The 239843-nt window shown below is 53.2% G+C and overlaps 80 protein-coding genes across 80 annotated transcripts; 44 read left to right on the top strand and 36 right to left on the bottom strand.

The window, feature by feature from the left end:
* Window positions 1-3968: 3968 nt before the first annotated feature.
* MYCGRDRAFT_49090 (uncharacterized protein) lies at window positions 3969-5603 on the top strand (the record flags this gene model as incomplete). The annotated part of the gene is made up of 3 exons (XM_003849165.1): window positions 3969-4256; window positions 4383-4958; window positions 5076-5603. 3 exons carry the CDS (start codon window positions 3969-3971, stop codon window positions 5601-5603), a joined length of 1392 nt encoding a protein of 463 aa, XP_003849213.1.
* A 4188-nt stretch (window positions 5604-9791) lies between these two features.
* Window positions 9792-11752, bottom strand: MYCGRDRAFT_76068 (uncharacterized protein; the record flags this gene model as incomplete). Its single annotated transcript, XM_003848729.1, has 6 exons — window positions 9792-10233; window positions 10322-10412; window positions 10462-11033; window positions 11083-11246; window positions 11294-11505; window positions 11557-11752. 6 exons carry the CDS (start codon window positions 11750-11752, stop codon window positions 9810-9812), a joined length of 1659 nt encoding a protein of 552 aa, XP_003848777.1.
* A 428-nt stretch (window positions 11753-12180) lies between these two features.
* On the bottom strand, window positions 12181-13038 carry MYCGRDRAFT_96065 (uncharacterized protein; the record flags this gene model as incomplete). Its single annotated transcript, XM_003848728.1, has 1 exon — window positions 12181-13038. The coding sequence occupies one exon, from the start codon at window positions 13036-13038 to the stop codon at window positions 12181-12183; it is 858 nt and encodes a 285-aa protein (XP_003848776.1).
* Window positions 13039-13701: 663 nt separating this feature from the next.
* On the top strand, window positions 13702-15289 carry MYCGRDRAFT_76066 (uncharacterized protein; the record flags this gene model as incomplete). The annotated part of the gene is made up of 5 exons (XM_003849166.1): window positions 13702-13842; window positions 13896-14101; window positions 14150-14178; window positions 14275-14455; window positions 14584-15289. 5 exons carry the CDS (start codon window positions 13705-13707, stop codon window positions 15287-15289), a joined length of 1260 nt encoding a protein of 419 aa, XP_003849214.1.
* Window positions 15290-15554: 265 nt separating this feature from the next.
* On the bottom strand, window positions 15555-16606 carry MYCGRDRAFT_101353 (eukaryotic translation initiation factor 2 subunit alpha; the record flags this gene model as incomplete). Its single annotated transcript, XM_003848727.1, has 2 exons — window positions 15555-15911; window positions 15971-16606. The coding sequence occupies 2 exons, from the start codon at window positions 16535-16537 to the stop codon at window positions 15555-15557; spliced, it is 924 nt and encodes a 307-aa protein (XP_003848775.1).
* A 554-nt stretch (window positions 16607-17160) lies between these two features.
* On the bottom strand, window positions 17161-20475 carry MYCGRDRAFT_48403 (uncharacterized protein; the record flags this gene model as incomplete). Its single annotated transcript, XM_003848726.1, has 2 exons — window positions 17161-18834; window positions 19030-20475. 2 exons carry the CDS (start codon window positions 20473-20475, stop codon window positions 17161-17163), a joined length of 3120 nt encoding a protein of 1039 aa, XP_003848774.1.
* A 316-nt stretch (window positions 20476-20791) lies between these two features.
* Window positions 20792-21428, top strand: MYCGRDRAFT_82293 (uncharacterized protein; the record flags this gene model as incomplete). The annotated part of the gene is made up of 2 exons (XM_003849167.1): window positions 20792-21035; window positions 21097-21428. The coding sequence occupies 2 exons, from the start codon at window positions 20892-20894 to the stop codon at window positions 21190-21192; spliced, it is 240 nt and encodes a 79-aa protein (XP_003849215.1).
* A 562-nt stretch (window positions 21429-21990) lies between these two features.
* On the bottom strand, window positions 21991-22910 carry MYCGRDRAFT_48345 (uncharacterized protein; the record flags this gene model as incomplete). Its single annotated transcript, XM_003848725.1, has 2 exons — window positions 21991-22526; window positions 22601-22910. The coding sequence occupies 2 exons, from the start codon at window positions 22908-22910 to the stop codon at window positions 21991-21993; spliced, it is 846 nt and encodes a 281-aa protein (XP_003848773.1).
* Window positions 22911-24015: 1105 nt separating this feature from the next.
* On the top strand, window positions 24016-25926 carry PRS1 (ribose-phosphate PYROPHOSPHOKINASE pyrophosphate synthetase; the record flags this gene model as incomplete). The annotated part of the gene is made up of 4 exons (XM_003849168.1): window positions 24016-24253; window positions 24312-24363; window positions 24410-24483; window positions 24539-25926. 4 exons carry the CDS (start codon window positions 24121-24123, stop codon window positions 25924-25926), a joined length of 1647 nt encoding a protein of 548 aa, XP_003849216.1.
* Window positions 25927-26548: 622 nt separating this feature from the next.
* On the bottom strand, window positions 26549-28577 carry MYCGRDRAFT_110944 (uncharacterized protein; the record flags this gene model as incomplete). Its single annotated transcript, XM_003848724.1, has 2 exons — window positions 26549-27126; window positions 27434-28577. The coding sequence occupies 2 exons, from the start codon at window positions 28575-28577 to the stop codon at window positions 26549-26551; spliced, it is 1722 nt and encodes a 573-aa protein (XP_003848772.1).
* A 260-nt stretch (window positions 28578-28837) lies between these two features.
* MYCGRDRAFT_87683 (uncharacterized protein) lies at window positions 28838-29401 on the top strand (the record flags this gene model as incomplete). The annotated part of the gene is made up of 2 exons (XM_003849169.1): window positions 28838-29067; window positions 29128-29401. 2 exons carry the CDS (start codon window positions 28838-28840, stop codon window positions 29399-29401), a joined length of 504 nt encoding a protein of 167 aa, XP_003849217.1.
* Window positions 29402-29720: 319 nt separating this feature from the next.
* On the bottom strand, window positions 29721-31178 carry MYCGRDRAFT_87682 (uncharacterized protein; the record flags this gene model as incomplete). The annotated part of the gene is made up of 1 exon (XM_003848723.1): window positions 29721-31178. One exon carries the CDS (start codon window positions 31176-31178, stop codon window positions 29721-29723), a length of 1458 nt encoding a protein of 485 aa, XP_003848771.1.
* Window positions 31179-31784: 606 nt separating this feature from the next.
* On the top strand, window positions 31785-32807 carry MYCGRDRAFT_62869 (uncharacterized protein; the record flags this gene model as incomplete). The annotated part of the gene is made up of 1 exon (XM_003849170.1): window positions 31785-32807. A coding segment is annotated over one exon (897 nt), but the record flags the coding sequence as incomplete, so codon positions are not given.
* A 1225-nt stretch (window positions 32808-34032) lies between these two features.
* Window positions 34033-34536, top strand: MYCGRDRAFT_17853 (uncharacterized protein; the record flags this gene model as incomplete). The annotated part of the gene is made up of 1 exon (XM_003849171.1): window positions 34033-34536. A coding segment is annotated over one exon (504 nt), but the record flags the coding sequence as incomplete, so codon positions are not given.
* A 638-nt stretch (window positions 34537-35174) lies between these two features.
* MYCGRDRAFT_96055 (uncharacterized protein) lies at window positions 35175-35990 on the top strand (the record flags this gene model as incomplete). The annotated part of the gene is made up of 1 exon (XM_003849172.1): window positions 35175-35990. One exon carries the CDS (start codon window positions 35175-35177, stop codon window positions 35988-35990), a length of 816 nt encoding a protein of 271 aa, XP_003849220.1.
* Window positions 35991-36745: 755 nt separating this feature from the next.
* Window positions 36746-38283, top strand: MYCGRDRAFT_49129 (uncharacterized protein; the record flags this gene model as incomplete). The annotated part of the gene is made up of 3 exons (XM_003849173.1): window positions 36746-37268; window positions 37328-37859; window positions 38025-38283. 3 exons carry the CDS (start codon window positions 36746-36748, stop codon window positions 38281-38283), a joined length of 1314 nt encoding a protein of 437 aa, XP_003849221.1.
* Window positions 38284-39385: 1102 nt separating this feature from the next.
* Window positions 39386-42358, bottom strand: MYCGRDRAFT_76044 (uncharacterized protein; the record flags this gene model as incomplete). Its single annotated transcript, XM_003848722.1, has 2 exons — window positions 39386-40723; window positions 40803-42358. Coding segments are annotated over 2 exons (2560 nt in total), but the record flags the coding sequence as incomplete, so codon positions are not given.
* Window positions 42359-42860: 502 nt separating this feature from the next.
* Window positions 42861-45458, bottom strand: MYCGRDRAFT_96052 (uncharacterized protein; the record flags this gene model as incomplete). The annotated part of the gene is made up of 1 exon (XM_003848721.1): window positions 42861-45458. One exon carries the CDS (start codon window positions 45456-45458, stop codon window positions 42861-42863), a length of 2598 nt encoding a protein of 865 aa, XP_003848769.1.
* A 707-nt stretch (window positions 45459-46165) lies between these two features.
* On the bottom strand, window positions 46166-47705 carry MYCGRDRAFT_62864 (small GTP-binding protein; the record flags this gene model as incomplete). The annotated part of the gene is made up of 4 exons (XM_003848720.1): window positions 46166-46673; window positions 46729-46956; window positions 47012-47183; window positions 47554-47705. The coding sequence occupies 4 exons, from the start codon at window positions 47562-47564 to the stop codon at window positions 46479-46481; spliced, it is 606 nt and encodes a 201-aa protein (XP_003848768.1).
* Window positions 47706-48258: 553 nt separating this feature from the next.
* MYCGRDRAFT_105851 (uncharacterized protein) lies at window positions 48259-49841 on the bottom strand (the record flags this gene model as incomplete). Its single annotated transcript, XM_003848719.1, has 4 exons — window positions 48259-49120; window positions 49180-49357; window positions 49467-49487; window positions 49551-49841. 4 exons carry the CDS (start codon window positions 49610-49612, stop codon window positions 48260-48262), a joined length of 1122 nt encoding a protein of 373 aa, XP_003848767.1.
* Window positions 49842-50302: 461 nt separating this feature from the next.
* On the bottom strand, window positions 50303-52290 carry MYCGRDRAFT_76039 (alpha tubulin; the record flags this gene model as incomplete). Its single annotated transcript, XM_003848718.1, has 5 exons — window positions 50303-51668; window positions 51727-51802; window positions 51859-51885; window positions 52005-52045; window positions 52148-52290. 5 exons carry the CDS (start codon window positions 52170-52172, stop codon window positions 50485-50487), a joined length of 1353 nt encoding a protein of 450 aa, XP_003848766.1.
* A 313-nt stretch (window positions 52291-52603) lies between these two features.
* On the top strand, window positions 52604-53323 carry MYCGRDRAFT_30556 (uncharacterized protein; the record flags this gene model as incomplete). Its single annotated transcript, XM_003849174.1, has 2 exons — window positions 52604-52873; window positions 52955-53323. Coding segments are annotated over 2 exons (639 nt in total), but the record flags the coding sequence as incomplete, so codon positions are not given.
* Window positions 53324-54274: 951 nt separating this feature from the next.
* Window positions 54275-56606, bottom strand: MYCGRDRAFT_110937 (uncharacterized protein; the record flags this gene model as incomplete). Its single annotated transcript, XM_003848717.1, has 5 exons — window positions 54275-55008; window positions 55495-55927; window positions 56142-56272; window positions 56392-56435; window positions 56572-56606. The coding sequence occupies 5 exons, from the start codon at window positions 56604-56606 to the stop codon at window positions 54275-54277; spliced, it is 1377 nt and encodes a 458-aa protein (XP_003848765.1).
* Window positions 56607-56916: 310 nt separating this feature from the next.
* Window positions 56917-58411, top strand: MYCGRDRAFT_105844 (uncharacterized protein; the record flags this gene model as incomplete). Its single annotated transcript, XM_003849175.1, has 4 exons — window positions 56917-57257; window positions 57321-57481; window positions 57535-57723; window positions 57781-58411. 4 exons carry the CDS (start codon window positions 56964-56966, stop codon window positions 58319-58321), a joined length of 1185 nt encoding a protein of 394 aa, XP_003849223.1.
* Window positions 58412-58516: 105 nt separating this feature from the next.
* On the bottom strand, window positions 58517-60654 carry MYCGRDRAFT_76036 (uncharacterized protein; the record flags this gene model as incomplete). The annotated part of the gene is made up of 3 exons (XM_003848716.1): window positions 58517-60349; window positions 60405-60440; window positions 60519-60654. 3 exons carry the CDS (start codon window positions 60585-60587, stop codon window positions 58517-58519), a joined length of 1938 nt encoding a protein of 645 aa, XP_003848764.1.
* Window positions 60655-63864: 3210 nt separating this feature from the next.
* On the bottom strand, window positions 63865-64703 carry MYCGRDRAFT_62856 (uncharacterized protein; the record flags this gene model as incomplete). Its single annotated transcript, XM_003848715.1, has 2 exons — window positions 63865-64569; window positions 64660-64703. A coding segment is annotated over one exon (573 nt), but the record flags the coding sequence as incomplete, so codon positions are not given.
* A 5497-nt stretch (window positions 64704-70200) lies between these two features.
* MYCGRDRAFT_101342 (uncharacterized protein) lies at window positions 70201-75178 on the bottom strand (the record flags this gene model as incomplete). Its single annotated transcript, XM_003848714.1, has 4 exons — window positions 70201-70851; window positions 70907-73755; window positions 73969-74221; window positions 74351-75178. The coding sequence occupies 4 exons, from the start codon at window positions 75176-75178 to the stop codon at window positions 70201-70203; spliced, it is 4581 nt and encodes a 1526-aa protein (XP_003848762.1).
* A 2056-nt stretch (window positions 75179-77234) lies between these two features.
* MYCGRDRAFT_49121 (uncharacterized protein) lies at window positions 77235-78428 on the bottom strand (the record flags this gene model as incomplete). The annotated part of the gene is made up of 2 exons (XM_003848713.1): window positions 77235-77407; window positions 77468-78428. 2 exons carry the CDS (start codon window positions 78426-78428, stop codon window positions 77235-77237), a joined length of 1134 nt encoding a protein of 377 aa, XP_003848761.1.
* A 224-nt stretch (window positions 78429-78652) lies between these two features.
* MGSUL3 (MGSUL3 probable sulphate transporter) lies at window positions 78653-81539 on the bottom strand (the record flags this gene model as incomplete). Its single annotated transcript, XM_003848712.1, has 4 exons — window positions 78653-78684; window positions 78959-79736; window positions 79787-81005; window positions 81079-81539. 4 exons carry the CDS (start codon window positions 81537-81539, stop codon window positions 78653-78655), a joined length of 2490 nt encoding a protein of 829 aa, XP_003848760.1.
* A 699-nt stretch (window positions 81540-82238) lies between these two features.
* Window positions 82239-83106, top strand: MYCGRDRAFT_105843 (60S ribosomal protein L12; the record flags this gene model as incomplete). The annotated part of the gene is made up of 3 exons (XM_003849176.1): window positions 82239-82316; window positions 82391-82545; window positions 82608-83106. 3 exons carry the CDS (start codon window positions 82313-82315, stop codon window positions 82944-82946), a joined length of 498 nt encoding a protein of 165 aa, XP_003849224.1.
* A 2354-nt stretch (window positions 83107-85460) lies between these two features.
* Window positions 85461-89554, top strand: MYCGRDRAFT_110931 (uncharacterized protein; the record flags this gene model as incomplete). The annotated part of the gene is made up of 6 exons (XM_003849177.1): window positions 85461-85652; window positions 86005-86159; window positions 86390-86595; window positions 86680-87633; window positions 87867-87996; window positions 88517-89554. The coding sequence occupies 6 exons, from the start codon at window positions 85461-85463 to the stop codon at window positions 89358-89360; spliced, it is 2481 nt and encodes an 826-aa protein (XP_003849225.1).
* Window positions 89555-91205: 1651 nt separating this feature from the next.
* MYCGRDRAFT_76021 (uncharacterized protein) lies at window positions 91206-92451 on the top strand (the record flags this gene model as incomplete). The annotated part of the gene is made up of 3 exons (XM_003849178.1): window positions 91206-91566; window positions 91624-91966; window positions 92195-92451. 3 exons carry the CDS (start codon window positions 91327-91329, stop codon window positions 92449-92451), a joined length of 840 nt encoding a protein of 279 aa, XP_003849226.1.
* Window positions 92452-92827: 376 nt separating this feature from the next.
* Window positions 92828-94827, bottom strand: MgSrv2 (adenylate cyclase-associated protein; the record flags this gene model as incomplete). The annotated part of the gene is made up of 3 exons (XM_003848711.1): window positions 92828-93824; window positions 93881-94474; window positions 94642-94827. 3 exons carry the CDS (start codon window positions 94692-94694, stop codon window positions 92828-92830), a joined length of 1644 nt encoding a protein of 547 aa, XP_003848759.1.
* Window positions 94828-95296: 469 nt separating this feature from the next.
* Window positions 95297-96381, top strand: MYCGRDRAFT_87670 (uncharacterized protein; the record flags this gene model as incomplete). The annotated part of the gene is made up of 2 exons (XM_003849179.1): window positions 95297-95357; window positions 95414-96381. The coding sequence occupies 2 exons, from the start codon at window positions 95297-95299 to the stop codon at window positions 96379-96381; spliced, it is 1029 nt and encodes a 342-aa protein (XP_003849227.1).
* A 2722-nt stretch (window positions 96382-99103) lies between these two features.
* On the top strand, window positions 99104-99849 carry MYCGRDRAFT_105839 (uncharacterized protein; the record flags this gene model as incomplete). Its single annotated transcript, XM_003849180.1, has 3 exons — window positions 99104-99137; window positions 99245-99412; window positions 99465-99849. 2 exons carry the CDS (start codon window positions 99269-99271, stop codon window positions 99726-99728), a joined length of 408 nt encoding a protein of 135 aa, XP_003849228.1.
* Window positions 99850-100814: 965 nt separating this feature from the next.
* On the top strand, window positions 100815-104120 carry MYCGRDRAFT_76012 (SNF2 family DNA-dependent ATPase domain-containing protein; the record flags this gene model as incomplete). The annotated part of the gene is made up of 2 exons (XM_003849181.1): window positions 100815-103229; window positions 103323-104120. 2 exons carry the CDS (start codon window positions 100815-100817, stop codon window positions 104118-104120), a joined length of 3213 nt encoding a protein of 1070 aa, XP_003849229.1.
* A 560-nt stretch (window positions 104121-104680) lies between these two features.
* On the bottom strand, window positions 104681-106650 carry MYCGRDRAFT_76010 (SWI/SNF complex protein; the record flags this gene model as incomplete). The annotated part of the gene is made up of 2 exons (XM_003848710.1): window positions 104681-106081; window positions 106135-106650. The coding sequence occupies 2 exons, from the start codon at window positions 106648-106650 to the stop codon at window positions 104681-104683; spliced, it is 1917 nt and encodes a 638-aa protein (XP_003848758.1).
* Window positions 106651-107319: 669 nt separating this feature from the next.
* On the bottom strand, window positions 107320-109218 carry MYCGRDRAFT_11011 (uncharacterized protein; the record flags this gene model as incomplete). The annotated part of the gene is made up of 1 exon (XM_003848709.1): window positions 107320-109218. A coding segment is annotated over one exon (1899 nt), but the record flags the coding sequence as incomplete, so codon positions are not given.
* A 43-nt stretch (window positions 109219-109261) lies between these two features.
* MYCGRDRAFT_105835 (uncharacterized protein) lies at window positions 109262-109965 on the bottom strand (the record flags this gene model as incomplete). The annotated part of the gene is made up of 1 exon (XM_003848708.1): window positions 109262-109965. A coding segment is annotated over one exon (372 nt), but the record flags the coding sequence as incomplete, so codon positions are not given.
* Window positions 109966-110156: 191 nt separating this feature from the next.
* On the top strand, window positions 110157-112196 carry MYCGRDRAFT_101338 (uncharacterized protein; the record flags this gene model as incomplete). Its single annotated transcript, XM_003849182.1, has 1 exon — window positions 110157-112196. One exon carries the CDS (start codon window positions 110307-110309, stop codon window positions 112194-112196), a length of 1890 nt encoding a protein of 629 aa, XP_003849230.1.
* A 473-nt stretch (window positions 112197-112669) lies between these two features.
* On the top strand, window positions 112670-115017 carry MYCGRDRAFT_62823 (septin CDC3; the record flags this gene model as incomplete). Its single annotated transcript, XM_003849183.1, has 5 exons — window positions 112670-112818; window positions 112924-112988; window positions 113285-113581; window positions 113638-114104; window positions 114162-115017. 4 exons carry the CDS (start codon window positions 112985-112987, stop codon window positions 114801-114803), a joined length of 1410 nt encoding a protein of 469 aa, XP_003849231.1.
* Window positions 115018-116303: 1286 nt separating this feature from the next.
* MYCGRDRAFT_96032 (uncharacterized protein) lies at window positions 116304-120197 on the bottom strand (the record flags this gene model as incomplete). The annotated part of the gene is made up of 8 exons (XM_003848707.1): window positions 116304-117817; window positions 117870-118009; window positions 118138-118168; window positions 118740-118768; window positions 118977-119006; window positions 119070-120038; window positions 120092-120093; window positions 120147-120197. 8 exons carry the CDS (start codon window positions 120195-120197, stop codon window positions 116304-116306), a joined length of 2766 nt encoding a protein of 921 aa, XP_003848755.1.
* A 518-nt stretch (window positions 120198-120715) lies between these two features.
* Window positions 120716-122193, top strand: MYCGRDRAFT_75993 (uncharacterized protein; the record flags this gene model as incomplete). Its single annotated transcript, XM_003849184.1, has 2 exons — window positions 120716-121120; window positions 121178-122193. 2 exons carry the CDS (start codon window positions 120716-120718, stop codon window positions 121757-121759), a joined length of 987 nt encoding a protein of 328 aa, XP_003849232.1.
* A 45-nt stretch (window positions 122194-122238) lies between these two features.
* MYCGRDRAFT_110922 (uncharacterized protein) lies at window positions 122239-124056 on the bottom strand (the record flags this gene model as incomplete). Its single annotated transcript, XM_003848706.1, has 4 exons — window positions 122239-123020; window positions 123074-123104; window positions 123288-123384; window positions 123590-124056. 4 exons carry the CDS (start codon window positions 123892-123894, stop codon window positions 122239-122241), a joined length of 1215 nt encoding a protein of 404 aa, XP_003848754.1.
* Window positions 124057-124734: 678 nt separating this feature from the next.
* MgSTT4 (phosphatidylinositol 4-kinase, PI signaling pathway) lies at window positions 124735-127063 on the top strand (the record flags this gene model as incomplete). The annotated part of the gene is made up of 2 exons (XM_003849185.1): window positions 124735-126514; window positions 126578-127063. 2 exons carry the CDS (start codon window positions 124772-124774, stop codon window positions 127061-127063), a joined length of 2229 nt encoding a protein of 742 aa, XP_003849233.1.
* A 176-nt stretch (window positions 127064-127239) lies between these two features.
* Window positions 127240-129272, bottom strand: MYCGRDRAFT_62811 (uncharacterized protein; the record flags this gene model as incomplete). Its single annotated transcript, XM_003848705.1, has 4 exons — window positions 127240-128056; window positions 128114-128547; window positions 128604-128732; window positions 128791-129272. 4 exons carry the CDS (start codon window positions 129035-129037, stop codon window positions 127529-127531), a joined length of 1338 nt encoding a protein of 445 aa, XP_003848753.1.
* A 1032-nt stretch (window positions 129273-130304) lies between these two features.
* MYCGRDRAFT_110919 (uncharacterized protein) lies at window positions 130305-134252 on the top strand (the record flags this gene model as incomplete). The annotated part of the gene is made up of 1 exon (XM_003849186.1): window positions 130305-134252. The coding sequence occupies one exon, from the start codon at window positions 130305-130307 to the stop codon at window positions 134250-134252; it is 3948 nt and encodes a 1315-aa protein (XP_003849234.1).
* Window positions 134253-135809: 1557 nt separating this feature from the next.
* MYCGRDRAFT_110918 (uncharacterized protein) lies at window positions 135810-136231 on the bottom strand (the record flags this gene model as incomplete). Its single annotated transcript, XM_003848704.1, has 2 exons — window positions 135810-136146; window positions 136202-136231. A coding segment is annotated over one exon (324 nt), but the record flags the coding sequence as incomplete, so codon positions are not given.
* Window positions 136232-136503: 272 nt separating this feature from the next.
* Window positions 136504-137166, top strand: MYCGRDRAFT_75985 (uncharacterized protein; the record flags this gene model as incomplete). The annotated part of the gene is made up of 2 exons (XM_003849187.1): window positions 136504-136753; window positions 136819-137166. The coding sequence occupies 2 exons, from the start codon at window positions 136504-136506 to the stop codon at window positions 137103-137105; spliced, it is 537 nt and encodes a 178-aa protein (XP_003849235.1).
* Window positions 137167-137987: 821 nt separating this feature from the next.
* MYCGRDRAFT_49038 (uncharacterized protein) lies at window positions 137988-140194 on the top strand (the record flags this gene model as incomplete). The annotated part of the gene is made up of 7 exons (XM_003849188.1): window positions 137988-138230; window positions 138288-138348; window positions 138400-138417; window positions 138480-138798; window positions 138860-139208; window positions 139274-139423; window positions 139481-140194. The coding sequence occupies 7 exons, from the start codon at window positions 137988-137990 to the stop codon at window positions 140192-140194; spliced, it is 1854 nt and encodes a 617-aa protein (XP_003849236.1).
* An 836-nt stretch (window positions 140195-141030) lies between these two features.
* Window positions 141031-141797, bottom strand: MYCGRDRAFT_48527 (uncharacterized protein; the record flags this gene model as incomplete). Its single annotated transcript, XM_003848703.1, has 3 exons — window positions 141031-141396; window positions 141450-141673; window positions 141740-141797. Coding segments are annotated over 3 exons (648 nt in total), but the record flags the coding sequence as incomplete, so codon positions are not given.
* A 946-nt stretch (window positions 141798-142743) lies between these two features.
* On the bottom strand, window positions 142744-144364 carry MYCGRDRAFT_96022 (uncharacterized protein; the record flags this gene model as incomplete). Its single annotated transcript, XM_003848702.1, has 3 exons — window positions 142744-143026; window positions 143143-144092; window positions 144200-144364. The coding sequence occupies 3 exons, from the start codon at window positions 144362-144364 to the stop codon at window positions 142744-142746; spliced, it is 1398 nt and encodes a 465-aa protein (XP_003848750.1).
* Window positions 144365-144788: 424 nt separating this feature from the next.
* Window positions 144789-146067, top strand: MYCGRDRAFT_96021 (uncharacterized protein; the record flags this gene model as incomplete). Its single annotated transcript, XM_003849189.1, has 3 exons — window positions 144789-144818; window positions 144959-145255; window positions 145306-146067. The coding sequence occupies 3 exons, from the start codon at window positions 144789-144791 to the stop codon at window positions 146065-146067; spliced, it is 1089 nt and encodes a 362-aa protein (XP_003849237.1).
* Window positions 146068-147853: 1786 nt separating this feature from the next.
* On the top strand, window positions 147854-149176 carry MYCGRDRAFT_96020 (uncharacterized protein; the record flags this gene model as incomplete). Its single annotated transcript, XM_003849190.1, has 3 exons — window positions 147854-148078; window positions 148833-149021; window positions 149111-149176. 3 exons carry the CDS (start codon window positions 147854-147856, stop codon window positions 149174-149176), a joined length of 480 nt encoding a protein of 159 aa, XP_003849238.1.
* Window positions 149177-150024: 848 nt separating this feature from the next.
* Window positions 150025-150875, top strand: MYCGRDRAFT_105826 (uncharacterized protein; the record flags this gene model as incomplete). The annotated part of the gene is made up of 4 exons (XM_003849191.1): window positions 150025-150268; window positions 150324-150441; window positions 150521-150601; window positions 150677-150875. The coding sequence occupies 4 exons, from the start codon at window positions 150263-150265 to the stop codon at window positions 150766-150768; spliced, it is 297 nt and encodes a 98-aa protein (XP_003849239.1).
* Window positions 150876-168140: 17265 nt separating this feature from the next.
* Window positions 168141-168826, top strand: MYCGRDRAFT_105825 (uncharacterized protein; the record flags this gene model as incomplete). The annotated part of the gene is made up of 4 exons (XM_003849192.1): window positions 168141-168231; window positions 168295-168405; window positions 168469-168571; window positions 168628-168826. The coding sequence occupies 3 exons, from the start codon at window positions 168199-168201 to the stop codon at window positions 168526-168528; spliced, it is 204 nt and encodes a 67-aa protein (XP_003849240.1).
* A 220-nt stretch (window positions 168827-169046) lies between these two features.
* MYCGRDRAFT_75982 (uncharacterized protein) lies at window positions 169047-170109 on the top strand (the record flags this gene model as incomplete). Its single annotated transcript, XM_003849193.1, has 1 exon — window positions 169047-170109. The coding sequence occupies one exon, from the start codon at window positions 169102-169104 to the stop codon at window positions 170107-170109; it is 1008 nt and encodes a 335-aa protein (XP_003849241.1).
* Window positions 170110-171572: 1463 nt separating this feature from the next.
* Window positions 171573-172511, bottom strand: MYCGRDRAFT_87660 (uncharacterized protein; the record flags this gene model as incomplete). The annotated part of the gene is made up of 1 exon (XM_003848701.1): window positions 171573-172511. One exon carries the CDS (start codon window positions 172509-172511, stop codon window positions 171573-171575), a length of 939 nt encoding a protein of 312 aa, XP_003848749.1.
* A 264-nt stretch (window positions 172512-172775) lies between these two features.
* Window positions 172776-173822, top strand: MYCGRDRAFT_110914 (uncharacterized protein; the record flags this gene model as incomplete). The annotated part of the gene is made up of 1 exon (XM_003849194.1): window positions 172776-173822. One exon carries the CDS (start codon window positions 172776-172778, stop codon window positions 173610-173612), a length of 837 nt encoding a protein of 278 aa, XP_003849242.1.
* A 1391-nt stretch (window positions 173823-175213) lies between these two features.
* MYCGRDRAFT_96015 (uncharacterized protein) lies at window positions 175214-176555 on the top strand (the record flags this gene model as incomplete). Its single annotated transcript, XM_003849195.1, has 5 exons — window positions 175214-175267; window positions 175325-175678; window positions 175775-175947; window positions 176004-176199; window positions 176346-176555. 5 exons carry the CDS (start codon window positions 175214-175216, stop codon window positions 176553-176555), a joined length of 987 nt encoding a protein of 328 aa, XP_003849243.1.
* A 3630-nt stretch (window positions 176556-180185) lies between these two features.
* On the bottom strand, window positions 180186-181411 carry MYCGRDRAFT_87659 (uncharacterized protein; the record flags this gene model as incomplete). The annotated part of the gene is made up of 2 exons (XM_003848700.1): window positions 180186-181292; window positions 181394-181411. The coding sequence occupies 2 exons, from the start codon at window positions 181409-181411 to the stop codon at window positions 180186-180188; spliced, it is 1125 nt and encodes a 374-aa protein (XP_003848748.1).
* A 2363-nt stretch (window positions 181412-183774) lies between these two features.
* Window positions 183775-185718, bottom strand: MYCGRDRAFT_62800 (uncharacterized protein; the record flags this gene model as incomplete). The annotated part of the gene is made up of 2 exons (XM_003848699.1): window positions 183775-184413; window positions 184528-185718. The coding sequence occupies 2 exons, from the start codon at window positions 185665-185667 to the stop codon at window positions 184174-184176; spliced, it is 1380 nt and encodes a 459-aa protein (XP_003848747.1).
* A 2372-nt stretch (window positions 185719-188090) lies between these two features.
* MYCGRDRAFT_96012 (uncharacterized protein) lies at window positions 188091-188485 on the bottom strand (the record flags this gene model as incomplete). Its single annotated transcript, XM_003848698.1, has 2 exons — window positions 188091-188202; window positions 188253-188485. 2 exons carry the CDS (start codon window positions 188483-188485, stop codon window positions 188091-188093), a joined length of 345 nt encoding a protein of 114 aa, XP_003848746.1.
* Window positions 188486-189189: 704 nt separating this feature from the next.
* On the top strand, window positions 189190-190325 carry MYCGRDRAFT_96011 (uncharacterized protein; the record flags this gene model as incomplete). Its single annotated transcript, XM_003849196.1, has 2 exons — window positions 189190-189518; window positions 189572-190325. The coding sequence occupies 2 exons, from the start codon at window positions 189190-189192 to the stop codon at window positions 190323-190325; spliced, it is 1083 nt and encodes a 360-aa protein (XP_003849244.1).
* An 870-nt stretch (window positions 190326-191195) lies between these two features.
* Window positions 191196-193300, top strand: MYCGRDRAFT_96010 (uncharacterized protein; the record flags this gene model as incomplete). The annotated part of the gene is made up of 2 exons (XM_003849197.1): window positions 191196-192487; window positions 192559-193300. 2 exons carry the CDS (start codon window positions 191196-191198, stop codon window positions 193298-193300), a joined length of 2034 nt encoding a protein of 677 aa, XP_003849245.1.
* A 675-nt stretch (window positions 193301-193975) lies between these two features.
* Window positions 193976-196354, top strand: MYCGRDRAFT_96009 (uncharacterized protein; the record flags this gene model as incomplete). Its single annotated transcript, XM_003849198.1, has 3 exons — window positions 193976-194517; window positions 194623-195404; window positions 195681-196354. The coding sequence occupies 3 exons, from the start codon at window positions 193976-193978 to the stop codon at window positions 196352-196354; spliced, it is 1998 nt and encodes a 665-aa protein (XP_003849246.1).
* Window positions 196355-197268: 914 nt separating this feature from the next.
* MYCGRDRAFT_96008 (uncharacterized protein) lies at window positions 197269-198305 on the bottom strand (the record flags this gene model as incomplete). The annotated part of the gene is made up of 4 exons (XM_003848697.1): window positions 197269-197950; window positions 198002-198120; window positions 198171-198242; window positions 198297-198305. 4 exons carry the CDS (start codon window positions 198303-198305, stop codon window positions 197269-197271), a joined length of 882 nt encoding a protein of 293 aa, XP_003848745.1.
* Window positions 198306-198683: 378 nt separating this feature from the next.
* MYCGRDRAFT_30842 (uncharacterized protein) lies at window positions 198684-199184 on the top strand (the record flags this gene model as incomplete). The annotated part of the gene is made up of 1 exon (XM_003849199.1): window positions 198684-199184. A coding segment is annotated over one exon (501 nt), but the record flags the coding sequence as incomplete, so codon positions are not given.
* Window positions 199185-199188: 4 nt separating this feature from the next.
* On the bottom strand, window positions 199189-200323 carry MYCGRDRAFT_105822 (uncharacterized protein; the record flags this gene model as incomplete). The annotated part of the gene is made up of 2 exons (XM_003848696.1): window positions 199189-199495; window positions 199657-200323. The coding sequence occupies 2 exons, from the start codon at window positions 200245-200247 to the stop codon at window positions 199406-199408; spliced, it is 681 nt and encodes a 226-aa protein (XP_003848744.1).
* A 1396-nt stretch (window positions 200324-201719) lies between these two features.
* On the bottom strand, window positions 201720-202168 carry MYCGRDRAFT_96005 (uncharacterized protein; the record flags this gene model as incomplete). Its single annotated transcript, XM_003848695.1, has 2 exons — window positions 201720-201894; window positions 201945-202168. The coding sequence occupies 2 exons, from the start codon at window positions 202166-202168 to the stop codon at window positions 201720-201722; spliced, it is 399 nt and encodes a 132-aa protein (XP_003848743.1).
* Window positions 202169-202820: 652 nt separating this feature from the next.
* On the top strand, window positions 202821-203714 carry MYCGRDRAFT_96004 (uncharacterized protein; the record flags this gene model as incomplete). Its single annotated transcript, XM_003849200.1, has 4 exons — window positions 202821-202871; window positions 202922-203094; window positions 203335-203411; window positions 203467-203714. The coding sequence occupies 4 exons, from the start codon at window positions 202821-202823 to the stop codon at window positions 203712-203714; spliced, it is 549 nt and encodes a 182-aa protein (XP_003849248.1).
* A 6891-nt stretch (window positions 203715-210605) lies between these two features.
* On the top strand, window positions 210606-214288 carry MYCGRDRAFT_96003 (uncharacterized protein; the record flags this gene model as incomplete). Its single annotated transcript, XM_003849201.1, has 3 exons — window positions 210606-210632; window positions 210939-211889; window positions 212798-214288. 3 exons carry the CDS (start codon window positions 210606-210608, stop codon window positions 214286-214288), a joined length of 2469 nt encoding a protein of 822 aa, XP_003849249.1.
* Window positions 214289-216069: 1781 nt separating this feature from the next.
* On the top strand, window positions 216070-216775 carry MYCGRDRAFT_96002 (uncharacterized protein; the record flags this gene model as incomplete). Its single annotated transcript, XM_003849202.1, has 4 exons — window positions 216070-216159; window positions 216306-216451; window positions 216514-216615; window positions 216706-216775. The coding sequence occupies 4 exons, from the start codon at window positions 216070-216072 to the stop codon at window positions 216773-216775; spliced, it is 408 nt and encodes a 135-aa protein (XP_003849250.1).
* Window positions 216776-217531: 756 nt separating this feature from the next.
* On the bottom strand, window positions 217532-219176 carry MYCGRDRAFT_87654 (uncharacterized protein; the record flags this gene model as incomplete). The annotated part of the gene is made up of 6 exons (XM_003848694.1): window positions 217532-217637; window positions 217696-217973; window positions 218025-218273; window positions 218330-218870; window positions 218920-219016; window positions 219074-219176. 6 exons carry the CDS (start codon window positions 219174-219176, stop codon window positions 217532-217534), a joined length of 1374 nt encoding a protein of 457 aa, XP_003848742.1.
* A 1675-nt stretch (window positions 219177-220851) lies between these two features.
* On the top strand, window positions 220852-221453 carry MYCGRDRAFT_49178 (uncharacterized protein; the record flags this gene model as incomplete). The annotated part of the gene is made up of 2 exons (XM_003849203.1): window positions 220852-221346; window positions 221403-221453. The coding sequence occupies 2 exons, from the start codon at window positions 220852-220854 to the stop codon at window positions 221451-221453; spliced, it is 546 nt and encodes a 181-aa protein (XP_003849251.1).
* Window positions 221454-227043: 5590 nt separating this feature from the next.
* Window positions 227044-229507, top strand: MYCGRDRAFT_95999 (uncharacterized protein; the record flags this gene model as incomplete). The annotated part of the gene is made up of 5 exons (XM_003849204.1): window positions 227044-227252; window positions 227312-227684; window positions 227829-228298; window positions 228607-228690; window positions 229003-229507. 5 exons carry the CDS (start codon window positions 227044-227046, stop codon window positions 229505-229507), a joined length of 1641 nt encoding a protein of 546 aa, XP_003849252.1.
* Window positions 229508-230623: 1116 nt separating this feature from the next.
* MYCGRDRAFT_95998 (uncharacterized protein) lies at window positions 230624-231205 on the top strand (the record flags this gene model as incomplete). Its single annotated transcript, XM_003849205.1, has 2 exons — window positions 230624-230997; window positions 231052-231205. 2 exons carry the CDS (start codon window positions 230624-230626, stop codon window positions 231203-231205), a joined length of 528 nt encoding a protein of 175 aa, XP_003849253.1.
* Window positions 231206-231840: 635 nt separating this feature from the next.
* On the top strand, window positions 231841-232514 carry MYCGRDRAFT_95997 (uncharacterized protein; the record flags this gene model as incomplete). Its single annotated transcript, XM_003849206.1, has 2 exons — window positions 231841-232222; window positions 232312-232514. 2 exons carry the CDS (start codon window positions 231841-231843, stop codon window positions 232512-232514), a joined length of 585 nt encoding a protein of 194 aa, XP_003849254.1.
* Window positions 232515-233776: 1262 nt separating this feature from the next.
* MYCGRDRAFT_95996 (uncharacterized protein) lies at window positions 233777-235042 on the top strand (the record flags this gene model as incomplete). Its single annotated transcript, XM_003849207.1, has 7 exons — window positions 233777-233862; window positions 233998-234110; window positions 234251-234306; window positions 234504-234517; window positions 234610-234664; window positions 234735-234818; window positions 235034-235042. The coding sequence occupies 7 exons, from the start codon at window positions 233777-233779 to the stop codon at window positions 235040-235042; spliced, it is 417 nt and encodes a 138-aa protein (XP_003849255.1).
* Window positions 235043-236522: 1480 nt separating this feature from the next.
* On the top strand, window positions 236523-237460 carry MYCGRDRAFT_95995 (uncharacterized protein; the record flags this gene model as incomplete). The annotated part of the gene is made up of 3 exons (XM_003849208.1): window positions 236523-236547; window positions 236850-237018; window positions 237229-237460. 3 exons carry the CDS (start codon window positions 236523-236525, stop codon window positions 237458-237460), a joined length of 426 nt encoding a protein of 141 aa, XP_003849256.1.
* Window positions 237461-239843: the final 2383 nt, after the last annotated feature.

The raw sequence follows: 239843 nt of genomic DNA, 5'->3' as shown, positions 1-239843 counted from the left end.
GGGAGAAGCCGGGAAGAAGTCATGCGGAGTTGATGAAGTGGTGTGGGGAGTTGTGATGGTGCCGAACACCTTGGCCATGGTTCGACGATCACCTTTCCCCTCCGCGCGATCCGCGTCGGCTTCCGCTGGGCTTCCTGGAGCTGGCCGCCGGAAATGGACATGTCAAGGCTTTTCCTGATACCGATGCGGATCTACGGCGTCAAGGAGTGCGCTGCAGAAGGTCACTTCGACTTGCTCATCGCCGACCGGTACTGTGGTTCGCAAATGGCTGGACATCAGAGCGAGGAGATTGGACTTGCAATTCGACTATCATATTCGAATACCTTCGCACTATCTACTTCCAGTGACAAGTGGACAACCGTTGCCGTCCATGATCTATGGAGCACCTCATCCACTACAGAATCTTCGCCTCCACCATCTTCGAGCTCAATCACGCTCTTGCAGCTGCCTATTCGGCCTCGACATCTGGACGGAACGTCAACGTGGTGCTCTCGCAGAGGCTAACAGGGCAACTTACCGGCGGACTTGAAGAAGCGCACGATCGGATATCCAGGTCCGACTTTCGACTCGGTCTCGTCTCTCTTTGCCTCCTCGACATCTGGAATTGGGAATGGTCAGCTTTGTTCTTTCTCTTGCTGGTGGGAGATGGAAGTGTACCTGCGGACTTGAAGAAGCGCACACGGTCGGCGTATCCGGGTCCGGCCTTCGACTCCGTCTCGTCTCTCTTGGCCTCGACATCTAATCGGAACGTCAGCAAGGTTCTCTTTCATTGCAATATCGATCGACTTGCCGGCGGACTTGAAGAAGCGAACGATCGGGTATTCGAAGGGGAGACGGGAGGTCGAGATGTCTCTCTTTTCGGACTCATCGCGGGCAGCTTCACGTGCGACGTCTCTCTTCTCTTCTGCTTTGTCTCATATGATCAGCGAAGGCCGACGTTCGAGAATGACTTCAAGCAGTTGAGCTTACCTTCGAAAATACGCGCATGCTGATAGTTGTTGATCTCCTTGCCGGAGCTCGTCACCGAGCCCACATCACGGGCAGCTTCACGAGCGACGTCTCTCTTCTCCTCTGTTTTGGCTCATGGGATCAGCAAAGGCCGACGCTCGAGCATGACTTCAAGCAGTTGAGCTTACCTTCGAAAATACGCGCATGCTGATAGTTGTTGATCTCCTTGCCGGAGCTCGTCACCGAGCCCACATCACGGGCAGCTTCACGAGCGACGTCTCTCTTCTCCTCTGTTTTGGCTCATGGGATCAGCAAAGGCCGACGCTCGAGCATGACTTCAAGCGGTTGAGCTCACTTTCGAAAATATTCGCCTTCGGATAGTTGTTGATGTCCTTGCCGGAGCTCGTCACCGTCGCCGGGTTGGCTGGCAGTGGGCTACCGACCGCTGCGGTCAGCAGTAGGGATATGAGGGCTGCTCGCATCATCGCCATGTGGTAGCAGGGTTCGACGGTGAATGATGATTGATGATTGATGTGATCTGCAAGGTGGAATGAGTGGTTGACTTGGACGCCGGAAGAATGAGGGACCTTGAAGAGTGTTATATGCTCTCTCGAGCTATCACTTGTAGGTGCTGGTGAAGAACGTGCTATCTACACCGCTTCTGTCCAGCGTCTCGATCTGGAACGGACGTGATGCGCCGTCGAGCAGGAATGTCGTGATGACAGGCCTAGCTTCGGCAGATGATTTCGATCAAGTGATTTGCCGTGGTTTGCCGTCGATGAGTGTGTCCCAATGACAGGCCTAGCTCTGGCATACCGTCTCGATCTGGAATGGACATGATGTACTGTCGAGGAAGAATGTCGTGAGAGCTCGCGCATACCTGGCGATACGAGAAGTAGTGCCGTCGAGATAGCTGTCCCTTGTTCGAGCTCCCGGGTTTCTTCATGGCACCTTCAACAATTATCGCGCCAATGGGAGACCTTTGAGCTCACGACTCGGTTCACCTCGTTGATAACAACTGGATGGCCCCATGTACAAGGTTGGAGCGGCCGTCGAAAGTGTGTGTTGCCCAAGGCCGGGTCAAAGTCGGCAGAGGTCGGTCGCAGGGATAGGAACTAGAACTACACACACCGACACCGATAGGACTGTCAGGTGAGCGCATCGGAATCGACACCTCTCAGATGTCGTCCGAGCTTGATGACCCATCCTGCTCGGGGTGACCTTAAGCCTGCAAAGCTGGTACCCTTTGCAATACGGACGCACGATGCAACGTCATTATCTCCCATATCTCGGCACGGCGTTTGAAGTCACTTCCGAGTACGGTGCTGTCGTCGACATCCTACGACAACAACCAATTTCTGGTAAATCCGACACGCGATGGCTTTCAAAGCACTGAAAAGCACGAACATGCTACGAGCAGACCAGAAAGAAGACGCCATGACGCTCCTTGGAAATGTAGAGGCCAAGGATGAGGTGGCATCCGAGCACCAAACATGGCCAGCCCACATTTGGAAGTTCCGTTGGTTCATTGCTGCACTGGTGGTGTCAAACTTGACGACTCTTTTCACAATGATGGACTACGCTCGAAACCACTACTCTTTGGACTTCCGCAACCAAGGTAAGGCCGCAGTCTTTCATGCTGATAGAAGTCGCCATCCACTGATGAGATCTAGTTGATGCAGTATATGGCGGCAAGGTCAATCGCGACCTTTCTCTGAGGAGGTTTGACCGGTTCCACTTCCATTTGAACAGTGAATACACTGCTCCACCAAGCGAGAAGGTCGAGCGAGCATGGGCGGATTTTGGAATATGGCGTTGGTATTCACAGTCCCGTGGGGTCTTCACCCGGCTGACCTTCGATCGACAGTTCCGCACTTCATCCTGCCCAAATCTTTGGGTCCCACTTTCGGCTTGAACAACAGCCATTACTGGATTCCTGAGGAGACGCACGGAACAGAAGGATACCCAGTTGTGCCAGAGATGATCCATCAACTTCACTGTCTTGTGAGTTACACCTTGCTCGCTACCCTGTCGGTGCCTTGACTTACCCGTGGCAGAATTCGATCCGGAAAAGCCTGTACTACAACCATGAGTATTACGCCGAAAAGAGTACTCAGGCCGGTGAAGAAATGGATGAATCGTTCATGAAGGCTCACCTCAGTAAGTCCGAGCCCACGAAGCCTCCGCGAGGAAACGGGAAGCTGAGACTCGCCAGACCACTGTGTAGACGCTCTGCGAGAACGTCTTCTCTGTCTTGCCGACGTTGGAGTCACACCCTTTTTGTGGCGGGATGAAGAGGGCAGGACAATGCCGGACTTTGAGACGGAGCACAAGTGCCATGATCATAACGCTGTGATATCTTGGTGGAAGGACCACGCAATACCGCTCAAGCAGTCAGACGTCAGGGTTCTTCCACCTCCAGAAGCTGTCCTGCATCCGGAGGAGGAATTCTTTTGATGCGGTCCAATGTACTGAAGGTAGCATGGTACTCGAGCGCTCAGCGCGATTAGTCGCCAGATATCACCTCCCAAGAAGACGCACACCACCCTTTCGGTCAGCAACAGCACCACACTAAGGCGGTGAAGGAGGCGCGGGATAAAATCGGAATCCGATCTCGGCTATCTAGCTCCTGCGAGTCGGGTACATCACGGCACCGGGTATCCGGCCAGCGCTATGCTGTCCCGAAGTGAGGAAGTACTCTTTTCCGACTACACCTGATCATTTTCTACGCGTGAGAGCGCGGGTAAGCTTCTTTGGACGACGCCATCGACAGCGGTGCGATATGCTTTTCCGGATGTACCGGGATATACAGTGGAATATCCCTGTCACCCTTCCGCTGGAAACCTACCGACTTTTACCCGGCGCAGCCATGTCACAAACACCAATAGACGTTCCTTTGACATTCCTCTCGATGGACCATCGAGTCGCTGGTCGGACGCCAGTATCGAAAGTCGGACGGTGCTTCTGCGAACATATCGCGAGTTCAGACGCAATCTCCCAGCTCTTGGCTGCCCGCAGCCATGTCTCGCCACTCTTCCTTCCATGTCGAGATCGAGACCAAGGATATCGGCACAAGCGATGGACAGAACCACGATCGGCAAGAACACCATGAGGAGTCTCCGGAACAGACACCCAGCGATCTCAGCCCCTCTCAACACGATGAGGGCGAACTTTCCAAGACCGCCTTCGCCAAACCCTCCGTCAACGATATCTCCCTCGTTCCGAACGGCGGCCTCACCGCATGGCTTCAGGTTCTGTCCTCCTTCATGCTCATTGTGAACACATGGGGCGTTGTGAACACTTTCGGTGTAAGGAACCCGAAGGGTCGAAGGCCTGTAGTCGTGCGAAATTGTCTCTCGGGCTCCGCCAGCAGGTCTTAGTCTGCGATCATACCCTGAGTTCGAACCGCTGACCCTTCTGCCCTTCTGATCTAGTCGTACCAGACGTACTACGAAACTGGCCTTCTCTCGAAAGAATCCCCATCCACCATCTCCTGGATCGGATCCCTCCAAGGCACGCTCCTCATGCTTTGCGGTATCTTTACAGGCCCCATCTACGACGCCGGTTACGTCCGCTCCCTCGTCCTCACGGGATCCTTCCTCGTCGTCTTCGGCCAAATGATGCTCTCCTTGTCCACCACATACTGGCAAGTCTTCCTCTCGCAAGGCTTGTGTATCGGCCTCGGCACAGGCTGCATGTTCACCCCTAGTGTCGCCATTCTGAGCACCTACTTCTCTACACGCATGTCCACTGCCCAAGGTCTCGCTGCTGCTGGATCCTCTATCGGTGGGGTCATATATCCGATTGTGTTCCATCGTCTTCTGCCAACCATTGGATTCCCTTGGACCACTCGCGTCCTTGGCTTTATTATGCTCGCCACGCTTGCCATCTCCAACTTGGTTCTCAAAGTCCGAGTGCTCCCTGCTGGACAGCGCAAAATCATCGACCTCTCCGCATTTCGCGAGCCGCCTTTTGTGCTTTTCTCCCTCGCAACTTTTGTTGGATTCCTCGTGAGTAAGACCAAAGGGCAGCATGATTCTTGAGCTTGCTTTCAGCACGCCTCGCTAGCTCCTGATCGAGGCTTCATCGTGTCCGAGTCTCTGCTGATCGTACCGCCTGTCGAATAGGGTCTATACACGCCCTTCTTCTACGTCCAGTCATACGCCATCGACACTGGTCTGGCAAAAGCAGACCTCGCCTTCTACCTCCTCGCCATTCTCAACGCTGCCAGCGCGTTCGGTCGTGTCATTCCAAGTATCATCGCCGATCGTGTGGGCCCATTCAATGTGGTCATACCCTGCGTGTTCGCAGCAGGTGTATTATGCATCTGTCTGATTGCCACTCACAGCATCGCTTCTGTGATAGTCATCTGCGTGCTATACGGCTTTGTGTCGGGGACTTTCGTTAGTCTTCCGCCGACCATCTTTGTGGCCATTACGAAAGATCGAGGAGTGATTGGCATCAGAATTGGGATGGGCTTGGCGATCATGTCGATTGGATTTTTGGTGGGAGCGCCAATATCAGGGGCCATCTTGCATGCCAGTGACTATCGATATGTCTGGCTGTTTGGCGGTCTGTTGACAGTCGCCGCGGGCTGCTTGCTGATTGCGGCAAGAATCTCTCACGGAGGGTGGAAGGTAATGAAGGCCGTGTGATGAGGAACCTCAACAGATCATGAATGTGCTGCGCCGAAGCAACAACAACTTCAAGAGGAGAGTAATTGAGGGCGGACTCTAGCCTTTCCAAGGCCTGCCTTTAAACGGCAACAAACAGTGTGCATTCCAGACCTTTGGCTTGGGCACAGGACGCCGATGCAACAGCCGAACAGGCGAACGCATCCAATACCAAAGTGGAGCCAATGAGTCATTTCTGCCGGCGATGTCGTACTCCGCGCTCTTTGCCGTCGCCAACGAAATTGAGCTTGTACTCAAGCATGTTGCCGTGGTGTATGTACAGGTATTGCCTGAACTCGACGGTAAAGCAGCGCCTGATGAACTGGACATCGGTCGTACAGCGTGGCGCCAGAGTCCCGGCAAGGAACTGAGTAAGGACAAGCCGCGCTCCCCAAGGGCTATGGCCAACAGTCTTGCGAGGTCGTTGCTTCCACCGGCATAGGAGCTTGGCCCGGCGCCTGGACTTGACTTGAGCAAGGGTATGACGATGGAAGAAGTCGATCAGGGGAAAGCCACCAATGTCGAGAAGGCCGCGCATGACGTTCACAGCGAGGTCTTCAGGAATGGCAAGCTCGCACTGCACTTCACCAAGATCGTTGAGATATTTTTGATGAGACACGAAGAGCGACGGATAAGCAGGAGAGAGCCGCCTGGTTTGCAGAGCATGGCGTGGATGGCAGCACATCGCAGAAGGGCGCAACTGACGACTCCGATATTGTCAACGATGATGATGACAACGCCGACTGCGACGGCAACGATGGCAAAGGCGACAGTCCGGTTGAGGGAGGAGGCGGACATGGACCTGGCAGAGATGGCGGCCCAGGATGAAGTGGTTGAAGTCCAGGTGGTGGTGGCGGCCCAGGAGGCGGAGGCGGCGCTAGGCCCGACGATGGCGATCATAGCGATGGCAGCGATCAAGACCCGCCATCAGCCGCTGATCCCGACACCCTTTCACTGATGCACCAAGCGATGCTGGCGCCAAGGACAAGCAGTTTGTCAGGGACAAGAGGTCAACGACTCCGGGTGGGGTGTCGCTGGAGCACACGAAGGAAGAAGAGAATGGAGTTCAAGATACTGATGACTTCTTCTCCAGCCTGGTAGGGAATTCCCCAGATTCAAGCGCAACGATCGCGGGAAGGCACAGACAAAGGGCGGAATACAAAGATCGTCAGGCAATCTAATCGACACAACCCGCCAGGTCACAACACCACTCCCAGGCCTCCCCATCGTAACCGCCACCGCTCAGGCTCAGGCTCCACAACGTGATGAAGCCGCCCAAGAGGTCCAGAGTATGGACCTCTAGCCACCACTGACCGGCTCCCAGCCTTCAAAACCGTTCCTTCCCACCATCCTTGCGTAGTGATGGACCGTCCAGAAGCTCCCGGCTTTGAGGGAAAATCTCGCACCCAAGAAGTAGGGCAAGAGGAGCTGAGGCAAGAGTCCCACGGCAGTTAGACGTCGCAGACTTGGCCGATACGAGATTGGCCCCGACGAGGTTCGTCCCGGCGAGAGTCGGGAAGAGCAGAGTGGTGTCTCAATGTCCAAAGACAGCGGCCGACAGCTCGATTTCGCAAGGGGTCCCACGACGGATCATCGACAATGAAGGAGTACGGCACCACGGGTGTTCAACCAGCCGCGGTGAGACATTCTCCGACCAGCCGACCTCGATGCGGCGCATGTGGGACCGTGTCCATATCGAAGGGGGTTGTTTTCAGTCGCCGTGGCCAAGTCGGTTGTTCATGTCTCTTCGGAGGCGTTCTTTTGCTCTTCGGGCGTTCTACGAACGTCTTCTTCTCATCTTTTTGGCCTAGATCGCCGTTTGCAGTGACTTGGTTAGTATTCACGATAGCTCCAAGTTCTTTTGGTTGTGCATTCTCTTCTCGACATGACTTCTCACACCTCTCGTCGCTGATCATGGAGCTGGATATTGAGGAGGACACCCACATCCTCTCCAGCGCTAGAGTCCGATCCAGCCCGCTCTGGCGGTGTCTCACCCATCGACATCCGAGGGACGTTTCACGTGCAATAATAGTCTGAACCGGCAGAGAGCTCAAGTGGAAACACAGCTCCGAAGCATGGGGTGATCGAGATCACAAGTGGTGCTGCGGAGGAGAGCGGAGAAGGGAGATGCACTTGTGCTGCTCTTTGTACAGGCGGAGTGAGTCGGTTCTCACGATTGGCAAGCTGCACAACTGCGCGGCTTCTCGAGGCAGAGGACGCCCCTGTCGTCGTCGAGAGCTCGGACGACAATGTAATTGCCATCACTCTTCCTTGGAGACTTGAGACACGCGAGAAGGTATGGTTCGTGAGCATTCAAAGTTGCTGACAGCTATATCTCCTTCTATGCTTGGCCAGAGACCATGGCAGCCAGGTGATGCTCCGACATAATCGACTCCTCCACAAAATCCAAATGTCAAAAATGCACAGGTCCTCTTCGCATCAGCCAAGAACTTGTAGCAGACGGGGCGTCTGGGTCGTTGCATTGTCTCCGCCCCGCCGCGAGAATCACACACATGTCCATCCCTTCGTATTGATCCTCCATCTCAAAGCCCAGGTATCAGAAAACTCCAAGTCCGCTTCGCGACAGCCAAGGCCTTCCGCCAGACGAAATGTCTTTTGCCTTGCATTGTCTTCGCCCGTCGTCTCGAGGATCGAATGTCGAAAGTGTTCGAGACTATAAGTGGTGTGCGAAGTTGATGTTTGGGACTTCTGCTTGGCTCTTCAGCACCACGCCGTACCTGAGTTTTCAAAATTCGGGCTGCAACCATGGGGGAATGGCGCAAGGTTGCATGGATGCCTAAAACAGAAGGGCAGTAGGGTCAGCAAATCGTTCGGGCACAGCTACAGGCGTTCTGCCCTTCGGTTTTCTGCCAATGACAACTTTGGATTCCACCGTCATCCGGATTGTTCCAGTCATGGTCATTTCTGGCACATGCCCCAAGAGGATATCCATCGTGCGAATCGAGCCCTTCACAGGTCCACCAGCTGTCGGCGAGGGAAGTCGAAAGCATTCCGAGAAAATAAGAGAGCCGAAAGATCTGCATGGTCGTCGATGCAATCTTGACTTTAGTCGTTCTTGAGTGCCTGGTCTTTCTTGATTGTTTGGACGTGTCGGTCGCGATATCGAGCCTCGAGTCAGGTGCCAAAAAGATATACCAAATAAGAGGGAATATGTTGGCAGGGCAAGGCCTTTGAGCATCCCTGAACTGTTCTCGGGAAGTTGTTCATCTGAGCGTCCGTCAGACGCCACCCTCCCCCGTGTCCTGGAATCGCGCGGACGGCCGACAAGGTCTATCTACCCTGCTTGAGCACATTTCGGCAGTTGATTGAGAGATCGCATTGGCGCGGAAAGGCCGGTGACATGCCCAAGGGACTACGTAGTATGCACTACTTTTTGCTTTTGGTTCAGGTGTTGTATCGGGCTGGCCAGTGTTCATCCCTGTCTATGCCCGTCGCCGGAGATTGTGGTACGAGGTCAGTGCAACAGACTGCCGGCTTTACGAACGAACGGCCCATCGGTACTCTAGGCTGCTATATGCACTATCAGCGCCGTTGCGCCGACTTTGGTTAGGATTCAGAAGATGATCGTCGGAGGATGGCGCCTGAGCTTAATCGCAGTAGCTACTAGAGGTGCATCTGTTGCAGCACGGAATGGGGGACGGAGTACTGGACTGAAATTGCGCATTCAGCATAAGTTCACGACCACCAGCTGGAGAGAGCTGTAGCTACTCCGAGATAACAATTTCCCAAAGCCGGATTGGCAAAGAGCGTGGTAGCCAAGAGGCAAAGAAGCTGCATGGAGAGCTGCATGTTCTCGGAAGTCCATGCGAGACGTCAGCAAGGGCCCTGGCTGCGCGCCAGTCTCTCAATGCCATTGCCATCTGACGACGATCATCAGCACACCCTCCGTGTCGTACTACGTCGACCAGGGTCCGTGAGGAGCAACCGCCGGATCCCTCGGCCATTGGCCTGTGTAAGTCTCCGCCCTAGATCGAAGGCTGGCGTGTGCTGTTGTGGATCACTCTTCCGTCTTGATTCGTCTGCCTGTAACTGACGCAATCCAAATGAGTAATGAAGATGCTCGAACTGGATGCTGTGGCCTCCGGAAGATGAATGAAGTAATGACATTTCGGTCCTGAGCCAGAGTCAGTCCCTCTTTTGGAGGAACGGACTCCGATCAGCAAGCCGCTAATCCCACAGACACCCAACCACCTTCACCCAGCCCTTCTTCTCTGGTTCCAGCTCCTCGGGATTTCTCGCAATCTCGTCCAAAGCCTCTTTCAAGGGTATCTCATCCAAACGTACGATGCTGGTTTTCTTCACAAATTTCCAGATCAAGCACGCTACCAATACCAGTCCAATGTCCAGGTAGCTGCTTACGAAGCTGCTAGCACTCCAGTTTCCCTGGGTGAATACAGAGTATCCAGAAGTGAAGAGCAGAGCAACGCACATCGCCAATGCGGCTGGAGTAGAGACCTTCGTCCACTTGTTGTGCCATGGTAGAAGTGACATCGGTATTGCTTGCTTTCGCATGGCCAGAATCAAACGCTGGTGGTTGATGAGGATGGAGATCCAGCTGATAAGCACACCACAGGCTGTGAGGTTGACAAACCTAGAAAGCAAAGCGTATATGGTTAGCGGGGCTAGCGAACAGGATGACATGGACAAGAGTCTAGCCACTGAAGCACTCCCAAACCCACCAGTAAAAGACCGTGAGAGCCCCACTACTCAAGCTCAAAAAGGCCAGAAACATGAATGCAGTCTGGACGAGTACCGCCACCCAAGGTATACCTATCGGTATCGTCAGCAGCAGAACATTATTCAACCGCAATGCACTCACCCCATGATGTCGTGCGAAGCAGCACTTTCGGAGCCTGCTTCTTTAACGCCAGCGCATACAGCACGCGAGTGCCAGAGAGCAGCGCCTGATTCGAGCTCGACCATGCCGAAGTAATGACTACCGCGTTGACCACGGAAGGGATTGCTTTCAACTTAGCAGCGCTCGCTGCAATCACAAACGGCGACTGAGCCGCAGTGCCCGACTGATCGTTCAAGCGAGGGTCGTTGCTGGCCACGAGCATGCCAACCACAATGACGGACAAGACATAAAATAATGCCACTCGAAGGAAGACCCGTTTGCAAGCTCTCGGGATAATCTGTCGAGGGTTGCGGCATTCTGCGGCGGCCATTGCGACGGACTCGGTGCCTGCGAAGGAGAAGACTGCGTTGCCCATCACAGCCCAAGTGCCCAGAAAGTTGCCCCAGGCACCAGTACCAATATATTCGACGAATGGACCAGGCGTTTTCCAGTAGTGAAATCCTAGCCGCTCTACGCCTGGCACTCCACCGAGACTGATGATCAGACCGAGGATGATCAAGAAGATAATGAAGAAGATCTTGAGCAGCGCAAACCTGAGCAAGTCAGCTTGAATGCATGTGCGAGACCATTCCTAGGACTTACCAGAACTCAACCTCTCCATACACTCTGACCAAAGATATTCCGACGAGAAACGTTCCTATGATGCAGAGCATGATCCATACCGAGGAGTTGATCGGCGTCCAGTATTGGAAAAGTACACAGATGGCCGAGATCTCTGCCGGGATCGAGAACCAGTTTCCGTAGACCTGTAGCAATCAGACAGTGCCCATTCGATCCTCGTCGGAGGACTCACAATGTTCCATCCTATCGCAAACCCCCAAGCAGGGTCCACAAAGAACTCCGCATGCCTGACGAAAGATCCAGTCACAGGTAAAAGTGCAGTAACTTCTCCTAGAGCGAATTGCACGGCGCACACCACCAATCCGATGAGGGCGTATGCGATGAGAGCCCCGGCAGGGCCGCTTGTTTGGATCGAAGAGCCCAGGCCGAGGAACAGGCCAGTCCCTGTTCACGTTTCAGCAAAATGTAAATTTGCAGTTCACGCAAGATTCGAACCTATGGCCCCTGCAATGGCAATGAGGGAAATATGTCGCTGACTGAGACCACGTTTGAGCTCTCGTTCCTCGAGATCAGTGACAAAGTCGCCTTCGGGTACATCTCGCCTCGTCGATGGTCCGGCTGTGGTTTGTTCGACATCGACAACGGTCGGCTGTTTCCCTAGTCGCTCGACCGAACCGCTGCGAACACTCATGCTAGGCCAAGAACGTTGGCAGAACCTCAGATGGGAGACCAAGAAAAAGCTTGTAGGAGGCAAAAAAGAATATCTTGAAGACGATTGTGGTATCGCCGCCCAATGGCGTGCTGTCCTAGATCTGCAAACTCTATTTGGACTTCAACGTTTCGGGTGCAGTTCCCGCATTGAGCTTAGTCGACTGCACTGCTCGTGAGTCTCCCATCGCCCGCGTTGACAACGATGATCATCGTTCACTTCCCTTGCTATTCATGCTTGCTATTCAGGAGATACGTGACAGGGAACAGACGATACGCCAACTTCGCAATGCTAGATGTGGCCCGCCAGCGTGCATGCCTGCTGTTAAAGGGAGTATAATCTTTCTTGCTGCTGACTTGATTCGCACAGGGCACTGCTTCTATCATTCCTCCACTCCGGCAGATCGTCCCTCACGGTCCCACCCCAGCGAGGTTCGGATCGGGAAACTCTCCAGTGAGTCCCACAAGCCGAACGACCTCCTCGCCGCACTCGATCCCTTGATCCTCCGTGAAATAGGCCCGGAACCAGTGGTTCGTTTTCTCCGCCGTACCACCGGGAGCTGTGTCACCACTCTCGAACCTCACGCCGCACTTTCCTCCACCCCAACGCCAAAGTCTGTACACGAGCGCTCTGTAGAACTGCCGCCACACCGTCTCATTGAAGCAGCCCTCGTTCCGGACCTCAATGCATTTGACATTTCGCAATCCCTTCAGAGTCTCGCTGAAGATGTACGCCAAGGTGTGACTCTGGCTCAGATCTGCTATCTCTGCGAATACAGTCGCGAACACCTCCGGTCGCTTGGGGATGATGGTCAAGGTGTCGAGTCGCAGGCTTGGATGTCCAAAAGGCGTTCCGGCCCAGGCTTCGTTCAGAGCTCTGAGATGACTGATCCGAGCGGTAAGAGTGAGGTGCCGGATAGCACCAATCTTGGCGGCAGTCAATGAACGGGACCGCAGATCGAAGACATCCGGATATGTGCAGTCGCCGGAGAGGTGAAAGGGCGTGAAGGAGAGTGCGAGCAATTGAGCTTCGTCGTAGATACGCTTGCAGGTACGGAGAACGCCCAGCTCACGGACAGCTCTATTGGCATCCTGACGGGCGGTGATGTAGGAGTGGAAGTCTTGGAGCTGTAGCGATAACGCAAGCGGATTCGGCTTGCTCGGAGGGATTGGACAGGAAACTTCTAGATTTGGGTCGAAGACGTAGAGATAGATGGCATTCCTGATCTCTGCCGGCAGACTGAGGAGCGATGCTCGTTCTGTAGGCATGATCTCAGGTGAATGCATTGGTTGGGCGTTCGGGCTAGGGACTCTTAGGGAAGAATCGAGACCGACTGTCGGTCTGTGAAGATGATGGTCACGCCAGGTGAGATGCCGGGCTGATAATGCACAGGTTCAATTGCCGAGAATCAGTATGAAGGAGAGTTTAGAACGTTATCGCTAACGGCGGGGAGGAAGTTGAAGTCGTCTGTCCGGTGACGTACCCCACCTTGATGGTACTTGACCGCACCTCGACAAAGAACGGCAGATCGCACAGCAGTGTTAGCTGGGTACGTACTACTGTCGGCGAACTGTGCAGAGCACATGCATACTCTACACGTCCTCGGTCACTCTTACACTGTCGTGTGAAAAGATGCCTATCCATCAATGTAGCGATCTTCGCCATGCCGAACCAAGTCCGCATGCATCGCAGTCCCACATCATCAAAGACAGGCGACATGTGCAGAGCTTGGGCATTGCAAAGGTGAGCTGCTTAGAATCACGAGATACTGGATCTCGAAACTCGAGATGCTACAGAGGAGGTTCCCATCTCCTTATCGACGTCGACGGCTGCTCTCAGTCTAGCAAGAACGGATCCGTCCAAGATCTGTACGTCATGCATTCACAACTTTTTTTGAAATCAGCAAATCTCATCAACAACATCCCATCGAAACAATGGCAGAAGGAAGAGACAAAATTGTCATCGTCGGGACAGGTTGGGCCGGATTCGTCTTGTCGCAGGAGCTCAACGATAGCAAATTCGACATCTTCGTGATCTCACCCGAAGAAACTCGACCTTATACTCCGCTATTGGTATGTATCAGTACCAGCAAGTGGATGACAACAGCGTACTGATAACAAGGCAGGCCAGCGCAGCATGCGGAATATTTGACTTCTCGGTGGCAGAAGAGCCTGTTCGACGCCAATCTCGGCGTATCACTTTCTACAAAGCTAGAGTCGAGAGCGTGGACTTTGACGGCAAGACATGTGCGTGTCGCTCGGAATGCGACGTCCAAGATGGTGATTCCCGGCGATTCGATGTGTCGTACGATCGGCTGATACTGGCCCCTGGGTAAGATCTTCCAAGTGGCATCGTGGGACAGCAGCTGACACCCAATAGCTGTGTGACGAACACTTTTGGCACTCCAGGTAGGCCCAATATGGAAGGCATAAGAGCATGTCTCGAACGCCTTCCTCTTTCTGTAGACGTCGGAGTCGCCTGCTGACTTTATCCCACCTTTGAAGGCGCTGAGGAGCACTGCTTCTTCCTGAAGAATGTTGCCAATGCACGCAAGGTGCAGTACCGCCTCAAGCAGATGCTCGAGCTGGCCTCCGTACCCGGCATCACCGACCAGGAACAACGCGAATTGCTGCACATCATCGTCGTAGGAGGCGGGCCAACCGGCGTGGAGATCTCAGCAGAGATGTAAGAAGACTCAAGGACAGAAGACCTGCAGCGGTCCGAGATCGTCTCTCGAGCTAAGCCCGGGTCTTGAGCTGCCTCACTCCCATTGCATCCAAGCCATCGCTGACTCTCACGCTTGTCTGTTCCAGTTCCGACCTCTATAATCATGACTTTCGACTCTTATATCCACATCTGGCCGGCAAAATGACCATCGCCATTCACGACGCTGCTCCCAGCATCTTGGGCGACTTTGAGAAGGCTCTCCAGAAGCATTCCATCGAAAGCTTTTCCCAGCGCAACGTCCAGACGTTCACGGACTCCAAGATCCAGAAGGTCGAGCGCGACTCCATCACCACCGAGGGTGAAGGTCGCATAGGTTGCGGAATGGTGTTGTGGACAGCCGGTAACAAGCAGTGCGCTTTGGTCGACGAGCTCGATGTCTCCAAAACCGACAAATTGCCACGCATCATGACGGACGAGTATCTCCACGTTCTGGACAGAGACAAGAAACCCATGAGGGACGTCTATGCGCTGGGAGATGCTGCCGACATCAAGAAATATTTCCTCCCCACCACGGCGGAGGTCGCGGTGCAGAAAGCGCAATATCTGGTGCATGCTTTGAATCGGGACACGGACGGGCAGAAGCCGTTCGTCTACGGCGAGAAGTCGATTATCGCGTATATCGGCGGTCAAGATGGTGTTGTACAAGGAAACTCCGAGTGGACCGGATCCAGAGCGTGGGCCGCGTGGAGAGGAAAGAATCTGTCGTGGACGAGGAATTGGCGTCGAAAATTGATCATCATGGTGTACTGGGTCTTGAATTATACCGGAGGAAAGGAGATTGCGAGGTTGTAGAAGTGCTGTTAATGAGCACGACTCGATAGATTCTATTCATCAATCAGCGGGAATCTAGCTCGTCCATTCGCCCTATTTCATGGCCTTTCGCAGTCATAGCTCATGCATCCCATCCGCGTCTTCGATGTTTTACCATCACCTCACGCAACAGATCATTGCTTCTCCGTAGCACAACGGCAGAGTCCACCTTCAAATGCTGCCAATATGACCCGAACGCTGACTTTTGTCCTCTCAACTCCATACGCCAATGACTTTCGGCAGCCACTTATGCAACCACGTTATCTTCGCTCTCGCTGTCCTCGTCTCCACTGACTTCCATGTTCTCCTTCTCCTTCTTGTCCATGAGCGCCTGCAGCTCGGCATCATCGTTCTCCGTGACTGCCTTGGGTGCCATCTTGACCATGCATGTGCCCATCTCGTTCTTGATGCTCGCATCAACTTCTCTGATCGCCTCCTCCAACACCTCGATTCCGTTGCTCTTGTCGACGGTCGTGCAGGTGAGCACGTATAGCGGAGGAGAGACCAGGCGCACTTTGACTTGGGTGTCCTCGGTGCTCTTGGCCTCGGCGCAGCGAAGTGCTCGCTTGACGGCGTCGATGCCCTCGTATCCGAAGCAGGTCACCTAGGGGATTGTTAGTCTCGTTGTGCCTCCAAAATCAGTGCATTCCACATTCGGCTTACCTCGATATCAGCGCGGACCTTGGTGGGTTGTGGTGTCAGTCGCTTGCCAATGTACGACTGCAGCTCGTCCCGAATCACATTGTTCTTGAATTTGACCTCGCTCCACACATCCGGGTTGGTAATGGACAGCTTGAAGGCATCCACCGCATGTCCGTACTTCTTGTTAAGAGGCCAGCCAATATCCTGGTAGAGCTCCTCGATCGGGACATTTGCCTTCTCAGCAACATGGCGCATAATGCTGTGCACCATCTTCGACTTGTTGTATCGCTCCTCGCACTTGATGATGTCCTCCGGGCTGACACGACGCTTCGACAGATCGATGTAACCCTTCTCTTTGTCGACACGCAGCACCACCACGACCTCGTTGCGCCCAACGCGGATGAGCTTCTGAATGGATCGGATTCGTCGTCGGGAGAGTTCGGAAAGCAGGATCATGCCGTCGATGTTGTCGTACTCGAGCAGTTTGACGTATGCGCCCATTTCGGCGATTTGCTTCACGTTGACCATGACGAAGGAGTCGATTTCGGGGTATTTCTCCTCGTAGAAGCGACAGTTGGTGAGCGACATGATTGCGGTATCGTGTTGGTGTTTCCAGAAGGAGGAGAGGGAGATGCGCGGACGTGGTAGAGTGGCGAGAGTTGTTCTTTGTTAATTGTTGAAATGAAATGACTCCGACGTCCACAAGATTTCCAACCCCCACATGCGACGGAGGTGGGTCCGCACGTAAAAGACTGGCGTGATGAGGGTCTATTCACTTCACTCTTCGTTCAAAGTTTATGTCTAGAAAGTTGCATGCAGGAAGGGTAATTCAATTTAGGATCTACGGAGGGAACGGCTAGCTATAACAGCTTCGTCGTGTTCTTTTACACCCTTTGATGTATACTGATCCTTTAATATCGTCCCTCGTATTGTCGTCTGTATCCGGTGTCTTCCTTTATGCTCGATAAGTCTAGACCGAGCATGCCATCCTTTTATAACATGCACCAATCTAAGTCTCCTTTATTCGACACTCTTACATACACCTCGACTGAATACATCCAGACTGGGAGAAAGGAACACTGGGATTCTATGTTTCGCCTTCATGATGGTCTGCTGTCGTCGTGCCCTCGGGCTGCCTATTCGCTGGGCCCCGAAGCCGCCCTCGAGCGTCCTCGATAAGTATTCCATACGAGAAAGATGCAATAGCAGCATCACGTCCTCGCCTTGAGCCATGCCGCCCAGTCGGTCGAAGCAACTTGCGTAGCATTCATCTCATGCTTGATATCATCGTCATCGCCCATGGGATCACCCTCTTGCCATCCATTTACCGCGCCTAGACCTGCAAGATGCCTCATCGTTGGACGTCCATGCGGACAATTCCAAGGCTTCTCCATCTCGCCCATGTGAACGACGACCTTTCTCATCTGAGCCTCGGTGAGCGTCCTACCCACCATGATGCTGCTTCGACAAGCACGCATGGCGAGCATCTTCTGTACCTTCTTCGGTCGAGGTATCTCGGCGCTATTTGTTGGAGCTTCGGAGAGCAGATGGAGGAGTTCCTCCAGGTCGGAGAGGTCAAATGTCTTTTCTTTGCTCATGGGAAGGGTCAGCAGTCGGCACTCGCGAGTTCCGACTTCATCGCCCTCCTCGTCGAGGTGGGATGAGCTTTCAATATCGAATCCATTTGCTTTCAGAGCATCGCTGTGGTTGATGATGATCTCTTGTTCGACAGCGGTCAGTTCGAGAACCTTGGGCCGGACGAGACGTTGACTCTGCAAAGTGACTGTCCGCTGCAAGCGCTCGTAATTGTACTTCTCGTCGGCAGCGTGTTGGTCGATGATGAAAAGATCGTCTTCCTCTCGGTCACCTCCTCCGGATCTCAAGGCGAGAACAAAGCCCAGGTTGAACTGCCCCACAATTCTCATTCGCGCAAAGTCGCTCTTGGAAACGGTCAATGACAGCCGATCCTCAGCTTCGACATCGTTAAGTCCATCTTTCACGATGGCGTTTTTCAGTGTGGCATCCGCGTTGCCAGTATTTGAGCCATGTTCTCGATGCGCATTCAGACGGCGAATGTCTTTCGCAATGGTCGCCGAGGAGGTCTTGACAGTCTGCGTAAGACGTAACGTTGAGTCCTTGCGATTGCCGCTGTTCTTCATCATCTGAGTGGCCCGCCTAAGGTTCTCTTCAGTAGGAGATGCAGCTGCAATCTCAGCCTCATGGATGAGCCGAGCAATCTTCGCGTCTTGCTTCACTCTCTCCTCGGCTTCATCGACATATGTCTCGTCCCATTCGTCGTCGTTAGCGGGTGCAGGGGCAAGGTCATCCAAAGGGTCAGAGGAAGGGCTCTGCTCGGTTGCATTCACCTCAACAGTCGGAGTTTTCGCATGAACGCTTATCTCTGTTCCGTCTTCATCAGCGTCTGATGCATCGTCATCAGTCTCGTTGTCGGTGCCATCAGCAGACGGTGCACTGCTTTCCAGATGAAGCTGAGAGCCAGGCGCAGCGAAGTTTCTTCGCAGCCCCATTGCGAGAAGCGGACTAGCACCGAATTTTGCGACTGCTTGAGAGTTCTCAACCTTGTGAATCCGTCGCTTCTTGTACGGCGGGCTGTTACCGATAAGGGTCGTGGTTTTGGTGTCGCCGACGATGATGTCCGCGCTCTGCAATGGAGTGCGATTGGGTCGCATCCGATCGAAGGCATTCTGGACAACTCCAGGTGCCGTCTTTTTCAATGTCGACGGCAGACTTGGAGCATCTTGAATCTTATCCTCGACTTCCATTTCTTCGTCTGATTGTGCCGGCTCAGGTGCGGCTTCCTGTTCCTGGGGGGCTTCTGGTGCAGCACGCTCGCCGGCTTGCGCTTGTTCGTTGCCGGCGCTGGACTGGCGTTCGTTATCCATAGACATGAGCGGTATTTGCGAAAACAGGTCGCCGTATGGAGTGCTCAGCGGATCAGGGTTGATCACTGCGTCTTGGCTTGGCCTATTGCTTGGCTTCTGCGTATTCGAATGCGAGGCCGGTGGGAGTGAACGGTCACCGTCGATCAACACATCAGGTTCTGCCATAACTGCAGGTACGGCATTTGATGGAGCGTCGAGCGTCAGACCAAGCGCCGTTCTCCGAGCTGGCGGCACATCGCCTGCTGGAGCCACATCTAAGCTGGGTGCTGTATTTACGCGTCGAGGCGCCCCCAACTCTTTGCGTGGTTCGCAGTCTCTTCCTACCCAATCGTGAATGAGATTTGACGGAGATGTCGATCGTGCTGCGTGAGGTGCTTGAAGAGGCTTTGGATTTTCGGCTTCGTCTGCGCTCTCCTCCTCATCATCGCTGAGGGCACCAGTCGAGGCTTTTCTCGCCGCCGTGGGTCCACTCACTGTTAGTGGCTGATAGGCCGGGAGCTTGCGCGCGGGCAGAGTTGATTGCGGCACAGTGTGATCGGTGTTCTCGAAGAGACCTGCAAGACTCGCCTTCAGACTTTCGAGCAGGGCAGTCTGATCGTGCAGCATGATGGTCCGCTTGTCTGGTGAAACATTGACATCGTACGCATTCGTGTCCATGATCAAATTGGCGAACACAAAAGGAGATTGGGAGACGTTGAAAGACTTGTATACCTCGTTGAACGCCTTGGCTACCTGCGGTAGTCCGCAAGGACGAGAGTTGACGAAGAACATTTGTCGATCGGGTGCTTGCCGACCTTCTCCGAAGACTGGTCTAGAGATGTGCCCTTCCACACGTACCTCCATGGCACGATCGGCGGCTTGTGTGGACCAGTTGCGGGCACCTTGCGTGCTGGGACCGTTTCTCGGCTCCATTTCCAGGCGTAGATCCAGTCTGATAAGCGCAAGTAGGGTCTTCGTCCCGAACACATTTGTGATGTTCTCCTTTGTAGTTGTGTTGGACTTCGTGGAGAAGACAATGACTTTCTTACCCTTTGGCATCAAGTTGCTGACCGTGAAGCGTACTCCCACGCTGATGCAGGCATAAGCATACAACAAAGTGATGGCTTTGGTGTAGTCTCGCTTCACATTCTTCTCCAGTTCTTTGCGGCGGACCGGCAGATTGTGGAAAATGTCCTCGACGAAGACGGTAGTCCCTCTTTGCGCAGCAGTGACTGAAGTGCCTTTCAGCCGGCCCGACACCTCGAACTCGAGGAGCTTCCCGATCGCTCCATCTTCCGCGCGAGCCGTCAGGACACGAAACCTCGACAGAGCGCAGAGTGACGACAAGGCTTCGCCTCGGAAGCCGAAAGTGTCCAGTGATGTGAGGTCCTCATATGTTGATAGCTTGGAAGTATGATGCTTCAAGGCGACTGTATCGTAATCGTCCGGCGCGATGCCCTTGCCATTGTCCTGGACTTCAATCGAATCAAGTCCTTGGTTCTTGAAACGAATTTCGATGGATGTGGCACCGGCATCTAGAGAATTCTCGACGAGCTCCTTGACGACCGAGTTGAGGTCTACAATGACCTGGCCGGATTGGATTTGGTGGACGGAGCGTTGCTCGATGGCCTTGATGGTGGCCATGGTCGGGTTCAAGTCATGGCGTAGAGCCTTGAAATCGTTGATGAGAATTCCGTCGAGATGGAGTTGAAGGCGACGCTGGACAGGCCGGATGAATTGAATAAGGGCTTCTCACCAGAAATGAGGTGATGTAAATGTCTGATCTCCATGATGGCAATGTTCGAAGCACTTTGTCCAGCGCGTGAAAAAGATGTCTGCCTGGTCTCGCGTTCGCGCCACGAGAAAATCCGGGGAAGCAAGCGCGATCATGAGAGAGTCCGGCGTGAACCAGGGACTTTTTTCCTCCCCACCACCTCACTTCACCTTTACAACAAAGACCAACCACTCGACAATAAGAATTTCTCCCGACGCAACGACACGCCCGAAGACACTCCACTCACGATCGAACCTCTCTCACTTCGCCGACCCTCACCGCAACTATGCCCATCTCCAAGAAAGACCGCATCCACCGCGAGCACAAAAAGGCCGAAGCAGCCGGCACTCGTATTCCTGTCAATCCCAACGGCACACCCGTCAAAGCAGCGAAACCCAAGACCAATTGCGCCTTTTGCCGGAAAGATCTCGTGAGTTCTATGTCTACAACTTGCCCTCACACTGTGGGCGTCAGGCTGACTTGCGGTGAAGGACGCGACCAACACGAAGATCCTCGAGCAGCACGCCAGCACACACTCCGATGCGTGGACGAAGGAAAAGTGCTTCCCTAGCACGGTCTGGGCGTAGAGCATGCGCAAGGACTTTCGTTTGGACATATCACAAGGGCATCACTGGAGCATGCCTGGGCAGGAGAATGCAGCGAATGATCTATGAAACATTTGGCTTTGGCTCAGGATCGCTGGTCTGAAGAGATGTGCTCTCTTGAAGACAGCAGGACGCACGGGACTTGCGGATACACTGGAAATCGGGACAGATTACCGGTGCTGCGTGTGACGACGCAAAGGGCTTATCAGCACAAGCACGTCGCGGCTTCGTGCGCTCTTTTTGTGCGTGCAGTCCTGTGACGGGAGCGTCACTGGCCGGCAGTGTGCCCTATCCAGCCTATGCAATCAAGTAGGAAACCACTCTGAATGAGGAAACGCTTTCAATACTTGCAATGCCGATCATCTCAAAGCTGTCCATGAGCGGAAGGAGGCTCGTCTCACGGGAGGCTGCAGCTGAAGCAATGACCAAATGATTAGAGCGCTCGCTACTCACAGCGCTGCTATTGCAATCGAGAGACGGAGGCCACGTTATCAAAATTCGCAAAGTCTATAGGTCATCGTGTTGCAAACGCTAACGATACTCAAAGCATCGCAAATGTCGCCAAAGTATGCACTAGGTCTCCCGCGTCATTCCCAATCGTTGGAGCAAGCCGCAGTAATGAGTGCCCTTTTCGGCTGCTCCTCAGCCTCCCTTCAATCCATTGCACTCCAGGCATCCAAAACTTGTCTGCCCTTGCTGCCAACTTTTCCTTGCGATCAAACTCCATCGCCAAAGTAGATGCTTCTGCCGTCATAGTTTCGTTTTGGTGTTGCGCTGCGCTTACTGGGCCTTCTTCGGCGCCTGAGCGGGAGCGTTTCCAAGGTAGCGGTTGATGTCGGTCTGGTCGTGCACCTGCTTGAGCACGTTCTTGGCAGTCTCCCAGGTTTGACGAGCGGCCGGTGGCATGTCCTGGCGGTTGACGAGAGCATCGCCTCGAGATCCGATCTGCTTGATTGTGCCTTGCACGAAGGTGCTCTGGCTGATGCGAGCACGGAGGAAGACGGTGTAGAGCGCGAGGATGATCCAGCTGCCCTTCTGAAAGAGGATGGCAGAGCCGAGAATGCGGAACCACAATGCCAGTTCGAGGCCTGCGACCAACGACATGCTGGCATCATAGTAGTCCTTGACGAAGCGGCCGATGGTGTCGCCGAGACCGGAAGAAGCGGGCTTCTGGCCAGCGGGGGTGACTGGTGGTGGCTGGAGGGTTGGAAGGAGTACCGAGCGGGTGTAGGTGAGCACATGGAAGGTGCTGTAGATGGTGAACGGAAGCATGGCGAGAGGGTATTGCTTCGAGAATAGCCAAGTCAAGGCCATTGCTGCAGTTCGATGTGTTAGCGGATGATCCTCTTTGCAGGCGGCATGCGAGGTCCCGCTGTTGTTGTCTGCTTACCCAAGTATTGAACGTTTTCATCTCCAGCCATGGCCAACGGGCTCGCCTGCGCCTTTCCACTCTTAGCGCGTGCGCGGTATCCCTTGAAGACGACGATTCCGTAGGTGACGGCGGCGGCCACGAAGGCTGTGCGGTAGCTGAACTGTGCCCAGCGGCTGTAGTACTTGAAGGTAACATAGCTCAAGCTGTATCGGATGGTGGAGAACAGCAGAGTGACGTGTCCGATGAACCAAGCGAACTGGAGCGTCTGAGCCACGGTCAACAAGCGCTCTTGGAGCGATTGCCCGGCGGTGGCAGCTGGTGGAGCCATTGCGACGGCGAGGTGGTGAGGTGATGGAGGAAGAGATGTGAGGTCGTTGGATGTAGACTGCGGCGCGGCGGTGTCGTCGAGTCGAGGGTGGTGTTGTGGGTAGGAGGAAACAGGTGGTAGGTGAGAAGTTGTGCGTGGGCTCATTCAAGCGCAAGGCAGGTTGGCAGGCAGGGCACAAAGCAAAGGGACAGATTTCTCCGCTGATGACGTGTTTGCTGCAGCTCCCTCCAAGACAACGACGTTCAGTTCAGGTTCACCAACTCCAACTTCACGAGACGTCGCCTTCTGTCCGACTCTCGCCCCTCGAGACGGTGTTGGTAGAGTCTCTGTATTGATGTTGACATTTGTCCAACTGATTACTTCTGTCCAGCGGTACGCGGTCGTTCGCTTGCCTTCATCCATGCTATACGGCTCGGCATCTGTCTGGCTACCGCTACCAGGTATCTTCATGGTCCAACCTTGGAAAGTCCACGTGCAACGAAGGCCCCGTTTCGGATGTCCTCATTGCGGCTGCCTACTACCACGCCGAACAGCTTCAACCGTACATGATAGCTTGTCGGTGAGGCAAAGGAGTTACCATCGTGTATGCCATGGCATCGACCAGGCCATGATGCCAAAGCTCAACGACTACAAAGCCCTCATCTCAATGCGCGAACATGCTCACGCGGTCGATTTAAGACGAAAGTCGTCAATCAACAGCACCGAGCACCTTCGTCTTGGTAGCGCCGCTGCTATCCATGTGCTTCTTGGATTAAACTTGTATGTTTTCGTGCATGTTGCAGCAGACATCCGAGTCGAGCAGCAACTCAAGCAGGACAGGTCCTTGGTGAGCCTAGCTTTGCACAAGCTGCCGGGTAGCTAATACACGATTGCTGTCTGCCTCCCACATGGAAGTGCACGCAGCTCTCCGACATCCATATAGGACCATCTTCACAGCCTTGACCCTAACCCTAACCCTAAGCTGTCTCCAAACAAGGAAGTCACGCACGTGTCTATCGGCAGCTTGAGCTTTTGGACAGCTTGATTCTTGGCGCGCGCAGAAAACGTCACCCCTCGAATCTGACTACTGAGCCTTCAAACTTCTGAGATTTGACATGTGCAAATCAACATTCACTCCGCTTTCTTGCGTGCCTCTCCGGACGATGCCTCACTGGAGGTCATCTAACACCACCCAATCCACTTCCTCTTCCCCCTGACGAACATCGGCGCCATGCGGTCCGTCTGCATCTTCTCCGGCTCGTCGCACCCCCACCTGGTCGAGGCCATCTGCGACCGACTCGGGCAGAAACCGTCCAAGGTCGACTTGAAGAAATTCAGCAATGGCGAGACATCGGTCGAAATCAGTACGCGAGTTTCTGGTGGAGTGGCTCGAGGATCGTTGCGCTGACACTCGCGGTAAAGAGACCTCGGTCCGCGACCAAGATGTCTTCATTGTGCAGAGCGGAAGCGGCGAGTAGGTTGGCCAATGTCCTCTTCTACTGTTCGCGCTGACTCTTCAGAATCAATGACAACATTATGGAGATGCTCATCATGATCAATGCCTGCAAGGGAGGCTCTGCGCGCTCCGTCACTGGTGGGTCAAAGTGGTGTTGATTATGTCTTCCCGAAGGTGCTGACTTCGCATTCAGCTGTGATGCCGTACTTCCCCTACTCGCGCCAGTCGAAGAAGAAGGCCCATCGCGGCGCCATCGCAGCTCGGATGATCGCCAACCTCATGAACGTGGCCGGCGTAAACCACGTTATCACCATCGACCTTCACGCAACACAGATGCAAGGCTTCTTCAAATGCCCAATCGACAACTTGACCGCCGAACCTCTCCTCACTCGATGGATACGCCTCAATGTCAACGATTGGGAGAACAGTGTTGTTGTAAGCAAGAACCCGGGAGGTACAAAACGAGTGACCAGCTTGGCCGACAGACTCGGCCTGAGCTTCGGCATCGTGACTACAGATCAGCGCAAACCGAAGATGCCCGCCAGCATGCTCAATTCGGTCATGCTTGAGAGTCTAGGTCTGGACGGAAGCTCAGATCTGAGCCAGGATCATGAAGACAAGGGAAGCAGGGGTGTTTCTCACGATGCTCACGCACCACGAGAGCACGACTGGGCGCGAAGACAACTAGGACATCGTGCGAACGGCGAGCACCGATCACAGCACCGTGCAGTCACTTCCAATCCCCGTCACGCAAACGGCGACATGGCACCCAGTCCACTGGGTCGGGCCACGGGACCTGATCAGACAAACGGTGCTCACGAGAGTCCTGCAGAAGCGCTGCCTGAGCCGGGAGTCTCGCGCGCGCACACGGTACCCAGCATCGCATCTGCTCGTTTCGCCGATGAGGACGGTTACGAAGAGCCCGAAGGAGACGACGACACCGATGAACGAGCGAGGGATGTCATCACTGGGCGCCTCATTCACGGCCACATTGTCGATGATGATGTACCCTCGCCAAGTGCATCTCAATATTCGACACAACGTGGTCAACGGCGATCAAGCGACGAGGATGAGGCCACTCCCGACCATATGATGCAGTCTTTCACGTCGGTAGCTTCCTCCCGATGGGCTAGTGGCCATCATGGAACTGGCTTGGGTGGTACCGGCGACGCGACACACTCAGACGAGGAAGAAGAAGAGAATCTCCAGAACCCGGAAATCGAGACCCACGTCACGCTGGTTGGCAACGTCCGCGAAAAGGCTGTCATCATCGTGGACGACATGATTGACAAAGCTGGATCCTGGATCGCAGCAGCGGAGACTGTGGTCAAACGAGGCGGCGCGACAAAAGTGTACTGCATGGCCACGCACGGCTTATTCGGCGGCGATGCTTTGCAACAATTGGACGAATGCGACGAGATCGAGGCTGTCATCGTCACGAACGCTTTCCCCATTCCGGATGCGAAACGCAAAGGTACCAGGAAGCTGATTGTGCTCGACGTGAGCAATCTGCTGTCTGAAGCCATTCGTCGCAATCATCACGGCGAGAGCATCAGCAGTCTCTACTATCTCATGGATTGAGATGTTCTGCATCGGCGTTCAGGTAGAGGAATCGGAGGTTGAGGTTTAGGGAAAGGCACTTTGCTTCGGCGTTCTGCATGATGCTTCTACGACCATCGCGGAGACTTTGGTCTGTTGACTTTTAGGGGTTGCTGTATGTCAGAAGAAATGACGGCGTGGAAGTCTCGCCCGCTATATCCAACGATGGGGCCCAATTGACTACTTTTTCCAGGTCTGCCACAGCAGCTACACTCTTCCCAACAACCCCCTTCAAAGCAACACAAACCCCCGGCGTCGCAGGTGCTTGGCACTTGCCTGAGCGTTCCCGCCTTTGGGCAATGGGATCGTTTAGAACGGAGCGTCGGTAGATCGATCGAATACGTTTACGTTTTCACCGGGAACAGAAGGTGCGCCTTTCAGACTTCTTTTTCGAAGTCCACGCTCTTAAGTGAGGGGAAGGAGGGTGCACAAGAGAATCTCCCGAACAGACATGCATCATTTGCATTGTCTTTGGCGTCCTTTAACCTCAAGACGAATACGGTTGGTCATGTATTCATCTGGTCGTTCCTGCCCGGGTCATGATACCCATGGCTGCCAGTAACTCTATCAAGGGCACCGGCCTTGTGTCTCTCGGCAGCTTGATTCACCGCGAACTGCTGAACATGACCGCCATTGCAGTCAGATACACCACTCCAACCAACACCCCACTGAACCACCTGCTATCCGGCGCAGCTTCCCATCCACACCCTCTCAAACCCTTCCTCCACCAAGCCACAATGACATCCCTCTCCCTCGGCCAAGTCTTCTCGTGTCCCTCCACGAGAACGCTGAGATGTGCCGTGTTGGGGAGGATTTTCGGCACGACGCATGTAGGTTCTTGGACGCCGGGCAGTCGAACGCTCCAGCCGGTGTGCGCGAGGACTTCCAGGGCGGCATCTGCGAACCACCAGGACGCCCAGATTAGAGACATGGACCAGATTGGTATCGGTTCGGAGAGGACTCTTGACGCTGCGAGGGCGAGGACGGTCAGGACCGGACAAAGCACTCTGAAGGTCCAATTTGAGCGTGTTTGAAGTGTTATCCAGCGAGATCGTGCATCGTTGATAGTCTCGATAGTCCAGAAAGCTTCGGATTCCATGACTTGGTCCGTGTTGTGCTGTTTCGAGGGTGATATTGATCTCCTCACAATGAGGTTGTTTTCTTCGAGTGATGTGTCGTTATCTGCATGAAATGTTTGCACAAGGCTCCACAGCATAGGAGTGTTTCAAATGGTCGGTCAAGTTCTTGGTTCCGTCATAAGCCTCCACAAAGCCACCGAGATTGAAGCGACCAGGGATGCCTGCGAGTGCCCAAGCAGTGCCCAATGACTCAAAGGACCACGGTTCCTCCAGTACCGAAGGTATCACAACGCCTTTGTGAGGCTTTCTGTCAATGCTGGTCCTTCAGTCCGACTACTCCGCCGCGTCCTCTTGCTTCCGCTGCTCGAGTATATTCTGCCAGTCCCGAGCAAACTCTCTCAAGCCTTCACCACTTTGACTAGCGTCGACGACATCTTTCGGCAGCTTATGCGCGCTGTATTGCTGGGTACTAAAGTTATAGGCTTCAGGGTCAGACTTCCGTACAAGTCTCAGCTCCGGCAGCCATAACTCCTCATCAGCATCCTCATCTTCGTCACTGTCTGAATCGGAGTGAGACCCAGCATCTCCGGTCGGTGTAGCGGCTGTCTGATCGGTTCCTGCAATCGATAGCCGGACGAAGTCATGGCTCGCATCAGAGAACTCTGGCTCCTGCGGTGCTTGCATGTCGAGAAGTTCCAGCCAGCTGAACAAGATGGGATCCGTGCGCGGAGCCCAAGGATTGACATCGACCAGCCATACTCGATTGAAGGGTTGCGGAATGTAGACGTCGAACACGAAGCTCTCATCTGGAAATGAATCTCGTAGTCTGACGTCGAAGAACTCCTTGATCATCGATTGTAGTTGTCCTTGCATCTTTTCCAGAAAGTCGTAGTGATTCAGGTCTCGCTGGCAGATGCACAATAGCTTTCGCTCTCTGACAAAACATCTGAATTCCACAGAAGGGTTGAAGGTCGGCACGCTCTTGCGAAGGACGAGGTGGAAAGGTATGTCGTCTTGACTGAGCTCTGAATCTGGCGACTCCACGCAGTCGTCGAAAGCGTGTTCCAAGTCCCATGTAACAAAATCAGAGCTCTTTAACAGGAGATACACGTCGTTTGGCGTGCGGCATTCCATAGTATTTGCGTTCATCCATGTTGCATCCTTGGGCGCGGACCAGTTGAGTTTGGGTACCACTTTGCCGCCCAGCTCTTCAATGGTGCTCTGGATCGTCTCATGTACTTCTCTCCAGTCTGCCGCGATATCGACATCGTCATCATCTGAATCGTCCTCCTCTTGAGCATCACTGGCCGAGTAGAACCCGCTGTCGCTTTCGTCGTTTTCGGCGTCGTCGGACGGTAGGATAATGCCGTCTGCGCGAAGGTAGTCCAAAAATGGCTTCGTGAGGCGAATTAGGCGGGCCTTCGGGGTAATCGTGCGGTACTTGGGATGCCAGGAGTGGAACGAGCAGTGCATGATGTGGGATTTGGTGACTGGTGGGAATGGCAGGACGGCTGGAGCTGTTGACGACTCTTCCTCTTCCATGATTGCGGGCATATTCGTGGTATCGTTGGCTTGTTTGAGCTTCTGACTATCTGTGGCCTGAGGTTATTGAGAAAATGCTCGTACTTGCAACGAAGAGAGATGTGTTGATGTTGATGATCGCCACGAACAAATGACTCGAATGACTTTCACATGCGCCGGGAGCTAGCAGCTTAAATCCGATCGCATGGCGGGGCATCAAATCCCCTTCAATTTGTAGGGCAGAGACCTCATCTGCGCTCTCACATACACCATCGCCGCATCATCTCTCCACCATGTCGTCGAATGTCGGTCTTAATACTCCTCGAGGCTCCGGTACATCCGGCTACGTGCAGCGCAACTCGGCGAACCTCAAACCCCGCGACAACGCCCAGCCATACCCCAAAGACATCGACTCGATACAATACCGCCAGCGTCAACCCGACCAGGAGATCCTCGAGCACGATCGGAAGAGGGAGATTGAGGTGAAAGTGTTCGAGCTGCGGGACAAGTTGGAGGACGAAGGGTGGGTGTCTTGTACTGACGGATGATATCATTGAGGCCATGAGCTGACTGAGTACTGCAGAGTCGATGAAGACGAAGTCGATGACCAATGCGACGCTCTACGAAAAAAGCTGGAAGGCGAACAGAGTCGCAACGGACCGAGCGCGAAGGGATTGAAGTCACATCAGGTACACGAGCTCGCAAGGGCCAAGATTGATGAGAGTGAGAAGTTGCGCAAGGCGTTGGGGATCAGCAAGGACTATGAGGAGGGAAGTCATTGGAGGAAACAGGAGGAGCGAAAGCTCGATATGGAGCGGGAACGTGGGAAGGGTGAGATTGGAAGGGATAGGGATTGAGGGTGTTGTGTCTGTGTTATTAGCGCGGCGTTGGTGGTGAAATATGAGCTTTATGCAGGCCTTGCAAGAGACTTGCTTCTCCGAATCGTGCAAGTCCGCGGTACGTGCATGACCGGCCGGGGACTGATCATCTCGCGCAAGAGATGTATCATTTGGATATAAGCGTTTCCATTCAGTTCAAGGACTCTCTCCGATGCTCCCCTGTATAGCATCATGCCAGCACCTTCGACAACGCCATCGCTACCATCGCTTCAAAAGGCCAAGCATGCCAAACCAAAATCTATCGCCCTCCCGGATTCGCCTCCACGCTGTATTTCCTCTATAATTCACCCAGCCTCTTTTGCCGCCTCTCCACATCCTTTAGCTCGCCCAATATCTCCTCGTTGAATTGCTCGTAGCCTTCCAGGTACAGATGATGTCCTGCTTTTCGGATAACGGTAACCTTGACATCCCCGTTCTCGAGTTGCTTCTCGCGATCGCTGGCTTGATCCAAAGCTTTCTTCTTTGCGGCCTCGATCCTCTTCTTGGAGTCATGTCCACCTCCGACGTCCATCCAGTCGTTCTCTCCATACATCAACACTACCGGAATGCCGTTTTCTCGAGCTTTGTTTGCGACCGCGGCTGTCAAAGTGGCATCATCTGGTGAAGGTTCGCTATGAGCCTCGAGAAATTGGCGGCCAACGCCATGGATCCGCCGGATCAACGGTGAACGTGCAAAGGCTCCCGGGGCTAGAACGTACGCAAGGGCATATTCTCCGCTACCTCGCTGTCTGAACAAGGAATAGGAGTAGTCGTGAAGAGCTTGACATTCCTCAGCCGGCAGGTGTGAAAAGCGTCTGCTCGTCCAGCCAGATACCAAGCGAGGTCCCATTGGTCCACTCCAGCGCACAAGAGAGAAGGGCGAGACGTTGGCGTCCCACAGAGTCACTAGCCAACCTGGAAGTGGCTTTCTGGGCTGCTTCTGCTTACTCGCATCCTGGGTAAATTCGTTCGCCAAAGTGCTATCACCGGGTTCGGGCAGGGCTTCGCTGACGGCGTTGGGATCTTCCGGAATACCGACAGGCGATGCGAGAATGAGCTTGTTGAGATGTCCAGGGTACTTGAGGGCATAACACACTGCCATATATCCTCCCAGCGAGTGCCCGAGCAATGTAAATTTGTCGATGCCCTTCTTGACTCGCCACTCTTCTAAAGCATCAACGAACCAACCTTCGGCCTCTCGAGTCTTCGCCTCTCGATCTTTCGCGCTGATCTTGAACGTCGGTCGACTACTTCGTCCCATTCCCAGCATATCCAGAGCGTAAAGTTTCCAGTGCGGTAGTCGCGACAATGGCTCAAAGTTCTTGTAGAAGAAGCCAAGACCAGCACCATAGCCATGTAGCATGACGAGGTTGTTGTCCGTCTGCTCGCCTGTCCGCTCGACGCTGAACTCATTCAAGTATCGATTCTTGCCTGCCAACTGTACCATTTGACTTTTCCACTGGCGAGGTCCGTACGGATCGTTGACACTGCTCGTCCTTTGCACAGCTTCCTGACTTTTGTCGACTTGGACCATGCTTGCACTGGGACTCGTCGGCGTGCTACCAGTCTGCATGTGGGTGGGTGGCTGCTGAAGGTACGGGATGAAACTCATAACACGATGCTCCGTGACAGCAGGAGTGAGAGAGGCCCACCATTGTGAGAAACCATCTTTGTAGCCGAGAGGGAACCATCCGCCTTTGGGTGCCTGTCTGCCGTTCGCCTCTGCCTCCTCTTTGGCCCGCTGTCGGGCGAGCATCGGCTTGCCTCCCGTGGGGGCTTGCGATGCTTGCGGTCGCTCGTTGAGGTCATCCGAATTCGAGGCTGAGGTCGAGGCCATTGTCGAGTACGGCGTGATCTGTGATGGTGGTCGCCGGCGGTGAGATATCTTTGGCGAGCCAGAGAATCTATACCAGCGAGTTTGACCCAGACGGAACAAGGCAAGAGTCGCAAGTCGGGTTGCTTCTGCCTGGCAGAAGACAGACGCCACGTTTGGTCCAGAAATACGTTATCGTACAGGAAACCGGCTTTGTTGTCCAGTGTGAGTGCAAGAATCGGTCAAGTAGAAGTGCAGTTGCAATCACAGCGACTGTGGAACGCGTGCGAAAGGGAAAGAGAGAGAGCGAGTCTTGTAACAAATTCACCGAGCGTCGTCGCGGGGGAGAAGGCGAGCGTGTTGACGGCGATGTCATCGGGCGACGCCGGAGATATCTCAGAGCAAAGACCGGACCACGGACATTCACATCACCGACCGACCAAGGAACATCTCTCGTGCAACCTCCACGTCGTTCATTTCACAGACCGGAGTGAATTGCCGACTGTCGCAGTCTGCTACCTTTGGACAACAGATCATCGAAATGAGCGTCATGCGGTGAATTGACCTCGATTCTCTCGGATCCTGCTCGTCATTCGGTCTGCCGCTTTTTCCTTCGATAACGGATGGGAAATTGGCAAGACGCACTGCCGAGCACGACTTTGAACCGCAAGGACCATGAGCGATCCCATCGACCGTATCGTCAAGGGCGCTCCACCGCCTGACGTCTCAGCCGAGCAGCTTGCGGCCAACGCCAGAGCTACGGGTCCATCGCAAGCACATTCTATCACCGCACCACTTCCTCCGCTACATCAAGGCCATTCCAGCGATCCCAGAGATGCCCTCCCATCCAGCCCGCCTCAAATATACCTCAACCTGCTGATCCTGGAATCCTCTCTCCGACTCCAATATGTGTCTTTACGTGCACGCCTCCGACTCCATCTCCTCCTCCTGGTCACTCTGGTTCTTTGGGTGCTAGGCTTCACGTATCTACTGTTCTTTCGGCCTCGTGAAGATGGAAGTGGAGTGGGAGGCAGCGTTTACTGGGTTGTGGAGTCGGGCGAGAAGCTCGGTTGGGCCTCCGGCATCGTCACTTTGACACTGTTCTGGGGCACAGGCATGTATGAACGTGGTGTGCGTTGGCCACGAAAGTTTGTCTCTACCACGAATCGAGGCTTGCGAGGTTTCAATCTGAAAGTTGTGGTGGTCAAAGGATCTTTCCTCTCTGAGCTTGCAGGCTGGGTCGCCATGCTGGACCAGCTGGGATGGTTTCGCGAAGATCGCGTGAACTATCAAATCATGCCCAAGGATATTGAGCTCGGCGGAGGCAAAGTTGAGAATTGGAACATGCATGCTGCCAGACATGGCTTATTGGAGGAAGACATTGCGCCTGGTGGAGATGTGCTACGAGTACTACTTTTGCCAAAGCCCTTCTCGCCAGACTTTCGCGAGGGATGGGATACGTTCCGCATGGAGTACTGGGAGCGGGAGAATGCGCGGCGCTCGCAGCTTCGCACAGTCGTCAGAGCCCGGAAGCGCGAGGTGGCAAAGAGAGACGGTGGGTGGATATGGTGGACTGGCTGGCGAGGATGGAACAATGTTCGTTTCTCGATCTTTACCAGTCGCAAATCTCGCCGTCAAAAGGATCTGGAAAAGCTGGCACTCAAGGACAAGCCCTCATCCGAAAGGATCAAAGAACGTCGTCGAAAGGAAAGTTTGCTCCGTGACGGCTCCCATTCGCGGAACTCCTCACAATCTCGGACGCCCACCCCCGATCCTGACGCTCGTCACCCACGTCGCACCGAGGAGCGTACGAGGCGTGGTAGCAGCGTTAGCAGCGCTGGTGGAAGTACAAGCACACGGCGGCCGAGGAAGAACTTTGCTGGGAACGAGAAGAGCCGCCTTTCGGCTACAGAGACTCTACTGCACGACACGATCGAAGTATCGCCGTTGAGCAAGCGAGGAAGCGTGGTCAGCTCGACGGGCAGTGAAGACGACGGGAAGAAGATCAAAGCCGAGCCTATGTTTGCTGACGAGATCAAGCAAGAGCCCATGGACGATTCATAGCATGGCTTGCGAAGTTGTACAAGAGAATTTACACTGTGATCATGAAGATCGAACTCTCCTTGACATCGATAATATCCATTCCAATGTTGCTTACCTAATGATTCAATCGGGCCGGGCTTGTCTCACTTCCAAGCACGCGCCATTCTCGCGTTGAACCGTTTTGCACGTGTACCCTCACATCTTGTGCATCCATATTTTTTGCGGTGTTCCTCCATAGTATGAGCGCCTGGAGATCCAGCTCATGCTCTGTAGCCATGTCGTCCTGCGGCACTCCCTGAGAACGACCAGCCGGCGGCTCATCTCCACAGCCATCGCAGCACCCCCGAGACCTCGAGGGCGACCAAAGAAATGCACGTCTGACGAAGTGCGACCGCCTCCTCGACCGCGAGGCCGTCCCCGGAAGAATGCCATTGAGTCGGCTCCTGAGCCTGCCACAAGTCGAAAATGTACCGCACGGTCACTTCCCGAACAAGACGATGGCTCTCCAATAAAGGCCCAAGTACGGCTGCCGGTACGCAGCAGGACAGATCTAGCGGAGAAAAGCGCTGTGCATGACTCCGTCAGCTCGTTAAAGCTCAGGAAAGAGAAAGTCGTAGCTGTCAAGGGCCAAGATGTTGCTTCGGGAGACACCACGAAGGTCAGGCGAACGAGAAAGAGGCTTGGGACATCTCCGATTCAAGGAGCGATGCAACATGATCACGACCACCTGAGCGCACCTCGAATATCTCTTCTCGCACCTACTACAAACCACCACGATCTGGCCTCCTTCCTCGAGCACAGTCGCAACATCGATTCCAAAACCGGTACCACAGTCTACAGAGGGACACACTACGAGTACACAGTAATAGAATTTCTCAGGACATACAACTTCACTCTTCGAAGGACGGGACGGTCCAACGATTTGGGTATCGACCTCCTAGGCCAATGGCAATTACCGTCAGATCCGCAAGAGCTGAGAGTTCTGGTCCAGTGCAAGGCTTCCAAACCCAGACCGGCGATGGTTCGCGAGCTGGAAGGCGCATACGTCGGCGCTCCAGCAGGCTGGAGAGGCGCTGATGTGATGGCTCTGCTGATCACGCGAGACCCAGCCACGCTCGGCGTCAGAAATGCTCTTCAACGCAGCCGTTTGCCGATGGGATTTGCCCAGATCACGGAGAATGGTGCGATGCGGCAGTTCATGTGGAACCATGCTGCCCAGGAAGCTCGCCTTACCGGCATGTCGGTGACGAACGAATACAGACGAGGGTCGTCTCCATCAAGCTCAGATTCAAGTGATAGTGGTGTGGAAAGTGCAGTGTCCCTGCAGTGGATGGGCAAACGATGGAATGATTCAGAGAATGTTAGCCAGACTTCGATTTAAGAAGAACGGCCCAGATCCAGCTAAGCCGGAGGAGATGCAGCACAAGGCTAACGGCATCTCTACCTCCTACCACCTCGTCAGCGAGAGAAGTTCTTGCTCTTTCATGCCTTTTGGTTTCGACTTGATATTCAGCTATCTGACCGCTTAGACTCGTGAGTTCGATGACGCTAACACTAGCGCAGCAATGTGTATCCGTTCATGCCTAACTCGTCCACGACTTCAAACCACGCTTAACCTTACAACGACCAGAAAATGAAGAAGGCATGCGGTCTGCACTTGTGACTCATGACTTTGGCACCGATGCTGAATTCTGCCAGAAAATAAGCATAACCATCAGCATGTCGAAGCTCCATGCAGCATCTCACCAATGACGGCTCGACACAACTCCCGACGAACATTTTCCGCATTCTCGCAAAGGCAAAATCAAGTATCGGCGGCCGCGAAGCGGAAGGTGGCACCATTGCGTCGATCGATTTTCACCACGATCCGCGAACGAGTATTCGCGCAAACACGACATGGCGACCAAGTTCACACTCTTCCCACAGCTCATCACGGAGCTGCGCTTGATGATCTTCCAGATGGCTTTACCCACACCTCTCGGCAGAGCGCTCTACCCATTCAGGAAGGGGTGCTGGGTCTTGGAAGACCTAGGCTTGCAACTCGACCCAAATGGAGAAGACTTGGATCTGCGATTCGACCCCGGCCTGCTGAAGGAGCTGCACATAATGCTACCTCTGTTCCATGTGAACCGCGAGGCTCGCGACGTTGCAAGCAAGTATATTCGGATGCACAAGCTGGTCACCCGGCAAGGCAGTGCCGGGGCAGGATATTTCCGTCGCTTCGATCCTAAGACCGATATCATGTTTCTGCCGGCAACCCACATCGACGCCTTCGTCAGTGAACATCAGACCTTGCTGCATGAGGATCCGGAGATGGAAGGTCGCTACGTGGGCACTTCTTTCCCAATCCTTAAACGGCTTGCGATCACCGTAGCCGGCTTTGAGGCGTTCAGAGGGGATCTGCTAGAAGAGTTTTTCGAATACGTTGGTCCTGTGAGCACAATATGTATCGTCGAGCTTCCTTCCAACAGCACATTCACGCTTGAGGAGGTCGAAGATGGCAGCGCATTGCAGTCCCTAGAGCTTGCGGAGGCTCCACGTGCTCGATACTCGTGGAACAGCGGTGAGCGTCGATGGGAGTACTCGGGCGATCCTGAGATGCTCCAACGGATGAGAGACCTTGTTGATGGGCTTGATGCTCCAACGTCTGCCACGAGCGATTTCAACTTAGAGGTGCAGATGATTCATTTGATCGAGGCTGGGAAGTCTTGATACCAAATCATTTGTGCTCAGCACTTTGCCATGCAGAGACGAAGAGGCTGCACCAGGATGCCGCTGGCTGCTACAGGGAACGAAGAACTGGTGAAGACAGTGCGTTGGTCGAAACTTGTCCCTGTTCCTTCTGCACCTTGGAGATCAAGCCCAATACCCTTCCCAGCTTCACTGGTGCAGTCAACGCTACAGAGAATTCCACATCTCAATGATCCCGCTTGAATGGCCTCATCAGCAACATATTCGAGAAGCGTTAGGGTTAGGGTTATGCTAGTTGTACTGCTGACCCCGCCGAGGTCGCTTCCCCAGAAGGATCGGGAATAAAACGCGACACAACTCAAAGTGCACCTCCATCAACCCACCTTGCCACACCGACCAAGCACGAACGATCCCTCGCTCGCACGCAATCTTCATCACATGATGTCTACCGAGCGCATTTGAGCGCATCGCGGGGAACATCACCAGGGTAGTGCGTTGCAACGTGGTGCTTGTCCCGGTACCCGTCAGGACCCTTCGCAGTTCGCTATGGACAAGCTCGAGCACGCCATACGCACGCGGGACTACCATTGGCGATCACCCAGGGAGTGAGACTGGAATCTGGGAGAGCTAATGAATGCCGTGAGAAGGCATCATAAAGCTTAAGATTGGCTGCACATGGCCAGCTGCAGAATATAAGCGTGAGTTGCACGGGTTGGTATTTTCTGACATCTTCCTGCTTTCCCTCATCTGAAGAAGAAAGAACATCATCAAACATCATGTCGAATCAAGTCAAGGGTCGTCAATACACAGATCCAGCAGTGTACTCTGCTGAGCACAAGGCATTCGAGGAGGCCGGACTTCCGACCACTCAAGCCGGATGGATCCAACGAGCCAAGGACGTCGCTGAGATACTCGGCCGGGATGCCGCTCAACGAGACATCGAGAACAAGTCACCACAAGCCGAGGTGTCACTCCTCAAGTCCTCCGGTCTGCTGAAGGTCCTGGGACCCAAGAAGTATGGTGGCGGCGAGCAGAGCTGGGAGGTCGGCTACAGAGTGATCCGCGAGGTCGCAAAGACTGACGGATCTCTGGGCATGCTGCTCGGATATCACTTGCTGTGGTCCACCACTGCCAACGCCGTCGGTACGGACGAACAGCAGGACAGCGTACAGCAGGCCATCATCAGCAACAACTACTTCGTGGGTGGAGCCGTCAACCCTCGCGACAGCGACCTGAACATAACCTCCGAAGGCGACGAGATCGTGTTCAACGGAGCCAAGAACTTCAATACTGGAGGAGGTATGTATCAACATCCGTTCAACGATTGAATGATCCAATGCTGACTACGTTGTTCACAGTGGTCTCGGATCTCACCGTTCTCGAAGGTGTTTTGGAGGGTACTGAAGACCACATCTTCACCCTCGTCAAGACCGATCAGGCCGGCATTCAATTCGCTCACAACTGGGACAGTGTCGGTCTCCGCCTGACAGAGTCCGGCAGCGTCAAGATCACCAACGTTCGCGCTCCTTGGGGCGATGCTCTCGGCTGGGACCCGGAGACGAAGAGGCCCATCCCGTCCGTTCTCGGAATTCCCTTCGCCAGCCTGCTGCTACCGACCATTCAGCTCGTCTTCAGCAACTTCTACCTCGGAATTGCTCAGGGTGCTTTGGCCGCTGCTTCGGAGTACACTCTCAAGTCCACTCGTGCCTGGCCTTTCGGCGGTGACAACAAGGACAAGGCCATTGACGAGTTCTACATCCTCCAGCGATACGGCGAGTTCCGCGCTCACCTCGCCGCAGCGGATGCCTTGACCGACCGTGCTGGTGCCGAGATCGCAAACCTCTACCGTGAGGGCGGTCAGTACGGCTCCGTTGTCGGCGACGAGCGTCTGTTGAAAGACAACGTCAACGCCAACTACGTCCAGCCATACCCACAAGACATCAGCAAGACCAATCCACCATACACGCTTTCCACGCCCGCCACTTTCCAGAACCTCGGCGCAGAAAAGCAAACCAACGGTCACACCAACGGCTCTGCGCCCAACAACCGCGCCAGTATCACCGCCCAGCGCCGTGGTGAAGTCGCCGCCTTCGTGGCGCACGCCAAAGTCGTCACCACCGACACCGGCTTGACCGTGACTTCGGGCATCTTCGAGATGCTGGGAGCCCGCGCCACCGGGAAGAAGTACGGCTTCGACCGCTACTGGCGCGACATTCGCACGCACAGCTTGCACGACCCCGTGGCGTACAAGAAGCGCGAGGTCGGACGCTGGCAGCTGTTGGGGGAAATTCCGGAGCCCACATGGTATACCTAGACGGCTGTGTGGGCATGCTGGACACGCATGAGTGTGGCTGGACAACGGGAGCAGGTTCGCCGTGCAATATGTGTTGGCTGATGAGGAGTTTGCGGGATTTGGAACGAGTGCGTTGTGAGAGTAGCATGCTTTTGGACTGAATGCGAAATTCGGTTGTCGTCCTCATATCTCGTTTGTAAGATTGCGTGCTGTGCATCGGCTGGTCAATGGTGCGATTGAGCTCTCCGAAGCTTCTGCATCACCGAGTAACCATCTCCTTGGACGCCTCCGTGCTTATACTCGTATCACGATTCACCCTGGACCAGCAGGACAACGTTGATAGCGCATACTGACTGATGCCCATCTTCTACCCGTACAATCAAGCGGAGCCCAGACAGGCCCAGGCCTTGTACTTGAGCAGGAAGATCGCGCAGGTGGAACGAGATGAGTTTCCATTGTGTTCATTCACGTCACTATCTTATGTAAGTGGATCCTTCCCATTTCTCACCCATCCCATCTCCGCCAACTCTTGACCGACCTCAAGTTACCAGAAGCAAAGTACAACTCAAGCAAAAATCACCGACATGCACGATTCGCCCAGCCTTGCGTCCGGAGGGGAATTTGGTCTCTCGAATAATCGTGCCGCTTGTACTTTCGCACCGCTCCAGCATCGAGACTTCGACTCCACAATGGTGACTTGGGGATCTCGGATCGCGTCTCCAAAATTAGGAGCACAGCACCCGTCGATCAGATTGCCTGAAAACCCCAATGTGTAAGCCCAGCTCAAAGCGACGTACGTTATCATGCGGTGGAGCCTGCTTACTTGTTGCAATGGAATGTGATCCCATCACACCAATCAGGGGGCGCCTCTGGTCCTCCGCGACACTGGCCCGCCTCGGCCTTGTAGCATTTTGAGCCTACACGCTTGCCGTCGCAGACCGAGCTCGCCAAGGCTGGGATGGTTAAGGCCAGCGCGAGGGCGATGAGCGAAGTGCAGTGCATGATGTCTTGTGTGTGTGGGAATTGTATTTCGGAGTGTCGAAGTGGAGTGTCGAAGTCAGGCTGTAGGAAGCTGACGAGGTAGACTTTCGGGTTTGATGTGAGGGAACGGGAAGGAGAGCGCTGACAGCGAAGCAAGAGTTTTATGTAGGCTCAAGGTCAGTTGCCTCTTGTCCTGCCCTGACCCGGTCGAACGCAGATCAGCCATGATACGTACCGTCTTCGTCTATGCAATCGGGAAGTCGAGACATCGTTATACAATTGAAGTGCTCGACGTAGTTGAAAAGTGATTGTCCCCATAGCATCTTCGACGACCGGCCGCTCCTGGATGATATCGTGTCGTATTGCTCCCGGTTCCCACACCTAACTCCCTTGTTCCGTGAATCCCAGCCATCGCTATTAATAACGCCAATCGCATCATGAATTCATCAAGCCGTAATCCAGTGATTTAGTCAACATTAGCTTCCAACGCCTCCACCATGCTCCAAGACCTCCGCCTTCTCCAGCTTGGGAATAGCCCTGCTCAGCAGAGCTCTCAACTCTGGCGAGATAACCTGTGCCGGCTCAGACTTGTCCGCTCCAATACCAGCAGCAACATGGTCTCCGACAGTCCTTTCTCTGCCAGAGGTGTTGGCCACGCCAGACGTTGGTTTACCACTCGCTCCACCTGAGTTGCTCCCAGCTCTAGGCTTGCCATCGCTTCCTGGTTTTGACTGTCCAGGGCTCGTGGGTGGTTGTGGTAACCGCAGCCTCGCCACTGGAGTAGCGGGAAAATTGCTCTTCTTGTCGATCGCCTCCACCACTCTTTGAAACCTTCTGAATAGTGCTTCCGCTCTGACGACTGTGCTCTGTAGATCGATACGTCCGCTGAGCTCGTTCACATACTTCAGCACCTCGTCGAAACCTTTCAGATGTCCCATGATGACATCTCGATGCTTCTCCAGAATCGCTGCAGCGAAAAACAAGTGGAAGTTGGCGCTCAGGTAGTCCGTCCAAAGACCCTCCCATAGACGGAGGATGTCTTCAAATTCGAACTCGCGCTTGAACCATACGAGGAGCATACGGAAGAAGAAGAAGAAGTTCGTACTGTCGACTTTGGCGAGGTGTTCGTAAAGCTTTGGATCGAGGAGTTGGACGAGTTGATCGAGAGTGGTAAGCTGGAGACGCATGCCGCTTTGATCACGGAGGAAGTTGCGTTCCATGCGCTCCATGAACTTGGTAAAGCCCCAGAAAGCGACCGCATCGTCCTGTTGAATCGCATATATAGGCGCAAGCAAGTCGGACATGCCTTGCACGTAGCCGAGATCGCGGTTGTGTTCGTTGTAGGTGAGCAGCATGTCTTTCATCTGTTCGAGGTGGACGTTCGTCCCTGACTCTGCGAATGGCGAGTCCGGATCTGGATGCGGAATGTCTTCGCCTGCGAAGATCGGGATGTGACGATCCGTGCGATGGACGTCTTTCTCTATTTGGCCATGGATGGCGCGGTCAGTGGGTGCATTAGTGGGAAGGCAGCAGGTGTGCCGAGAACGAAGAAGACTTACCGATACGCATCTTCTGCTCTTTCCACCATTCCCTTTCCTCTAATGTGCCGGTCTCATCGACAAGTCGCTCCCACCACGCACCCTTGAGACGAATGTACTCGTCGCGTAGACTGTTCATTTGTGCGTGGCGCTCCTCTTTCGTGCTATCCCACTCGTAAACGCCAAGCAGGAAAAGCCAGGCCTCCTTGCGGACTCCGTCGTCAGGTGAAAGACCACCATGAAAGACGCGCTCCTTGACCTCATCAGAAGTCTTCTCCAGTCGTCCAGTGCGAGCGTTGAAGAAGCTGTTCCACTCTTTCATCGTGACTGGCTTTCTCTTATCCGCCAGGCTCATGCCGTTGAGGTCAACATCTAGAATCTCAAACTGTCCCACCTCGCTCTCTTCCATCTCGAGCACATCCTTCGCGGTCCAGATGCGTTGATTTCGCTCCCTCTCGGACTGTTCTGCAATGCCCATGGCCCATCGGGCGAGGTATAGTCGGGCAGAGTCGAACTCGTCCGACACGGTCTGGACTTGGGGGTTCTGCATCAATCTCCGCACTTGTGGTGGCAAGTTCTTATTCTCAGCCACGGCTTGTGCCGTTCGCCGTGTGAATGTGGTGACCTGTGCCATTGTTTCAAGAAAGCTCCACCGCGCCTGCTTGAGGGCGGACATGACTGGGTCTCCTTTGCCGTCCTTTCCCTGCTTCTTTTGCGACGGGTCATCCTTGTGTTTCCCCTCAAGCACATTCTTTACTTTATCCTGGGTCGGCTTCCCACCACTTCCAAACGCCAACTTATCCGCATCGTTGGGTTCGATCATGTAAATACTAGGCTCTTGCACCGACCTCTCGACATTCACATATCTCTTCAACCATTCCAGCAACTGGTCGCCTCCCCAGAACATCCCACCACCCTCACTGCTGATACTGAAGTTCTCACGTTGCAACTTCTTCCGATGAGCAATCGTCGACTGACATTCCGAGTCGTGGAAGAACAACGCCGGAAAGCTGTCTCCGGCGCGAGAGTTGATGACGATGCTGCCAAACCACCAGCCAGAGCTAGGTGGACGAACGAGAATGCTGAAGATGTCGCTGATAGGAATAGCAAAGGCGTAAGTTCCCAGACTCGAGCTGTGCGTGGTCACCACAGGCGGACGGGTAACAAGATGTGTCTTCGCTGGTGGTGCATCGTCATCGATGCCTGCGAGTTCGATCTTATTGTATGTATCTCGCGACTCGCCAAGGCCACTCTCGGGAACCCATGCTAGTAACAGATCGGAGCGTGGTCGTGATCGTGAACTGCTCGCGCCAGGAGATGTGGGTGCATCGCTTTCGGAGGGCTTCTGTTGGACCAGAGCAATGTATCCCGCTAGATTGTCCTTTGCACTCGGTGTTGGATGTTGGTAGACCTTGCTCTTGCAGTATAGCAGCTTGACGCCTTTGCCTGACCTGCTGTGCCGAACAGTACTATATTCGCTCTCTTCCTCGTCAGACATGTCGTAGAAGCTCGCGGTGGGGGATGGAGGACTGTGAGCGGTGCTGGCAGTGTCCAGCGGCGGCGGAGTGGAGGGCATGGTGATGTGTGGAATGTGTGCGGCCTCAGAAGGGAGCAGTCGGATCGTAGGATCTGGATCGCGGTCGAATCACATGTCAAGATGGTCCAAGGTGGTGGTATCGCAGGCGAGGGCGGGAGCATCGCCTCTCTTTGTAGAATGCCATGACCCCGCGGTCCTGGAAGTCATGCGCCACACATGACGAACAAGGGACTTTTTGGGGGCCAAATTGGAGGCTGCCGCTTTTCGACTGTACTTCTGCTTCCACTCACGCTACATCATTGTATGCTGCGAAGTCCGACGTGCTGAGCGTAGTCCATTGCGCAGATGGAGGAACGCAATGTCATTCCAACTTCGGCCAGAAACGCCTGTACGACACGTAGTCTATGCTCCTTACGTACAGCACCATTGCCTTGATGCACCCCTTTACGCTAGACGACAGAGCAAGCCCGAAACCCTCACGCCACAAACTTGCAAGCATAATGCCACCGTTCCCATCTCATCTTTCCTTTCATTCCGTACGCTCACTGAGAGCAATCCTCACACGTCCACGTTGCGTCCGGCCGCCGGTCCATAATCAGGCAGGCCAAGTGAAAGTTTCTGGAGCATGAAGCGTTTCCACATGAGAAGGCGCCTCTCATAGCTTCAACTTCAACTCCGCAAATGCATTCCTTCTTCTTCGCACCAGCTTTCTTGCCATCTTTGGAAGTCTCCAGTAGTCCTCTAGCCTGCTCAGTGCTAAGATTCCGGCTCCGTTCCAACCCTTTTTCGAACGACGCTTTGTCGCGTAGCTCAAAGAGTATCAAACCTGACGCCTTCGCAGTCAATACTTTGTGGTCCGATAGCGCCGAGATTAGATCGTTCTGGTGGGCGATTGGGTGGTATGTCTTCGTATTGACGACAGTGCAGACGATGTGATCCGTGTCGCGTCTGAACCCCAGGTCTTGTTCCAGGAGCTGAACCAGCCGTCCGTAATCTAGATCCCGGGGCCGTATATCGTCCCGCTCCCGATCGTCACCGTCGCGAAGAAGATCTGTGATGTGAAAGAGTTTGTGCGAATTTGCGCTGCCAGGCCTCGCGCACAAAATTTTCCGAGAACCCAGAGGTTTCATCTTTGCCTTGCGAGAAGCCGGCGGAGGCGAAGTGACGCCAAGCTGTTCGCCAATAGCTCTTCGGTCAGAATCACTCTCTCCCTGGTCCTTGTGTGCTCCGTTCATTTGCGGGACATCTTCGCCGGGGCTAGTGACCAGTTCCAAGCAGTATCTGACCGTGTCCGCGTTCACAATCTTCTTCGATTCGAGTTGCCGAAGCTTTCTCTCAAACTCGTCCCTCCAACTTCCAGTGCCCAGCCGCGCCTTGAACTTCCTGGTGAAGCGCACAACCGCATCTCTCGTGAAGGAGTCGGAAAGCGGCGTCTCCTCGTCGAGATGCGTATTAAACAACTCGTTGAAGTCTCGCGCTACTTGTGACACGCCCAGTTGAGTCTGATCTCTTCGCTGGCTCTGCAACACCCACGACGTGTCGGCTTCGTCCTCGCTATCGCTGATCTCGGTCCCGGGAGCAATTCGCTGTTTCGAGATGGTCCGGTAGAATGAGATGCCTTCCACTTCAGGCACTGGATGTCTCTTGCGCTGGTAAGGGGTCAAATCTACGACATCTTCAGGTGCGGTGATTTTCCTCTTGCGGCTCTCCATTGCCAGTGCTTGGAGCAAAGGCTGGGCAAGCGGCTTGTCTTTCCTCCCGAGCATTTTGGTGCTCTTTGGATGTCGTGGGGTGTTGTGCACCGATTTGCTGCTTTTCGGAGCAGGAAGCACCCATTCCTGATCACCTTGCAAGTGAGCCTTGAGGTTGAAAGCCGACTTGGGAGCTACCCATTCGATTTCGTCTCCGTGGATTTCCTCCACATCATTCTGAGTAGGTACTGCATCACCAACCTCGACTCTCACCAGCAGCAGACTGTCGGTCGAGTACTCGTAGTCGATAGTCCACTTGAGGTGATCATGATTGGTCAGATAATGCAGCATCAGCCGCTCAGGGCTGGAGTGCTCGATGTCGCGTTGACAGAGTATGCACTTCAGCCCGACCATGACCGCCCCGCGCGTAACGAAATTTATTGTCGTGAGGTAGTGGACTTGCATCTTTGGCCGGCTGCTCTCGAGGTCGTCAGACACGCTTGGAGTCGGTAGCTGCCGCGCTTCACCCCTCAAACGTAGCGCTCTGTTGTATCTGGATGTGGGCAAGTTCTTGCTGTGAAACATGCTGGCCTCGACGCCATATTGCATGTTAGGGCTCCGTTCCTCATGTGCGCGCTTGAGCTTCATTAGGTGTCCTGGCGATGGAACGTTCGGGAGAGCGTCCCATGAACAGGTCAACATCGCATCAATTACGGATGCAAACTGGTAGGTGGAAACGTTGCGGGGTTCCAGTTGACTCAGAAGCTCTGCCGCGTCTTCAGAGGTTTGACATCTGATCCCGAATCTCATGGAATGTCCGTCATTGTCAGCTGCGCGCGTGCGCTTAGTGCCGCCGTCGTTGTCGTACACAGCTTCGGCCTTGAGCTTGTCTATTCTGATCTCGAATGGTTCTTCCAAGGCGATTTCAAACTCCGGCGGACGTCCTTTGAGCTCGTGCCGCGTTATTTGCGCATCGCGCAATTCATAGTATACTATGCTTTGAGCGTCGGATCGATGCGCAATCTTCACAAACACTTGGCACCATACTCTCCATACATCAGAAGCCGGTAGCCAGGGAGGTCGATCAGCGGCATACGCGCCAGACAACACATCCTGACGAGTCGCGTTCCGATCACTGCCGCCGTGGCTCCCGTCACGGAAAGCGACCAGACGAAGGTGGTCGATGCGAATCGTTTCTCTGTTCTTCATCATGCGGCGTAAAATTTCCTCGGCGTACAAATCCCACTTGGAAGTTCGTGGCTCGTGGTCGATTGCGCTCTGACTTGTCGGAGCATGTCCTCGCTCTAGCTGAAGTAGGTGTTCGTGCTGATCCAGAACAACCCTCAAATTTCGGCGCAGAAATCCAGGCTGTGACCGAGATCTGCGGTCCAGTTCGTCGTGAAGATTTAATCGTGCAATGAATATTTTGTGTCTGTCTTCAGCGTTCATAATAGTGGCAAGCCGCTTGGAAAATGAGTTGAGGCGTGCGGGGAATGTGGCACTTCAGGATTGTATCGATAATGGGATGTGAGCATTGTGAGATTTAAGCCCAGGCGAAAGGGAAGATTGGAGGCCTGTTGATCGTCGCCGCTGTCCGGAAGGATATTTGATGTTACCAGCCGCGGCGGCCAATCTGTCGCTCAGGCGGACCTCATGCGGTGGAGTTGTTGATGTTCCAGAGAGGGGATCGTCTGCTATTGTGACGCGTAGCGGACTTTTGACCTGAGGATGTGTATGCCACGCAGCACCTGGTATGATCGGGCGTGATCTGGGAGGCCAATGCGAATCTTCCAGTGTGCTTCTCGATCGAATATGATGTCAATGCTGCAGCTGTGTCTTAACGTGTCGTCTCAACGAAGTTGCATGGTTGCTTTCGCGCCTTCCAATAGACGTTCCACGGTTGCTGGCGCAAGCGCAAGCGCGAATTCCGGCTGGAGCGGGCCGTCGCCAATTATATTCGACCTTGGCTGGAAACGAGAGACTTGAAACCAACAAGAAGGAACACAGTGGGAGGATCTCTATGAAGTATTGCCACGTAACCAGTCGTGAAATTGCCGAGTGTCATGGAGTCGTGCGTGCGTGGCTGGCTGCTGCCAAAATCGATCAAAATCACAAACGATAATCCCTGAGAACACTTGTTCCACTCTGTGTGTTTTCCCATAGATACTAGACGCCTATTGAACGCCACTGGCTATGGAGCGTTGATGCTGCATCGCCCTCCACTCTCTTCGATGCACCTTCAACTCAGCATCTGCACCTCAATGATGCGATATCATCCCGTAGAAAGGAAGAGCAGCGCATCGTCCACATTGTAACGCAGGCCTCGTACCCACAGGCAATCATCTAACCCGAAAGCAAGCACTCTAGCATGCAAGGAACGCCCTCAAAGCATCCATTCAAATCGTTCCCGATTACCTCGCACCGATCCAACCTAGCCCCGACGTGATAAACATTGCTCGATCTCCCCGCTTAACAGCAGCCTCCGGCGCTTCCGGACTGCACGTTCGATCCCTGGCCGACCTGGACTGTGGGCTTGTTGTTGACGGTGGTGTTGCCCATGCGCTCCTTGATCTGGCGAGCCATGGTGAGGAAAGCCTGCTCGACGTTGTTGGCGTTCTTTGCGGATGTCTCGAGGAATGGGATGCCCAGGCTATCGGCGAACTCCTGCAGATCCTGTCAGCGACGAGTTTTATGGGCTCTGACTCTTGGCTCAACAAACCTTAGCAACGGTGTACTCCACGACCTTCTTGTCGGCCATATCGCTCTTGTTGCCCACAAGGAGCTTGTTCACGCCCTCCGTAGCGTAGCGGTCAATCTCCTGCAGCCACTGCTTGACGTTGTTGAACGAGTCCATGTCGGTGACATCGTAGACAACGCAGATGCCGTGAGCACCACGGTAGTATGATGATGTGATGGTGCGGAAACGCTCCTGGCCAGCGGTGTCCCACTACTCTTGCTATTAGCCCTATGTTTCCCCCGTCGTGCTCTTTCCAACAACGTACGATTTGAAGCTTGACGGTCTTGCCATCGAGCTCGATGGTGCGAATCTTGAAGTCGACGCCGATGGTGGAGATGTAGGACTCGGTGTAGGTGTCGTCGGCAAATCGGAGGAGAAGGCAAGACTTTCCGACACCGGAGTCACCGATGAGGAGGAGCTTGAAGAGGTAGTCGTATCTGAAAGCGTAGTTGTGTTAGTTATTGTGTCCCACTGTTCCCATTTCAGTGGCCTCCCCAGGTCGCTGGTCTGCGCGGGCAGAGCTCGCTGGCAACGAGCAGTCCATCCCGGCTGTCCTGGGCGGTGTGGCGTTGTTGGACCTCGATCTTTTCCGGTGAAACTCGTTGGACCGATCAGAGTTGGCGCAGATAGCGTATTGTCCGCGCTGCGTCTCCTGGACTGTCGATGAATCCAAGGTCCAGTCCTGTGATGCTCTGGGGGGAACAGAAGAAGGGAGATACACTGTTCACACATCGAGTCAGCGCGCTCCTCCTCCGCCCCCCTCGCTGCGCGCAGAGGGCACTCCTAGGTGGTTTGTGCACTGACTACTCTGGGTTCATGATTGCGGAAAGCTGGTGGTTGAGGCGAGAGCCAGAGGACAGTAGTCGCGCGCGAGTTCAGATATCAGTATGTCGGAGTCGAGTTGATCGGCGCTGTCGGTGGATGAAGGGTCGGAGGATGGTGGTTTGTTGATGTGGGGTGAGGTGGTCGTGGTCAGAGAGATAGTTGTTTCGGACCAAGGCGCTGCGCTGGTGAGCCTCTTGCGCCGTTGCTGCTAGCGCCGGGCCGTGCCTTCCAGTCTTCCAGATGACCTGAATCACCTCCACTACAAGGACAAAGGGACAAACAATTCGTCACGCTGACAAGCAAAGATGATCGATGAGACTGGGCGCCACGAAGCAGGCAGATGAATCGAGACTGATCGACATCATACTACTACTGCGGAGCTGCAAACATGAGAGATTGTGGCCAAGGGAGTCATGCTTCCCTGATGGCATCGCACACAAAGGCCGTGCTATATAGCGAGTTCGTGCCCAACGAGACCAATCACTGCCGCGAACCAGTTCCGTAAAGCTCCTTCGTTTTGCCAAGTACACAAGAGCGCCTTTTCTGCGCCGATCCGTCTTGAACTGATGCATTCCGTCGTCTACAAGCTGCGTGTTGCGTGAACGCCGGTAATTCCATGACACAATCCATCGCCATGCAAACAAGGCCGCAACTCGATCAACTTTCAGTGTCCACCTCATGCAGCACCTCATCTCCAACCCGGGTTCGGCGGCGGCTGCCCTCCATACCCTCCCTGCGGCTGTCCATAAGACTGGTATTGACTCTGCTGCTGTCCGTATCCTTGATCGTAGCTAGGCTGCCCACCATACCCGCCACTCTGAGGCTGTCCATATTGTCCCTGCGGCGGCGGAGGATACTGCCCGCCATATCCTCCCGGCTGTTGCTGCTGCCCATACTGTGCGTTGTGTGGAGTGTGCTGTTGGCTAGGAGGACCGCTGTAGCCGCCGGGTGGCTGGTTGTAGCCCTGTTGACCTTGTGGGTTGTAGGCTCCGCTTGAAGGACCAAAGTTGCCCTGCTGGGGAGCTCCGTATTGCGGCTGGTGACTGGGTTGCGCGTGACCACCGTGCTGTCCGTATGATCCGGGTGTTGACGAGCCGTGCGAGCCACCGTAGGACGCTCCTTGAGATCCTCCACCGTGCGCGCCGGCAGGTTGGTATGAAGCTGGTGGTGCTGATCCCTGGTATGTGCCGCCTGAAGACTGGTTCTGCGAGTAGCCGTAGGGATTTCCACCGCTGTGAGGCTTGCTCGTCTTGCCGCCGAGCAAGCTGCTAGCCATCGAGCCCAGCTGTCCAAGTCCTCCACCGCTGCTCGAATGTCCCGATGATCCATGCTGACCGCTTTGTCCACCATGCGAAGAGGACGATCCGCCCAAGAATGACTGGGCTATTCCACCGAGTCCCCCACCACCACTTGAGTGGCCTTGTTGTCCATGCTGTTGCGATCCGCCATGCGACGAAGACGATCCTCCTAGAAAGGATGATGCCAGACCTCCTAGACCACCACCTGAGCTTTGCTTGTTGCTGCCGAGCATTGAGTTCAATAATGAGCCCTGCCAAACCAGTCAGTCCACTGTTCCGCGTATCGCATCTGTACAAGCGTCCAACTCACTCCCAAGCTCCTATCTCCTTCTTGTCCATCGACACCTCTCGAGGTTTCACCGGGCACAGGGTAAGGGCTCTGGTTCGCGGGTGTGGTCCCAGGCGAGGGAACGTTTTGTGCTGCCATCGTCGGTGTTTCCCAAGTCGACTCGCCGGTGCTTATTTGGACAAAGTAGTATCGGCGCGATCTTTGTGATGAGGTCAGTGGTTGTTATCTCGTGGAAGTGCGGAGGAGTCGACAGCCAAGCTCTTATGAGAGAGGTAGCAATATTCACGCATGGAGGCGAAGCAACTTACTTTGCGTCGAACTGTGCAATCCTTCATCGACACCATTCACGTCAGTGCCAGTCGTATGCAGAGCTGATTTCGAAGAACACGCACCATCCAGGCGGCAACGAGGGCGGTGCATGGTCAGGTCCAGCATCAGGCGTGGTGGGGTCCATGTTGGTAGGACTTTCCAGAAACGCAGTCGTAACGATTCAAGAGCACAGCTGGAGTGTGGTAGGTATAGCACAGTTCCGTACAGAATGCGTCCTGTTGTTGTAATAATCTCGCAGACGCCCGCAATCTGTGGAAGGGAATTCTGGTTGACGATCGGTCGAGGCCCTCTGATCACCCGGTGGCGAGAGCAATTATGCACAGCCTCCTTTCAGTGGGAGACAGCGGTAAGAAGCTGCTGCCACTGGTGGAAGAGGAGGGACTGAACATCACTGGCGCAGCAAGCAAGCCGATACTGACCGAGTGTGTATTTAAAGTATCACAACCCCTGCAACCTCTGCGACTTGGTAGAGACCCTATCAATGGAGGTCAACCTCCACCGTCCGATAGTACGACCGAGCTGAAGAGGACTCCACTTGCAGCACGTCGACGTGGCCGACATGTCACGCATGATTGAGACAGCTGAACTGGGACCACTGATGGTGGCTGTGTGCGTGCGTAAGGTGTCAGTCGATACTCGCGTGAGGTAAGCACTTATTACGCGTAGCAATTGTGGTCATGAAGACATTCCAGACCCATTCGCGGGACCAGGAACATCATTGGATAAGTTAGCATCACCACATGGCTCGCACATCAAGTCTTAACACGTTGGGTGGTATTGGTGGTCGCTACCTTCAGCTCAAGGAAAAGCGCACAGATCATAAACAAACAACACTTCCTGATCAACTAGCATATACCCTCAGGTGTCCGACGCTTTTGCGCGCGTGGTTCGGGCTCTCGTCCAAAGATGCTCGGTTCATCGACTGCGCCAGACCAATGGACACTTGCTATTCTGCACTCAGGCTGCCCACAAGATCCTGTCCTCGTCCGTCGTCGCCTAGTACTCAGCCTCGCCGCCCTCATCACCCTCGGCGGAGTCGGCAGCGACCTCTTCGTAGTCGCGCTCAAGCGCAGCCAAGTCCTCGCGAGCCTCCGAGAATTCGCCCTCCTCCATGCCCTCGCCGACGTACCAGTGGACGAACGCACGCTTGCTGTACATGAGATCGAATTTGTGGGAAAGAGCGGACCAGGCCTCGGCGATGGCGGTGGTGTTGGAGAGCATGCACACGGCGCGGTTGACCTTGGCAAGATCGCCGTTGGGCACGTTCTGTGGTGGCTGGTAGCAGATACCAATCTTGAAGCCAGTTGGGCACCAGTCGACGAACTGGATGGTGCGCTTGGTCTTGAGGGTGGCAACAGCCTGGTGAACATCTTTGGGGACGACGTCTCCGCGGTAGAGCAGGCAAGTGGCCATGTACTTTCCATTGCGAGGATCGCACTTGACCATCTGGCTGTTTGGCTCGAAGCAGGACATGCTGATTTCCTGCACGCTGTTGGCCTCGTGGGCGGCCTTGGCAGCGGACACGATCGGGGCGTAGGCGACAAGCGGGAAGTGGATACGAGGGTACGGGACCAAGTTGGTCTGGAACTCGTTGAGATCGACGTTGAGGGAGCCGTCGAAGCGGAGAGAGGCGGTGATGGAGGAGACGACCTGAGCGATCAGGCGGTTGAGGTTCTCGTAGTTGGGACGCTCGATGCCAAGGTTGCGGCGGCAAATGTCGTAGATGGCCTCGTTGTCGACCATGAAGGAGCAGTCGCTGTGCTCGAGGGTGGTGTGCGTGGTGAGGATGGAGTTGTACGGCTCAACGACCGAGGTGGCGACCTGAGGTGCTGGGTACACGCAGAACTCAAGCTTGCACTTCTTGCCGTAGTCGACGGAAAGACGCTCCATCAGGAGGGCACCGAAACCGGAACCAGTGCCACCACCGAAGGAGTGGAAGACGAGGAAACCCTGGAGACCCGAGCAGTTGTCGGCGACGTGGCGGACCTTGTCCAACACCTGATCGATGAGCTCCTTGCCGACAGTGTAGTGTCCGCGAGCGTAATTGTTGGACGCATCCTCCTTGCCAGTGATCATCAATTCCGGGTGGAAAAGGCTGCGGTAGGTGCCGGTGCGGACTTCATCGACGACGTTTGGCTCGAGATCGGCGTAGATGGTGCGCGGCACGTACTTTCCGTTGCCTGAGTGGAATGTCAGCATGTGTTCGAGGTGGTGGCATTGGGTGATGCGGAATCGTACCGGTCTCTGAGAAGAAGGTGGAAAAGCCGTGGTCGTCCTCGGCGGCCTTGCGCTCCTCAGTGAGGTAACCATCGGGCTGTATCGCGTGTCAGTGTCCCATCACATGCCATTTCTTTTTCAGAGTGCGCGTACCTGAATGCCGTGCTCGAGGCAGTACAGCTATACCACAGTCATGTCAGTCTCAATGTCTCCATGTCCTCATCCTCAGGCAGCCGTGAATGCCACCCAATCTTTCTCTTTCATCGTGCGGTGTGGTATTCGCGAGCGGATGTACTGACCTCCCAGCAGGAGTTGGCGATCTGGCAACCGGCCTGGCCGACTATACGCGTCGAGTGTCAGCGAAAAGGTCACGAGTCAACGGTGGAGGGGATTGAGGCGGTCAGGGCGCGCCTTTAGGGGTTCATTGTAAACAGAAACGTACCGTTCAAGGAGATGACTTCACGCATGGCGATGGTGGTATGCGGATGTGAGTGATGTGCGGGTGTCTCTTGACGGTGTGGGCGTGTGGAAGTGTTGGTGGTGCGCGGATGGTTGGTGGTTTGGTCGAGCAAAGCCGATGGTGTTGGTTGTTTACGGGCGAGTTTCGTGAGTGGTGGGGACGAGGAAGGCACTTCAGGTAGTTCTAGTTCTAGGGTCCGTCACGTGGCCAATCACGAAGCTGCGATCGGCCCCACCGGAGACACACCACGAAGACCATCACTTTGCCTTCAGGTTGTAAACAGTAAAATATCAGGAGCTGAACAAGTGAGATTCATTTGGACGAGAGTGATCTCATGACTTCCGCCCTGAATATGAGTGACGGCTGATCAATGCTCCGTTCGTCCCGCCGTTGCTCTTCAGCACCACGACGATGAGGTCTCCTGCCTGCTGGACGACTGCACTGCTTGCGCTGCTCTTGACGGGAGCTCTGGGAAACACGGAAAAGACCATCTTCGTCGCGCCCGCTGCCATCATTCTCCCCAATGCTGGTCCTCGTCTGGCTGACCTGAAGCTTGACACTCTTTCGTCTTCATCATCCTCCCTGCAGAGGCCATTGTCCGTCGCATTTCCCTCCGAGGACGCACCTCAAGGTCGTGAATCGTGGTACCTACTGCAGGACCTGATTGAAGGACAAAGATACGAAGTGCGCGTTTGCTGGGCTGCTGTTGTATGTTCCTTCGTGGTCTCCTGTTGTCCTCTCAGGCAGCCATTCGCTGTACATCTCTCCTCAAACGACTGACCTTGATAGCAACCCACCGAATTCTGGCTCGACGTCTACAACATCACGCACGTCTTCGAAACCCCAAGATTGATCCAAAGTCTGGCAGAGTTTGCTGAAGAGCAAATACAGGCAGATCCACGCAAGGGATCAGTCGCACCTTCAGATTCTAGCAATCCCAACAGCAGTCTCTTGTTCCTTCACGTGCGAGCTGCCGCAGACTTCTTCTCTTCCAACAACACATTGATGCAACATCCGCCCAAAGTCAGCGTCGACATCATTCTTGACCCATATCTGGCCAACATCTTCCCTGCCTCCTTGCTTCCGACTGCCGCCTACATCGTCGTGCTTGCGGTTGGTGCTTGGTATCTCTCAGCCATCATCTGGCGTCGACTGCAGCCTGTGTCATCCGGAAAGCAACGTCGAGACTGAAGGCAGTCATGGCGAATACCGATGATTCAACGCAACACGCCAATGCAGGCCCTACGCATAGCAATGCTGCATCAGAACAAGAGTCCAACCAGAATTCCGATCCGACTGAAAGTGGAAGCTCTGACGGTCGACCAACCACAGCCACACCAACAGCACGGCGACCGCGGCATCCCTTCTACTCGCTGCCCTCTGAGCTTATCCTCGATATCGTGGACCTCCTCCCAGCCGATGGCTTCATCAACTTCGCTTTCGCGAACTACCCGCTGCTGCACTCATACGGCATGGCACCGGCACTGTCTCGCCCCAGAGTAGTCTACATCACCACTCAGACGCAAATACCGGCTCTCTTTCCCTTGCTGCGGATGCCACCGGAGATCATGCTGCACATTATGAGGCATCTCAAGCCCATCGACATCATGCGCTTCGTGGTGGCCAACTATCAGGATTTGGCCAGACAGGGGATTGCTCCGCCACTGTCGCCTGCTACTGTAATGCAGCTGCGTAATGCTGTGCGAGCGAGATTGCTGGGTCAAGAGAATTTCCAGTGATGGCGCATTGGGTTCGAGGTGGAACGGGAGATCACAGGAGGAGAGATATCCTCGGGCAAAGCCCAAAGTTGAAGTCGGGACACGCGAGTGGACTCGCACTGGCCGCCGTCTTCGGACTGAGATCTTCATTCGATGCGGTCGATACAGCAATCCCAAACGACGATTCGGAGCGCCGAAGAGGCTCGGCATCAGTACTGCATAGCTCGAAGGAGGCCAGTATTCCGACAACGAAATCCACTTAAAACACTGCTCCCATTCGTGCTGCTCGCTTTCTATCTCGCTAATGCCACTTGAGCATGCAGCCTACTGCAGCGCGGATCAGCAATGATAACCCTCACATCTTAGCAACACCAGAGCACTCTTCCACGCATCATCCCTCCCGCCCCAGCCTCTCCCTCCTAATCTCCTCCAACTTCCTAACCTGCCTCCCACCCTCATCAAAATTCCCTTCCCTCAACCACTCCTCCAACGCCCCCCTCACCCCCTCCCACTCCTCCTCCACCACACTCAACCACTCCGAATCCCTCGAAACCCCCCGCATAATCATATGATTCCGAAACCTTCCCTCATACACATACCCCAACCGTTCCGCGGCTCTACGACTGGCCACATTCTCCGTCGCGCATTTATACGCCACCCTGCGATATCCGAGCTCGGCCGAGAAGGCGTTGCGGAGGAGGAGATAGTGCGCTTCTGTGGCCGCGATGCTGCGTTGCAGGACTGGAGCGAAGATCACGGCGCCGACTTCGAGGGTGCGGTGGGTGGTGTTGATGTCTAGGTAGGCGATTATGCCTACGCATGAGGGGTGGGGCCAGGGAGAGGGGGAGGCAGGGCGGAGACTGACGTGGGATGGATCGGCGAGGATGGCGTAGAGGACGAAGTGTCGGTCTGTGATGAGGTGGGTGAGGAGAGTCGAGAGTGAGGAGGGAGAGGTGGGGATGGGCCAGGGGAGGTATTGCATGAGGGTAAGGTCTTCTTGGAGGCGGAGGTGGTGCCAGAGGGAGGGGATGTGGGACTCTTGGATGCCGGTGAGGGTTGTGAAGGTTCCGACGAGGGGAAGGGAGCTGTCGGGGCGGTTGGCGGGTGAGGTGGGGACTGTTTTGGCTGTGGATTTTGTTGTTATAAGTTGTTCTAGATGTGGTGGTCGATGTGATGATTTACTTGGATTCGTTGTCGCCATTTTGTGTCTTGAGTGATGGTTGGATCTCACAGTTCGAAGTCAGTCGCTGATTAGTTCTACGACGCACTCGGCGTCTTGCTTCCTGATCTGACAGGTGAAATGATTTTGCACAGGAGTGAATATTGTTGTGAAAAGACGTTTGCTGGGGCATTCCGGGATCTTTGTGGAGCGGGCTTCGTTCAATCCTGGCGACAGATGTAGTCGGTAGGGCGTGGAGAGTCATTGCGAGGTCACCAAGCCAACAAATTGGAACGTGTCTGTCATTACCCGAGGACCTGTCTTTTACTCAGACGTAGCTGCGTCAAAACGAAAAGCTGACGGAACATTGAAGGCCGGCTATGAGGCAGCGCCAGAATGAACAAAGTCGAGCTATTCATCTTTATCATACAACAATCATGACTTCTTCTCACCACCACCACCAGTCCCATCCTTCGCCGCATCATACGAAGGCGGACTCTCGATCGGAACATTCGCACCATTGCCCGTTGCCGCACTCTGCACTTTTCCCCCACCACCAGCCTCAGGAACGCTCTGCAGTAACTCATAAAGTCTCACCTCGACATACCGCCTGAAAGCCAAGAAGGCCTCGGCCTGATCTTTGCCATCTTCACTCGGCTCGACCTTGGCCTGGATCTTATCCTGAACGCTATCGACGACTATCAACGTGGCGACGAGACGGTCATCGGTTCTTCGAGAGTAAAGAAATTTGACGTCGAGGGCGTCAAAGTTGAGGAGGTTGCATTGTCGTAGGAGGCTGAGGAGGGCATCTGCTGAAGTCAGAAGGCGATGTCTTCGATGCGGTAGGGCTTGACTGACGGATGAATTGTTCTCGATCTTCGTGGTCTGAGAAAGGTCGAGCGTTGTCCGGACCGTGAGGCTGTGGGAGGATTTGGGACAGCTGGTTTTGGACGCGGGAGGTCGTGTTACTCATGATTCTTGATGTCCTCTACGACGGGAAGAGGCAGGATGAGAGTGTGAAGGCTTCGATTTGGGCACTTGAAAGTGGTCTTGGGAGGGACCAAAAGTCTACTGCCTGTCCATCGGCCGCAAGAGGTACCTTTGTTTCCTCGCACAGCCACGAATCCTTCTGGTAGGATTCGACGTCTCGATATGCAGATCTTGCAGGAGAAGGTCGCTCATGCCGTTCATAAAAGACCTTCAGATCGTTCCACAAGGTCCATTGGCCGCCTGGACCGGAAGTGCTTCACGGTCACCTGCACTCGATCAACGTTCTGTGTGCGTTAGCATAAGGAGTCGAGGAAACAACGGAATCATGATACTCCACATCGCCACGGGAATTGGCTGACCTCGGACGCCGAAGATGCCCGTGGGTGAAGCCTGAAGGTGAAGCCTGCATGACCGGCATAAGCGCGGCGTACGCGGTGACAGCCGTCGCCTTGCCATAAGTATGCCTCGTGGAAGGTGCCCCAGCATCCCGACGTGGCCACTTGAGCATTGAATCTTGTCTGTTTCTCTCCTTGCCATACCGCGGAGGAGCATATCGTCGCCAGAACACGACCATGGAGATGGATCCAGTTTCAAGAAGCAAGTTATGCGGATGACAGGGGGATTTATGCGTTGCCTTGATATGCACAATTATTGTGTATTTATGCAGGGATTGAGCGGAGATAGAGGGGCCATGCTAAACGCCGGCGGTCCCTGGACGGAGTGACATCAGCCCCGCGTAAAAGTGTCCCGACATTGATGGAAGCTCCGGACTTTGGGTGGCATGACGACGAAACAGCATTGTAAGCGTCTAGCCAGCGAAATACATATAACAAGGGAAGTACACATACTGCTCGTTCTGTCCTTCCATCATTCCTCCGAATTGAACTTCAGCTTCACCCATACCAATACACATCACACACAATCCCCAACAATGGCCCACCTCTTCGAACCAGCACCAGCGCCCAAGACCGCCTTGGGTCGCTACCGTGTGCTCTCCTCCACGGCCGGCGTCCGCGTCTCTCCCCTCCAGCTGGGCGCCATGTCCATCGGCGACGCCTGGAACGACTTCATGGGCTCCATGAGCAAGGAGGACTCGTTCAAGCTCTTGGACGCCTTTGAGGATGCTGGAGGCAACTTCATCGATACCGCCAACAACTACCAGAACGAGCAGTCCGAAGAGTGGATTGGCGAGTGGATGGAGCAGAAGAAGAACCGTGACTTTATGGTATACTCGAATTAGATATCTCCATGCTATCAATGCCACGGCTGACACCACTATCCTACGCAGGTCATCGCTACCAAGTTCTCCACCGCTTATCGCGTCGAGAAGGATGGCAAAGGTCGCACCGTCAACTTCTGCGGCAATTCCAGGAAGTCTTTGCACATGTCCCTCCGCGACTCGCTCAAGAAGCTCAGGACCGACTACATTGACGTACTTTACGTGCATTGGCAAGTTCTTGAAGGTCATATTTGTCTGGGCGTCGCTGACTGTTCATCTTTAGGTGGGACTGGACGACCTCTATCGAGGAGATGATGGACTCCCTCGACGCTGTGGTCAAGAGCGGAAAGGTTTTATACTTGGGAATTTCGGACACTCCAGCTTGGGTCGTGAGCGCGGCCAATGCATACGCCAAGGTCCACGGCAAGACGCAGTTCAGCATCTACCAGGGACGATGGAACGTCATGCTTCGGTGAGTCCGATCGTCATCATCACTTCGATCGGAGAACAAACTGACTGACCTCAACAGCGACTTCGAGCGTGACATCATCCCCATGGCCCGCCACTGGGGCATGGCCCTCGCACCCTGGGACGCCATCGGCGGCGGCAAATTCCAAACCAAAGCGCAAATGGAAGAGCGCAAGAAGAACGGCGAAGGCGTCCGCAAAATCATGGGCGACGGACAATCCGAGCAGCAAGAGCGCGTTTCCGCCGCGTTGGAGAAGGTGGCCAAGGAAGTTGGCGTGGAATCCATCACCGCCGTCGCGTTGGCGTATGTCATGAGCAAGACGCCGAACGTGTTCCCTCTCGTGGGAGGACGCAAGGTCGAGCATTTGCTTGACAACATCAAGTCGTTGGAGATCCAATTGACGGACGCCCAGATTGAGGAGTTGGAGAGCGTTACCAGCTTTGAGCCGGGGTTCCCGAATAACTTTATTGGGGAGGATCCGCATGAGACGGGCCAGGCGACGGGTCTGCTTGGTGCTGTTGCTCCTATGGCGTGGGTGAGGAATCCCAAGGCGATTGGGCATGCGGACCCGATCAAGCAGTCGAAGGGCTTTTCGGCATGATGACCTCATGAGATGAGATGAGATGAGAGATGTATAATATGACAAGCTTTTAGACAGTCAAGACCGACAGACAGACGGACAGACAGACGGCGAGAATCAAGTGTAATGTCTGATCAAGATTTCCGTCCATGTGTCTGGTATCATACAAGCCATTACCATCCAAACCTTCATCCTATCTACACATCCTCCCACTCATCAACTCGGCACCCCCTCATAATCCCCAACTCCATCCCTCCCTCTCCTCCTCCTCCGTCTCGCCGTCCTTCGATTCCCCGCACACTTCACCAACGTCGTCAACACGCCCAGTCCCAACACAATCACAGCCGCCACAACAGGAACCACAATCCGTCTCCTCTGCTCATTGTCATCAGGCGAAAGGTACGGACACGTACTATTGCTGCCTTGCACCCAGCAACCCGCCACATCGAGTTGGTTGTAGTCCAGGTAGAGCAGATCTCTATCTGCATCCTCGCCGTCGTCGTCGTGGTCGGCGAGATAATTCCGCCATACGGAGAGGAGGTGAGCATTCTCGAGCGCCGTGCGCGGAACGTCAAAGTCCAGATCATCCTCGTCGCACGCTTGCTCGACCCGGTCGTATGGCGCGCCGTCCTGGGAAATGCGCCAGACGTACGGCTCTCGACCGACACGGCAGGCGGCGTGGCGGGATGAGTCGCAGTCGGAAGCGGACCATCTGCCTGATGTGGCGTTCAGGATGGCGCAGCGCTGGTTGGCTGTTGCCATGGAGGAGGAGGCGTTGATGGGTTGGGATGGAGCCCAGGACCAGATTCCAGCGGAGGTGGCGAAGGTTTGGTAGGTGGAGGGGTCTCGGTCGGCGGTTGAGGAGTTCAAGGTTGTGTTTAGGATTGGAGAGAGGCCGCAGGAGGTGAGGTTGGAGGCAAGGGCGAGGAGGGAGGGGAAGAATGGCGAGGAGTCGTTGCCGATTGTATTCTGGGCCCAGGAGGAGTTCAAGGTGGAGATGGTGGTGATGGAAGGGTCGAAGAAGCAGCCGGTGGTTAGGGCGCCGGTGTCGGAGGCGGAGATGGGAGGGGTGGCGGCGAGGTAGTCGGATGGGAAGATGGTTGCGGCATCTCCGTCGAAGTTGTAAGAGGACATTTGCGGGTCGATGTTGCCGAATTGTACCATCAGTCGACGATATATGGATATCTCAATGTAACTCTCGCTGGGCCAGCCGTCGGGAGTTGAGGTTGTACCTCCGGATTGTTCGACTTGAAAGTATGAAGAGTCGGGCTCCTGGGTGATGGGTACTGTGAACCAGCTCTGACTGCTGTTGAGGTTCTGTCTCTGGTTACGAAGATCTGTTGGAGTGTACAGGTATTGAGAGTTGTTGGCCGCAATACGTGCGCTGAGTAAGGAGTCCGAGTCCGGAAGCCGATCATCTGCAGGCTGTCGTGCACTTCCCAATGGTGCGCTGGCGGGCGCCGCTGCGTGGACATGCAATGAGAGCACAAGGGTGGTGGCATTCAAGTTGGTCTCGGTTGCGTCGAAGAAGCCATGGAAAATCTCCATGAGCATGTCGAAGTCTGTCGTGGGTGAGCAATAGTATGGACCTATTTGGAACACTGCTTGCTCTCCTGGTGAGGTCGAAGTCCCTGTCACGGCCGTGGCGGTGGCATCGGCGCCGACGGAAATTGTTCTAGATGCGCTCGCTATGCTCGAGGTCATGATTGAGGAGGAGAGTGTCTCGGGGGAGAGCTGATCGTTGTCTTGTCGCTTCTCATTCGCGGGCGAAGCATTATTCGAAGTGGGCTCTGCGCTTGAGGCTGAACGCTCGGTCGGCTCTGCATTCGAGGCGACACTGGTTGAGCTCGTCAGAGTGCCAAGAGCTGCACCAAGCTCGACGGGACACAATTGCCAGACGCTTCGACTTGCGTCCCAATATACATCCGCTGCTATTCGACGAAATCCGCTGGCGAGCAGATTCGAGACGCACCTGGCCGCGGCGGCATCTTCATATGTACCATTGCCAAAGCACGCGGCGGCAAGGACTACTCCAGGTTGTGTTACAAACTGTACGCTATCAGTATCATGTTGAAGTCGCTGGAGTCTTGATGTCTCAGCTTACATTCACCGGTATCTGTATGCTGACATCTCGCTGTGACTACACAACAGACGCAGTTCAATTAGCTTCGTGTATAACTATAGGTCCTTCGTACCGATTAGATCGTTCTCTACATACCAGAAGTGCAACAAACCGCGTATCTTGAATGACCGATGGATCCGGAGCGTATATGGATGAAGCCGCCATGGCCGGAGAAGGACGCCGCCTAGGGTCTCAAGCTGCGGCAAGGCAGACAGACGCCGGGGTGGAGGATGCTAAGAAGACGCGACGGCATTGCGCATTGCGTAATCCCAATGCTGGTCGTTAGACGTATTTAATAACAATGATGATAGCAAAATCGGGTATGAAGATGCAAGACGATGGTGGTTCAGAGAAGTGTCGTCCACTTCCGGCTTCTCACTTCTGGCCAAGCCGGAGATTGTGATTGGTCGAGGAAGGACATCCGAGATTCATGACCATCAGTTCGTGTAAGGAAGAGAACAAGACAACACTCCGGGGCAGGAAAAGGTCATCTTGGAAGGAGAATCGTTCCTCCGTACTATTGTTGCAGGAGTTCTGTCTATACTACGCTCGCAAGTTGATACCATCGGAAAAGGACCGAGGAAAGATATGCTGAACAGGGACGTTCGACAGGGATGTTCGACCATGTCACGCTCTCACGTGATGTCAGGAGCAAGAGACAGATCTCACAGTCTCACGTACAAGGAAACAACACCGACCAACCTCGTCTTCACCTTCACAACCCTCTTTCTTGTATAGCCGTTATTTCGCCGTTGCACGCCTTGTCCTGCACGTCTTCAACCGCCAGGAAATCCTCCACGTCAGGCCGCGTCTGCAAGGCGTGCCATCAGTCAAAGCCAAAAGCCAGAACTCCACTCACGAATCACGAAACGCGTCCAAAGTCTCCATCCTCAATTTCCCGGCAGTCCTCCAAGGTCCTCGATCATCCTCACACGGCTCAATGGACACGCTTCCTGCGAAACATGCACAGCATCCGGATCGGACATCAAAGTACATCCATCCGTCGTGATGCATGCAGGTTTCAGCCTCACCAGTACGCATCAACATGTCCGGCCATCATCAAGACCTCCGCGACGGCATTCTTCCACTGACACGCGGGACTTGCTTTAACCTGAAGGGGAAAGCACGAGCGCCAGCGCTCCTCATCTCAACGGCCGTGCGTGCCGTGACTAGAGCAATGGCGTCCGCAGCCTTTGCCGAGCGAAGGCGTGTCATGGCGGCACTCGCTCGTGAAAGAAAAGATGCGCATGCCCAATGTGACATGCTCGTCGCACAAAGATACCCCTGAGCACAACCCTGTGTCGACAATGGTATATTGTCTGGGATATACAATACGCAGCTCACAATACGGACATATCCACTGCAGATCACAACTCTCCAAAGTGTGACGACATTGATCTGACAATTCTGATTCCAGGGACCGGGTCCAGAATCTTTTGTTCCGCGCTGCACTTCATGTGGCGCGCTACCAAGCCAGACGTTGAACCGTCCCATCCGCTTTCCTGGTACGTACGTCGCACGCGTGCGCGAAGCGCGTAGGGCGTGGACTGTCAGGTCTTTGACTTTGGCGATTTGCAAACGGCCGGAGTGAAGACTGGACTGGACTTCTGCAGGGCGCTGACGATCGAGGTTGGACGCTCGTCATCGTCATTTTGGCCTCGCGAGACGTTCATGCTGCTGGAGTTCTTCAGGCTTCAAGATCACAAACGAGAACCTCATTATGGGCGCTCCCTCGTTTCGCAATCTATCTGTCGAATTCCCCCGGAGGCAGCTGTAGGCGTGGATAGCAGCCGCAAACGCCGCACGTCTCCCTCGGCCAGAGTGGTCCGCCATCGTCCAGGAACACCCACGCCTTCTCCCCGGACACCCCTCAGCATTGGCTCCCCTCCGCCTCTGACGGCGACGACGATCCGAAAGTGCCCGTCATTTGTCCCTCCCAAACTTCCATGGAATGCCAGCGGACTTCTGCAGGGGAGTCCGTCTTGCTCCCGTGGTCGACGCAAACGGTCAAGAGTGGTCCCCCGACTCTCGTTGATTGGAGGAATTTCATTCCGCGCCTCGCTCGTAGTCGTTCGGGTTGCTGGTTGCTGGTTGTTGGCCTTGAATGGAGGGAGTGAGACATGTCTGCAACGGAAGTATTGAGCCCTGTTGATCTCAGGTGAGTGAGAGGTGAGTTGAATGTTGTGATTGTTGCTATGGACCAAGGAGGCGAACGTTGACTGCCAGTGCGATCAACGGCAGTGGGGCGTGACGTGGTCTGTTGTGAACAGAGTGAGACATGTTCAACGTTGATGATGAGGGAATACGAAATTGGGAAAGAAGGAAGGAAGGAACGAGAGGGAAGGAAGAAGAGGCAACGAGGAGAAAAAAACTGAGGTGAGTCAAGATGAGGCGTAAAAGGTGAAGGTAATTGTTGTGAATTTTTTTGAATGTGCTGTGGACACTGATTCTGTCTGTCTCCGGGCTCGAGCGATTAGCTCGTAGCCATCTCATCTACTCTCTTCCTAGTCGCTGAAACGCTCATCAAGAAAAAAATCAAACGAGATACGAAATCTCTCCTCTCGACCAACGTTGAGGTCATCTCCAATATCTCATCATCCCATCGTCACCGTCATTCTCCTCGTGCCTGCATCAAGTGATTACATTACACTCTCCCATTCGCCTCTCAAGAAGCCGTCGGAACGGCATTCTCCTTGTCGTCTCCCTTCTCAAAGTCCGAGACGACGATCTTTGGTTGTCATGTGGTCAGGTTGGACAAGCTCATCTTGTCCTTAGGCGAGCCACCTTCCAGCGTACGCTCGGACAAGATGGGCGTGGAAATCGATGGGTCGACGTACACCTGCTGTTGTTGCTGGTGATGTTGCTGCTGCTTGACCTGGTGGTGCATCTGTTGAGGGTAGGTATGTTGCTGGTTGGTGGGGTAGTGCGCCATCGGGTAGCCGGTCATGGGTCGTCGTTGTTGCTGTTGTTGTTGTTGGACGTGCTGTTGGTGCATGGCGTATTGTTGCTGTTGCATGTGTTGTTGTTGTTGCGAGAGTTGAGATGGCTGGCGGGGTTGAGAGGGGAGATAGGCGACGGGAGTGGGGAGTTGTTGTTGTTGTTGTTGCTGTTGAGGCATGAAGGATTCTTGCAGCATGTTCTGGGGTTTCGGCATGGAATGGTCGTATTGCTGCATGGACATGGCGTTCATGTTGAAGTCTTGTTCTTGGGCGAAGGTTCCCGGGACGCCGAGGCGGAGCAGGGAGCCGGATGTGCGGCGGTGTTCTTCCCGCGCGCCGGAGAGGGGAGGGAGTTCGATGGGTGAGGGGCCGGTGTGAGGGGAGCGAGCGGAGTGGACGGAGGAGGAGTCGGAGATGAGAGATGGGGCGCCCTCGGCGGACATTTGGGAAAAGGCGGATGGAGATGGGAGAGGGGTATCGTAGAGACGTCCGTTGAAGGCGGTCAGGTTGTGCGGGATGCTGAGCTGTTGAGGTTGGCTGTGGCTTGTTGGCTGATACATCTGTTGGCCGTAGAACTGCTGAGGCGCCATCATGGATTGTTGGTGAGGGTGGAATTGCTGAGGAAGAGGTTGTTGTTGTTGTTGTTGTTGCATGGCGTGGTGTTGTTGAGGTTGGTAGTGGTGCTGTTGGACCTGCTGAGGCTGGTGTTGTTGATGACGGACCTCGAACTCGGCGCGGCGTTGCTGGTTGTTGCGTCGTCGTCGGTTCATGCCTCCATTCCACCAGTTCTTCACCGCATTGTCACTGCGTCCTCGCAGACGGCGTGCAATCTCTGCCCATCGCTTGCCCATGTCGGCCACCATTTGCTCGATGAGAATGCCCTCCTCGGGAGTGATCGGATCATGGTTCAGGTTGGGTTTGAGGTTCTGGTGGAATCGTTCTCGACATTGCTTGGGCGAACGAGTCTGGATGGTCGAGGAGATGCGGACCCAGTTGTGTGCACCGTGGACTGAGACGAGGTGGAGGAGGAGTTGGTCTTCCTGCTGCGACCACGGACCGCGCTTGTGTTGAGGCATGTTGAAGATTCGTTTGTCGTTCTCGCTGTGCGTTCGAGCTGTTCAATCGTCTGGCTGTCTTGAAGGGAGGTAGAGTTGCTGTTGCAATTCTATTGCTGTGCTATGCTGCTATGGTCGGAGTTGAAGGAGTGACTGGAAGAGTGTCTCACAGTCAGTAAAAAGTCCGAACGAAGTCGTTGTCGATGAACAACGAACATCGTCGACGGTTGAGTGGGGACTGACCTGGTATAACAGGATGCGTTGAACTGACAGAACGTTGCTGAGAAGAAAGAAGACTCTGAAACGGAGGATGAACGATGGGAAGAAATGTTTGCAGCGTCTTGGGAGTTGAGAGTTATGTATCCGTCTCGTCTCGTGGACCCGTGCCGGCGGAGAGAATTAGACTCGGCCGTCGTTCATCACTATAAGCTAGCGCGGCGGTCGAGGGATCGGGAAACCATGCCAATCTCATGCCTGCAGCTGCACGTTCGCCCGTGCGTTGCAGAGAGAGAGACCAAGAGATCCATGCGCAAGGTTACGCTTGGTTTGCTTCACACTTGACGGTCCATCCTCTCTAGCGCGATGCATGAAGGTTTTCCCTCCGGCTGATTCACTTGCGCGCCAGGGAAACTCTAATGATGAGCAAGGCCCGGGAGCGAAGAAGGGGTAGAACTAGTAGCTTCGTTCTCGGACAAAGACGACCACACTATGAGGAAACTCTCTCTACTCTCTCTTCCATGTCGTCGACCGTGTCTGCTCTCATCGATACGACTGTTTGTTATGTCTCACCTACCGTTCTTCACTCCCACCACGACTGCGAATCGCCGCTCAGCGTCCAACTGTTGTTGTCCATCATCATCGCTCATCCGCCCTCAATCATACCGTTGGATACAGAACCAGACCTCGGCGAACGGCTTCCACCACCGCGCCCGCCGCACAAACTGCTGAAATCTCCCAGGCATTTCGTGTGTGCTTCCCTCGAGAAGCCGGATGGGACCCCAAAAAGGTCGCAGCAGCCAGTGCCACGGATTCACTCACAGAAGAGGTGCTGTGGTGCAGGGGTTGGCCGGCAAGCCAGATCCCAGGTCCGACAGGGAAGTGCACCCGCAGCCTGCATCCGATCCGAGAATTGTGGGGCTATGGCTGGCTGGCTTCCTTCTGCACGAGATCTACTGTACTGCTCTGCTCTCCATCTCACAGCGATGTGCAATATGCAGTAATGCACGAGATCGTTCTGTACGCTCATCGTGTGACATGTACTGCTGTGCACTGTGGTGTAGGAGCCGGTGTCACACGCCGAACTCGATGTTCGTCATCGACGGATGACTTTACTCGTCAGATCTCCACAGCAGGGCTTTCTTCCACCAAAGACGAAGTAACATCCCCATCGCAACAGTCGACGTTGTTCGATCGAGTCGTTCCTCATTACAACGGACCAAAGGTTTCGGCAGTTGTGCGCGCCGGAGAATTCCTACATCAACAATACCGACGTTCCAACGTTCCAACGCTCACCACAACATCAACAAACCTATATCGATGACGGAGCTCACCACATGGGCAAGAAGAAGCATTGCAATCTCTCCCACACAAGACAACACATATTGTAATGCTCCGTTGTATGCAGAAAGCCTCGAGTTGCAAGCAGCATATCTCATCGGAAAGTCCTCCATGGAAGCTACTATACACGTTCCGGAACAAGCGCATCGCTCCCCCGACGTTACGTGCCAACGCAGCCCACCACTCTTCCCCGACCGCCGCCCATCATCCACCAAGATCTGGCCCGGCTTCTCCAACCGCAGCGGCGATGTGCAAAAGCATTATTTCGGAAGGTACATGGCGACTGTATCCCGTCTTGTCCAGAATTGCGCTCCTCATCAGTCAACATCAACAAATTTACCCTCGCCGTTGCAGAGACGCTGGATCATTGCTCTGGAGGTCCAACGTCTGGCAGTTGGAAAGCACTTCCTGGCTCTACGCGTGGCGAATGTCTGGGTTGGTCATCTCATCTCGGCTTTTTCTCTCTTTGGCTTCTGTTGTTTACATCTCGTTGACCCTTTGTCCGTTCAATGGTAAAAGACGTTGGTGAGGGCGTGGTTGTGTCTCATTTCGTCCATCACGGCGATCGGCTGGAGTTGGTTTGTGGTGCTGCCATGTCATCAATCGTTGCGCCGTTGCGTGGACATTGTCGCTGATCTCGCTCCAGGCTCCGAAATACAGGCTGATGACGATAGGCATGCGAGTGGCCTGGCGATCGTGCGTATCGCTGTGCTTCCGTTTGGCCAGGAAAGTCCACCCATGACCTGGAGGAGACTGTCGGCGGCATCTGCATGCAATCTGCGAATGTCCGCGAAGGATCCGGTACGTCTGTAGGAGTAAGGGTCGCAAGACTTACTGCGACTCTCTCCGCATGTCTGCGTACTGATGAGCTTCGATCGCAAGATCCACTGCGACTTTCTCAGCCTTTCTGCGAGAGTCTGCGAAAGTATAAGCGTGTAGGGTGTCTGGCAGACATTTCTGAGCATGTCTGCGACTCTCGCAGGATGTCTGGGAATGTATGCGACAAGAGCAGAGTGTCGAGCAGACTGCTCCCACTCCACCAACTCCACTCTCTCACTTCGGAAGAGCAAGGTGGCTGCTAGCGATCCATCAATGGCACCACCACGTCACGTCTGGCTGCGCAATATCATCAGACAATCTCTGCTGATCACGATGGCCTGCTGCCGCAAAGCGGTGAATGCGGCCGCAAGCAAGACTTACCACTCATCATCATCGCATCACCCGACACACTCAGATCCACTCCCTCCTCGTTCCTTCCGCAGCATTTCTCATCCACCTCTGTCTGGCTCTCTCATCAAGCAACAACTCCGCTTCACACGAAAATTCTCTCGTGCTATCGTGTCGTCGAAAGAGGTCGGGAATTCGACAGGGCCCTCCCTGCTAGCATCATGCCGAACCCCTGCCATCTGAGCGGAGCCGCTGGACAGGGAGGGCATCCCTTCTTGCGAACGTCTTGGACACTTTTCGTTCGCCCTATGTCATCGGTTTCGTCATCTACCACCATCGTTATCAACAAGACATTTATTTATCCTGCTCCAAGAGCGTGCGTGTCGTCGTGATAAGAATCAGCCTTCCTCCGCGATGAGGGGTGGTAGTGTGCGAACGAGTCATGCTGGCAAAAGCCCAATGTATCCCACGGTCGGTACCCGGTACTTACTTCATCCTACAGTCCGGACTCCGGAGACATATGCACGCCTTGACTCTTCGACTGCGCTGTGTACGAGAGCTACACTCTTGTACGAAAGAGAGTGCCGGTGTCGTGACTCGTGGCTGGCCTTCCTTCGCTTTGCGACAGAACAAGTCTCGGACTCAGGACAAGAGCAAGTGGCCTGACTACTTGAATGCCAACGAGACCATCCCTCCTTCCTTGTCAGCCAGAACAGGCGCTTATATCACACGTGCCGGTGAACGTCATGTATATGGCTATCACGATGAGTGCTGTACGTCGGTCAGTGACCATATTATCCTCAAGGGGACATCACTATATCGCTGCTAACGTGATAGCAGGACGAAACATGCATCCTCGCGACGTCAAGCAACGAAGAACCGACAGTCTTCACATGTCGCTCTCTCAGGATCGACGCGTATGTCTTTATGATCATGATTCATCCAGAAACAAAGCTCATATCCACACCATGCCATGCCGAGGACCGAGAGAGAGAGAAAAGTATACTGGAAATAGCCACGTTGCTGCTGATTTCCCGCCTTTTTCAGAAATGTCAATCGCATTTCTTGGAGCTTGTCTGCCTATCTCTCTTGTGTGAATATGCCAGGGCTCCCGGTCGACTTTTGCATGCAAGCATTCTCTATTGCAGATCGGGGGTGGATATATGGAGGATGTGTCTGCTGAAGATCGGAGCGATTGCGAGTGGATTGATTCAGAATCGATGTCTGTATTGCCGGACTTTTGGGCATCGAGGTTCTTGAGTCGAATACATACTAGAGCTTCTCCGGTTGTCCATGAGCAATGTCGCGTGATCACTCTCACATCCATCAAATGGCTGAGCCGATTTCATGATAAGAAATCGCCCTTCCGTTTGCTCCTCCTCGAAGACTGCCGGACGCCTTCCAACAACTCCGAGCTCGACATCCGCGGTTGAATGATGCACAAGCACATGCAGCATGCAAAGCAACAAGCATGTTCCCTGAAGAAAGATCAGATCTTCCCAACGATCGCGTGCTCTGCAGCGGCTCGCCGGTCGTGCAGCTGTGGGCCGAGCCTTTCCTGTGGGGGCGTCTAAGTTTCGTCGATTTTGTGGAGAACGTTGTAACGGCTGGGCGAAGTGGTGGAGTTTGACTTTCTTTTCGACATCGACCGCAGTTCTAAAAACATCATCATCACCTTCGGAGGCCAGCGCTGATGTAACAGGACGGTATTGATTCTGATCGCCGTGGGGGCGAGACGAGTTCGCTACAAGGCACCTCTTCGATCCCCTCCCTCCAAATCGGGCCATCATGCCGTCGTCCTCCACCTCCTCTCTGTCTCAAACGCCATACCCATGTCGACGGGGCAGTTCCGCCGACGACAGTCATCGAAGCGATCAATCCGTAGTGCAACCAGTACGACCATCGATCAGCGAGACACCGAGCACATAATCAAGCGCATGGGAAGACATCGAGACGGTCACTACCACTCAAGCTGTAGCACCTGATCGATCTGGGCCCATCCAGACCTCGAGACAAAGGGACCTTCAACCTCGTCTCCCCCACACCATTAATCAAAACCAGCCATCATCATCCACGAGGTCAACGTGTACGTGCATCTACACCGGCAATTTCCAAGATCTGAAGTCACACACTACCACGCACTCGCCTCCCATTGTTGCACAACATCAACCCGCCCGCCCTACGCCGCGATCGATCGAAACATCGCACCATCTCACCGGGAGAGATCTCACTCCATGCATGTTCGCTTATAACTCACGATCACTGGCTCCGAGGAGTTAGTTATACACCCATGTCGGGCTGGGGAGCGCTTGTGTGACGGAGAACGTGGAACCGGTGACACGGCGTCACACCTTCTCACTCGCGTCGTGGGCCTCATCAAGATCTGTATTCGAAAGGTATGTCTCGCACTCACCGCCCGACCTGTCCACGCGTTTCATGAATAGCTCGAACTCCTTCGTCCCCACTTGCATGAGACCACATCAATCCCACGAGCCTTCCATAGACTCCATACTGTTTCGTCGAAATTCCCGAGATCGCCATGATCCCGGTCGGCATGTGCTATATAGATCGATAGAGTGGGTGACACCACACGTGTCCGACCCGCTAACGCTCAACTCGGCGAAAGAGCCGATGTCTGCGATCCACTATCGGTGACTGTGGGTGCGTGGGTCTGTCTGCTCAACCTCGTTCGATCGAATTTGGCCTCGTGCGTGAGGGAGATTGTTACATGGTGCAGCGCTCCAGTATTCGCGGAAGATTTGGTTCGAGGGCCTTGGTCGCTGGTGGTGTTCTACGATACGATGTCGCAGCGCTACGATTGACAAGTGGAGAGAACAGGGAAGAAGCGGAGGGACACGGAGCGTAAAGATCGCCATTTCGCCCTGAAGACTGCCTTTGCAGTAAGTAGTGGGTATTGAATATCGACAAGCAAGCCTACGACGCCTTCCGCAAAACGATCACTCCCAAAAATTCAGCCGGTCGTGAAAAACGACATCTCTATCATGTTCAAATACCCTCTCCAAACTCCTGTAGAACGCCTTGAGCATGTCCGTCTTCCTCTCATGCCTTGCTTGGAATTTGATCCAGCCAAATATCCCCTCCCTCACCCGCCACCCATCTCCTCCAAGCCTCATCATAAGCATCCTCCAAATCTCTGACCCAGCGCTTCGTGTCAAACAGTCCACTGCTCCAACGAGCATGAAACAACATCTTTCTCAACTCCACGAGTCGTCCTTGCCCGAAACCTTTGCTTTCCCGAGGATAAGACATGGACTTTCCCAACGCAACGGCTTTGTCTTCGTAGTCCTCTTCGTTGTGTGCAATCAACTCCACCGCAGCCTGGTCGCCCTCTTCGTTCTTCGGCAGAGCACCTCGAAGAATACTAGCCGCCATGCGACTGCACATTTTGTAAGCATACCTCGGCAACGTCAGCAAGGGCGTGCCGCTCCACAACACATCGGCGGCCGTGGTATGAGCATTGCACTCCGCCGTGTCGAGGACCAGGTCACATACGCGCGCTCGCGAGATGTGGAGGTGCTTGGGCGCCACGTCAGTGAAGATGACTCGCGATGCGACTTCCGAACCGGCCCAAAGACGAGCGGTGGCGAGGAGATGGGATTCGCCTAGGTCCGGGAAGCGGAGGAGCCAGAGGATGGAGTTTGGCACACGAGCGAGAATGCGAAGCCATGTGCGGAAAGTGGTGGGATCGATCTGTGCGTGGTCAGTTGACTGCGGCGTGGTTTGCTTGTGCGCTGGCTCATCTCACCTTGTAGAGCTGATTGAAGTTGCCAAAGATGATCGTTTCATCGGACAGTTGTGGGAAGAGCTCTTTCCGCATCTGCCATCTTCGTCTCTGCTCTTCGTCCCACCCCAGGCGTCTGTCATTCGCATCCGGTGCACTCTGCTTGTGATCACAGCAGAAGAATGTGTCGCGGCAGTAGATGATGTTCTCGCCGTACACCCAATCGTCATCATCACCGCCCATGTTCTCGTCAACAAGCTGGTCTTCAAGATCAACGTTCCTGCGCCAAGGTCGGAGCGTGTCTGGCGGAACGGAGGTCTCATCAGCCAACAAATAGTCGCACCACTCTGCGCCCAGTGTTCCCGCAAATCCCATAAAGGACATCTGTATCGGAGCCGGACGAGCTGCGAAGACTTCGTTGCGCGCACCACGTGTATAGCCGTTGAGATTCACCAAAATATGGCAGCCGTCCTGCACAATTTGTTTGACAAGCCTCTCAGCCGACCAAGAACTCGCATCGTGGAAGACCGGAGCCTCGTTTTGGATCTGCTGACGATGTGGTGAGTTGTCGCTGGCTGTGGTCGCATAGCATATAGCCTCCACACGCTTCTGATCATGCAGACCGAACACTGATTGCATCAAGTGCGCGAGGGGATGGTTGTTGAAGTCAGACGACACGTAGCCAACCCTCAAGCAAGGCGCCGGCGGCCTCGGCGGCGGAAAGACTTGTGATGGCAGCCAGGGTGATTTCAAGGTGGCCGTGGATATGCGAAGCGCGTTGCGCTGCGAGATTTGTCGGATCTGCTTGGATGACATCGGACAAGTGAAGGTGTGGAATGGAAGGACGGTCGGTGCGGTGGGTATCGTGAGGGCGCTGGGCAATCGCGGTCGCTTATAATTGGACAATGGACCTTGTCGCTTCTGCACATAAGTGTCTTGATACCTTTGCCAGGAGATGCGTTTCGTTGCGCGTTCGATCAGCCTGACCAATCTTCCGCCTTCCCACTTCTGGCCTGTCCATACGTCGAGAGTCTTCCGTAGCCTTTTGGTTAGCTCTTGCAGATCTACCTTGCTCGCAACATCGGACCCGGTGATTTGTTGCAGGATGTCTTCCAGCACAGGAGGCGACAGTGTTCCAGCGCCCCAATTTTCGCCCTCTTTGAGTTGCTTTTCAACAATGTCCACCACACGCTTCACCCAGCCTGTGCTCGTTGCGCCCGACTGTCGAGCGTCCAGAAGCATGCCGTTGGCGTCAACATGCCAACGATCTCGGCGGCCTCCATCCTCGGCTATGCCACCTCGTGATTGCCAGCTGCAGACAGAGTTCAATGCGTTCGCAAGACCACATACCGCTTCGGCAAAGTCGGGATTGACTTCTACTGCTCTTTTGTAGTAGACGATAGCATCGCTGATTCTGCCTTTGTCTTTGACGGCGTTTGCAAGGTTTGCGAGAGCAATGTCGAACTTCCCGTCACACTTCACCGCACGCTCGTACATATTGATGGCAGCATCGAGCTGTCCAATGTCCTTGAGCAGGCTTCCAAGATTGGTGTAGAGATGTGCATGATTCTGGTCGAGCTGCAATCCGTAGTTATAGTATTGCAGTGCCAGCGCAATGCCACTCCCTGGGACGACACCGGGAATCTCAGCCCTGTGGTTGGCAGCGACCGGCGCCGCAGATTGCTGGACGCTTGCAAGCAGAATGCCAACATTGTTGGCTGTCGAGGGGCTGGGCTGCAGCGATAGCGAAAGGTAGTACAGCGCGAGAATGTCACGCACGCCATGAGCAAGTGGACTGAGCCCGGCTGCCCGACTCGCGTTGGACAAGCCGTCCTGGAAGATCTTGGCCAAGGATAGCAGCGAGTTGCTTGTAGTTGACACAACAGCTTTCCGCGCAAGGCTTTGTGGCCCTCCTAGGACGTGTTGGAGGCCGGGTAGCTCACCAACGTGTGGGAAGCAGAGTTTGGACGTCTGCAACGCCTGCTCGGGAGAGAGGAGAACGGGGTCTGTGGATAGAGTTGGCGTTCGCTGCTGTGTATGTTGCAGGCGGGACGCCGGTGACACCACGGTGAGAATATTCTTGATCAGCCCTTGTATCCCTTCGAAACGTCGCCCGGCCGCGATCAGCACGGCGTCCTCAAAGGCGGTCGCGGCACCAGGATTGTCTCCGAGTCCGTACAGCATGTTCCCTTTGGCATGTATCAACGCCAGAATTCGTCCGTTGTCGCAGCCGGGAATTGCGAAGCCACTCGACCCAAACCCTGGCTCATTGCTGTCACGGTGGTCCAGTACATGCCCGTCTCCATCCACATCAAAGTCATGAACACCTTTGTCAGACAGCTCAGAAATGCACGGTGAACGGCTTGCCGTCGATGAAGAGCATTCGCTCTGTTTTTCGGCTGCTTTGAGGAGATCCGAATTTCTCCTTTGTCGCAGCGAGCGCTCCACGTACTCGATGACCTTGATTGCGTCTTTGCTCCTCTGATCGTGACACAACAATCCCACCAGATGTTCAACAGCCTCGAAATGATTAGGAGCAGATTTGACGACTTTCATCCAATTCTGCTCCGCCTCCTTCCTTTGGCCCAGAGCGAGCAGCGTGGCGGCTAGATTGGAGGTTGCCTCGAGATGTTTCGGATCCCTCTCCAGCACCTTGTCGTACCATTTCAGTGCTTTCTCGTAATGACCTAGTCCATATGCCAGGCAGCCTCCCAAATGCATTCCATCAATCCATTGCCAGTCTGTACGCGAGCAAAGAGCTGTCATCTGAGTCAACGCGGTTGCGGCGCGAACAGGCGGAGAGTCATCGACTGGTAGCGGCGGGAGCATCGTGGAGATGGAGGTTCCAATTGGCTGTCGGAAAGCTCGACTGTCTTCGCCCAGAGATGGATATCCGTGTACCGGATTCGAGGACTGGTCGTGGGACGATCGCCGATGTGAGCCATCGTCTCGCATGTATGAGGAGGAAGTCCACAAGGATGAGGAACGTGGTCTGTTAGTATGATCGTCCTGATTGTAGGAGCTCGGCGCGGTATCGGCTCTGTGTAAGCTCGTTGGGCGGAGGGTATCTCTCTTCACGTCGGCACGTTCTGTCCTCGTCTTGCCGATCTGCAGGGAAGAGCCAGAGGGAGATGGTTGCGGAGGTTTAGGGTAGAAGCTGGGTCGCTGCGCGACGTGCTGCTGTCCCTGTGCCTGCCGACTCTGCTGCTGTTGACGTCTGGTGTGATGTATGTATGCAAGTAGTTCTCGATATTGCTGAAGGGCCCAGGAAAAGGTTCTCTCACGCTGTTGTCCGTTGGGGGAGGCCGAGCCATACTCGAGATCAATGCTCGAATGTTGCTGTCGAAGGTCCGCACCGTACGAGTGTTCGAGCATTCGTGCACTGGATGTTGTGCCGTATCGATGGTCGCCAGGCAGAGCATAGCCTAGGGTGGGGTTGCTCGCTGCAGGACGACCTGGCTTCTGTACTGATGGGATAGCTGTGAATGATGGTGCAAAGTGGCCGAGGTGAGATGTCGTCTGGGGTATGGGAATGGGAATGTTCTGTGCCCATAGACTGCCCTGAGGAGGAGGTAGCTGCGGGAGGAGCTGCTGGCCAGTAAAGTTGGGAACGTGCTGGTGATAAAATCGAGGGTCGCGAATGGCAGCTGGTCTGTAGGGAACAAAGGTCCCATCATGCCAGTATGGACCGTAAGGACCTGAGCCTTGGCCACCTGATGCTGTTGGCCCAAGATACTGGAAAGAGGGCTGCCTCACGCTTGGCACAGTCTGACCATAGTACTGTTGAATACCGTAATGTTGCGCCGGCATTTGGCTCAACACAGAGTCCGCTGGAAATGCGTTCATTGGCTGTCCATAGGGATCGTTCTGCCAATCAGTCCCATGTTGACCATCCCAGGGTGTGAGGCCAACGTTCTGTCGTTGTTGGTACTGATGCTCGAGAAACGTGCGCTTGCCATTGTATGCGTGAGAAGGGTCGAGTCGTGGTGTGATGCCATTGCTCAAAGGAACAGCTTGGTGCTTCAACGGAGGGAATGGATGATCAGTGGAGACGTCAAATCCGGCATTGAGCGTGCCGTTGGGAGTTTTTCGACGGAGCGTGGTCTCTGCCCGGTGTGCTACAGTTCCACTATCTGTAGCACTTCTGACGGTATTGGCCCTGTGAATGGGCAATGCGTACTGCTGCGTGAGGTACGGCATGGATTCGTCCGGGTATCCCAAAGCAGAGCTCGTGGGCTTGCCAGACAAGAACGCACTCGAAGAATGTCTGTTAGGAGGCGTAACATCGACGCTCATTGTGACGCAAGTGTGCAGATCCGCCGTCGATTGCTTGCGAGTAAAAAGCGATCCAGACACAGGTCTCACCAGATTGGAGAGGTGCCTATACCTTTGCGACCGCGATTCGTACCGACCACGCTGGACATCTCGCGGACTCTTGAACCTCTTTCCTCTGGATCATCTGCCAGGCTATGGTTCCTTACAACCTTTCGTATGACAGCCTGCTGAACAATTGTCCGCACAGCGCCGTTGGCGCAGTCCTGCAAAATGTCCCGAAGCTTTGCTGCAGTACACGAGTTCCAGCAGTAGCTAGCCGTCTCAAACACACGGAGCGTGGTCTGGCAGCGGGTGTCCGTAGCCGAAGCAATACCCAAAAAGCTGTACCAAACAGGCAAACAGTTGTACTGGCTGACGAAGTGTCGAGGTGCAGTAGAGCAGTATCTTGCCGTGGGGGATGTGCAGGATTGAGGTGGCACGGACGGGAAAGCAGTGTACTACACGCAGGTCGCCGTCGTGTTATCGCAGAGATCGGAGGTCGGGCTGCTCGAGGACGGCAGCGTACAGAGCAATCACGCAGATGTGCGATGCGATGTGTATGTTTCGAGACGGATTGAGGTCTTTTCCGTGGGATCCTCTTATCCGCAGCTCACAGCTCTGCAGCTCCCGCTGCTTTCGATCCTGCTCTTTCAGACTTTCAGGACATCGATCCGTGCGCAAGTCGGTCGGCAGAGTCAACGTCGTCGTTCAGTATGGAGGTCGCGGCGGTCGAATTCCAGCTCGATCGAAGCTCCCCACGCACGCAAAGCAATCCGCTGGCATTCTGTCAAGAGGAGGGAAGATGTCGTGGACGAAGCAAAGACAAGAGTCAGACAGTGATTTGCAGGTCGCGACGTGCGGATTGCAGCTCCTCCGACATGGGCTGCGGGCCGTCTGCGACTGTACCGCCCAAGCACGTTTGTTCGGCGCATACAAAACTGGGGTCCAAACCTCTGATTCGCGGAAGTGTCACCACTTTCAAGCCACCGCCCACGGGAAGCAAGGACGAAGGATTCCGCTCCGCCCTGGTCTTCTGCACCACCACCGTCCACCGCCTCAAGACATCCAATCGACCCATCACCGCTGCCAGAACGATATCCAGGGCCCATGTCTAGCACGATCGCTGACCGCTTTACGTGTACGCGGCTCTTCCTATTCACACCGCCGCCGTCAGCTTTCTGACATATTCCTCTACCTCCCACGGCACGCATCATGCATCAGCCCATACACCTCCGGCACGGCTCTGCACGTTGATTCGTGTTCCGCATGACACTTGGCAGGCAACTAGCCTTGGTACGCAGCTTTAAGCGGTCCTCGCAAACAGTCTGTTGCAGTGTGGCTTGCATCCTGTGCCACTTCGGAACTGGACACCGACATCTCACGAGTGGCTATGCGTTGCATCACGATTCACGACCATCTCCAGTTGGGATCTCACTGGCATTGTTGCGTGAACGATGGATACAACCTGGCTGCCACCGTCGTCGACGCAAGCGGGACGAGTATGCTCATCAAGACCTCAATTCGCATTTGAGTGTTGATGTCAGTCTATGCGGCTGTCTGAAAGTCCGCGCATCTCAGGCTCACTGATGCATAGTCGCTCCCGAGGTACGTCGCCTTCGCTTTACGAAGACCGAAGTGTGAGTACTATGTCTGCACTCGTGGTAGGTGCGACTGGCTTGATTCCGTCCTCAACGTCACCCTCTCAGATCTTGTGTGCCGGACGCCTGCATATATGTGGCTTTTCAGGCAGACAGGTGCATCCCAATGTTTCGACGGACAGCGGGTGGATGGATGAGCAGGTGATGACATCGTCGATAGACCTGTAAGGTATGCCATCCGCTTGAAAGAGTGCATTCGCAAAGACTGTGCGCGCTCCACCTCGTCGCTGTATCCTTTTCGCTTTCCGCCAACCCTAACCCTAAGATATTCTATATTTCTCGTTCTTTGGACTTCGTCGAGAATTCCAGAGGAAGACTGAGCAGTCGCTCCCATAGAGCAATGTCATTTCAGTGACATCCTCTCCCATTACTACACGTGTTTACAGGCTGGACTTTACAGTTCCATGCATCTCGGCAATTCTGGCTTCGCTTTCACCAACACTCTTGTCCCAAATTCTTCCCCGAGCATCGTAAATCTTTTCAAGACTTGTTTCTCGATCTTCTGCGATCAGTGCAGCCAGCCTCATACCATCCTCAATTGCTACATTGGCACCTGTTCCATGTTAGCACGGCGCTGTTCCAAGACTTCACCTTTTACTCTCGAGTAACTCACCTTCTCCGCCCAATATGGGCTCAGCATGTACCGCATCTCCCAGGAGCACTACGCCGCCCTTTGCCGCTTCGCGAAGTTGTCCAACATCCAGATGTAGTGATCGCATGAGCCAGTTCAAGAGCCTGTCCTTTCGCACTGCATCGGCGTCGAAGATCGATCGAAATGGCTCCTCCAGCTTCCCAGCCAAACCCTCAAGCTCAACAAACAGTTCCTCTGGCAATTCCCGCGCACCAGTCTTCGGTCGTTCGGGGCGATAGAGTTTGTCATCGCCCTTGTTCGATCTCGGAGGCCGTGAATACGTGTAGCTCAAACTGACCTCCTTCTCATCCCGATCACTGATCGAAATCTGAAGCAGAGCATCTCCAACCCTTTGCTCAAGCGTATTTCCGTCTCCCATCGCCGCGGCAAACGTCTTCTCGAATTCTTCTGGACTTATTCTTCGCTTGCCATTATACGTCGCAAACGGCAGAATCTTCAATTCCACACCTTTCACCACCGCCTCTCTGACTCTCGAATGCGGTCCATCGGCTCCCACAACAATTTTGGAAGTCTGCTTCTCCCCACCCTTCAGTCCAACCGTCACTCCCTCTGGGCCTCCAAATTTGACATCCTCCACCTCGCTCTCCCACCTCACATCCAGCCCTTCAGCAAGCAACCCCTCAAACCGACCTCGATTCGCACGAAAATCTCCCTCTCCCGAATCGTGCCTCGAGATCCTCCCGGTCCCACCAACCGGAGAGTCAACCGCGACTTTTCGTCGGAAGTTCGTTTCGTCTAGGCCGAGGACTTTGAGCAATGGTCGGTATGTTTGAGCGTGTAGAGTGATGCCATAGTTGTTGCGATGAGGTGAGTTTTTGGCCTTCTCGAGGAGGATCGCTGGGATACCGCGATGGTGGAGGCAGCGGCCGAGAACGAGACCTGCGGTTCCGGCGCCGATTATGATGATTTTGGGTTGGGACATTTTTGTCCTTGCTGGCTGAGCAGCGGAGATGTGGGATTGTGGGAATGAAGTATAAGTTTTCTGAAGCACTTGTAGGTGACAATCCGGGAGGCTCTAGTTGCGATCTTGGATTCTGTGCATTGAGATGACGGGCATTTGAGGCGGTGCTTGATTGGACGATGTTGGACGATGTTGTTGTCGAGGAATTGAACGTTGTTCAAATGAAGTGTCGGGAGGAATGACGTTTAGACTTTTGGTAGTGCTTTGGCCTCGACATCTAGATGCCAATGGTAATCGTTAAATACTTTCTCTCGCAAGATCAACAGATATCACGAACTGAACGCTCGAAAGCAGTTCATATAATGCCCGAATATCTCATGCCAAACACACGCCCGCCGTAACATCGTCACCAGCCGTATCAATGCCGCAGTAAGAATACCCAAACATGCCACCACAACCCCGATTTCGCTATCGTGAACCTGTCGTCCTCTCCTCAATACTCCCGTAATCTCGTCCCTTCGAACTGCCAGGTACTGGACTCCCCGACGCACTCCCTTCCTGTTGCGTGACAGTCCCACTCGCATCATCGTCCGACACACCCGCCCCACCACCAACCTGATTCGCATAATCGAAGAACGTGCTCGTCTTCTCCGTCGCCCGCAACGCAGCCTCCACATTGCGATAGAAGTTATGCTCACCACCACATAGATCCACGATACCAGATCTGTTGAATAGCTCCCAAACTTTCCCTTTTCGGCTGGGCACGCGGCAGAAGAACACCATGGTGCCGCGGTCGATGTAGTCCTTGACAATCTCGACGAGGACTTGAGTTGCTGCGAAGTCCATGGACGTCACGCCGTGGATGTCGAAGATGACATTCTTGTTGTGCTCCCTCCCGCGCACACTGGGAAGGGCAGGGTGTGCATAGTTTGTGCCGTGGTCTTCGAGACGCTTCAAGCGGTCCTTCAGCGAGCCGGTATTGGCGAATGTCAACGGTTCGGGGATCTTGACAATCAGACAGTGTGGAACTAATTCGACTTGACCCTCTTGCGCGAGCGCTTCGGCGTTGTCGAAGTCCCGGGTCCCAGGGATGCGGCCGACGATTTGGATGCGGGGCCGGGTAGCATGTTTGAGAAGTCGAATGAGGGAGAAGATTATGCCGACAATGATGCCGCCGCGCAGTGACCAGAAGAAGGTAGTGAGAAAGATGAGGAGCATCAAGAAGAGCTCGGGATAGCCGCCGATTTTATAGAAAAATCTGATGTCGTGCGGTGCTTCTTCCAGTAGTGATATGGACACGACGGTGATCATCGCCGAAAGGACGCCTTTCTGGGATGTTGTTAGCACACTGGTGGTTTCCGAAGTATCGATCGACTTACGGGGATGTAGTAGAAGTAAGGCAGCAAAAACAGCGTGCAGATCACCGTGATGAGAGACAAGAAAATGCTGCTCATAGGTGTCTTGCCGCCCGTACTCGCGTTGACCTTACTTCTGCCGTACCCTCCGAAGGCTGGAATGGCCATGAATGTGCCGCCAATCAAATTCGCAATACCCAATGCGACAAGCTCTCGGTTAGAAGACACCGTCATGCCGCGAATACCATCCGCCTCCTCGACCTCTTCCACGGTACCGTCTTCCTTTGTTTTCCGCACAGTCTCGGTCTTTGTAGTCCCACCGCCCAATGCCTTTGCTGCCACACAACTTTCGAAGAAGCCAAGCAGAGCAATGATGAAAGCCGTTTCGAAAGCATCGTTGACGTGCTTGAAGTTGTCCTTTGCAAGGATGCCATGAGGCTCGAATACGCGCACACCTGCGGGTGCTCGGATATCGCCGAGAATGTCAAGACCTTTCTTGTCCCACTCGAAGAACCAGCAGCAGACCGCAGACAGCACCACGATGATGAATCGATCGGGAAAGTACACGACCCAGCCAAGCTTGGGCAGCGGCTGTAATCTTCTCTTCAGCTCCCTGCAAACGAGAATGATAGCCACAGCGCTGAAGCTGACTGCACAAGTGATCTTGCTTATCTTGTCGCCATTCTCGCTCATGAATATTAGAGAGTCAAGGGGTGAGCCATGCGCCTTGCTCGAATGCTCCGCAACCTTGTCGAGACCCATCTCCGGGACGAGTTGATTCACGAAGATGACCAAACCGATGGAGCTGATGAAGCCGCGGAGAAATGGTCGGGAGAGCACGCTGTCGAGAAACCCGAGCCGGAGTAGGCCTGCGAGGAGGATGATTCCGCCTGCCAGTCCTGTCACCATGCCGCCGACCTGCGCGGCTTTCATGCCGTCGTCGTCTCTGACTTTGCCTGATTTGATAGCCTCTGACACAACACTACCAACGAGAAGGGATCCGGCAGCTTCGGGCCCGACGACCATTTGCGGACATGTCCCAAGAATGGCGTAGACGAACGGGTTGAAAACAAATGCGTAAAGGCCGTTGATCGGTGGCATGTGGCTGAGATTAGAGGCATACGACAGTGCCATTGGGATGTAGAAGCTTGACATGGTCAAGGCGGAGATGAAGTCGCCCTTGACGAAGCTCCAGCGGTACTGTCGCGCCCAATTCGTGATCGGGATGTAATAATGGACGTACCTGTTGATACGGTCAGAATTGGGTGGGCAAACAAGAGCCTGGTCCAGCATGCTGGCCTGGATTGTATACATACATCATCCATTGGCTTCTGATACCTGCTTTCCTCGCAAGCCAGTATGTGGTCCCTCGCTTCTTCGACGGGCCGAGTAGACCGTCTGTTACTGATTCCGCAATGCTTTCCGCGATTCCTGCTCTTTCACGATTCATGTCGTCCGTGGTGGGATAGCGGTCGCCCAAGTTCGGTCGAGCCTCGAAGCTGCCCGCATCGCTTTGCGCGTATGTACTGTTTGTGCTGCCGTAGCTTTGAAGATATCCTGGACGATGCCTGAACACGTACGGCTGACCGCCATTGTCTGTGCCTTTTGCGATGCCGCCAGAATTCTCCAATAACGATGTACGTGCATCAGCGCTGTTCCGTGGCTCTTCAATGATTCCTTCTGCCCCAGTCGCTGCCGTCTCTATCTCATTCTCCGGTCGATCGCCATTCATGAAATTCGGTCGTATTCGAGACTCTTCAGGCGATGGAGGAGGCATATGTGATTGTCGCAATCCAGACGGCTGTGAAGGACGATGCTGTTGCTGCCCGGGCCGCGAGGAGGTTGCACTGTTGCTCGAGACACTTCCAGGCCTGCTACTGCTTTCCCGGGTCGGACTCGAGGGCGGAGGAGAGTGGCCATTATTGGACGCCATATTGCCGGGTCGCGACTCGTGTCACTGAGCACTTCCTCTTGTTTACGGCACTGCCAATAGAGGTCTCATCCGAGGTTCGGATAGGTCATGGAAGAATACCTCTCCGGCGGTCAAACAGAGTTCTCGCAGGTCCAACGTACGGTGCTAAGGACCGGTAGTGTCAATATTTATCAAAGACGATTTGACGGAGCAGAAGATTATGAGAGGATGACGGTGATGCGGTGATGCTTGCGTATGTCCGCGAACAAGAGCGAGCAAAGCAGACATCTCGAGTCCTCGACAGCGATGCCTGGCTATCGCCCGCAGGACATGCGTTGTTTTTGTCGCAGCGCGAGACCCTGTCCAGACTCCAGACCATCCGACGGGATCTCGTGGCTTTCACGATCTGATGACCCACCGGAGTGAAGTCCTGTCCGTTCCTGCCTTTCCGAGCAGCCGCCAAGAGAAGCTTGTCGGCTAAACCACGGGCGCACGACTTGAGCGGAATTGCCCAAGGCTCGGATTGGAGCTCCGCAAAACTTCATTCCCTTCAGACATCAGTGACTTTCCAAGACACACCACACTCTTGTCCCATTCCCTACATCTCGAGTTGAGACAGACCACCTTATCCACTAGCCATGGGTAAGTATCGTCCTTCTCGAGCCATGGCTCCAGCCGCTGGCTGAAATGTCGCACCCGCTCACTGTTCTCGACAGCACCAAAAATCGACCCCAATGAGGAGAAGATCATTCACCTTCGCGCAACCGGAGGTGAGGTCGGTGCTTCATCTGCTCTCGCTCCCAAGATCGGTCCTCTCGGTCTCTCGCCGAAGAAGGTCGGTGAAGATATCGCAAAGGCCACTGGCGACTGGGTATGTGCAAAGCCATCGAAGATCGAGAAGCGATCAAGGACACACATCTGACAGCCACACAGAAAGGTCTCCGCGTGACCGTCCGCCTCACCATCAAGAACCGTCAAGCCGCCGTCTCCGTCGTTCCCTCCGCCTCATCGCTCGTCATCAAGGCTCTCAAGGAGCCACCGCGTGACCGCAAGAAGGAGAAGAACATCAAGCACACCAAGTCCATTGCTCTCGACGAGATCATCACGATCGCCCGCACGATGCGCTTCAAGTCCATGTCCAAGGACCTCAAGGGTACCGTCAAGGAGATCCTCGGAACTGCCTTCTCCACTGGATGCAAGGTCGACGGAAGGAGCCCCAAGGACATCAGCGACGACATTGAGAGCGGCGAGATTGAGATTCCAGAGGAGTAAATGCGAAAGCATCTCCTTCAGCCGCATCTCTCTCCAAATTCTCTCCGAAGTTACAAAAGGGCACACGGTGGCGTTGGGCGCTATTTGGTCGATATGAAATGACCATAGGGTAGCCAGCAAAGTCATGGCTCCAGACTTCATTTCGAATGATTCCCACTTCATCTTTTCTCCTCACAGTCTCATTTCCCATCCATCCCCTTGCCAACTTTGCCAACACTCTGGGCCATACCCTCACCACCTTGGTCAGGCCCTATTTTGGTGCAAAGGAGATTGATGTCTGCGCGGTCTTCGGATCGCCGTCCTTCTACTCACTATGCTGTCTATCTCTCTGGACAGTGTAGTCCATCCGAATTAGGTTACAATACTGGGAGTGATCGCTCGACCGTGCGATCTCTTCTCGCTCGGACTGATTGCACTGTCATCACAATTGCCCTTCGTCAATGTGAGTGTTGCATTGTCGAGGCTGTGCTGTGGTCGTGGAAGTGTACGAAAGGTAGGCATACGGCAGTCATACTAGCAATTATTTCGAAACACCCAGCGCACCTGCTGTGTTTGGCTTCGCTCCATCACTTATTTCATTCTGTGACCTGAATACTATCAATCAACAATTCACGAAAAATTGAAAACAGCGGCGAGGCCCGACCCTGCGACAGATATGCCCATTGGCACGAAAGCAGAAGCTCGTATCTAATTCGAGGCAGCTTCCGACAATCGCCGTCCCTTCAGCCAGATTCCAACAGTTCCCTCAGTTCAAAAGACTGTCCATACTGTCCAGAGGAAGTCGGCGACATGGTTTCCATCCACAGTTGTGCATACGAAACAGCGCTTACTCTTGGAAATCGACTCGCATGAGAAGTTGAGCAGGGCGCTGAGGCCGATCCAGCGACAGCTGCATGCAGTACAACGCCTGGACCAGAAGCAAGGTGTACAATTTCAAGCCCTACAGCAACAACTTCAATGACCATTCCTTGGACCTCGTCACCGACCTTTCCGAGCCAAGGTCAGCTCGCAAAGTCTTCAATCACTGCCTCAAGAGGGCTTCCATTGAGTTACTGACGGTAAAGTGCTATTCTTGTAAGTTGTAAGCAGGATACGATCTGTATGATACCCCAGAGGAATGTCACCGGCGTTTCCGAGCCCATGCAAGTTCCTGGACAGGTGTCGAAAGCTAATCTGGGTCCCTGAAACAACTCAACAGGGTAAGCAGACTTTACCTCGTATCGACTTTCCGCGCTGTTACTGTGTACAGGATGATCAGCCTCTGACCGAAGAGCATGAAGTCATGCTCGCATCCTGGAGACACTACCGACAGTTCCGAGCCAATGCAGTGTCGAGAGGCTGCTGCCGGAAAGGGCTACCGATTGAGTTGTCCGTCAACTGAGTTGTCCGATCGAGTTGCCCATCCATTGAGTTGTCGGCGTAAGCAATGCTCCCCGTATGCAGTGAAGGCATGACGAGTCAAAAGCCGGATGGAACAGTCAACGTGATCATGTCATGCACCTCTGAGGATGTGGAATGAACGACAATATCGCTGCGAACGCAAACACTCACAACAGGCCTGCGAACGAGAACGATCAATATGATGAGCATACAGCGTGTGAACGCATTGGAGTGGTCGAATCAAGCCTTCGCCGTGAGATCCATGGCCCGGTGACCAGGGACTGGAACCTCACGGCCCGACAACCAGGAAGTGGACCAGGCTGGCCCTGAACATCATCCCTGAAGTCTGCAAGATGGTGACCACTTGCGGCTCCGATGCTGCGTCAAGAATGGCGCACGCCAATGTATCTGGCAACTCTATCGATGCCCTTTCCCAGTAGGTGTGTACGGATCGCCGGCGTTGCATTGGTTCGGAAGATCGGTATCGTCTCCAAGGATGCTACTCCTTGAACACGTATTGCACGGACTGTCTTCCCCACACAAGGATCGTGGGTGACGTCGACAACTGTAGCAGTATGCTCTTCAGAAGAATCACGACGGCTTTTCACAATTTCACGCTGGCTCGGTAGGGTCGAGATGCTGTGCACTCACTCCATTTCGCGCTTGGTCTCGGAGACCGTACAAGCTGTGAATCGACACGAAGCATGCCTGCCGTGTTACGCTTTGTGACGATTCCCGACGATTCCTCATGGAGTAAGCATCGTCATGTCGTGCAAGGTGACAATCAACTGGAATGAGGCAGTGTTGTTCCACCGTCAAACGCCGGAGAGGATAGACCGGATGCAAGCGGAGCATAGCCATGACGGTCGGAGCATAGCCACCATGGTCAATGCAGCGTCGATGGGACGAGTCCGGCAACAGGTGATGTCAGAGTAGACCGTCTGTCTTGTGTCCGACAGCTCGAAGACAGACATAAAAGGGAGCGAGATCCTTCGTCTGAGTCTCTTTTCTATCCTCAAACGACATCGGAAGCAACAAAAGCAATCGAGGCAACACCATCCGGCGACACTTGATCCAACACACAAACACAACACAAACACAACACACGTCGACTCGACCATCAACACCGCAAACATGCAATTCAACCGCCTCTTCCTCACTGTCCTCGCTGGCCTCCTCTACGCCGCCCAGGTCCACGCCGATACCGTCGATTACGGAGACCATGGGCACTGCGATGACACGGTTGCATGCAACAACTCTCCGCGCGAGATATGCCACTGTGGAGCACACCAAGAACATCAGGGTGTCTGCTCGCAGTCCGGCTCTGTAAGTATCCCACGGTAGTGTGCTGGCTGGTCTGATTGCGTGGGCTAACGTGACTTTTGTTTTAGCTGTGCAGCTGGCATGTCTAGAAGGATGGGGAGGGACTGAAGCCGAAGGAGAAGAATGACACGGAGGAAAGGGACCGATGTGGAGGAAAGGGATTGATACGAAGGGTGTGATACGGTACGGGGTGTGTCGGTGCTTGGGGTGGAGGATACCTTACCTGAGGAGTCTGGAAGGGTCTTTGTCACACCAACTTTGTACATATGGTCGATACTCCCAACACCGCCATCTTACCTCACTTTGCCTTGATCTGTATATGGGTTGTCTTGTCAGGTTGCTGCACAGCTGGAAGCGACGGATGTCGTATGAGTCAGGACTTGCTGGCGGAGCAGTTGAGCTCTGGAAGCGCCGTAGGACTGCTCGACCCACTATGGAGAATACGACGTTGTTCCTCTGCATCGAACGCGCAGTCATCGGTGAATTGCCCTTTGTCGATCTGACTCTTGAGTGAGTCGAGGCTGTGCTTTGGTCGTGGAAGCGGATGGAAGGGATCGTGGGTTCAGTCACACTAGAATCGATTCCATCTCGCACATCGCGCCTCCCAGGCCTGGCTCCTATTCGATGGTTCTTCTTGTGTACCTTACAATATCAAACTGCACAGGTGTTCATGACGGGAGTCCATCACTTCACACACAGAGTCGGCTGTTCGTTTGATTACTAAGACACGTCCACCTCAGGGCACCTCACGGCCACCTCACGATTTCCAAAGGACAGACGTCATTGCGAGCTTTGAAAGCGACAATCAACCAGCAATTTGGTTCACTCCACGCCTCCGTCACGCGACCGCCGCATCCCTCTTACCTATTCACCAACGATACATACCTGGGCTCAACAAGCGTACCATACCACCACCTTCGTCACACATCCGACCGACCGCTCGCAGGTACATTTCGACCACTGCGCACTCATCTGACAGAGCCCGATTGCGACAGATCAATTCGGCAGCAAACAGAACCGACTTGGGAAGTGACAACGCCGTGCGGAGCCTGGCTCCAACGATCTCTCGACTCGAAAAGTGTCTCACACCTCACCATGGCCGACACAACACCGCAGGAGAGGGAGCTCGTGTACTGTCACCAGTGCGAGAACGAGTGGTATCGCGATGAACACGGCATAGTATGCCCAGAGTGTCAGTCTGACTTCACCGAGGTCATCGAGGCAGATCACGACCCGCGCGCCGAAGAGGAAGACGACTTTGCACCAGACCCTGATGAGGATGACATCGACCAGTTCCACTGGCAGAGAAATGGTCCAGGAGAAGCACCGGGAGGACATTTGCATGGCACAATCAGGAGGAATATCACGCTGAATCCGGGACAACAACCTCAAGCAGGAGGAGGCGGCCTGCTAGGAGGGTTGATGGGAATGGTTGCACCTATGCTGCGAAATGCGATGGATCCGTCTCAACAGCAGCAACAAGCGCATCAGGGCGGTCACGCCACTGCGCCAGGATCGCCCGAACAAGGTGGCCAACCACACGGAAGTGGCACCTTTGTCCGTGCAGGATCTGGGCCTGGATTCTCATACACAATCACAACCTCAAGCACAGGTGGTCTCTACCCGCGAGACGCCAATCACCCGCAGCCGATGCAAAATCAACCCGCCGAGTTTGCCGGCATCATGGCACAAATGATGGCGAATATCGGAGCCATGGGTGGACCTGGATTTGGAGGAGGACCGCGGCACGGTGGACCTGTCTTCATGGGAGCTGGTGGCGGTCCGATGGGTCTCGACGATGTGCTCGGCATGTTTGGAATGCCGCCCGGCGGACAACACGGCGATGCAGTCTATAGTCAGCAAGCACTCGACCGCGTCATCACACAATTGATGGAGCAACACCAAGCCGGAAACGCCCCCCCACCAGCATCCGCAGAAGCCATCGACTCCTTGCCGAAGCGACAGATCACAGCCGAAGATCTTGGTGAGAACGGTCAAGCGGATTGCAGTATTTGCATGGATACGGCCGAGATTGGCTCCGAAGTCACTGTACTGCCCTGCAGTCATTGGTTTCATTTTGATTGTGTGAAGGCCTGGCTCGTTGAGCACGACACCTGTCCTCACTGCCGTCAAGGCATCATGCCAAAAGATGACACCAGCGCCAGTCGTCCTCGCGACCCCAGTCAGGCGCCTCATCACGACATGCACTCACCACAGTACCAGCGAGGCACTTCTTCATACCCGTTCCCCTCCCCTGGCCGTGGCGATGGCAGCCAGAGCAACCCTTTCACCATTCCCGAATCTCCGGAGCAGCAGCGCAGCAGCGCACCGCCTCCGAGCAGTGGAGGTATGTTCAGCCGAATGCGCGAAGCATTCAGCCCCAGCGGCGCCACGCCGCGAGGTGACAACGGAGGAAGCAACACCAACCCTAACCCGCACCCTGACACCCAATGATACCATTGAGCATTTTCCGGAGCAAGCGATGAGTCACGAGACTCTTTCTGTTCATTTGGCTTTAGCGACTTTTGTGCTTACTTCAAGCGTGCTTTGGCGTGTATTATAGATCCGACGACGAGATCCACGACGCATAGCGGAAACGGCCGAGCGCGGCAAAGATTGCGAATTTCAGGTTTACCAGCACCGAGCAGAGTCGGGTCCATGTTCAGCGATGGACCCAGAGGGCGATCGATGTTTGTTTCCTTTATGTCTTCGTCTTCTATCACGACTGCATCAAACAGGATAATCAAAGTCCAGGCATTACAACATCAACCACCCCCTTAGCTCTTCACCATCAGTCTTAGTCGCATGCTAAGGCTGTCTGCTTTCTTCAACTTCGTATGCTCAATATACTCACCCTACACTCGCAGTCCTCGCACTCAGAGCAGTTTCCCGTCTTTGTCCACACGCAACACCCGGCGTAGCAAAGTGGCAGCCAGCATTCGCGAAACGACCTGCAGAGCTCTCCGAGCCATGAGTCTTCGCAATACGTGTCCAAGACATTCATCGGAGACGGATCTGCAAATCGCTGTGGCCCGGGAAAATGCGCGGAAGAATATGACGGAGCGGAAGAGGCGACTGCTGGGGTACTTCAGAAGCCAGGGAAGAGGCGGACTTGATGGAGATGATTCGATCGACGAGGAAGACGAGGAGAAGAGGAAGATCCGTGCCAGAAGCCTGTTTATGTTGTGGGTGCAGGTGAACGTAGTGCCTGCGACACGGCGCATTCAAACACAGATGGAAAGAGTTTGGGAATGCGGACGAATACTCGCGGCCACAGCTGCTGAGCCTGGATCTCGAGATGATGGTCATTACAAATCTCTCTATACAGATGCGGACGACAAGAGCGATGTCTTTGTCCTTCCGGAAAAGCAATCGGATCTAACCAACAACGACCAATCCGACATTTCAGCGAACACTCAGGTGGACCGATCCGACCAGCGACTCGTGTTCGGCCCATGCCAGAGATCCCACGAGTATGAGAGCCTAGAGCTCGCCCTGATCATGCGGCGACCAGTGGTTCTCGTTCGAAGTTTCGCAGAATACCTCGCGGTACTGAGGGTTGCATCGGATGCCAGAGAGTCGGTTGTGGTTATTCAATTGGACGTCCGCCAACGATGGGCTCTTGTGATAAAGAGGGCGGGATGCCTGATGACTCCAAGCATGTGGAGGCAATACGCAGTACTTGGCCGAGGAGCCGGCGGCCATCAATAACGGGGTGTCAGTTGAGAAAGGGATTCGTCTTGATGGATGCATGGCAAGCAATGCGCCTGCTTGACAGACTGGGAACGAGGCTTGAGCATTCCTGAGCGCACACCTGAGAGGAAGGAGCAACGAGGCTGGACCCTGAGACCTACGAGCATCATTGTTTCTATTCATAGATGATTCAAACCACGGTATTGTACCTGGTGTCTGCGAAAAATCTGCGGTGTGCGAGCGGGGTCTGTCGGCACCGCCGAAAAGACAGACCCTGAACGTTGAGAACGTATCATCCTCCTCCGGCTATGCCGAGCAGTCGTTCCGTGGCTCGAAGCTGGGCGTAACGGTCGATAGACGGAGGGACGTTGGGCGCAGCCACATTTGTCGGCAAACACCGAGGCCTACAGACAGATGCATCCCTTCTTGCTCGACAGCTAACGTGCAGTTTGGCCTTGGATGCCGCGTGCGGAACACCGAGTGAGTTGATTATATGAGCGTCGACATGCACAGCTGTCCGCATCGCGAGTTCGCCTGCACAGATTGATCCCTATGATTCCTTCGCTCGAGTCTGTTGGCTGATTATCGACGTGACCTCGGCATATGTGACAGGGTCTCTGGCGGGATGTAACAATAGAAAGCCGTGAGACAAGAGGCGCGTTGGCAACGAGGCGGCACATTGATGTATGCATGTATTTTGGCGGACGAATGCATATTCAATGTGAGGCTGGGTGGCTGCGAAGGAAAACGGCAGTTATCGCTTGGGGGATTTGATTGGTTGGAAGCCGGCGGACATAAGCCGGATGGAGAGGTCCCGGATTTCGAAGAGTTCTCTCCAGACATGGCAATACCTCAGCTGCCTTGGTGAAGGCATGGTGAGAGCTGGCGATGGCACTCAAGTCACTATAGCCTGTAGAACATGTGGTCGCTAATCATCCCAGGAAGCACGAGACGAGCACGCAGTGCGGTGAATCAGACTTCGTGCTCCGTGGATCGTGCCGCTAGCGTAGCCGCGGGACAGCTCAATCTAGACCTCCTACGACATACCAGCCACCATCCTTCGACGTTCCCACAAACGTCCTCGACCACTGACGACGATGAGGCGTCCTGACGAGACCGTTTTTCTTCTCCCTTTTTCATCGTCTGGCGTTGAGGGGCGCCTACAGGCGTCGGGCTTGACGAGGAGGCTTCCGCTCGGGAACTCCAAATCCGGAGCCTCTCAGCGCCGTCCAGTCTGCTGGAAAACAATCAGACGTCTCCGAGCAAGAATGAACATGGCAAGAAGTGCATTTAAGAATGGCTACACGTGCAGATCCGGAGAAATTACATTCACTCTTAGCTGACGAGCTAGTCGCCGGTCGAGAGCGCTCGTTCGCTGCAACATGAGGATAGCGCCGTTTGGCAAGAGCGCTGCATCTGCTTGTTTGGGAAGGTATCGGCGCCAACGGGCCCGCTTCAAGCATGAAAGTGGCTGAAAATCTATGAGGGGACCGACGCACTTTCGCTCTAAGCATGGATCTGAACTGAGTACACTTCTCCTCACCTATCACGACCAGCTGTCAATCGCACTGCTCCCCGGGTGACTTCCGGAGCGCTGCTCGGTTGATGTACGCCTCCAACCTCGTCTCCACAGCAGATGTACCGCGGATTCCTTCCAAGTCAAGACGGCCCTACATCACTCAGAGACATGGGCGTGCTTCACTGCATGTCGAGTGTCTTTCCCAAAATGCCGCTTACGCGTGGACCGCGAGGCAGGGACGTGACGAGGTACCTCCCATGTCTCTAGCTGCTAAGAGGTATAGTATAAGACGAATGTCCGCCTTCCTGCTAGTAACCGCTTGGCTTGCAAAAATTGAATTGTTCATTGGGGGCTTTCGTTGGACGGTTTTCTTTCCCTGTTTGTTCTCATCGGCGCATCTGGACCTCGTCTCTTGTCTTGCAAATTGTCCCCGACCGCTCACCTCCTCTTCCACACCAAGCAATAATGCAATTCCACCTCATCACCCTTCTGGCCTCCTTGAGCCTGGCCTACGCCGAGCTCCATCGTTGTGGCACCGCAGACCCAGATGACAAGACCCGCACAAATCTTGACAAGGCCTATGCGAATTACAAATCGGGACAGGTCACTCGAAGAGATGGCGGCATCGTGATCGATACATATGTCAACATCGTCACAACGCAAGCCAAGTCAGAACTTTACACTCCCAAGCAAGTCGAAGATCAGGTGAGTTCGTCCCTTGCTGATCGAGATCCTGTCCACCAACTGACATTCTCCCCTCAGATGAATGCCATGAACGAAGCCTACGCACCCATGGGCGTCTCCTTCAACACCATCAGCGTCAACTTCACCATCAACGAGCAATGGGCGGCGGCAGGCATAAGCAGTCCCGAAGAATTGGCCATGAAATCCGCTCTGCACCAGGGTTCTTACGCTGACCTCAACCTCTACTTCCTCAGCGACATGCCCAGCGGCCTTCTCGGATTCTGCTACTTTCCCGTTGCTGATCCAACGGGTGCCGATCGTATCAATGACGGATGCATGAACCTTGCAGACACGTTACCAGGCGGAAGTGCGGAGAATTATGATATGGGAATGACGGCTGTGCATGAGACGGGGCATTGGTGTGAGTGGATGAAACCCTCCCGCTGCACAACACTGACTTCACAAATCGATCCGATCATCCGCACAGCAAAAAGCCCAGCCCAAATCCATTCACAATCTCAAAGCAGCCAACACGGACTTCCCCTTTCCTCCCTCCCCTCCTCTCCCTCATCTCTCCCTCATCTCTCCTCGTGCTCCTCCTCCTCTCCACTCCTCCTCTCTCTCCCCCTCAAACTGACCCCCCAAATAGTCGGCCTCTACCACGTCTTCCAAGGCACAAGAACTTGCTCCCCCACCTCCCCCGGCGACTCCGTCTCCGACACCCCCCTCCAACGGTCCCCAACAACCGGCTGCCCGACCCAATCCGACACGTGCCCCGAACAACCGGGTGTCGACAGCATTCACAATTACATGGATTATTCGTACGATGAGTGTGTGTATGAATTCAGTGAGGGGCAGATGGAACGCGCGGTGGCGGTTTGGGAGCAGTATCGGAGTGGGGAGTAATGTTTGCTCTGAGGGCTTTTTGGGGATGGCGTCGGATGGGTGGATTGTGGTGCTTTTTGGGCCAGGGAGTTTTACCTGTGGGCGTTGGGAAAGCATCTCGGAGTGCATGGAGATGCCTCGATGCGTGGAGTCTTGATTTTGTGATTGCTACCCGGAGTATGAGAGACGGCTTCTACGAAGAGGTTCAAAGTCAACAAAACGAAGAGAGATCTCAAAAAAGATATCGAAGAGCTCCCTTGATACAGCAGCATGAGCGAGCGCTCGACTCGATGTTCAATAGATCAGATCTGTCTGCGACGCCAGGTCTATCCCTTCCTAACCAAGTCTCGACTCCGAACGATATATTTTACACCATCTCTCTTACACGACCCCTACTCTACCCAGCATGCTCCACAATCTCACTCATCAACTTCCCTCCCTTGATATACGTCCGAATCTGCTCCGGCAGCGGACACTCCTTCGAATCATCCGCCTCCTCGCTCTCCGGCGGCAGCACCAAATTCACACTCGAGCATTTACTCGTGAAGACCTCGCACGCCAAGCTTTCCTTGCTGAGATACAGACTCGCGCCATCGACCTGGTCCAGCAAGATCGTCGGTACCGCGCCGGTGATTTGTATCGCAAAGTTCGGGCTCTTGATCACATCTACCGAGGAGACGAGAGTTTCGACCAGGATTTGCAGTCGAGGGGAATTGTCGATTGAGATGGCGTTCGCTTTGCCCTTGAGGATGATGGTGGTGTTTTTGCAGGCGGTGATGAGGATGGATTGCGAGAGGGAGACGTCGATGGTGATGGGTTGGGAAGGAGAGTCGAAGTTTTCGATGAGCCATTTGTTGCCGTCTAATTCCTTCTTTGGCTCCTTCTTTGGAGGTGTTGGCGTGAGGTTGGTGCTGTTCTGGCGCATGCTTTGTGGTTTGGGCTTGATTTGCGGGCCTGGACTCCTACTCCGGCTGATATCTTCACCTGGAACCACTGATGCGGCGCGGAGTTCGGGGTTCTTGTGCGTCATTTGGGACGGGTCAACTTTCTTGAGGCCTTTGGTGACCGATTCGCCGCGGTTGAGCTGGTCGAACACGGCGCCCATGTCACCTCCTGCAGCGGCTTTTGGTGCGGCGCCGGGCGGTGGTGGTGGAGGCGCTGGCATATTGTCGAAGTTGGGGAGTGGCGGTGGTGGAGGAGGCGGAGGAGGTCCTCCTGCTGCTGCTGAAGTGCCGTTCGTTGTGGGACCGGCATCAATCTCACGCATAGCCTGGGCGGCGTCAACACCAGATGCGTTCCACGTCACACCCATCGGATAGTGCTTCTTGATGTAGTCCTTCAGCGCGTTGAGGAGAGCGTAGTAAGATCGCACGAACTTGACGTGTGCTTGATCTCTGTATTGCCATTGTCAGTCCCGCTCCCACCCTGAGTATCTCCTCTATCAACATACCCTTCCTTATAGTTTTTCAACACCCGATTGCCGTACATCTGTGCGCCTCCGATCATCTCACCGACAGTATCCGCTGGCTTGCCCTCCAACACCAACCACTGCAATGTGCTGATGCCCTCTGCAACCATAGCCAGATGCTCCTTCACAGGTGCCCCTCGGTTGCTGTCTTTGATATCTCCTGCCGTTCCCAGATCCTGCTGGAGATCCTTCAACAAGTCCATGAAAGTCTGAGACGACTGATCAGGTCTCTTCGCCTTCGTTGTGACCAACAGGAATCGTCTCTGATCCGCGAACCCCTTTGCGACTGCTGCTGCCTGCTCTTCCACCAGAGGATCCAAACCCTTGCTCGAATCGATGAACGCCTTCACGTCCGTGTCGATCAACGTATCCATGTCCTGGATTGAAATCGGCAACGGCGGCGCCTCAGGCTTCACCGTTTGCTGGCTGATCGAAGGTGTAACGATGGCAAGCTCAGGAGCACTTGCGGAGGCCTTCGTGGCCGTGGACCCTGTAGGTACGGCATTGGGAGAAGCAGAATCAAAGGTCGAGGCAGAAGAGGCAATGTCTTCTAGTCGAGAAGTGGCGGCTTCGAGTCTACGGAGGAGCGTGGTTAGATTGCCGGCCGGGACGACACTGATGGGTGGATGAGTGGAGGGTTGGGAGGAATGTCCGCTCGCGTCGGAGCCGAGACGGTCGGAGGGGGCGCTCGCAGACATGGTGGTTGTGAAGGAGAGAGGGCGAGTACGAGAATAATGGCATACCGTTTGATTAGAGTCGTCAAATTGTTCATGCCTTGGCCGCCCGGAGCAGCCATGATGTCTCAAGCTGTGGTAGCCAACCAGCAGTGCAGTTGAGAGCAAGGATGCAGCGGAGGAATGCGTGGACGGGACGGTGGAGACGTGCAGATGGGTGTGGAGAGCTGGACTGAGTGAGGAGATGTATGCAGGAGATGGATGAATGTATGTGAATGTATGAGAGAGTGAGATCTGTCGTGTTTCAGTCTGGAGAGTCTTGAATGTTTCCGTCCGTCGAGCTTCGTCCGGTCCAACGACCACGCTAGCAAGGAGACGTCGGCACCAGGAGACTCGGCCCCCAAATATACAAATACGCCACAATCTTCACCTCAAGTCTATTCATGTCCCCTTTCACAACACGCAAGAATTGGTATAAACATACCTTCCGACATTCGAACCGGAGTATGCGAAGAGCGTCTTCATGATCAGTTGAATCAACCAGCACAAACCCGCAGAGAGCATATCTCGCCGCGAAACTAACTACACACGGAAGATCTACGACTCGCATGCTACAAGACACAAGAAGAATAGCCCGGGAGGCGTACGGTCATTGATCTATCTGCTGGACAGGCCTTGAGTCTCATACATGCAATCCGACTCAGATCTACCACATCCCGCCAACATGGCTAACCCTTCAACCCAACAACGCATCGACTTCGTCACTCTGGGCATGTTCATCCTAGGTACGGAACTTCCCCAACATGTCATATGAACTCTATCACTGAACCATCATATGCAGACGACATCCACCCCTCCCCCACCTTTCCCTCCAAAACTCCCTCTCTCTCCATCCCCGGCGGAGCAGGAACTTACTCCCTCCTCGGCGCCCGCCTGCTCTCTCCTCCACCCTCCAACCCAATCGTAGCAATGATCATCGACGCCGGCACAGACTTCCCCTCTTCCCTCCTCTCCACCATCCGCACCTGGTCTACCTCCTCTCTCATCCGTCAACGAGATGCCTTGACCACGAGAGGCTGGAACGGCTACTCCGGCAACGAAGTCCGAGCGTTTAAATACCTCACTCCGAAATTACGACTCACAGCAGGGGACTTGACCGCCGAACTTTTGGCGTCGAAGACTTTCCACCTAATCTGTAGTCCGGAACGCTGTATCACCGAAGTCAACTCCATCCTTCTCCGGCGAGCCAACGAAAGGGTCGATGAACGACCACTCTTCATCTGGGAACCTGTCCCTGACCTCTGCACCGCGGAAGAACTCTCCCGTACACTGGAAGCGAATAAAGTCGTAGACGTCGTATCACCCAACCACGATGAGTTGGCGGCGATGTTCGGCACGGAGCATGGGTCTTCTGTCAGGGTGGAGATGGTGGAAGAACATGCCTCGAACATGGTCGAGCATGGGATCGGCAGAGATGGGGAGGGGGCGATTGTAGTGCGCTGTGGGGCGGTGGGATGTTTTGTCCTCTCGAGGAGGGTGAAGAAGTGGTTGCCCGCTTATCATACGGATGGCAGCAAAGTGGTTGACCCGACTGGAGGAGGGAATGGGTTTCTGGGCGGGTTGGCGGTCGGACTTGTCAGGACAGGGGATGTGGTGGACGCGTGTAGGTGGGGGAGTGTGAGTGCGAGTTTGTGCATTGAACAGGTCGGCGTGCCGGTGTTGGAGGAGGCAGGTAATGGGAAGGGAGAGAAGTGGAACGGAGTGGACGTTCTGGAACGACTGGCCGAGTTTCGAACAAGAACATCGTGAAATCATTGGAATTGATACCCAGGACGCCGGTATATCCTACTGCAACGCCAAAACACCTCCCAAGCAAACGACATATTCTAGGCGACATTGAGATTCTCTCCTCCAGACCGGCGACATCATGCCAGTCGAACTGGCTGCCGGACTTCTGCTTCTTCGACATCGCTCTCCGCATCCCGCGATCCGACTTCGGACCAGCTGTCCGGCGTGGTGACACCTCCGTCCTCGGATAGCACATCGTCATCGCTATCTTCAGCCACATCAATGACTTCGATTCCGGAAATCTCGCTGCGTGGTTGCGACGGCGCACGAGAAGCCGGTTGGGAGATGGAAGCGAAGGTCTCAGTGTCGGAGTCCGTTTGGAAGCCAAAAGAAGAGTGATCTTGTGTGGTCGGTGTCTTCATGCCGTCTTGCGGGGCATCGCTGACGTCTACAAGCTGAGTGTTATCGCGATCGACGGTGGGAGCTGCCGAAACCTCGTCGAAAGCGGAGTAAAAGCTTGCGTCCATATTCTCCTGCGTGGTCTGAGGTTTTGAGCGGGCGGCATCGCGAACAGGGTCAAAGGGCAGTTGGCTGGGCCCGGCTTTGAACATTTGGTCGTGCGCTTCAAATTCGGCGAGTCTGGCTCTGGTAAGCTGTGGCGTGATTCTGTAGAGCTCGTCCGATGCTTCGGACTGGGCAGGAAGGACTCGTGACTTGTCGTTCGAGTGGGTTGAGTCGAACATCTTCTCCCACTCGCTGCGTTGGGGAGACAAGGTTGGCGTCGAAGGCGAAAGATCGACCAAGGGCTGTGAAACTGCTGCTGAAGGCCGAGATTCCTGGTCCTTCAGACTGGCCGCTATTGCTGCCTGGACATGCTCTTGTTCCGCGTTGCCTCGACTAGCAGCATGTGCAGGACTATCCTGCTCCGACAGCGACAACGCCATTGCAAGCTGCTCTTCGTGACTCAAATTCGAATGATCGATAGTCTCTGGCTCTGGCCGCGGTTCAATCGATGTAAGGTCCTCAGTGACAATCGATGCAACGTCGTCAGGCACAGAGATGTCGGGATCGGGGATATGTTCCAGTGCAACCTTCGGCGGAACTGGAGGTTTCGGCGTGATGCTTCTTTCCATCTCAAACTCGTCGCCGAATGGGTTGGCGAATGCAGAACCCAGTTGCCATCCGCTTGAGCTTGGTGCGTCGTTCAAAATCGGCTGCGAGAGGTTGCTTTCGACTTCCTTCATCTCAGCACGGACAGCTTCCGAGACAGGTTCGTTCGTCGGTGGTGAGGGCAGAGCGGGAAGCTCCTTCTCTTCTTCCGAATCAGGTGTCCTCAATCTACCCGTCGAGTCGACCAGAGAGTCGAACGACGATGACCGGGGTGTAGCATCTCCTTCAGCCCTTCCCGCCTTCCTCCTCTGCTGCAACTCATACATCTGTTGGTTCCGCTGTGCCAAATATTCTCTCCCTTTCCTCCTCCTCTCCTCAGCCTCGTCCGGGTCCGACGGGCCTTTGATGGGTATTCTCCGTATCGTACTTGGGCTGGACAATCTCCTCCCTGTCGCTAACGCTGCTGCCTGCTGACTGGCCGCAGCCTCATTTCGTAGACCATCGTCGTTTGCCACAGTTCGTCCTTCATAGGCGAACGCTTCGGCTGCTCTTCGCGATTGAGGATCAAGCTCGTCTCCGATCTGTCGGAGTAGTTCCACGATCTTACGGCGTTGTTCTTCGAGCCATGCTTGGATTTGGGGGTTCTCGGCGACTGCTACTCCTAAAGCGGCGATGATCGAGAGGGAGATGATGATGCCTGAGACAAAGACTTGTCAGTATACGATTGATGGTGGTCTTCCTCTATCTCCGGTTCTCCACAGCGATCCGCAGCTACGGCTCCTGGAACACAGCATGGAAGTGAATAGGTATGCGCCACTCACCCTTGGCGACAGCTGGCGCCGGCATCCTTGGACTTTTCACGGCTCAAACGTCGATGTATACGTGCAATAGCCGATCGGAGTTACGTCGGGCGTTGGGAAGGTCTTTAGAGTTGGAAATACAGCAGGAGAGGAGAAATATAGAAAGGAGAGTTGGAAGGCGAAACGAAGTCGTAGGGAGCTGGCAGATGACCCCAAGTCAAGTCAAGATTGCGGGGTGTGGCGGTGCAGATATCCGGAATATCCGATCGAAGTATCCGGGATCTTGGCCGGATGGACTGAACCTGGAATTGAACGATGGGAGTGAGATATACATTCAACCCTCCGGTGAATGCAGAGTTTTGTCATACTTCATTGCCTACCGCTTTGATTATCACCTGGGTAAGCTGACCAAGCGCTCTGCATGTCGACTGGTAAGAGAAGCGAAGATGATCTGGCCGAGCTGCTCAGCGCTCACATTGATCACCTTCCCTTTAATGCCCGATTATTGTCCTCGGCCAGATGCTCATGAACATCTCACCGGCCTTTTCACGCGTGATTGCACTCAGACTCAACAAGCGGGTTCCACCACGCCTGGACTACGAGAGACCTGCAAGCAACAGATCTCACCGGCAGCCGGTCAGCAAAGGCGAGTGCCGTTTCAGCAGAAGTGGGGCTTCGTGAGAAGCAGTTCCAGTTGTTTCGGGATGAGGGACACTCTTCGGTACGTCACGGCTAGTCAATGGCCGTGAGGTGGGGCCACGGCAATGGTCAATAGAAGCTATAAGAATCGGGAACCCCACCATTGAGTGAACGAAAGCAAAGACATTCCACGTCAAAGCCTCATCAAACCACGCCTTCAATATCAATGTGAGTGCTTGATTCGTACCCTTGATCTGATCAATGCTTGATGGAGTCGTGCCTCTTGGGACACAAGCTCGAACGCCAATAGAAGGCCAATGCTGACTCGACTCCAGAACATCCTACACCCTTTGTCCATCATGCCAAACGGAAGCTGCGTATGCGGAGACTGGACGTACGAGTACTCCGGCGAGCCAGGCGGAGTCGCGGTCTGCCACTGCAAGCCATGCCAAAAGACTGCCGGCCTGAACGGTAGCTACAACTTGATCATTCCCGAGGGCAATGTACGTCTCAGTATGCAGTCTTCCAGCCCACCATACTCACGATGATGTCCAGTTCAAGAAGCTCTCCGGCTCCGACTTCAAGTACAGCCGCAAGGGCGACAGCGGCAAGTCGGTCAACTATTCCAACTGCGGCAAATGCGCCACGGTCATGATCGCCGACATCGAGGCCATGCCTGGTGTTGTGCTCGTCAAGGGCGGTACGCTCGACGATGAGAGCGTGATGGCCAAGGCTGAGCCGAAGGTGGAGCTGTACACGAAGAACAGGCCGAGCTGGTGTGGTGCTTGGAGTGGTGCGGAGCAGAAGGAGAGTGCGTAGGAGAGTTGTAGCGGACAGAAGAGATGTGGTCAAGATTGACTCCTCGAGGTTGCACCTTGATGGCGTCTTTGGACCAAGGTAGGTGTGCATCGGAACGTACTCAGAGATTGCAATCCTTTTCGGCGACCTTTTTCTCATGATTCTTTTGGTGTGGACGAAGCAGTCATCCTGTTGGTAGTATCATCAATCGTGCGTCCAGAAAGGAATGCTCAAAGAGTTGAGGAGGTACAAAACGTGTATGCCTTTGATGCATACCTTATGTTCGAGGTGCAGGCAGATCTTCAAGCCACAAGCGGACCCAGCTCCGGCAATCTCCATCGACCTCACCAGTCATAAAGTCCCGACATTCTTACATCAACAAACGACCAACATCAAGTGCTCGCGAAGTTCTTTGCAGCAAGTTTTTGTGCCTCGGACTGCCGTGCGATAATTCCCCAGGCGTTTTGCAGTTCCATGAACATCAGGCTGTCCCGCTGTCGGCCGCCACCACCGTTATCGATGCAGTCTTCCGCCACGCAGGAGGCAACGAATATTGGGAGCAGTACTTCAAGATGAGTGCGGCTCAACTGCTCAATCCAAAAGCCTGGGCCAAGGAACAAGCAAAAGCGAAGAAAGATGCAGCGAAGAAGGGGGCAAAAGATGGTATGTTGGATCTTGTCACCTCGCAGTCTGTCATATGCCAGCCTGTGCTTCACTCTAGCTTCACGCACAAATCTTCATCATATGCGGTCAGAAGCAGCATCAGAGTCGCACAAGCCATTCACCAATCACCGCATCGCTGTACCGTTTCTCTCACCTTCTTCCACCTCGGCCTCCACCTCGACCTCCACTTCTTCTTCCTCATCACAACCACAACCACTACACTTTCATCCCTCTTCCATCACATACCATCCACAATCCACTTCAAACATCGACCTATGCTAGCAGGCATTGGTCCTCCACCACATCTTCCATCTCCTCCAAACATCACCTCACCATCCACCTCACATCTCCAAGCAGTGTCGCGGCATCATGGCTATGCGCTACCAGTCACCGCCGCGCTCGGAGCACGACTTCCTTTACATGCAGGATCAACCGGCACAGTTCATGGCTAACTCGCCATACCCTACAGCGCCAGCACAGCCTCAGCCTCGTCCCCAGGCTCCAAGCCAATTCCAACATCAACACCAAATTCAGCGACCTACAGGCTTCGATCCGAAAGTCTTGCTGAACCCAGGGGGAGCATCAAACACCGCTGCTGATGACGAGCGGTTCGATGGCGACTTTGGCGTTGGCAACCTGATCTCGAGGCACCACAACCTCACGGACCGGGCAGAAGCGCCCGCAAAGCGACGCAAAGTCATGTCCAGCGGAGACGACGACAACGATCAGCTGAAGAAGTCCCGCGGTCCAGCATCTCATATCGGCAATGGCGGCGGTATCATCAGCGACAGCATCAAGAAGTCTCAAGACAAGGAGGAGGACTCGCAGCAACCCGCACAGCCATCGATCGACCTCACCGTTGACGACGATGCGCAAGATGATGACGACGATGATGTCCAGTTCGTGTCAGAAGTTCTCAAGCCATCCAAGGATAACGCCAACGAGGAAGTCTGTCTTGGAGTCCTCCATGTGTCTGGCAACGTCCACAGGATCCCGGCGCCGTCTTCCAGCAAGACCGCCAATGCCCTGGGTCGTGAAATGTGGCCTCCAATGAGACTGATCTTCAAGAAGGAGAATGCGGCCAACAACATCATCGATCTGTACGATCCCACAAGAGCCAAATTTGGCACCTTAGAGGCGAGAGCTGCAGCGGCTCTTGGCCCAATGATCACAGGAGCTCCTACCTTGAAGTTGCGATGCATCTTCAGTCTGCCCGGTCGGAAGCGATCGCAAGATGAATATCCCGGCATGCGTGTATCACAGAATGTCAAGGTCGACGCCACGCTGTTCTCGTCTCGCCAAGCGGCAGATCAAATCGGCAAATATCTCTCGAAGCGCCAGTACTTCTTGACGACCCCTCTCATCAGCCCCGGGCGGCCGGTGCTCAACCCACAGATCCCGAAGAACTACGGTCCTGCGGTGGGTGGAACTTCTTCGACGACCAGGGTGAGCGGGACCGTCACATACGTCGTGCGCACCGCGGAGGAAATGCGCAGCCAGGCGAGCATGATGTTCGATAAGATCATGGATGATTCAAAGCTGCCGGGGATGGAGGCGGACAGTGCAATCATTCGGACACCTCTGATGGACCATCAGAAGAAGGGCCTTCACTTCCTCGTCGACCACGAGCGGGCAAGTTCGGAGTACAAGGACGTTAAAGAGCTTCCCAGCCACTCACTTTGGCTACCGTCTGACAATGGCCGCAAAACTTGGTACCACATCATTACCGGCCATGAGGTCCGCGAAATGCCTGAAGAAATCCGAGGCGGTATCCTGGCAGATGTCATGGGTTTGGGAAAGACTCTCAGCATCATGTCCCTTGTGGCGGCAACACAAGCCGCCTCACGACAATTTCGAGTGACACCAGCATCCGGCGCCCTGGTCAATGCAAAGGCTACTCTTATCATCTGCCCCAAGTCGGTGCTGTCCAACTGGACCGAACAGATTGGAGCCCACAGCGTTCCAGGCATGATCAAGTCGTACGTTTACCACGGTCCCGGCAGAACGCAGGATCTGGAGTTTCTGGCGGCTCAAGACGTGGTGCTCACATCGTACAACACGGCCGCTGCTGAGTTTGGCGATGGGATGGGCAAAAAGAAGGCCCTCTCGAGCATCACCTGGTTCCGCATCGTGCTTGACGAGGCGCACGGTATTCGGACACAGTCTACACAGGTCTCGAAGGCATGCTGCGCTCTCAAGGCTGAGCGTCGCTGGGCTGTGACTGGAACACCCATTCAGAACGGACTTTCAGATCTCGGCACCCTCGTCAAGTTCCTACGCATTAAGCCCTTCGACGACAACCATACCTGGAATCAGCACATCAATGCCAAGTTCAAGACTGGCGATGTCAGCGTCCTTGAACAGCTTAAGCTGCTCGTCGGAAGCATCACTCTGCGTCGTGAGAAGGATACTGTCATCGTTGGGAAGCGAGTTCAGACTAGAGTGCGACTGGATCCATCGCCCGACGAAGAGCTGCTTTACAACCGATTCGCCAAGACCAGCCGTACTCACTTCCACAACATCACTGGAGGCGGCACCGCGATCCGCGGTAAGGCTTATGCTCACGTTCTCAAGTCTATCGGCCGGCTGCGCGCCATCTGTGCGCACGGTCGAGAGATGTTGAGCGAAGAGGACATGAAAGAGATCGAAGGCGACGATCCAAGCAACGCCATGGTCGTGGATCTCGGAGAAGAGCCTGAATTTACAAAGGATGATGACTTTATCACGGAGAAGCAGGCGTTTGAAACTTTCACGGCGATGCAGGACAGTGAAGTGGATAGCTGTCAACGCTGTGGCGAAAAATTGGGCAAGCAGGCGGATGAAGCGGCTGATACCACAACGGACGAGGAGAAGAGTGATGTGGATGATGAGTCTTCCTCAGACGACAGCAGCTCTGACGAAGATGTCTCCCCCAAGAAGCGCACTCGCGAGGTTGTGAAGGATACGAGCAAGGACAATGACCTGCTTGGTCACCTCACGCCTTGCTTTCACGTCATCTGCGCGGGCTGCGAAGCACATCATCGCGAGGAGGTCAAGAAGACTGCGACAGCAGACAATCACCACGACTGCAGCTGGTGCGGAAACTACGTGCGCTTTGGCATGTTCCCACTCCGTCGTTCCGCCATCGACCGCTTCGTCGAAGCACGTCGCGCATCCAAGCTCACCAAAGCGGCAAAATGGGACGAAGACACTTACACCGGTCCTCATACCAAGGTCAAAGCCCTGCTTGAAAACCTTGCAATTTCCGCCCAGCAAACCGCCGTCCTTCCGCCCGGCGAGCCGCCCGTTCGCTCTGTCGTCTTCTCGGGCTGGACATCCTACCTCGACCTCATCGAGTATGCCCTTATGCGCGAGAACATCGGCTTCGTCCGCCTCGACGGCACCATGTCCGTCAAGACCCGTACCGCTAACCTCAACATCTTCAAGAACAATGACAACATTACCGTCCTCCTCGCCTCCATCAAAGCCGCCGGTCAAGGTCTGAACCTTACCTCCGCCAACAAGGTCTACGTCATGGAGCCACAGTTCAACCCCGGTGTCGAGGAGCAGGCGGTGGATCGCGTGCATCGTCTTGGTCAGAAGCGAGACGTCGAAATCGTGCATTACATTATGAAGGGGAGCGTGGAGGAGGGAATTCTGAAGTTGCAGGAGAAGAAGAAGAACTTGGCGAAGTTGAGCATGGATCGGAAGAAGTCGAAGGCGGAGGATTCATTGCAGAAGATGAACGACATCAAGGATCTTTTCAAGTGAGGAGGGCATGATGGCACGGAAAGGAGAGCGCAGGATATGACATGAGCGTTGGGCGTTTGGGCGTTGGTCATGCTGTTGCCTTTCAATGACATGCGAGATATCGCGACGAGAGGATACGAGACGAGTGCAACGAACGGCCAGAATTAAGGCAGGAGCTTGCAATGAGCGGGCGTCTAGTGGTGCGTAGAAGCATTACCGACAGACGAGCCCTTACGAACACGAGCCACAGATAGCTCCACAAAACGTGCATCATATTACGAAAACGACGAAAACGATCCCTCCATGGGGCTCTTCTCGTCCGAGGAAGCTCTTCTCGTGTTATGCGACCTGTTCAATTCTGCACCACGTAGCATGCAAAGTCGAACATGAGTACTGATACGCAAGCAATAGCATTGAGCTGTTTTACATGAAGTCTGTCGAATCACAACCGACAGTTTTATCAAGATCGCCACCATCACAATACCAGCACAGTAGCCATAGTCGCTCTCCACGACCGCTGACTTTCGGTCGTAGACGCCGTCCGAAACGCCGTTCAAGCAGAGCGAGCCTCCCTCGGCCATCTAAATCTCATGCTTCATAAACCCCTCCATCCCCTCCTGAAACGGCTCCACGCCCTCCCCTTGTCCCTCTTGCCCATCCATCGTCAACTTCTCTCCCACAGCGGGACTAATCTTCATACCCGCCAACTTACTCTCCGTCTCCCTCACCCTCTTCCTGAACTGCAGTCGATCCAGAAACAACCGCTGGCGCATGCGCTCGACCTCCCTCCGCTCCGCTTGTAGCAAAGCTTCCATCTCGCTGAATTGCTGGAGTTTGAGTTCCAACTTCTGCAGTTGCAGGTTCACAGCCGCAGAGACTTGGGCGGTGAGTTGACGTTCGGTCTGGGAAGCGAGAGCCGCGGCGCGAGCTGCGGTGAGGGAAAGCGCGGTGGTGGGGAGGTCGTTGGAAGAAGAAGGAGGTTCGCGCGTGGCGAGAGAAGTGGTGTCGTCGACGTCCATGCTCTCGCCGCGGTCTTCGGGTTTGACGGAGGAAGAAGATGCATCCTTGTCCTTCTCGGCACCGGGCGTGGCTTCGTTTTCGATGCGGGATTTGAGGGTGCGGCGCATTTCTTCGACACTGCGGCCGGCGGCTTTGGCGGTCGTTGCTGGATCCGCGAGACCGGCGAGGAAGCCCATGACGGACATGACGGGGTTGTCGAATTGGCTGAATGGGAGACGGCCGCCGGAGAGGTAGGCGAGATCTTGTGCGCCAATCCCTTCCGCAGTGCCATTCGCTGGAGCATCCTCGAGGTACTTGTCTTCGATCTCCAGCTGAAGGAACTTCAGTACGCACTCTTCTCTTGTTCTTGATCCGACGTGATCAGCGACAGATTCCCAATTGTCGTCAAACATCTCTAGACCCTCCAAAAGCAGCAAGAGCTCGGAGTCCGACCAAGGAGATTCCTTGTCACCCAGACTTCGATAACGCTCATTCTCCAGCTTTGTGTAGTCTGCGGATGTTGTTGAGCTGGGAAACCTGCCTTCCTGGTAGCACAGACTGCACAGGTCGTATCTCTGGTCCTTGCTGGGCTTCGGTGTGGCCGCACTGGCAGTCGGATTCTTGGAGTTGTGGTATCGCACACGTGTGCAGTCCTTGCCGCATGAGTAGCAGAAGTATTGTTTTCCGTCTTGCTTCAAACCCTCCTCCAGACTCTTCGCTGCTTCACCGTTCGCATCTCCCTCGGTCTTCGCAGGAGTGACGTCCTTGCCCTTGTCGTCGTAGATATTCCTCCGCACCTCCAAGTTCAGATCGGCCTTGCCAGCTGCCGCCAATCGTTCTGTGCCTGGGTGGGGTTTGCCGGCGGTAATGGTGCTACCAGGCGCTGGCTGATGTGGCTGAAGGCCTCGGGGAGTGTCGGCCGTGATGCGGAAGTGCCCTGTGAAAGGTGGGCCGATGTTCGAAGGTCGTGTGTCGGGATCGATCTGCGGTCCAAGTCAGTACAAAGCTTGACCTCACGGCCAATGCGCCGCCTTACCTGGTAATTGATCAAGCCCCATTGCTCAAGAAAAGCGTGAACGCGCATGATCGCGCACACATCTCCAGCCAAATTCCGCCGACACGCGGTCACTGTGAGGTATTCCGCCGGGTTAAGTCGGTATGTGTTGACCATGAAATCGCGGTAGTCCTTGTACACAGCCGGAGTCTTGCTACGGTTGCGGTTGTTGAAGAACTCTGGCAATGCTTTGCGCTCCAAGTTATGGATCTCGTGCATATCAAACCACGCGCTGTATGATGGGAGGATAATGGCATGGTTCTGATCGATCAGATGCGAACGCGCGGATTGTTCTGCGGCTGCTTTCGTGACTGCGGGTGCAGCCTCACCAGCAGGTGTGTCATCCTTCGTGTCTGCCATCTCCTCATCATCACCACCGTCCTCCGCATTCTCCGGTGCAGGCGCATCCGGCGCATCTAGAGGATTGTCTGATACTGGCGCGGGTTGAGAATCGCTCGTGGGCTTCTTGGTCGCGGCCTCGTCGTTGTCTTCCAGCATTGACGTGTCCTGGCCATCCTGCTTCGATTCTAGGGCTTCATTCTCCGCCTGAATCAGCTCATCGGAGCCCTCACCCGGCGCGCGCGCATCCTCGTCGGCGAAGCCAGACTCCATTGCGCTCGTCTATTGTCGCAATTTGCAAGGTGGTCGCGCACTCGTTGCGGTGGTCAAGTCAGGCGTGTCGGTGTCGCAAGACTCATGCAATCGTTCGGATCCAGTATCGTGAAGTTGTGGAGACGATTGAGAGCAATTGTAGGATGGTTCCGGGCGCGTTCCAATGTGCTGGGGATGGAGACGAGGAGGACGTGCCTGGGTGTTTCTTAGCGCGCGAACTCTCAAGCTGTGGGCCAGAAGTGAGAGCGATCGAAAGTCGTGGTATTCAGCCACCACCAAATTCAGCGGAATATTGTTGACACCTGATCGCTGCAATGTTCTGTTCTTTCTATCTATACTGGGTGACACTAGGCTGTCGTTCCTGCTTCGTCTGCGTCTCCTGGGTATATCCGCCATTCAATCTGTGCCAATGCGACCTTGTCGCTGTAATATCTCATCCGCATCCTCATCCTCATCCTACACTCCACCAAATTGGTCGCCCTGACCAACATCGCCATTTCGCCATGTAGCCGCATGGCCTCTACGCACACGGATGGCTCGCCTCAACTCGAGCTCTCTCTTTTCCTTCTCCACCCTTGCCGCCTTCTTCCTCTCCCATACGGCCTTGATGGTACGCTTCGTCTGCTCTTGACCGGCATCAAAGTTGGCCCTTGCCAATTGTACGACTGAGTCGATCTCCTCAGGCGTGTAGACAAAGTTCCATGTACTCATGAATTCGCTTTTCATCGGATCGACACCCGGAACCTTCTCGTTCTTGGTGAACGGAAAGTAGATCAGGGCTATTCCGGCATCGTCGCGACGGATATGCCAGTCGTCTGAACAGTCATGCTTGAGTCGCCGCGTGGGAGGATCATCCATGTACTCCTGCCGTTCCTGTGTTGTCCCGACCCAGACCGTGCAATGCCCCAGATCCTCTACTTTGTCGGTCCCCATCTTTCTCGCAGCATCCAAAGTCGCCGAGGAGTGCGTCAACGAAGCAGCTTCTGCGAGCTCCATGTCTTCCTTGATCTCCCGCGACGACTCATCACCAGAAGGCCACCCGGCACCCATCGGCCAGCCGGCTATGCCACGCTGTCGAACATATCCGTCAACCACTTTGATCCAGTTGTCTGTCTTCACATCTGCCGACGCATCGAAGGCAATGATGACATCGACTTCGCGGCCTGATCGCAGCAATGGGTAGATGGGCAAGTTATTGGACATTCCAGCATCCATGAGCTGCAGATGAGATGATTTGTGAATGCTTGCAGGTGCAGAAGTCGGAAGCTTCTCCTTAAGTCCAAGCAGGAAATTTGGGATAACTGCCGGGTCAATCGGATGGACCTTCGCCAAATCTTCGTCCTTGCCGGTCATCATTTCGTCGACCTTTGCAAGACCACTAGCCTTGATGAGCGGGCTGATTTCTCTGTAGTAGTGGGCGAGCGTGGCACAGAATGCGCTGCCCCATATTCCAAGCATCATTGGGACTCGGAGCTCGGGAAGGGCAAGACCGTTCTCGCGCCATACGGTCTTACCGGAGTCAAACTTGCGGCCAACAGCCCACGTTGAGATCCCCGCATTCAACTCGTCGCAGAAGAATTCGTATGGCGTCCACTCGAACCATTGGAAGTAGTCGTTGTGCTTCGTGCTGAAGCGACCAGCCTTTGCTTCGCTGAGATCGTCCGGTGCATCTGGAATCTCATGACGAACTGCAGTGTATATCGGCATTGGCTGATCGCCTTCTTCCACGAAGTACTTTTGATTGGAGACCTTCATGTCGTAGTCGCTAACCCGCAGTTCTCCTTTGGGAACCATGAGTCTAGCAGCAAGTAGCAGTCCATACACATCGACAAGTCCTAGATCTGCGTCTGGAACGCCACGAATCTTCTCCACGAAGCCGCCGAGGAGGAATTTGTTTGTTGGGGCGTGGTTGAGCAACTCCAAGGCTGCCGGTGGGTACGCAATATGGACTCCTATCCGTTGCTTGAGATGGTCGATCAACTTCTGATGGCTCGTCTGGCCGATGGAGGAGTAGTACAACGTTTGAAGCCAACAGCTGCCACTGACGCCAGCAGTATATGTGACGCAGTCGAATAGGCCAGCTTCGTGTGCAGAGAGATATGAAGAAGTTCCAGCTACCAGAGCACGCAGGCCACCTCCGGAACCGCACATGGCGATGGTGGGAACATCGCGGGGATCAATCTCTGATTCTGGGATATTCAGATATCGGGCTAGCGCTTTGGCCGTATGCCGACGGCGCTTGTCGAGGAAAGCTTGCTCCTCGGCGCAGAGTTCTTCGGACACACGAACTTTCGCCTCCCAGAGAATTTCCGGGTTGACCTGCGGGTCATGCGCATCTTCCCATATTTCCCAGCTGAGTGACCATGGCTTCATAGAGAGCTCGTTCTGCAATTTGTTGACTAATGCGGGTAGTTTTCGAATCCAAGCAGGCACGATGAGGGTCGTGAGTCGATCGGTCAATGCTGATATGTCCCAGGTGCTCAACGAGCTAAACGCTGCGGAGGACTTTCCAGTCGCCTTCTGCCATGTCGAGAGTCCGTTGTCATCGCTTAAGTCAAGTAGTTGTTCCTCCGGAGATTTGTGACCTTTGGTCTGGCGTGGCGGCGCTTGGGTCGAACTTCCGCTGGGATCTTTCACGTTCTTCTTCCCATCTTGATCTGAAGGGTCCGGTGTCGATCTAAAATAGCCTGATATGGTAGACGCAATAGAGCTTTTATCGGACCGTGACCGAGTTTGGAGATCATTCTGGCTACTGTCGAGGAGCAAAGGCCTCCGACTCGACCACAGGCCGTAGCCAACGACGACCGAAGAGCCGCCACCAACGCTCCAGGCCAGTCGTTGAAAGTGAATGTTACGGACTGCGCGCTGCATTTCGAAAGGAAAAATTCTTCATGGGTAAGAAGTGTAGAGAAGGAGAGAAAAGTCTTTGAAGCCGCAGACGAGCGAGAGACACCGCTACACGTTCATGGCGGGACGCGAGAAGTCAAGAAGTGGAACGAAGTCGGAGGTGCAGATGGAAGTGGAATTCGATACGCATGCCTCGATCGACACTAAATGGTAAGTAAGGTTTCCGTTGCAAACCAGGAACGCGCTTTCTTGGCTTGAAGGTGACGTCGTGCCGCGGCTTTACTTGAGGCGCTTCGTGTTCGTGTTGATGGAACGGGAGAGACAATTGAATGTTGCTTCATGCACGGCAGAGATGAGTCCATGGCAAACGAGACGCCGTCGCTACCAAAGAATGATGGCGCTTCGCAGAGTGAAAGGATTGCCTGGTCGTTCCTTCACGAAGTTATTTGCTTTGGCCCGAAGCAGCTAGAGCTGGATTGGCCGGAGAGAGGTCCGCCAACGACCACGACCAGAGCTGTGCAGTCCCCAGATCACCTCCCCAAATCACCCACACCTCACATCACACTGAACACCATCATTTGGCCACAGCCTCACGACAGACACCTCGCACGAAGACCTACGATAATTGAGCGTCAAATCGAACTCCTGAGAAGCATGTGAAGAGGTCCGATCCTTACGAGAGAGCTGCCACCACGATGGTGGGCGCAAGGCATGCCGCCTACGCGGAGGAGTCGGCCGAGGTCGAGGTCCTCTACGCCAGCTTGGACAAGATGAAGTCAGTTTCGAAGAAGATCCAGGGCTCCATGACACGACTGGATGAGACTGGAAGGACAGTGCAAGATGCGATCGGACCTATCTATGGGAATACGCAGCGCCTGCAGGCACAGAACATGAACATTGATAGGATTCTGGCGGCGATAGAGAAGGTCAAACAGCCGCTGGACATGCGGAGTAAAGAGGAGAGGATATTGAGGAATCGCCCAGATCAGGTCGGGCTGGCAGAATACATTGCGAGCATTGATCGCACCAACCAAGCCCTGAAACACCTCAAAGCCACGAACTTACGCTCAAATCAGACCGCGATAGCTGAATTGAGCAGTCTTTTGGCTGCCGGGACAGGTAATCTCGAGAGTGTGTTCCGGGACATGTTACGTCAGGACTCGCAACCCATCGAGCCTCTAAAGCAAATCACACAAGGACACGACTTCCCGCGGATATCCTCCACCAAATCTGCACAACTTCGAACGATCAACACGAACATCTCCAACTACACATCACAGGTTGCGCCCTCTAGTGGATTAACACCATCAGCAAAGGTGTATGCTCAAGAGCGAGGACAGTACATGGCTTCGTCATTGCAGAACCTAGCCACCGCGTCGATATCAACCGCGCGGAAAGTGTCGCCGGATGCCACATACAAAGCAGGCAGCTGTGCCATCACAACTTACGCGACCGCCATACAAGGCATGTATACCGCAGAATACGACAATATCTGCCCGGTCTTCAGTCGAGATGAATGGGGAGCTGTACTCTCGGCCACCTGCCAAGACTCGCTGCGGTCTTTCTCCAACACATTACGAGATCTGGACTCACACGTCAGAAGCCATCTACTCACCGACTGCTATCTAGCCTATGAGATCGTTGACATTGTCTCGAATGTGAGCTTTCAGATCGAAAGCCATACGGGAGAGCTCAAGCACACCATGTCTGATGCTCTAAAGCCGATACGCGAGACCGCCAAATCTTCACTATCGACTTTACTCTCCGACGTGAGGACGAAGGCGAACCAAGCGATATTCCCTCCGGACGCTCGCGCCTTGACCCTCACCAGCGATGTCATGACCAGACTGCAGCTCATGACCTCATACATGGGCCCGCTCAGCAGCATCATGCGAAGTCTAGGTGACGGCGGCTGGAACCAACCAAACAATACGGCGGCGAATGCCTCAATGCCTAATCTGAAATCATTCGACGTAGGTGCAGATGGCAAGCAGCTCTTCGCACACTACTGCATGGACACGATTGAAGCACTCCTCAACACATTGGAACTCAAGGGCAAGCAAATGCAGAGACCTCAAATTGTGCAAGCAGCCTTCCTCGCCAACAACGTCGCCATCATTCAACGCATGATCGAATCATCTGAGCTACGACCTCTACTCGCCGGCTCTCAGCCCAAGATCGACGCCTGGATGTCCAAAGCGCAGCGCATGTGCGGGGACGGATGGAAAGACGCGCAGACAATTCTCTTCGACGCCATCAAGACGTCTCGGCAGAATCGTACCCCATCGACCGGGAATGCCGTCGACACCACGGCGATTCTGAAGGGGTTGTCGACCAAGGAAAAGGACACCATCAAGGAAAAGTTCAAAAACTTCAACACATCGTTTGACGAAATGGTGGCGAAGCACAAATCGTATCACATGGAGCCGGAAGCGCGAAGGCACTTCGCTACAGCCGTGTCGACTGTCATCGAGCCATTGTATGGAAGATTCTGGGATCGATACCATGATATTGACAAGGGGAAGGGAAAGTATGTCAAGTATGATAAGAGCCAGCTGAGTGCTATTCTGGCGTCTCTGGGTTGAGGGAGGTGTGATTTGTTCATAGCGGTGATTTGTATTTAGCGAACCTACGAGAGTTTGAACGGCATGTCGATTCAGTTTGCTTCCCTGAAAGCGGCACATTTCAGTGTGACAGCATGTACCTCATGTGTGCATGACCTTCGGCAGTCGCTTGACGAGGACGTGGAACGCCTGCAGGCTGCGGGCTGAGCAGTCTGCATATGTGGCCGTGTTAAGAGCTTGGGCGAGACTCCGCGTAGCTTCTCCCGAAGACCATATATATTGTCTGCGAAATGAATCTAGCATGCGCCGAAGAATGTCGTTGGAGTAAAGTTTGACAGCGTGCGGAGGCGGATTGCACCCAGCACCCGACTGCGCTTCGTGTCTTGGCCCGCCTTCCCGCCCGCACCCTTGACCCCCTGCCGCCATTGGATCCAGGGCCTCCCCTTTCACTTCCCTCCACCTGGGCACTTCTTCCACCTCCCGAACCAGCAGGCACATCCATCTCACGTCCCATCCCATCGACTGACTCGACCGTAATATTTCTCGACACTCCTTCGACCGAACTACTTCGACCTACCTTATTCCATCGCCCGAAGCGCACAGCCTGCGTCAGTGGACAGCACACACGGCACTAGAATTTCCTGTACGTTCATCTGCGCGTGGTGAGCACTTCCGCCGTACCACTTCTTTCCGACTGCTTCGGCCTCGACCAGACAACAACGACTGACCGCACGTGCGCTTCCCTCAGGTCACCAACAGCAGGCACTCCACGTTCACCTCGCCCAAACAACTCCTCGACCGCACTCGCCATGGGTAAGCCATCCTCCTCCTCCTCCCACCTCGCATCCACACCATCCTCCATTCGCACGTCTTCGACGACTCCATTACGGTCAACAATACACCACGTGGCACATTGCGCACGACTCCAGCCATGTCCACTTCCACCAAGCGCAGCACCCAGTCCGCTTCCGCGACTTTGCCTGATCCCAACAGCAGTCCGGTTCCACTCGGGACAGGGACGGCGACGGTCGGCAGAGTCATTACACCAGACCGCGCGGACGTCACACTCAAGGAGCTTGTTCTCTCAGGAACTGACTTTGGACAAATAGCCTCTCCCAACGGCGCCACATCGCCGCCGAACCGCGCCTCTCCTATTCCTCAATCGATTCCCAACGGCAAGCCCGCTTCGCCTCTCGTGGCGTCCAGCAATGCCATGACAAATGGCGGAGAGAAGGCTCCTCAAACTGTCAGCTCGAAAGATCCCAAGGCGGCAGCTCAGGCGGCTAGCGACATGAGGAACATTGTGCGCAGGAAGTTGACGGGATACGTTGGTTTCGCCAACCTGCCAAACCAATGGCATCGCAAGAGTGTGCGCAAAGGCTTCAACTTCAACGTTATGGTCGTTGGTGAGTTTACAACAGCAGGGTCATGTGCTGGGAAGGTCTCTGACACAGAATCGCAGGCGAATCTGGCCTTGGAAAGTCGACACTCGTGAACACGCTCTTCAACACCTCTCTGTACCCACCCAAGGAGCGCAAGCAGCCATCTCTCGACTTTGCGCCCAAGACCGTCAGCATCCAGTCCATCTCTGCCGATATCGAGGAGAACGGTGTTCGTCTTCGCCTGACCGTCGTTGACACTCCCGGCTTTGGTGACTTTGTCAACAACGATGACTCTTGGCGGCCAATTGTCGAGAACATCGAGCAGCGTTTCGATGCCTACCTCGACGCCGAAAACAAGGTCAACCGCATGAACATTGTCGACAACCGTGTTCACGCCTGCGTCTACTTTGTTCAGCCCACTGGTCACTCTTTGAAACCGCTCGATGTTGAAGTCATGCGCAGACTGCACACCAAGGTCAACCTCATTCCCGTCATCGCCAAGGCCGACACGCTCACCGATGAGGAGATTGCATCCTTCAAGCAGCGCGTGAGTACTCTGCGGCAATTATTTATGCAGGACTTTCATGGCTAATTTCATCCACAGATCCTTGCCGACATTCACCACCACAACATTCACATCTTCGAGGGACCACGCTACGAGCTCGATGACGAGGAGACGATCGCCGAGAACAACGAAATCATGTCCAAAGTTCCTTTCGCCGTTGTCGGTGCCAACACCGAGGTCCAGACACCCGAAGGCCGCAAGGTCCGCGGACGTCGCTACCCATGGGGTGTCATCGAGGTTGACAACGAGGAGCACTGCGACTTTGTCAAGCTCAGACAAATGCTGATCCGAACACACATGGAAGAGCTCAAGGAGCACACCAACAACTTCCTCTACGAGAACTACCGATCCGACAAGCTCGCTTCGATGGGTGTCGCCCAGGATCCTAGCGTGTTCAAGGAGGTCAATCCAGCTGTCAAGCAGGAAGAGGAGCGCTCTCTGCACGAACAGAAGCTTGCCAAGATGGAGCTCGAAATGAAGATGGTGTTCCAGCAAAAGGTGCAGGAGAAGGAGAGCAAGCTGAAGCAGAGCGAAGAGGAGCTGTACGCTCGTCACCGCGAGATGAAGGAGCAGCTCGATCGCCAACGACAGGAGCTGGAGGAGAAGAAGGTGCGCATCGAGAGTGGTCGGCCGATCGAGGAGAAGGGCCGCAAGAAGGGTGGTTTCTCTTTGAGGGGTTAGATCACTGTCGGTCAATCGCCGATGGTCGTCCTTTGCGCTGTTGTTGTTTTGCTGAGTGTGCAACTTGTATGCGTACGCGCGGGAGAGAGAATGAGCGGAAGTGGTTCTGATTTCATCTGTTCTCTGGTGGAAATTTGGCGACGGTGGTGGTGCAGTGTCATCGGACGAGCGCGATGGCAAGGGGGCCGGCAGATCAATACTTGGCTCTGCTCTCCTTTCAACGGCCGTGTGCTGTCCATTGACTGCACTCTGGTTGTGCAAAAGTGTTCCTATCGATGCGAGAGAGCGCGTGGGCGAGAGAAGTCTCTTACGGAGGGTGATAAGTGAGAGATGCGGGAACTCCTCTTAATGTCACTAATCTATTATCACCATCAACTTTGCTGCTATTTGATCGCATTCCTTACAGCATCAGAGACGATCGAACTTCAAGCATGATCAGGTTGACAGAGTTTAGCAGGACTTCGGACTTGAGCTCGACCGCCATGATCCATCCTCAATCATCGAGATAATACCGCTGGCCAGCCGAATACACTGCGGTCCATCCTCAAAGCAACAATGCATGTCCGCTCCCTGACGATAACATCGGCGACTCGGAACCAATCTCGTATGGACAGAACGTCGTTACCTGCCCGATTCAGGCAATGACATGATTGCAGGAAGCCAGCGTTGATTCGCGCATGCACGGGACAGTCTGATCAGGACATCAGGACAACGTTCTCCTTCCCGGCCCAAAAAAATCTGCTGGGGCCGCAGTCAATTTTCAGGACATCACTGATCAGGAGATCTGCCCCTTTCCATCAGATTCTCGCAATAATGGTTCAATATGTCCTTGCTCCGTCCCTGTGTCGTCTGCACTTCTGTTACCTGCCATCTGACAATCCGCATTGACTGCAACACCGAGAACTGCTCGAGTCCACGCAAACAGTGCCACTCAACTCCAAGCAAGCACACCAATTCGAGATCAACATGAAGCTCTCCATCCAGATCACCTACCTCATGACCGCTCTTTTTGGGGTTGATGCGAGCTACGCACTCGCCGGAGTGGCAGCCAGCGATAGCGGCCCTTCATGCTGGGGCAGTGGGTTTTGTCCTCATCGAGAATTGCAGATGAGATCGCTAACGATCAGTGGTACAGACAATTGTCAGGCGCACCCAGGCTGCTGTGCGGGATGCCACTGCGAGAACGACGGTACATGCCACATCGATCTATAGGGTCGCGGTCGGTCACGGCCTTCTCTGGTGCAGAAGGCGGTGGACGGAAGGATGGCAGCGGTCTTATGGGGTTCGCGACATCGGTCGCGGAGGGACCACTTGTGCAGCAGTGGAGACGAATATGGAGGAAGCGTGATCGTTGCCGAAGGAATACAGAGTACTATTGGTGACTGGGACGAACGGGAGAAAGGAATGGTTCTTGAAGCGTTCGAAGAAATGGCGAGCAAAATCATACTCGACAATCTAGCGGCGCAAAGGCGGCCAAACTCATACTATGCACGAGAGTCCTCACGCCTCCGACCCCTTCCTCCCATCCCTTCCCGTGGCCCGCCTTTCCAACCGTATACACCAAAGACACCAACCCACGCCCACAACGCTACTCGCCAACGTCACCCAGTACGCATCGCGATAGCATCCTCTCCCCTCACTACATGTCCTCTCTCCACCGCCCTCGCCACCTATCTTACTGTGGGCGTCCAAAATCCGTCCATACGCCACATTGAACAGATTGCCTGAAATCACCGGCGCCCACGTCATAGCGCCCCAATTGATGCCCATGCCCTTGGCACCAAATGCGTCTGCTACCAAGGCCGGGTAGACGCCGAAGAGGATGCCGTAGGCGAGGCCGGTGAGCCCACTTAGCCAGAAGAGGTGGTGTGGATCCGTGAGGGTGAGGGCGACGACTTGTGCGAAGCTAAAGACGCAGGCAGACAGCACGACGTTCCAGTAGCGACTCATGCCACGATGAATCAGAGCGTCGGAGCCAATGCCGGAGACTAAGCGGCCGAGGAAAGAGCAGAACGAGAGGATGGAGACGTGCATGAGCTGGCGTTGCTGGAGGAAGTCAGGTGTGGATAGGGAGGGGAACGAAGCGGTCCAGAGGGAACGGGCGACGTTGCCGATGTTGTTGATTGTCATTAGGCCGACGCCGCAGAGGAGGGAGAGAAGGACGAAGAGGTGCCAGAAACGGGCCGTGGTGAGGAGGGCTATGCCAGTGATTTCTTTGGCAGATTGATGAGAGCGGGTGGAGAGAGAGCGTAGAGATGGTGGGATGTCGCCTGGCCCGGTCGTGGAAGAGGATGATGTGGATGGGACAAGGTAGGAGTTTTCGGCAGAGTCAGGGCGAAGATTGTTGGCGGCGCGGCTCTGCGTGCTGCGGCCGCGAGCGTGGCCGTTGAAGGTTGTGCGGTGCAGACGGGTGGACTCATCATCGTCGCGTTTGAGTGAGGATTGATCGAGGTCGTCGTCCGTGGGAACCACGCCATATCCTCCCAAACCGTCCTCAGGATGCGTTACGATGCTCAGGAAAATCATGCCCACAAATGTCATGCTCGTCGTACCGAACGATAGCAGGTAGAGATAGCCACTCGTATCATCCGGAAAGAAGATGGCCGCCACAGTCGTGTAGAAAAATGCACTCAATCCAAACGCACTCAGCGGAAACGCCGTCGCCGTACCTCGATGTCGTGGCCAGTTACTCGCGCTCACCTTGATCGCTGCACTGAACGCTGTGCAACTGCCCAACCCCGTGAGCATCATGAGGAAACACAGTACAGGCAGACTGACGCTTCCTGGCCCGTTATCGTACGCGCTCTTGAGACCAAAGTACCCAATTGCGAGGCATATACAGCTAGGAAAGACGCCCCATCGAGGACCCTTTGCGTCGATCAAGATTCCGCCTGGAATGCCCATGGCGTACATTCCAATGTTGCCTGAGTTGCCTATCAGGTTCGTCTCCGTGGCGGTGAGGTGTAGGCGAGCGGCGAATTGAGGTGCCCATGCTGAGAAGCCGTAGTTTGTGCCTGTGAGAGTCAGCATATACACAGTGCGGTGTGAGTGCTGTTTCAGACGTACCGCAGCTCAATGCTATCATCGTCGCCGCGATTGAAGACAGTATCCGTGCCGTCCGGTGGGCCTTTTCCTCAGGTCGCAGCATATCGTCCGTAGCCGGATTGTCGACCTGAATAGCAATGCCAACGTCTTCTTCGCTATTTCTGCCGCTCATCTAGCAGCCTGTGTTCGCCTCCTGGCTGTGGATTTCTGGAGTGTAATTCTCCTCGGGTCCTGCCCGCTCTTCCAAGCTCTTGAATCTCCAAGTGGCACAAACAGGTGATAGTCTCACGGGAGCATTGAGATCCGATGGTGGTAGCAAACTAGAGGATAGAAGGTCAGGCGGCCAGGTCTAGGTCAGACGCACAAAGCAGACGTCCGAACAGGAGAGTGAAGCATAGGGAGAAGTAGGTCATTGGAAATGAAGTGGTGAGAAAGTCACATCATCTCCATCTTTTACCCTGCAGGAGCTGTGCTGTCGCGAGTGGCCGAGATAGGCAAGTCTTTTATCGGCCTCGGCGTTTGATGCCACGAAACCCGGCTGAATGAATATCCAGATCAATGGTACCTTATTAGAGGTATGTACTCAATGCATGAAGGATGGAGGATGGGACGGGCGGGACAGTTATCGTAGAGTTACAATAAGAAGACATGCTCAATAGCCTCACGAGGGCCACGATAGCAGGACATATTTGATCTTACAGTCCATTCCATCGGACAGAACATGCTAAATAGTCGTACATGCAAGTTACAAGACATGTTGTTGAGCCGTGTAGGATATGCTTACTACGTGCTAATATATGTTGGGGCTGCTGATCTATCACAAAGGCCAGCATCGACCGCTGATGATCGAAGACCACGTCAGTCCAGGCATGCGATACAACAGAAACGCACGGCAAGAGTAGAATTTCTGATACACCAAGCTGCATTATATTACAAGACCGGTCTGCAGCCAGACATCAAAGCTGTCAAATCCTGTCATTCCCTTCCTGTATCCGTCGCTTCGTTCCCTTCATACAAGAGAAAGTCTGTCTCATTCGAGTCGTAAGTGAAGGTCTTCCTTTCGCTCTCCCCTTCTCTCCAGTTTCAACTCGTTCTGTCGATTCAATCAAGCCATTGCGTAGCTCTTACTTCTTCGTTGGATATCTCTGGAAGAAATACCTATCGCACCACGTTAGCTTGGTTTCATCAACCCCCTGCAGAGTCACAATCTCGAGTACTCACTGGCTGACGTAGTAATCGCCCACGGCGAACACGCCCAATGCACCCGCCCACGCACCGACCACGTTCCACGTCAATGTGTTGGCCTTGTGCATGCGGTACGCACCAATCGACAGCACACCAGCCAGCGCTGTCAGAGCGACTGCATTTCCGACCACAACGGGGTTGTCCTTGTTCTTCTCCGCCCACTCCTCGGCCTCCTTGCCCTTGCGTTCAGCCTTGTCAACATACGGCTTGGCTTCCTTCTTCGCCTCGTCGAACTTCTTCTCGGCCTTGTCGGTGAGATTCTTCGCATCTTCCTTGGCATCTTTGGAGACCTTGTTTGCGAGGTTCTTGGCGTCCTTGCCGACCTGGTTGGCGGCGTCCTTTGTGTCTTTGCTGACTGCTGAGTCGACAGCATCCTTTGCTTCCCTTCCGACCTCGTTGGCGGCGTTCTTCGCTTCGCTCCCGACTTTGTTGGCGGCGTTCTGCACGTCCTTTCCGACTTGAGTGGCAGTGTCCTTTGCGTCCTTGCCGAGTTGGTTCGTGGTGTTCTTAGCGTCCTTGCTCACTTGGTTGGCAGTGTCTTTTACATCCTTGCCGACCTGGTTGGCGGTGCTCTTCACATCCTTGCTGACCTGGTTTGCGGTATCCTTCGCGTCCTTGCCGACTTGGTTCGCGGTGTTCTTAGCATCTTGAGCGCCCTTGTTCAAGTCCTTCTTCGCAGAGCCAGCCAAGCGCTGTGCGTCGGCATCTGCGGAGTCCTTGAAATCCTTGGCTTCTCTCGAGACCTGATCGGTGACGTTCTTTGCCTTGCGTTCGGCGGCCTGCACTTCTTGCTCGTGTTGGCGCTGTTGCTCGGCGTAGGATGGGTGGGATTGTGGTTGGTGGGCACCGGAGGGATCGAGAACGTGCACGCCCGACTCGGTGATGTGATCGGGGGTATCGATGTCGTTGTCGTCGTGCGCTACTTGGGGGATGGAGTGAGGGACTCTGAGAGAGCAATGTTAGATGGAGTTGAGTTGCGGTTGTCGAGGATGGCGTACTTCTGCGAAGATTGTTAGTAAATGTCGCAATGTCAATACCTGAGTATCTGCTCACCTCCTCATCGGACTGCTTAGGTCCCTTGGACGCGATGTTGGCGTACGACATGGCTTCGCTTTCGGAGATGTTATCGTAGTCGGTGTCGTTATCGGTATTGGGGCGGTGGAGGAGCTGGTTCGGGGAAGACACTGTAGGATGGAAGGATTCTGATCAATACAAAGCGGACGGATAGATGACGAATACGAATTCGTGTATGTAGATGCTCACTGGGATGATTCTCTGATGCAAGGAGGTTGAAAGTGGGTAGATGGAGTCGGGCAGAGGAGGATGCGGATGCGGATGCGGTATGTGGCTGGTGGAGTGATGTGTGACGCTGGACAAGCTGGACCAAAAACCTGGCGACGACACCATCTCGTGAAAACCTACCTAATTATAAGCTTTGGCCTGTGACGTGCCTGCCCCAATCTGCTTAGGTGTGGCTGCTTTTACCTTACCTAAGCCGGGCGAGCTCCATGGATATGAGCTTCGTCTGTGGCTCGAGCTTCGAGTTCGTCAACAGACGAAGTACATGAACTGATCATACAAACACTCTTCTCACAAACATCAACCTCGATTCCTCAATCACCATGTCGGGCGGTTGGAACACCATCGAGTCCGATGCCGGGCTCTTCACGAGCATGATGGAAGAGCTGAAAGTCGAAAACGTACAATTCGAAGAGCTCATCTCGCTCGACGAAGATTCCCTGCAACAGCTCAACCCCATCGGCGTCATCTTCCTCTTCAAATACCAAACAGACGAGAAACGCAGCAAAGATACACCCCTCGACGGCGAATTCGACTATGCAGCACTGGAATACAAGGACGACGAAGAGCCCGTGTGGTTCGCCGCACAAACGATTCAAAACGCCTGCGGCACACAAGCACTACTCAGCGTGCTCTTGAATAAAGATGGGACACAGGAAGAAGGCAAAGTGAACATTGGCCCAAATCTGAAGGAGTTCAAAGAATTCACCTCCGCCTTCCCCTCCGACGTACGTACACCACTCTCTCTCCACCACGAACAGCACAACTGACCATACAACATCCAGCTCCGCGGCGAAGCCCTCTCCAACTCCGACCTAATCCGCTCCGTTCACAACTCCTTCGCCCGCTCCTCGCCCTTCGTCTCCGACGAAACCCGCATGGCCACCTCCTCCGACGACGTCTACCACTTCATCGCCTACACCAGCATAAACTCCACCCTCTACGAGCTCGACGGTCTCCAGCCCGCACCAATCCGACATGGCGACGTGGGTGCTTGCCCTTCCGAGATCTTCGCATCTTCCGTGATCCCGGTACTGCAGCGACGCATTGAGCGATATCCGCAGACAGAGATACGATTCAATCTATTGGCCATGTGTGAGGATTTGAGGAGTCGAGCGAGGGAGGTTGGAGATGAGGAGTGGTTGATGAGGGAAGAGGCGAAGAGGAGGGAGTGGAGGTGGGAGAATGCGTTGAGGAGACATAATTTCGTGGGGTTCATTGCGGAGGTGATGAAGGGTGTGACGGGCCAGAAGTTGAAGGAGGGAAAGTACGATGCGTGGGTGGAGGATGCGAAGAAGGTGACGAGTAAGAGGATGGAAGAGAGGCAGAAGAAGGGCGAGGCGCCGGATGAGATGGATATGTCGTGAGGAGGTGTCGAGCATTGGCAGGGTCATGTCCCTGAGACAGCGATGAAGCTACGCTGATTGGAAACTGTCGCTGGTGCGAGTGAGAAGCATAGGCGCAGTCGCGGACACGGAGATGGCTCGCAATGGCTTCCGGCTGGCATGCAGACTCTCCAGCACTTGAGGCCGTGCTCATCGACACGAGGCGCAGGGTGCATCAGTGATCAGAGCGACACGAGAGAGTGCAAAAGCAAATGACAATACGCGGTGCACAGGCCGCAGTCGACGAGAACTGTCTCTCTCGCAAACATTAGACATTGCTCTCACAAAGTGAGACAGGATATCTGAGCTCGCCGTCATCAAAGTGGGTATCCGCACTCGCTGAAAGACCCGCTCGCAAACCCGCTCGAAACACACCGCTCGCTGTCGATAGCTCTCCGTAATTATCACGCTTTTTGTTTCTGGTCCATCTTGAACTCCTTTCGCAGCAAGTCTCACGTTTCTCACGACGAGCCATTCGTCTCCGACCCATGCTCCAACCTCGCCTTCTTCCTTGCCGGTCCCTCTCTCAGTTCCGTCTCCAAATCCATAATCCTCTTCTGCATCTGCTCTGCTCTCTCATGCGCAGCTCCAAGTTCCGCTTTCAGCCGCAGCACCTCCCCGTTGCCTTCCAATTCCGACACCCTCCCCCGGAATAGATCGTTAATCACTTCCAATTCACTCACGCGCGTGCGGAGAATTTGGTTCTGGTGTAGAAGGACATCGTAGGTTTGAGGTGGCTCCATGTGTCCGTTTGCGGTTCCGTTTAGGGAGCTTGGAGCGGGACTGGGGTTCCGCAGGGAGAAGTGTGGCAGTGACGGCGAAGCTGAGAAGGAGGAGTCGGCGGAGGGGAGGTTGACGGTGTCGAAGATGTGTTGAGGTGCGATGGCGGAGGAGGAGTGCTGGTTGAGAGGGGTATTGCTTCTGGACGCGGAGGTAGGAGATGGTGCACGGACGGAGTGTTCCAACGACTGGCTCATTGGAAGACTGTGCTGGTGTCCATTATGAACGATGTCGTTTTGAGAGGTGCCGAAACTGTTCGAATGCGGTGCTTGCATCAGACCATCGGCACCGCCATTGCTGTCTCGCTTCTTGGGTTGTGCTGTCTTGACGCGATTTCTGCTCTTGATCACATCAGTCTTAAGGCTGATTGGCCGCGGGCGGGCATGTAGTTTCAGAAACAAGCCACAGGCATTGCAAAGGACCGAGCCAGATTCATCGCGACGCCATAGTGGAGTGGTTGAAGCTGTGAGAGCAATTAGTGAGACGTTATACTTGTGCTGTTACACATGGACGCACTGGAGCAGTTCTGGCAGACAGGAGGGCCGCCCTATATTCAAGCAAGGTGTTAGCAGAATGTTGCAGAAGTGTAGTGTGAGTCGCGGTTGCTCCATGGCGGCGTCTCATATGGCTGTTATGCGATAAAGTTCGATATCGATATCGATAAGAGCTTTGCGGAGAAGCCAACCACACAAACGGCTTGCGACCGTGAGAGATGTGTTGTGCGACTTACGCCGGTCTGGTTGCCTCCAGCGGTCGCATGCGGCGCCGAAGCATATTGCGCGTTGTTGACGCCGTTCATGGCGTTGTTCGGTGTCCCTGATCGCGTACTGATGAAATGTTAGCAAAGGGCAGAATGTGAATCTTGGCCGCGATAAGAACAAGACCGGGGAAAAGCACCACGACCACAACAACCCTGCCGACAACGCATCCTTGCAATATGATCGTAGCTTTGCGCTTTACGCCAACGTTTGATCGCCGGCGCAAACATGGCGTTTGCTGATATGTGCCGATGCTGTCTGTGTATCCACATACCTATCACTGCTCCCATTGTTTGTATTCATCTCCGCCGCTGGAGCCTGCGCTGCCAACATCGCCAACTGTGACAACGCTGCCGATGAGTCCAGCGAGCCAGTCAGACTACTGAACGATTTGCTCCGATGTTGTTCACTGCTCGTTGTGGCTTGCGACAGCGTTGATGGAGGTCGCGGTATGTTGTAGCCAGTATGGCTATCGTAGCTGGACAATGCCTTGTCTGTGGATCTTGAGGGCGGGTCTGCAAAGACTGATGATCGTCGTGAGAACGTCTGAGGCGCGTTGGAAGCGGCGTATTGGAGCATCGAAGGGTGAAGGAGATGTTATCGCAGCGTGCGCGTGGAAGTCGGATGTTTCTGCGAGTCGCGTGCAGGCAGGCAGGGAGGGGAGGTGCGGCGGCAGAGGTGGAGGGAACTGAACAGAAGACGAGCTATTAGTATTACATTGATGGGAGGAGTTCAGTTGATGAATCGAGAGTCGTCAATGGATGGTCGCAAATGATGTCGCATCCAAGAAAACAGACAGGTCCAGTATGCGTACGGGCACCGATAAGATAAACTAGGGGCTGCTAGCGCCAATATGAATGAAATGACACGCGCGAGATTGGACAATTTGATGAGTTGTGGTTGTGAATGGTGTCCATTACTGTATAGGTGAGCCGATCGGTCATTGCCAGGAGGAGGTCATTCGTCGTTCGTATACTGCTCATCCCTTCGACTGACAAGCTCTTGCTCCAGACATTCATCAACATTTTCGATAGCTGTTATCTTAGCTCGCCGGCTCGGAGTCGATTGAAGTCCCGCCCCGAGGCTACATCAAATTGGCTGAAGTTCAATGAAATATTGATGAGCGCTCAACAAAAGTCTCATCGCGAATCTCTTGCCGGTCGCAGGACATCTCGACTGATGAGCTGCAATGGACGACGTTGAGAAAGACGGGACCATTAACAAACAGATCGGATATCCTGATCTGGGCAATGCTGATTTAGGAGAGCGCTCATTCGCGTGTTCTTTCTTCCCGAGATCTTCACCCGCCGAGCCTCTACTAGGCAAACTTTAAAGACATGGAGCCCCTCTGAAGCCATAACCTTCAACCTTGACTGCCCTATGAGACCTTGCAGACTCCCACAACGATCATGCCCGGACAATAAAGCCGCATGCCAGTACCTCTGTTCCCTCCATCATGCCCTCCAAACGCCCCGTGGCATCCGGCTATGCTCGAATCGCCCAGGCAGAAGAGGAAGAGGAGGAGCGAGACTACTCCGAGAACGAGGATGATCCATTCACCGACTCTCGAATCGCGCTTTCCTCCCCAGGCGCCGACTATGCCTCCTCACAGCCTCGCCGGCTCGAGACGATGAGGACTTCGAGCAGTTCACATATACCTCAACGAAGACGAGCGAATAGTAAAGTCGACATCAAAGCGATCAACGCGCGGCTAGAACGATGGGCGGACGAGATCAAAGAGAAGTTTACCCGCAGGAAGGTCAAGGGAAAGAGCACAGAGGAGGAGCAGTTGGAGATTCATCATTCAGTCTTTCAGGCGCCGGACTGGATTCGACCTGCGACGAAGGAGGTGCTGGAGAATGGATACGAGGACGGACCGGAAGCTATGTCGAAGCTGGAATTTGACGATCTTGTTGAGAGCGTACGAGTAGCCATTGAGCTGGGTCTGCACCCTACGTTGATTGCACAAGGTAGTAGTGGGTCCTACTTTGCACGAAACAGTGGAGGGAAAGTGGTCGGTGTGTTCAAGCCAAAGGACGAGGAACCGTACGCGAGCAAGAATCCGAAGTGGACGAAGTGGATACACCGGAACTTGTTTCCGTTCGCATTTGGTCGAGCAATGCTCATTCCGAACTTGAGCTATGTCTCGGAAGCTGCTGCGTATGTGCTGGACTGCCAACTACGGACCAACTTGGTGCCGTATACAGACGTCATCGGACTGAGCAGTAAGAGCTTTCACTACGACTGGATAGACAGAAGGGCGTTCTATCGGAAGAAGCGGCCGTTTCCAGAGAAGCTTGGGTCGTTGCAGGTGTTTCTCAAAGGGTACAAGGGCGCCACCGACTTCTTCAGGGAGCATCCATGGCCGGACCAACAGAGCGGCTTTCAAGATGTTCCATCACAGAAACGGGCGAAAGGGAGATGGGATAATACATGCAGACCAAGTCGATCCAGTACGGCTCCCGCAGCCACTGGAGACTATGACAGTGACGATGAAGCGGAAGGATTGGCAGGTGGTCGAGGCAGAAGACCGACAGAGTACTGGACAGAAGAGCTGCAACAGAGTTTCAGGGAGGAGTTGGAGAAGTTGGTAATTTTGGATTACATCATGCGAAATACAGATCGAGGAACAGACAATTGGATGATCAGAGTGGATAAGGGCGGAAACGTTTCGATCGTCAAGGAGCCGCCATCAGACGGTCAGGACGGATACAATCGAAGGGAAGATACCATGACGCCCGTTCCAGCAAAAGACGGAGGAGGCTCAATACCACGGATTGGCGCCATCGATAACAGTCTCTCCTGGCCTTGGAAGCATCCAGATGCCTGGCGAAGCTATCCATTCGGCTGGCTCTTCATGCCCGTGAGCATGATCGGACGCCCCTTCTCAGAAAAGACCAAACGCCATTTCCTACCTCTCCTCACATCCAAAGAATGGTGGAGTGACACTCAAATCAAACTCCGCCGCTGCTTCGAAATCGATGCCGATTTTCAAGAGAAAATGTTCGCGCGGCAAATGGCCGTCATGAAAGGCCAGGCCTGGAATGTCGTCGAGACCCTCAAGACTTCCGACCATGGTCCACTCGAACTCACCCGTCGGAATCGCGTGCATGTCTGGGATGACATTGTCGACATACCCGTCGCAGTTCATCTCCCTCGAGCATCGGAAGAGATGCGGCGCCATGCTGCGGCCATGGAAGTTGCTGCCGCGCAGAAACGTACACAGCATTACGCTACTCCTACACGCCGCGTGGTCGAAGAGGACGAAGAGATGGACATTTCAGGCGCGCATCCCTCGCCATCCATTCCCAACGGCGACCTCCTCGGCTTGACCACTTCTTCCCTCCCAGCCGGCAACCCCAACCGCTTCAACAATCCCCGCCACGACTCTGCCGACGACAACATCGATACGTCCTCCACAATCAAAGAATCTCTCGACCCCAACGACATCGCATCTCAAACCACACCTTCCAAACGCCCCACCGCCCGACGCTCCCAAACGAACCGCAGTCGAATGAGCCATGACCTCTCCCGCTCCACACCTTGGCAGCACTCCTCTTCGCAACCACGGAGTCGAAGATTTAGTCTCAGTTTCGGCTCTTCATCACGGAGAGCGAGTCTGGGGTACGACGATGATGGGGATTTGGGCTATGGTGCTGCGGCGACGAGTGAGGGAAGTATGCGCAGAGTCATTGTGGAGCGTCTGGAGGTTGTGAAGAGCAAGGCGCCGGTGTTCAGTTGGTGTTAGCGTGGGTTTGATCTGCGGTGTGTGTGACGCGGGGTGGATGCGTGTTGTGCTGTGCGACTTTACATGTATGAATGACGAGTCGGTGAATCAAAACTGACAGAATAGTTCTATGGTGGATCCTGATGTGGTGTTCCTGTCGAGCTCATGGTTCATCCACTATGTTGGATCTACAATAGCGGTGAGTGATGTGTATCGTCTGTGCCGCCGGCTTTGTCATTTCCCTCCTGCTGTGACCGTGTGACAGAATTCGCCCAAGGGCTCAAGTGCCGTACAGTGCATTCATCTCCTTTCAGTCCCAGTCCCACGTTCCGCGTCTGCCGTGCCACTGTCTTCCTAGCCGCCGTCGAAAATTTGTCGACTGTCGCAATACCACGGCACAAAACTCGTGCAATATGTCACAAACCGGAGCGACCGGACCGTCTCTCCCTCGCACTCCCAAACCACAACGCGCGCGTAACCTCAACTTCATCCCTCTCGAAATCCTGCCAGTCCCTCCAGCATTCGCAAACCCTGCTTCAATGCCGTGAGACTCCAGGTCCGCAATGCCGCTGCAGCACTGCTCCCACTGCCTGCTGCGCCATTCGATCCACCAAAGTACAACGCCACGACGGCAATCATTACTGCCGCGCCGGTCCACTTTACCGGGCGTCTGTACTTCCACGCCAACGTCCGGACGCACTGACGAAGTTCATTCATCCGATCAGCCCGCGCGATCTCAGTGGCGTGGAGGTGGAAATATCGCTCTCCGTCTTGCAGGGTCTGTGTCGCGAGATGCGAACGGGACTGTGTGGTTTTGAGGACGCTGTTCGCGCTGATGTTTCGCCATACACGATTTGGGAGGCGAGTAGGAGGATAGGAGGTGAAGAGCGTGCGGGTGGATTGGATGAGGGACTCGAGGTTGAGGGGTTTGGGGAGTTTGGAGAGGATGGAGTGGAGCATTTCGGGTTCATCGTGGTCGATTTTGAGGAGTTCGGTTTTACGGGAGAGGATGATCTGATGTTTCGTTAGATGCATGTCTGTATGCGGTTGATAGGAATAGATGCGACGTACGGTAGCAAAGAGGTAGACCGGTGCAGCGGCTTCGCTGGCGAGAAGGTAGTCGAACAGGCGTGCGATATCGCCATACTCTTCGATGTCGTGCGCGTACAGCGTTAGTGTCGCAGCAAGAGCGAAGAATGGCGTCGGTTTCGTGGCCCCGGAGAGGTGTCGGTAAAGCTCTTCGTCCGCGTTGTAGAGTATCGCGGGTAGAAGGTGGAGATGGGCCTCAGCGCCGGTTAGAGTCGGAAGCATGAAATCGCGAATGCGCAGCAATGACAGCCGGACAGCTGCCGGGCCTGCGGCTTCGGCTCCCAGGACGAGCAGCAGGACTTGGATGATGTCGTGATAGCCTTGGAAATAGCAGAGGATGGGATGTTGACGTAGGACTGCTGTGATGACATTGGAGAGCTCTCGTTTGCGAGCTGTCATGCGAGTGTCAGACTCGTCTAAACGGCGGTCAGCGATGCAGGTCTCGAGGCGGGATGGACAGGATGTGCTGCACTTTCTGGGTAGTACACGAATGAGCGATGGACGTCGAGCTCCACTTGTTCCTCATCACGGTGGACTGGGAGAACATCCCACTCAACGTTCCATCCGTGCCGACTAGAGTCACATCCCAGCAACAAGGGCCCTGGGAGATGTTGTTAGCCAGGGGAAATACGAGGCTGCAATCGTTGATCGTGTAGTACATGCTATGCGGCGGACTTGGTCGTCCACAAGTCCTCCGTTGGTAGATGCAAGCTCAGCGAGTACGTCGAGGTCGTGTTTCCGACATGCCTCCTGGATGGCCGCAACTTTCTGTTGTTCGTCTGCTGAGAATGTCTTCTTGCTGTATGCTGGGGATGCGGAGAGCGGCGCTGTCTCGGTCGGTCCTTGGGAAGCGATGCGGCTGCCACTCCACTTCAGGGAGGAGGATGCAGATGCCGAAGCCGCCATGGAGTCTTCAGCTCCACGGAGCTGACTGGTTCAACAACGAGTCTGTTTTACCCATCGACCTTGAAGGAGTAAGGTAGGTACTTGGCGGCAACGTCAGGCGAAGCAGGCAGGAGATTGTGATGTCGCGCATGTCTTTTCCCGCCAATGACGAAGACAGACTCGTCTATTCAACTGCCTAACCCGGGCAATGCACCGCAGCCGGTTCGTCTGACGTGTTCACCGGGCCTGTTTGCGTGCGTGCGTGCGTGCGTGCGTGAACGACCTATAACAATCAATCTCGAGGGAGAAAATAGTACAGGAATTTCGGCGTGGAAGCCGGATCATTTGTGCTCCGATACGAAAGTCCCGTCATCAACCTCACCTCACCTCTACGCGAGACATCAACATCCATCGACGTCCGTTCAAAATCATCGAGGCTCACTAGCGGTGCTGAGAGTCGGGTGTCTCTCGCTTGGATTCACATCGGCAGTCGGCCAGTACAGTACATGCCACCAAGAACATCACCAAACGACGGATCAGATTGATCCGCGCCATTGCCCTGATCCCATCCCTGCCGCGAACACGCCATTAATGCACGTTGAAGCCTAGGTCCGCATACTTGACGAATGCCTGGAACCAGCCACGGGTGTGATTGGTAAATCGTAATCCGACGCTTGGCAAGGCGTGAGCACGATTTGCGAGCCACGGAAGAGTGACTCCTCTCCCAGATCTACTCCACTTCCCATCGATCAACATATTGTGGTCACACTGCATCGCCGGGCCTCCCAGGAGGCGCCCCACAGGGCTACGGAACCGTGTGGCTGGAACCAGGGCACGACGACAACATTGCTCGCTGTCGGCGATAAATCTGATACGGCACAGCAAGTGCCGGCTGCCTATTGATTGCTGTGCGCTGTATCACGACCTAAGGTACAGTCCTTGTCTGCGAGACCGCCGCTATAACTATCTCGACCGTACGCTCGCAAGCATTCCCTTGATAAAATCCTCGCTTGTACTGCTCCCAGCCGACAGGGGCTCAATCCTTCATCATTGACAGTTCTCGCGGAAATACTTTGGCTCGATTTTGACCTATTTGCGGCTATGTGCACGAGCGAATGTGATCAGACCAGCATCGAGCCATTGCGACACGGCCGCGCCGTTGACCGACTTGTAGCCCGAGGAGCCTTCTGGACATTTGAACGAGGTTCCAGCTGCCGTGAGCGAAAAGGAGATATTCCTATCCAGCATCCCGATTATCGCATCCATCCCGGAAGGCGACGTCAACGTCATGGCCGATGAAAATGAGGTCAGGCGCAAGCGGATCGGCGTCTACACAAAGACCGTGGTCCGGAGCTCGGCATGCCGGTGGGTACTACGTGTTCGCATACGAAACTCACGTTGCAATGATGTTGTGTTCGTCGGAGAAGACTTCGTCCGTGTCAAACAAGTCGGCGAGAGAGGCCATTTACACGATGTTGCTACCAAGACCGATTTCGATGCGCACATTCGAGCAGCGGCCGTGTTCGATCACAAAGAAGACGACTTCCTTGCGAAAGTCAAGGTTGAAGCAGGCTCAAGTCAGCCGAGCGCGGACGAGGTTGCTCCTCAGTCATTGGTCTTGACGTTGGACTCGCATGACCTGGTCTTCGTTTACTTGGAAACAGATCATGATGGCAGCTTCCGATTCGTCCAGCAGACATGTCCAATGCCATGCTTTGATCGGGTCTTATTCCAACCTGGAGAACATCTTGCCGTCGACCCATCCTCCCGCGCAGTCGCAGTCGCAGCGAACGAAGCCCAACTTATTGTATACGTCGCAAAACCCAAAAAACAGATCCAAAGCGAACTGCAATCCCGGTCACCAACATGGATACCGGTGTCGGCTCAGCGGCCTATGCAGGTCACAGGCGTAATACAAACTATGGAGTTCCTTGTTCCTCCCGACGATGACGAGGACCACGTCGTACTACTACTGGTGGTCATCGAAAAACGCCAAACGAAAGCCGTTCGCATTGACTGGTACCACTCTGTCGGACCGGCGCATGCGCAGATCCACCCTGGACAACCGCTTGACTCTGCTCGAAACGTGCCTAATCTGCTCGTGCCTTTAAGAGAAGCCTCCTTCCTTCTCGTCACGGGCAATAAAATTGTGAAATGGGCAAACATTCTCTCGGGTCATGCCACAGACCAGATAGTGGAAGACATCGACGAATCTTCAAATTATCCCGGAATTTCTGGCCAAGCTCCACTGTGGGTCAGCTGGGCCAAACCTCCTCGAACCCGATCTGCGACTCGAATCAAGGACCATGTCTACCTGGTGCGGGAAGATGGGCTGCTCGTCCTGCTGACTATCGGAGGGCCGGCAGCGAGCACGGTTGTGAGCCAAGCAGGCAACTTCGCATGTCACGTGGGCTCTGCATTTGCGTCTCTCGGAGACGAGGGAGATCCTGATATTCTTGCTGTCGCCGGCGAGACGAGCTCGGGATTGCTAGTCTCTATGGGAGTATGGCCTTCCTACCGTTCTATCAGGGAGATGACCCGTGTGGAGGCTACTTCGATGAACGAGATTGACGTTTTGCCAAATTGGGCGTCTGTCACCGATATGATCGGCTCGGGCGCGCTACACTCCAGCAAGAGTCTGGACAAGGCAGGTGATACGAGTCTGGTCACTTCCGGGCGCCAGCCGTATGGCACGATCACAGAGCTTCGGCGCGGCGTAAGAGCACATCTGTTGGCGTCCTTGGAGCTTGAGGGCTTGCGCAATGTGACCGACTTTTGGACAATTCCTAACGGCTTGGGTGGCATTCTGGTGGTGCTGTCCAGTCCCATGTCGACCAGACTCGTGTCCATGCCAGCCGATCCAGACTCTGAGGATATCAATGAAGTCAGCGAGCAGACAGCATTCGACTGGCGGCAGCGTACGTTGACGGCAGGATTTACGTTGAACGGGCGATTGATACAGGTCACGAGCAAGACTATCTGTGCAACTCCAACCATCATCGCAAATTTTGAAGACACATTGAGGACAACTCTGGACGATGATGTCGAGATCACCGCGACAACAATCATCGAGGAGCTCTCTGTCGTCGTGGCCGCAGAGAAAAGCGAAGATGCTTGCAGCATCGTATGCTACTCAATTCCGCCGGCCGACAGCGACGAAGAAATTTGCCAAGTGGTCACTGTACCGCTCGGCGGCGTACCGCTATGTCTTGCCGCAGTTTCTGTCGCCAACGACATTTTGATTGTTGCGTCGACTCAGGATCGCCAGGTTGCCGTTATATTCTTGAAACAGAGCGAAGGCAAACCACGTCTTTTTGCTACCGCAGTGCCCTCATTGGTTGATCCCTCGGCTGTATGCGATCACATTGCGATTTTGAAGGCTCCTGCGAATCATGACGACTCCAACGACATGCTGGCAGTATGCGGTTTTCGGGACGGCAAGATCACCGTCTTCAACATCGACATTGATTCGAGGGAGCTTCTTAATGATGGGCATGTCATTGACTTCGGCAACAGCACCGTCAAACTTATGCCTTCCAAGACTGATCAATCCTCGGCAGTGGCCATGAGCGGTGCAAGCACATGTCTACTCTCCTGGAACGGCCAAGGTCCGCAGTCTCTTTCGATTGAGAACATCTGGATCACTGATACAAACCGATCGGAGTTCGCACAAGGATCCATATCTGCTTGCGCTCAGATGCCGGAGTCAATTCATCTGTCAGACGTTACGGAAGTCTCGATGGCAGATGCTTTGGTGATGATATCCGGCGACGACATACTTGTGGCGAGCACCACGGATCAAAATATCAGCACAATCCCACGTCAGATGAATGTGAGCGGAACGCCGAACCGCTTGATCTACTCTAAAGACTTGCGATGTCTTGTTTGCGCCTCGTTGCGGGCGGAAGTTAGAATGCTACCATCGGACAAGCCTCGAGCTCCTCCTGAGGAGAAGCGACAGCTGTTTCCCACGATCGACTTTATCCCAATGCAGGATAAAATTCCGACATACCGGCACGACTTGCAGCCTGGTGAGAGGATATACGTACTCCTTGAGTGGACGATTCGTCAACAAAGCGACGGCAAGAAGCATACCTTTATTCTGGTAGGCGGCCAATATGTCTCCAGCAGTGGCAAATACCGAGGCCGGATCACGTTTCTCCAACCCGTCAGCCGCAACTGGGAAGTGAAAGAAGTCCGCGAAATGAGCAACAAGATATTCGGCGACCCAGTCTACAGCATCTGCATGTACGACTCAAAAACCTACGTCGCCTGCTCTGGCAACAGTGTCTTCCTCTACCAACTCTCCGACAGAATGAGTTGGGATCAACGCTGTCCGGCCTATCGTCTCAACAGTCCAGGCGTGCACATTACTGTCGAAACGGACACCTCGCAACGTCGCATCATCGTCGTTTCCACGGTACAGGACTCCCTCGTTACCCTCCACCTCACACCTACCGGTCTCGTTCCGATATCCATGGGCCCCGTCGCCCAGAACTCCCTATCGCACTACACACTCCCTCCGAACTCACCACTCTACACAACGCACATCGACACCATCGACCACCTAACCCTCCTCACGACAAAAACAAGCCAACTCCTCGGCCTCGCCGCTCCCAAAACAACCACCACTCCGAACCGAAACTACACCTCCCTACAAACCCTCTTCTCTGCTCCCCTTCCTAAATCCCTGACCCGCCTCGTTCCATCCAGCGTACCGACGCACCGCGGTCCCTCTCCAGCAGGAGTCATCCACCCAAAACTCGCCGGCTGCGCGACCGACGGCTCCCTCTTTGGCATCCTCCTCATCGACGAACACCTCTGGCGTCGACTCACGTGGTTACAAAAACTCATCTCCTGGAGCGAGGATCTCTCGCCGCATTCATACCTTTCTCCGACGTATACGACTGATGCGGAGGAGGAGGGAGAGATGGACTATGTGCCGCGGGTGCTGCCGATTGGGCTACAGAACTACGGTGGTAATGGCGGTGGTGAGGCTGATGAAGTGGTAATGCACGCTAGTACAACGCGGGAAGAGGATATGCATGTTGATGGTGATGTGCTGGGTCGGGTGTTGCGGAAAGGAGGAGTGGAGGCTGTGAGGAAGGTTCTCGAGGATGTGAGTGTGAAGGAAGATGCGGTCGGTGGATGGGTCAGGACGAATTTGGAGCGCGAGATGGAGAATCTGGAGGAAGTCGTCGAGTTTGTCAGGAAGTTGCAGGGATGGGTTGTGTGAAGTGATGGATAGAATGAAGACTCGAAAGAGGACGGCATTCACAGGCTGGCATAAATTGCAGTTCGCAACAGACGGACGAGGTGTCAGACATGATACCCCTGAATTAAGATATGTGAAGCGAGGCTTTTCTCTCACCTCTGAGGCGGAATAGCGGGTTAGATAATGACGCAAAGCGATCATGTTCGTTGCATGCACCTACTCTCATACTTTGCCACAAGCAGTTCTTCAAGTCGTGCACGCGGCGCTAAGATTTGTTATACTGTAGGTGGTGTAATGCTCGTGATACGCCACACTCATCCTTCAGCACAGGAGACCGGTTATAGTTCCTCACACGACAGTGGCGTTGTTCAAGGCACGGCAAGACATGCCGTGCCATTTGTGTCGAACACACCTACGCGATCACCATCGTCACGCCGACCTCACCATACTCCACAACTTGTGAATCCAGCAACAAGAACCCTCGTCCCTCCCATGTCTGCTTCCACTCCCATCCTCTCCGGCAAGCAGCGGTATTCTCTCCTCATCGTCCCTCCCTCTGACAGCCCCGCTCGGCGTCGTGGCGGGAGAAGGATACCGCACCTCCAGTACTTCCGTCAACATTTCCACCACCGGCCGAGTGTACTGCGACGAATAGCAGAATTCGTGCAATTCGCATACTTGGGTCGTGGGGTTGGACTTGTACACTGGGTTTGCGTGGGTGACGTCGTTGGAAGAGTCGGCGGTGTGAGGTATCGGTGGAGTCTCGGGCGCTGTTGTGAAGGATGCGGCTGTGGTGACGGTCTGGGAGCGGTCGGGCCGAGTTTGAGGCTGCTGCCGGGCAAGGGCTGCTGAGGAGGATTCGGCCTGAGCGTCTTCGTAGATGTCGGGACCTAGGTCCATTTTGTAGGGCGTAGGCGGATGAAGATCGTTGGCCAGAGTAGTGATGTCCTTTTCGATCTGGTCGGCTTTGTGATCCGGTGAATGGCAAAGGTGAAGTTGATCCGGCAAGTGCTTGCGTACGCCTTCCGGTTCCTTCTTCAATGACGTGGGCGGGTCATGCTGCTTGCTTGCTGAGTGAGGAGCAAACTTGAACCTCACATGGCCATCGCTCCTTTCATCCATAGGTCCGGCGCTCAGCACCTGCTCGGAGCAAGAGATTGAAACTGCTCGTACCTTTGCCATTGTTTCTTCCTGCGCCGTCGCTCTCGGTGGCGGTGAACAGATATGTCGCTGTTGTAACACTTTCGGTGTTGATGTGACACCCGAAGATCGCCAGCCGATAAAGTGCGAGATGCTGCTGCTGGTGACTTCCGTTTGCTTGGACCGGGGAAGCTTTCACCGAGTCACACCGAGCACGACATATCTGAAGAGGCACCAAAGCAGCATGCACAGACGTAACGCCGTCCTCCATCAGCACATGGCAAATGTGAAGTCGCACAGATCCTCGTGACAATCCGCTTCAAGGCACTCTCTTCACTTTGCCAATCACTTCTCCCAGAAGATCAATCATGTTCTCTCTTTCCACATCCTTCTGTGCCCTCTCCTCTTCTACCTGACGTAGTTCAGCCTCGAGCTCACGCATCCTCCGCTCCTGATCCTCTTCACTGTTCCCAATCCCCGGTAAAGAGTTGATTATGTATTCAATCTGCTGCTCTTTCAAGATGAGATCCTGCGCCAGTTCTCGTAACGCGGCGTTGAAAGTGTTCTGAGTCTCCGGAGATGGTGTAGATGGTTCGCGACTTCCGTTCTGGCCCTCTCCTTGCTGTGCGCCGGCTGCTGGGCCGTCGCCGGTCGTTGCGACGCGGCCGACTTCGCGGGAATCGGCTTGAGGTGCTTGTGTAGGTTGATCGGGAATGTCGCCGTAAGGATGGCGGGTGTGGACGTAGTTGAGGGAGGCGTACATCTGCGTGAGGAGCTATCTTCGCGTCAGTTCATGGTTCATGCATTGCGACATGAAGGTGAGTGCATACATCGTCCAGACAGTCCTGGAGCTGCGTCAAGCGGTCGGCCATGATTGTTGTGTTGCTCGAGACTCGAGGGAGGGTCGTGACCGAGCGAATTTCCAATAGAAGCACCGCTACGTCCGTGATATGTCACATGTCATGCACTGTGAGGACGAAGACAATGGAGTTCCAAGATCAGAGTGTGAAGCTGAAGCTCCCGTCGACAAGCATTGAGCTCATATCGTGCTTTGTCATCACGAAGCTCACCTTTGGATCACTTCGGATCAATATCATTGTCCACCATTCTCAACAGTACATCTCCCTTCACAATGGCTCTCCCTCGCTCAGCAGCAGCAGTGTTCCTGCGAACGTCTTGCCGTACACCTCAGCGCCTCGCCTCCTCCAGTCAGAGTCCCACAAGAGCCATCTCAAGACCGCAATTCACTGCCCGAGCGCGCCAACCGACCTTCACCACGATCCGAAGCCTCACAAACTCGCCCCCTTCCGAGTCAAAGCTCTACGACTTCCAACAAATACAGAAACTCTCCTCTTCGCCTTCCAAAGAGAAGGTCCTGATCGGTACATCGAAACCGTCTTCTGCTCTTCAAACAAAGCTCGACTAATCCTCCACCTCCCAAAACAAGACGTCCGCGAACCCTCAGAATACACTGCCGGCTACATTCCCACCGCCATAAACCTCCCCATAAAGTCCCAACCGGACGCCCTCTTCCTCCCTGCCGAAGAGTTCCTCGACCGTTTCGGCTTCGAGAAACCGCAAGCAGAGCAAGAAGTCGTCTTCTATTGCAAATCGGGCGTGAGGTCGCAGGCGGCGGCGAGTCTGGCGAGGCAGGTCGGATATAAGCAGGTGAGCGAGTATCGAGGCAGTTGGATGGATTGGGAGAAGAATGGAGGGCAGGGAGCGAAGCCGTAGGGGTGAAGACGTGAAGAACTTGTGTGATCATAACATCTGCTCGGTATGAGAGTTGTCCACGAGCTGTACCATACCGCAGTAAGGAAGAAAGATCGAGTTTCGGAATGATCACAAAGCCTGGATCGCGTGAGGGTTGTCCATGGGTCATTCTCCACGCGAAGACGGCAGCAGAATTCATGAGCGCATCAATTATATGGCCCGCAAGCCCTTCTTGTCGACCAAGCAGCATTGATTGCTCATACATTAGAGGAATCGCTTCCATCGATTGTCCTTCGGCCGAAACGCATGTTCCGGACAGGGATCCCATGCGTTGGCCTGAGGGGCACGCAGGCACGATCTCAGCTGATCGGGGGTCGGGAGATCCTCCATCCACCAACTCGGAACTGCAAAAGCATGGCACGCTGATGCTGGAGTCGGATCTCAATTATGTGTCCGGATCGCGACATCATCGCCACACGCTCGACTAATCATCCGACTCCGAGGAGAGGCCGGCAGCCGCCGGGATCGATGACAGGGTATATGCTCCAAGCTTAACCGCTCTTCCCACGTCCCATACTAGGCGTGGATCTGGTCCTAGAGACTGCATCCTGCGCAAATTGCAGGATTTGCTAGTTCGCATTGGCTCGGAACTCATCGGGATCATCTCCAGGGTACACGGTCCTCGTTTCTTGTTGAGGGCACAAGGAGCTGTGAATCTTGGCCGCAAGCAGTACTGCAGGCAGACGAGGGTGCGAGCAAACTGAGCCAGGTAGTGTCTATCTCGAGCTCAAGACCTAGCATAAGAGGCCTATCTGTCCAAAGCACGTTGGCAGTCCAAACTCTTCCCAATCCCACAGACACTCCCATTCAGCACTATTGCGAAGCAGAGCTCTCTAACTAACCATGACGAATACCAGCTCGGATCCCGAGGCCTTCTCGAGCCAGACCTATGACTATCTCATCGTTGGAGGAGGAACAGCCGGTCTGGTCGTTGCTGCTCGTCTGACAGAGGATTCAAATGTCACGGTTGGTGTACTGGAAGCTGGCAAGAATCACTTGGATGATCCGTTGGTCGATACGCCCGCAGCCTTCAAGGACATGATGATGAAGGAAGACTACGATTGGGGGTTTCTCACAGAACCACAGGTGAGCGCTGATGCATGAATTGGTGTGCCTGCAGAGTCGACTGACAGCATGAGTCAGAAATACAACAGCAACCTCAACCATCACATTCCACGGGGCAAGATGCTGGGAGGAAGCTCGGGTGTGTATCCATGAGTACTTGATTCGCAGATCATGGCTGACGTGGTATCAGGTTCAAATTTCCTAATGTGTATGTAGATAGGACAAGGCCGACACCTCCTCAAACCACCCGCATGCTAATACAATTGTCAGATGTCCGAGGCTCCGATCAAGACTACGACGACTGGGCCATCATTACCGGCGACGAGACTTGGTCGAGTGCAAACATGAAGCCTTACATGCGAAAGCACCAGACCCTCGATCCGATTGACGAGGCGGCCGCATTTGATCGTTCACTGTGCCCTTTCGTCGGCGAAAACCATGGCACGTCTGGCCCTATACACACCGGCTTCAACGATACCTTTTTCCCCATTGAGGCGGACCTCATCAAAGCCTTTGACGACGTTACTGGCATGGACAAAAGACCCACGGATCCTTACTTTGGCGATCACATTGGTTTCTACCACACGCTGTACGTTTCCCCTTCTTCTGTGAAGCACATACGCTGAAGCTGATGGTTTTGTCTCCCGCAGCGGCTCGATCGCGCGAACTGGTCCCCACAAAGGCAAGCGATCGTACGCAGCCCGAACATATTTCGAACCTAACGCCCACCGACCGAACTTGCATGTTCTCACCGAGGCGACTGTCCACAAGATCGAGCTTGAAGGAACCACGGCCACTGGCGTTACTTTCTCACACGGCGGAAAGATCTTTACGGCTCATGCCAATGGCGAAGTCATTGTGTCCTGTGGTGCGATTCAGTCGCCTCAGATCCTCGAGCTTTCCGGCATTGGCGATCCAGACGTGTTGAAAAGTGCCGGCGTAGAGTGCAAAGTCGCCAATCCAGCGATCGGCAACAATCTGCAGGATCACGTCCTCAGTGTAGGTCCTTCAGTCACACCGAACGCCGTCTGTGAGACGAGTTGACTGACTGAGTGGACTACCAGGCTGTCGGATGGGAAATGAAAGAGGGCATACTCACGCTCGATAGTCTGGCCCGCCCGGACGTCATCCAAGCCGCACAAAAGCAACTTATTGAGGACCAGAGTGGACCTCTAACTTGCACCTCGACGACACACGGATTCTTCCCGTACAAGGTATGCTTGAGCTCCATGATACTCGCTTTCAGTTGACCGACACCACACTTTTTGCAGAAATTTGCGACTCAAGCCAAACAAGATGAAATCATCAAATCCATCGAAGCCAGCATGTCAGATGCCACTACTTTCCAACAGAAGCAGTACGCACGCATTATCGCACATCTCAGAGCGGACGATTCTGCAAACCTGCAAGTGGTGGTAGTGCCCATAAGCTGTGGATACGAAGCAGGAGTCGCGGATCAAAGGAAGCTCCTCCGCGCGCCGGACAGCCTGGATGCACTCAATCAAGTCATGGTGATAATGGCCCTGCAATACCCAGTCTCTCGCGGCAGCGTCCACATCAAGACCGCCAACGTGGAAGACCATCCTGCGCTGGACCCAGGCTTTCTGTCCCATCCAGCAGATGTGGCGGTGTTGGGAGCCGGCATCACCATGCTCGGCCGAAGCGCACAATCGCCACACCTGGCCGACAAGATCTCGAGACAGGTTAAGCCAGCTCCGGAGGTAGATATCTGTGATCCAGACCAAGCCGAAGCATGGGTGCGCCAGTGGATCCTGTCGGAATACCACCCGTGCGGCAGTGTTGCCCTGGGAGACGCCCTGGATACCCGACTTCGAGTCAAGGGAGCGAAGAACCTGAGAGTCATCGATGCGAGTGTCTTTCCGAATCATGTTTCGGGAAACATCCAGAGCTCCGTGTACATGGTGGCGGAGCGAGGGGCCGACATCATCAAAGAGGACAGGGCGGCGGCTGTGGTGCAGGGTTAGGGAACGCCCTAACAGGTTCGATGGTCTCGCACAAATCGATGGAATGAAATGAAGACGACGGAGCTGCCGGATACGCGCAAAGAATGCAAGTCTCATGGACTTCATGTTCCGACTCTTCCGGTTGCGATGTCAAAACTACCCACTCTCACAACGTAAGACTGAAAAGCCAATCCTTGACCCTGGTCACCGACCTGCTCGAGCCAATGCTGGCAGATCAGATGCGGTAGTCTCGATTAAATGTTGTGCTCATTTTGTTCAATCATGACGACGACGCCGGATGTGCTCGCTGGTTCGAGGCCAAAATTGCACATCCACATTTGGCTTCCATGGTCTAAATCTTCCGAACAGATGGTCTCCTGTATGTGCAATATGAGGACGGAGGAGTTTGGTGCCAGAACGATCCATTAGGAGGAGCACGCTGCGAGTTTCCAGGTCATGGACGAGGGTGTTAAGGTCTATACGGTCAGCTCATTGATATCATACCGCCGAGGACTACGAGAGCTGTGTGACTGTTCTGGATGACCATGATGGGGCGGCGTTGGAGGATGGCCTGATTGGAACTTGATCTTGGGTTTCCGCTGTCCAGGAGTGAACTTGCTGTACACAGGCCACCTCAGGCTGTGACTATCGGTGGATCAGATTGTGAACGTGCGTTGCGAGGGTCCCGTTCGTATGCTCTTACTGCTATTGACTTTGCGCTGCGTTGGTTGTCTGAGAGTAAGGAATGGTGGATCGGGAGGACGGATAGATAAGTGACGAGATGCCTTTCGCGAATTGTGAGGATCTCCATCATGTCGAAGATCGTTACGTTGTGACTGTCGAAGCCCACTTCCTTCTTATGCACCTACACGCCACCACGGACAATTCAACACCTGTTCGATCGACGGTCTGGTAGCTGGGTCCAAATTGGTCATCCAGGCAATTATGTCGTATGCTTCCGGATCAAGTTGCTTGTCCCATGTTGCGAAGCTGAGCCCAGGATTGTCCTCGACCGCCTGTCTCGCCGCTTCTGCAGAATCTCGAAAGGCGGCATCCCAAGTCTGATCGTCGACTTGCTCGAACAATCCTTGTGGTACTGGACCGAAATAGCAGAAGTGCCGGGTGACCATGCCCATCTCCTGTGTTGGCGAGACTCCACGCGATGCCAGCTCTTGATAATCATCCAAAAGCAAATAGTCGGCGGCTCCGAGAGCGTAAAGGCACTAAATTTCGGGTCAGACAACTGGTGGATGTCTCTTGGGCGTATTGAACTTACGACTAGACCAAACGAGAAGATGTCCGAGGCCTTGGTCAAGCCCCTTCCTGCCTGTCCCTCCGGACTTCGCCACATAGCGTTACCAATGGCATGACGGAGGTTAAGCTTGTCGATGCCTTCAAATCTGAAGGCGATGTCAAAATCGCCAAGTGCTGCCTCGGAGACTGTCTTTGTCCCGTTATTCTCGCATGACCAGTTGACGAGGATGTTGTCAGGCTTCACATCTGCCATGAGATCTAACGGTCAGTCTGCGATCGGAGTGTCCGCGAGAGATGAATGAAGAGGAGTACCAAGGTGAACCCAATCCTCTAAATGAAACTCCTGAATGGCCTCCCCTACATGAAATAAGTGTAGATCAGAATTCCTGCCTCTTCATTGTGATCAATATGCAATCGAAGCCGGCAGGAGTGCGCAAATTGGTCCGCAAGACGTTGCGACAGTTCGTAGAATGCTCTGGGCATACGCTTCACGACGAATGATTCGCCATCGGATCTGTCCGGGGGTTGATGAGCAAAGATTAAGTCGGCAACGCAGCTAAGCTGAGCAAACGCACGTAGCTTTAAAGATGTCGAAAGTCTTGTCTGTACGATGCTTCTGGAGCACATCACCCAGCACATACATCCGACCAGAGTCGCCCTTTATCGTTGATGCCGATCTAACGAATTTAGAACGAGTCCACGTAGAGAGGAAAAGCTGGTGAGTGAAGAGCCGCCGTCTGAGCCTTGGGAGTACGGTCATCTTCCTGGACGACGGGCCAAATCGATGAAACCTCAGAGCGCCGGCATTGGACCTTGACTCGGGCTCGGTGGATTTGCGAACGAGTGTGATGTTATGCAGAGCAAGTCAGTTCGAATTACGATGATCCTGCGAGAGAAAAAGTCAGATGACTGTAATGACTGTATTCGCAGCCCACGAAGTCCACGAGGGTGAATGGACTACTTCCCGACGTTCTCCCGGTCCGTCAGGCTATGGCGAAGACTTTCCACACGAGACCGATGCGGTCAATACTATCGGAAGCATTAGACAAGATGAGATAGTTGGGCTGCCGAATCGAGTCTCCCGGTGTAAGGAAAGGGGTACATTAGAGGATCCGTTCTCCTTTCTGGATGCTGTCGCCGGCATAGTCGTCAGGGAGCATATTGCTGGACCTGTGAAGCGGCAATTAATACTGAAGGCAGTCCTGCCGAATAATACAGTGGTAGTATAATGCTAGCTGATATGCTATACTTGTCGTGACGTTAATCTCTCTCGCTCTAGCATGCCTCCTGTGCAATCATGAATCGCGATCTCACACTTAACTCTCGTCTCCGCCCGCCACCGACTGGATCGTCTCCGTGAACGCTTTCAGAGCTCCCTCGAGGAGACCCAAATACGCAACTTTCTCACGGATGCTCTTGATCTTTGCTCCGATAGCTTGCGCGGCCTTGTTCGCCTGCTCTTTCTTCCTCCGTGCGTTGGCCTCCCATTTCGCCCCTTCGACCCTGCTGATCTCGGTACATCGACAAGTTTGCGGTTCCAATCCCAGAACCGCTCCTAATCCGACGACGAAGGATTTCTTGCGGAGTCGTTGCTTCGTCCTGCCGCGTAGTATGTGAATCCTCCACCGTTGGTGATGTAGCCGTGGGTCAACCGTGTGAAGAGGATCTCGGCAATTACAGCCTGTTCCGTATGGGTGCAGAGAAAGATCACGAACTGGTGGATCTTGAACCTGTCCGGCCAGAGCATATTCGCGACCGCATCCATCAAATTCATGATGTAGTTTGAGTTTGTATGGTTGAGATGCGCTTTCAATCGAACCTCTGTGTCTTGCGTATAACCAATCTCCACCAGGGGGCATTTGAGTGGCAGGTCGCGTTCGTTGATGTCCACTTCCTCGATCCGCTTCCTCAGTCCAGCCAGGAACGTCGTGACATGACTCTTCCGTGCATCAGAGATGCTCTTGCTGGTCTGCGGCGTCAAGTACTTGCGCTTCCGGTATGGTCCGCTCGCTAGCTTAGGAAGCGGTTTGCGAAATGAGTCAACCTGTCTGGCTCGGGTGTGGTCTCCATCTTGATCGCAATATTCCTCCATAGCGTCTGCGCATTGGAGTAGCTCGTTCGCGAAGATGTTCTGATAGATGGCGGGCTGCGGAAAACGAACGTCGCAGGCTCGGATGCTCATGGTGTCCAGGATACGCCTGAGATCCTCGTCATCTTTGGCATCTGCTAGCAGCGTACCTTTCAGTAGGCTTTGCAACACGTCAGGGTGGGTGGTCATCATCACATGCCAGGCCGTGGTCCTTGCCAGCTCAGCCGTGTCCGTGAGTGTGTTGCTGTCCTCAGAATACCTATTCATCGCTTTCATAGCCATCGCGACAAGACCCTCTTCCTCGTACAGTGCGCGATACATCGACCGCATCGCTTCCAGCCCTCCTCGATCGGAAGCTACGGCGATCGCGTCCTCCTCTGCATCATTGTCTTCGTCTGAATCTGCCACGATTTGAGTTCCGGGTTGGGTGGAAGGATCGATGTGCTTGGACTGCAGCGGGTCCAATCCTGTCTCATCCTGCTCTTCCGGGTCGCTGTCATCCGCGCACTCGTCCGACACCGACACCTGGTCGTCATTATTTGTGCCCAGTCCTTCGGTCAGATCAATTCCCTCAGCCTGCGAGGCAAGAGCGAGATAGTTATTTTGTAGCACGGTGGCCGGGGCCGGATCTTCATGTGGCGATTCGCTCCTAGTGTACGCCGGACGAGCTGGAGCTTGGATACCTTCCTGGTCCGAGTATGGTTCTTCGGGATCGAGAGGTTCAGAGTGCAGTATCCCGGTTCGTCGTCCTGGGAATCTGATACCTCGCGCTCATCGTGATCTGAACCTGCCCCGGTTGCTTCGTCAGGTCCAATTTCGTCCCAGGACGACTCCATGGCCTGCCTCATGGCCTCCTCGTCTGAGCGTTCCTCATCCGCACGGGTCTCTGCGGGAGTCAGAGGGTAGTTCACCTTCTTGCACGTGTCAATCTTGAGCGGTAGGGCGCGACCGCGCGTGGCCTTGGTTCGTGTTGTGTCTTTCGAGCGATAGATGAAGCGGTTCGAGGTCGCGGAGATTGTGGCGGGGTAAGGTAGAACTCCGCGACGTACTGTTGATATCGAGCCACAGTCGCAGCGCTAGTCTGTGGCTAGAAGCGCGCCTTCCGCGCCGCGCGCATATGTTTCGAAGTGATGCTGAAGTGACTCCGACTGCTACGATCAGTATCACTCTCACTGACGGCTTAACCGACAATATCCCCTACCCGAACCTCATCAGCACACCAACTTTACAACATAAACGTCCCGAAGGGCACTGGGCCTGCCTCCAAGAAAAATGCCCAAGGGATTCGGACTGCCGGTCGCGGTCAGGGCCAGACTACCCTCAGCTCATTCACGGGCCACATCAGTGCATTCAGCAGGAACTTCGCAGGTACGTATGCGATTGATCAGTGACATGTGAACGTCTCTCTGACATTCCTCGCAGGCACGAGCGCACTCCTGAAGGCGTCAAACGCACTTGCCGTTCGGAATCCGGATTCACCAGAGGAAGTCGAGCTGTCCGAGGAAGCATTGGCTAAGATGACAATGAGCGAGGTCGAGGAACTCATCGACGAAAAGAGAGAGGAACTGATTGGGCAGGCGGCTATGACTGAGGCCATCCTAACGGAACTCGATGGCACGGAAGAGAACGCTGCTGTGGCAATCGAAATCGCGACAAAAAAGTTGTCGGGGGTGCTCCAGGCCGGAAGCAACAAGCTCGTCGAGGATGCCCAGGCGAGAGTCGTCGCCGCCAATGAAAGCGTAAGTTGTTGGAAGTGTTTCTCTGGGATCCACTCGCTAACTGTGTGCAGCTCTTCGAGACCAGAGCCTCCCACGATGTTTTTGTCCGAGACATGAGCAGGGTCGAGCGGGAAGCCAGCGGTCTTCTCCAACTTCAACACGACCAGATTGCTGAAAGAAGGCTGCTGCACCATGAAGATAGGAAGACCTACCGAGAGTATTACCGGGCAATGACCCGCACTGAGGACATCGCGAGCTGCTTCATCCAGCAACAGCACGATCGCTTCGTCGAGTACGCCATCCAGATGGGCAGGACCGAGAAAGAGGCCAGCTGCCTCCTACAGGAGCAGCATAACCAGCTCCACGAGAACGCCGTCGAAATGAGCAGAATTGAGCAAGCGTTCCGGGATCAGCTCCAGCACGGACAGGATGAGTTCCATGAATACGCCGCCGAGATGGGAAAGACCGAGCGAGAAGCCAGCTGCCTGTTGCAGAAGCAGCACCATGAGATCGGCAGGCTAAAGAAGCAATTGTCGGATATGCAGGAAGAGTCCAACTCCCAGATGGGGACCTTGAGAAGTGAGCGCGATACGTATAAGGAGCGCATCAGGGTATTAACCCCGCTCTTGCTCGAGACTGGCAGCGGCGAGACTACGGTCTCAATGCATGAGCAGGTAGTAGCGATGAGACAAGAACGTGATGCAGCCCTCGCTGAGCGAGCAAAGATAGCTGAGCAGCGGGATGCATACCAGACGGCGCTGGAGAAGGTCGTGCCGTCCCTTGAGAAGCTCAATGCCGAGAGAACCAATCCGGCGCAGAAGAGGAAACTGTAGGAGGGTACCGTGGAGTTGTTTGCTCGCTTTTATGTTGACGGCTTTCAATGTGCGGATGGAGGGGTGGGTGGAGATCATGAAGCTATCCATCGTGCACCGCGATGCTACGATACGTCCGCCGAGTCCTGGGAGAGCATGTGATGGTTACGGTGAGCTACGTAGTTAGCAGGACCTCTCCTCAAAGCGAACATGTAACTGACTAGGCCAGCCTCTCGAGGCGTACACGTGACTTGAAAGGACAGTTTATCAAGGCGCGCAGGTCTCCTGGTAGGTTTTCTCATTCAGGCTCACATGTAATTTGACAGAGCAACGTATCGAAATGCTCATGTAATAGTAAAGGGACACGTACGTGTAAATTGGTGTGTATAGAAGGGACGATAGCACGGAGGCGATCTCTCCGCTTCGTCAAGTGCGGAGTGCAGCCCGGCCAACCCGGCCCGTGTCCGCGCTCAGCGGGCTGAAGGCAATCCGTCCACCTCATGCTGCGATGTCGAGGCAAGCATGTGCGATGGGGCGCGCCTGCCACCGGAAGTGCTTAAGGAGCAGACGTCTCCAACATGTCATCTCTCGCGATGTCAATTCATCTCCTTTACAATACACACCCTTACTGCTCCCACTCTCAAACATAGTATTCGGATGCGCTCCTCGACCGGTGCTACCGAGCATACGCCTCCCTGACTGGCGTCTGCGAGACCACCATCTTTCAAGCAAGTGATCCCAGGATCGAGCAAGGAGCCTCCTCTCAAGTGTCCGAGGACGAGGGCCGCCGTGGAAGCAGCAGACCACCTGTCACCAGCAGATCCTGCAACTCCTCGCCTCGATCATCACTTCGATCATCACTTCGACCCACGCTTTCATCCTCACTTTACACTACCAGCAAGCTCCGGCACTGCCATGATCGATCCCGCTCTCACGAATAGCCAGTTAAGACACACTACTTAAGAGGATACCGAGCCGATGTCCGGAGATCGCCTCACGGGGATCATACAGGGTCGCTATCGGGAAGCGGAAGGTAGGCCTGCTCGGATGCCCTACTCGTGGGAGCTCCGTACTAACCCTGTGCCTGTGAAGATGTTGATTGCTTCCTCTCGTGGTCCGAACTCCCAGCGGTTGTCCAGCGCAGAGCCACAGAGAGCGCTGTGGATTGCGCCGCAAAGTCAGGCGAATGGTTGGAAGCGGTTAACAAGAGCAAGTACTGCATGGAGTCGTGGCGCAAGGGGTAGGGCTCGCCGACGGCAATTGTGGATGGTGATTGGGCGGCATGCCGCACATGCACGAACACGAAGAAGGTACACATCCCTGGACAACCGTTCCTGCTCTCGACCGTGCTGACGGCTTAGGTCTGCTTCCGTATGGTGGACTTCGTTCCTTTCGCATTGCCTCCGCCAAGATCAGTGCGCACTTCCATCGACAGCGCGGAGGAGATCTTCTGGATCAAGGAAGGGGACAGGCCGCCGCCGTCTAAGATCTGGAGATGAAGGATCGAGAGCTCTGATCATTTGCATGATAATCTCTATATATTAACATCTCTCTCAGACCACGCAGGCTGCTTTCGGCCGGCAAGCTCTCCAAGGCATCATTTTCACTGACTTTGTGCATATGACAGCAGGCTTCACATGATTGACATCTATGCTATTCTGCGTTGTTCTGCCACCTCCACTACCATGTCTTTTCTACTTCTGGATCTCTTCCTCTTCTTCTTCAACCACCACCATCACCATCTTGGAACTCCGGATTGGCACCGCCTTCTTCCTCACCACCGTCAACCACACCACAACACCACACGATGGACTTCCTTCATCAGATCACCGCACGATTGACTCCTTCCGCCACACCACCGCAACTCGCCGGGATGGCCTCCTCAGCTCGGGAATGGGGCACAGAATTGCTAAGACATACGCTGAATTCCGGCATTGTCTCAGCTGATTGGATGCAGCTTGTCAATCAGATGGTCCTCCCACCTGTCACTTCACATAGCGAGGCGTTTAGCATCTGCAGGTTCAGAGTTTCGGTAAGTCGCTCACTCGCTTGAGGTTCCGCTTCGAAGATCGAACTTGAAGTCAATTCAACGAACGATATATCAGACAGAACGACAAGAGCAAGTCTCGTATCATCAGACCATGTGGTCGAAGAGGCTGACGGTTCTCTGTGGTGTGCAGCGATTGAGCGGATGATCACAGCTCGTGTGCTCCTCCAGTGTAACAACCAGATGCAGGTGCTAAGGTACCTTTAGCCGCATAGGCAGCATGACGTACTCCTATCCGGTCGAAGACAACTTATCAGCAGGTTCACATCGGCAAAGCAACATGTGCTGTCGGACGGCAAGCATATATACACTACCGTCCGGCTCCCACAGTCAGCCTGCCAGACCAGCTATTTCAACCCGAGCAACGCCTCTCGAACGATCACACTTGGACGAAGATAGCCAGCAGCATCACCATCTAACCCAGCACAATGTCCTCTCTCGTCCGCGGCGAACTGGTGCGGCCTGCACACCATCAACGCAGTGGCATCCAGTCTTACAGACTCTGGATCAAAAGCATGAAGCAGTGCCTGTATCCTGGAGACAATACCGACGTCTCCGGTCCAATGCAGAGTCGAGAATTCGTCGATACCTGCCCGATATGGGCACCGATTGGGTTTTCAGCGTCAGCACTGCTTCCCGTATGCAGTCCACGGCCTGTACGTCCATGCCATGCAAAAGTGGAACATTACGCCTTCCATGGACGGCCCCTACTGTCGGGTCTATCAAATTCATCAACAAGGATCGCAATCAATTCTCAAGCAGTTCGGCCGATCCCGTTGGAGGCAAGGCCAGGGTGAAGCGACGGCGCTGGCGAGACGATGATCTCGTCTTTCTTGATCACTGCGGCAATGGCATGGAATCCTCCCTCCCGCGTGAAGCTGCGGGCCGACCGGCCGGCTCTGGCATTGTTGAACACCGCAAGACCAATGTAAGTGTGAGAGGAACGCGCCCCAGCCTGCGGTAGTGCCGTCGCTGCAGAGGTGCAGGAATCTCGTCACCATGCTTCCGTTGTCCTAGGAGCAAATGTCACTATCTGCTGACTTGCTTCTTTTCGCCGCCATGGTCGAGTCGCCCACGAGATAGACGGTCGGTGCGGCTGCCGCGGACGCAGACGTTGCCATGGGGGATTGAAATAGCTCGATGAGGGACGGCACTGTTGTTGCGGCGGTAGAAATGTGGGGAGAATGAATGAATGAAGGCGAGGTTTAAAGATCCGCACACTTCTCTACTGCTGCACTTGTGTTGGTCGTGCTTGTCGACCCGAAGACATGTTCACACATGATCTCATGTTAAACAGCTAGGATCACTGTGTCGATCGTGAACATCCATGTGATCTCGCTGGCGTCAGCTCGGAGGACCAAGGACGGCCTGCTATGCGTGCCCCCCGCCGTTACGAATCACACTTGCACGTGGACAGCGTCCATTTCCGCACGAGCCCGGATTGGCGAGGAACAGGCCGCCTAAGTTTGAAGAGTAATTTAATGGACCAGGCAGTCCTTTAATAGGCAGTACGGTAGCTCGCGGAATTTCAGGAAGCATGCTTGACATTCTACTCCGCAATTTCCAGCCGCAGCCGCGCGTTCTCCAGCTTACGTCCGCGTGGGAACTAAACTGGTCTTTCCACAAATTTGAAGCACGGGTCGATGGCCAGCATCCCATCGCTAGGCTACGCACGTCGTGCCGTCGACCCCAATGCTTTTGTCCGGTCTCTCCTGGCGTGGACTGCTCACGGAGAGAAAACTGGTCGATGCATATGCACAGTGCCTAACACTTACAATGCAACCCCTACCCTGTATACAGGAATTAGTGGCCGCCCCTTGAAGCGTTCCCGCGCCAATCTCAGCTCGGAAAGTCGTCGATACTTGCCCGGAAGGTGCTTCGATTGAGTTTTCGAGAGCAAGTGTACCCTCGCCAGTTCGCCGGCGCAGGGACAGTCAGCTGCTTGTGCCCTAAGTAAACAGGATCACACAACCTGGCTTGAAACCGTTGCTTGCCGGTACTCGACAACCCTGCTGTTCGTTGCCGGATTGCGGCACTTGTTTCCCTTTGTCCGATGTCAACCCTATATAGAGAAAGGTCGCGACCTCCCGACTCCCATTTCGTTCTCCATCAGCATCTCCACAACTCAACATCTTTGAAGACACGCAGCTTCGCGCTCCCAGTAACACAATGAAGGTTAGGCGCATTCCCCTTTCGCACTCTCTCATTGCATTTGACTGATCCGAGTTAGAACCTCTTTGCCATCCTTGCTATGGCGGCCGTCGGTCCAGCTATAGTCTCTGCGCAAAGTTACGACAACTGTGCTTGTACGATCGACGGCACTTCCGTGAACTATCAAACCGGCGTTGGTAAGGATCGGTCGCATCCTTGCAGACTCGTTGTCTATCTATTCTTTGACCATATTGATCGCTGATATCCTTTCGCCAGCCTGCTCGCATTGGAAAGGACAGACCCTTCGCGTCGGCGGCGACGGGCCGAACAAAGACGACTTGTACTGCTACGATCCGAGTACGTTTCGAACTCTTCTGCGCTTTGTCCGCGCGGACGTCCCAAGGCAAAACGTTGCTGACACGAAAACTACAGCTTGCGTCGACAAACCAACCTTCGCCAGATATTGCACTGCCAATGGCGCAGACGGAGATCCAAACTGCTCGGGTTCCAGCTGCTACAATTGACGGTGTATTGAATACTTTCCGGAACCTGAAGGTCAAGCGCAAATGCGGAGGTAATCGAAGGTGGTGAAGTGAAGCGGCGTGTGGTGCAGCCCGCCAATCTGAAACGTCTTGACAATAGCAAAACCTCGACTCTCCATTTGAACTATTGCTTTCATCTCCAGCATTTGTTAATGGTCGTGCTCAAAACGCTGTCTCCTCGGAAGCAACACGAAATTGGTGCTCATTATCTTGCAGAAAGGGGGTAAGCAGTAGGGTTAAGCTGGCAGGTGTGCGCAAATCGCATAGGTAGCTGGCGAAGTTCCGGACAAGCTGAAGAGCGAGGTGGGTGCATCGATGCGAAGGCCAAGGTTTCAACAACATAGCATCATCGACGACTGAGAGCATCTGAAAGGCCGCTGAGACTCGGCGTGTACTCTCTCGCTGTGTTAGTCATTCGGAGTCTGGACTGGAGGTCTGTTCATCGACGAGAGTATCTCCGAGAATCCAGTCGACGTGTTCGGTGTCTGCACGTCCATTGCGCACGGAGGTGCTACGCAGGGCTGACCTGCTGGTTTCGGCCATGCCGAGAGGAAGCTGTCACTCATCGCGTTGAGGTGTGCATCAGGAGCGGCACATCCACCGCTTGCAGGTCGGTCTCTGTACCTTAGAAATGACCGTGAAAGTCCTACAGATAAGCCGGAATGCGAAGTCGGACGTTCTGTCGAGAGTTTGATTCCTTTCTACAGCATCTTCGATCAACGTCCTTGTCCATCGCAAAAGGCTCTCTTCGGCCTCCTCTCGAGGCTTTGTTTTTCCATCGATCGGGACCAAGTCCTCTTCTCGTTCACGCCCTGATGTACTTGGATTAACAACGAGCACATGACCTCGCGCCTTTTCCTTTTTGAGCAGTCTGTGTATGTCCCTGTACGGTCCGCAGGTCGACGACAGCAGCCTATGCGACCAGTAGTGTGCCCCAGCGTAGCCCATAGCTTATTTAGGCGACCGACATAAAGACTTTCTCGAGCGCGGAGAGGTTACCTACGAACCGTCGAGCAAATGTATCTACCTCCTCGATAGCGAACAAGCTTCGGTCGCATCGAATGCCTAGCGAAACACCTTCGTCGTCGCGATCTATTATAACACCGACACCGAGGCGTTCGAAAGCGATGTACGAGGTATTAAGATCGCGGACCGGCGGCGCGTATTGCTCTAGGGCCATCGAATCGGTAGAGTATGTGTTGTAGGATAGCGTTAACTGCTCGAGCGTCGTTATCTTTAACGGCACCGACGAGGAACTAGTCCCTTCTAGGCTACTATTGCTACGGTACAGGAGATTAATGTAGGAATTAAACAGAGCTTCCGTCTAACTAACACTACGCATAATGTTATAGAAGGAAGTCTAACTAAACTAGCCGAACTTACTAAGGTAGTCCTAGATACTATATATACCTTCTACTACTATACTTACGTCGTAGGCATCCTTACTAAGCGCGACGGATATAGGTATAAACGTCTTTATTAGTATAGCTATCTATATTAGATTAAGTAGTCTAAGTAATCGCGAGGTATAGTCGTATTAGAGGCTAGTACCTAAGGCTATATCGGCTATACTAATACCTAGGCTAACGCCTAACGGACGAACGCTAGTTTAGAAATCTACTAGGCTAAATCGGGAACAAGCTTCCTTTTAGCCGAGTAGAAGGCTACGTATACGCTAAGCAACGCTACGCGCGCGTATAGCTTAAACGTTTTACTATTCTAGATAGATCTTCTTTTTAGTAGCTTTGGAATTTTATATATTTAGATCTAGACCTTTATATATAACTTTAGTTTAGACCCTTATAAAGTCTATTCGTACTACGACTAGAATAGTAATAATTAAAGGTCCGATTATAGATTAAAGCTTAGTATTATAGATTCTTTAATCTAATATTTCTCTAATAACTATATATTTACTTTCTAGATATTCTACTAGAATATAACTAAATATAGTAGAGATAATCTATACTAGTAACTTAGAGTAAGCGCCCTATATAGAATATTTTAGAATATAAGTAAGAGGCGCAAAGGCCGTTACTAAGAGTAGGTACGTTAGGTAGAGCGCTATTAGTATACTTACCTATCTATAGTAGTAGAAACTTCCTCTATACGCCTACTATATTTACTACTAAGTCGCTCCTAGGCGTCTATATACGCCTCCTAGTACTATTATACTACCTTTATTATCTAAAGAACTCTATAATAGATTAATCTATAGTGCCCTTAAGCGTAGCTATAGGCTCCTAAGTATCCTCCTAACATATCTCTACGACTATAGTAGCTAGCGACACACCGAGTAGCTTAAAATAAAGGGCTAATCGTCTTCTATTACGTGCGTGCCTGCGAAACATTAAAATTGCGTCTCGGAGTATATACTTATATATCGTTACAGATACTATAGCTAGCTACATACCGAGTAGCTTAAAAGAAAGCTTTTCTTGTGTTCTATCAGATGCAGACCCGCAGTTAGGCTAAAGAAGCAGCAGTTGCGAGAGACACGCGTTGCAAGCGGGTTAGTACTAACATAGTCGCGGGGACAAGCTATAGAGTTCGCAGACACTCGCAGCACTGTCGCAGAATTCGCAGAATGTTCGCAGAGTAGTCGCAGAATAGTCGCAGAGTAGTCGCAGAAATCCTAGAACTGTCTAGGATTTCTGCGTCCCTTTCTAAGAATTCTGCGACGGCTGCAGACTTCTGCAATAGTCGCGATCGTGTCTAAGATTTCTGCTACTACTGTCTAAGATTTCTACGACTATTGCAGATTTCTGCGACTACTATCTAAGATTTCTCGGACTGTCGTAGATTTCTGCGACTGTTGTCTAAGATTTCTACAGCAGTTAGCTATAGTCGCAGAAATCTACGTTCCTATCTTAGATTTCTGCGACTGCTGTCTAAGAAGTCTGCGACGGATAGCAACAGTCGCAGAAGGCGACGACAGTCGCAGAAATCTGCGACTACTGTCTAAGGAATCTGCAACTGCTATCTAAGAAGTCTGCGACAGATAGCGATAGTCGCAGAAGGCGGCAACAGTCGTAGAAATCTGCGACTACTGTCTAAGAAATCTGCAACTGCTGTCTAAGAAGTCTGCGACAGATAGCAATAGTCGCAGAAGTCCGCGTTTATATCGCAGAAATCTGCGACTACTGTCTAAGAAATCTGCGGCAGATGGCGATAGTCGCGGAAATCTACGACTGCTGTCTAAGAAGTCTACGACAGTCGGCGACAGTCGCAGAAATCTGCTACTACTGTCTAAGATTTCTACGACTATCTAAGATTTCTAGGACAGTCGCAGAACAGTCGCAGAATTCTGCGACTATAGTCTAAGATTTCTACGATAGTCGCAGAACAGTCGTAGATTAGTCGCAGAACAGTCGCAGAGTAGTCGCAGAATTCTGCGACTCCTAGCTAAGATTTCTACGATAGTCGCAGACAGTTGTAGAGCAGTCGCAGACCTGTCTACGACATTCTCCGGAACACGAGAGTCTTGCTTCTTACTCAAATTTGCTAGGCCGCGAGATACACGCAAAAGATACATCTTTCCGAGGTTTTTGTGAACAGGACGCGAGCTGAATCTTCTGAACACAGGCTAGTCTATCTTTTGCGCCGTGGAGCCGTCGCAAAATTCCCAAGTCGGCGTTCCCGGCGAAATTTGGTAAGCAACAGGAAAAACGTAAAGAGTCCAGAACGCATGCAATGTTAAGAACTTAGGCATCTGATCGGAAGCTACGGACTCGTCTGAAGCAAGAAGCATCTCTATAAGCACAGCAGACAAAGCTGCAGCCTTCTTGCAGGCTCGCTCGGGCTACAAAACGGATTTAAAGATCAAAAATTCGAGTTCCTACAATTCGGAGGGAAGGAGTGTATGTCTAGCAAAGGCTCGATACAGTATCCCGATGTCTCGGCTTCCCAAATCCAGGTAAACTAGACCGACGGGTGTCGGGTTGCGAAGGACAACTAACGGGGCTAGACAGGCTAGGCACAAGGTCGAGGTAAGCGCTCCTAAAGCTTAGTGTCCGACATCGGGCAGGCGCCCCTTTGACTTCACGTCGCATTTTCGAAACCTGCCAGTGCTTGCGCGTGCTTTCCAGATTAAAGAACGCTGTCCAGGCAGTCGATAAAATCATTCGCAAGGTCGTACGTGCTCTGACTGTCGAGTTAATCGCTTTCAAACTTTCAAAATACGACGTTCGTAGCCTTAACAGAATGCAGGAAAGCCTTCTTCAAGTCCACAGAAGCAATCTTGGCGTCCTAGAAGTTCTTGTTATCGAGAATATTAGGTTTCTAGTTTTCAAAACCGAGCGATTGAGCTGTTCGTATGTGTATGCCATTGCTCGGACCCTACAGACTTGCACATTATGCTTTCCTCCGAGACAATTGCCGCTTAAAGTCACCCCGCGTGCGTCCTGTAGCGTGTCGAAACCCAGATCGGTCGGTCCTGTCGAAGAGATCGACTTTTTTCTACAACACTGCGGGCCTCGCAAACAGGAGAACATAATGCAACAAGGTCGCAGCCGGACCTGCAACCTCGCAAACGCAACACAAGACCTTCAATTCACGAAAGAAGTTTCAAAATTCGAGTTAAAGAGGGTTCGAGCGGAAGAAGTTTCAGAATTCGTTAGAGAGTTTGACCGAAATTACTCCGAGGCATACAAGACAGGCGGGAAGTGGGAGCCGGTGGGTGCAATCGGAGATTCCGAGTTATAAACATGCTCCTTAGTTATAAACATGCTCCTTAGTTATAAACATGCTCCTTAGCGACTCGAATATGTCGCCGACCTTACAAATCTGCAGTACTCGCGAAAGGCGTGCCTCCACTTCACTTGAACGAAAGCTGAAACGCGATCGGCCTTAACCTGCGCGGCCTAAGTTCGCAATTGTGCTGCTCGAGCTAGCAGGCGTAGGAGACAGGTATCCTATTAGGTAAGTGACACGCCCTTAGCTAATCGAGGCAAGCGGAAGACGAGAAGCGTGGGAAAGAGACGGGTATTTCATTAGGTTAGGGACACGTTCTTGCCTAATCAAGGCCAGCGGAGGATAACAGACCGGCGTAGAGCGGATCTCAAATAGCGAGCTGCCTATAGCCGGGGGAGCACAAAAAAGTCAGCCTTGAGAATTAACCTGCGCATTGTAAACACTAAAGAAGACCATCTGGTAGTCTTCGTTCACACCGACAACCTTACAGGTTTAACAGAAGGCTCAAGATTTGTGTTAAAGTTTCAAATACCGAGCTTTCGATGCCAAAAGCACAGCCAAAACCTTAACTGCAGCGGCCGGCAGTCTATTATTCATCCCAGCGTCCGTTCTCGTCCCTCTCGCAAGCCCGCAATCCTTCCTCGCAATCCTAGGTGCAATCTTGGTGACAGCAGTCCGCATATCCTGGATGTTTTTTGCTCCAGTCGCACGGGGCGCCGGGTATGAAGCATGCACTGTCCTTTAAGCAGAAATCGAAGCGTCAGCAGACCAGACCAACAGATATGCGTGCTTGGAATCTACGTACACTTGCGCACTCGAGATAGATCTCCTGCTTGGAGTTTGCCCCAATCCCCAGGATGCATTTGCCATTGCCCCCGAGTTGAGGACGGCAGTCCTACAAGTAACTTGTTAGCAAGGAGCTGGTCGATATCGGGACGAGTGGACGGAGAGGAAGACTTGCATAGCCGAAAGTGGCCGAGGCCAGAGAAAGAATTGCGAAGAGCTTGTAGAGCTGCATTGCCGTAAGATGCGAATCGTTTGTTGACTTCGATGGAACTGCTACTGGGCAAGTCGACGCCTTATACGCTCGCCAGAAACTGCGGGACTTCTCGACGAAGCGATGCTGTACCTGATCGGATGTCTCTACATTGTACTGCTCCGAGACACTCATGCAGTAGTCTCGAGCGTAGGTGCAGTCGTCAACTCGTAACGATATACTCTTGCCGAAGGCCATAGTTTAGCCGACTAGACATCCCTAAGACCGCATTTGACCCGACGTGAGGTCCGACTTGAAGCATTGCGTGTGAGGAATGCTCCCTAACCAAGAAGGTCGTATTGCCTGGTTGCAAATGTGGACGCAGGCTGTGTCAGCACGGAGCAGCCCTCGGAACGAGAAGATTGCTCCAATACTGTTGAAGCTTCTCGAGGGTTCAGCGTAAGCTCTTGGCGGGCAATCTCATTAACAGCGTCCAGATCTGTCGACTAGTAACTTGGAGGCTCGGATGAACGAGCTCTCGTGCTTGGCCAGGGAATAAATGCCTCATCTTTTGCACGCATGAAAGTCCGCTCGATCTCAAGGGAAAGAACATTGCCGAGGCAGTGAGACTCCTTCGTGAGATACAGGTGCTCCGCGCTGTTCCGACATCGTGCAGGATGCACGTTGCCTGGCCTCCGATGGTGGCTGGGATCCATGTCGCCGTCGCTGTCAGCTCCGCGGGGTCTGAACTGTTGGGAAGAAACACAGCCTCCCGTTTGCCTGCTGTGAGATTCACCTCAACTACACCCATGCGATCCGTCAACCCCTTGCTTCGTATTCGAGATCGAGGTAGTGAGAACGGCGGTTCTTAGAATGAGGCAGGTTCGGCTTTTGGTAGAATCCTACACAGCCACCGGATCTTACCAGCTCCGACGCGCACGGACGATTTAAGGTGCACAAACGTCGTTTTCTGTCGCGACGCGTATCCTCCGTAGTTATGTTGTCGATACACACGCAATTTGCTCGTTTTAAGGTGTTGTTGTCGCCTTAATTACTACTCTTTTATTATTCTCTTTATTCCCTCCTCGCTATTGCCGTTCTTAGTGCGCTACTTACCTTATCCTTCCTCGTTGTAGAGTAGCTATAGAGGCTCTTAATAATCCTTAAGTCTTCTACGCTAAGATGCTTAATAATCCTTTATATAAGACTCTAGAGCTTATCGACGACGCGTTACTCGATATAGCTAGATTTAATAGTAGATTCGAGGTCGGTAGATCGGACGATAAAGGAGCTAGAGTCATTCCTATTAAAGGTGTATTAGTAGAGCTCGTTAGACGCGATATTAGTGCGCTATAGTAGTAGATTTAAGAGCGTTGCTCTTAGCTTAAATCGTAAGAGAACGAGGTTATAGAAGGCGCAGCTACCTTAGCCCTTAAGAAGGAGCTGTTTAGTAATAATAATAATAATAAGGATAAGAAGGCGTATATAAAGAAGACGCGGATATCTATTAGCGTTACTACTGTCTCCTTACGATAGAGTAGTGCTAATAGCGACGGCAAGGCGTTGCTACGACTACTACTAGATGCTATTTAGTAGCGACATAGGCTCTTTAATGCTCTCGTAGAGCAGATAACGCATTAAGAGATGTATATATATTAGCCTCTTATCGACAACATCTAGAAGGGCAATAGCGCGAGGGCATTAAGGACGAGATGCGGACTATATTCTACGTTCCGGTTTATATGTCATTGCTATAAGCGCTATAAACCGGTATCGAAGAAGAAGGACAGCGTACTACTAGAGAAGTAGCGCGACTACTTAACTTACGATAGCGAGAAGTGCCCTAGTGCTATAAAGTTTACCTACTTTTATAAGTATATCGAAGACGATACGGCTCTTAATAAGGAAGGTATGCGTATTAACAGCGCATCGTAGTAGCGGACTAATAAGAAGGACGCCTACTTCGTCCGTCCGTTACGCTAGACTCTTAAACGCCTCTTTCCGAAGGACTACGTCGCCGGCGCGCCCCTCTATAACTACGATCTCGCGCATATCGATAGGAAGAAGATAAATAGCTTTGTAACGAAGGTTACTAGTAAAGAGGTAGCGCGTAGGTACCGGCCGGCGGAGGTAAAGGCGAATCTCGTCGGAGGAGGTTTAGGGATTTCGGATAGTTACTAAACGCTCTTAAACACTAGTAGTGCGCGATTAAACATTTAGAGCGTCTACAACGCTGTAAGAGGCTTTTAAAAGAAGAATCCGGATCCTCGGTATTAGGGCAACAAAACTAGTGTATTAAAATAGGTAGCGGATATAGTAGAGTAGTAGCGTAAACGTAAGTTATTGTTTCTTATTTCCTTATGTTAGTGTATCTAAGAAGGTCGGAATTTTAAAAAAAGTTAGACTAGATTTTACGCACTAGTCTAAGGGCTACGTAGAGGAATTCTATGTCGACGCTCGAATTCGAGCAAAAGGTATAACTAATTCTTATACTAGAAGCTAGATTTTACGCGTATAATTAGTTACGCGCGCGAAAAATCTTCCGAGAATTTAAACCTTCTTACTAACACTAATATCGTACATATAGGTAATTATCTATCTAAACACATTACTAGCATTATCTGCGAGGATAGTAGTACCTCTAATTACACTGTTTTCGTCCGTCCTAGCGGCCTTTAATTACTACGTAAATACGGCTACTTTACGATCTACGACTTGACCTATAAGACGAATTACCTCGAGCAAAAGCTATTTAGCTTAATAATCCGCGACAGCACTAATACCTACCGAGCCTACGTACACTAGCTCTTAGCGTAAGAGGATAGCGAGATAATTGCGGCGGCGATAAGGTAGATTAAGAGCTAGTATATAACAATAGGAAACAAGAGGCTATAGGAGCCTAGATATATAATAACTAATAATTCCGGAGCTAAGCAAAGGGCTATACAAATAGCGTTCTGTAGCCTCGTTAATAGTAAGTAAGAAGTTACTTATCTTATCTACTATTAGCATTACGAGCAGACTCTCTAAAAGTAGTTTAAAGGGCGTAAGTACTTAAGGACTCTTAGCTACCTTTTAAAGGTAATAAGGATACGTAAGACGGAGGCTAGCATAGAAGACTTACTACGCTCTACTACTAATTGTCTACTATTAAAGGCACCGGAGCAGAAGGTTAACTACATCTAGTAGACTATATAGAATAACCGCAAACTCTAGGCCTTTTGCTATCGCTGTTACTTATAGACTCTACTTTAGATTCGTACGACGAGCAACCTTAAGAACTTCTATATGCTGCTTAAGAGCGGCCCTAACACTAAGTAGAACATAAACTACTTCTCGCTCCGTAGCATCGCTAGCTACCTTTATAATGTAGTTAACACCGCGGAGCGGCGCGCGGCAGTAAAGGAATCTAAGGCGCGTACGAAGGTCTATCTAACTACCTTACGACATATATAGCTTAGGAAGTTTCCTTACACCGTTTAAGTCCTTATTACTAATAAACTAGCTTATAGTAAATAGGACGCTCTCGTTAGAGTAACTAATAAGGATAGTAACTGCCTACCGAATCGATGCACCTACTCCTTTTACCTTAAATACCTCCTTATCTGCCGCTACGTTTAGAGCTACTACCTACTTTATAAAAGGTGCAGTTAAGAATAGAGTAGTAGTATAAATTACTTTAGAACAGACTCGATTCGATACTCTCTCGGAAGGAGGAGATTCTACGTATCCTTATAATATAGGCGCAATCTAGCTTAAACGAGCTTAAAAGGCCTTAGTAGGGGTGTATATGCCGCTAAGGTAGGGGATTAGATACCGATTGTCGGTATTCGGCGGAGGCAGATGTAACATAGCCCCCCTCCTTACGTAGAGTGTCGCGCTCTAAACGGTTTTACCTCGAGTAAATTCTTTTTAGTGTTTGCTAAGTTTAATAGCCTAAGGCCTTAATTAGGGTCTACCGCGGCTTTAAAACCTAGGCTCGGATCCCTCGAATTCTTCTCTTCTTTAACAACCTTATGCAGACTTAGTAAGTGTAACTTAACCCTATCCGATAGCTAAACAGGTCTAAAAGTGCCCCCCTAAGGGGCATTTGTAGCCTATATAGTACTAACGTAGCGTTTAGTTCCCTTCTAGCCCTATCTTTTACCGGACGACCTCGAATTTTATCGAAAAACCGCTATTCTTACTAAACGACCCTATCCGCGACCGAACGAGCCTATTATAACGCAACCCGCCTCTATCGCGACCTAACATAAGCAATTCGCCGCTAACAGCATCTTTAAGGGCAATCCGTACGTTAACTGCCTTAACAAGCCCTTAAACAAGGCCGATTTAGCCTAGTTCTGCCTCTTTACGCGCGACTCGCCGGATAAGTAGGCAGCTAATAATAAGGACGAATATTACCTAAAGTGTTATAATTGCTCTAACCGCGATTGTTTCTAGGTATGTACATATAGGGTTAAAAGGGGGCTTTCGGGGGCTAATGTAGTTAAAAGATGCCGGAACTAGTTAAAGGCGACATTACGAGGGCTAATACGCTCTACAAGGCCGCTATTACCGCCGATAGTACCGAAGCGATAGCTACGGCGGCTTGTTCGGCCTACAAGGCGATCTACATACGCATTTAGGGGTATATATAGTTAGTTCGGGTCTGTTTGGCTCCGTTAACCCCCTTTTAGGCGCTTTAACTCCTTTACCGGTGTTAACGGCCTCTATCTATACTAAGGTAAGGACGAATTCGACTAGAAGGGACTGCTTATGCTTAGAAAGCGCGAGAAGTTGCTCGCTAAGGAGGCTATAAAGCGAAAGAGGGAGCTTGTAAGTATTTAGGTCCCTTCTTGCCTAAAAGTGCCCTACTAACCCTAATAGGGTAAAGAAGTGCCCGACACCCCCTGTAAGCGACTTATTCTAGCCTAAGGATCTACCGAGGACCGCCTAAGGCGTCGCGTTCGGGCCCTTTCGGCCGCTCTAAATACTATCTACACCTATGTGGGCGCTAAGAAGGGCTCGAAGGCCTCCGTTATAGAGGGAGTGCTCCGTCCGACCAAGTACGACCTCTCTAGGGACCTCGAGCCTAAGGAATAAGTATGTAAGCGCTTTTTCGTGTTTCTTTTGTCTCTTTTAGCCTCTTTTAGGCCTATTTTAGGACTAATAGGCGCGGTAACGCCCGGGTTGTTTCTTTTTACTACGACTTAGCGACTTATAGATTAGATAGAATTAAAATAACTTTACTGTGCTCGATTGTCTCTCGTTGTGTAATAATGTCGTCCTTAGGGGCCTGTTTGGCCCCTAATTTCCCCCCCTAGGATTTTACTAGGTTTGTAAAATTCTTCTAAGGTAGAGAAAATTTTTTAAGGTAACTAGGAACCGGACTAAGGAGTCTATATAGTGTTAACTAGTGTCTTTTGGGCCTTAATAGTAACTAACAACGCGTTTGTATATCTATCGTACTAGTCTACCGCCCTTAGTACCTCCTATGCTTCTATTAAATGCTCTTATCGTAGTAGGGCTAATGTAAGTCGTAGGTTCCTAAGTGTTTTTAGACGCGGGCTAACCCTTCTACGCGATCCTATATATCTATCTACTATGTTGTTTCTTACGCTTTAGGATCTTGTCTACTACGTAAACGTCGGGGTCCTCTAATCGGATCTCCTTTAGGCTCTTCTAGGCCCGTTTAGTAATTTTAGTAGGTTTTTCCTCCTCTAGTAGGGAGATGTAGAACGTAGGATAGATGTTTATCGTTTCCGGCAGTTCTAGCGTGTACGCGACGTCGTTTACGACTCGCTTAATCCTATATAGGCCGATATACTTATAATCGAGCTTTTCCGACGGCCGGATAGACTTTAAATATCGAGTAGAGAGGTATACACAGTCCCTAACCTTATATGTTTTCGTAGTTTTGCGAGCATTGTAGTATCGTGCGTGTCTCTCCTATAACGCAGCTAGTCTTTTATATAGCGTTTTCTATAGGCCGATTACTCTATGCGCTATCTCCGCCGCACTAGGAGCTTTGCCCTCTAATTAGGGTAGGTCGGGCTATCTAGCGGCAATTAGATCGCGAACGTTATATGCTTAGAATAGTGTTACCCCTATTGTCGCATAAACGCTATCGTTATAAGAGAATTCGGCTACCGATAGCATCTGTACCTAGTCGTCCTGTTCATAGTTATAGTACACTCGTAGGTATTACTCTAGCGTTTAGTTCTAACGCTCCGTCTAACTGTCCGTTTAGGGGTAATATGCGGTGCTTAGGCCCCTTCGGACCCTAAGGTAGTAGTAGAGCGTGCTCTAGAACTTAGATATAAGGATTAGTCCTCTATCGGACGTAATTAACTTAGGAGTTCCGTAAAGGTAGAAGATCTCTCTTAGGAAGACCTCCGCGAGGGTTTTAGTATTAATGTCTTTCCGTACGGGAATGTAGTAGGCTATTTTAGACTACCTGTCTATAACGACGAGGATTAAGTCGTATGTATGCCCTATAAACGTACTTAGGGGCAGATCGGTAATAAAATCTAATGTTAGGTCCTCCTAGGGCCTATTTAGTAGAGTTTCCGCATAGAGTTCTCTATATAGGCTATATTGCTGTAGCTTCGCCCTGTCGTATGTCTAGCAGCTGTTTACGTAGTCCTTAACGTATTTTCTTATATCTAGCTAGTAGAACGACTATTGTAATAGCTCTAGGGTCCGTTTAAAACTAAAGTAGCTAGCTAGGGGATCGTTATAGTACTAGCGGAGAGCTGCTAGGCGTGCTAGGCCCGCAGGTACGTACAGTTTCCGTTCGTAGAAGAGGAATTCGCCCTATATAGCCTACCTTTAGGTCTATTCCGGCGGATCCGGGTTATTTATAGCTAGTTTAACTATCGATGCTATAGGGTTATGTTTTAGGCTTTCGCGTATTATATTAATTAGTAGGGAGTCTAATAATTCTTCTATTAGAGTGCTCGCTATTATATACGTTTTGCTATAGTAGGTCCTAGCGAGCTGTAGATAGTAGGTCATAACTACTATTATAGACCGAACGGGGCTAGATTCGGCCGTTATTCCCTTAAATAGACCTAGTTAGTGCCGAAGGGTATCTAATGTAGGAGTACTATCGCTCTCGTTAATCTACCGTCCCGAGTAGTCCCTATCTTCTAGGTCTAGGCGTCTGCTTACTCCGTCCGCGGCGGCATTAAGCAACCCCGGGTTGTACGTTATACGGAAGTCGACGTTTAATAGCTGCTCTACCTATCTTGCCTATCTTCGGCTTAGTTGCTTAGTTATTATAAACTATTTTAGGTTGTAATAGTCTGTTAAGACCTTAATTTAGTACGAAGCGCCCTTAACGTAGTGTCTCTAGTGCTTAAAGGCCTCGACTATAGTAAGAAGCTCTTAATCGTATATATTATAGTTCCTTTCGGCCGCGTTTATCTTACTAGAGAAGAAGGCTACTAAGTGCTAGTGCATTTTGCCCTCCGTTTCGTACGGTTAGGACAGTACTGCCCTAACGGCGAACCTAGAGGCATCTGTTGCGACGCGGATAGGTAGTTTTAGGTCGAAATGCCGTAAGATAGGCGCTTTAATAAACCTAGTCTTTAACTGCTAGAATGCTTGCACTATGTTAGGTAGGAGTTCGAGGGGAACTAATTCCTCCTTTCTCTATTAGTGTCCGCCTTTAGCACTATTTGGGCCTCTCTCTATTAAGCAGTTTAGTAGGCCCGCTATATAGGAGAATCCCTTAATAAACTAGCGGTAGTAGTTCGTAAATCCGATAAAGATACGAATGTCCCTAACTAAGGCCGGAAGGGGCTAGTCGGCGATAGCTTAGATCCTTTCTGCCTCTATTTCGACCCCTTTTAGGGTTACTACGAACCTAAGGTAGCCGACTTGCCGCTTAAAGAACTCGCACTTTAATAGTTTAGTAAAGAGTCGGTGTCTTCTAAGTCTCTCGAGGACTATCCTAACATGTTTCTTATAGCTTTCAGCGTCTTATAAGTATATTAAGATATCGTCGAGGTATACTATAACATAGTAGTCTAGCAGGCCCCGGAGGGCGTAGTTTATATATCCTTAGAACACTACTAGGGCGTTAGTTAGCCTAAACGGGACTACAGTGTACTTAAAGTAGCTATACCTCGTCCGAAAGGTAGTTTTCTACTAGTCGCTCTCCTTAATTCGGATGCGATAGTACACGTCTCGTATATCTAGCTTTATAAAGAACTTTGCCGGCGCTAACTAGTCTAGCGATTCCTAGACGAGGGGTAGGGCGTATCTATTCTTAATAGTAACGGCATTAAGGGCCCTATAGTCGACGTATAGACGTAGGCTACCGTCCTTTTTCTTTATAAAGAGGATGCCTGCCCCTGCTAGGGAGGTCGAGGGGCGGATCTACCCCTTCTCTAGGCTGTCGGCGAGGTAGTTGCGTAAAGTCTCTAGTTCTGTTATAGAGAGGTTGTATAATAGGCCGTACGGGGCCTCCTTACCTTCTTCGAGGTCGATGCTAAGCTTATTCGGCCCTGTCTCGGGGAGAAGGGACTCGTTTCCTTCTACGAAAACGTCCGCGAAATCCGAGAATTCGCTTAGAAGTTCCGGTTCTTTTAGCGCGTCGTCTATACATTAAGTAGTAAGGGCCTAAACGCGCCCCGAAGGGATGCCGGAGGCGTCCTTCTAGAACTCTTCGGGTAAGACGAGCCTAACCGGCCTCTATTGTCTGCCCTTCGTCCCCTTCTAGGTAACGCTTTTGCGGATAAAGTTTACCCTCGGGTTCTATCGTTCTAGCTAGGGTATGCCGAGGACTAGTTAGAACCTATAGATTCTTCCGACTACGAAGGTTTCTATATATCCTCTTATGTATCCTTAAGTGTCTGTTACTTTAAACGGGACGCGGCACTCTCCCTAAACAGCTATCCTCTAGCCGTTTAGTGCTACGTATTAGGCCGTTTGCCCTAACTCGGGGCTTAGGCCTAGCTCTTTAGCTACTATGTTGTCTATAAAGTTGCTTTGCGCTCCGTAATCGAGTAGTGCTTAGAGTGTCTTAGTCCTATTAGGACCCTATATCTCTACTTTAAGGCGTATTAGCCCTTCCCCTATAGTTCGGGTAATTCCTCCTAGCTCGGCAGCCTTTCTTTAGGCCTCTAAGTACTAGACTTAACCTATAGCGGTTAGAGGAGATCTACTACGGGCTCTCCCTTTTCCCGACTAGTCCTTATTAGGGTATTCCTAGTGCCGGTAGCCCTCTTTGCTATATGTCTAGTAGGCGGTAGCTAACTTCTTCTTATTAGCCGCCTTCGGGGGGGTTTTAGCCCTTCTCGGCCTACTCGGGGGCTTGTTGTTTTTGTTTAGGCGCCTTCTGTTAGTTTCGTCGACGGAAGTCTTCGCTAAGCGTTTTTTGTTAAATTCCTATATCTATCGGTACGATATGTTAGCTCGTTCCTCCGCATCTATAAGGGTCGTAAGGGTAACTTAGCCCTATTCGAGCCTGTTTCTAACCGCCAGGGTAAGAGCTCCCTTAAATTTATAGATTATCCTAAGAATGTCGGTATAACTAATCTTATTCTACTATTCTTTTAGATAGTTTATTAGCCTAGTTAGGGTCCTATCGCCCTATTTAGCCTCTTTAATATTGTCTATAGCTCTTTAGGTACGTTCGTCTTTTGTACCTATAGAATCTAGTATTACGAGCTACATGTCGCTCTATATTAGCCGAACAGGTACCTTGTCGAGAAGGTAGCGCTTCTAGTGCTACTTTTAGGGTCTCGCTATCTATTCTTTAGCGAATTCTATCTTTTCTTCGTCGGTAGCTATACTAGCCTGGTTAATTGCTCGGTTAATGTCTTCCTACTACTATTCCTAGTCGGCGCGGTTCTTTCCTTCGAAGATATAGGGATTCCGGGCCTTTAGGAGCGCGTTCTTAGGGATAGATAGCCGAACTAGGGCATCGGGTAGGATAGTAGGGATAGATCCGTTCTATACCTAGGCGATGCGGTCCCTTATAGCCTTGTTACGTGCCTAGAGAAGGCTAAGCTAGAGGAGGCGCTCCTGTCTAGCGGTAGCGGCCTCTTCCTTACGGATTTGTTTATTAATGTCGTCTTCTTCTCCCTATAGAGGGTTCTCCGGTTCTTCTTCGCCCTCGTTAGCGGCATCCTAGTGCCCGATAGGTTCTTCCGGGTTTTTAGGCCTGCCTTCGGCGTCTTCGTCGTCGCTAACGGCAGTCTAAGTAGGGGTTTCTATAGTCTCCGGGTCGTTAGCGGGTTCGTTCGTACAGCGACGGGTGCTCTTACTCCCTAATAGGCCGGGACGAGACGAAGCTATCTCGGAAGTAATTCGTCGTACTATAGGGAGGATCGAATCGTATATAAAAGGTGTAGTTAAGAATAGAGTAGTAGTATAAATTACTTTAGAACAGACTCGATTCGATACTCTCTCGGAAGGAGGAGATTCTACGTATCCTTATAATACAGGCGCAATCTAGCTTAAACGAGCTTAAAAGGCCTTAGTAGGGGTGCATATGCCGCTAAGGCAGGGGATTAGATACCGATTATCGGTATTCGGCGGAGGCAGATATAACATACTTTATAACAACCTTACTACGAAGGACTACGACTACTAGACTTAAGAGTAGGAATAGAATAGCTAGGAGGTGTATTACATAAGCAGCCGCGTGCTAGTTAATAAAGATAAGGAAGATAAGGATACTAGTATTAGTCGACATACAGCGATAATAAAGGAGGCAACATAAGTAGTCCGCGAGCGATACTATGCTCTTAACGACGACGAGCATCTTAACTTAGTACCTAGCCTTAAGGACTTAGTTATTAAACACTAGCTTACGTAGTTGTAGAAGGCAATAGCGCCCTTTAACCGTAAGACTATTAACTAGCTTATTACCGAGATAGTAGCTTCTTATCCTTCGTAGAAGATTCTACTACCTCCGAAACGCCCTTATATTACGACTATAGCTACGCTCGCTCTAAGCATACCTCTTAGTAGTTATTACGCTAAGTAGAAGATTATAGTGCCGCGCTCTTAAGCACTATAGCAATTATTAGCTCTAGTAGTAGTAAACAACAACACTAGCAAGAGGATCAAACTAGACAACATAGCGGCGACAGCAGTAGTAATAATAGATAGTAAGGTAAGGTAATTAAGGTAAGAGCAAGAGTAGTAGATATTACACTAACACTACCGACACTAACGACACTAACATAAGGGCAATAAGGGCGATTACCGGCATAAAAACGAGCTTCTTATTAGCTTATTAAATAGCATAAACAATTGTATAGTTAGGTAACTGCACTAACAACACTATTAAAAGCGTATATACTATAAACATAGACTTTCCTCTCACAGAGCGGAAGGTCGCGACGCGTCGCGACAGAACACGACGATTGTTCACCTTAAATCGTCCGTGCGCGTCGGAGCTGGTCGATTCCGGTGGCTGTGCGAGAGATTCAAAAGCCGACACCAAAAGCCGAACCTGCCTCATTCTAAGAACCGCCGTGAGAACCAGGTCAGGCTTGCTTCGAATCGGCTTCTGACGGAGCTGCATCGGATTTACCGGATCAGATCAAGGGATGAACAGCCTGTCATCTCCTTATGCCCAGTGATCGGCTTTTGAAGGAGCAGAACATCGGGAAATGTTAAAAGAGCTCCTTCCGCACCCGCGTCGTTGAGTCTTGATTAATTGCAGCTTCACACTCTGCAGTGGACTCCTGACATCTCACGCCAGCTCGCATCGATCGATCTCCAGACAAGCTCCATCCACCATGAAGCTTTCCACCATTAGCATCGTGCTCTTCGTATGTCATGCCGACTTGTTCCCTTACAATGCACGCCCCAAGCTGACCAGACGATTCATCAAGCTGGGCCTTGCGATCGGTGCACCGAACCGCTTCCAGGGAGCAGGAGAAGACATTGCTAGCCCTCTGGCACGACGCGGCTTCGGCTGCGGAGAATGCGGCGAATGCTGTAGGGTATGCGTCGCTCCCGTCTGTCTGTGCAGGTCACCAATTTACTAATTGTCGCTGAATCCACAGGCCAACGAACATTGGGGTCCGAAAGACGGTGGTCAGACTTGCGGATGCATTCCCAACTAAGAGAGTCCGCCTTGCGGCAATCTAGTTCAATCCTCTCAGCCCGGTACAAATCTCCGCTATCTGTCTGTATACCTCCCGAGCATGCTAACCCACGACCAGAAATCGCATGACGCTACTGAGGTTGCGGCGAGGACAACGATACTGTTTCCAGCACGACTGAATAACATCGCTCGGGCAGCGGGATTCCGATGAGCTGGCGGGGATGCACGCATTGTACAAGATCGAGGAAAGAACTGGATGTCGTTACATACCACAAGCTAGACTTTGCTCGGCTCCCAACTGCATCATTCGCCTTCGCATGTTCCGCATCCTTTTGATCGTGCTGCCACGTCTGCTGTGCTGCTTCGTCTGCCGTCCTGTCTGGATTGTCGTGCTGCTGCACGATGTTGGCTTTAAGTACTTCAGCTAAGCCAGACACTCCAGAACGCCACCGCCAAGAAGGGCTTCTCCCACCCCAAAAGGCAATTTTGAGTCATTCTCAAGATCAATCACTAAACAATCCATACGTCCATCACGGCCGAGGGATTCATCATATCCTCGTGCCTTCATCTCCTTAGAATCGTCCCTCCAACCATGGCCTCCTCCCCAACCGTCCTCGTTACAGGATCCGCCGGCCACCTCGGCCACGCCCTCATGCTCTCTCTTCCTACGCAAGGCTACCAACCTATCGGGATCGACATTCTTCCTTCAGACCACACAAGCCACGTCGGCTCAATCGCCGACAGGTCTTTCGTCGCTTCCATTTTCTCACACCACCCGTCATTACAACACATCCTCCACACGGCCACCCTGCACAAGCCGCATGTAGAATCCCACTCCAAGTCCGAATTCGTGGATACGAATATCCAAGGGACGCTGAACCTCCTCGAGTTGGCAGTGGAAAGCGGACACATCAAGTCCTTTATCTTCACCAGCACCACGTCCACATTCGGCGCTGCACTGGCTCCCAAACCAGGCCAACCGGCGGCGTGGATCGACGAGAGCGTAGTCCCAATCCCGAAGAACATCTACGGCGTGACAAAGTGTGCTGCTGAAGATCTGTGCCGGCTTGTACATAGCCAGTCGAAGATGCCGGTGTTGGTGTTGAAGACGAGCAGGTTCTTTCCTGAACCGGACGACAGTGCGGACGCCCGAGAGATGTATGATGACGACAATCTCAAGATCTTGGAGCTGTTGTATCGCCGTGCAGACATTGCTGATGTGGTGAGTGCGCATGTTTGTGCGATACAGCAGGCGGAGAGAATAGGATGGGGCAAGTTCATTGTCAGCGCGCCGCCACCATTTGTCAATGATGAGAGGACGCTGCAGATGCTGAACGGAGGTCAAGCGGGGGATGTGATTCGGAATTTCTTGCCAGACGAGGCAGAGAAGCTGTTAGAGAAGGGGTGGAAGCTCCCGGAGGATACGGACCGGGTGTATGACTCTTCAAAGGCGGTGAGGGAGTTGGGATGGAAGCCGGAGTACACTTTTTCGAGGGCGGTGGAGTGTGTGGCGAGAGGCGTGGAGTGGAGGAGTGAGCTGGCCGTGCAAGTTGGCAAAAGAGGGTATCATGCAAAGCCGACCGGAGTATATACATCTTGATTGGGAGGGATTCTTTGCCGTTTGGCAGAGGCGGGCCCACTCAGAGCTTTGCTCTTTCGAAGCGCATGCGACGTTTGTCCAGCGGTAATGTGTCGACGTATGCCAGTCTGTGCTCTACCACAGCCCTGGCCTCCTCCATAAAAGTCCCATCATTGAGCAAGTCATGGGCCAGCCAACTTTTCACCTGCTCGACTTCCAACAGACCCGACGAATACAGCCGGCAGTACTCGAGCCATGTAGCGATTGCAGAGTTGTGCGCTACCTGCGCTTCGGATAAGTAGGCTGCCGGATATGTCATCGGTGGAGGATTGTCGATGTCCATAGCTGGAGGTGAAGATTCGTGCGCTGGCCTTGTAGCGTTGAGTGGCTCCTGTATTCCATACTGTTTGCGGATCTCGCGCAGTAATCTAGGCAAGGCGTTACCTTTCTCGCCATAATGCAGGTACATGGACTTGATGTCACATAGTCCAATCAGGCAGTATGCGCGATCCTCGATTTTACTAGTGTACCGGAGGTCCATCCAGCCCAACCTAGCGATAACGTCGGCGTAGTTGACGGGCTCCAGGGCCCTGCCGTGTCTTGACAGAACATCTGTGGGTATTCCAGTGATGCTACCGATGTGCTCGTTGAGGACGGGTCCTAGTGATGCATCATCCAGGGCAAAGCCTCCGTTCCCATCTTTGTGTCCCAGAACATTCCACTTCTTGTCGAGAAACAAGACAAGCGGAGGACCCACTAGTTCTTGTAGAGTCCACGCCGGAACCATTCACTCTCGTACAGATTGCGAAGTGTCTGTGCGTCGATATGTCGCTCATCAGGTCCAGCAAAATCCTCGTCAGGTGCACTTTCGTGTGAGCGTTCGGGAATGTCCCAAAGGTACGCCAAGCAGACTTCAGCATCCGAATACCAATGGTACATGGACGTTATTGCTTCTCCTAGTTCCACGTTGTTGTTTTTGTCAATACAGCAAGTGTCGATCCAGATCCACTCCAAGTGTTCATACCGGCGTGCCACAAAGCGGCAGGCACCTTTGATCTTCTTGTAGCCACGACTGGCTTCCTTCACGCCCGACTCTAGCTCTTGCTTGGAGAGTTCCTCGACAGTGCGATACCATCGATGTGAGACGATGGCGTAGGGAGGTCGTTCGCCATCTTCAAAGGCTTGCAATTTGAGTTTATGGATGTTCAGTAGGCGCATCACTACTGTGGACGGCGGGGAGTTGAGTTGGCTGAGGCGATGCACAACGACGGGACGTGGTGGTGAAACGTTCATTGACGGCCGAGGCTATGTCGCTGCAGGTCGCATGCAGGTCTGAAGAGTTGAAGCCAGGCCAGCCAATCCCGGGCGTCAGCTATGGTGGGAGGCTCCTGCAGGATGGAGTCGTCAGGCAGCAAGAGAACATGGCCCAGCGGTCGGCCTAATGCGCGCAGATGTGGCATGGGAGCTGGAAGACCAATGCATCATCACTTCCTCGCCCGCTTGTGCTTACTCGCACCCTCCACAGTCTCAGTCTTCTTCGCATTCCTCTTAAATGCTTCCTCCGGCGGCTCCTCCATCTTGGTACCCTTCTTTCCCTTTCCACCCTTGCCCGCATACTTCTCCTCGAGATGATCGAAGAAGTTTCCCGCCCTGCCAGTCTGCCTCTGCTGGATCATCGCCGCAAGGTCTCCCATCCCGCCCTCATCTCCACCCTTGGCCTTCTTCCCAACATTCCGCTTTGTCTGTTTCTCCTTGATCGCCTTTTCCACCTCCGCGACTTCGCCTCGCTCCTTATCTCGGCCCTTTTGCGCATGTGCGATTCTCCCCTTGCGACTCTTCTCGCTCTCTTCTGTGTACTTCGCATGTGCCTCGACTTCACCGTCCTCAATTGCGTTGTCGATGATCAGTCTGAATCGGTCTTCATCCTCCAGCACATCACTCAACATGACCTCGTTGTACAGCTTCGGCATGTTGCCTTTGCACTTCTCATACGCCTTGAGCACATCTTTCCTCTCCTCCTCACTCCCCTTGTACTGCGTCGCAAAGTCGTTGATCCTCTCTGTCGTCACCAAATTGCTGTACTGCTCGCGGAAAAAGTCTGCCCAGTTGAAATCGTCATCTTCAAGATCGAGACTCTCCTCCGTGCTGCCTGTGGTGTCGTAGCGCTTCCGCCGCCGAGCATCGGATAGAATGGCGAACGCGAATGCGATTTCTTGGAATTTAGTGTGCGCGGTATCTTTGTCTTCGGGAGCGGCTTTGTCGGGGTGGTGCTTGAGAGCGGCTCTTCGGTAGGCCTTTCTGATCTCATCGTCGGTGGCGGTGGTGTCGACGGAGAGGACTTCGTATGGGTTGATGGTGGTGGGAGCCTCGCCGGCGGAGACGTCCTCGCCGTCGTCGTCGGGTGATCGCGAGCGCTTTGGCATGGTGGGCTGTGTGTGTTGGCGATATGAGGAGTGGATGTTGTGGATTGTGATGTTCGACAAGCAGATGACTTGTCTGACGATGTTGATGAGAAGAAGAGATCAGAAGGAAGACGCGACTGAACGCGTTGGTCTCAATGCGGGGTAGAACTAACGTCACCGCTCACTTTGGCTTTAACGTACCTCCCAGTCAACAACATCTTCCAGCAACACCGCCCGATCCCCTCACTCTCACCATGCATCGACTCCTCCGCCGCCGACGGTGACATGCCCGCCACCTCATCGACCTATCCCATCTATCCCCGCCAGTACTGGGACATTTCCAACCTCTCTCCGACGTGGTTCGCCTGGAACAAGCTCACAGCCCACGATGTTTACCTCCTCCGAGAAGAGGCGGACTTTGCCGGACAGGACGTCTGGTTCTGGTTGAACCATCCAATACGACATGTACGACTTGTGGGAGTCGTGGTGCAGATCGAGCTTGTTGGATATGGGAGATACATCATGGTGACGCTCGACGACAGCTCGGGAGCGAATATCGAGGTCAAGATTGAGGTTCGACCGGCGAGGAAGCCGCATGACATTGAGGATTGGCCGAGCAATACTATGGTTGATAATGTGGGAGTCGTCGTCACATGGGGCCTGGCGGAAGTCTTTGTGGACAATCAGGTCTTGAAGCTGGGTGCCGTTGTGAGAGCTCAGGGCAAGGTCGTCACATTTCGGAGGACGGCGGCTGCTGGTCAGGCATCGGCGAAGGTTACCGCAAGAGAGGAACGACAGCTACTCCTCGAAAGCATTGCTCGAGTCCAGAACACGAACGAGGAGGCCATTCACTGGTCCAAGGCTGCTGATTGGAAGCGAAGAGTGCTCAGCAAGCCTTGGGTTCTGACTCAAGAGCAGATGAATGCCGCTGATGAGAAGATGAAGACCGAGAGGAAGCTTGCAGAGAAGAAGAGCCAGCACCGGCAGAAGTGGGACAAGCAGCGTGCTCAGAAAACGACGGAGCGGGAGGCGAGGAGGGAATTGAAGAGAACCAAGGACGAGCAGGAGATGAACCAGAACGCGCTGAAAGGGAGTGATATTCTGCCTGCGCCGTGGCTATAGTCTGGTTGATCAACATTGCGCTGGCTCGTCTGTGGACCACTCTTGCTTTGCGAACTCGCTTGCTATTCAAGGCGTAAATCTCGACCCTTCTCACTCGAGGAAACCCATCTCTTTTCCCAGATCACGCTCTTGCCAGCACTTCAGGCCATGTTCATCATTCCAAGTAGGACCAGAACGACTGTGCAAATGCCTTCGCGGGACGCACGTTGGAACAGAAATTCGGCTCTCGCTGCCGTTCTGCTCAGTTGCGGATAGATGTCAGGCCCGCTGATATGGCTGTAGACATGCAGGGAATGGCAGCCCAGCATGACCGTCAAGATTGTGAATGTCACAACTCTTATCCAGGTCTTTCCAGATAGAGGGCGCGGAAACTTCTCGAAGGCGATGAAGAAGGCCAGGTAGAGCGCGCTGAAGATATCGCAACAAACGACTGCGGCCGTGGCGATGCAGTTCCAGCCTAGTTCTCGAGAATGGAGCCGAAGGTGTGTCGATTGCTGGGATGATCTGACCGACGTCAGTACGTTGCAAGGACGATGAGTAGTCAGTGGACGCCAAACCTACTTCTTAAAGGTCCACGGAACAGGAGTGAAGTCTCGATAAGCGTGGGAGAATCCCGCCGCCAATGCGAAGACGACGAAGTAGAGGCAACTACACTGCACACATCGTCAGCTCGAGATCAGATACGCAGATGATGGCCGGCTTCACTTACTGCAAGAAACGACCTATGCAGCTTCTCTGCGGCCTTGATCGCTACCATTTGCGCCTCCCAGTCATCCTCCTTCTCTTTGATCTCAGCGAGGAGTTGCGCCTTCGTCTTCTTCATCCCAGGATCTCGGATATCTTCTTCCCCTTCGGCGGCAAGTTGAGCCTTGGTCTGGTTGCGTGTCGCGGGCGCCATCGCTGCGGCCGAAGAGTTCGCTGTAACAGCGAGATGTGGAGGTTGTCGATGGAGTAAGAATGCGGCAACGGATCTTGCGCTCCGAGTGGCATGCTGCGAAGAAGTTAATATGCTTGCCACAGCAGAATCACATGCGTCCAGGCTGTTCACCTGCGAAGCATTGTCATATGCAAATCGAAGTAAGCTCGACGAGAAGTCCCACACGAGAGCTTCGTCGAATGGCCTCGTGTGAGATTGGCGCCGTAGTTGAAGCTACCCTTCGTCCGCTGGTTTATCGTCTGCATCTTGTCGTCGTGCGGATGGACGTGATGGGCTGGTATCTACTTCAATGTCCATCATTGTTAGGATCTTGGGATCCGACCAGCGCCAGGCGAGGTGGTATTCAACGACATTTCATGTCAAATCTGGAGGCGAACATCGCGGCAAGATTTGCATGTGCCAGCACCGATGCGTTGAGCTTGCAACGTGGCTTCCCAGTAGGTGGAGAGCTTGACTGCGCCTTTCGATTCAGCTTTCACATGATCACGCAAAGAGGTGAATGGCTTCTTGACGAGTGAAGGAAGAGTGGGGCCATGACCGGTGCTTTCTTACCTTTGTCGCTCTGCATAAATTATATTCGGCGCAGAACCTTCTCTCTCTTCTTCTTCCGACCACATCCCTTTGCACCTTGCCCTTCTTCCGCCGACGCACGTCTGCTTGAACGATGGATGACACTCTCGGACAGGTCTGCACGACGGTGATGGGACGCTGCAAGCAGGTAAGCGTCTTGAACGTATGGCTGGCTGTTTTGACATCGCTAACTGTGCCACATCAGGTGCTGTATGTGGCATCTCTCGTCCTCTGCTCCATGCTGGCCATCACCATCCTCCACAATACGGGCATCGGCGCACATATCGTCAACTACGTCGCACACCCGTACATCTCCCCCATCGAGCTGGCTTCCGGCATCCTCCACAAGCTGCACATTCTCAGGCACTACCGTGGGCTCTGCGCTCAGTTCTGCTTCGATCGAATCGTCAACACCTTCGGCTCCACGGCGCACTTTGCCGCGCAGGCTTGGGCATCTTTCCTCGACGACTTCACCAATTATATCAACCCTGGCACCATACGCTGCTCCGCACTCTCAAACGCCATTCCCTTCGGGCTGCCTGCCAGTCTCTTGAGCAGGGTCGACATCTTGAATCATCACAGCAGGATCTGTGCATAGTTCTGCCTCGGTCAAGTCGTCAGTACGTACAACCCCGTGGCGCAATTCGCGGTGCAGGCCTGGACAGTTGTCATCAACTTCTTCGCCAACTATATCATACCGAGCGCCATCAGCTTCTCCAGCAAGGTCTTGGCCTTCGCCGACGAGTCTGGTACGCATCTGCTGATCGCGACACTCGCCGCTTTTGTCGGTTGGGACGGGTCTTCCCTGTTGTTATACGAGATCAGGCGGTAAGTGCTCAGCTGCGTGATCCGCCCAGGAGCAGACAAGTGCTAATTCGGAGTAGGTACTTCAACCTGACCGGGACACGCTGCAAGAATCAAGCCTACGTCTGCTTCAACGTATTCGTGACGGTCTACTGCGGAGTACAGTGGCTTCGATTTGTCGATCAGCTCATGGCGAACGACGGTCTAATGTCTCAATACCCGCATGCCATGCTCTGCATCGGGCTCGGGGCCATGGCTGCGAGTGGTCTCACCTGTGTGTGTATCAAGGAGCTGCGAGAACCTATTCGGTCCCATGGAATATCGAGCGCTCGCATGCCGGCGGGACTGTATCAGGGCTTCGTGTGCATCTTCCTTGGAGCTTTCATGTTGTGCGCATTTTTGGCCTCGCTTTGTTGATTCAGAACGTGCGCTGGCTTCAAAGAGGAGACACGTGTCTTTCAAGGAAAGTGTTGACCAGGGCTGGAAGTTTCTGGCGAATTGTGGTCTGGCATCAAGAGATCAACTTCATCGCGCCATCAGCGATCTGGAAACGCGAGGTCTATTTCAAGTCACAAAGAGACGTCGCACAAGCCTCCATACCGGCGGAAGCACGATACAAAGACACAAAATAGATATGCGCCAGAACATACAGGCGGCCAAACATCTTCACTTCAGCCACATCTTTCTTGAGTTAAACCTGCAAACTATAGAGAACTCACATTGGCAAGCTATCGCCCCTTTCCTTTGAGAACGAGCGATCTTGAGGACGCATAACATGACCACTACAGCGATGGACAATCTCGCCACCACCGACCCATATCTTCCGCCAGCAACAGTATTCCCCATCGAGTCAAAGCTGGTTGGCTGGCTAAGAGCGGATGAGACAGACAAAGAAGGCAGAGAATTGACGTTGGATACTCCAGCAATTGATCACTTCTCAAACGAATGTATGCCACCTTCGTCTCTCTCTTCCAGTGTCTTGTCCCTTTATGGATCATGAGCTGTACCGATCGGTGTTCGGACACTAGTTCTTCACGCAATAGCCATTGACACAATGCTTGCCCAGCGGCGGACAGTTGTTGCCGTAATGCCACTTCGGAAAGTTTGGCCCCCTACTGACGGGAACGGTCTTGCAAATCATCTTCGTCACGACTCGTTAGCGAGGTGTCAAGGACCGAGATGTCACGATACGATCATCCACATCATGTCAGGTTTCATCAAGAATGGGATGTACCTACAACATGGCCGCCATCCGTCTCGCACGCTCGATCGTCGCCGTTGGCTGGGCTGCAGGAGCTGTCTGGCTTCACTGCTTCGATGGGGATAGCCAGGAAGCTGAGCATTGTTCCGAGGGCGAAGAGGTGGAGCTTCATGGTCGGTAGTGGATGTTGGACTTGGAAAGGGTTGGAGACCATCGACAGTGAGTGGGGTTGAGGGAGCTATATATGCCAAAAGTCACAGCAGCCCATTGAGCCACGGCCAAAACATCGTAAGACTTAGTGCTACAAAGGCGTTTTCGTAGGATCACTTTGCTGGCTACGCTGAGTGTCTACGGAATTGTGAGGTCTTACCGCAGCGGCGGGAAAAGACATGGTTTCATGCGGCGATGCTCGGGGGGAAGCTTTGTGGTTTCAGGGGCTGACTGGTGAAGGATTTGCGGAGCGAAGAGACGGCGATCAGGAAGACAATCGCTGGCTGGAGGTCGACAGTCGATGACTGAAGCCGTTTGGAATGGTCATACGAGGAAGAAGTTCGCCAAACACAGACGTGAGCGAGCGAACTGCAAGCATGAAAGCTGTCGAGCACAACCACAGGTGGGAGGAAAGATTGTCAGATGCGAGTCGTAAGACTCAATCGTCATTTCGTTACGTGCTAGGATCTAGATAGCGACTGTGGTGTTGGTGTCCAAACTTCAAAATCGTAGCAACAGAGCACACTCATGCCCAAGGCGTGGAATGTATTGCTTGCTCCTTCGGCCAACTGATCCCCTTGAGCCTTGAGTTCGTCGCTTCACGCCCAAGACCTCTACTTGCAGTCTCCGCGAACGCACGTTTCGTTCGTCTTCAAGCAATTTGGCCCCTTTGTCCACTTCTTGGTATCACCAGCTTGCTGGCAGATCATCAATTGAATCGCGATTGTCAGGAGAAAGGCTAGGCGAAGATCTTCGTCGGCGAAGGACGTACAACATGAGGTCCATCTTTCTCGCAAGCCCTATCGCCCACGGTATTCTTGTCGCAGTGGCTGTTGGGCTGGACTTTGACGGCTTGGGCTGGTGCCATGAGGGCGACTAGCGCTGCGAGGGTGAAGATTTGAAGTTTCATGGCTTGTTGTGGTGGAGTCGTGAAGGTGAGATGGGTTGAGGTGAGGAATCGGGGAAGATTCTCTCGTCCTCGATGTGGGTAACATATATGCGGTCGTTCATCCGACCGGTGAGTATAGCATGCGAATCCCAGGATGGATTGTGTGCACCATGAAAGATAAATTGCGCAGATGCAAAGGAGTTTCCTTTGTGAGATTAACATTGCCTCATGGTTCGACGCCGGTAGCCGCAATGACCATCAACATAGCCCAACTTGTACGTCCTCGAACTCTTTGATCCTTCCGGGCACAGGACGCCTATCACCCTAGCGCCTTTCTTCTGGTAGTGCGATCAACGTAGGAGGGGTATGTCTGGGGGCCTTCGCCCACGGGCCACAGCACCTCGTTGAACACAAGATGCCGATGCACCCGACATCACGTTTTGAATGCGGTTCGATACGATGGCAGTCCTTGATCCGTTCTCAGATTGTAAATGCTGCTGATGACTCGCCACGTAGTTTATCTCGCTCGTTGACGTCCACGCACAAACCTCCTGCGAGCAGCTATCCACACGAAGTCTTTGGCTCTCCGAGTCAGGAGACTGCTGCAGCGGATCAAGAAAACACTGTTCCCAGTCTCGAAATGTGGGACAGACTCAGATCCTTCGACTTCTGCAGGCGGCGAGCGAATAGCGACCAGCGAACGCAACTTGCGCCGTCGGTTTCGACGGCTACGATCATAAGCGATGAGTCCCATGCTGTGCTGACCAAAAGGAGAACGTTTGCAGCTCATTGCTTGCGAAGTGTGGTGGTATGCATGGAAAACCGGTCAACGGCCAGGCGCCAGGCGCAATCGTACGGTGGAACGTTGACGTATCAGATCGACGAATGATGTACGTACAGGTATGTTTCCCTGGGTCCCAAAGAGTACAGGCTTTGCTTTCGATGGCTGGTATGAGAGCAGTTCGAAGTGGTGTGAAGTCCTTCTATAGCAAGAGCTTTGAAGGATCAAGACCACCAGGCAAAGGAGTTGACAATCTCGAAACTTGTGTTGATTGCTGAAATGCGTTGCCTCCAACGCCGTCCCTCAAAAGACGCACAATGTTGACATGTGCGTATAGCTCCCCGAAGTACATCCACTCATGCAGAAACTTCCATTCTACCCACTACTTCTTGCACGCCCCCTGCTCGCAGTGTTTTCCCAGTGGCGGACAATTGGTTGACTGAGTCCATTCTTACTGAGCGGGATACTTGACACAGGCGTTCTTGTTGCTGCAAAGCATCTGTCGTGGAGTCGTTGTTAGGAAGATGGACCGGGATCGAGTACTGGTTCAGACAATACTCACGACGTGGCCTCCATCTTTCTCGCATCTCTTTTGCCCGAGCTCATCCCTCGTGCAAGAGTCTCCGTGGGTCACTCCGGTCGCACGCGCAGGAGTCGCGAGGACAATCAGTCCGGGGATCGTGAGGAGATGGAGCTTCATGTCTTCCTCGGTTGTAAGGAAGATCAGGGCGAGTGTGGCAACGGCGGTTATGGAGGAAGCGGAAGCTGACCACTCTAGGGAACTGGTCAGTACTATGGGAACTATGAATCCTCGGAGACCAGCAGCGTACCGTCGACCCTCGAGAGTACAGGCCAGCTGGCGGGCGATCGAAGTGCGACGTCGGAGCATCGCTGAAACCAGTGGCGCACTCACGTGATTCTCACGACAACACTCGTCACACGGTATATGCGAATGAGGAGTGAGCATGGCGATCGCGATGCGAAGCGATTGTTGGTCGGTGATCTCGGGAGGATGCGAAAGAAGAAACAATTGGGATGAGCGAGGAAGAATATCGATCTTGACGCCATGAAGCAGCTCGTGGCGAAGAGAGTTGTCGGACTACGCCTACATTCAGCTGCGGAAAGTCAGACCAAATTTGTCGCTTCGCCTCGCTACCAATGCTCTGTCTCTCCGTGCCCAATCACTCACTGCTGCTACCAGAGCTCTCCTTCTCCAGCGCAACAGCTTGCTTCCTCTCTTTGGCCGACTTCCTCTCGCCAAAGATCATGGCACCAATATAAAACAATCCCATCAAGCCCGCAAAGACGCCATAGACAATCTTATAACGACTCGGTGCATCAGCCAACTTCAGTCCGAGTCCACCATTGATCATCCCAAGCACGACCGCCACCCTACCGGTGAAGATATGGCCGTACGACCACACCGTGCGCTTGTGTACTTTCTTGTACAACCTGTGCTGAAGGGCACCCACGATCGGCATGAAGAAGAGCACAGCGAGCAGGAACAGTCCAATCCCAGCGTGAGGTTTCGAGAGGTATGATCCCTGTTTGGCGAGAGAGATGCCAATCCCAGCAGCGGCGATGAAGATGGCATAGCCTAAGAGTTGGATGGCGCCGTGGACCCAGGCGAGATGGGAGAGATTGGCCAGACGGACAAGGATGGCGCCGATGGGGAAGATGCCGACGAAGGCGAGCGAGGCCATGGCACCGTGGGCTTGAACGAGGCGAAGGCTGGGCTGTGATGAGGAGGATGATGAGCTTGTGGTGGAGGAGCCGGCCGCAAGGAACGGGTTGGGGCTCGACCCTCCAGTTGCCTTTGACAGATCCCATTTGAAAGCTCCGTGGTCGTCGTGCTGAGAGACGGGTGTTTCAAGATCATCGGAGGCAATCGATGGTCCTTTGAGATGCGCATAAATCCAGTCGCTGTCTCCGCCGCTGAGGGCCATCGTATTCTTGCAGTTGCTACATCGTACATTGGCTGTCATCTTGCCGTTGGAGATTCCAGATCCTTCGAGAAGGGAGATGCTGGCGGCAGTGTCGTGTGTGGGCATGACATGTCCAGTTGCAGTCCGCGGAGAAAGAGTCACGTTTTTGCCATCTGCAGAACTATGCATGACGAATATGTTCGCATTGCTCATCGTTGTACCTTGACCGAGGGCCACCCAGGAGTACGATGTTGGGGCTGACAGCTGGAAGAAAATGTCGCCAGGCTCTGCTCGTCTCTCAAGGTTCGTCTTCGAGGATGCAGGGACGTTCAACGAGAAACATACATCCGTCTCAGGACACGTCTGTAAGATGGCCGGTCCGGTTGCGGTGCCACCATCGGTCGCGCTGCAGTTGTTGCCAGACGGAGGCAAGTGCTCGTAGTCTGCGGTGAGAGTCGATGCACTGGAAAAGATTGGATCATCTTTGGTATAATCCAGGCAGAACCCCGCCGATCCATTGATTGGACTCGAGGGAATCAAACTTAGATCGACCTCTGTGCAGGCGAGGATACTATTAGCAGGATAGTAGTCAATCCAGGCGAAGCACATTTCGTCTGCGCTGGAAGGGCCGCCGGGAACGGGCTGAGTGTCATTCATGGTGTTGTATTGACAGGTGGTGATGAGACGATCTCCGGGGAGCAGTTTGATCTCATTCAAAGTCTTGGAGAACTGATACCCGTATTCAAAGTGGCGTAAAGTTGACAGCGGCATGATCTCCTTTCCGTCTCGAATAATCTGGACCCAGGTATTGACACCACGAAAGTGCATGTGGTGGAAGACGGCAACAGCGGTAATTCCTTCCTCTGGCCAGTTGCGAGTACAGTCCGGCGTGCAGACTCTGGAGATAGTAACTAATTCTTTACCGGGCTCTAGGAACCATCCATCGCCTTGAAGCGCGCCAGTGGTAAGTGAGCCAATCTCGGTCTCCACCTGTTGATCAGTCCAAGAGAAACTGTATCCAGTAGTATCCTTGACGCCCTCAATCAGGTCCGGGTTGTTGTAATGTACCTCCAGCATGGCGTACTGGTACAGGTCCTCGCCGAAAGGCTTTCCAAATCCAGGTTCGAACGTTCTCCCGGCCATGCCCGGAGCCCATTCAGTGACGAAGCCATTGCATGGATTTTTGACCGCTCGAGCATCACAGTTGGCCTCCTTTCCGAGCATGTCCAAGTATGAATCCGGCAGATCGTAGCATGCGTAGAGCACCAGGTGATGCAGCATTGAGCCCGCTTCTCCCGGTTGCTCTCCAACGAGGAAGTTCTTCTTCCCTGCTGGCATCTTGTGGAGCGTGTAGCAGTAAGAGGTCTCCTTCGCTGGAATGGTAAGCTCCGGCTGTAGGACGGTGAAGTTCTTTGCGTTGTTGACGTTGGACACAACATTTAAAGAGACATCTTTCCCTGTGCCCAGTTTGACGTACTTCTTGCCCATTTGGCCGTCTTTGTGCTGTGCAAAGGTGTTGGAGTCGGAGTGGGCATAGATGAACCACTGCCAGGAGTCTCGCATCACATCGACTTGCGTTTCGAGGCAGTCCGCCATGTTCTTCTTGTCGAAGATGAAGTGGGTTAAGTTATCGGATTGGTCGCCTTCCTTGAAACGCATGTTGACGGTCTGGTCCGGAGAGACGTCTGGTCTGACGAATCCCTGTGCATGGCGGTTTTCCAACATGAAGGAGCCATTGTCAGCTTTGTATCCGAGGGCCATGTCGGCGCCTGTCATGGCTCCGGTCTCGCTGAAACCGAGCGCGAGGTAGCCATTGGATCGAGAGGCGATTCCATACGACGAGTAGTCATCTCCAATTTTCCAGAACAGCTGCACATTCCCGTCGTTGTCGAGAGCGGTGTTGTTGCTGAATTGGTCCCGATCAAATGGGATCCAAGCCAGGTCGGTGCTCGACTGCGCAGCTACCAAGGCAGCAAATGCCAGCGTGCAAAGAGTTGTTGAGAGGAAAAACATCATTTAGCAAAAGGGAAGTAGTCTACGTAACTCGAGCTGATGAGCAGCAACCGCCAACGATATATGAATGCTGTCGGGACTCGAAGTGCCGCTTATGCCGCCGGACGAGTAGTCTGCACAAAATCCTGTCAGCGTGCACCTAATGTATTCGACACCGGTAAAGTCACCCGTTGCAGTAAGAGCGCCTTGGAAACATGGTTGCCTGATGCGGTCAGCATGTACACAGCCCTGGCTCGGCCAAGCTCCGGCTTAGTAGCTCTGTTCCTGCTGCCTTCTCCCATCGCACAGCATGTTCAACCGTCCAATCGTCAGTTGTTGGATTATCATGGTGGCATGCGTACCATGGAAAATTGCTGTGCAAGCAATAGTCCACCAGCAAGCCGCGTCATCGCGGACGTGGTCGTACAGCCGTCAGGAATGCAGAAGTGACGACGAGACGTTGTGACACCAAGTGAAGCAGCGCCATGTGGCCAGATCGGCATTGGAAGATCCGGGGAAACGCAAGCCGCGTCGATCGTGTAGCAGTTATCGTGGGAGCAGTGTCCGAGGTCAGCATATCTTGCAAGGTGCATCATTGGAGTAGCCAAGGCCGACAACACACTTACTTGTTGTGCTACTCACAACGCTATATGCCTTGGCTCCCTTCCCATGGGCTCCGTTGTGATGTTTCTCTCGTGTCGTATACCAGATGTGGTAGCACTGCCGAATTCCGCGATCGCCGAGATGCCATATACTTCCGCGACCAGGATTGAACAAAAATGGTGTCCGAGCCTGAATCGTGAGCAGAACAATGAATCGTTAATTGCGACTTCATTGCTACTCTTCAAGTGCTCGGCAAACTTCCAAAAGCAGCCAGAGTCTCCGACCAAGTTGGACTCCAAGTCAGCGATCATCTGGATGTCGTATCGATTCGGTTCCCATTGCGGCTTGTCGACCGGACGAGCGCTGCAAGGGCGAGATGTATGCAATGAAGCCGTCTTGCCGTCGAGTGCTCTTGCGAAGCTGTGATGAGTATGAAGAAGCTGCAAGAATACAATCGTTCCGCAGCCCACAAGCGCACAATGGTGAGCATAAACCGACCTGCGAGTTTGAAGTCATCTCTGAAAATGTGGTAGGTTCAAGAGATATTGATGCTGCTGACCGCCGATAGGGTATGCGCACTCGATGCAGGAAATCCCCAACATGCTCACCATGATGCCAGTTGATGCCGCCAGACTCTCGGGAGTTCATGCTAATCGTCCTTCTCATCGTCGTCGTCCTTCTCTTTCGCTTTATCTTTCCCGCCTGCCGCCTTCTTCCTCTCACTCTGCAGTGCTTTCCTGACCTTTTCTTCGCCCTCGTCCTTCATCTCGTCCCACTCGACGTCGTACTCCTCTGCAACGAGCTTCACCTCCCTCCGCAGCCGATTTCCCTCTTCGATCAGCATCTCCCATGAAGCCAAGTCGAATCCTTTCGCTTTGTACAGTGTGTTCTGCCTCCTCGAGACCGTCAAGTTCATGGCGCTCTTATAGCTCACTTCCCGATTGTGGTACAAGAACCACAGGTAGCCTCCTATCAAACCCGACAGTCCCACGAGATATGTCACCGGCTCCATCACATCCCATCCCAAGTCCGTCAAGAACGTGCAATAGTAAACAGCTCCCCACCACCCAAGAAGACCCCCAAAGCCCAGTCGCGCGACCTGCTTAGCTCCACGATGAGCCAGCTCGTCGCACTCCTGTTTGACATCTGCCATATTCGATATCCGCTTGGAGATCTTCCTCAGTCGCATGCGGAGGTAGTATGTTCGGTCGGAAAAGGACGGGACGCCGACGTAGATTGGTTCGGGAGCTCCTTCAACCTCGACGGCGAACTCTTTGCCTCGCGCGGCGTCTCGGATGAAGTCTCCGATTTCGGTGGATGGTGACCAGCGGACGAAGTTGGCGTGGTCGGGATCTTTGGCTGTCCGCTCGTCTTTCTCGACTTGGTCTTCCCTTTTCTTTCTGACGACTTCTTTCTTGTCGCCGCCGCCGCCGCTGATCTTGCCGGTCTTCTCCCGCTTGCCGTCTACCATTGTTTCGTCGGCGTTGTCGTCTACGGTCTCCTCTTCCACGACTACAACGTCCTCCACATCATTCCCAGTCTCGTCTTCCATGGAGTCCTCCGCGCGGAACACCACATCCGGCGGCCTCTCCCTCCCCTTCTTCTCATCCCAGAAGAATGGTAGCTCACTCTGTATCAACCTCTCCAAATAAGATAGAGGTTGCTGAGGATGTACCAGTAGAGCCAACGGTTCCACATCTTTCCGGTCCTCGTTCTTATCTCTCGTGGTGAGTGGCAGTACGAGCTTCAACATGCGCGATGGTGTAGTGAGAAGCTTGCCCTTCGTCATGGCGCCGGCGGAGCGAGGTCGATGGACGGGTGGGACATCACTCCCTTCGCGCGTCCATGGCGATCGGGCTTGCATCTGTTTGCTCTCGGACTCCACGCGGGAGAAGTGGTCTTTCTCGTCTTGGGTGACATTGTGGGAGAGCTCGGCGGCGGGTCGGGAGAAGGAGGAGTCGGGTGCGGATTTGGTGTCGTAGATTTTGCGTTCTTTCGGGAGGAGACGAGGGATGGTCGTGGAGAACAGGCGGGGTGTTCTTGATGAGAGTGACAGGGTTGGGCGGTGCGGACGGAGGGTGAAGCTGGACCGGGGTATTCGTGGCGCGGCCTGGATGGCTAGACGGGAGAGAAGAGGTTCCATGTCTGAGGGTTGCTGATGTTATTGCAGCGCCATGAGGGAAGGTAGAAAGAGTAGGGCGTCTCGTGGTAATGATATGGATAAAGGAGAAGATTGCAATGTTGTCGGCGTGGACTATTGACACAAGAGTGGGAAGCGAGCCAGCTCCGATCTGCGACGTCATTTTGCTGCACGCGATCAGATGAATCGCGCGAAACCAACACGCCTCTGCTCGTTCACTGACACAAAAGCAATGATGCGTTACAATCTATCAAGGTATGGTCATGTCTCTGTGCGAACACTTCTGATCAGCTCTTCTCCAACGCGATCTTCTTCTCCTAGCAGTCCTCCTTCTACCTCCTCCACGCCAGGACCATCGCACCCAGCATCGGCATGCCCGTCGCTATCATTATAGTCCTCCAATCGATCCCAACTCTTCCACTCCCACCTTCCACAATCAATATCGTCCCACAGTCCCCAGGCTGCGTCGTCGGCAATCCAGGTCCATGCGCATATATTGTTCTGCAAAACTGCGGCGGATTATTGTAGACCGTCGTCGGCTTTGCTGCCGGAGCGATATATCCACCTGCTACTCCTGCGTATACGGTTGTCGGTGTGGGCGGCTGGTAGTATGTCGTCGCGGGAGGAGGCTGCCATTGACTCGGTTGTGCGTAGCCGGTGCAGGTCTGCCCTTGTGGACAGCAGGCGACGATGCCATTGGCGTAGGAGCAGACGTTATTGGAGGGACAGCAGCTGGAGGGGAGGGCTTGGTTAGACGGGTGGGAGTGTAGTGATGCGGCAGAGCTTACTAGTTGGGCTGATTGAGGTTTGTACAGCTCACTGGGTGATCTGCTGGACATTGTGCTTGCACTGCATTGGTACCGGAGCCAGAGCTGCCTTGCCAGGTTCCAGCTCCGTTGGGAACGCCGTTGACGATTTGTAAAGCGCCGACGAAGTTGTAGTCCTGGGCTGAGACGGAGGTGATGAGGGTTGTGATCGCAAGCCACGCCAGGCTTTGGAATGTCTGAGGTCGCATCGGAATAAGTGAGTAGAGTCTCGAACCGGTGTCTTGGTGTGGATGCGACTCTATGGAAGACGTAGTCCCGGTCTGCTATCGCAGTCCACAAGCATTCATTTCTCTGCAAGTTCTCCAGTTGCTTCAATCTCGTCCAGATAGCAGATATCAGTATTCAAAGCTGCGCAAACAATCCGCCTCGGTCGCAAACAATTGCAGAGGCAATGCGTACTCGGTCGCACAAAAGCAGCGTGTATCACGGAAGAACGAGAGAAGAAGCAGAGGAACAGAGTAAGACGTCCCAACAAGAAACACGGTGTAGAAATGTACCTGTCATGCGGCGACCCAGCCTTCACCCATCCTGTCTAGACAGCTCGAAAGTCATGAGATCCAAGTTTTAAGAGGCGTTCGTCTCCATGCATAACACATGCATTGCCGGTCGATAGCTGAGCTTGAGCTGAGTCAAGCTTGCCCTGGGCTTTTGGAGGAGGCGATGCTTTCCGGCCAAGTCCGCGACACGACACGCCGACACCTTCCCTGTTGGATTTCGTCGCCGAGGTGATGGATTGAGGATTCGTGGTCAGATCTTGGCGGGAATCATGGAGAGATGACTGTGCTGTTTCTTGTCCGTCAGTCTTTGGTGGCGAAGAGTGGTCGTGGATGTACCGGAGAGGGGGAGGAAGAGTTCCAAGTGTCGTCGTGTTCCGCGATCCAGGTATGTTATTGGCGTATTAGCTCCAGCGCCTTGGAATGACGGGTTATCGTCCGCAACACATCATCCTGTCAACTTCATGACTCCACTTGCTATCGCGCACAACAACAACTACGGCGGTCACCGAGGATCGTTCTCAATCTCGAAATCGACAAGATGGTACAGATCGGCAAAATCCGAGGAGCACCTCAGTCACTCGAGCGAACCTCTGCGTCTTCAATCGAATCGAGCAGCTCAAAATCCGCGACTGGAATTCGCTTCAAGATGCCGATGGACCCGCAACAGCAGACGACGAGCATTGAACACAAGTCTGCTTGGAAGAGAATGGGCGGAGGAGCAAGAGACCGCGGAGTGTGTGGAAGATGAGGTCCACATACATCCACCACAAGCGCTCAACGAGCCAAATGCACAAAACACGATAGATGAGAAGGATGAACATGAAAACGAGAAAGGAGAGGGCGCTCATATCTCTGTCGCAAGCCGTCATCAAGCCACGACACAACAGCATGGTAGGCATTGGTGAGGAAAACTGCGAGCTATTGTGTGATTAATCTGCCAGGAAATGCGACCACGCCTAGCATCAGCCCTCCCTTTGTACAGCTCGCTCGACCGGAACTGGTCGCATTTCTGGATGTATGCTTTTATGGCTACTGCCATCTACTTCTCGCCTTCTTCTCTTTCGACTTCGATTTTGAGTTGATGATACGTCTGGAACAACACTCATTCCTCGTCCTTCCCGTCTCTCTCCTCCTTCTTCTTCTCCTTCTCCTCCTTCTCCATTCCCGCCATCTCCTCCCCCATGTCCGGCAGATTCTCCTGCTCTCTCCACTCCCTACAGTACTGTCAGCACAAGCACAAATGAAGTCGCGGAAAGCAACCTACTCCTCCTGTGCCTTCAGCAACACCTTGATCACCTCGAGTTCCTCGCCGAATTGTCGGTTCAACTCGAGGAATCTCGCCTGCGACGCTGCGGGCTTCTTCTCAATAACTGCCGACACTACAACAACCTCGGCGACGGCGGGAGCTTGCGCTGCGATCTGGCTATGCGATTTTTCCTCGACCCGGGCGAAGCCTCCGCTGCACACCTTGAAGATGGTTTGGATGCTGATGGGCATATTGGCGGAGACTGCGGCGTGTTTGGTGGAGCTACGCTGAGGCTCCGTAGGTGTCGGAGTGATGAAGAAGAAGAGAAGGTCAAGTTCGACTGCCGCATCTTGAGAGGTATATGTAGTTTGGGCTCCACTTGTTGGGTTTGCATGTGCTAATGGTTCAGTATATTCACCTACGATGGCAGCGATCAAGAGCGGAGAGGTGTAAAGGGGATTTTGGTTTGGACTGCCTCCGAGGACTGAGTTCCTCATTGCGGTTGTAGCCTTGATCGACTCTGCGAAGAGGCTCCGTTGCGAGGGTTCAGGATAAAGTTGTCGAACGGAGACATATCCGCAAGCATGCAAAGGATGGCAAAAGTGGAGAATGAAACCAGCTCGCTTGGTCGGCGGACGAGTCTCCTTTGCGGAGAGATCGCTGTTCGCGCCCAAGGTAATTAGCGATGCTGCCGCGTCGCATGCATTCAATTGCGCACTTTGCCGGCAGTCGGGCTGCCATTCACTCCCTCTCCGTCGATTTCGTCATCCTTCACTCGGGATGGCACATGCAGCTGAGGCAGCGCTGCACTTTACCTCAACAATTCCGTTCACCTTACGAGCTTGGCGCTCTGAATTTCTTTTGAAAGCATCGCCATCTCCTCCACGACTGGTTTCGATTTCTCGTCCATCACCACCACATCGCACACCGCTCCTGCATTGAAAACACTGCTACGATGGCCACGCTCCGCATTTTCTTCAGCTTCTTGATCTGCGCTCTCGCGATCCTGTCCATCTTCCCTACTTCCATCCATCTGGTCACACAAACTATCGAAATTATGTGCAAAGCCCCTCTCGTCAACCACTTCATCTCCTGCGCACCCAGCCAGCAATTTCAAGTCTTTCCGAACCCGATCTTCGCCAACATCATCGCCCAAAACGTCGAGCTTGCCTCAATGCGGGAGGCGGCTTCGGACATCGCTGCATTTCCATATCAGCTCGCCATTGGACATTCGGACTTCAAAGACATGATCTTCGAGATTAGCGCCGAGGACCTGCCATTCAAGTTTGTCCTCTCTTCGTCCACAATGACTTGGCGACAATGCTAACGCTCCATAGGCAGCTCCTGTGGCCTCTTCTCAAGTCGTTCAACAAGCTGACGGACGGAGCTACGGACAGTGTCCAGCGCAGTGTGTCACTCACCAACGCCCTGATCGACAACACCATTATTGTACACAGCTGGGCTCGAGACAAACTCCAACTGGACGAGGCCCGCGAAAAGTCCTTCCCGTCGCCATTGCCACCGATCGCACGCGCGATCGGGCTTGATTATGCGTCCGAAGACGCACTCCTCCAAGTCTTTACCCTCACGACTTCGCAGCTGGTCCGGCAAACAAACCATGTCCTCGTACAGCACGAAGCTACCAAGGAGAGCCTCGTCGAACTGAGGGATCTGCTCGATCGCATTGCATTCGCTCTCAAGCCGGAAGAGCACTCTCTTAAGAGGGAGAAGTTGGACGACGCCTCGTACTGGAAAGCCCTTCTGTCGCACCGGAGCAACTTGCCGAATTTCGACAAGAAAATGGAGACGTGCGCGAGATTCTACGACTACACCCTCCGTGCCGGAAAAGCAGTCGCCGAGACGTCTGTCGCCTTGCACGATGTTCGCAGCAAAGTCAAAGGCGTGCAGGAAGAGGTCGAGCGGTCGCCAATGTCACTAGCATCCTCGGGCACCTCGCTGCGGCAGACTATTTTCTCTCTGGGAGTAAGCATCGCGAACCTCGAAGAATTCCAAAGAATCTCCAGAGCCGAGCAAGAAAAGCGGATGCAGACGTTCGATTCTACGCTGGACGGTTTTGCTGCCATTGCCTAGGAGGCTTACAACGAGGTAGCAGCGGTATGAGAAAGAGGCATGACTGAGTCTGGCGTATTGGCGGCTTTCGTGCAGGATTCCCTTTTCCCGCAAGCAAGCGCCCAAGTTTGCACACGCTCCATTCAGCGGCCTTAGTGTAGCATACCGTACAAGGCAGCATAGATTCATCATGGAGGCAATACATTCGTGTCGTGTTCCACTTTGAGATATCGGCGTACTGACGCTACGAAATCACGCATTATTGTCTGTCCGACCTGCTGCCATTTACCTTTGCTTCTTCCATTTCAATTCCATCTCTGCACCACTGACATGAAACACTTTCGCATTTGCAGCCTTCAATACCATACTCGGACCATCTCCAAGACAAGACGCTATTCTAATCATCCGCTCATCTCACTTGTCTCGATGCTAGCCCGACTGTCAAACGACGACAAGCACCAAGGCGTTCAGGGCCTGTCCACGCTGCCAATGGACGTCCAGCTGAGAGGGAGCCGAGCAGCATGTCTCTCTCGTCAGACGGAGACGTGCATCGCAGAGCTCTGGCCTTCAATCTTCACTGACTCTACGGGAATAGATGCAATGCAGCCGCTCATCTCGCTGGTAAGACACGGAGAGTAAGACATTGGCAGCAGTGTGGGTATAAGGTCGCCATCTTTTTTCCTCTTCTTCAGCTTCTTCAGCAATTTCCATCCCAATCATCTACCACATCCAATCATCTCAGCATCTTCAACAGCAGCATCTTCAGACTCAGGATCTTCAGTCTCAGCCTTTTCGACCGCAGCATCTTCAACCTCAATCTTCCAACTCAGCATCTCCCGTTCCAATTATCTTCCATCTCGATCATCTTCCATCTTCCATCATTCTCCAGCTATGGACCCAGCAAACACTCCTCTCGTCACCGGAGACGATTCCATGTCGGCGAGGCAACCCGTCTCGGACAATGCAGCGCCCTCTGCCAACCACCTATCTCCTACAGCCCACCTCTTCAAGATGCAGGCAGCCGACGAACAGGACTGCTGCACTGCAACCAGCGAAGCCGGCTTCGACTGCACTTCCCTTGTAGAAAAGAAGTTGTCCAGACCCACGAACACCGACTTCGACGAAACTGCTCACGCCTCGAGCTGCGCTGTCTGTGCCGGTCTACGTGCGGACAAGTCCGAGCCAGCATCGCCAACTTCCGATACCTCCAGCACTCCCGTCGCCTCTTCTCAAATGGACGCCTCGAGTTCATGCGGCACATCTCCAATCTCTGAACGCTTTCAACATCCGCAAGAGCCGCAGGCGGTGGCTCTTGACGATCATCCCACGAGAGCTGGACAGACTGCTTGCAAATGCCATCACGGTATACGTCACCAATCCAATGAACAAGTCGAAGCGCCTCCCGCACATCGCATTACGAAGTCGTCTGTGCCCACCAAGGTCGCAGCGAAGCAAGACCCGGCAGCGTCTCGGGTACCCAACCGCACGAAGTACTCTGTACCTAGCAACACCGCGTCTGAGATGCAAATGCCATTGCCAGAAGTTGGTCATACTTCCGCTTGCCAATACCATCTTTCGAGGCGCGTGCCGCACAACGACTCGATGAGATCTACTGGTCCAGCCTGCAGCACCCACTCACCGGAACCTGGCCGCGAAGATATTTGTCAATGCTCTGGTTCGAAGTGCTCATCGCGGAAGAAACAGCTCAGCGTGCCAGGCAAGCACCGCCCAGCGAATTCATCCCTCACAGATCGGACGGTAAAACAGCTTCGTAGCGTTTGGAGCGAAGTTGCAGATGTCGTACAACCTGTCCGTGTCTGGCACTACTGCGTTGGTGTAATGAGAACTGCCATTGGTCTGTTGATATTTCCGCTCGGCTTGCTCTTGGCTTTGTTTGCCCTCCTGTACATCTACCGCCTATGGCTCAGCGCTGCCGAAGTCGTGGTTGTGCGTACGATAGGCATGGTCTGCTCGCTTCCACTGGTCGGCCTCTTCCGCTTCTGTCCTCAAATCGAGACCAAACCAAATCGATACGTCACGAAAGTCATCGCTCAAGACGTCGAACTTGTTTCAATGCAAAATATGGCCTCAGATGCCGCGGCTTTGCCCTATCAGCTTTATGCAGGGCAGGCCGAATTCATGGCAATCCTTCACGAGCTCGCGGCACTAGACCTGCCATCGAGGTTTGTTTTGAACTTCTTATACTCTATGCAGCACTAACATCTTGCAGGGACCGTCTTGTGCCGATGATGAGGACGTTCAACCGTTTGAGTGATCAAGCTGCCCAGCGAATTACGGACACTTTGGCGATGACCAACTCGCTCATTGACGGCACGATTCTGGCAAATTCATGGGCTTCGAACAAGCTCCGCCTGATTGTGAAGCGGGAGAATTCTCTTTTGGCGCCCATGCACTCAATCCCAAAGGTATTCGGAGTAAAGTCTGCTTCTGAACGCGAGCTGGGCTTCGTGTTCAGTGGCCTCACCATGAAGCTTAGCAGGAGGACCCAAACTGTTCTCGGTCAACATCAGCAGCTGTCAGCTACCCTGGTTCAGCTCAAAAATCTGTTGGATGATCTCGCTATCGGGTTCTTGGAGGCCGGTGAGGTTGTTGAGGAGGAGAAGTTGGATGAAGAAGCTTACTGGAAGCACATCTTACGTGCACACCAACACAAAATGCGCGACTGGGATAAGAAGACAAAACTCTGCGCCCGATTCTGCGACTACACAAAGAAAGCCGGTAAACTCATCGGAGCGACGACTCTATCCCTGCAAGCAATTGGCGGAAATCTCAAGGTCTTAAAGGAGGAGTTGGACGAGACGCCCGCATTGCTTGCTTCGGACGAAGCATCCCTGGAGCTTACCATCGCATCGATCGCGAAGAGTGTCGAACTTCTCGAAAAGTCACGCACGCACTCAGAATCGCGACAAAAAGCGCGGGTGGAACGATTCGAACGATCGACGATCGAGAGAAAGGCGCAGGCGCCAGACGTCTAAGGACACGATCGAAGATCATTTGATTGTCACGCATCCTCCCATTGCAACGCTCCTCACGGAGCCACATCAGAGTCAAGGCAACGAGTGGCTTTTGGTAAGAGAATTTGGGAGTCCCGCACTGTTCATCGGGCTTCTTTGGCGGGCTGGAAGATGCGCAATATCACCTAGGTGGTTGTACGATACATTAGATAGACACAAACATAGGAAGGGTCCCTACCCGAGTCGTCTCTTGCTTCGACCATCAGGTTCCATGAGCCTGCAGTCGAGTCCTTTGTTTACATCTGTGGCCGTTTCGAAATGGTGAGTTATTGACGAGCCGAGCGAGTTTTCAACCCCGCTTCCCTTGCCGTTGCCGTTGCCAGCTTTTGTCCAAGGTTCCCTTCCTTCTATCACATCCATCACCTCCACGTACGTGGGCTCATTGTGTCTTGCGGAAACCATGTTGATACTGTCGAACTGTCCCTTCAATGCTCGGATCGATCGAGCCCGTCATCACCATGACCGAAGCGGGGCCATCCTCCCGCGAGCAGACAATGGGGACAAAGAAAGGCCGCAACTCGGGTGCTTGAGCCGACACAACGCATTGCAATGGAGTCTCACCATCAATGCCTCACTGGCATGACTTTGATCACCATCGATTTTGCCTAACCGACTCAGTCGTCAACGTCACCCACGATGGACGCCCGCTATTCCAAGACCACACGCAGGAGTTCCTCTCGCAGGCCCTCCACAAGCCGTCCCAGCCGCCCACGCAGCAGGGATATGGATGAGCTGCTCTACGCTAAGATGTCCACGACATCTCCCACTCCGAAGTCTCGTAAACCGGACCAGCGTCAAGATGAACGGCCGCAGCAACTCGGCCGTGACGACCGCAGCACACGCGAGGGTCGAAAGACATTCACCATAGCGCTTGCGTACAGCAGTATTGCTTCTGCCGCCTTGGCAATTGTATTCCTGCTGTGCTTCTCAGGATCGTGGACTGGCCCTGCGAGAAGCCAAATCTGCAGGATCCCTCTGCTCGGAAATACGACCTTTTGCTCGCCCACCGAGGGAATTTCGGAACCACATTTCAATCGACTTGTTGCGCAAGAGGCCGAGTTTGTAGCACTGCATGAATTGGCTACGAATGCCGCTCTTCTTCCGGCCATGCTTTGGGAGGGCCACCGGAGCTTTCAGCAGCTGGCTTTCACAGTGGAGATGTTCCATGCAAATCGCAGGTTTGTAGTATTCATCTTTTGCGCACTCCTAGACGCCGAGAGGCTAACCTTCCACAGTGGGCAAATGGGACCCATAGCATCAGGTCTCTCGAAACTCTCCAGCAGGGTCTCTGTGAGCCTTGTAAACAGCATTCTTGGTATGAATACGCTTACCAAACACATTACTTCTGCGCATCTCAATGCCGAGCGCTATTTTGAGAAGACCTCGGCTTTGGAAAAAGGCTTTGAGAAGTTGCTCATCTTACTTGGCCTTCTTAAGGATGACGTTCCTCCTGAGCGTGATCTGGCCTCGATTTTCATCGGCATTACCACGGAAATCGACAAATACATCGAACTCACGACGGAAGAATCCCGAGAAGCTAGTCCCGATCTCAAGAAGTTGAAAACGCTTGTGGAAGCTATCGCACTCGGATGGATGAAGAATGACGGATGGGTGAGGGATGCAAATGAGAAAACAGCCAGGTCGTTGTCATTGTCATTCTGGCAATGGCTTCGATCATTATACGAGGATGATGATAATCATCAGACTACCAACGAGCTGATGCATCTCGCGAGATTGGGCGACCTTGGTCTGCATTCGACGTGGAAGCAACTTCTTCATCACCACAATAGTACCGTGCCCAACTTCGATGAGCGGACGGAGCTGGCTGCGCAGTACTACCGCACCATTCTCATGGCCCTAGACAGCGCTTCTATGATAACTTCCAAGCTGCAACAGATCCGCGAGGGGATCCTCGTGCTGCGTGACACTGCCCGCGCCGAGATTGCAGAGGAGGGAATTTCTCTCTCGTCGACGAAAGAAGCCCTCCGAGCGAGTTCGCGCTACCTCAAGAGGAAGTCCAAGTTGCTCAACGCTCGACAGAAGAGAGATTGGGATGCTTTCGAGCGTGCGAGGAAAGGAGAACTACCCCTGATAAGAATAAAGGAAGAGGAACCTCCCAAGGTGGTGGAGTGATGTGTCTTGAGAGATTGATTTGCCGAATGCCTACTTCCGTTCGGAAACATTTTCAACTTCTCAATCCTCGATGAAGGACACCACGGCGCTCAAATGCTGCGGCGTGCGCAAGCGACCCAGATCCGGTCCCATCCTGACCATGCTCAAAGCGGCAGTCTTCAGAAAAGGTCCATGGCGGACAAAGGATCACAAGAAATCTTTGTTCCAGGCAGCACGCCGGATCTGTCGCAAAGTCATGACTCCCAGGTCATCTCCAGATCAACTGCAGCCACTGTCGTTGTTTCTCCACACGCAGACCTACCCACCATGGATTCTCCCGAAGCCCGGACATTCCGCAGGCGTGCACCACGCCCTCGCTCGTCCAGCCGTCCACGCTTCCAAGATGGAATGGAAAGGCCGCACAGCGAGGCAGTGCTGAAAAGGTCGTTTCCAGATGTCCACAGGCTGCGATCACGATCTCGAGCAACAAGTCGGTCTGGTCGCCTATCTCGCACCGCTCCTGGATCATTGGGCAAAGCTCTTGAAAGACTCCACGGAAACATTCATTTGCTCAAGTGGGCGCCTGTTGCGGTCATCGGTCTCTTGCTGTTCCTCTATCTGACGGAGCCACTGCGATTGCCTGCCAAACGCACGATATGCAAAGCCGTTCTGCTCCGCGATCTTCAGTTCTGCTCGCCCGCGCAACATGTCTCAAATCCATACTTTGATCGCCTCATTGCGCAAGAGGCCAAGTTTGTCGATCTGTACCATATGACGGGATTGATCTCCTCGTTAGGCTCACTTAATCCGGGCAATTTCTCGCTGGTGATCAAGGCCGTCCAGATCGAGGACACAGTATCAGCGTTTGTGCACACCATAGCATCTCAAGCTGGACAAGGCTAACGTCATACAGTGAGCGATTGGAATTTGCAAGTAAGGCGATCATTCTTGCTTCGACTTCTGCTCAAAGAAGCATGGTCTACGGTCTAAGCCAGACAGCAGGCCTCGTGTTCAACGCCAGGCTCACGAACGGACGTATCAAGAATGGACTTTTGGACATTCCGCCCAACAACCACACCTTTATGTCACCAGTGCTCACTTTCGTGACGTTCTTAGGCCTCGAACCGGCTGCTGGGAGCGAATTGCCCGGAATCTTCTCCCGCTCAGTGAAGCGGATTGTTGAGATAACCGAAAAGGCTTTAGAACAGCATCAACAAACTCTGGGGAAGCTTGGCGAGCTCAAAGATGTGTTGGGCGCGGTTGCGGCGGTGTGGGAGACCGCGCCGCCTATCACTGTACAGCATGCACTGTATCCGTGGAAATGGTTCTCACGTACAGCAAACGGGGGATCACATTTACCAACGCAAGACACTGAGGGGGCGAAGGCGGTCAGACGAAATGTGCTTGATCAAGCTTCGGTCTGGAAAGGACTCCTCCGGTCCCGCTCGACCAAACTCACCGACCTCGACGCCAAAGCGGAGCATTGTGCGCAATACTACAGAGACGTCGGGCTTGGTATACGGATTTTTGAGACCACCACCCTGGCCATGCAGTCGCTTCTTGTTGAGTTTAGGACTTTACAGGCAGTGGACCCGTCGCTGGTGAACACCAAGGAGACGTCCGTGGAGCTCACAATCGCGGCACTGGACGCGAGCGAGATGCATCTGTCACAAGTCCGCAAGTGGTAGTCAAGAGCATAGTGAGACGGCGGCGGAAGATTCCAAGCGTGCAACCTCGGAGCATGCTGTCGCAGCAGGGATCCTGTCACCTCCCACCCGCCCCGGCTTGCGAGATGTCTTGCCTTTCATACATCTAGACTATCGTACATCCTTCCCGACAATCAATGGGCTCAAAATCGCCGCCGCCCACTCATACGTCGTGAATAGGATCCCTCCACTAAACACCGTCCGTCCCAACCTCATCGTCGTTCCCTTCCAAAACCCTTTGACTCCGTAATCCGCAATGATACTCTTCCATGCCTCCACCGTGCTGGCGCCTTTACTACTCTGACACCGCGTCTTGATCGTGTCGAAAGGTTGCGTCGCAAGGGTGGTCACTATCCCCGCTACGGACCCGTTTGCGAAATTCGTCAATGTCGTTTGAGGGATATCCCGCGTCTTTTCGAAATCCTTCAAAATGTTATATGTCCCCATCCGGAATGCCGTGGCGCCAGCTTGTTTGAGCGTCGTCCCTGCCAGTCCGCGGTATAGCCCCAGGATACCATGATCTCGCAGTATCGTCTTGACGCAATGGGTCGCAGAGGTGAATCGGCGTTCATTGCGAGCATCATCGATCAGCGCGGTCTTGATGCGCTCCGTCGGAGTGACGGCTGTGAGAGAGGCCACCACGCCAGAGGCCATTCCCGCGAGCATACTGCGGAGCGGAGACAAGGTCCCCGTCTCGGGATCTTTGAATGTATTCTTGATCGTGTCGAAGGAGAGGAAGCGGATGCCGTCTTTTCCGACGGAGCCGATTACGAGGGGGAGACAGCCTTTGTATCTGAGCGGAGGTTAGGAAGTTTCAGGGTGAGATTTTGAATGACATACCTACAGAGCAGCGATGCCTTCTGTGGTATACACTCCGAAGACAACTTTGAAAGGGTTCTTTGGCGTCGGCACGCCTTTTTGCTCGCGGAGCTGGACTCGCGTTTTTGCAAATTCGAATGGGTACTGTATGATCATCAGATGGGAATGTTCACGGCAGGTTACAAATCTCATACCGTCGCAGCAGCCTCTACAGCCCCGGCGAATCCTCCCGCGACCAACGATACTATCGCCGGAGTCTGAGGATCCTGGGATACGATATCAGCATCGAGGAAGTGGACATTTGGGAGGCATTGGCTTACATGGTTCATCCTCGCTCTCTGTTGAAGGCCAATTGGCTGGAGGTCTACATATACAGTCAATGGAAAAAGGAATGCTCATACGATAGATCGAGATGTATACGAACGGACTTCAAGGAGACGTGACGTGACGTGAGAGGTCGTTAGCGTGATTGAGCAGCAAAGATACGCCGACTGGCCGACCTCGGCTTTGGAATGAGCCTTCAATTTGACCATCAAATTGTGGCCATATTGATGGGTCGTCTCGCCCTCAGAGTCAACGGCTACGGCTGCTTCCTGCGATCTTCTTCTGCTCTCCATCTACGACCACAACATCGTCGCCCTCCTCACTGACCTCCGCCCACCTCACCCTTTAGCATGTCCTCCTCCACCTCACCACCCTCCTCCACTCCTCTGGACCACACCCACTACCTCACCCTCTGCCTCTCCCTCGCCCGCCAGTCTCCCCCCAAACCCACCAACTTCCGCGTCGGCGCCCTCCTCCTCTCACCCTCCAACTCCCCCGAACCCCTCATCACAGGCTACACCCTTGAATGTCCCGGAAACACGCACGCCGAACAATGCTGTTTCATCAAACTCGCCGAGAAATACGCCTGTCCGGTGGAAGAGTTGGGATGGCACTTGCCGAGGGATACGGTGTTGTATACGACTATGGAACCTTGTGTGAGGAGGAGTGCTGGGAATGCGAGCTGTGTGGAGAGGGTGTTGGGACTGAGGAATATGGAGGGAGGGGTGGCAGTGAACAGGGTTGTGGTGGGTGTTTGTGAACCGGAGACGTTTGTGGGAAGGAATGAGGGGAGGATGAAGCTGGAAGAGAGGGGAGTGGAGGTTGTGGTTGTTGAGGGGATGGAAAGGGAGATTTTGGAGGTTGCTACTGCTGGACATGTCAAGGAGGAGAAGAAGGATGGTGGGTGAGGTGCTGCCGGGTGAGATGGGATGGTCAAATGGTCGACTTGACGTGGATGAAAGAGCTTGGCTAAGACACTCGTGTTGAGTATCGATCATGAATTCGTGAGGATACAGGAGCTAGCTGCGGATGGCATGCGTTTGATCGTGTCAAATCTTCGCTGCTACGGACTGGTCGGAGTCCATAGATATCTCCTCAGTCCACTCTACTGGTTACCCATCTTGGCGTCCTCCTCTGCGTTCTTCGGCACCTTGACGGCGAGAGGAACCGTGTTGGCGTTGACCTTGCGAAGAGCCTGGAAGAAAGAAGAAAAGTCAGCAAAAGTTCACAACAGCAACACCACCACAAGGAGATGCACACCCTCCACACCCTCGTCTCCCAGGTAAAACTCCACGCCCACCAGACGACATTCCCACCAAACCTCACCCAACAAAACGGATTCAACAGCGAACTCACATTCTTGAACGAACTGTCCTTGTCCATATCTCCGTTCCACAAGTCCTCCACCTTGACAATCTTCTCCCCGGCAGCATCGAGGTGCACTTTCACCTTACTCGAAATGGTCTGCTCCTTGTTGATGCCCTTGACGACATATCTCGTCGTCATGTCCATCTCGATCGGGTTCCCTCCGGATGTCACCTCATGGCTCTTGCGCTCAATCTCGGAGAAAGCTTTCTGCAATCCGTACCACTGCGGCTCGTATTGTTTGCGGCCTTCGGCGATGGTGATGGGATCGGTGAAGGTGGCGTCGTCGGTCCAGAGTTGGAGTTTGGCGAGGGAGGGGCGGCCGGCGAAGAGGTCGAGGACGGAGCCGAGGAGGGTCTTTTGGGTGGAGGTGAGGTCGACGCCGGGCGCGGTGTTGATATTGGTGTTTTCGACTTTGAGCTCGCCGTATTGGGAAGACGAGGTGGTGGACGACATGGCGGATTTGGGGGTGAAGGTGAAGCTGGTGGGGTTGAAGCGGAAGGCGGTGATGGGGGCGGAGCGGGCGGCGGTGAGGGTTGGATTGGCGATGGTGCGGGTCAATTGGGGGGCGAAGGGACGCATGTATCGTGTTGATGAGGTTGTTGTTGTTGTCGAGGAGAAAAGTGAATTTGAAAGAAGATGTATTATTGAAGTATCCCGTCCATCTCTTTGATGATTGATCTCTCACGTCTGCATGACGTAGAACTACCGCGAGTTGCACGCGTCACTTTACGCTCAGAGATGTCCCTGCCGACCTCACTTCTCGGAGGTGTCTCCGTTTGACAACAACAACAATATCCCACGTATCAATGCATTGATGCCTCATTATGGAGTCCGATTCGACGCCTGGGAGCCATGAGAAGTACAGTCATCACAGCGAAGTCAAGTGGATCAACATTGATCGGCTGCTGTCTCGGCAACCACGGTTTACCGCCACAAACGCAAGACGAGATCTCGAAAGGTCTGTCGAGGGTCTCCGCATAACGACAAGAACTTGCACTCGACGCTTGGAAGCTCATTTCAGAGTCTTCCTCTGTACTGCTGAAGTGTTGAAGAGCTTGACGGACTCCGACCGCCGCATCCGGACTGACTCACGAACAAAGACGCGGACGCCACAGTCGAACATGCTTCGATTGAAGAGAGCAACGGACACAAGCGCAGGGAATTCCATCGTGAAGACGAAGCTCTCGCGTGCGAGGTGGCGCAGAGTACGGCTAATTCATCGAGACTAATGTGGTCGAAAATGGACGTCTTTCCACGTTCACAATCAGGAAGCTTCTTGCAGAGTCGTCCCGCACTGTGTGTGAAGCGGTCAGGAGCACGGCCGATCGCATGAGACTCAATTTACCGACAGATCCGCAAACTCCGTCTCCGGCTGACAAAAGTAGTCTTCACACTGTCACCCATCGCTCTGAAGCTCATTGCAGAGTCACGCCATCTCTCACCGGAAGCGACGATGATGACCATGATGACGAGGTTGACGTGCTTCATACTAAAGCGGTAGCAACAGCGTAATGTCTTGCAAGTACACCACATCTCGGCGAGATTCTGCGTATATTTCTTGATACAATCGTTCTACCAACGTACTCACGAAGCGATGAAAAGTTCAATGCATATCGAAAGCCGTTGTTGCGGTCCATACTTTCTCCGTGGCGAAAGAAAGTGACATAACGCGGCCTTGCAGGGCATTGTGAACTCATTTGACTGACATTTGGCTATCAGATCCTACTTCGATATCAACGACAGCGAGTGAGGCTACGCAGCGTCGGCGAATATCGATTCTTGCACGCTAAATCTAGGAACTCTGGATTTTGGAAGTGTTCCCACCTTCACTATCACGACTGTCCGATTGCCTTCATTCTCGTCGTCACTACTTCAAGGTCGCTCGAATTGGTCTCGACCGGTCTTTTTTTCTTCCAAATCAGCCGCTTTTATGGTCCGTCCTGTGCGCCTTCGTCTTTGCAAACCCGATCGGCAAAGTCATAGCCAAATTGACCCTGAGTCGTCCTCTTGCACGGAAATCTATCCCCAAATGGCCCGCCGCGCATCCAATTTCACCACGCTCCCGAGTATCCGCGAGGCCCATATTCCTGTCCATCGTATGGCCCACCCTCCCATGGCCTGACGAAGTCATATCTCTTTCTATCCTCCTCCTGGTCCTTCTCCTCCTTCTCCATTCTCGCCATCTCCTCCTCCATATCCTCGGGCTCCTCCTGCGCTTCTGCCTCGCTAACACATTGTTCAGTACAGCAGGAGTACAGCATCAGAATGCAACTTACGCTTTCAACTTCTTGGCAAGCTCCGCCACATCCAAGGGCTTCTTCCGGGATTTTCTGGTGTCTTCCACCTCCTCTTTGTCCTCGTCGACTTCCTGAGTGACGGGCTGGGCTTGTTCGAGCTGAACTGGTGGCCTGCCCATGGTGTGCCCGATGCGCTCTCGGAAGTACTCAATGATGATGGTGATGATGCATAATGAAATCTTGACGTAGAAGGTGGTGAACATGGTCGAGATGTGGCGATGGTGTGCTGGTGGAGTGGTGCGGAGGGTTCGCAGTGTGCTGGTATGCTGGTGTGGTGGTGGAGAGCTGCGGCATTGGAAACGAAGAGGAGGACATGATGCTTTTATGTGTAATGCGAGGAGCCTGGTCCGGCCAGATCGCAGCTCTCTATCGAGTGAAGCATATCTTTACACGGCTCTGCATCGAGCGAAGCACATGCGGTCAGTCATTGACAATTCGTTGGAAACGGGAGGACAATCGGCGGTAAACTGGCAGAGCGAGGTGAACGCAGGCTCATGATGGTCGATCATGTACGAAAATAGGCTTGGACCCACGGTTCCAGTGAAGGACCAACCTTTTCCTCTTGCTGGCGGTGCATTTTTCAGAAGCTACTCCGTATTTACGGATCTCCCTTCACTCCTTGGAATTCACCTACATTTTGGTGAACAGCTGGCGCAGAATCTTGGCATACCAATTATATATGCCTCCATCCTCAGCTCTCTTTCTACTCTTCTACTCACAAACAGACTTCGCCTTCCCAGGATTTCGACCTTGCTTGCTTCCCCTTCCGCTTACAATTATCATTGCGCACAAAGCGACTCTTCTCCAAGCATCCGGTTCTGGCAAATTCTCGCAAAAAACTCCATCTCCTTCACCATGGAGACGCCTATGGATGCCAACGTCCTCGCGCAGGAATATGTCAAGCAGGTACGCAGCATCGAATACATATCCCGCTTGCGACTGACTCCGCACCTCAGGTATTCACGAAAGACATGAACATGAAAATCAAGTTTTTCAGGTACTTTTTCTACTACCTCTTCGCCTTTGCCCGGGAGTTTGGCATGGCGATTTGCGATGTCACGATTCAAGGCTTCCTGGTTTTCGCGGTCATCAACCTCTGCATCCCCGCCGTGCTCAAAGAATTCCGAGAGTAAGTCCAGCGTTTGCTTGATGATACTGCCTGGCTGACAGGATGTAGCATGTATCACCCCATCCTGGTTCATCGAGGTCACCAAGCCAGCAACATCTACCACGTCGACACGGCATGCGGACTCGCCGCCGCTGGAATTGCTATCCTCTTTAGCATCTACTGGTCATGGTCCGTCCGGCGCATTATGTCCAACAATCGACTGCTCCCCGCATTCCGAACGTACATTGCTTGGATTGCTAGCTCCAGTGGCGGCCTCGTTGCGGTGCACCAAGTCCTGGACGTCTTCGACTTACACAAGATAGATATCTTCGACCTCAGTAAGTCTATTGCCGAGAACTTCCTTGAAGTACAGTACATACGTGGATGCTTCAGCTTCGAATACCTCCTTACTCGTGCTCGAGCACGGTCTTTGCATGTATGCGATCTTGATTGCCAGCATGCTGTTCAATTTCTTCGTGGTCGAGCATCAGGAACTCTATAACGATGCAATCCATAAGCTCGTTCTGAGTGGTCCCGAAATTTGTCGTCTTCTGCTCCGGCAGGATATCGCACTGCGGAAAGAGGATCTTCAGCTCGTATCATCTGCAGCAAAAGCTGGTTCGAAGAAACATGCTCCCTGAAGTAAAAGCCCGGAGTGTCGCAGCATTACGACATCTGGGCGTGGCTCTACAGGATAGAAGATCCGACCGTTGGATGATGCGGGAAGCTTGGGTGAGGAGGATGTAAAAGAGAATGGAGCTGCAAGTATGGAATACACTGCAGCTGAAGCTCTTTGAGCTCAGCAGGACGAGTTTAAGATTCCGCAGTGATCCGCAGCGGAAGCCCTTCGGGCAACCGGAACGGACATAACACCACAAGGTGCAGAGTGGTGAAGTGTTCAAAAGCAGATGAAACGAGCTTAGCCAATGGTTGAGCATCTGGAGCTTTACAGGAGTTTGATCGCATTCTTTGGTATCAGGTTGTTGCACCCTCCTTGGCCTTTACGATCAGATTCTCTCGTCCTCCCTTCAGAAGTCCAGCATCGAGTCTTTACCCGGCTGACGAAGCGCAGAACGGTCATTCTTCCTTGTCGATCCCATCGCCGACCTCCTTGTTTCGGGACAAGCAGAGCCGATCTCGTGCAATCTTACCAAGCCGTCGTCCCTACGGCGTTACACTTTCTAATGCGCTTTTCTCAATACTGGGACTTCCCCTTCCCCTCGCCATCCTCGTTGTTCTTCCTCTCCCCTCCGTCAACCTTGTCGTTTTCGCCCGCCTTCCCACGGAGGTAGAGCTTATCATCTGCAGATGAGCGAAGAGGGCGTCGAAGAATTGGAGGTGGGCGACGGGGGATTTGTTGGCAGTGCCAGATATCCTCTTCTGGGATAGAGAAAAATCGAAATCTTGTTGCAGCCAGAGAAGTCCCAGACGAATTTGCGGCCGTGGGAGAGGCGATAAGTTTGGCCGGTGACGCACGGGCGGAGAAGTCGTCTCGAGAGTCGAGGGAGTCGTGGTGGGTATGAAGTGGTGGTGGATGGTTCGGTTGGTGTGTAAGTGGAATGTGTCGATCGATTATGTACTCGCTCTGGAGTGCTGATGGTCTGGAGTGCTGATGATCTGGAGTGCTGATCGTCCCTACCGCACGCCTCGAGGGTGTTGTGCGCAGTGGCTGACTGCCCAAGTTTGGCTGAGCTTGCAGGTCTCAGTCTCTTGGACCGGGTCTGACTTGATGCAGAAACAGGACGATGCTGGTGACTTCAAGGCCGAACTTTCTACCCGGAGAGAGTGCCATCAACCGCAAGAAGCCGAGCACACGCAAAAGAAGCTCCTGGCACCGGCAAAAGGAGATGGTACCAGGATAACAACGCCTGAAAGCATGGCCGAAGACCGCCCGCCGGGGATCGGGGAGATGGTGTCGTGCGGGGTTGCATCGACGCGAAACTGCTCGCTCTGGAGCTGACAAGGGTGCGTTCTTTCGCCATGGACCAGGGTTGCGAATGTTGAGGGAGGGAAGGGAGGACAGGAGCTTCGTCCCAACCCGTGGCGGTCAGATCGTACTGGCCGAGCCGTCCACCAGAGTTCGAGGCGTCCGTCCGTCAGTGTGTCGCCGCCATGAAGTGGAAGCAAAGAATAAAATAATTAAAAATTTATGGTGCTACCATACATTATTCCATCAATCACAAGCGAGTGAAAGAATGCCCTCGAGCACCACTTCGCAAAAAAAACCTGACAGCCCTTACTTCGCTATACAGACACGTTTTAGTCCCCGTATACAGGCTTCAAGTCTCTCAGGTAGCACTTACTGCTTAGCCTTTATGGCACTTATTACGCCCCTGGCATTCAGCGTCGCTAATACAATAGCGGTCCTGGAGATCGTTTGAATCGCACGTGCAGCCGAATTCACATTCACGGAAGCAGCAGCGATAGCCGGTATATTGGCACTCGACTGCGCCACTGCAATATTTAATCGGATCGGTCGCTGCGACGACGGCGAAAGGCAGGATAAGGAGGGACCAGATAATGTGCATAGCTCTAAGGCGGGTGTGTAAGCCCAGAGGCATTGGAGTAGAAAGGGAGGCAGCTGCCGAAAGGTGTCTGTCCACTTACGCAGTTTGATGTTGTTTGTAGTTGACAGAGTCACACTTCGATTTTGCTTTCGAGATGCTTGGTGGAGAAACGGTTTCAGGGCGAGGTAACGGAGAAACGGTCGAAGGGGGAGCTTTCGAGATGCTTGGTGGAGAAATGGTTTCAGGACGAGGTCGGAGAAACGGTCGAAGGGCGAGGTAACTTCTTAAGTATAGCAGAGACACGGTTAGGGAAGAGGATGAGCTCGCAACGAGGGTTAGGGTTTCCTGGAGATCAGGTCTCGTTGGAGAGCAAGCATTAATATCTTGCCAATGAAAACAGGAAATCTAAGCGCGTGCTCGAGCTACAGGTCCTCCAGGACGGGTACAATCAGTAAACCAGTGCGATGGTGACCCACTTGAACCATGCCTCATGCAAGGTGCCCTTGGTGTACGGCTCTAGAGCACGCCAAAAGGCTTGCAAGCGCTGAAAGGTCGTCCGGACGGCACCTCCGAACCTGGTATCTCCCTTGTTTTCCCGACGCACGGGCAAGACCAAACCCATGGCAATGCCCTTGCCATAGCGACCAAGAGCGGTTAATCACCACCGGCTCTGCGAGGTGACTGTACCAGGAAATAGGCTATCAGGGCTTCGAGTAACCCTGAGCCTGCAACGGTGACGACGGCGTTTATGTCCACTTTATGCCAGAGACCTCTGACGGAACCTCAATGTCAGCTGGCTGTGAGTCGACTGTCGGACGACGTGACCTCCGCCCGACAGAGACAGACAATCCCGCGCTGTGACCTGGCGGTGCGATTGCACGATTGCCCTCGGTATACACGAGCTGCTCGTTCCCGGCATCGTCAAGGTTCTGGATCCCAACGTACGCATCCCCTGTAATACGAGCTTACCCCGGGCTCACGAGCCGAAGTTTGGGAGGCAGGACCCGGCGAATGCAAAGTCGACGAATGAGCTTGCGAGGGGTATGGAGATTGTGAATGTAGCCTTGAGAGGGCGAACGTCGTGAAATCCGGTCCGCTCTGCAGGCCACCGCCGGCTGATCGACAGAGCAGCGAAGGACGGACGCGACGGAGATGGCAGTGTCTGCAAAAGTTGGACAAGGACGATCGTCACGAACTCTTTGTTGAGCCCTTGGTCCGTCCGCAATACGAGGATGGCCTGTCCCTTTTTCCGAAAGTGTGCGCGGACAAGGACGAATCGAACGTGCACTGGTGGTCAGACCGGAAAACGAGAATCAGATGACATTTCGCTGCTGCACTGTCGAGCAAGGGCCCTTCCTTGCACAAGCCGATTCCCGCTTCTCCGGGCCTTTGGAAGGTCCCTACAGCAGGTTGGCACATCGGAGTAGCCACCGCTCCTTGCAAGTTCGAGGGTGTGCTAGGGATCCAGAGCACTCGATTGGTCTGCTTCCTTGTCTACAGGCCACGTAGCCCCTAGGCAAGGTTTCAACGGTGGCTACTCCGATGTGGTGACCCGCTGTATTCTAGCGATTGGCGCGAAATCTACCTCACCTTTATTTCCTTCTTTTCCTTTCACCATCTCTCTCTTTCCTTGAGTACTCACAAGCTTGCCACGTTGTCGTTCAAGTGCAGCCCAAAACGTCGTTCGATTCGAGGCTCGCTAAAAAAAGACGGAAATTGTGCTTACAATCGATAAACTCTGCGAGACAATCCCGGCCCATCGACCGGTCTCGAACCCGATATCATGCCGTACAGCCTGCCACAGGAGATTGCGTCAAGAATTTTCCACCAATGTCTGCAGCACGATCGCGCCGACCGTGTCCTTCGGCTCGACCAGAACGGTGTTCCTGGTCTGAACACACTGTGCCCTCTCGAGACACCCACCTGGACTTTCAAATTGCATTCGGTTGAGGCCTAGGATAATGTCGGAAATGGAACACGAGTCCATGATCCGACCGCAGATTGGACCAAATGTCAAATTGGCATCGGCAATTCTCTAGAGGACACAGACTGCCCTTAGCTAATGTAATACCTGTCGGCCGGAGAGTGTGGCTCTACTAGGTTCATCCAGCGATTCGCCGAGTCCTAGACACCTTGCTTACAAAGCTACGCGTTCCCCGCTCCTACGAAACGTTCGGCGAGGCTATAGGCAGCTATAAATCTTATCTACGGGCGACTATATACTTTACTTCTATATATAGCCGTTATAAACAAAGAGCTAATACATAAGTATATAACTATATAATACGCGTTAATGTCTACCTCTCTTATCGCGCTATTATTATTATCGTCCTATATATACTACCTTTATACGCGTTTTATAGATACTACTTCTATATATAGATCCTTAGTCTTCGTTATAGCTAAATAGACTACGACCTAAGAGCTTATTACTATACTTTACTACTATTAAGTATTTATTTACCTAGATAAAAATATACTATATAGACCTAAATTACGCTAAGTACGTAAGGTCTAAAATAGAGCGCCTTAAGTAGGGCAATACTAAGTCCTTTATAGATTTCTATAACTACTACCCTAAACTCTACTCTTATATAGATTAGACCCTAACCTCTAAGCTCGATACCTTAAAGAAGGAACTTAACTTCTACTTCCGGTAGTAACTTATTAGCCTAAGGATTAAGACTACTAAGAAGCTCGTAGAATAGTACAACTATATTAATTTTAATTTTAATAATCTTAAAGTAGACTACCCTTATAGATCTAAGGCTATATCTACTACTAAACCCGATAATAATAAGAGTAATAAGGAACGTAGTCTAAGACGAGGTAGTAGTCCGCGCGCGTCTACCTTAACTACTACCGCTACTAACCTATATAAGTATATCCTAGCCTATAGATATTAGAACCTACTACGCCTTACTAATATAGAGTATAAGCGCTTCTAAGATAAGAACTATTACTTCTACTACTACGAGTTTAGCTACTACTCTTAATACGACCTCTATCTAATAAAAGGTTTTATCTCTAAGGACGTCTAGGCGCCTTGCCCTAATGTAAACGCTACGCGTATTATAGAAGTGTTAGACTTATCTACTAAGTCGGAAAAAGAGAAGTCTACTACTTTAGCTAGGAAGTAGGTGGACTTGAATCCGTTAGTATTTAACCTCTATAGCTTTTAGCTTTATTAGTTTACGCCTCGCTTTGCTACGAAAAGGTCCTAGAGCCGCCTACGGAGCCCTATATAGTACTTAATATCCGCTTTACGAGAGAAGAAGACGACAGAGAAAGGGGCAGGGAGTTTCTACCGCCAAGAACTCCGTAAACATTTGCTCGACAATGATTCTTAGTAATTAGAACGGAGCGAACGACGGCAAGGTCCCTGCATGTTTCACATCGCGCGGAATCGATAAACTGGACAAGCAGGTGGGCTCAAGCCTGGTACAGAAGATGAAATACGGGGCTTTCGCCGTGCAGGAGAATATCGTTGTCATGGAATCGCTGAAAAAGAAGGCGAATGTTGCTACGACGTCTCCCACATTCGAGGACATGTACAAAGAGTTGCCCACGGACCTCAATACGTTCATATCAAAGATCAATCTCGGCACGACGACGTCGTTGTTGTTGGTTTTCTTCGCTTCTGGAGAACCTGACAAGGAACGGCACTCGAAGCTGCAGGCCATCATCGACGGATAGATCCCACATCTCTACGGTTTGCGAGCAGAACGTTACCCAACGCTGAAGGAGTTGACGGCCAGCAGGAGTTGACGGCCAGCCAATCGAAGGTAGCAGACATTCGGATCTTGGACAGGACTGCAAAGAGCGCGACCATGCAGACATCGATGCATACCGGCCTCGGACATGCTTTGGAGTTGGAGCAACGTGCAGCATACCAGAAGGAGTGGACAACGTTTTGAAGAGCTCACACTCCTCGGGCTCAGAACATGTGATATCGAAGCCAACGAAGAAGCAATTGGCAACTGCCCTGGTGTTCGATGGTCAGAAGGGGAAGACTGGACAGAATGGAGTGTTCTACTTCCACCAAGAGTTCATGTCACTCCTGCCGAAAGCGGAATGTCTTCATCCGCTTCATCTGCATCACTCGCTTCATCTACGTCACCCGCTTCAGTGTCATCACTGGCTTCATTTAACCTCGTTTACTGAAGTACGCTTCATTGACTCACCGCTTCACAAAGCTTCACTGACAGGCCCTGGCTCACTGCTTCATTGCTCCGCTGCCTCACTGCTTCATCACGCCTCTCCGGGATCTTCCGGCGTCACCAGTCCGAGTTCTCGGCGCTAACCTCCAGCCATGTCCCGACAACAAGCTCAGAGACACTGCCGATACTGTCACAGCGTACAGGGTACAAATTTAGCTCGACATGAGAAGAGTTGCAAAAGGAAACACCAAAGCAGTGAGAGAGGATCTGAGGAGCGAGAGATGGAGGGCGTGGAAATGTGTGAGGGCTTGTCGGAAGTGTTGAGAAAACTGAAGCTCCACGACAAGTTTGACCTGAACCTGAACGCTTGCGACAGACTTCCGAGTTTACGAAGATCGAAGCCGTCACCAAACCGGATGCACACCCCATGGGAGAGATTTAACGATAAAATACTGGTCGACATCCCGATGCCATCCAAGGAGGATCTGCTACTGGACATGCTTCGAGCCGACGACCGGTTTTGGGTTACGGACATTACATAGGCATGGGATGGGGAGGAGTTGGAGCTCCGGATTCCAGAGAACACGTCGACTGGATGTTTTTCGCCGTCGACCTGGCTTCGGACTCGCTGAGTTCATTCTCTGGTACTCGGTTGGTATCTGGTTGATCTGAACAGTTCAAAAGCGGATCCACACACTGTGGGCAACACTTGCTCTTCTGGCATCGGTCGAATTTGTCGTGATGTGCGCCATTTTGATATATTGAGAGTCGAGCGGGTGAAAGAGGCTGGACGTTGGCGAGTTGAGGTGAGCAAAATAGTGGATGCGAGGTCAAAGAAAGCCAAGTGGTCGAGGTTGGCGGAATGATGTTGAGCCCAGAAGAGCTACGTGCCGTGAGTATGGAGTGGCTTGTCTTATTTCAGGGACGCTAGAGGTTGAAGTTGTCGTTTCGAAGTTGTCGATGATCGAGAGCCGGCGTTGTGATGAACCGCGCTCGTTTGTCTCCATCTCGCCAAGACCTACGCCAAACTCTCCCTCTCTCGTCAAGAAGTCGCTGTCTCTCGCACAACACCACGTCCACAATCCAACCAAGCGGAGATCATTATCAAAACTGAGCAGCACCTCGCCACAGGCGTACATCGCCCTACCAGGAGAGAATCACAAGCATTGGAATTCCCACAACCACCACTTCAGCGCAGTCTAGCGATCAAAACGAAGCAAAGGCGGGAATGTGTACGCCATCTCCACACGAAGGTTCCACCGTCGGTGAAGCTCAGCTCTGTTATCTTGGTGGTCTCAGTCCAACGATCGATTGTCAGCCGATACCACTGGCCGACCGCGTTCACGGAGGACGAATTCCTGCTGCCTCATCACTGAAGCCGGGCTCGTCGACCATGGCTATGGACGATGGAAATGCCAATGTCAATTTGGCCTCGCAACAGAAGTCAAAACTGTGGATAGAGGACCATCCGGAGCGGGAAACATGCGGCACCCCAGAAAGAGATGGAGAAGCCTCGACTTCCAAGATCCCTCCGGCTCACTCCGCAGTCGCGAAGGTATTTGACACAACAGAGCTGTGCAAAGAAGTCGCCCGGCACATTGCAGACTACGACGACATGCACGCATTCCGCAAAGTCTGTCGATCCTTCTACGCCACCTCGCATGACAACAAGCACGGCCGTATGATTTGCTGTCTGCAGGAATCGACTACAAGCGAGCTCTTGGAGTACTACAGAATTGATGGCATGCTCACGCCCTTCATTTCGCCTGCATCTGTCCAGACGACCGATAGCTATCTGATTGGCCGCACAACGATCGTCAAGCATCATCCTGCAGCAGAGACCGTCGAGTGCCTCCCCAGGAACCTGGTGGCCTTCTCCGTCACGTCGAGACGTCTGTTCGCACCCAAGATGTACTCTGAGATGCTCCTCACACAACTAGCGCCAGTTTCCATTCTGGTAGAGGTCCGATCCCTTTACCCAGAGCATCAGTCTCTCGTTACGCAATGGGAAAGCGAGTTCCAGGTCAAAGTCGAGCGCGAGGAGGGCATTCGCTTAGTCGATATCGCTAATGCAGTGGAGTCCCACTTGGAGGCCGAGTACCCAGACATGAACAAGTGGGCTCTGAAGTTCTACTGTGAACAAAAGGGGGTTCGCACAACCTGTGGTTCACAGGTGGCTTCTGCGAGGAACAACAGCCTCAAAGGTTCCAACCACAGACTCGATTTTGAGTCACGTACATAAGTTTCTGGCAAGGAGACGAATTCATGGGGGAGGAGACCACGAGAACCGGCGGCAGAACAGAGAACGTATAGACTGCAGGACTACGAACGGAATATCACATCGTGATATGGACGTTGAAAGGGAATCGTGGTATCTCCGAGAGCACCGATAGCGGATGAAGCAACCTTGGCACCGAGAGAAACTCCGAGAGACAGTGGTTTGAACACAATGTCGCCAAGGACAGACTACGAGTGAATGTGGTCATAGAATGGGAGTAGAGATCTTCGTTCCTCTTGCGACTTCTGACTGGCAGGGAGGAGGGAAGCTGCACAGTTGCCGATGAGTGGGAGGGCATGGTTGGACGGGAATGAGACGGCTGGAGAGCATGTCCGCGAGAGACGCTGTGATGTGTAAGTGATCTGAGAGGGGACGAGATCGAGCAGTCGTACTGGGGCTGCGGTTGAATTCACTGGCGGTAGCCGCGACGTGGTGTGTCCTCTTGGTGTGTTTGTCCATGTTGTCGTCAGTATGGGTGGTGAGAGTGAGAGTGGGAGGATGTGAGTGCGCGTCGGTCGCGTCGGTCCGCGAGGGGCTTTCGTCTTGAACGACTTCGTCGGTGAATGACTTCATCACAACGACAACTTTGTAACCAGCAGAACACGTGCCCTACTGATCAAAGTGAACCGCATGTCGGTGGAAAGAGCACAACCGTGCGCCCGATGGACAGACCTGGATACGGATAGGGTATCGTAAGAGGACTGCGCAAAGGTCTCGCGGAGTCGGATTGACTCGCAGGACACATCAAGCACCTCTGGGCAGAACGCAAACATACAAAGCCAGCAGACCGGAAATTACTGCAACGACGAATCGGGGAATATCGAGCGAATCTCCAAAGACCCGCATCTTGGTACCACGACGACGAATCGCAAGGACTGGACACTGGACCTGGACATGTGAAAGTACACAGACCACCGGTCGACGACGCCGAGGCCATTGCACAAATGTTGGATGTGCCAAATGGCAAGATATTCGGCGCAAAACAGCTCGCAGACGCGCAGCTCAGAGTAGTCGACGAACTTCATTATGCTCACGACAAGACACGAGCAGAGTTGACTGCTGCACTTGCAAAGGTTGAGTTCACGACCAAGAAGCTGGACGACGCAAAGCGCACGGCTGAGGAGCAGATGACGGCTGCAAGACGCAGTGAAAATGAAGCGATGGAAGTGAAGGACGGCGAGCTGGCGGAGGCGAGGGAAATCATCCGAAAGAAGGAAGACGAGTCGAGTGAAGCGCGGCGTCTGAATACAGAGCTCACAAAAGCAAGAGGTGTCGACCAGGACACGTCACGTCGCACGCTCGAAGAACTTGTCAAGAAGAAGGATGCCGAGATAGCCGAATTCAACCGCATCGCCGCCAAAGCTGTCCATGCGAAGAGCGAGGAGTCGGAAGCGAGTGAACGTCTGGCTGATGCCTCTCGCAAAGAAGCGACTCGCGTGGCAAATGAAGGTAATGAAGAAGCGAGGAAAAGGGTTAGAGGAGACGAGGACAGCGCATGCTGTAGTAAAGAACCAACTAGAGTCAGAACTATCATCTACGCAAGAGAATGCAAGACGGAAGGGATTGAGCTGGAGGCACTACGACGACGCTATGATGGACAGGAGGAGAAATGCAAGTCGGCAGAGAAGGTCGCTGTGGACATGGTAGTATCGCTACCAGCGAAAGAGTCTGAACTGTCAGCGGAGAAGAAAAAACTGGAAACATGTGAGGCAGACCTCGTTCAAACACGGGGCGCCGTCGAAGCCGCCAACGCAAAGGTCATCAATCTGGAGAAAGAGCTAGAGCAAAGAACCGAGGAGATAGAAGGACTTCAAGGAGGCGCGGAACATGTACAGTCGACTCTCGATTCGACAGAAAAACGATACTTGCAGCTGGCTCAGACAAAGCTTGAGCTGGATGGAGAGATCAACACGATGGCAATGGAACTGGAACAGAGCAGATCCGCAATTGAGCAGACACATAGAGCTCTGCGTACCACGAAAGGCGAAGAGGAAAAGTTGGAAGCCAACTCGCTGAGTCCAAAGGCCAGCTTCGTCAGGAAAAGGTCTCGTCTGAAAGGCGGATCAACGAGCTTAGGACCGCCAATACTAAGCTGGGAGCCCAAGTGCGAGATGCCACACGAGATGTACAAGACCAAGAAACTGCATCAAAGCAGGAGATTGATGCCATCGAGGCGGCCAGGACAGCAGACAAAGAGAAATCAACAACGAGAAAGATCGGTTGGAGGAGTCACTGCGCGAACGGGACGACAAGATCGAACGTTACAGTGAAGCGCTGGACCAGGTGATGAAGAAATTGGTATTGGCAATCATCCCAGACGTTAGAGAGTCATATCCCTTCGACCTGGAGGCTTCCATCGGTCGAATACTGGTGCGTATCAGCCCGTGTGATCCACTGGCCGGGTGCAGGGACCTCCCCTCTTCCGTTGGTGGTTGGTCAATCGAATTTCAAAGTCAAATGCAAGACCCACCGGGAGGTGACCTCGCGGCATCTGCGCGAATCTACGCAGTCCTCGGATGGAATCCTCTCGGTGGTGTCACTGGAGCATTGGCACGTCGTCGGGCGACATTCTTCACCGGCGGGATGTTGTCCGCGATCATAGAGTATATGATGCCTCGTCTCGAGCAACGTCCTCCAACGGGTCCAATCTTAGAGATGAATGCGACCAACGAAGACGAACGAGACGCCCGCGTTGCGGCTGTGACTGCATTGCACTGCTTGTTCCTGATGGTTACACTTCGAACCGATCATTCAATGGCGTCTACAATGAGATATTAGGAGCAATTTGAACCCGTGAACGGAGAAGAGTCGCTGATCGTCTGTGGACTTTCATAATGGATTGAGGGAGTGGTTACTGGGAAAGTCAACGATCGTCCGGACATGAGGACGTTCCTGACGGCACCAGTGTTTCACACCAGCGATAGTCATGCCATCGCCCGTGAATAGGACGTCGTAGTGGTGGTACACGAAGACGTTATGCGAGTGTTACAACTAGAGGACGCAAAACTGGATCTAGAGGATGTCGATCCCGAATTGGTGACGAAGCAGGGGGGCGAGACCATGATACTGAAGCCCAATGTGAGCTTTTGAGACCATGGATACATAAATTCCTGTATCAGCTTGATGTATATGTAGTCGTAGGCAGAAAGTGAGCTCAAATCCAAAAAGAAATCGTGTTCTTTTTGATTGGCAGCCGTCGGGTCTTGGCGCCGCATGTTACTTCTTCACAGCAGATTTGCAACGTGCACTTGACCATCAACTTGATCTGGTCAGAGATAGATTCTCGTCATGTCCTCATCCGTGCTTGTACAGTACGTGGCTATATGTTTTCTTCTTCCGAAAGCGTCCAGACAAGCGGGACTGTCAAAGGACAACAAAGGAACGGTTAGCATAATTGAGAATAGAGACTGGTCGTTGTAGTGCACAGCACATCTCAGACCTGTCCAGTCTTGTCCGCCGTATGTGAATGGACAATGCCGCGGTCTCGTTCCTGTTGACGAGAGTACGGAACGGGCCGCCCAAACCTTAATGAAGTGAATCCAAGCTCCGCTGCTCATACTTTGTTGCTTGTCTCTCTGGCCTAGACTACCTGTTCTATTCAACACTTGGCCTCGAACATTCTTGAACTGAATCGACTATAGCCGACATTCAGTGCAGCTTTTAGACGAGCAAGCATCGTGCGTGCTCCTTTAATCTCATTCCCTATAAAGACCTGTACACCTCCAGAACTTGTACAAGGTCTTACTTGACATCCGCTAACTAGCTCTCGCACTAGCACTCGTACGTTGCTAGGATTTTAAATGCCTGGCGAAGATTGTGATGATGAATTATGCATTCACCTGCAGCAAGTCGACCTCTGCAGCTTGATTGCTCCAAGCGGCCCGCTCGGGCTCCCGCAGTTGCCCGTCGCAGTGGGTACTTCAATTTCTGTTCGCTTCTCTTCCATCTTCTTCCCACAACCTATCTGCGTTGCCCCCAAAAGCGGCCCCGACACGACTCTAAACCATCGCGTTTTCCAGCGCAAAGTTCCACGACTGCCAGCTCCATCGACATGAAGATGGAGAAGCAACAAGACTACTATCCACTTGGACACAAAATTACATACGATACAGTTGAGGTCAGTCGTGTCAAGAAGTACCATGTATGCATCATGCAACTGACATTCCGCAGGGCATTGCTGTTTGGAGCATCATGTTTGCCGCCATACTCACGGTGGTACTCGCCTACTCCCTCATCGCCTTGCTCGCCGGAAGTATCGTCGATCATCCACGAGCCTTTGCTCGCAAGCTGCGCAACATCACCACTAACACGATTGACTTCTTCAACAAACTTCTCGCCTTCACTCGTGAATTGGGTCCGAGGTTCACGGTCATCGGCTTGGTGGGCGCCGGCTTCTTCTACATCGCTTCCCTCGTTGTGTACAACGTGCCACAGTGAGTATCAACCATTACTGATGTGTGAATACCATCATCCATGCGTTCTGACAGACAATTAGGATTCTGCCCCTTCCACTCAACCCCGACGAGAGCATCCAGGCGGGCGGACTGAATTTCTTCGGTGTCATCGCCTGCGCTTTCACCATCTGCCTCGAACTGTAGTGGGTGTCATTCGCGCATCACATGCTCCACGACAGCCGCCTTTTCGCTCACGTCCCGCACGCTGTCCCACTCATCGCCCTACTCGCCAGTCCCTTCGCCGTCGCGGTCTGCAACCTCCTGAGCACCACCATCGTGGAGTCCGACAAAAACTACGCCTAATTCATGTCCTTGGTGCTGCAGAAGGGGATCATCACTTGGGGTTGCTTGTTGCTTCTCGCACTTCACAATTTCTTCAACTGAGCGGCACGACGGGACACAGCAGCGAGGGAGTTCGGCCATACGGCAAGAGGCGAGTGACAAATACTGCGGGAGTTTGTTTTTGGGATGATATCGAAGGGAAATAGCTATTCCCTCCTCGGAGAGAATAACTTGTGGTTGTAGCAGCATGTCTCAGCGAGGGTGCTTTGCAAGGCAGAGTCAAAGTTGAAGAACCAACATAATTCACTGAAGACTTACCTATGCCAAACGTAGTCTGCTACTTATTCTTGCTCCATATTATCGTCTCTTCTTCTCGCGGCTCTGCGGACCGACGTCTATGCGCTTGACCCTTTTACGTCTTCTTTCCGTCCTTCATGAGCGGCCAAACTTTCGTGCCAGCAACGTGTCCAACTGCTGGAAAGGTCTTCCATCCGATTGGTCAGGTTGGTGTGGATCCAAGTGGGATTGCACATAGGCATTCTTAGTATTGAGAGTAAAGTTCGTGGATTGTCATTAAGATTCTCCACTCACCTCCTTACTTCTGCCAGTTTCTTTCCTTACACGATGTCCCCTGGAGCCTTTGGGCCAACATGAGCGACGCGAGGAAAAGCTGTATACTAAAGTCGTTATAGGTAGGGAATGAATGGATCCAGGTACCAGGTATTTAATGGTTCTGGTAGGGTGAGTCTAATGCCAGAACTTATCTAGCAATTGATCTCATAAATGAGCCACTGCAACCAAGTTATGCAAATGGCTACCCTCAGCCCGCGCCTTGTGCTCTGGCCATCGCACAATAGTCTCACGCATTACATCTGTTCCCCAGCTGATGCAGTCAGCGTTCTGACATTACTTTAAGCAGAAACCTCGCAGTGATTGCTTACATGAACTCCTGGAAAGTCTTGTCTGCCCACAGATCTGGATTCTCGCTGCTTCCCTTGCCAGCATCCATGATCTTCCGGTCTCGCTCCTGCTGCTCAGGTCCATCAGGAAGATGAAGAGCTTTGCGAGTCGCTGCGGCCGAGCCTTGGACGGCCTCTGCTCGAGCTTTGCGGACTGACTGGAAGACGGCCAGCGCTAGAGGGATGTCCGCGCTGCTCTTGGTAAGTACGCACTGCAGGACTCCGCCGTCTTCGATGGCTTGCGCAGCTCCTTGCGCGACCTGATCAGTTGTCAGCTCAAAATGGAAGTAAAACAGAACAAGGCTTCATACGTAAGGTAACATTGGATGGCTTGCGTCGCCAATCAATACCACACGATTCTCTACCCATGATGGCAATGGGTTGTGTGAGTTCAATGTCCATTCCATCACATCGCCATCCGGTACGTAGGAAAGCAGATTCTGAACCTCCGGACACCAATCTCGGTAGAAGTCAAGCATTTCTTGCTTGTCGCCTTTCCTGGTCCAGGATGCTGCTTCGTGTGAGTCGAGGTCTTCCTTCTGCGGGTGCAACAAGACAATCTGCTTCTCGTCAGTGGGACAGCAATCTAGTCAAGACTGCGAGGGAATATCCTAACATTGTACACTGTGTTGTTCTTCACTGGATACGCCATAATGTGCCCACCTGGCCCCATCCATCGCATGCCCACATTCTCCTTCAGAAGCTTCAGTGCGTACTCGTCGTGCTCCAGCTTCTCCTTGGGAATCATGATCCGATATGCGGAGTCACCTGTTGACGTGGAATGGTCCTTGTAGCTGTGATGCGCGGCAATCTGCGCTCGGACGGAGCTTTTGATGCCGTCTGCGGCCACGACCACATCGCCTTCAATCCATTCACCGCTGACCAGCTGCACTCGTGCCTCGAAGTTCTCGTCCACTCTGACAACCTTGTGGCCCGTCCTGATATCGACATCTGAGGCCTTTGCACACTGGAGAAGCACTCGCTGAAGATCGCCGCGATGAATAACTCCGAGAGGGGCGCCGTATAATTCCGCAATCGACGGCATGAGCGGTGCAATTCCCAGCTCGGAGTTGTCCTTCCAGCGACGAAGTGAGTTCTTCTCCATGAAATTGCAGTACTTCACGACCTCGGGCAGGACGCCAAGACGTCCGAGGATTCTAAATCTGTCAATCATGATTCCGTAGTAGCTGGCGTCAGGCCGCTCACCTCATATTGTTTGGGGCCATCTGGATGCCTGCTCCCACTTCAGCGATTTCTTGCGCTTGCTCCAGAACAACGACATCATGTCCCGATTGTTTCAGGCCTGCATCGCGTTGATCAGCTTCCGTCGTAGTTGTCATTCGTGCGCTGCTTTGTATACCCAGGCCGGCTACGAGTCCTGCGATTCCAGCACCGACAATGACGACTTTGAGTCGCTTTTCGGGCTTGTTGTCGAGCTTCCATGTATCGCGGTAATACTCCATTGCGAATGATGTTGGAGCAAAGTTGTCGTAATGACTGACCCGGCGCGATGATCCGCCGTTCTTTGTACATGTTGTTACATATACCTCCGTCGAGTACCGACAATCGGCATCTGATCCCCTACCTCAGCGGCATATGCACCCCTACCGGCATCTGATCCCCTACCGTAGCGGCATATGTACCCCTACAAAGACCTTTTAAGCTCGTTTAAGCTAGATTGCGCCGGTATAACTCGGCATGGTCTACATGCTCGTCTTGGTCGCAGTGCTGGCTTCCATCATCCGCTGCGCGTACGGCTTCACATTGAAGGCTATGTACGTAGAATCTCGGCGAATGTCAATAACCAATCGCAAACCGTCTCCGCTGGTCGCAAGCTTGGTGCGAAATATGCGCGAGGCATCGAGTTCATCCTGTTGCACTGCCTAGTCCTTCCTCTCCTACTATTCGGAATCACCGCCGACGGCACCATCGCGATGACTGGCCGAGGCAAAGAGTGGGTACAACTCTTTAAAGAGACGCACTTCATCGTCGCAGTGGGTGCTGCTACCGCTATGCTCATGGTCGTACTCCATATGATCTGCTTCGTCGAAAGACTCGGCTGGTCTACGCATGATGATATACGCCGGCGTACGTCGTTTGTGGGATACTCGCTGTTCTTCTACGCAGTTGGCATTATTCTCGTGGAGGTCTCGGCAGCTCTCATGGAAGGCGTGGGCTCAGCGGGTGATGGGTGATGATCGTGTTCTGGAGGGCAAGTCTCCTACGAGTTGTACTGGTCAATTCGAGCTTTGTCATACCGAGAATGTATTGAAAAGATCGTTAGATGCGTCTTCAGCAGGGGGCATATGCTTGTGATGGAGAGAAGTGAAGTTGACGGAAGACGACGAGGGTGCAAAGTCAGCACCTCGCCAAAATTCGTGATTTTCAAGAATTCCGACAATTCCGACAATTCGAACATTTTCGGATTTCGAACATTGCGTATAGAAACCGATACTATATGTACAATATGCACTTTTTAATGCTATATATCTAACATATTTCGTTTATAGATAGGTAAGAACTATATATACGAAGTATTAGAAATATATACTATAGATATTATTTATTCCTATCGAGGTGTTTCTTATTATCGACATCGAAGGACCGTTAGACGAAGTCGATAGTTTAAGGTTTTTCCCCGCATCTAAAATTTAGAGGGAAGCCCTCTAATATTTAGTTAGAAAACTATAGTAGCCCGCGCCCGAAGATTACGCCCGCAGCGCCTAAAGACGGGATACTTCGCGATAATATTCTTCGTAACGATAACATTCTTCGCAACAACTATCTAGTAATATATTTAGTGCAATACATACGAAGAGCAATATAAAGTATTAATTCCTAAGGTACGGAAAAATGCTTAAAGTCCGACGCTGTTCGCAGTGTAGTGCAGTGTAGTGTCGAATTATCGAATTGTCCGAAATCTTGAAAATCACGAATTCTGGCGAAGTGCTAACTTTGCACCTGCGTAAAGACTGATCAACCTTTCTTCGGCCCTAAAGTCTATTGCTTTCCCCTCTAATCACGCCATTGTGGTGGCAGATCGCGAGCCGGCGATCAGCCCAAGTTAGCAGCTCATATATAGCCGCTGTACCCAGTCTCATCAACATCCTATCAAGTTGCGATATACCAAGAACAGTCATGTTTGCTATCAGATCTTCTCGTGGCTTCGTCGGCTTTGCGACAGGCCCACGACTCACCAAAGCCGTCACACGAGGCTTTGCAACCACTCTCGCAAGGAAGAGCACTATCCCATTCGAGATTCGCGGTACCGGTGACGGCGTCGCTCAAGAGGTCTCCGTCAAGAACTCCTCGCACAAGCTCACGACCGATGCCTACCCTGCGTTTGGCGGCAAAGATGCAGCTCCATCGCCACTGCACTTCAATCTGACCTCGCTCTCCTCGTGCACGCAGGTGACTGGATCTTTGGTAGCCAAGGATCTGGGCATCAATCTTGGGAAGTGGGATGTCGAGGTAGCCGGCCACCTGGATCCGAGCGTGTTGACGCAGGGAGTCGAAGGGAACGCCAATTGGAAAGCTATCAGCTTGAAGGTCAGGGTGGATGCAGAGGCTAGCAAAGTGGACTTTGAGAAGTTTGCGAGCGAGACTGAGAGGAGGTGTCCTGTTACTCAACTAGTCAGGATTGCAGTCGTTGATTTCCTGCGAAGGCGTACTTGCTGACAGCTGTGTAGTTCAAGCGAAGCGGTGTGGAATGGAGCAGTGATTGGCAGAATGGATCCTAATCCTGTGTATCTTTATATGTGGACGACTGCCATGTAAATTCAGCATTTCGATAGACTGGCTCGAGGAAGAGTCGTTGCAGTCTAAGCCCCACCGCTAGCAAATCTCCATGAGAGTCCTGTTGCTTGACACATTGCATATCCCAGGCTTTCAAAAAAGGCATGCGTGTTGTTCGTTGTCGCCTCTTACAAGACCACTCTGCCCAGTCAGATCAACAACTCCGCGGTCGATGTTGTCACTCGACATCCCGATGACATATGCGCCATGGCCAAACGATACGTCCGCGGATTCCACGATCCCTAAGACGAGGATGGAGACGAGCAGTCTGGATTCTCCCCGGATGCTCAGGACGATCAATACTGATGGCAGCTATCCACTTGCAAGACTCTTGACCACGTCCTCAACGGATCCGAGCTTCTCCGCGGCCACGAGGCGCCATGGGCCTACCTCCTGCATATGCAGGCAAATACCACACACAATCTGCATGATACAGTCATCGAACAAGTGCCAGCTGCTGTTGGTCGAGTGATGGATGAGGTGCTCGGGCAAGGCCGAGACAAGATGTGCAGGTATGACTGCGCCACCCCTGCCGATGTGCAGAAAGTCATGGCCAACATCGCGCGAGCAACCGTGGTCAACCAACATCCTGTTCCATCCATCTGGCCTTTCGTCGAGCACATGAATGTGTACATGATGAACGAGTTTCTCGCTACCGGCCTCACCCTGGTGGACACGCCTGGCCTCGGCGACGAGAATCTATGGGTGCAGTTGACTACAGACACCGCAATGACCAACGCCGGAATGATGGTCTTGGTGCATGATCATGCACGTCCTAACGGCCAGGCAGTGCTCGATCAGGCCATTCCGCAGTGTGTCAATCGTGGCAAGATCTCGACCACTATTATGGTGTTGACCAAGATGGATGAGATTACAGTGCCTCCCGAGGATGATCGTACCGCCTTGTCTGTAGCTCAACTGAACCGCCTACAGACAGTCGAGCAGGCGGTCGCTGATTGCCAACGACTTTTCACCGAGGCAACTCGCGCTCCAGTACTCCTGTCGGAAGACGATGACGCATCCGCCGCAGGTCTCCGCGCTGCGAGAGCCACCAAAGGTGCCGCCCTGAAATCTCTCAGTCAGGCTCGCCGCGAGCGTACTGCGTGCGCAATCAATATTTTCATCGACAAACATCGTAACCTTTTACGTGAGAAGGTGGACGACCCAACCATCATCCGAAAGAGAGCACTCAAGGTTATCCACATCTCGAACAAGCAATACTTCTCTGCCGACCCCGACGCGCAGGTGCCCCTCGCGGACACTGGAATTCCGCGTCTGCGTGCTGAATTGTGGCGATTTGCGCACAAGGATCATCTCTCTCATCTCAAGAGCGTGATGAGGCAGCTCTCACTTGCTCTGCTTGGCATTGATGCCGTCCTGAACCATGCTCCAAGTGTGCGAAAGGAGAGTATGCGCCCAAAACTCCGAGATCAACTCGATGACGAACCTGAGCTCTGGGTGAGTTTCTTCCAAGATTTGTTCAATGCGCACGCTGCCCAGCCAATGCTCGCTTCTAGCGCGTCATACACTACGGGCATGATCGATGTCATCGACAAGTTCCCCGGGCGTTTCAAAGCGCAGACTATCATGACCCTTCTCAAGAAAGACGGCGTCTTCAAGCCGAAAGGTTCCATCGGCGAGGTCGATTGAAATGTTGAGTTGTGCAAAGTCTTCTCCGACGATGCCTTTCAATGGTGGGACACTCTGCTGGCATGCTATGGCACCGCTGGGTTCAAGAAGTACGAAGAGGCATTCGAGACTCACTTCGAGGATGTTTGCTCGAGCATGTCTGAGCTTGGGGTCACGAACGGCTTCGATCCGACGAAATTCAACGCGGTCGTCGGGCTTCGAGCTCAGCAATTGGATGCTGAGATTCGTGCTATATGGAACACCTTCATCGGTACCACAGATGCTCTTGACGACAACCTCATGGGCTACCGGGCGCCAAACCTTCTCCAACTCGCCCACCAACCGGCTTACGCCGACGCCAGCAAGATCATCGGTCAGCGCAAAGGCAAACCGGTAAAAGCCGGGTTCACTGCCTCCACTGGCAAAAACGTCACCAAGCCGAATCCTACATATAGTGTCACGGTATTGAGCAAGGACGCGGTCGTATCGATTAATGGTCCTAAGTTGAAGTAATCCAGGTCTTCCGCATCGCAATCACACAGTTCCTTTACGTACTCCTCTCGGTACACGACAGCTTTCAAATCAGACGAAGCCCAGTCCTCGAACCAATCCCCAAGCTCTTTCTTCCTGGCTCGCGCATCGATGACCTTGTTGCCCTGCATCTGGTTCTCTCGGAGATTGATGGTGGAAGTCGGCATCTGACTGAACCCAGACGGGCTTGCTGGTCGAGTTTGCACCGAACTTGCCCATTGCGATGAGATTGGATGTAAGATGACTTCCGGCCAGATAGCCGACCGCAACCGTGCGGTTCGCTTCAGTGGGGAGTTCTTTCACTGTCAAGAGTCGACGATCCGCGCCTAACATCGCGCCCTCCTGTCACCTCAATCCGTCGATGCTAGCGACATCCCTCATAGCACTGGCCCTCGTGTATACTTCCACCAGTCGCCTCTTGAACAACAGCCAAGTCGCAACAATCATGACACTCGACGGACATACAATTTTTCGTCCAGACCAGACATGGTTCTTGGAATTGGTCTGCCTCGGCATCGATGTGGTGTTCCTTTGCGGTCTGCTTTGCTGCCGTCGCTCGCCTGGTATGTTCAGCACGAAAGCAAGAGCTCCGCCTCTACAATTTCACCAGGGGTCGAGGGCCAGAACGCAAAGGCAAAGGATACCAAGACTGGAAAATCTGTCGAAGAGGCTGATTCAGGCGCTCTTGGTCTGCAGCCCCCGGCAAGCGAGGCTGGAGAGCAACAGCCGCATGCATCGGTGAGTGGGCCGCCGGAAAATTCTCGAAAATTCTATTCGGTGAAAGTTTCGACCTGGGGGGATTGCAGGAGACTGGCGGGCCAAGCACAGTGACCATGAGGTCGGCGGACGGTGATGGCGGCGGTGAAACGGCGGCGATGACGTTCGCTGCCCCGTCGCTTGAAAGGTTGTCCGTTGCGGCTAATAAGGCTGGTGCCGTGAAGTTAGGAGTAGCAGCCAGGGAGACGGGCAGTGCATGCAACACGACGCGATGCAACATGGCGAGACAAGGCGAGCATGCCATCGAGATCCTCGGAAAGATGATCGACCGATGAGGGCAACGGAATGGATCCGTCTGTGAATGCCTGTGGTGGCGGCGTTCGTATAGATCCAGAGTGGTCAATATGAGATGTCATCAATGAAGTGTCATCAATGAATCCTTAATATGACGGACCTTTGATGAAATATAACGAGGGCACTAATGATATGAGAAGTCATTGATGAGGGTAAGTGATGATTTAGTTAATAATATCGTCGGTAACCCTTCCCCATTAGGAAGGAGGTAGTATTAATAGCGCGCAGCCGCTATAGCAAGATGCCAAGCCGTCATATATGAGGATTCATTAATGAATTATGACGACCCTTCGCTACTGATGATATGAATTATGACGACCTGTTTACTGATGAGTCGTCATATTGACCACTCTGTATAGATCCACGGTGGCGACGATTCGCAAGCTCCGAGCTGGCGCAGCGACAGCAGAATCTGGACACGTAGTCCACGAATCCATACATCAGACGCACCGGCATCGAGAAAACGTTCTCCAGCTATCCAGAAACACCCTTGGGCTACCTAGAAAACGGCCATGATTCAGAAAATGGCATCTGGCCATCTTGAAAACGCCCTCGAACCATATGGAAAACGGTCAGGATACAGAAAACGCCCTCGAACCATAGGGAAAACGGCAAGGATTCAGAAAACGCCATCCAGCCATAGGGACAACGGCAAGCCATATGGAAAACGCCCAAGATCCAGAAAAAGCCCTCGAGCCATACGGGAAACGGCTAGGATTCCGAAAATGCGCCCAGAAGACGGCATCGATAATCCAGGAAACGTCCTTGATTACAGAAAACGGCCGGGTAGATGCCGAACACGACTGGTCTATGTAAAGAACGTTTTCCTGTCGGTGTTGCCAGTGTAGCGGCTGCACGAGTCTGCGTTGTGCATCACGGTCGGCGGCATGACATAGCTCTGTAGTTGGGCCGACTCATAGATTCCAGCTTGTTCCATACCGTCTCGTGTAGTGGTGATTTCTGTCTAGAGGACATCAGAACATTGGTGGAGGAGGTGAGCGGGCCGACTACGTCGATGCGGGTGCTGAACCAGTTGCTGGTTTGTCTGGTGAAAAGCTCCCGCGGCGGAAGGTTGTGACTGAGAGATCTTATAACGCCCTGGAAGGGAGCGCTCAGTGGCCGAACCTTAGAGATCTTGGGATGCGAAGGTTCGGTCACGAAGCGATATCTCACAAATGGTCGTGTCGGCTTTCTGTCACTTTCCAAGTCCTAATGTAACCGGTGCGGGCCATGATCGATGATGACTCGCTTGATGGCGATGCGGACGACGTATCCCTTGGTGGCGATGGATGATTGCTGAGGTAAGAGAAGATCAGTGACACTCTTCGGCGTAGAGGCGGCGCTTCCTATCGAGGAGTCTTGGTGATGGCAAAGTAGTCGCAACGCGATCCAGATGGTACTGGTGGTAAGAAACAAGACAAACGGGCTTTGAGACATCGGAACAATGGTGAAAGATCGGCGGCTCTCCCGAGTCCCTTAACGGCCCTCCATACTGCTAGATTTAGCTTCTTGCTCATTTATTGTCGGTTCGAACCGTCTCTCTATTGCATCTTGCTAGCTGACAAAGAACAATAGATGTCCGAGAGAGAGGGAGGGATCTTTCTACGACAGAAGTCGGGAGACAGAGCACAAATCTCGGGAGACGTGTGCCGCCCGCCATCGTGAATCAAGGAGCAGCATGTTCGAAGCCACGCCATGACATACACACGGCGACAGGGTTTGCTTTGCTTTGTGAAGCTGTTAGCCAGAACTTCAAGTCGGGCTGAATGCAGAGAATCTTGACTGCTTTGATCCAGGCTTTCTTTGTTCTCGATTAGGGCAAAGCGGGCATAACTGGACTGGGGATACACGACTGCCGCGAGACAAAGCTCTTTCTAGTCCAATAATATATTCCGCGTACGCTTCGTCGTCGCGACTGCTTCTAGGGGATGTAGTAATGATCGTGGAGACATCGAATGGAATGTTGGCGTTCGGCGGCGTTGCTATCGGTTGTCGAGGCTGGATACGCTCCATTAGTCTGTCTGGATTTTGTGGGCAACTTCTGAAAGTTACGCTGGATATTCGCAAAGCTGGCTCTCTCTGTAGGGCGTCTGTCTGATGTCTTAGTACATGAACATTAACTTTCCAGTATATAGCTGGAAGGCTGATATCGGAGTCTACTAGGTCCATGCACCATCGCGGGTCTGCCCGCTTCTTCCCCTAGCGCGCTTTCACGTGCAAGTCCCAAAGCCGCTACAATTTTTCATCACCACATCTGAAGCGTAGACTCTCCTTCAACATCCATCGCCCCAAGAGTCTGTGAAGATGCGTTTGCGCAGTCACCCCGATCCCTTAGCCGACGGCATTTACGACCGCTGTCATGCCGCCGAGCTGAAGGTCTTCTGCTCCGCACGCGGCATCGCGGCTCCGATGTATAGTACCAGACAGGCGCACTACGAGCGCAGGCGCCTCCTCATCGCGGCCGACTTACAGCCGCAGTTCCACGTCTTCGTTCATCTACCCGTCGAACTCAGGTAATGCTCATCTCCTGCTCCCAGCTCTGCTCGCAACTGACTCGCAAATTGTACAACAGACTGCGGATCTTCGAAATCGTCGTCGGCTCGCAGAACCGGAGAGATACCGAAAAGCTGCTTCTCACCAACCATGCTAGCTCTCATGAAGCAAAGCAAATCCAACACGAGATCATCCCCTTCAAGATCTATCTGCGGGTCGACCATCGCGAGGCGACAAACACTATAAGCACTATCATGACAGTCGGGAGGAGTGGAACAGAGCTCTCCTTCTACAGCTGGATCAATCATACGATTGCCGCTCATGCGAGCTTGCTGGACGATAAATACCACAGCGCACTTAGCATCGAGCAGCACTTTCCAGCGCAGCTCAAACAGTGTCGCCACATCAAGCTCCAATTCGCTATTGGGTGTCGGCTAGGCTTCTCGACCCCGGTGGGTGCTTTCAAACAAGCCTCCCAATTGATCTTCGCACTCTTGTCTTTCCTCCGCAACGACGTGTCAAAGAAATGAAGAAGCCTTACAATCGACCTGACCTGGACTTCTTCGAGGAACATTCGCTCTCCAATCACCCGAGAGGTCACTCGCGAGACGCTGATGTTGTCCGCCGCCACGCTCAAAGATGCGCTCTGGCCATTGCAATACCTGCACCCTGGAATCACGCTTTCGATCGTCGGTGAGCTCCCACCAGGATTCGACTCGGCCGACTTCGACGAAAAACGCGCGGCCAGCGAAGGAAAGCAAGACAGCATCGCGCTCTACAACAAACTCCGCCCAAGCTACGATCTCGCCATCGGGCTGCTCGCGCCGAGTGGAAACTTGGCCCAACTTTCCTTGGCAATCACGTTGAAGAACGCTATGCTTACAGTGCGCCAAGTCGGATCAAATGGCAATTTCGCGAGTACGAGCACGAGCGATGAAGCGGCTTGCACTGCACTTCACAAGCTGGAGGAGGAGATGTTGGATGTTCCGATGAAGAGCCTGCTAGCAGCAAAGGCCACGCTGGAGGCCAAGAAAGCCGAGGAGGAGAACGAGGAAGAGGGCGTTTTGTGAGCGTACAGCGGATAGAGAAACAAGAATTTGCTCATTCAGAGGTGTTACGATCGAACAGCAAGACATGGCTTAGTATGATATCCACGGAAGATTTTCGGACATGCTGGGGCATCACAGGACGAAAAGCAGCTGGGAAAATGCAGTTGGAACGAGTTGACGATACGTGGATGAGTTGGGAATGGAAGGCGTTGCGATGCTTTGCTTTACATCGAGTGATGCTGCAACTACACTTGGCGTCCTTGGACTCTCCACGACACCTTTCTTAGGTTGGAGTCTTGCAAGACTGGTAGTTCTTCGTAAATAGAATTCACGTACATCGGGGTCTGAAATTCATGAACATCTGGCGAGCCCGTGACAGCGGTAGAATCAATCGTACATTCACCTGCAGGTAAGCGGACCGCTCGGTAAGGGCCCGTACCGTTGGAAGACCTTGACCACGGACTCAGACTTTGCAGAAGCCTCCTCTTCCTTCTCCTCTCCTCATCCACTTCGCCCTTCTACGTTTCCCTCTCGACCTGGTCGAGACACTTCCTTCCTACTCACATTGCCGTTAGCAAATTTGGAGCGCATCGAGCTTCGACCACCACCTTCGTCCTTCAATATGGACAACTTCCAACACTCGTGCTCTTGCGCTGTCAAAGCTCAGCTGGTCAGTTCAAACCCATACTTACTTCATCAGCAACTGACTTCGGAATCACAGCCGAGCGATGTCTACATCTACTTCGCCCTCAACCTCCTCGTTCTGTCTTATGCGCTTTCCCGCCCCCGCCGGCAGACCATCTCTCTTCAACGAATTCTGGCCACAGCCGGGCTACATCGGATACAACAGCGACGGATCCGAGGTGGCATATGGCTGCACCGAAGCTCCCAGCACTTCATTCCTTCGCGACGACTATCCTAGCAATGCGACCTCCTGCTACTCCAACAACACGAGCTACAGCAGCGCCAACGTTACCAACTTCGAGAACGCCCCAACTCCAGCTGGTACGACTGAGCTCAATTCTTCTCTGGGGATGCGGGGACTTGCGCCCGTGGGCGTTGTCGTGCTCGGTGTCATTTTCACTAGTTACGGTAAGCATCACTTTCCGGTCCCGACGTACACAGCTAACGTCCTAGGGAACCCCACCTTTATGCAGGAGGGGAAGCGCTTCGCCCTCGTCGTGATCGTGCTCGCCATATCGGTCTTCGTCTCCCAAATGGAGTAAGGCGTCCTCGACAAACAGAAAGAGCAACGAGAGGAACAAGGGCAGTGGGTAAAACAGGCAACGAACTTCGGGTTCGGAAGGACAATTCATCGGTCCTTGCACGGCGCGAGGGCAATACGTTTTCTGCGGCGTGATATTGTAGTCTCAAAAGTTTTGCATTGGGATTTGGGAGAGCTACAACTCACAGCGATCGGACAAGAAGATGGTCAGACAGGGAAGTACTCTACAAAAAGAGGGACGAGTCCTCTGACGAATGTAGAGGTACCGTACTAGGACAATGAATAGCTTACAACAAAGCAAGCTTGATGTTTCTGTCCACCCTGATCAAGACTTTGCGTTGGCTACAGTAGTAACCTTGGAGATTCTTGGTGTTGTTCAGATGACGGCCTCAAACTATATAGAAAACGTTCTCCATCGATAAAGAGAACGCCCTCGACTGAAAGAACGGTACTTATCATCCGGAAAGCGGCCTGAACCATCCAGAAACGCGTCGGTCGATCTCGAAAACGGCTCGTCCATACAGAAAACGTTTTCCCGTCGGTGTTGTGCTGAAAAGTCGAACCTGGAGCGCACTGCGCCATCATCCCGGAGATTCGAGAGAAGCCCTCTCTACTCATGCGAGAAGATGCACGATTGTTTTCTACTTCACAGTTATACCCAGGCGGTCAACCATGCGGTCTGGAGCTGATTCTGGCTGAGAGTTACTGCGACCTTCAACAATGACATCTTCTCGGCGTTCTTGGCTCGTCCGGGTCAATGTGATCAAGCAATGTATAGACACGTGCTCAAAATGTGAAATGGTTGAACGTGCTAGTGGATCAAGTCACGAACCATTCAGCGTTCTACAGAGCAATTCAGGGACGAATTCACGCACCACGGAGCGAGTCACTCGGCATAGCAGCTCGTGCGGCACGAGCCTTTTGCCTATTCAACTCTTCTTCCTCCTCTCCACCACCACCCGCAGGAGGACCTCCCTCTCCTACCACACCTCCACATTCCTCCTCGAAGGACTTCAAGCGTCTTTGGCCGTAGTCATAGACGCAACGCCTAGCTCTGGCGCATCCAAGATGGCTGGCACTTACGATTTCAGTATCTCGTGCGATCGTCCCGCCCGCGATGGCAACTGACAACGATATTCAGTCAACCCTCGACGTTCTCCTCCTCATCGCTTGCGCCCTTGGAGTAGCAGTCCTGCTCGTACGCCACAAGCAGTCCTTCGGCTTCTCCAAGTCGTCTACCGCGACCATCCCCATTACCGCCTATTGTCGCGCAAACGTTCGTGCCGCTCTCAACCGGCGCGAGAAGAAGGACAGCAAGACTCGCGCCGCGCACATCCTGATCGTCCACGGATCATCCCTCAAGCGGAAGTTCCTCACCGTCATCCGTAGCTTTTGCTCCAACCACGGCCCTGAGCTTGTCTTCTTTGTGGTCGTTGTTATCGCTGCACTGAACTCCTACTCGATCTCCATCCCTATCCCAGGGGCTCAGCAGTAAGTCGTACTGCCACCTACATACCTTCCTTTTACTAACTGATGGGTGCGTAGCTTCATCGATTGCATCGTCGCCTCCACGAAGAGTGTGCTGAATCAGCCCTGGCAGGCTTACCTACGCCTCCTGCTTCGCTTCCAAGAGCACATCCAGGACTCGATGCAGCGTGCGAACAAGCGCCGACCCGGATGGGTGGAGATGGATGAGTAGCCCCCAACGGCGATGCTTCAACGGCGATGCTTTCACGCGCGTTGGCATGAGAAGACTGCTCGGCCTATCGGAACTCTGCAGGGAGCGGGAAGCGAGGGAGCAGGCAAGCGGGTGTGACATTGCGAAGTCATTAGGAGACCAGTCCTCTACAAAGCTCAACAAGACTCGAGTCAGACCGCTTGGTTACGCGGCATAGCAGCAGCAGGGGCGAAATTCTCGACTCGCCCGAAGGCATGTCAAAATTGAGTGCAGAGTTCAGCCGGCGAGCTCGACCTGCAGTGGAAAGCGACACAGATTGGTTCAGTCGGTGCTTCTGGGAGTTTGTCCTTTAGCATAGACAAGACAATGAGCTTCGGCAATGAATACAAAAGCGGGTGAGACATACCATCGCAGTCTTTGTCTCCCGCGGTGGAACGTTTCATTTGTCTCCCTCTCCCTGCGGCTTCTGGAAGGTGCTTGGTCCTCTTGAGACGTATTTCGTAAAGCTGCACCACTCAGAGAGCAAACTCCCGTAGGTATTGATTTATCCGCTCGTCGTGAGGCCGAATATTTACATGATCTTCAAAAGCAGCTGTCCCTAGCTGTTCACTCCGTCTTTGCGATTATACCAGATCCATGTCTTACATACACTAACAATGCACAGCATTATGGCTTCACCGAGCGCTGCCAAGGCGCATCAGGTGCTGCAAGACCGTCCTCAATACAACCTCCACGTCAAATTGGCCCGGCGCCGCAAGTCAGTCACCTCTCTGCCTCCTCCCCCCTCCGTCCTCGTACAGTCGACACCAAGCGCATCACACGGTTTACCGTACACAACATCAAACTCCACAGACATGATCGACCTGGGGCATCAGCGTTTACGAGATGACACGATCTGGGCCATTGGCCGCGCGCTGATCAAGGATGTGGTCTTCACCGTGATTTCAGCCATTAGCTACCCGCTGATCGTGGCTGTACCCTTCGTAGTGGTTCTCCAGCTCATCGTCAACAACTTGTGGTTTCTGTTGAGATGTATTTGTATGGACCTCCACCTATTCTTTTAGCTTATCGAAATGAGCTCGCTGACGTCTTCGCTGGATCTCATAGTTTGTGGGACACTTCCACAGTCGAACACACCGCCGACGCCCTCAAATGCTCCACCGATGCACCAGCGACCTTCACCCGTTCCTCCATTCGGTACAAGATCAAGCATACTTCTTCCTACTTCTACGGTAGCCCGTCGACGCCGCAACGTATCTCCGCCACCAGCTGTCTCTTGGTCCAAGAGTATGACCGATCTCAACGTCACCTTGACATCCTCCACGTCTGAGACGTGCCATACCTCGACTCCTCACGAAGAAGCGCCACATCAGAGCTTCTCCACACCGGAGGCAGCGCCAACAGCAAGATCCTCTCCAGCAACTACATCATATCCTTCTTCCCAGGCTCGAAGATTCAAAGGTGAAGCAAGCAAATCTTCCTCAGGTTCACCTGGCAGCAAGCTTGATACCACACCTGTCGCTCCGGCATTTGCCGGTACTCCATCCGATCTCGCCCCTCCCTCCGGTCATGGTCGCCCCACCAAATGCTACGTCGCCAACTCACGCCTCGTGGAGCTGCCCTGGGCCGAAATCGCTTGATCTTTCGTCACAGTCCAACGGATCGGTGATCCTCACGACCCAGGCTTCGACTTCTGGCTTCGGCACTTGGTCACATTCCAGCACTTCCCAGATTCTCACGCACGACGCTTCGACTTCTGCTTAGATCAGATCTTCATTTCCAGCCCGCCTGTCCCATCCTTGGTCTTATCTGTCCTTGAACGTCTTCCTATAGCCATTATGCTTCCTATTAATTTTAACAATATTCTTTCTATTATTCTCTTCTAGCTTAAGTAACGCATCGTCTATGCGAGCTATAGTTGTGGTGTAATAATTCGTGGAAGTTTGGCCATTTTCACGGATTTGGCGATTCTCGGAATTTCGATGCTGCATTACATAATCCGTGCATCACGTGACCTACTGTTCTTCTGACACCTTTGCAACGATACGACGAGGAAGGCAATGCTACACGGTGCAAAAATATCCGCAGATTACCTCGAGCAAAATACAGGCAAAAACCGAAGACAGAGCGAGATTTGCGACGCGTACAATGTCCTTCCCGGATAACTTTCCAAGGTGCTTTCTCCGAGATGACGACTCGAGGACGAAACACGAGGAGGGCAACGCAGAGATAGCGAAAGGGATCCTACCTTACACCTTGTCGATCATCTGAAAAGCTTGCATGGCGAAAACTGGCAGCAACAGGGCACAGTATGAAGAGTGCCAAGCTGCCTCCCCTCCCGCCAAGTCGGCAAAAATGTCCCGTATTCAGCCTCCGTCAAGGTTGCCGGGACAGCCGCTTCAGGCAAAAGGGGCTTCGACTGCACCGCGCAAGTCTCTACGCTGCCTGCGAGGAACGGCCACCGGACCAAGAGGGCACGCAATTGCAGCCACCTCCATGATGGCAAGAGGCCGTGGACCGGGACAACTCGATGAACAGCGAGCGATAGGACATGGACTTGCCAAACTCTGCTGCATATCTGTGTAATGTAACATGCAGGATTCGGCCGAACTTCGTAACACTTTCGCAAGTGGCGCTGCACGCGATGATTTCAGGCAAGTTGGACACCGTGGTTCATGGTATGTCGACGAGCGTGAACGGCGCAGTACATTCCGTCGTCGGCCAGAGCCCTTGCGCTACAGCACTTTTCAATCCGTGCATGTAGGCAAGACTTCGCGATATCCGTGCTGGAATACACAGATATGCCTCGATAGGGCGGCTTGCGACGAAAGGAGACGGGCGAGCTACGTTTCACTCAACATTACGGGAAGTGCAGCAACAAACGACAATGTTGCATCATCCTTACGTTTCCTACCGCAAAGTCTCGGTGGGTCTTCGAGACTGCTGCGAGTAATTTTCCACCATGCCCACCGTTCAGCGAACGATCGCAAGCTTTTGCTCTTGTTGTTTCTGTGTCAAACATCTGCATCCCGACGCCTCCATGGAGCACATCTGCCATAACTCCAGCAAAGGAAGTTCGCATCAAGGCAGTCCGAGGCACGATCGGAGGTCAGACCCAGTGCGTATGCTTGTCTTTTGGTCAAGTCTAAGACAGCTTACTGGAGGCCAGCACAAGAACGATGGACAGAGAGCCATTTCCCCAGACAGACGAAAAACTCCAACAACCAGCGTTGCATGTTGGTCCTGCCGAGAACGAAAGATAAAAGTAGGAACGAGTTCATGTTGCGCGCAGGTGTAACACACTAAATGGTGCCTACAGTGTACTGGCGAAAGGTAAGTCACAGTTATCTCGACTTTCCTCGAATGATCTACTAATCGACGGTGTGTACTTGAAGGCCAAAGTGCATGACCTGCATAAGTCGCAGCCGCGAATGTGGATATGAATACGACGAGGGCGTAACAAAATCAATTGGGCTACAGGTTTGTGTCATTTAACGACGTCTCGGCATACTTAATTAAGTAGACTGTACTGAATTCCGTTCTACTATAGCAACGAGTTCACGAATTAAGTGCGAAGGTCGCGAGTCGCGACTTTCTCTTCCAGCAAATGAGAAGTCGGTCAGATGAAGACTCTGTAAGTTGGCCGATCCGCGCTTTTAATCAATGCTGACGATCGTAAAGGCATTATTATTGTGCCTGGTCCGGCTTGGGGCAGACATCGACAAGCTTGCAGCAAGATTGAAGTTTGCCCCGGAAGAGCTATTGAGCAGAGATGTTGTTCCTGATCTAGACCATTTGTTGGCCAAAGGACCCCTGCGGGATTGACCTTTCGATCTATCATCCGGGCAGACGATCTAGCAGACTTCGCAGGCGGGCTTCGTCTAATGGAAGATCTTTGAACTCAATTGGGAGGCGTGTCTCTTCTCGTATTTCAAAACCATGGGTGAGGTAGAGCAGGGAACCTCGGCGGAAGGTCAGTTGGCCCAGTAGAAGGACTCACAAGATCGTAATGGAACTACAGATGGCCCACCAGACTCGACGTCGAAAACGTTTGTGTAAAACAGATGGAGGTCGAGTAGGCTCAGCGATGGCAGACATAACGGTCACGAGAAGAAGGAAGTGGTATAGCATCAGTCGCAGTGGCCCAAGATATGAGCTGGAATCCACAGCAATACCGTCTCCATCGAGGACTCCTCAAAGCTGAAAGCACATGGAATAAAGCTGCAGATTATCATAATCCCTTCATGTACCGCCAGTCGTCAGGTCATAGCCCGGCGCTGGGGCATGTTGAAACTGCCATAGTTCAATAGCAGTGCGCTAATTCGATCATGTGTGGAGGCGCTACACGGAAAACAATAGAATACTTGGAGCCCGAACAGATCCGATGTGCTCACAGCGCAAACGGATGCCCTTTTCCAAGCGCCGAGTGCAATGCTCGTCCTCTGTCAGCCTCGATGCGGCGGGATTGGCCCTGTGCTTGTCCACGCAGTCCGGTCGCACAGTTCCGGGTCGGATCGATCGGCTGCAGTCCAAGAATCCCTCGTGACTTTCATTCCGCCTCCGCATTCACGACGTCAACTTAACCTCATACCACATCTAGGCTGTACACTTCTCCGCGGAGGTCCCATTCTCGTGAGGCCCACATCCGCAAGGTCGAGGCGACAATTTTCAGCTGTTCCGAAAGTAGAGAGAAGCGCAGAAGGATCAACGAGCGATGCTGACTGCCCTCACCAACACACGAACAACGGACCCAAAGCACATGATCCTTATGTACATCGCGGGTTTCGTCAGGCGATGGACATCAACCCGAGCATATGCCACGGGACCAGGAATAGTATCGAATCAGGTTGTCGTCTTGAGGCTGGCTGGAATGATGGCACAACTAAGAACCATTATGGCGAGGCCGAAATAGAGGGTGCTCTAAAGGCTCCAGGTATAATGTTGGATGACCAGACGTTCGAATGTGGCGGTGGCAAAGCTTGAAATTGTTGTCGATTTGTGCTCTCCTCCCGCCACTGCCAGTCCCATTTTGGGGGTTTGTTAGCGAGAAAAATGGTCTCAAGGGAAGTCAAGGTTTTTCTCTACCTTTTGCTTGGACCAGAATGCAGGCGCGGTGAGTCGGCAGTGATCAGGGCGCCTCCAGTACCGGCATAAAAGAGCAGCCGAGAACCTGGTGTGGCGAGGCTTTACGACCTTTGTGGGCCCCCTTGCGCAGGGATCCGCGGCGCAGCGCCAGCTCTGCGAAGCCTTCAGAAATGCAAATTTCCAGCCATCACCTGCACGTAGAATTGTGGCAAGGGAGTCGGATGGCGTCTGGATTCTGCTCTGCCTTATCCTGATGGCGCTCGTGTCTCTCGTGAAGGGTACGGAGTGCAGGAAGGTCAGAGAAGAAGCCTGCCACCTTATGCCCTTCAATCACGACTGGCTGATGGTGCTTGGTCCCCGCACGAATGAGCAAATATGACGAGGGAGTCTACGACGTGCATATGTCCCAGATAGGACTGCTTCGAGACATGGCTGCGGCTATTTGTGGCGACGGTCGCCGACGCGGATCAATTTCGCTCTTGTGTCCTCAAGCTTCTTACCTCCCAGTGCGCTTCTTTATTGCTCTCTCTTACCGGGTCTCGTAGCAGATTTGTCTGGAGCTGGACTCTCATACTTTCAGCCTCCTCTGTGCACTCATCTCGAGGCCACAGACTGTCCGTCATGAAACGCCAACAGTCACATGCTACCAGCAACGTGAAGGCCGCCTGCCGAGCTTGCAGAGCGAGCAAGACAAAGGTGCGGACCATCAGCCACTCCACTCCTCTTCATCGGACGTACAGGACTGTGACGTGTGTGTACGGAAGGATACTGGTGGTCTGACCTCTACAGTGCGATGGCCAACGACCGATGTGTTCACGATGTGCACGAAAGATCCGCGTGTCCTGCGAATACGATGCCAAGCCAGACGAGTCTCGTCTCACGGCCCTGAAGAGAGAATGCATGGCATTAGAACAGCAGGCGTCGACGCATGAGGTGTTATTGCGACACCTTATCAACAGCAGCCACGATGAGGCATACGATATCTTGAAACGGATGCGAGCCGGCGACGACGATCTCTCCATCTTCGTCGGTCTACTGGAAAAGAGAAGCAATTACACCAACAGAGATGTGGTCCAAAGTACGGCCACGCACAAAGACGGCGCTGCCGTCTTCGCGGACAGTTCCGACGATCGAAACTCCATCGCGTTTCTGCTGGCAAGGAACTCGCCCACAAGGGCTGAAAGTGAATAGAGAGGTACATATCGGCGGGAAGGGCTTGAACACAATCTCTTCTGGAAAGCGGGAACTCAAGCCTGGGTTCATCCGCAAAAGCTTCTCGTTGTCAGCGTCGTAGCCTGCAAGGATGACTATCAGTTTGCGGAAAAAGCGCTCGTTTGTGAGGCCGTTAACAAGCTCGTCTAGAGCTTCTCGAGCAAAATGTTCACCAGCTAGTCGATATGCTTCGTCGATGAACAGCACCTTAGCAAGTGTAGACTCTAGGAGTCTCTTCGTCTTTGGTCCTGTTTAGCCTATGTACTTAGCGACGAGATCATATGCCGAGCAGCTAACTACTTCTGCCTTAGATAAGAAACCCGTGTCGTAGTAGACTTTGCCTATCTTCCGCGCCGTAGTTGTCTTACCCGTACTAGGCGGGCCTTTAAATAGGAAAGCGAACGGGATCTCTTCTTACGGGTCCTAAAAAACCTATTAATGTAAGACCGCTAAAGTCGAGCCTTATAAGAGCTACTCGCTATAATATGCTTATCGTCTTAACGATTCGAGGGCGTAGGTACTAATTTAACGCCTTAGGCAATAATAGTCGTTATCTACGTAACTAAAACTTAATTTAAAACGTTACCTTCTATAAATTTACTCTTTAAGCGTAAAAGCGCTTTATAGCACCGCCGCGCTACTATACTACTACGCCTTTACGAATACGACTACCTTAGACGATTTAAAGAGCTTAGATTTAAGGGACTTAGTAGTAGACTTAGCGCTAATAGTAGTAGCGGTAGAGTAAAAGGATATAGTAGTTTTAGACTTAGTCGTTTTTAAGAGCTAGACTTAGTAGTTTTTAGACTTAGTAGTTTTAGACTTAGTAGTTCTTAAAAGGATAGTTAAAGGAGAATGCCTCTAACTAAGGATATCTCCCTTCCGATAGCCGAAGCTAGCCTAAACGGGGAATATAGTATTAAGTAGCGGAGCGGCTAAACTCGATAGAGACCCTTTTCCTTTTAACTATAATATTTCCTATTAGAAGTACCTTAAGAGGGAATATAGGCTTATACCGAAAATAAATAGTTATAGAATATAATAAGTCGATTTAATAAGGAAGGGAATAAACGAGAGTATCCCTCGAGGCTATATACCCGTCCTTCGTATTACTAAATATATCCCTCTACCTAGACTAGGTACCGGTTACGACCTAACGTCCGCTTAAGGATTATTATACGCCCGTAAGGTTCGTTCCTCTATAGGATATCCTAGTCTAGGCTAGATAAGATAGTACCGGTAATCTATAGTACTAGGATAGTCTAGGTTAGGGATAGGTAGAGGGCGTTATTATAAGGGTGTTCTTATATTACCCCCCTCTTCTCTCTATAACTAACCTTAGTTACGGTAGAAAATTTACGAGCTATTAGCTACTAGGTATCCTAATCTAGAAGGTTTTACGGGTCTATAGCGTCGCTATATTAATTTAATTCTTCTTCTAAACTTTCTCTTTTCTTTACTAACTACTAAAAGTAAGTAATCTAGGGTAGTGCTAGTATAGTCTAGTTTAGGGGTAGTAAGGCTAATATTAGCGTAGGTAGACTATATCTTCCGCTACCGCGGCCCTTATACGTAACGATTACGCTAAAAAGGTCCGTAATAGGACCTATAACTATAATCCGTACTTTAATTATATTAAGGACGTTAAGTTAAATAAGGACTTAACTAAACTATACTAGTTAGCGCCGGACAAGCCTATTAAGGGCATTACTACTAAATACGCTAGCTATCTAGATAATAGAAACGCTAATTACTTCTAGGTAGGGTATTTCTAGACTATTTTAGAGTACTTTAGATCTAGGCTAACCCTAAATAGCTCCCCCTAGCCTATAAGAACGAGTAGGACAATATTAATACCTAGATTTAAGCCGAGTACGCTAATCCGGTAGTAAATACGGATAATAGAAAGAAGTTAAGAAATAAGGTACTCCTATTTACTAGTTCGATTAAGTTATATATATTGTTCTAGCTTATTTTAGACTAGTATACTAATAGTTAGTACCTTAGGGAGCTTACAAATAGCGTTCGCGGCCCGGAGGGTCTTACTTTATACTAGGGTACCCGCGAGTAGGATACGACGGGACCTAAGGTTAAGAAGCGGGATAGGTCGGCTACTACTTTTATAGAGAAGGCTATAAGTATACCCTTCTAGCGTATTTAGGGCTATACTAATACTAGGATATAGGAGTAGGCTACTACCGGGACCCCGAAGGCTAAGAGGAGCCGCCTAATTAATCTAAAAGGCGCTATTACGGTCTAGTCGTTAATAGCTAAGCTCGATAAGTATAAGACTACGTTATATTATAATAGTAAGGCCCTAGAGGGGTTTAATACGTACGCTAGGAGTACGGAAAAGACTAAT

This window comes from Zymoseptoria tritici, chromosome 10, assembly GCF_000219625.1.
Source record: "Zymoseptoria tritici IPO323 chromosome 10, whole genome shotgun sequence".
Classification (NCBI taxonomy): domain Eukaryota; kingdom Fungi; phylum Ascomycota; class Dothideomycetes; order Mycosphaerellales; family Mycosphaerellaceae; genus Zymoseptoria; species Zymoseptoria tritici.
Note: the sequence above shows the minus strand (reverse complement) of the source record. Positions and strands in the feature narration are given on the sequence as shown.